The sequence below is a fragment of the Lucilia sericata genome, unplaced genomic scaffold (genome assembly GCF_015586225.1).
Source record: "Lucilia sericata isolate MDLA Ls3-8-SP2 unplaced genomic scaffold, ASM1558622v1 Contig000068F_arrow, whole genome shotgun sequence".
Lineage (NCBI taxonomy): Eukaryota > Metazoa > Arthropoda > Insecta > Diptera > Calliphoridae > Lucilia > Lucilia sericata.
The window spans coordinates 147,816-436,173 of NW_023994102.1; the positions used below are offsets into that span (position 1 = coordinate 147,816).

General features: G+C 31.9%; 3 protein-coding genes across 6 annotated transcripts in view; 2 read left to right on the forward strand and 1 right to left on the reverse strand.

Annotated features, from left to right (window-relative positions):
- The first annotated feature begins 7,486 nt into the window (after positions 1-7,486).
- LOC119616353 (inactive phospholipid phosphatase 7) lies at positions 7,487-148,944 on the forward strand. The gene is made up of 2 exons (XM_037972714.1): positions 7,487-7,628; positions 148,120-148,944. The coding sequence occupies exons 1-2, from the start codon at positions 7,626-7,628 to the stop codon at positions 148,738-148,740; spliced, it is 624 nt and encodes a 207-aa protein (XP_037828642.1). The 5' UTR covers positions 7,487-7,625; the 3' UTR covers positions 148,741-148,944.
- A 14,773-nt stretch (positions 148,945-163,717) lies between these two features.
- On the forward strand, positions 163,718-191,415 carry LOC119616356. The gene is made up of 3 exons (XM_037972716.1): positions 163,718-164,483; positions 191,207-191,303; positions 191,391-191,415. Exons 1-3 carry the CDS (start codon positions 163,718-163,720, stop codon positions 191,413-191,415), a joined length of 888 nt encoding a protein of 295 aa, XP_037828644.1.
- A 13,319-nt stretch (positions 191,416-204,734) lies between these two features.
- LOC119616357 (lysine-specific demethylase 6A) overlaps positions 204,735-288,358 on the reverse strand; it is a 371,577-nt gene continuing 287,953 nt past the window's right edge. For all 4 annotated transcript variants that reach the window (XM_037972717.1, XM_037972719.1, XM_037972718.1 and 1 more), the window contains 4 exons: positions 265,943-266,362; positions 231,058-231,267; positions 230,866-230,992; positions 204,735-205,115 (listed from right to left, as the gene is read on the reverse strand). In XM_037972717.1, coding sequence (XP_037828645.1) covers positions 204,909-205,115; positions 230,866-230,992; positions 231,058-231,267; positions 265,943-266,362 — 964 coding nt within the window. In that variant the 3' untranslated portion in view covers positions 204,735-204,908. The remainder of the gene's footprint in view (positions 205,116-230,865; positions 230,993-231,057; positions 231,268-265,942; positions 266,363-288,358) is intronic.

The window sequence follows — 288,358 nt, forward strand, 5'->3', positions numbered from 1 at the left end:
TGACTTGAATACGGTTCTCTGATGAACACAAATATATACTTGATAGTATGTGTATGCCCACCACTGGTTTAGAATCATGTTAATTAAATGTGTTATTATTGGAGTTAAGGAATTCGCATTAACTTTTATGTCACGTGGTCTTATTCCGTCTATACCCGCACTTTTGTTTATTTTTAGTGTTTTTAATATATTGTATATTTCAAGTTCCTTTGTGTTTTCAATAAAAATTGAAAACACAAAAAATATGGGGGGGGTATATTGTTTTTGTCATTCCGTTTGTAACACATCGAAATATTGGTCATAGTCCCAGTAAAATATATATGTTCTGGGTCCTTATTACATTCTAAGACGATCTAGCCATGTCCGTCCGCCTGTCTGTTGAAAGCACAAAATTTCAGCTAAGGTGCTGAAATTTTGCATAAATACTTTTTATTGATGTTTGTTTGTTTGGTATTGAAAATGGGCCATATCGGTCCATGTTTTCGCATAGCCCCAATACAAGTGGTCCCCCGAAAAACAGTGCAAACAGTCATATCTGTCATCAGTATGTCAATGAAATTCAATTCAAAGAAGTGCAACGAAATTCGACATAAACAACATTTAAAGGAACATAAATCTCTGTACCAAATCTTATGATGATCGGTCCATAATTGACCCTACCCCCATTCAATTCAAGTAAATCAACTAAAGTCAACATAAAAGAGTTTTAGAGGAACATAAATCTCTATACCTAATTTTATGATTGACCCTACCCCCATAAAAGGTTCCTGTCAAAAATTACTTTAAAGCGCATATCTTGCTTTAAAATTCCAGTAAATCAACGAAAGTCAACATAAACAAGTTTTATATAAGCTCTCCTTCAGAAAATTACTTTAACCCTTGAAAATGATAGCAAAGTAAAGAAATTCGACGTAAACAAGTTCCCATTTTTAATGGAGATCGGCCCATAATTGACCCATTCCCGTCAGAAAATTACTTTGAAGCTCATAACATTCTTCGAAATCCTCATCTTCTAGAAGACGAGAATACTCATCTTCTAGAAGAAGAGAATACTCATCTTCTAGAAGAAGAGAATACTCATCTTCTAGAAGAAGAGAATACTCATCTTCTAGATGAAGAGAAAACTCATCTTCTAGAAGAAGAGAATACTCATCTTCTAGATGAAGAGAAAACTCATCTTCTAGAAGATAAGATATGAACACTTCTAGATGATACTAAGTAGTCACTTCAAGAAGTGACTTCCTAGTTACATCTAGAAGAGTCTTTGGCAATACCTTACTTCCAAGAGTCATCTAGAAGTTTCTTCTGCGGGTCTTCCAGAAGAATTTTCCACGTTACTCTTAGACGTTCCCCAGCTCGGCATCAGTTCTTCCCGACTGGTGACAAGAATTCTTATACTTCCGCAACATCGCTGGCGAGCTTTTAGCACGTTTGGAAGTTTCATACGGGTAACTTCCGCAATAGAAAATGTTTGGAGGGTATTATGCCATGCTTGCGTGTATTGGTGTGTCTATGTTTAAGTGAAATGAAAACTTGTTGCAAAATTTTTTAATGCATGTAATGTTCTCCTTTAATACACATAGCAAAATGTTTGATATTAATTGGGAAAATTATGTTTTAATAAAAAATATAGATGGTCAATTATGGAAAACATTAAAAAAATTAAAGAGATTTATAATTTTAATTTTATAGATAATATTCATTTTTTAGAAAAATATTTAGTTTTTCATGAAATTACATTTTATTTTTCCCCGCTTTATTGAAAAAAAAATATTGAAATAATTTATTAATGTATATGTGTGTACATTAAAGATGTATATGCACGTACATTAAATATTTTATTTTGCTTATGAGAAACTTTTTACAGTGTACTAATACTAAATGTTGACTTGAATACGGTTCTCTGATGAACACAAATATATACTTGATAGTATGTGTATGCCCACCACTGGTTTAGAATCATGTTAATTAAATGTGTTATTATTGGAGTTAAGGAATTCGCATTAACTTTTATGTCACGTGGTCTTATTCCGTCTATACCCGCACTTTTGTTTATTTTTAGTGTTTTTAATATATTGTATATTTCAAGTTCCTTTGTGTTTTCAATAAAAATTGAAAACACAAAAAATATGGGGGGGGTATATTGTTTTTGTCATTCCGTTTGTAACACATCGAAATATTGGTCATAGTCCCAGTAAAATATATATGTTCTGGGTCCTTATTACATTCTAAGACGATCTAGCCATGTCCGTCCGCCTGTCTGTTGAAAGCACAAAATTTCAGCTAAGGTGCTGAAATTTTGCATAAATACTTTTTATTGATGTTTGTTTGTTTGGTATTGAAAATGGGCCATATCGGTCCATGTTTTCGCATAGCCCCAATACAAGTGGTCCCCCGAAAAACAGTGCAAACAGTCATATCTGTCATCAGTATGTCAATGAAATTCAATTCAAAGAAGTGCAACGAAATTCGACATAAACAACATTTAAAGGAACATAAATCTCTGTACCAAATCTTATGATGATCGGTCCATAATTGACCCTACCCCCATTCAATTCAAGTAAATCAACTAAAGTCAACATAAAAGAGTTTTAGAGGAACATAAATCTCTATACCTAATTTTATGATTGACCCTACCCCCATAAAAGGTTCCTGTCAAAAATTACTTTAAAGCGCATATCTTGCTTTAAAATTCCAGTAAATCAACGAAAGTCAACATAAACAAGTTTTATATAAGCTCTCCTTCAGAAAATTACTTTAACCCTTGAAAATGATAGCAAAGTAAAGAAATTCGACGTAAACAAGTTCCCATTTTTAATGGAGATCGGCCCATAATTGACCCATTCCCGTCAGAAAATTACTTTGAAGCTCATAACATTCTTCGAAATCCTAATAAATCAACGAAAGTCAACATAAATAAGTTTTAGAGGAACTAAAATTTCTCTGCCAAATTTTATGAAGATCGTCCCATAATTGACCCTAACCTCCGTATGAGGTTCTTCTCAGAAAATTACTTTAACTTTCATAATTTGCTTCAAAATTCCAGTATATCAACGAAATTGACATAAAAATGTTTTATAGAAACTGAAATCTCTTTGCAAAATATTAAAAGGATCGTTCCATAATTGATTCTAACAAACCCCCCTCCCCCCATATAAGGTCCTCCTTATAAATTAGGTTTAATGTTTATAACTATAACTTGCTTCAGCATTAAACGGCGAGGGCGACCATATAATACCCTACACCTGTTACAAAAATAAAATGTGATTTAGTTTTCATTATAAAGCATTTAAGTTGAACTGTACCTTGCCTCAGATATACTTAAGCCATTTATTCTTGAATAAAATTGTGGACATTTAAGTCAAATTTTGAAGGGGGCTTTGTATAGGGGCTAGGGTCAAATGAGACCTTATAATTATAAAATTCATGAGGGTCACCAAGTCTAGTATAGAACTTGGTTTTGCAGCTTTTTGTCGAGATACGAGTATATTAAACCTAATTATGACGGACGGACGGACATAGCTAAATCGTCTCAGAAAATTATTCTAAGCCGATTGGTATACTTCAAGGTTGGTATAGGACCAATATTATTGTGCGTTACAAACATCAGCACAAACCCAATATACCCTCCCCACTAAAGTGGTGTAGGATATAAATATAGCAACGAAATTCGACATAAACAACTTCTTCAAAATTATAATAAAACAATGATATTCGACATAAACAAATTTTATATGAACATAATTCTAACTGCATCGGGCCATATTGGATCAAAGCCTTTATATAAGGCTTAGAAAGTATTGATATTCGACGTAACAAGTTTTATTGAAACCAAATTCTTTGTAAAATCTTAGGAGGATTAGTCAAAAATTTACCATAAGTAAATTTACAGGAAATCAAACCATAAAAAAATTTATTAAATATTATAAAATAAGTACTACCATCACCCAAACTATTGGGAATTCCATTCCAATCGAAAGTAGAATTATTACTTAGTAAACAAATTAATTAAAACTTGAAAAACAATAACTTTAAACAAATTTCATTCCGCAAAAGTTGTATTTTACCTATTTTAAGAAGAGGAAATAAAATGTCACTTTTGATCGGAATGAAATTCTGTGACTGGCCTTTATATAACTATTTATATATTGTAAATCAGTTCAGAAAAAATCCAAAATGATTAAATTGTGGTAGCAAAAACAACGATTTATATAGTACACGTATATAAGATTCGCTACAGCCGAATATAGCACTCTTACTTGTTTTCTATTTTCACAGATTTTTCGTATATATCACTGAACTTTTTATTGAATATATTGAACAAATCATTTACATCTAACGCATTACATATTAAATTGCACCAATTTGTTTCATTTATTAGTTTTTCAACTTTTTTATTACTGATCGATCGCTTGTTACTAAAAAGGTTTCGGTTCCCTGGGATTCCTCAGAAGACATTGGCGATCTTTGCTTGTTTGCATTATAATTTTACCCGTATTACCCCGTGTCTATATTAGACAAATATTTATCACGGCACTTGACAAAACGTCGGCAGAAAAATTGTCAGTTTTTTGTTTATGTTAATGCATAGGGGTAACAAAATGCAGATTTTATCACGGCAACTCACAGATAATTTTATTGAAATAATGCTATATTTTATAAAAACAATTAAAATTAAATGCAAATTTTGTAAATAAACACTAATTTCACTAAAACTTATGTTTAAAATCAATTTTAATTGCCAAAACAAAATTCTAAACAAATTTTACAATAACATGACGTTTGTTAGCAAGACAACGTTGTCTAAACAATTGTTCAGACAGCACTGTCATAACGACGTTCTAACGCTAATAAATTCCGTCTATACCTGCTAATTTTTTATCATGATAACAATTTGACGTTTAGCATAATAAATATTTGTCTAATATAGACACGGAGTTATGTATGTCGAAGTCACGTCGACATTCCCGCAGCTCAAATTTGCTGAAATTTGGTAGTTATGAGTACACCAGAGGAACATATAATACAATGTTCGAATATTCGAAGTTAAGTTCGAAAATTCGAAATAAAGTTCGAAAAATTTTTTATGGTTTTAAAATACTCTCTGAATCATAAAAGCAATATAGTGTTGTGTTCGAAAATTCGAAATTAAGTTCGAAACATGTTTAATGGTTTTAAAATAATCTTTGATAAAATCTTTAATAAAAAATAAAAAAATATCGAAAAATCTAACTTATGTTCGCAAATGATTTAAGTCTATTAAAACTAGTTCCTGTAGTCTAAATGGACTGACGAATATCCGAAATTAACTTCAAACGATTTTAAAATAATCTATAGATTAAAACCATTATTTAATTTCGAAAATTCGAACTTTTCCCTTCTCTATTTATAAAAACAGCGTTAAAACCTCTTATTTTGTAAATATCTACTTCATTGTCGTTTATATTCGTTTCGACTTGTACAATAATTTTTAATTTATTGATAATATTGTGGATAGTAGCTAAAAATGGATTAAAGTTTTGCGTAATGAGTAGGAAAAAGTCGAAAAAAGTCGGAAAAAGTCGAAAAGTCGACTATTTATAAAATACTTATAGTCGAAAAGTCTAAAAGTCGACTTTTAATTAAATGAAAAAGTCGAAAAATCGACTTTTCATAAAATGCAAAAAATCGAAAAGTCGACTTTTAACTAAATTAAAAGAGTCGAAAAGTCGACTTTTCGTTTCAACTATAGATCCCTAATAGGGATTAATTAATTTCTGAATACGAACATAATTTAAATTTATAATTAAACGAGTAAGGCGCAATTTACATGAAGACTTTTCAGACGTCTGTTTTTTCCAATTCTCTTTTGAGAATCTTCCAAAAAATCATGAACATTTATACGGTGATTTTTTACATGCAACTATGTATGTCTTTTTTTGATGTTTAATTGTATAATCCTTTTTAATTACTTATTCGTAATAAAAATAAAATGAAATTTTTAACATAAAAACCATTTAATTTGATTTAAAAAAATTTAATTACACGCTATAGTATTTTTTTAATGCAAATTTTAATGTTTTCATGTAAAAAAAAGACATAATTATTTTTTTACATGAGCATAATATCAACAGTACGAATGAGTTTAAAGAGGAATGTCAAAAACAATCATGAAAATCCCAAATCATGTTTGTTTTCTTACCCCCCATTCTTCTCTACCCCGCTCACCACCAATCATCGACAAACATGAAAACAGACGTCTGGGCAAACATGAAAAAAATCATCGTGTAAATTGGGTGTAATTGATTATATATTTAAAATTCACGTTATATATTTATGTATATCTTATATATAATCTTTTTAATGAATACTGTTTAAATTGTAGTAATAAAAACTAAATTTCCACGCAATGAAACAAGAGTATTTTTTATTTAATTTTGTTGTAAAATCTATATAAGAATATATAACATAAATAATATGTATTTATAATACGTTATAAAAAAAGTATTTTTATTTTTAGTCTAATAGTATACTTTTTGGCAATTGTAATTGATTACATACATACTATAGTATAAATAAGAAACAAACCTTTCTAATGTATTATAAATTAAAATTGTATTATGATGCCTTTTTCATGATAATAAATGGTGTATTTGTAGCAAATTCACAAATAGTTGTACTCATATTTTAAAATTTTTAGTTGTAATATATATACATATTTGTTTTATGTAGAGACCAAGGTATATTAATTTTATATCTTGGTAGAGACATTTTAGGCATTGGAATTTCTGTTGTTGTTTTTGTAGAATTGACTTCACCTTATTATTCCATCATGACTTTGAATTGGATTAAAAAGAGGCAAATTAAAAATATTTAAAATTAAAAAATATTTAATCAGCTTAGCTGATGTCGCCGGCTTAAAATTTTGAGACGAATTCAGCCCTCTCAGCCGACTCTTAGCCGACCGGCATACTTTATAGTATGTTCTTTTTATAAACTCAATGGGAATTAAAATAATCTATGTACTACAAATCATTAAAGTTTTAACAAAAAGAAAAAAATATTTATATATTTTTTTTTTGTTGCATTCCATGCCTACAACTGGTTGACTTTTTTCCGTCTTTAAATCTAGATTGTAAGAAAAAAAAAAACACTCAAAAAATTAAACAACCGGCGAAATGCGAACAGCTTATCCCCATTAGTACATTTCATTTTATTCAAAATTTTACTTTAAATTAAAGGCTTGGGAATATTTAGCACGTCAAAAACTAAATTTACACAAAGAATAATCTTAGAATTCCCATTAATTACATTTTGAAAATAAATTTTTATTAAGTGCGGATTTTCTTCTACGTTTTAAGTTCCCAAAACTCAATATAAGAAAATGTTCTCCGCAGCCGTGTAATACAATCTATGTGAGGAAAAATTATTCTTTTTGTTTAGATACTAAAATTGAAAAAAGCAAAAACTGATAAATGAAAATTTACAGCTAATACAAAATAAAAATGCGAAACCGTCTGAAAAACACTCAAATGGTCACACTGGTTGTGAGTAAAATTGGTCAAGTATAGACATAAGATAAAAGTAACATCATTTTTCGTTTGTTAATTTCACAAGCAACTTTTTGGACAAGAACTGAAATTAAAATGGTAAGTGTTTTATTAAAATATACCATGAAAACAACACTTTCGATACATTTGTTTTGTATCTAAAGCAATAATCATAATCAGGTGAAGCCGTAGGGAGATTTGTCATTTTTCTCCCTTGTTAGTCAAACAAAAAAAAAGTGAAAAAAGAAAAAACTTCAGAGTATCCAAATGAAAACCTAAAAATGCTATGAAATGTTCATGAATGACAATGACTTGCGGCCTTTTTTTATTAAAATTCAATTTTAGTTTTTTTTTTTCAAACATTTTTTAATAAAACTCATTGTTTTGTTATATATGTACATACAGTTAATCACAAAAGTAAGTATACAGAAATACTGACGATTGGTTTTATTTAAAAAAAGATATTATTTTTCCAAAAAACAAAAAAGTAACACATTTAATTATTAAAAACAATTATGATAATTATTATTCACTACTTTTTTTCTTCATATTTTGGTTCTTTGAGTTCTCATTTATGCTGAAGTTAAAAAGGTGCAAAATTTACGTCACAAAAGTAAGTATACAGATCATTTCAGTATATATTTGGTTTAATGATATTAACAAAATTTATGAAAATGTTACTTGTATTAATATAATTACTTTTTAATAAAATATTTTTTACACAATAACTTGGAAAAAAACTACTTTTAGTTCCGAAATCTTGAAATTTGGGCCGATTGGCTCCGGAATTAATTAGTAGAACAGTTTTTTCTCATTTCTATGATTTTTTCCACTTTAGACCTCGGGTTTTGGATCTGGTGGTCATTGAATCCTCCAAATGATGCATTGGAAATAGAATTTTTAAATTTTGAAAAGAGTTGTTATTTCGAAATTAATGTTATATGCATGGATTTGGCCATTTTGAACACAGTACGTTTTTAAAAAACCGAAATTTAACTCGGATTTCTTAAGACTTACAACATAAACTTTAAAATTTGGATAATTCTATATATTTCCTTTAATATAAACAGGTTTTCCAAATACTCCGATTTCCAAAGCATACAATAATGCTACCAATCATATCTTGATATACTCGATACAATAACCATGTTTTATGGATCGGACATTTTATTTGTTCTAGCAACAAAATAAGATGTATCCGTGTTCAAAATTGTACAATTCGTATTCATACCACCAATTGAGCCTGATATAATATAAAAATCTTACTATTTTGGACAATAATCAATTTCAGAACCGATATGTAGTGTAAGTTATTGACATGGTCACCATTTGACGATTATTGGTAGTATTTAGGAGTGTGTAATGGGTGATTGGAAACAAAAAACTCGTTTTAATTAATGAAAACTAGTACAAATATTATTAATATCGCATTTTAAGACATAAATTTAGGAAATCGCCGTTAAATATCGAATATGAATGCTATAATATGTTAAAAACGGCCATGTTCCGCAATGGATTGCAATTATTGTAAAGAAACAATTAATTTAAAAGTTAAAATATCGTCTTCCAATGCATCATAATGAGGGATATTATTAAATACCCGATCCAAAACTCCGGGGGTTTAAATAGCCAGATGTTCTTAAATAGGAAAAAATGCTCTTATAAATATTATTCAAATCAATTATCAAAAATTTCAATTTTTCGGAACAAAAAGTGAATTTTTTCCATGTTATAGTGTACAGAATATTTTATTATAAAATAATTACATTCAAACAGGTAAAATTTTCATGAATTTTGTTAATATCATTAAGCCAAATACATATTGAAATTATCTGTGTACTACTACACCTTAAATAAGAACTCAAGTAACCAAAATAACCCGGAAAAAAGTAGTGAATAATAATTATCATAATTGTTTTTAATAAATAAATATATTTTGTGTGCAAAAAAAAAATAAATGAATTTGTTATATTGTCTAGAGAGTCCTTACGTTTGAGATCACGCTTTTTAAAACTTGAAAAATTTACATTTACTTAAATTAAATTAGCTTTTTTTAAAAAAGTCCATAACATTGCCTCACAAAAGTATACGAATTTTTACTGTATTTCATATTTGAGCATATTATACGAAACACAAATTTTAGAATCGAATGGTTTTTATGCTTTAAATTGTTTTAAGGGGTTACTATCAACCGAAATGATATATTTTTGGCCCATTTGGTCCACAATTTTTGGGGATTTGTACCCTCTTTTTATTTAATATCATTAAAGAGGCGATTTTTGGCAATATTTGTAGTATTTTCTCTTTTTTTCCAGAGATAAAACCAAAATTTGATATTGGGATTTAATAGACCCCTTGGAGTATCTAAAAATAGTATTTTTTGTTACAAGAATCTGTATTTAAACGATTCAAGATTTATTATTGATATCATTATTCTCTCGCTAATTCAATATATTGAAACTTAAGTCCATTTTCATAATACTAGGGTCAAAAATTTTCGGGGAAAGTTTTCTTGTATATATTCTTTTAGATATCAGCTTTTATATATTTTAAGTTTTCAATGTATTGTGGAAGTGTACAACTCCAAAACATGCCTCGAAGAAACACCATTCAATATGGTAGTATCATTATTTTTATATACCAATGACCTCCAGGCTGCATGCCACTATATCATTATGGTCTAATTCAAAAATATCGATATCTGTTTAAATATTGATTACTATGATCAAAATAAACCCAAAATTTTGGATTTACAGTGTTATTGTAATGGGCAACATAAGCGTGAAAGTTACGAATAGTAAAAACTGAAATCTACTGTATAGGATGACGTTTTGTAAAGACATGTTTTGGAATTGTATACCGATATAATGTATTGAAAATTTAAAATATATTAGTGGTAATATGTACATGAATGTATACTAGCCAACTTTGTCGGAAAATATCAACCCTAGTGGTACGAAAAGGGACTTAAGATCCATACAATTCAATTAGAAACATAAGAACGATACCAAGAATACATCTTGGAACTTTTAAGTACAGATCCTTATAACAAAAATTATTATTTTTAGATGCCTCAAGGGGTCTATTAAATCCCAATATTAAAGTTTGGGTTTATTTCTGAAAAAAAGGAAAAAATTGCAAATGTGGTCAAAAATCGCCATTTTAATGATATTACATGAAAAGATGGTACAAATGCTCCAAAATTGTGGAACAAATGGGCCAAAAATGTATAATTTCGGTCGATAGTAACCCCTTAACACAATTTTAAGCAAAAACCACTCGATGTGATATTATACCTTAGGACTCTCTAGACAATATAACAAATTTAATTATTCATTTCACACACAAAAAATATTATTAAATTATGTTTCTTTTCAAAGTACAACCAAATTCGAATACTTATGTGAGACACTGTACATATTTTTGTGCATGTAAAATTGAGAACGTACCTTTATTAAATATTCCATTTTGTTATTTTATATTATGATTTGTGACTACTTGCATACATATGTATGTACATACATGAGTGACTCAAACACAAAATCGGTTTATAACATGATAAGAATAAGAAGATACATTTTTCAAAATATTTTTATTACAATCATGTATTTATTATATTATATTGTACTGTAGTCTGTAGACTTTAACCCAAGCTATACACTAGCATAAGGCCTAAACTTTAGAATAGACCAGGGGTCGCAAACTACGGCTCGCGAGCCAAATGCGGCTCTTTGGATGTGGAGTTTCATACACACTTTTATTTTATAAAAAAATATTTATATATTTTAAAATCTCTGAATCGAATAACGAGCAGTCTTTGTTAAAACTAACATAACGTTTCTACAATATACACAACTTATGAACTTTGTTTAATTGTTCATGACAAAATCAAAGACAAATTATTTTTTAATGAAAAAGAACGAAAACAAACCAATTAGCTTTTCGCTCATTTCCTTGCTTTTATTTATATGTTCTCATTGTACCATTTGGAACTGGTACTGGATCTCTAGAAATGCAGTAGATCAATTTAAAAAGTAAAACTTTGTGTTGTGGAAATTTGTCAAAATTTAAAAGCAAATTGGAAAAGTTAGGTAAAAAGCCAACTAACAAATGAAAGTTTGGATTCGTTTTTGTGCATGTAAAATTGAGAACGTACCTTTATTAAAGATTCCATCTTGTTATTTTTATATTATGATTTGTGACTACAGCTTATAATATACATAATATGAACAATATACTTGCATACATACATATGTACATACATGAGTGACTCAAATACAAAATCGGTTTATAACATGATAAAAATATAAAGATACATTTTTCAAAATTTTTTTATTATAATCGTGTATTTATTATATTATATTGTACTGTAGTCTGTAGATTTTAACCCAACCTATACACTAGCATAAGGCCTAAACCAAAGTATAACAACCCTACAAACATTTTCTATTGCGGAAGTTACCCGTGTGAAACGTGCTAAAAGCTCGCCAGCGATGTTGCGGAAGTATAAGAATTCTTGTCACCAGTCGGGAAGAACTGATGCCGAAGAAGAAGAAGAGTATTCTCTCCTTCTAGAAGAAATTAAATTTTATAGTTTTTATTGAAATAATTGAAATTAAAATATTAGAAAAAATAATTGATTTAAGCCCCCTTCACACGAGCACACAAGTAATATGATCTGTCAAAATTTTGAGTAGAAGAGAACGGATGGGATCATCTAAACGAAATCATCACACATTGAGAGAGAATACGGATGGAAAATTTGACAGTAGTATGGCTCTCTTCATTTTTTGAAATGATTCAAAAAACAAGCAAGTCGCATTAGATCAGGGATGTATTTTTATGTAAAACATACAAAAAAAGTGAAGCAGCTGTTTCCATCTTACTTTGTTATTGTTTTATACCAATCGTGTAAACACAAAAAATATAAATCATACTACTCTTATTCTCTTTTTTGTCATACGGATGGAATTTCATTTTAATTTTTCATTAGACTTGTCGTACGTAAAGTGTGATCGTCTGAAGGGCGCTTTAACAACTAATCTAAAAAAAAGTAATATATCGTATGGGAACACGATTTTTTATGTTAAATTCAATATTTTACCCAGCTTCAAAAAATCTTTGTTATGTTTTATAATGGTTCCAAAAATATTTCTAGTCTATCGATGGCCGTTCGTGAGCTGAACTGGTTGCAAAAAATTCCCTTTTTAGTTTTGTACAGTTTGATACAGCATTTCTTAAAAATTTCTCAAAAAACAACAAAGGTTTTTTGAAGTCAAGTCTAGTGGTGCGCAAAATTTGCAAAATTATATAATAACAATATTAAATATTTTGGAATATGACAATTATAAGCAGACGGTTATTTATGATTAATACATCATTGGACGCGGCTTTAAAATACATTTTAAACGATACCCTATATTGGATATTTAGTTTCAAAACAAACAAAAATTAAAAAAAAAAAAAAATTTCAAAATACCTTTTTTTAATTTGGTCCAGCTCACGAACGGTCATCGCTAGACTTAAAATATTTTGGGAATCATCATAAAACAAAGAGGGGTAACAAAAACACGTTTTTGCTTTCCATACAGAGTGAGTCGGTCTAATGTACATAAATATGTATCAAAAATTTAGAATTATTACCTTATAATAAGATAATTTTCAGGAAATCTGTATTGATATTCCAACTGTTGACTGGTATACTTCCAAAAATTGTAAAATTTTGGACTCTAAAATATTTTGTAGTTCTTCATAAATTTTATGATCAATCCATCAAATTGTAAGAGTTATATTTTGGAACGCATTAATCCTTCAACGAAATAAACAAAAATAATGTTATAATTAATATTGAATATACATACTTTTGTATTTATTGAAATTACCTGTTATACTTTTGGAAGCAATAAAAATAGGATTCTCTTATGATCAATACATTTCCCACCAAAGTATAATCGCGTGATGAAATAAGACATATATAACTTACCATATCCCTTTTTTATATTTTAATTCGGTTAGAAGTATTTTAATAGGGGGTTACTGCTTTCTAAAAAAAATAATTAAAAATTAATTAATTAATTTACTTATTGTTTTGAATCAATAAAAACATTACCTTTCATGAACATTTTTTAAATAACTTGGAATTAAACCGTCTATAAAGATCTGAAATTACTAAGTCATGGATTATTTTTAAAATTATTTACAGTCACTAACGATAGAAACTCCTTAACGACCCTAAACGGGATATTGCTTTTGACACTAATACTGCAATACTATTTTTTGTTTGCTCTCTTCTAATTAAGGAGTTATACACTTTCAAAAACTTAAGAATATTAGTATCATATAAAGGTCATAGAAAGACCTGGTTTTAATAACTAAAAAAGTACCTATAATTAGAATAATTAAAGCTATATGAAAATTAATAAAATTGTATTTAAAAAAGGTGGTTTTGAAAATATTTGATTTTAATATTAAATATTTTATATGGGCAATTTCGTGTCAAGTGACCCAAGTCAAAAAATAATTTATGTATAAAACAGTAGTATTAATTTGAATATAATGATTCCAGCTAGCGTTTAAATACTTAAGTATTTTTTTGTTACGATAATGAAATACAAATAAAATTTTAGCTCATAGTGATCTTACGTAATCTAGAAACAGGACCTAAACGCGCAAATAGTTTAAAAAATATTGAAAGTTAAGATTTAACTCAAATAAATCTAAATAGGTTAAAAATGCATATTCATCAAATGAAAGCCGAAAGGTACAACTCGAAAAAGTCTTTAAATGCTTATAACTCCTAAACCAATTAAGAGAGAGACGAAATTTAATATAAAATTAGACATATTAGACTTCGTTTAAAAATTATAGAAATGGAAGCCGTTTAGAGTTGTTAACTTATTCCTAAAATAGTATTTTAATGTAAAATATGACAACTTACTTTTTAATTTTATTTATATAATCCTTGAAGATAATTACGTTTTGGTATATATTTAATAAACTTCACCAATTAACAAAACCTTCTTAAATGTTTATTAACAGTTGACTTTTAACACAACACTGTCATATTGTTTTTATTGCTTAATATTCACAATATATTAATTACACTATTTTTCTATGAATATTAAATTCAATAACTCATTTAAGTTTTACAATGAATAATTAAAATTGAACATGACTGGACAAAATACAAAACATCACTGAACTTAGCCAAATTTCTGCATTATTTATTTTTATTTTTTTCGCGTCTACGCTAAAAAATGGAGTATTTATATTTTTTTGTTTTTGTACTTTTCTTACTATCATCCGGAAGTAACCTAAAACTATACTTCCAGACGGCGAAAACTAGAAATCAATGTATTTTGTTTTTGTAAAATGTGTGCTCTCTTCTGACAATCGTCCAAAAGTGACTACAATCCACACTTCCAGGTGAATGAAATACAACATTAATGTGTACACTCTTAAAACTGTCTTCCAAAAGTGACATAAATATACAAATCAAGAAGATACAAATTAGGAAACAATGTATTTTGTTATTGTAAAATGTGTGTTCTCACCAACTCTCATTCAGAAGTCTCTAAAACGTATACTTCCAGATGAAAAAAATTCAACAGTCATGGTTTTTTGTTTAAGCAAAATGGATGCACTCTTCTAACTATCATCCGGAAGTAACTTAAAAGTATATTTCTAGAAGACGAAAATTCAAAATCAATGTATTTTGTTTGTGTAAAATGTGCGTTCTCGTCTAACAATCGTCCAGAAGTGTTTTTGACGTGGCGTCTGGGGCGATGCGCAATAGTTTTGTCTTCTAAATGTTTGAAGGGAAGTAGTCCGACTCTCACATATGGGAAATTACTCTCTCACATGTACAAGTGTCGTGTGAATACGGCTCTCTTGTGAGAAAATTAAACTTGTCAAAGCACTCAAATGTTCACCTTACTTTTTTTACCACTTTTAGGCATCGTACGCGAAATTGCACTTATCCACAAAAAAACTGAATTTTTGTCATTAAGAATTTTGTTTAATTTGCTTGAACTGGAAGAAAATATTTTTTTAATTATTGACATTTAATTTTTGTTGTTGTTGAATTTTATTTTACAGAGTTTAAATTTTTGGTATTGAAAATTCAAACAAATTTAAAATTGTAATTTTTTATAAAACTCGGTGTGTTCAGAATGCACCAACACATATACATTTTTGATACAAACACATATTTAGGTACTGCTGTCATAGAGTCGGACTACTTGTTATACTTTGGCCTAAACTTTAAACTAGACCAGGGGTCGGCAAACTACGGCTCGCGAGCCAAATGCGGCTCTTTGGATGTGGAGCTGTGGCTCTTTAGTTTCATACACACTTTTATTTTATAAAAAAATATTTATATATTTTAAAATATCTGAATCGAATAACGAGCAGTCTTTGTTAAAACTAGCATAACGTTTCTACAATATACACAACTTTTGAACTTTGTTTAATTGTTCATGACCAAATCAAAAACAAATTATTTTTAATGAAAACGAACGAAAACAAACCAATTAGCTTTTCGCTCATTTCCTTGCTTTTGTTTATATGTTCTCATTGTACCATTTGGAACTGGTACTGGATCTCTAGAAATGCGGTTGATCAATTTGAAAAGTAAATATTTGTGTTGTGAAAATTTGTCAAAATTTAAAAGCAAATTGGAAGAGTTAGGTAAAAAGCCAACTAACAAATGAAAGTTTAGATTCGTTTTTGAAACTTTAAACAAGCTATGATTCAAACTTTCTAAAGCCATAAAAACCTTTCTCTCCCATTGAATCTGTTCCATGTACAAGTAAGAAAATGTTTAATTCTTTAAATTTTTAATTGAAAGTTCCCTATAAACCAGAAACACAGAAGCACTTGTCGAAGTAAGGTCTGTGCGCGACGTTTTTAAAATACACAGAAATACAACAACAAAATTTTGAGAAAGCCGAATTAATATAGGAGAACATGAGATAACAGTTGATAGTTTTTTATATATAGACTTTGATATATCCATAATAAATATTTGACAGTTAGCATATACTTTATAGTTTGTAGTCATTTTATTAGTATACTTTTACTATGGTAGTCTATGGTAGTATGTGTTTGAGCACCACTGCTATAAACGAATGGAGTATCAAATGAGCGCTCATACGAAGTGTCACGAAGTTAAGCCTGTTATGACCTTTAAAGTCGTTTCCTGAAAAGGAATTTATATGGGGGTGTGGTCAACAATGAACTGATCATATGAAAGTTTGGATAGAGATTTTTGTTCCTATAATTATAAATATAATTTTTGTTCTATATAATACGAATTGCGTAGCTATATCAATGCATATGTTTTATTAAAACAGTTATGAGCGTTAGTGTAATTTTCCGACTTCTTTGTGTTAAATTTCGTTTTTTTTTGAAATTTTTGATCACATTCGAGTCATTTATGACTCTTCTGCACGATTAAAATGATCATATTTGCGTTCATTTTCTGATCATAAATGATACATTCGTCGGGAGAAAATGGCACCCTAGCTTCTACTGTTTTAAACGAGTCGTTTATGAGCCCCACTTCTGATCAGTTCTGACTAATTTTTAAATTTTTTTTGTTTTTGTTCTTGTTTGCGTTGAATTTCGTCATATTATTAAGCAAGTTATGAGCGCTAAAATTAAATTTCGAAGATAGATTTTTGTTCTTACAAAACTAGTTTTTTTTCGTCGCTATACTCCTACTGTTAAGTCATTTAGTCATTTTCTAAAAGGAACCTTATATTGGCAATGCACACAGTATAGTTTCTATTTGCATAAAAAATTGTGCAAAATTTTATCTCGATTGCTGCCTAATTAATATAACTAAGAAACTTTGTACTGTATTATGGCAGCTGCGTCATAAATTTTCGTGATAGGAAATCTTTTAAATTTAAAATGGAATGCCTCATTTCCAAATGCATTTTAAATTATATGACGTCGCCCTACTCTAAAGGTGAAAGTACACAACACGCGTTGTACGCGGCAGCGCGTTATAGGCTTCTGTCAAAAAGAATTGAAAAAGTCTGCCGCGAAAAGTTCAGCAACTTTCAACTTTTGACGCGTCGGCAGTTTTAATAAAATAACTTTGTGGTTCTTTTATAACCTATGTTTTGTAAACTGTAAATTTTGGCTCTTCCGACTCAAAAGTTTGCCGAACCCTGGACTAGACTATAGACTAAACTACACTATAAACTTATAATGAAATCACACTGTATATTCTGTATACATACACACCCAGTACAAAAGTGACACAACTCAAAAAATTTTTTTTTCTGAAAAGGGAACAAAAAGAAAGACAACGTTTTTTCTTGAACAGTTAACAACAATAAAATACACTAATATTTTTTAGAAATAAACAAGTATCTTGTGCATAGTTTACGGCATATAGTAGCATATAGGTGAAACGTTATAAACGTTATATATAGGTTAGTGGTTAGTGTTCTAGTCTGGTAGACCGGAGGTGGTGGGTTCGATTCCCATCTGAGGCACTGGTTAAGGAGCGCACAACAGGCCCGATAGAAGCCTAGGTGTATTTCTTCGGATTTGATGTATATACATCCTCCTTTCAAACTAACTAACTAACTAACTAAATAACTAACTAACTAACTAACTAACTAACTAACTAACTAACTAACTAACTAACTAACTAACTAACTAACTAACTAACTAACTAATTGGATTTCATATACTAGAATGAAAATATTAGTTAATTAATTTTTTTCAAAAGATATTTCATCTTAAAATATATTATAAACACGTCTTTTTGCTATTTTTTTGTTTTAACAATGTGGATATTGTATTCTTTATATAAAGCAAACTCATCGCCAGCTCTTTTAGAAAACATTTTTTGGAAGTTTTGAATATATTTTCCTTTTTAAATTCTTTAAATAATTTGTTTCTGTTTAGTGTTAAATATGTTATTAATCTTACCATTGAATTCAATTTAAGACTAACTATAATATGCCTACACTAGCTGAAATCAGCTAAGCAACTGTTCGAATGCATAAAAGCCTATCTACAGTGAATCAAACCCAAAATCGGACATGATTTTTATTAATTTTAAATTAAATAAAAAAATATTTTAGAAACGACTTTTTCTGTGATTTTACAACAACATTAATTATCTGGGATGGAAAATTATTTATTTTTTGCATCGCACAGTGTTGCCAAAAGCCAATCTAGCTGGAAAAAGTCATAAATTCTTTTTGGAATCAACTAGAAGCATGAAATTTTGGAATTTAGTATTTAGCATTCTTTGTGCCAAAAATGGGCGTTGTGGGTGATGTGGGCGTGGCACATTCCATAGAAACTCATAATTTTTAATTTTTTAAATTCCGTCAATGATACATTTAGAGGTCACTTATTTTGATTATTTTTGACTTTTTTCCAGATTGGCCTTTGGCAACACAGTTCATCGACTTAATTTTATTTTGTATTGACTTAAATTTTTCTGCATCGTTTAACCGTGATTGCCTCATATTTGAATCAACATATCCGTGATTATAAGCAAAATTCTATTATTTTTTTAACAACAATGCACAATTAGAACAAATCGAAAAGGGGAATTCCCTTGAAAAGAAAATACAAAATTGAAAAATAAGAGACAAACAACATTACATGATTATTTTTAGAAATTACATAACATGAAATACTTATCTACTGTTTACTGTTTTCTGACAAAATTACTTTTTTTATATTTTTGAAACATGTATGAATATAAAATCCTTGAATTACTTAGTTTTTATATAAATATGTACATTTTCATTTATTAATTAATAAAAATATCTATTAAAAACTAGCCAAAATTGGAAATCAATTAACCGGGAAAATCGATTATACAGAATGCCTCCGGTCCCGACCATCACGGATAATCGAGGTCCCACTGATATGTATGATTTACTCTGATACAAATTTGCGAAAATTTCCTTTTCTTTATAGAAATAGTCTACATTAAAGAAGAAACAATTTATATTCAGATATTTCTACGAGTTTTTATCTTTAACATTAACACCTCAGAGTATCTGAAGTTATTTAAAAGATTTATTGATTAACATAACTTCTTTATACAAAATTTATTTCTTTATGAAAAAATTATAAAGACAAGTTTGAAAATAAAAAAATATAAAACTTGATTTGAAAGCATAGTAATATAAAGTAAATAACACAAGTTTATAAAAGGTATAAAAGCATGTAGTGAAACACTACATTACTCCCCCACCAGTAATAGAATTGAAAGAAAAATAATTATTATTGAATGTGAAAGGTTGTATTAGGTTTTTGATTTGTATTTGGTAGTTGTGTTGATTTTTCCACATGTGCTGGTTTTAATAGATCAATTGAATGAGTTTTTATAACATTACCACATTGGATATTAAAAGTGTTTTTATTCCTTTGAAGAACTTTAAAGGGTCCTTCATAAGGGCATTCTAAACTGTTCGGTCTAAGTATTTTAACAAAAACATATTCACAATTCCACAGATCTTTAGGTATAAAACAATTATTACTATTACTATGATGAATAACTTCACTTTGAACTGTATTAAAATGTAATCTTAATCTTTGAAGTAGTTCATCAAAAGTTGGAATATTATTATTTTTAACTACCAAATTACCAGGTAGTCTCAACGTTTGACCATAAACTAATTTAGAAGGACAATATTTGAGTTCTTCCTTTATTGTTGATCGAATTCCCAACAAAATAATGGGTAATTGTTCAGACCAATTTTTCACATTGTTACTAGATTTAAAAGCAGTTTTTAATTGTCGATGAAAGCGTTCAATCATTCCATTCGCTTGTGGGTGATAACAAGATGTATGGATTTTATGTGTTCCTATAAGTTTCGTTAAATCACTGAATAATTTAGAAGTAAATTGTGTTCCTTGATCAACCGTAATTTTTAGTGGAACGCCAAACCTAGGGATATAATTGTATGCGAAAGTATTTACTATTGTTTGGGCAGAAATATCTTTAATTGGGTATGCTTCAGGCCACCTAGTGAATCTGTCAATTATTGTTAAAATATATTTATTTCCATTTGAAACTGGAAAAGGCCCGACAATGTCCATGTGTATGTTTTCAAACCTTGCTTGTGGAATACTTATTTTCTCAATGTCAGATTCAGTATATCTTTGGATCTTTGATTTTTGACAATCGATGCAGTTAGAAGCCATACTTTGTATCAGTTTTCGTGTTGCACGAATTCCTGGATGTGATATAGAATGTAAATTATGAAAAACTGTTTTTCTTAAGGAGAGTGGAACAAAGGGACGATTAGTTTTATCTAAAATATCACACCATATTTTAAAATTATGTGATGGAATATCAACTTCTTTCAAATTATTTTTCGTTTTCTTATCACTTATAAGATTTTTTAATTCCTCATCTGCTTGTTGTTCTTTAAAAAGTATTTCAAGATTAATGTTTTGATTGGAAAAATCAAAAATTTCAGGTGGTCTAGAAAGTGTATCCGCTACAATATTATCCTTTCCATTTATGAAACATATATTTGAAGTAAATTGGGCTATGTATTCTAAATGACGTGTTTGTCGTGGAGATCTTTCAACTTTAGAATCCAAAACATATGTAAGAGGCTTGTGATCTGTTAGAATTGAAAATTCTCTTCCCTCTAAGAAGTGTCTAAAGTGTTTTACGGATGAATAAATCGCTAAAAGTTCTCTGTCAAATGTAGAATACTTTTCTAGAAAAATATGCAAGTGGTTCAACTTTATTGTTTTTACGTTGTTGCAAAACAGCTCCAATGTCTAAATTAGAAGCATCTACAGCTAAAATTAGGTAAGCGTTTTTATCAAAATGAGTAAGTAAAGTTTTCTCTGAAAATTTAACTTTCAGTAAATCAAAAGCTTTTTCAGCATCAACATTCCATATTAGTTCTTTGCTTTTCGTTTTAGAAGCTTTGGTTATTATTTCATGAAGAGGCGAAAGAAACTTGGCAACCATTGGTACATATCGATGATAATAGTTTATCATTCCAATAAATTTTTGTAGTTTTGTTATCGAATTTGGTTTTTGATATGAAAGGATTGCATTAATTCTTTCATTGGATGGTTTGATACCATCAGCAGAAATTTGATAACCTAAAAATTCGAGACTTGATACTCCAAAAATGCACTTTGACGATTTGATATTGAGACCATATATAGATGTTTCAAGTGTTGTTCTTCGTTTTCGCTAGCAATTAACACGTCGTCAATATAAGTGAAAACAAAATCTATATCAAAGAAAACTTCATCGATAAATCTTTGGAATGTTTGTGCACTGTTTCTAAGACCGAAAGGCATTCTCGTAAATTCAAACATCCCAAAAGGTGTAGTAATGGCTGTTTTATGAATATCATCTGCGGCCATGGGAATTTGATGATATGCTTTTACTAAATCAATTTTTGAGAAGATTCTCTTACCTCTAAAATCGGTTGTAAGATCTTGGATATGAGGTAAAGGATATCTATCTGGTATTGTAATGCAGTTCAATCTACGATAATCCCCACAAGGTCTCCAATCGTTAGGTTCCTTTTTTGGAACGAGATGAAGGGGGGAAGATATATATGAATGAGATGTTCTACAAATACCAGATTCTACCAAAAATTTGAATTCGGATTTTGCGATTTTAAATTTTAAAGGATCTAATCTGCGAGGTTTTGAAAAGGGAGGATTTCCTTTTATTTCAATTCTGTGAACTGTATTATGTTTAATTGGTTTCGAATAATCTGGCTCAGCAGTAATTGAAGGAAATTCTGTTAAAAGTTTCAGGAATATGTCCTTAATTGGTAAGATTTTAAGTGAATGTATTTCTGAAATTCCTAATGAAGCAATAGTAGAAATATTTGTATTTGAATCTTTAATTAGTTTATTTTTAACATCTATAATAATACCGAATTTTTCAAAAAAATCGGCTCCTAATATAGGGTGTGAAATATCAGCTAAAATGAAAACGAATTCGAAAGTTCGATGAAGACCTAAATTAAGTATCAATGATTTTGTTCCATATGTATTAATAATAGAACCGTTAGCTGCAGACAGTACTATATCTGAATTGTTTTTGAATTTACTATATTTGGATGCAGGAATTACTGACACTGCTGCACCGGTATCAATTAAAAATCTTAAATTATTATTTTTATCAAAAATAAAGAGGCGACGTGATTGTTCATTTTGGGTCCCTTTATTTGTCGCTGCAATATTGGGATAATTTAGTTTAAATTTTTGGTATTATTTACAACGAAATTGCAAGGAGAAATGTTAAACTCGATGCTGTAAGGTGCATTTGAATAGTAGATGGAAGCTTTCGCATCCACAATTTTGTTAAGAGATCATTATTTACCATCGAATTGTTTATAGCAAGTTTCTTTAAATAATGGAAAAACTCATATGGTTTCCTATCTCCAATATCTGATTCGTTAAGAAGTTTTTCAAAACGAAGATCTTCACTCATAGAAAAACGTTCAAGTATAATTCTTTTAATATAATCATATTTATTTTCTAAAGGTGGATTGTGAATAACATCTATCAATTTACTTTGAACTTCTGCAGACAATGAAATAACGACAAGTTGATATTTAGTTGTATCGTCTACAATGCCTTTAAAATTAAATGTTAATTCTGTTTGTATGAACCATGTTTCAGGACAAGAACTCCAAAATTGTGGTAATTTTATAGAAACTTGTGTTGGGTTATTAGAAAATGGAATTGATTGTGTATCCTGAAATTCTGTATTATTTGAATTGTTGTTTTGTGTTGTATCTTGTTCCCTCATTGATCGTGTAATAACCATTTTGAAAATATGTAATAAATTACTGGTGAAGGGTTTACAAACAAGAACTTGTAGATAATGTTAACGATAATTGTGATGAAATTATTATTTATAATAACAATTAACTATGTATATAAACAAACGCACTTATTCATTAATATATACCTAATATTTATTCTTTATTTTTAAGATGTTGATATCTTCTTAAATCGAACAATTTCTTTTGATAAAAAAATCTTGAATATATTGAGATGTTGATGTTTTCTTGGGTTGAAGAACTTCTCTTGATGATATAGCTTGAAATTTAATGTTTGTTGAATCGTTAGTTTTAAGAGGGAAAGATTTTTATTTTTAATTTATGGATCCAAGTACTACATACATATGTAATTATAAGGTTGGATTATACACAATTAATTGCTGAGGTTGTATCGAACCTTTGAGAATATTGTTTTCTAATTTATATATTTTTCTGTCTATTTAGTTTTGCGTTAATTTATTTTTAATTTCATATAATTATTTGCAGGATCGCCAATGAAGTTATTTTATTTGATAAAAAGATTTATTGATTAACATAACTTCTTTATACAAAATTTATTTCTTTATGAAAAAATTATAAAGACAAGTTTGAAAATAAAAAAATATAAAACTTGATTTGAAAGCATAGTAATATAAAGTAAATAACACAAGTTTATAAAAGGTATAAAAGCATGTAGTGAAACACTACAGTATCTTATATACCCTTCACCAAGTATGTTTTAAAAAATAGTTTTTGTTTATTTTTTAGTTTTTAAGAATTTAAATTAATTTATTAAATTTCATTTTATTTTATTTTGTACTTTTCTTCTGATTTTACATTTTATACCTGCATCAAAGTGAAAAACAACAATAACAAATAAATACATCACTTCTAGTACAAGCCGTTCATAGTGAACGTGATTTGTAAATCACTGTTCTTAAAAAAGTGACCGTGATCACAATTGATTTTTTCGCGATTATTTTGTTTAACAATAACAATGTATTTTATTGGGTGTTTAAGTTAGAGTTGATGTAACTACTTTTTTTGTAATATTTTTTATAACAACTTTAGAATCTTATGAAGCTCCTCTTTATTGCAACTTTGTTGGAAGATTCTAACGAGTAAACCGCTAACGGTGTTAAATATTGTTTGCCCCCAAATTTGTGCATGATTCGTTTTGACATTATAAATCACTTTTGATTTGTCTACGACACAAGCACTACGTGCATATTACTTATAAAAACCATCTACTTCTACGAGGTAATATTTTGGTTGAAATGAAAAGAGATCTTCATCTTTAATAAATTTGAAATATTCTTTGTTTTATTTTTATAAAAAATCTTGGGAATCTTGTTGGAGCTGAACATTTGGTCCTAGCGAACCGGATTTCTTAGATCATTTATCGGATTTCTTGGATCTTTATATCAGTACCGGATCTTTTTTGGCACCTTCAACTCCATTCCATTAATACAGTATATTTATCATTTATTTATTTCTACGTAATAAGTTACGTAAATATATTTCAATTGTGAGCAAGTGATAAAATTCGATGTTTTGTTTCGCAAACATACACACACATTTCTTTTGTGTATTTTTGTTTTATTTTTTATTTGTGGATGAATCTCACTAATTCGAACTTTAATTTATATTTGAAATTTTTAAATTTCGGACAATAAACTAAAGTAAATTTTATTTAAAAAATCAGTGGTTTTTACATTTTCTTTTGTGCGTTATTTGTTTACTGATTTAGATCTGTAAAATAAATCAATAAAATACATAAACGGTTGATTCTTCTTCTACCTTTATATTAGTCACCCTACGCTCGGTCACTTTGACTATTATCACGTTTGTTTATATAAATTTGTAGTCAAGTAGTATTTTGATATCGGGCTATTAATTTATTAATTTATTTATTTATTTTAAACGACTTTTCAAATATTACAAAATGTCGGTTTCGCCACTGAATTCGTTTATTAGAGCATCGGATGCTCTTATTGCATTCAGTGCTATGTTTAGTAATTTTGACGAAGAAATTCATACGGTTTATACTTTGGACACTCAGAGTCAAGAGTTAAAAACACTTTGGGGTAAAGTTAAGACGACGTATAATGGATGTCTTAACTCTTTAGAGTCCGAAGAATTTGATGTGGCAGCGGCTAAATATAAAGCCACCTACTCAGCTTATGTCCAATGTGGAGGATCCACATATGAAAAAATAGATAAATTCAAATCGGCTTCGAAAAGTAGTGAATCTCCAACAGTAAATCCGAACTTCGGTAATTCAGAGCATAGTCTGACTCTACCTCCTTGTGATATCGATCCATTCGCATTTACCGCAATTATTATTAATAGCTCGCAGCTTAGCAATATAGAACGCCTTTGCCATTTAATACGAAAAACCGAGGGTGAAGCAAAAGAAATCGTTTCTAAATATCTACTTGTTAACGCAAGTTTTGAGGTAGCCTGGCGCGATTTAAAGGAAGCATATGAGAATCCTCGTATGTTGTTACATAACCAACTAAAACATATTTTTGGTCTTCCTTTCCTTGACAAGGAATTGATAACAGCACTCAAAACATTACAACGCGGAATTAATAGTTGCCTTACGGCTCTTTCTATTTAAAAAGTGTCTACTGATAATTGGGACCCAATTATAATGTTTATGTGTATTCAACGTCTGCTTAGATCTACAGTTATTTTGTGGGAACAGAGTGTTAAAAACAAAATAGTTTTGTATACATGGAAAGGTTTTGATAACTTTCTTACAGAAAGAATTCAGACATTGCAATGTCTTCAAGACCTTAAAGGTACGAACTCTACTGACGTCGACTCTTCAGTGCAGTCAAATAGTTCTTATTACTAAACCTTCATATATCTTATGCCCTAATCAGTCTCACTATTTGCGAAATTGTCGTCTGTGAATGATTATAACTGCTGTACTAAATGCCTTTCGAGGACACATGAAGTCAGAAGTTGTACAATCAATAATAACTGTTTAATTGCAATAATCGACATCATTCTATGCTTCATCAGCAGCATACAGAAAATTCTATAGTTGAAAGACCTACTGTTTCTACTGAACATAATTTCAGTAAGGTTTTTACGACCCACTAACTCCCACACTCGACAATCGCATACGCATACTAGACAGAATCAGTCCGTTTTGTTAGGGACTGCAATGGTAAACATAATTCATAACAGCCATAAGTATCAGGTCCGTGTTTTAATAGATTCGGGTTCAGAATGTTCTTTCATTTCTGAACGTTTACGAAAAAGATTAAAACTTCCCATTCATTCTGCGAATTCTAACGTTTCTGGCGTTAATAATGTAGTTTTCGGAGTTACAAAATTTTGTCCTTTGGAAATTTGTTCAGATTTAGATTCTTCAATAAAACTGTCGCATCAACTAACGCATTTGTTTTACCAGAAATAACAGGAAATTTGCCTTCGACTTCTGTAAATGTCGATATTGAAAAATTATTGCCAAATCTTTGCTTGGCAGATTCTAATCTTTTTACAAGTAGGCCTGTAGATATTCTTATCGGAGCAGATTTATATCCGCGCATTATTTTACCGGAAATACAACAAAACGTATTAGGGTCATTATTAGCACAGAAAACTATATTTGGTTGGATACTGACTGTCCAGCTAATCCTAGAGACTTCGAAACATATATTGACAATTTAACGTATTCTACGTGGTCTAACACTTTTTAACCTTTAATTTATTATCGCTTTAAAATGCTCACAGAAATTTATGTTCCTACCTTCTTATTTATTATCTTTTTATACATATGTATATTACATTACTTATATTAAATAATAATCCACCTGGAGGGCTTCAGTTCTGTGGGGAAAGTCGAGAGACTTCTTAAAAATCCACCTGCGGGACTTCGGTTCTGTTGTGAAAGTCGAGAGACTTCGAAAAAATCCACCTTCGGGACTTCGGTTCTGTGGGGAAAGTCTGCCTTCGGGACTCAGGTTCTGAGGATAAAGTCGAGAGACTTCGTAAAAATCTTCATCATATTTAAATCGTTTGCAATTCATTATGTATTGCAAGGTGGCCGGCAATGTTTATGTTAGAATTGAATCGTCTGAATCCGCACGTCCAATTTTGCAGAGATGTGCTGGTAATCCTGTGTGTCCACTCAGAATACGTACCATCATACTAACTTCAGACTTGCTCATTTTGAGGAGATTTTTCGTCTTGCTCTCATCAGGGTCACCCCATAGGATCTTCGTGGTTCTACCCACTGTTTCATTATTCCAAGAGGCCTTATGGGATTCTCTTACCCATATTTTTAGTTCAGCTTTTGTTGCGTCGGATGGTTTTGCGTTTGTCAGGTTAACTGCCTCGAGCTCCCTTCCCTTTAAAGCTATTACATTCGCCCTTTCGTTATCGACTACTCCCGAGTGGGCTGGTACCCATATGATGTGAACCTTACCTTTGGGAGAGTATTCAGTTAAAGCTTTCTTACAATCCAATACGGTCTTAGATTTAGTTCTATCGCCTGATATCGCCCTAATTGCCTTCTGGCTGTGGGTAAATATATTAAGCGCTGTGGGCGCAATATTTATTCTAATCCAATTTACGCATTCCGTTATTGCTCGTACTTCTGCCTGGAAGCTTGTGTTATGATTTGGTAAACGGTGGTATATTTCTGTTTCTGGGTCTTCAATATAGAAACCCAGCCCCACTTTGTCCCCAATTTAGAGCCGTGTCCTATAACCGCTTTTGGTCAGTTCACCTAAAGTAAAGAGCCGTTCGGCTGTAAGCGCCGCCTCATATCTTAAATATGTTTCAATGGGTGGAATATCTAGCAACGTTTCCAGAGCCTTGGTTGAAGTAGTACACATGGCACCACTTATACCCAAGCAGCATGTACGCTGAACTTCCTGTAGTAGTTTGATATTGCACTTTTTGCCTAAAGCAGTCCACCAGATTATTGAAGCATAAGCTAGAATTGGTCTAATTACACTTTTATAAAGCCAATTTGTCATAGTAGGACTAAGACCCCATTTCATGCCTATAGTTCTCCTACATATCGCCCAGTACCGATGTGCCTTGTTGATCCTTGTTGTGGTGTTTCCATTTTAATTTCCGGTCGTGGATTACACCTAAGTACTTAACTTTCAGTATACGTAGAAATTTTTGTCTTTCTTGTGAAAGGACAGATTTCCGTTTCTGCTCAAGGCCGTATTCAGAGCCTCCTCAACTCTTCTACACAAGTAATTTGGATCCTTTCCCTGTAAATGTATTACGACATCGTCTGCATAGCAGACAGGTCTAAGTCCTTTCTCGGTTAGGGTCCTTAGGAGGCTATTAATCGTGGTAACCAGAGTAAAGGTCACAAAATGCCACCCTGTGGTATACCGCGAAATACCTTTTTCCTGGTAAATATATCGTACATCTCGCAGCTTATCCATCTGTTCCTTAGCATGTGGTTGATCCAGTTACGGAGCACCCGGTCAACATAAAACTGGTCTAGGGATTGGATAAGAGTATCAGTGTGCACGTTATTGAAGGCGCCTTCGATGTCAATACATACCGTCAGTGTATATAGTTTGCTATCAAAGGATGCACCTATGTAGTGGACAACTTCGTTTAAAGCGGTTTCCACCGATCGTCCCTTTACATAAGCATACTGCTTAAATTTTAGGTCTTTGTCGGGTATACTGCTTTTAACCATACTATCAACTTATCGGTCGATAAGACTAAGGTGTCGCATAGCTAGGTTTTCCTGGTTTGGGTATAAATATTACTTGCATCCTGCCATTTAACTGGGGTATATGTTAATTTCAAGCATGCAGTAAATATTTGTGACAGATGTACGGAAACCAGTCCCGCCTCCATCTGTAAGAGTGCCGGGAAAATGCTATCCGGCCGTGCAGCTTTATAGGGAGCGAAGCTCTTGATTGCCCCTTTAACCATATCAGATGCAATTACAATTTCCGTGTTAGCCTCCCCTTCCTCCAATATCGGTTCATCTATGTTAATCGATATACCGGGTGGAAAATGTGAGTACATTAGGAGTTTCATTGACTCCTCCATAGATTCCGGTTGGACATGAGTTTTGGATAGGAATTTTTTTATCTTCGATACGTCATTTACGCTGTCTACCTGTTCACAGAAAAGTTTCCAGGAGTCTCGTTTAGCTTTACGAACAATTTTCTTATATTCACCAAGTTTACTACGATACTCACCCCAGTATACTGTGGTCTTTTTACGCCGTGCCCGGTTAAATAGTTTGCGAAGAGTCTTACCAAGGTTCCGGATCTCCCCGGTTACCCAGGGTTTCTCCTGGGCAGATCTCCGCTCTCGCAGAGGGCAGCTGTCCTCGAACGATTCAACCAAGGCACTTGTGAGCATTTCTACTTTGGCGTCTATGTCATCTTTATTTCGACATTGAAAAGTGTTCTGACATAAACGGTTCTTTAGTAAGGAACCGAACATTGTCCAATTAGTTTTAGACTTATTCCGAAACTTTATCGGCTTTGGTGGCGGCCGTAGTATTTTGAATCTTATGTACCGATGGTCAGAAAAGGAGTGCTCGTCCGAAACTCTCCAATCCTGAATTTCGTTTATAAGCTCTTCTGAACATATAGTTATATCTAATACTTCTTCTCTGATTCTATTGACGAAGGTAGCTTTATTACCTAAGTTCGATGTGATCAAGTCTTTAGTATTAAGGAAATCCATAAGGGCTTGTCCCTTGCGATTTGTGTTTGTACTACCCCAAGCTACATGGTGGGAGTTTGCATCACAACCTATTACAATTTTCTTATTTTGCCTTTGTGCCTCTTCCACCAGTTTCATCAGCTCCGACGTTGGTGGTAGGGTCGGAGAATCGAAAGGCAGGTAAACAGATGCAAGGTATATTAAAGACGTGCAGTAGTACACCACAAAGTATTTGTAAAACAAATACACCATGGTGAGTACCTAATACTATAAGTATAAATGAGAGAATGAGTGTAACTGATATTGTATGCTTTTGCTTGTGCTCATCCACTCTATCCACAAAAACAATACCAGTTACTTATGGTTTTGAGTTGAATACTGTATTGTATTTGTTTCTTGCTCTCAAATAACTGTTGTACTACAAATATTTTTGACTATTTGTTGTTACTTATAGTAATACAAAGAATATATATTGATGCAGTATATTTATTTATATTAAATAAGATTATTTCAAAACAAAAGAAAAATATGTAATAAATGAATAATAAATTAGTGAATATTTTTATATTTATTTTTAATTTTTTATTTATTTATTTATATTTTTATATTTTAATTTAATATTCTAGTTCAGTTCTTGTTCAGTTCTAGTTAGTTCTAGTTTAGTTTTCAGTTTTTTATTTAATATATATTTAAACTGAAAAACGATTTCAATTACCAAAACCCCGTTTTCAATTATTTTATTTATTGAAGTTTAATTTTTGATTGATTTCACACAAAATTTTTATTTGTTTCTAATTTTGTTGTTGTTAAATACGTATTTGATTATACATTTTTATGATTCAAACACAAAATGAATTGAACCATTTTAAAATTTTCGATTAATCGTTTAACTGAATTTTTTTAAAATCTGTTTTTTTTGTGATATTTTCTGATAGTAATTCAACATTTTCTGAAAATAATTCTAGTGAACTATTGAGGATATTGAAATTAAATTTTACATAAATATTCTTAGGTGGTCTAAAGAGTTATATTTTTTATTCGACATAAAATCAATAATTAATGAAAAGAAAATATATAGATATTCCTTATCATAATTTATTTGATAAAAAAATTAAAATACAACATTAAAAGAACATTTTTTTTAATTTTGAAAAATGGCTCAAAAAAAGTCTAAGCCTAATATCTGATCTAAAGAAAAGTGTAACGAGAAACAGCTTTTTGTGATTTAAAGTGGGCACAAGTCTCAAATGATGTGTATTGTCGTAGTGAACTCGAAAAAAAATAAAAAATAATTTTCCCACCTATTGAAAATAATGATCTCTGTACAAATTATAAAAAAGTTTCCTACATTTTTTAGAAAAAATAATCATAAAATTGTTTGAAGTACTTTTATTCCACAGAATTACTTTTAGTGCTTCAGAATTCCTACATAAATTAAAAAAGTCATTAAGTAAAAAGCTAAATATTTTTGTAAACTTTTCTTAAAATTACGATAATTTTTACATATTTCGAAAAAATTCAAAATCTTTGTGTCCTTTGTAATGCGCTAAATAAAAGTCTTTTTGTGGACCAAAAATATTCTTACAAATTTTACAATTTAGGGAATATTTGAGATGAATTTCGACAAAATTTAAAAACTTATTTTTTGGCAAATTGTACTGAGATCAGGATTTTCAATTAGGAAACTAAGGACCCTTTCAAAAGTTTTGTTTTGTATTTTTTTCATTAAAATGTTTTTTTTTTTAATTCGGATCATAAATGCATTTTTATTGATTTTAAAAAAAATTGAGTCGAGGTGACCAATTTTAAGGGCCTTACCACTGGAATCCATTGGACCTACGGAGTCTACAGATTGTAAGTAGATACGCAAACACCTCAGCTCTAACTATGTTAAATTTTGCTACGATATCTCCTATAGATCACGAGATACCGAATATACATTATAAAATAATAAAAAAATGTTTCTAAACAACTGTGTTTTTATACGCTTGCAGCATACAATAAGTTATTTGTTGTACAACCATCATTATCTATTTTATTTGTTTGGCAAAAGTATAGCAAAACAAGTATGTTACTCTTATTCTCTTTGTACTCACTCACACAACCTATGTTTGAGAAAATAACAATATCAACTTGTACCAGAACTACTCAACTACTCATCAATACGCACTCATAGTAGTAGACACTACAAAACTTGTGCAAACAGTTGTAACTGTGCACGTCTTTAAGGTATATGTTACCACGACCTTGCTTCAGCACCGTTGCATCCGATGTGGATATGTTGAGCCAAATAAAATTCAGCCTTATCTTTCTGATTCAAAATTCAAGAATGAACATAAATTTTTATTATCAATATTTTCAAATAACAAAAATTAGAAAACATATTCGATTAAATTGAAATGCTAAGAACAAAGTATATTATTAACAAATAATAAACAAATTATTTCAACACTCCCACAATTTGTTTAGAATATAGACCCTAGTATGTATTGACATAATGTGGAAAAGTCTTCATTTTAGGACAATTTGTGAGGCTTTTGCTCATGGTACGAGCACCACTATATATAATCTTATAAAACCATTTATCATCGATTTGCTTATTACCTGATGGAGCTAACTTCCAGGTGTAACCTTCATTTACAGATTTTGAAACATCTGTAATAGTCATATTCCATGGAGTTTTGCATGAGAATTTCATTGTTTGATCATAACTTCCAGACACTTCCTCGATTAATGCTACAAAAGCACTAGCAACTGCAGGAGTATGTTCGGATTTGACGATAAGTTGACTTACTTTTGTGTTAATCTCATACTGAGACGAGTTATCAATACTGTGTGAAGAAGTTTCCTTCAACGCTGATTCACAAATTTGTATAGTACTTAATACATCTGAATTCCTACAAGTATATTCATAAGCGTATTCTAAAACTTCATTTTCAGAACATAGTTTTTCTTCTATCTCGTTCCTTCTTTCTTTATCATTGTTGATATTCTCTTCTCCTAAACGAAGTTCAACATTTTGTTTCAAAAACATTTTACTTGAATCATTGTTAGTATCATTCGGTTCTACAGATTTGTGACCTTCAGGCACTAATACCTTCATACCCATGACAGTAACATTTCCATGACGTTGTCCCAGAATAACTACTTTTCTGTCAGATCGTCATTTAAATTTCATTCCACTACTGTCATCTTCCAATATCAAACCTTGATCTAATGCATGATTTTGAGAAAACCAATTTTCCTCAGTTTTTGGGACGAAAAGAACATCTTTTAGAACTCCATATCTCCAATTATTCCCATCGAATATTTGTACATTTATGGTTCCTATTCCACGTGATTGAATATCACCATTCTCAATTTTTACATATCTTATCTCTGAATGGAAAGTATGAAACCATTCACGATTAGATGTCATGTGGTGGCTTGCCCCAGAATTCAGAAGCCAACTTTTTTCTGAAATAACATCGCATGCATCGGAACTTAAAGCAATCAAATTTTCAGAAATATCGCGATCAGGGCAGTTCCGCTTCCAATTACCATCCTCACCAGTAATAGTACACCAATTCTCGTGTGGTCTGCCATTTTCACACCCAGTGCCTCAATTGATTCAATCTGCTTTCGTGAAATTAGACGTTCTTCTTCAATCACCAGCCTTGCTCTAAGATTATCCAAACTACGTTCTGCCTTGCTTGCTGACTCCCATGCACTGCTAAATGCTGCATATTCAGATGGCAGTGACAAAATTATTTTTGTAATTACCATATCATCTGAAATAGTTTCCTTGAGATCTCGAAGACGCTTAACTAACTCTTCAATTCTCGAAATATACGAAATCATATTTTCATCAACATCTTTTGTAAAATTAAAGAACTTCTGATACAGCGAGAGCAAACTGCATTCATTTTTCTTTTCAAACACATCATGTAATTTGATCCACATCGCTTTTGCAGATTCACAATTAGTAATATGTATAATCTGCTTATTATTAACCGAAATGCCTATTATCTGTTGAGCTCTAGCATCCTTCTTTCGCCATGCACGGATTTTAGCATAATCATTCAATGGACATTCTTCATCTCCTGTTGCTGCCTCGTAAACATCAGCAGCAATCATTGTGATTTTGACTTGAAACTTCCATGTCGACCATTGAGTCGCATCGTTCAATTTCTCGATTAATTGATTTCCAACTTCCAATTCCATGTTTTAATCTTTTACAAACTCTTTGTTTCTGTAACTTAACAATGTTTCTATTCTGCCACGTAACCTGGGCCCATAACCTGTTGAGCCAAATAAAATTCAGCCTTATCTTTCTGATTCAAAACTCAAGAATGAACATACATTTTTATTATCAATATTTTCAAATAACAAAAATTAGAAAACATATTCGATTAAATTGAAATGCTAAGAACAAAGTATATTATAAACAAGTAATAAACAAATTATTTCAGGGTAATCCTGTTGAGAGGAGAAAACATAAGTTCTTGTGACATAAGATACATTTTCTCGGTCGAAATTCGTTTAGTTCATATACAATGCTACAAAAATAACAATAAAACAAATTTATTCCACCGAAAATTTTTCTGTATAACATTTAAAGTTAAAGTAAATTAACTTTTTTGTCGGACAAAATAAAGTGTAAATTTTATATATCATTATTTTAATTTTATGTATATCAAAAATTTTTATCTATTTTGGTTCTGATTTGAATATCTAGTTCAAGCCGTTTATGTATTTTTTTTTACCATTATTATTCGCAATCGCCTTCCCTTCCCCTTGCTTTCCCCCATACTATTATTTTCAAAAGAAATCCGTTTTTGTTCGCTATTTCAGCGGAATTTTTTGATCAATTGTGGTCAAAAATTAATTATTGGATTTAGGGCGATGCTCTGAGTAGGTCATTCCTATTTTTCAGTTTTTTTTTCTTACAATAATGTTTTTAACCTTTGTCGTGTGTTTGAAGTCATGAATCTGTTGAGGCATTAATTCTCCCAAACCCATTTTTACGGCATTTATTTAAACATTTTTATTAAATACGTTCGTGTTATAGCTTACTCCATTTTTACTAAGATTCCCGCTCCTAAAGTTGAATAATGTACCATCGGTATTGGTCACTCCACTATAAAGTTTAAAACATGGGGTATTGTTTTTAAAATTTTGTATATTGAATAACATTACTGTAGGAAAAATCACTGAAAATTTTAAATAAGTTGCTCAGAGCACCGCCCTAAATCCAATAGATTAATTTTGGACCACAATTGATCAAAAAATTCTGATGAAATAGTGATCAAAAACGGATTTCTTTTGAAAATTATCATATGGGGAAAGCAAGGGGAAGGGAAAGCGATTGAAAATAATAATTGAGAACAAAATTACCAAAATGGCTTAAGTAGTTCCAAATATTAAAATCAGAACCAAAATAGATAAAAAATTTTGATATACAAGAAATTGAAATAATGATATATAAAATTTACACTTTATTTTGTCCGACAAAAAAGTGTATTTACTTTATTGTAGATGCTATATAGAAAAATTTTAAGTACAATAATTCAGTTTTATTGTTATTTTTGTAGCATTGTATATAAACTAAATGATTTTGAAAAAATTTCCATATTCAATAATCATTTAACCGATTTTTCGCTGAAAGAATATAGCATGAGTACTTTTGCACTTTATTTTGTCCGATAGTGTATCTTACCTGTGTTAATTTTGGCCATCAGAGCGTTGGTATCCGTCTCGCTCCGATGGAGGTTTATTTGGATAACCTCAATCATTGTAATCCATTTAAACTGTCCTCCAGCGAGTTAGTGATCACATCCCCGCTCGTTGGATTTGACTCCTCCGGGTAACCTGAAGTGGCTATTGATGCAGTGGGTACCATTGATGGCTCTGCGGTGTCCTTATCAGGCGTAGGAAGAGCTGTCTTTTTAATCGACACTTTCCCAATTTTGGACAGCACTGCTGTTCTGTCTTCTGGCGAGTGAGTGATTTCCTCCTCGCTTTTGGGATTTGACTCCTCAAAATTACCAGTACTTGCTAAAGATGCTTTGGGTACCGTCTTAGGTGTTTTTGTGTCCTTATCGGGCCGGTTTTGACATACTTTCAATCGTCGCCTCCCCAATTTTGGAAAGGGCAGCTGCACCTTCTTTTGGCGAGTTATTGGTATCTTCCTCGCATTTAGGATTTGACTCCTTAACGTTATCAGTAGCTGCTACTGATGCTGTGGTCTTAGGTATTACACCTATTACAAGTAAAGTTCCCTCAGGTTCTTCTTTCCTGTAAAAGACGTCCAAGAATTTCCAGTATACGTTCATTAGCCAGTTTACTGCCCCAGACTTTAAGAGCACCGGAAGCTCGCTCATCTTTGCCAGTCCCAGGGTGGAGGGATACTTTCCACCACGTTCCTTAGGGTGCTAACACATTGGTGAGATGCCAACCTTATCAACATCACGCCCATTCTGAACTCGCAGCTTACGCTCTCTATTGGTTGTTTGCCCTTTGAAGCGATTGTGTGGTCCACTATCTTATTGTTCACCAGATCTTCTACGTTACTCTGTTGGTCTATTGGTATTTTGCCTGTCGGATTACCGGCATCGTAAACTGCATAGCAGAGATCGTTCCGGTGTCTTCTTCTGGCAACTTTGGCGTAAGATGGCGTCTCTTTTCCTTTTCCACTGTCTAGCCTATCTTTCCTCGCTTTTCGGGGCTTCTTTTGAGATACCGTTACTTCGAGGTTGATTTCGCCGACGTGGTCGTCTTCGGGATATCTACCTTACTCTCAGGATTCTGACTTGAGGTTCCTCTGAGTGAAGTATGGCTCCCCGTCTTGTATTAGAAGACGGGGATCTCTTTTTCTTCTTAGGTTTATTCTCAGTTGTCAACTCTTCGGGAGACCTGATCCTCTTTGCCTCAGATCTTGTGAGAGAGTCCGATTTTTCCTTTGGAGTGTCGTTGGATTGACTAACTATGATTTCCTGAAGCATCTTTTTCAACTTTCTCCTCTGTGCTCCAGATAGTCTTTTCTTAGTAATAGGTAGTTTAGCTATGCTATCACTCACCTGTTTCACCATTTGCTCTACTTCATCCTTTTTAGGATTTGCTATAATGTTGTTATTATCATCTGAGGATTCAGAGTCGGAACCCTCACCTATATTTAAAAGCTGAGGTAGCTTAGAGCTCTCTCCGAGTACATCCTTCTCTTTCACCCCTATGTTTTTGCCAATGGCATGCTGTACACTTGACATTGTCCACCACGGAGGCCAAGGTACCCACCTCCGTAGTAGTATTTTGCTCACGATTGCAGGATAACCCGGTACTGGGTTATTTAGGCCCTGCCATGTTGTTTTTTCCAGTTTTTGGTCCGCGGGGAATATAATATTCCCAGGTGGTGGACAATCTGCCCTCTCTCAGCTTGAGTCAAACTAAAACTGGTGGAGGACAGATGGTCCATCACCACCCCCTATCCGCCACCCGGGGACGCGCTCGGTAGGAAAAACGGGAAAACGGAAAAACCGCTAACGATGCTTAAATATTGTTTGCCTCCAAATTTATGCTTGTTTCGTTTTGACATTATAAATCACTTTTGATGTGTCTACGACACAAGCACTACGTGCATATTACTTATAAAAACCATCTACTTCTACGAGGTAATATTTTGGATGAAATAAAAAGAGATCTTCATCTCTAATAAATTTGAAATATTCTTTGTTTTATTTTTATAAAAAGTCTTGGGAATCTTGTTGGAGCTGAACATTGGTTCTTAAACACTTTTATAAGAATTAAATATTACTGAACAAAATAAAATTGGTGACATCAGATCGAAAAGGGTTTTTTATATGGAAAAATAAGAAATAAATTAATTTTGGAATGTAAAAATTCAAAAGAACTAACTGTAACTGCAATTTAATAATTTATTCACAGTAGTTACTTAGCCTTATTATACTTCTAGTGCTCAATATAGTAGTATCACAAATAAAAGTAATCAGAAGTAATCAAAAGAGGTTCGGATATCGAAATAAATGCAAAACAAACTTCTAGTGCCCAATATAGCCCAGCAAACAAAGACGTGCAAAAAAAGTAATAAATGTATGTGTTTAACTGATAATGAACTGGTTCATATTTAGGTGAAACATGCATGATTTAAACATGGCGAGCATGGGTTATAATTTGGAAAAATAGTTCGTCATTAAAATGAGTGTTTATAACCAATTAACATTCGATGAAAATTCGCATGAAAATTTTCTATTTATTTTGAAATGCATTATTGAAGGTACTATGAATTAATTTTTAATATTTAAATTAATTTTTTAGCGTTATATTGATAAAAATTATGTATGATAACAAAATAAAACATTAATAACTGATTTTGAATTGCATAAAAATACATTCAGAGTAAAAATATCCATTATATTTTAAAATCCGTTAAGCAGTCTGTCTGTCTGTCCGTCTGTCCGCCTCAAACACTCTCAAGTTAAAACTAAGCAAAATAAATCAGCCAAATTCACTGAAAATATTCACTATTGTCCTAAGCAGTTTGGTATCAGCCAAATCGGTGCACAACGTAAAAAGTTATGAGTAAAAATTTCAGACTACCTCCAAAAAAATTATTTTTTTTTTTTAATTCTTGAGTAGTTTTCTCAGAAACTACTAAAGATAATATAATGAATTTTGTCACACCTTATTTTCTTTACCCAGGGATCAAAAATGTTGGAACTCAAAACGATCGATTCAAAATTTCTCATAGCCCCCATACAAAGGTACATATTCTCGGAAATAGATTTATAGTTATTAACTTCGGCAAAAATATCGGTATCACCACTAAATTTTGCACATATGTATATAATAAGAACAGAAATCATATTACCAACGTAGATCTGTATAGGTCGATTATTGGTCACAGCTCCCATATATGGTCCACTTTCGAAAAATACTTATATACAAATAACTAATTAAGAAATAAAGATATTGGAATAATATTGAACATAAATATGTTCTGTGTATATATATATCACTTTGCAAAATATTTTTCGGATTGGTCCATAATAGGCCCATATAAGGCCCATTTCCGATAACCACGTAATCGCACATATTACATAACTGAATGAAGATATCGGTATAAAATTCATCATGAATGTGTATAAAATAGATATAAAACACCCTGCGAAATTTTTTCCGGCTCGGCTCATAATTGGTCACAGCTCCCATGTAAGGACAGCTTCAGAAAATTACTTAAATGCGCATAACTAATTTAGAAATAAAGATATTGATATAATATTCAACATAAATATGTATTGTGTATACATATATCACTCTGTAAAATGTATTTTGGATCGGTCCATAATTAGGCATAGATCCCATATAAGGCCCATTTCCGATAACCACGTAAACGCACATATTTCGTAACTGAATGAAGATATCGGTTAATATTAGTCATAAATGTGTTTATAGTAGATATGAAACACCCTGCAAAAAGTTTTCCGGATCGGTCCATAATTAGTTACAGCTCCCAAATAAGGACCACTTCCGAAAATCGCTTAAATGCAAATATACAATTAAGAAATAAAGATATTTTAAAACAAGTAAGAAATTATAGTCGGGCGAGGCCGACCTGTTACAAAACTAAAATGTGATTTAGTTTTCATAATAGAGCATTGTTGCACGTTTAGTTCTAATGAAAATATCCACAGCTAAGTACTTTTGGCATGTAAAAAAAAAGATGTACCGACCAACTCAGATGATCAAAGGCGTTGTTCTGTACCCCAATGGATACGTGCAATCATAGCAAATACATGCCAATATAAATTAAAAGCCAAAAAAAAATTGAGCATTAACTCTAATACAAAAACAAAATTTGAGAGTGGTGGTTTTCTCTCAAGGGGTGCAGTTGTTCCCTTCCCTAACATTACATTTAGTAACACGCCTATGACAATTTAAACACCCTACACTTTTAATAAAATTGTCCCTTTTAAATAATGTAACAGGTATTATTTCATTTCAATAACTTTTAAATGCATTCCCTTTTATTTTCGTGATTTAGCAATTCATGATTTATCTTACAAAAACAAAGAAAAAAAAAATTTAATATTTAATACATTTTGGTATCAAGGCTTATAATAAAATTAAGTATTAGTTAAAAAAAAAAATAAAGAATTTAAATTTTTGATATTTTGTAATAGAAAATTAATTTAATAATATTTTGTAAATTTAGTTAAGTTTGGGTTTTCATAATTAGGTACGAAAATAAAGCGAAATATGATAAATACTTGAATAAAATTGACTTACATTTGTGGCTGATGATAAAAGTTATTTAATGTTATTTCTGGTTTGTAGCAAAATATCGATATGATGATCGTTGCAATGGCCATTCAGCGATTCATGACGATATGTTTCTGAAAATGAGATTTTTACTAAATGACAAACAAAAATTACATCTAATCACAGAGAAATAACACATGTTATTGAAATACCTTCTCATCGCCTACACGTATCAAAATTATATTCCGCTTTACCTTTTTACTTAAAATACGCACTAAAGGTTGTGCAATACTGATTTAATAATAATTCTTATTTAGAAATCTTTTAACAAGTATAATGTAAATTCTGTTGTTGTTGCAGTCGTTGCCGTCTTTAATTGCTTCTTATTTATCTTCCCAAATATTATTATCATGCATTCACCAATATCAATATTCGTTGTTTCGATTTTTGGAGAATTTCTCTTGCATAGTATAATCTTGAATAGTTGTTACTCCAATTGTATGAATGAGAATATTGTAAATTATGAATGGAATTTTATTTTTTTTTTTTTGCCAAAATTTACGAATGAGAGCACGTGTATTCACTTTTTTTTTTTTTTTTTGTTGGTGCGTAAATTTAGCTAGTATTTTTGCAAATACCTAGTAGGAAATTTACCACTTTTAAATAAAAATAGAGTAATGATAAAAACAAAATTATAGAATTGAACTTTAATAGACATATGATTTGTAGTGATTTACCTTATAAAGAGCAACTCCTTTCTTATTTCTAAGATATTCCTCTATATTTCCTAAATAAATTTTAATTAAGGGGTTTGCTAAAATTGTCCTAAAATAATATTTAACTTTACGTAAACTGAAGTTGTATCGAAATACTATATGTTTTTACCTTATTTCTCGTGCTTTTTGTCTTATGAATTTTTTTTCCCAGAAAAAGTTTAACAGTATTTAATATGACCGAATAGGTCAATCGTTTTAATTTTACTTAAAATTTTATTTTTATGAAACGAATGGAAAATTTGAAGATTTGAATAATATTTTACGATTTTTTTTGCACGTGATCGACTATAGGTTTACCAACAATACCATGTCTTGACACTCTAATTTCAATTTAAGCATTAAACAGGAAATTCAAAAACCCGAATTAATTTGTTTCTCTTCTGAAAGTTTATAGCTATTCAGAAGCTAGAATAGATAAGTGCAGCCAAATCATCAGCATAAATAAAATATGTAATGTAGGGATGTAATAAAAGGTAGGTATGATATATGTAAGCAAATGTAAATTAAAATAACCAACGTTATTTCAAAATAAGAAAAGATGAATAATATCTATTGAATATATTATTATGAAACAAAAGATTCGCAACAAAACTGCTTCGTTATAGAGAAAAACACTATTTGAAATAACGAACAGTAGCACGAATCTGCTTTCGCCAATGTTGGCCTAAACGTGTGGCTCAACCCACAAAAGCCGGGCAATATGTCTTACTTTTTAAGGTCTGAGGCATGGTATCGGCCAATGTAGTTACTCTTCATATCCTCGATATCGTACAGGGAATTTCCAACTCTAGATCTTATCTTACATTTTAAGTATTTTGGCATAAATTTCGAATTAAGTCCCTTTTGTTGGTTGCTTAGAGTATGGTTTTTTCGGAAATCAGTTTGACCCTCATGAAAAATAATATTCCTAGATCTAAGATTGTATGATTTGCTGGCCCTTCTATGTGCCTCGTCCAAATTTTCCTTGATTTTCTCTCTTATTCTATGGAGCTTATCTGAATTCGTCGCTATCTCAAAATGATCATAATTTAGACAATTAATTTGTTCCAAAACTTTGTAGGCAGACACATAGTTTGGCCGAATAATGCGTAATAAGGAGAACAATCAATATAGCTGTGGTAGTCGCTCCTTAAAATCGATAAGATTTGGGGAATATGCTTATCCCAACCTGAGTGATCTTTGTCGTTTTCCAGAAAGCATCTGAGTTTGGTTATAATCTCTCTGTTGGCGCGCTCAGACGCGTTAGCCTGAGGAGAATAAAACCCAGTTTTAATATGTCCAATACCGTACAATAAAAAAAAAATCTTTCATATCTTTGGATATGAACTGCTTTTCATTGTCGCTGTGAACATACTGTGGTACCCCAAATGTCGGAAATATCTCTGATTGGAAAAACAAAATAACATTTTGTGTGGTAGCAGCGCGTATGGGTTTGAGAAATAAAAATTTACTTAAATGATCAAGGCATATGAATAGGTATGAATTTCGTGCTTTTGAGCAAGTATAAGGACCCAAAAAATCACAACATAACCTTTGAAAAGGCCTAAAAGTCTGATATGGCTCACCCATTGGCGGTCTAGAAACCTGATTGTTGCTTTTTATAGTTTTGCATGTATCACAGTCGGCAATGTATTTTCTTAAATCTTTTGACATTGTCGGCCAAAAATACTTTTGCCTCAATCTCGACAAGGTTTTTTCAAACCCGTCGTGGCAAGATGTGGAAGAATTATGTGCATTGCGCATTGCAGTCTGTGTTAATGAAATTGGTAGCCAAAGCCTCCATACATCTTCATTGTTCTCTAACCCTCGTCTAAACTTTACTCTTTTGAATAAAAGATTTCCTTTCACACACAAATCCGGGAGATTTTCGCCATTTTTAAGCATAGTTTCTCTAATATTTCGGTATTCTGAATTGTTAAAATCAGCGCAATTAAGGTCAATTTCATTTTCAAAACGTAATTCATCTATATCGAATCGTGAAAGGGTATCAGGGACAACGTTTAGGGACCCTTTTCGATGTTCGATTTTAAAATCGAAACGTTGGAGTTTTAGGCTCCATCGCGCCAAACGACCAGATAAATCTTTCTGGCTAGCGTGGTCCGTAAGGATTCGAAAAGGTAGTCCTTCAATATATGGCCTAAATCTGTTTACTGATATCACTGCTGCCAGACATTCCAATTCTGTAACAGTATAATTCTGCTGAGCTTTGTTGAGTTTTTGTGAAACATATGCAACTGGATGCTCCTTGCCCTGATCATCGAATTGGATTAAAACACCACCTACACCGACTTTAGAGGCGTCACACTGAATGACAAATTCTCTCGAAAAATCCGGTTGAGTCAGTACTGGTGCTGATGAAAGTGCCTGCTTTAACTTTTCGAACGACTCAATAGCCTCAGTTGACAACTTAAACGGCTTGTTAGATATTCTTAAGCAGTCTGTAAGGGGACCACTAAGATTAGCAACATTTTTAATAAAACCACGGTACCAGTTTGACATACCCATAAATCTTCGAACCTGGCGTGGAGATTTCGGAATCGGAAAATTTACTATGCTCTCAATTTTAGCGTCATCGACCTTGAGACAACCGTGACCGACAATATAGCCCAAACACTTAATTTCGCGCTGGCAAAATTTGCTTTTGCTTACATTAATAGTAAGGTTAGCAACCTTTAAGCAGGCAGCAACTTCGCCCAAAATTTTGCAGTGCGAATCAAAGTTATAGCTACAGACTAGAAGGTCGTCCAAGTAAATAAACACATTCTCCCTGAGTCGTGAAGGTATTACTTTGTCCATTAATCTACTCATGGTCTGTGGACCATTGCATAAACCAAATGGCATAAATTTATATTGAAAGAGCGGTTTACCTGGCACAACAAAAGCTGTTTTTTCTTTTGAGGACTCGGACAAACGAATTTGTAAAAATGCGTCCTTCAAATCGATTCCACTGATGAAATGTGTATCTTTTAACCTGCTCAGGAGACCATTAATGTGTGGTAAAGGGTAGGAATCCTTTTTAGTCACAGCATTAAGTTGTCTTGAATCTATACAAAGTCTAACTTTTCCAGGTTTGCGAACCAATACAACAGGTGAGCACCACGGCGAGTTAGACTCCTCAATTACCCCCATTGGCAACAGACGCTCTATTTCCTTAAATGCTTCCGCTTGTCGTGGAGGCGACAAGGGATAGTGTTTAGATGTTATGGGAGGTGAGTCACCCGTATCAATATGGTGCTCGAGAAGATTTGTGCATCCCAAACCCATCACCTGAATGAAGGAAATTTCGAAATCACTTTGTCCAATTTAATCAGTTGTTCAGGATTTAGTATATGAAAGTTTGCATCAGTATCTACAGATGCTTTTATTTCTGAAATACACGGTATGATTTCTGGTGCCAGGGTGAAAGCTTTCCAGAAATCTACACCGAGATAAACTGTTTGTTGTAAATTGGGCACTAAATAAAAGCATATGTCTCTGTACACATTTTTGAAGTACACAGATAATGTACAATAACCAACAATTTTCTGTTTTTCACCATTTGCAGTGGACAAGGAAGATTGAAAAGGTTTGACTATTACTTTGTTTCGAGAAATAAATTGTAAACAATCTTTTCCTAAAACGGAAACGTTTGCTCCGGAGTCAAGCAATCCTAGAAATTTTTCATTTAGTATAGTTACATATAGCAATTTTGACATGAAATGGTTTTGTGGTCATTGAACTGTTGTCTGGTATATTGTCTGAAAAAGGTGTATTCGAATTGTGACTATTAGAAGTAGAGTTTTCCAAAATATCTTTATCTGCCAATGTTGAATATAAGCATAAAGCTAATCCTTTATTCTCAATAATTGGCTTAATATGGTTTGCTTGGGACTTATTAAAATTTGGTACAAGATTATGTTTTGGTAAAATTGGTTTTTCAAAATTATAAGAATCTAATTCTGTGCCTTGTTTAAATCCGGATTTATTCGGTCTACACGAGATGTTCCGGAATTCATCTCGTTGGTTCTCAAGTTTCCCTGTTGGTCATTTGGACATTTAGTTGTTACAACACCCTTGAAGCCACACTTATAGCAGAAAATATTTCTAACTTGATCAGGGCAATAAATATAAGAATGCCCTATTTCTGAGCAATTCCAGCACACGATTTTTGAATAATCCACTTTGCGTTTCGGAAATTGTATTGCTTCTAGTTGCGGATCGTCCGGTAATTCGTTATCAGAATTCTCCTTAACTCTTAGTTCCTCAACGCGTCTAACCGAAGAAAATAGTGGATATCCTCTGCTATCCCTAAGGATTTCTTCACCTTTTCTTGCCATATCTCGCAATTCATTTAAGGATTTCGGTTGTGAATTGAACAACATAAATTTTAAATTTGTATTGACGTTCTTTTTCAGTATGTCTATTAATGAACTTTCAGGCATTGGCTCCTTTAATCTTGAATTCATAGAAATCACAGAAGAGTGAAAATCATCGTAACATTCTTTGTGGTGTTGTTTTCATAAGGAAATTTTGAGAATAATGTCGTGATCACTTTCAAGATTTCCAAATTCTTTGGTTAAGGCGTACTTTAGCAAAGAATAATTTGCGCTTTTATTTTGTTTCGTAAACTGCCAAAACCAACTTTCAGCCTTGCCACTGAGAAATATGTGAAAGTTTGCCATTAAGTGATCAACCGAGCATTTTGTGCGCTCACAAAGTGTCTCGATTTTAAATAAAAAATCAGAAACTGGAGTAGTTCCATCATAACAAACTTTCCACTCTTGTAAGCGAATATTGGAATCAAAATTATGGGTAGGAGGACAATATGGTCTAAAATTACCCGGTTCGGTGCTTCCGGCGCTCACATTCGAATCGTTTCGAATACTGTTCTTGAGAGATTAAAATTCCCTCCGAAATTCTTCTTGAGTATTTCGTAAGGTTTGTTGAAAAATATTTATCAAGGAATCCATGGAAACATTATTTGATTGCTGTGTATTAGCAGAACTGTTAGGGAGGTTCTGAGGATCAGGTGGCAATACCTGTGCCAAATTTTGAAGCTGAGTATTCATGTTCAGCTGTGTCGGATCATTGAAATTCGCGGATTTAGACGAGTGTAATGGATTGGACGTATTCATTGCAGATTGGTTTAAATCTTGTTCACTTATAGATCTACGGTTGTCAAACGAAAAATTTTGGTTAGGTATAGAAAGCCTAGGTGGACTATGTACTACTTTAGCTGTACCAGAATTAGTCAGTGATTTATCTAAATTTATAGGTATATTGTTTCGAGATGGAGTAATATTTCGAGGTCTTCCCCTATATGATGAATTTGTCGGAGGAATAGGATTTGATTTGGAACTTCTAGTGTTCATATTCAATATAAAATTAAAGGTTTTGTCGTAAAACAAAAATTTAAAAAGGAAAACAAATAATTCGATGTACATAAAAAAATATCAACGTTGTTTGTATTAATGTGTTATATGTTATATATAAATAATTACAGAATTAAGGGAAGCAATTTTAACAAAATTATTAAAAATACATAATTACCTGTTACAAAAAAAAAAAATATAGCAATAGATGCAACGATTTCGCTTTTGTATATTTCAACTCAGAAATTGGACTATCTTTTGCTAAGAAAAATATAGATTTTTTTTTCAATAAATTCTCTATTGTTCATTAATATTACGAAAGAAACGTATTAAGTTAATGGACATTTAGAAGAATTAAGTAAGTTTTTACCATTTTCAATTGCAACGCAATCATCTACGTAAATATCTCATAAATACATTGGGACTAATTGAAAAGTGCTAAAAACTGTAGATTTGACAGAAATAGCTTTTAACATATAATGCTATTGTAAAAGAAAAGTATTATTACCATATTTCTTTCATACAAGACTCTTAAATGAAAAAACTATTTGGTGTATATGTTAACTTTATAAACTATATTTTCAATAATTATTATTTTATTTTGTTTTGTATTAGAAATAAACAAAGAGAACAATTTTGTTTTCACTTTGTATTGACCAATAAATTTTTGGAATTAAAAATCCATTAAATGAAATGTTGGAATCTATGTTGCACGCCCTATTTCGTTGGGCGCCATCTATGTTGCACGCCCTATTTCGTTGGGCGCCATCTATGTTGCACGTTTAGTTCTAATGAAAATATCCACAGCTAAGTACTTTTGGCATGTAAAAAAAAAGATGATCAAAGGCGTTGTTCTGTACCCCAATGGATACGTGCAATCATAGCAAATACATGCCAATATAAATTAAAAGCAAAAAAAAATTGAGCATTAACTCTAATACAAAATTTGAGAGTGATGGTTTTCTCTCAAGGGGTGCAGTTGTTCCCTTCCCTAACATTACATTTAGTAACACGCCTATGACAATTTAAACACCCTACACTTTTAATAAAATTGTCCCTTTTAAATAATGTAACAGGTATTATTTCATTTCAATAACTTTTAAATGCATTCCCTTTTATTTTCGTGATTTAGCAATTCATGATTTATCTTACAAAAACAAAGAAAAAAAAATTTAATATTTAATACATTTTGGTATCAAGGCTTATAATAAAATTAAGTATTAGTTAAAAAAAAAAATAAAGAATTTAAATTTTTGATATTTTGTAATAGAAAATTAATTTAATAATATTTTGTAAATTTAGTTAAGTTTGGGTTTTCATAATTAGGTACGAAAATAAAGCGAAATATGATAAATACTTGAATAAAATTGACTTACATTTGTGGCTGATGATAAAAGTTATTTAATGTTATTTCTGGTTTGTAGCAAAATATCGATATGATGATCGTTGCAATGGCCATTCAGCGATTCATGACGATATGTTTCTGAAAATGAGATTTTTACTAAATAACAAACAAAAATTACATCTAATCACAGAGAAATAACACATGTTATTGAAATACCTTCTCATCGCCTACACGTATCAAAATTATATTCCGCTTTACCTTTTTACTTAAAATACGCACTAAAGGTTGTGCAATACTGATTTAATAATAATTCTTATTTAGAAATCTTTTAACAAGTATAATGTAAATTCTGTTGTTGTTGCAGTCGTTGTCGTCTTTAATTGCTTCTTATTTATCTTCCCAAATATTATTATCATGCATTCACCAATATCAATATTCGTTGTTTCGATTTTTGGAGAATTTCTCTTGCATAGTATAATCTTGAATAGTTGTTACTCCAATTGTATGAATGAGAATATTGTAAATTATGAATGGAATTTTATTTTCTTTTTGCCAAAATATACGAATGAGAGCACGTGTATTCACTTTTTTTTTTTTTTTTGTTGGTGCGTAAATTTGGCTAGTATTTTTGCAAATACCTAGTAGGAAATTTACCACTTTTAAATAAAAATAGAGTAATGATAAAAACAAAATTATAGAATTGAACTTTAATAGACATATGATTTGTAGTGATTTACCTTATAAAGAGCAACTCCTTTCTTATTTCTAAGATATTCCTCTATATTTCCTAAATAAATTTTAATTAAGGGGTTTGCTAAAATTGTCCTAAAATAATATTTAACTTTACGTAAACTGAAGTTGTATCGAAATACTATTGTTCAATTCACAATCGATGTTGTAGCGTTGTATGCGTTGTATGTCAGCAGCTGCTACAATAGTCATAACAATGTTGTTGGTATTTCCTATGCAAAAGCTCTATACTACTCCTACGACAATTTTTCATATGTTTTTCGAATGTCGTAAGAAAGTTTTGTGTTGCCAATTGTTTATTTCAACATATAAACAAAAAATTCAAATGGTTTTAGCATAAAAACGATAAAGTGATAACACTAAAATCAAAAACAAACAGCTGTTTACCAAAACAAGAAAAAATAAAATTTTATTAAAAACCGTTTTTTTATTAGTTTAAAATGTGGAATAAAGAAAATAAAAGAATTGAAAATTCAAAGAAATTAATTTGGTTTATTTCGCATTTTTTTATTTTTATATTATATTTTTTTTATATTATATTAAAATTTTTGATTTTTTTATCTTTTGACATTGTTATGTATATTTGTTTTGATTGTTTTTTTCATTGAGAACATAAACTTATGACTTGCTGCAAAGAGCTGTTCACAATCACTGTTACTACACATTAGTAGGTACAATATACAACTTGATTGTGAATTGAACATATATGTTTTTACCTTATTTCTCGTGCTTTTTGTCTTATGAAATTTTTTTCCCAGAAAAAGTTTAAAAGCATTTAATATGACCGAATAGGCCAATCGTTTTAATTTTACTTAAAATTTTATTTTTATGAAACGAATGGAAAATTTGAAGATTTGAATAATATTTTACGATTTTTTTTTGCACGTGATCGACTATAGGTTTACCAACAATACCATGTCTTGACACTCTAATTTCAATTTAAGCATTAAACAGGAAATTCAAAAACCCGAATTAATTTGTTTCTCTTCTGAAAGTTTATAGCTATTCAGAAGCTAGAATAGATAAGTGCAGCCAAATCATCAGCATAAATAAAATATGTAATGTAGGGATGTAATAAAAGGTAGGTATGATATATGTAAGCAAATGTAAATTAAAATAACCAACGTTATTTCAAAATAAGAAAAGATGAATAATATCTATTGAATATATTATTATGAAACAAAAGATTCACAACAGCATTTAGTTGAATTGTACCTTGTCTCAGATATACTTAAGCCATTTATGTTGAATAAAATTGTGGACATATAAGTCAAATTTTCAAGGGGGTTTTGTATAAGGGCCATGGTCAAATGAGACCCTATAATTATAAAATTCATGAGAGTCATCGAGGCTAGTATAGAACTTGGCAGCTTTTTGTCGAGACACGAGTATATTGAACATAATTATGAACTTAAAAGCCATATTCGTCGGGTTCAGTTGTAAGGGGGCTAGGTGAAATAATGAACCAATGTTAATCATTTTCAATAGGCTTCGTCTCCGGTACCATAGGAGATGATGTGTCAAATTTCATTGAATTATCTTCAAATTGAGACCTGAAGTTTGATTACAAGCTTTACAAGCCCTATTAATGAATTCAGTTGTATGGGGGCTAGGTGAAATAATGGACCGATCTTAACCATTTTCAATAGGCTTCGTCTCCGGCACCATAGAAGATCATGTGCCAAATTATCTGCAAAATTGAGACCTGAAGTTTGATTACAAGCCCTATTCAGGAGTTCATTTGTATGGGGGCTAGGTGAAATAATGGACCGATCTTAACCATTTTCAATAGGCTTCGTCCAACAATAGAAGATCATGTACCAAATTTCATTGAATTATCTTCAAAATTGCGACCTATAGTTTGGTTACAAGGTTTACATGGACGGACATAGCCAAATCGACTCAGAAAATGATTCTAAGCCGATTGGTATTCTTTAAAGTGGTGTAGTGTATAAATGGGCTATAAAAATAACTTTTTTACGGATCGGTCCATAACTGTTCATATCTGTCATATAAGATCCACTTCAGAAAATCGCATATTTCATTGATAAATAAAGATATCGGAATAAGGATATTTTGTGTATATTAGAAATCTTTTTTTTTTTTTTAATTAGGATCAATGCATAATTGGTCTTAGTTCTCATATAAGGCCCATTTCCATAAGTCACTTTTTCCAATATATTTCATTCAATTATAAATATATACGGATAAAATCCGACACATTGTGTTTTTTATCCATAAATCATTCTGTCAAATTTTGTTCGGATTGGCCAATTCATGTTTCCTTTAAATCCTAAGAGAATACCAAATTACAGTGAAATATTACAAATCCTATATTAGAGTCACATGGGTGAATTGTATGCAATTTTTTATGACAAATTTATTAGAATATAGGAATGTATTTAAAACGCATTAAATTGAATACGTACTAAACAAATCGTGAAAGTATCCCTTCTTCTTGAACAGTTTCAAAAATTTTTTGCTGGGAAAACGAACATTTGCAAACAACTAATGAAAATAATACCCCATTATTTTCATATGCACATGCATTAAAAGAGGGTGTACCCGCAACCGAAACAAATTCTCAAAGCTCTATTGAGAATTTAATTCAAACCATGAACAGTTTCATTGCAAGCATGGAAAATATGTTTCAACAATTAATGCAGAATCAAAGCATGCTCACGCAGATCCTGATAAATAAAAAATGAATTCTCAAAGAATTTGTTTTTGAAATGCTAACGGCCAACATAAGAATGAAGTAGAGCAATTCCTGATACTTCAGGAAATTGACGTATTACTTGTCTCTGAAACACACTTTATCCTAAAGAATTGTTTCAGTATTAACGGATACTACACTTACGATACAAAACATCCACTACGATACAAAACATCGACTACTATAAGCACCATATCCAGGCCACCTCTATAAATATACCTGATAGTAGAGTTACAATATCTTCAATATATTATTCTCCTAGGTATAATGTTAATCGAGAGCAGTTTCTCGAATGCTTTAATACCCTTATTCTATAATTTTTCTTTCGTTTCTGTAAATGTACAGAACAAAAGCGTTAACATGGATATTTTGTATTCTGTAATAATAACAGTTTTAAAATTAGTTTGTGAATTTGATAATCAATTCAAATTTACCAGACGCACAATTTTAAAAATAATTTGTTCGGAATTTGAGAAAAAGTTTTATGTGGTAATATACATATTTTCAATTTTATTTCATGGTTTATGAATTATGGTAACAAAAGTATTTTGAAAATTTTTTTAAATTAATTTGTTTTTTTTTTAATACATTTTTGGGAAAAAATTATAGTTCATAGATATTTAATTTTTTTATTTCCATTGGTATCGTGTTTTATACACTTCGCGAATATGTAGTGGAAATAAATATAAAAAATGTGCAAAATACTTCATGAAATTTTTGATATTCGAATTTATATATATAATTTACCACAAATGTTCACAAGGATGTCAAAGTTGTTCATGCAATATTTGAGGGTTCAAGATCCAAAGGTTTCCCTAGTCCAGCCCATTTTTAAATATTTATATTGCTAGTTACACTACTCATTTTTATACTACTATACTAGATTGGAAATCCTATATATTATATAAAACAGACTGTTTGTTTGTGTGTTTGTTTGTTACGCTTTCACGGCAAAACTACTGAACCCATTTACATGAAATTTGGACCACTAATAGGTCTAACACCAAAAGGAACAATAGGCTATATAATATCTTGATCGGATGCCACTCCCCTTTTTACGCCCACTTTTTGTGAAACTATTATTACACCAATTTTGCAATCACAATATGCAAAAACTACTAAACCGATTAACCTGAAATTTTGCATACCGATAGGTATAAGCTTGAAAAGAACTATAGACTATATATAAGAACTTGATCCGATGCCACGCCCTTTATACGCCTACTTTTTATAAAACTACCCTTACCTATAATTATATGAAAGAAAAAGTCTGTTTGTTACGCTTTCACGGACAAACTACTGAACCGATTTACATGAAATTTAGAACACCAATAGTTCTATTCTAAAGTAGAACAATAGGCTAAATAAAATAATGATTGGACGTCACGCTTCTTCTTTTGCTCACTTTTTTCTAAATATGTAATTGTTATACAAAATTTTAATTCGAGAATTACAGAAAACTACTGAACCGATAGGTCTGATCTCAGGATCGGATGCCACGCCCCTTTTTACACCAACTTTTTGTAAAACAATCATTAAACCAAATTTACGTTCAGGCATACAAAAAACTACTGATCAAAACCTATAATATATAATAATTAATATATATGAAACTCTTTTTTATTCTTTCACTACATAACTAATAAACTTATTTACATAAAATTTGGCGTTTAATAGGTCTAATCTCAGAAGTTAACAAGTTAGAGTGCTATATTCGGCTATTCCGAATCTTAAATACCCTCCATCAGCAAGCTACTTTTTATTAAAACCCATTTAACATCTAATTTTTAGATAACTTGACTTCATAAAGGAGCTACGACTAATTACGGGCCTCTCCAGAAAAATTTCGTAGAGTGATTCATATGTATGTACACAAAACATATTTGTGTCGAATTTTATCAAGATAGCTTTATTTAACAATGAAATATGTGAGTTTAAATGATTTTCGGAAAAGAGATATTGAATTAAAGTATTACAATAAACAATATAAAAAGCATTGACATACTGTCGTCTGCCTATGAAATACATAATAAATGCTAAAATGTATTTCCAAATATACATTTATACATTTATAAATTTAATACGTTTGATCTTACTTACATATGCAGTTAATAATTAAATTCTGCAATTAATGATCTCCTATAGTTTAGTGCCATTTCAATAAATTTAGCTAAATTTTTCCAATTGCAAGTATTATCAGTTCCATTCAATAGGTTTATTAAATATTGTTTTTCGAATTGTGTTTTTCCCGTAAACTTAACCCTAAATTCTCTAAGGACTGGAGAGTTACCCAAAAAATGTGTAATATCTTCATCCTCTCCAGTATTACATAAACATAAATAACATATATTGCTAATGTTGTTACCATATGCGTTTTTCTTAGGGGAAGTACATCTGACCGGACTTTCAGTAGCACTGATATTTCGCTTATTTTTAGATTTTCCTCGATTATATAACCCAGTCCCATAACAGGTTGTAAATATTTATATATACGTGTTTCACTTCTTACCGCATTTTCCTTCATATTAAGATGGGTTTTTAATTTAAGTTGGGAAACAATTGCATGGTTTTTCTCAATCCATTCAGTCTTGGTTGGGATCAAACCAAAAGTAATATTAAATTCTCTACCAATGTTATTCATGGGAGCCTTATATGGGAGCTATGACCAATAATGGACTGATCCGGGGAAAAATTGTTAGAATGATTTATACGTATACAAAACATATTCAAGTTGAATTTTATACCGATAGCCCTATATGGGAGCTATGACCAATTATGGTCTTATCCGCAAAAAATTTCGTAGAGTGATTCATATATAGGCGAAACATATTTGTGTCGAATTTTATCAAGATACCTTTATTTGACAACTAAATATGTGCGTTTAAGTGATTTCCGGAAGTGAGCCTTATATGGAAGATATGACTAATAATGGACCGATTCGAAAAGAAATTTGGTAGAATGATTTGTATGTACATAAAACATATTCAGCTCGAATTTTATCACAAAAGCTTTATTTGTCAATGAAATATGTGTGTTTAGGTGATTTTTGGAAGTGGACATGGGAGCTATGACCAATTGTGGACCTACTGAGATCTACGTTGGTAGTATGATTTTTATTCATATTATATTTGTATGTACAAAATTTTGTGTTACCGATATATTTGAGGGAGTTACACCTTTGTATGGGGCTATGGGAAATATTGGATCAATTCTTATGAGTTTGAACATACTTGATCCCTGGCACAAAAAAATAATGTGTGACAAAATTCATCGAAATATTTTTGGTAGTTTCTGAGAAAACTACTTAAGAATTAGGAAAAAAATTTATTTTTTTCGAGGTAGTCTGAAATTTTTAATCATAACTTTTTACGTCGTGAACCGGTTTTACTGATTTTTAATACCAAACTGGACCGGATAATAAGGAATGTTTTGGGTGAATTTCGTGAATTTTTATTGCTTCCTTTTAACGTGAGCGTGTTTTACACAGACGGACAGACGGACATAGCTAAATCGACTCAGAATTTCATAGGGATCAAGAATATATATACTTTGTTGTCTCAGATGAATATTTCTTGGTGTTACACACGGAATGACAAAGTTACATATATATACCGTCTATCACCACTGATGGTGGCACTCTATATGATATTGATTGGATGATACGCACATTTTTATGTTCACTTTTTGAATAACTGCTATAGCACCAAATTTCTAGGCTAAATATAAAAAAACATGAACCGATTTTCAAGAAATTTGGCAACATACAGTGTTTGAGGAAGAGAATGTTTAATACACCAAATCCGAATAAATACACATATAGCACTAATTTCGGTCCTGTTGTGATCTTAATGAAATGCAATGACCTTTTTCCGTCCACTTTTTGTTACATTTATAATGCTAAAGAACATGATATATAATTATCATAGTATATGAGAATTATTATTTAGTTAAATTTTTAATCAAAAATTTATTTTTATATGAAAACTTTAAAATGTTTGTAGATCCTTAACTAACTTTACGATTAGGTAAAGTAAAAATCTGTATTCAATTTAATTTGTTATCAAATCGATTTTCATCTAAAGCGTTTTCCACCGGAAAACTGTTTTTATTTAAAAACCTGTAATCTGCTGTATATTCTCAGAAAATAACTATTTTAAAACAGAATCTTTTTTAGATCTTAAATGAATGTCTACGATGCCACATTTGTATGCCGAATAAAAACTACTGAACAAAAACCGCTTCTAAAATAGGGAAAATAATATATTCATATTACATTTTCACTTAAATTCGAATTTTAAATCGGCTATGTTTCCTTCCATTAACACCTAAATCTATCTAGAAAATCATTCATATAACCCCTTAAAATTTGTATTTATATAACTCTTTAAAAAGTGACTTTAAATAACTCTCAATTTGAGAAAACAATAAAGATCCGTTAATATGCCATCAAAAAATTATCTTGATATAAATTCGGTTTCCATTTTTCAAATGCAGCTCAAATCTAAAAAACCATGAAGATATGTATTTGACTACTCATTAGAGTGTCCCGAAAGACAGCACTTTTGCAAATCTTATATAGGTAGACCTCTCAAACGATGCATGTTGGAAATAAAACTATTTTTGAGAGTAAATTTGTCCAATTTAAAAATTTTTTTTATTTTGAAAATTAACTTCAAAATTAATAGTTTTTACAATCAGATATTTTTTCCAACTGAATTATTTTTCAACAAATTGTTTGAAACTATTTTCAAAGTTAAAAATATTAAATATTTTTTTTTTTAAATTAGGGTATATAGATTAAATAAAAATAAGTAAAAAGTTAACAAGTATTTGTAACATTCTCCCCCTCGTTAAAACCTTGTTTTAACCATCACAGTTTTCAGAATTAGTTGGTCGTTTTACATCAAGTTTAGCTAGAATTATTTTTCAACAAATTGTTTGAAACTATTTTCAAAGTTAAAAATATTAAATATTTTTTTTTTTTAAATTAGGGTATATAGATTAAATAAAAATAAGTAAAAAGTTAACAAGTATTTGTAACATTCTCCCCCTCGTTAAAACCTTGTTTTAACCATCACAGTTTTCAGAATTAGTTGGTCGTTTTACATCAAGTTTAGCTAGCTTGGCTACAGGTCGGTTGAAGATGCCATTTTTTGTAGAAACTTCTGCACTTCTGACATTACCATCTTTTGCTTTGCAGACTGAATTAATCACACCCTTGGGCCACATGTTCCTTGGTAGATTTGGATCAACAACTATAACGATGTCACCAACTTCAAGGGGGCTACTTTTTGAAAACCATTTTGTACGTTTAGTTATGGTAGGAAGATATTCTTGGAGCCATCGTTTTCAAAATAGATTGACAAAAAACTGCATTTTTCTCCAATTTTTTCGTAAAATACAGTCGTCTTTCGTAAATTCGCCCAAAGGCTTATCACCATTTGAAGATCCCAAAAGAAAATGGTTTGGTGTTAGGGCTTCATCATTAGTGGATTCTAAATCAACATAAGTTAGGGGTCTGGAGTTAATGACACGTTCGCACTCCAACAGACCATTCTGCAGTGTATTATCTTTAAATACGAAATTCGGCATAATTTGGTGTAGTACTTTTTTTACAGATTGAACTAATCGTTCCCAACTGCCACCCATATGTGGTGCTGCAGGCGGATTAAAGTGCCAAGTTGTTGTTGATAAAGTGAATTTAACACTCATGTTTTGAAAATTTACATTCTTAAGAGCTCTTTTTAGCTCCGTTTCAGCTCCTTTGAAGTTTGTACCGTTATCGCAGTATATTTCAATGGGTGTACCTCTCCGAGCAACGAAATTTTGTATTGCCATAATACAACTGTCGGTTGTCATATCATAAGCCACTTCAATATGAATTGCCCTAATGGTAAGGCAAGTAAATAGTACTCCCCAACGTTTCTCTTGGTGTCGCCCAACTTTTACATATAATGGTCCAAAATAGTCAATACCCACGTAAGAAAATGGACATATAAAGGGTGATAGACGAGCTTTAGGTAGCTGGGACATTTCAGGAACCACAGGGAACGCATTTAGATTCTTGCATAACTGACAATTTTTACGTACCTTTTTTAATGCAACTCTCAATCTTGGGATATAAAAGTACTGTCGTAATTCATTTAGGCATGTGTCATGGTTAATGTGGTGAAATTTTTCATGAAAATATTGAATCAACAACTCTGTACAATAGTAGTTTTTTGGCAAAATTATTGGGCATTTCGCATTTTCATGTATAATAGGAGCCAAACCAATTCTTCCATTCATTCGGATTATCAAATTATCATCGATATATGGCGAACATTTTGATAAGGCACTAGAATTTGAAATTTGTCCACTCCTGTTTGATAAGACAGCAAATTCATCCTTAAAAGGATCGTACTGTATAGCTCTATAAATTAAGTTTTCTGCCATAAAATGCTGCTTAGATGCTTCTGGAAATATGTATGGTTGATTTCTTGATCTATGCCATTTCATCTTCAATTTATGTATAAATGTGTAGAGTTTGACCACAGTTTGAAGTAATTTCTTCCACGACGAGAATCTATGAAAATCGATTAAGTTAGAATCAATTACCTCTTGGTGGACCATAACAAGATGACTTCTGAGTTCTTCTGAAACATTGGAAATTTTCGACTTCCTTGCTGGCCAATCTGACTCGTCTATTTTTAAGAAAGGTGGACCCTTAAACCAACGACTTTCCATGTCAAATTCAAAATTTGTTTTCCACTTCGTTGCATCGTCTGCCACATTGTCCTTTGTTGTTTTATATCTCCACTCTGATGGTTTGCTACTGCCAAGGACTTCTCCAATTCGGTGCATAACAAATTGCTCGTAGTTTCGAGGATCAGCATTTAACCAGCAGAGGACGGTAAACGAGTCTGACCAAAAGAAACGACTTTCTATTTGTATGTTGGGAATACTACATATGGAATTAGCTAAACGAACACCTAACACGGCAGCCATCAGTTCCATACGTGGAATTGATAAGGGTTGCTAAAGTGAAAGTAGCTCCTTTCACTTTAGCACTTACTAGGGAAACTTGAACTTCGTTGGCTGATGACACTCTAAAATACGCAACAGCTGCATAAGCTAATTCGATAGCATCCACAAATATGTGTAGTTGAACTGTAGAACCAGGCTGAGTTGAATACCATCGAGGAATTTTGACATTTTCGATATTAGGTAGAAGTTTAACCCATATTGTCCATTTCTTAAAGACTTCATCATTCACTTCATCGGTCCATCCTTCAGTAGTTCTCCAAACCTCTTGAAGTAATATTTTCAGGTAAACTACATATGCCGACAGGAAACCAAAAGGGTCAAAAATAGACATCAATGTTCTTAATACATCGGTTTTTGTAGGTCGTTTTAACCCAGAAAGAATATCTTTATTAACTCGATTCAGTTTTAATGAATATGTGAAATTGTCATCCGCTGTAGACCACCACATACCTAACACCTTTTCCGTAGTCATCTCAATTATATTGGTTCCAATTGGTACTTTATTTGGCTCTTCCAATTCACCAAGACCCTCCATAACGACCTTTGAATTTGATTTCCAATTTCGGATGAAAAAACCGCCCTTACTGTGAATAAAGGCTACTTGTTTCGCCAAATCAATTGCTTCACTTTCCGTATTTGCACTATCTAATAGATCGTCTACGTAATGGTGGTTAGTAATTGAATCTACAGCGGTTGGAAATTGGTCCTTAAAATCGGATGCATTAATATTTTTGACGTATTGTGCCGAGCTCGGAGAACAAGCTGCACCAAACGTCATAACCTGCATTAGATAAATATCAGGTGTTCTATTATTTTCACCATTTCGCCAAATAAATCGTTGAGCGTTTTGGTCTTCTTTTCGAATGAGTACCTGGTGAAACATCTCTTTAATGTCTCCACAAATGGCAAATTTTCCCAAACGAAAACCATACAGGACAGAAAGTAGTGGTGCCATCAAATCAGGGCCTTTTAATAGCATGGAGTTTAAGGAGACCCCTTTTATTTTTGCTGCCGCATCCCAAACCAATCGGACTTTTCCTGGCTTGTTTGGGTTTATAACAGTAAATATGGGAAGGTACCAAGTAACGCCATCTGATTTTTGTACTTCATCTTCGGACAATTTTCGAGCATAACCTTTTTCCACTAATGCATCGATTTGTTGTGTAATTATTGGAATATACTCAGGATTTGACTTCTTTTCAAGGCATTGAAGTCGTTTCATTGCCATTGGAAAACTGTTTGGCACTTCGCTTATGTCTTCCTTCCAAAGCAATCCGGTTTCAAACCTCTCTCCAACACGTTTAGTTGTTGTTTTAAGTAAGAATTTACCACGCTTTTCTTCGGGAGATGATAATTCGTACTTACGGCCAATATTTTCTAAAGACATATATTCAGATACTATCACATTCAATTTTTCCATCTCATAGTCGCAAGAACAGTGTTCAATCTTGTGATGTCCGAGAGACTTTTCAATAGTTGAATCACTTCCTCCATGAACAACCCATCCTAACCTCGTTTTAGACGCGCATGGTTCATTTACATCACCTTCAACTATCTTTAGGGCAAGCATTGTTGTAGCTTGGTATTGGAATATTCTTTAAATGGCGATATGATTCCAAATCACGTTTAATGACACTTTGTACTGGCAAAGAAAGATTTTTTACACTTCATACATTAAAAAGTTCATACCTTTTAGAATTATCATTACGTCCTGAGATACAAACATTTACTTGCATTGATTCTTCTTCTGTACGCCGAGTTTCTGAGGTCCATTTAAGACAAAGACTGTTAATGTTACCTTCTAACCCAAGCTTATCACAAATATCATTTTGTATAAGAGTAACATTTGAACCGTCATCCAAAAACGCAAAAATTTCTACGGATACTCCTTTGTTGTACAAAGTAACAGGTAAAATCTTAAAATAGGTTTTGTCTTCAACATTTAAATTCGAATGAGTTGTTATGGTATTATTCGTTTTAAATTTGTGGAGTAATTTATGGTGTCTAGCTTCGCAACCTTGAACAGAACACTTTTCATCTGAACAACGCTAATATCCATGCTTCTGGAGGCACATTCGACACAGTTTCAATTGATGTACTTTATCCCAGCGATCAGACAATTTCATCTGGGAAAACTTATCACAAGCGTCGACCAAATGATCTTTATTACAAATGACACATATCTTTTTATTTTCTATTACTTTCTCCACCTCATGTTCATGTACATTTCCAGTTGATTTATATGAAGTAATTGATGGACTGACTTTCGCCACTGCCTCAGCAATGTCAAACAACCATTTGGAAAACAATGAGATATCGGCATCTTTGAACGCAATATACATGGCCCAATTGAGTTTTGTCTGAACTGGCAACTTATCTACCAGTTCTTGAAGTAGCAACGGATTATTTATGTGAGACTTTAAGCCAGAAGCTTCTAGAGTAGAGCAAAGATTTCGAACACAAATAGCGTAGCTTACAAGACCATCAAGTTTATCTGCTTTTGGAGCCGCTTCTAATCTTATTTTTTCCAACAGTGTATTAATTATAATTTCAGGTCGTCCAAACATCATCTTAAGCGTTCGAATCACTTCTGGTACATTTTTTGGTAATAACAGATGACAACTTACTGCATCGAATGCTTTACCTTTCAAGCATTTTTGTAAGCGTAACAGGTTTTCGGAATCAGAGTAGCCACATAGCTTAGTACTTTCATTAAAAGAGCTTATAAACAAGGGCCATTCTTCAGGCTTTCCAGTAAATACAGGTAAATCGGTAGAAAGAGCCTTGCGTGCTGAAAGATGCATCTTCGTTAAATTATGTACATCTTCCTGTGGCATTTTCTTGGGAATTGCGCCTTTATCTTGGTATTGATGTTTGTTTTCAGAGCGAGTAGGAGAATTGTGTAATGAATTTCTAAATTGTTCTTGCGGACAGTTTTGCAAATTTGAAACCCATTCCTTAGTACGTGACATATATTCACTATGAATACTTCCCTCAATTTCCTCCGACATTGCCAGAATTTCAAATTTTCTTTCCAGAAATCGTGACTCTAAAGCTTTTTCCTCCTCGAGGCGTTGAAGTTCCAAATTTACTAATCGTTTTCTTGAAGATGCTGCAGAGCATATCGACATAGCTATCGTCTTGTTAACAGATCGTTCACTTACGGGTTTGCTTGCATTTTTTCCTGTGCATTTGGAGCATATCCAGTCGTGGTATTCTACAGATTCTGTTACGCCAGCGCATTTGAAGTGATACCACACGTCACATTTATCGCATTGGACCATTTCATTTGTATCCTCCATGTTGCATTGGCCGCAACTGTTACCAGTATCCTTTTTTTCACTATTATGTTCCCCGGAACATATTGGCTTAATAGCATCAATTGGCGGTGTCCGGAACATTATTAAATTATATTAGTTTTGAAGAATGTTGGAAATAAAACTACTTTTGAGAGTAAATTTGTCCAATTTAAAAATTTATTTTATTTTGAAAATTAACTTCAAAATGAATAGTTTTTACAATCAGATAGTTTTTTTTTTAAATATTTTTTTTTTAAGTTAGGGTATATAGATTAAATAAAAATAAGTAAAAAGTTAACAAGTATTTGTAACAATGCATAGAAAGCATTGTTCATATAAAATTTGGATAAATTGATCTTTCGATATCTTTTTATACTTTTAGAAAATTATGAACCAAAAATTCTGCACAACTTTTTCTGTATGTAGCGCCGTATTTATTCTAAGATTTTCAAATTAAATAATAATTTTGGTTTTTTTTTAATTAGAGGAAGACGTGGATATTTTAATAAGTATAATTATTTGGGTATCTGCTTTGTACATCTATCGATATTTGACCTTTATTTCTTCGGATTTAATAAGTGGTGTCTAAATTCAGCCAAAACTTTAGTGTGGATGTATAAAAGCTAATGAATAAAAATAATACGTTTAAACATACTTTTGTATAAATGGTTGTATTTTTGAGAAACAATGATGAGACAATAACGGTGGTTTTACTCTTTAATGAACTATTCAAAATTGTTTGTCAAATTAAAAGTTGTTTTGTTTTCTCTGTCAAGATTCAAGGATTATTCATATTTTTTAGAACAGAAAAAAACCTAATTTTGTTATTGTTAAAGGAATTTGAAATCTTCCAAATTTTTCATAATTTTGTGCAGAATGTTTCATAATCATATCAGAGGTTTTTCAATTGCCTGTACTTTTTCAAATAGAAAGAAAATCGCTTGAAATTTTGTACGGAGTACGGGGATTATGCCCCGAAGCCTTTTGTCTCTATACACCAGGGGCACTACAACTCAAAGTACAGTGTGACCGAATTTAAACTGAACAGTTCTTTAAATCAAGTGCACATGGGAAAAATAAAACAACTACAGTCAAACTCGTTTATAACGAACTCCGCGGGACCAGTAAAATTTGTTCGTTATAAGCGAAGTTCGTAATAAGACAGGTGAAGTTTTTGTAGTTCCAAAAATAAATTGGCATTTTACGAAATTTTAAGAATATGATTTATAAATTTATTTTTTTTCAACAAAGCAAAATATATCCTTATGATTTCAACACATAATTTTGAAGTTCGTTATAAAAAAGGAAAATTGTATGAAATTGTACTTGATGGACTGAAAAAGTATTTCGTTTTATACGAGGATTCGTAATAACCGAGTTCTTTATAAGAGATGTTTTTTGTATGCAAATAGTTATCAAAATAGCGGGACTTGAAAACTTGTTCGCAATAACCGAGTTCGTTATAAGCGAGTTTGACTGTAATTTGAAAGTGTTCTTAGTTCCCTACCAGTGATTGAGAATGCTGATTTCAGTATTATTTCTCAAAAAAATCTTTCCTAAATGTTTCCACAAATTAGTTAAAATTTCCTTATTAAAGCTCATTTTCAATTTGTAAATTTTTAAGGGACATTTTGTCCAGAAACTGACTTTAAGTATTAAACAAAATGCAGAAAAATATAATAACTATTTTATCGTTATAAGCTAAATTTTGACATCTATTAAAAAAAGTAAAGTCATTACAGACAGAATAATATTATCTTTATTTTGGAAGAAACCTGGGCAACGACGGGTACGCGCAGCTAGTACAAATATATGATGGCTGCTGTTCATGTGAATAATGAATTTTGCATAAAACATAAAAAAAACATTTTGTCTAGCAATTTAAAGACATTTTGAAACGATTATCACTACAAAAAACCTATCGTTGAAATTGACATTTCATTTCGTTGCTAACAAAAGGTTTATAAAATACAAAAATTAAAAAATTCATGTTAAGAACGTTAGTTACAGAATAAGGAATAATAATAGGAATAACAAGTTAGAGTGCTATATTCGGCTATGCCGAATCTTAAATACCCTCCATCAGCAAGTTACTTTTTATTAAAACCCATTTAACATCTAATTTTTATATAACTTGACTTCATATATGAGCTACGACCAATTACGGGCCTCTCCAGAAAAATTTCGTAGAGTGATTCATATGTATGTACACAAAACATATTTGTGTCGAATTTTATCAAGATAGCTTTATTTAACAATGAAATATGTGAGTTTAAATGATTTTCGGAAGAGTGCCTTATATGGGAGCTATGACCAATAATGGACTGATCCGGGGAAAAATTGTTAGAATGATTTATACGTATACAAAACATATTCAAGTTGAATTTTATACCGATATGAAACATATGCATTTAAATGATTTTCGGACGTGGACCCTATATGGGAGCTATGACCAATTATGGTCTTATCCGAAAAAAATTTCGTGGAGTGATTCATATATAGACGAAACATATTTGTGTCGAATTTTATCAAGATACCTTTATTTGACAATTAAATATGTGCGTTTAAGTGATTTCCGAAAGTGGCCTTTATATGGGAGCTATGACTAATAATGGACCGATCCGAAAAGAAATTTGGTAGAATGATTTGTATGTACACAAAACATATTCAGCACGAATTTTATCACAAAAGCCTTATTTATCAATGAACTATGTGTGTTTAGGTGATTTTTGGAAGTGGACCTTACATGAGAGCTATGACCAATTGTGGACCCACTGAGATCTATGTTGGTAGTATGATTTCTATTCATATTATATTTGTATGTAAAAAATTTTGTGTTGATACCGATATATTTGAGGGAGTTATTAACGATAAACTTTTATCCGGGAATATACACCTTTGTATGGGGTCTATGGGAAATATTGGATCAATTGTTATGAGTTTGAACATACTTGATCCCTGGCACAAAAAAATAATGTGTGACAAAATTCATCGAAATATCTTTGGTAGTTTCTGAGAAAACTACTTAAGAATTGGGGAAAAAAAATTATTTTTTTCGAGGTAGTCTGAAATTTTTAATCATAACTTTTTACGTCGTGAACCGGTTTTACTGATTTTTAATACCAAACTGGACCGGATAATAAGGAATGTTTTGGGTGAATTTCGTAAATTTTTATTGCTTCGTTTTAACGTGAGCGTGTTTTACACAGACAGACGGACGGATGGACAGACGGACATAGCTAAATCGACTCAGAATTTCATAAGGATCAAGAATAAATATACTTTGTTGGGTTTCAGATGAATATTTCTTGGTGTTACACACGGAATGACAAAGTTATATATACCATCTATTAGCACTGATGGTGGTGGAGGGTATAAAAAAGAATAATTGACTTAGCTGTAATCAAAAATATAAAACGAGTATTTATTTTAGTGATCCCTTTACTGGACCTCTCGTCAGACCACTCGCCTACAGTTTTAGCGTTATTAGAAATCCCAAATAAATTGGAAAACTATTGTTCTTGTCTCCCCAAAATGGATTCGAACTGGTTAAAGTATAAAATGTATGTTAGCTCCAGTGTTGCCATAACGGCATTTAAAGTGCAATTCAAGCACTTTTTTTTCGTCGGCTGCACTTATTTTTTAGAAAAAAGTGCTAGATGCTTTTTAGCACTTATTCGTCTTTTGCTTGAAATTTTTAGCATTAAAAGTGCATTTTTGGCATTTTTTCTTCTATTTGGCACTTTTTACAATTAAAGAACTTTAGAGTTTAATTTCTCTAGAGAACTGCAAAATTTAGTTTTGAGATGTTTTGTGAAATTTTAAGAAATTCTCACGAAAACTTTTTGCATATGTTTATTGTAATTTATAATTTACACTATAAATTAAACTAAGAAGTGAATTATTTTAAATATTATTATGAAATAATTGTAACAAATGTTTGAAAAATAAGCTAAAAGAGCGTTGTTTTGTTAAGAATTTGGTGTCACTACAATGTAGTGACTACATGCTAAATAGGCTAATATTTCATTTATTAGATTTATGCTTAAATTTTATTATCGTGTATCAGTTTTATTTTCGGAATACGATCTTAATGGTTTGGATCATGGATCGAGCTCTAAGAAGGATGTTTTAAAACAAATCATTTTTTCGAATGTATTATAATACTAAAATGTTTTAATAATTTATTGAGAATAAATTTATTTTCTGAAAAAGGATTTATATAAAAGTAAGGTTAATAGCCTGATTTTTTTGTTTGAGCGGAAAAAAATGTATGTTATAAAACTTAAATTTCTAAGCAACTTTTGTTCTATAACTTTGTTCATATGTACCTGTGTTATGTGAAAAATACCTGGTTGGTTCCTAGAGAAACCACCAGGCACCCGGACTTCCAAATTATAAATATTGTAAAACGTACTTTAAAGGCAATAATATGCAATTTCATTGTTAATGAGTACAATTATATTGGTATATAATTACAATATATAAAACAGCTCTTTTCTGATGAAAAATATGATTTTATGCGACATTTTCGACATCGAACTTTTGTTAGCGATGAATAATTAGGATTTTTTGATCGCGTTATGCCTTATATTTTGGTAAGAGTATTATTTGATCTAGGTGAATATCGCTAGTTGGCAATAAACAGAAATTGTACGCCGACGTTTCAAAGCAATTTCAACACCAACATTTTTTGTCGATCTTTTCTCTCTCGAATTTTAACACAAGATTTCATCAAGCAATGACAGACTACTGGCACAAATGCTATGCTTCATTTTGAAATAAATCAATTAAAAAACATCCCAAAATTATCGATTTATATAATCTGATATATGAAAAAATTTGAAGTCTGGGTGCCTGGTGGTCCCTTAAAGAACCAACCAGAAATTTCTAAGAATCTGTCTAACTAAAGAAGTAAAATCACTTCAAATACCTATTATTACAATAATATTAGGCAACGATCCGTAAAATATTTTTTTCTGTTTAAAATGTTGTTGATTTACAACTAAAACTTTTTGCCAAAAGTACACAATATCACAAAAGTAATTTTTTGAGGTAATTGCATTCTTTTGAACCTGGACAAGTCAAATGAATCTTTATTCCAATACCGATCAAAGAAATTAGTGCCACTTGCAATCAAAAACATTTTAATAGTCATAACATGACATTGGTTGGCTCCTGGCGGTACCACCATGCTATTAAGGGTTAATTGTGAAGAATTTCATCGATATACATGATTTTAAGCAATGCTTGGATATAATATAGACCGATTCTTATGGAATTTGATAGAGACATTTAAGATCCTATAAAACTTATTAAGGCTATATTTATTTTGCATCATCCTTCAGGAGTGCTGAATAAAATGAGTATCGATTTTTGGGTGCTTGTGCTACTTTTGGAAACCTAACAATCAACTCAGAAAAAATATTCAATATAACCAGTTCTTTTTATTCTTAACATTTTTAATTTATTTTTTTATTTTGAAAATATTGACAATTATTCCAGAATTACAAACTTGCGTATTTGAATATAACCCTCATAATTCATTTGTTACATTAACATTTATATTGTTTCCTAATAGCTCTTGGAAGTATGAGTAATAAACCTGACATCTATTCACCGTGATTTAAGATTATTTCAACTGAATTTTTAATATTTTTGCGATAAGAATACTTTTGCTAAAGTGTTGTGAATAAGACCCATAAAATTGTTTATATAAAAAATAACTAAAACTATAAATATTAAAATTTTTCTTTCGAATTTAACCATTTTTTAGCATTTTTTTTAAAGATTTGACATCCTAGATTTTTTAAATACTTTTTCTGGACTTAGACGTCCTAAACAAAGAAAACCATATAGGTTTTATATCCTAAACAAAATCGTTGTTACCTAGTGTTATTAGTTATTTAATATACATATACATATATATGTTTTCTTCTTTATTTATTCTTAGGGACTTTAAAAAAATTTTCGAACAGGTTTTGTACCTTATCCTTTCCGATAATAAAACTTGGTACACACATTCTTTGTATCAATACGAAGTTTAAAGTTCTCCAAAAAACAAATTCATTACGGCTTAGATTTTATCAAGGTTCAAGGTTCAAATTTTTTAAGATTTTTTTCAACAAGCATTAAATTTGACATCGTATATTTTCTAAAATATTTGTCGTTTTAGTTTCTAATTAAAACCTATGTCTTGCAGTTTGAAAATATTTTATTTAAAATATTTCTGTTTTAACGTAAGGATGATGACATCAAACAACGTTCTTTATTCCTTCACATAAGATTGCTTATAATGTTTTCAATAAAATATAAAAATTTCAGAATGGGACAAGAAGGCGATCTCAAGTAAATCAACTTTTAGTAAAATGATCCACATCATTTCTATATAATTTTCAAAAATATTAATTTTTTGTTCATAAACAATTACATTTTTGTTTCAAATGTTTAAATTTATTTTTGTGTTCATCAACAAATAAAACTTTAAATTTTTAAATATCTTGAATATTATCAAACTACAAGACATAGGCTTTAATTGGGAACTAAAACGATTAAAATCGGATAAACAGTTTAGAAAACATACGATGTTAAATTTAATGCTTGTTGAAAAAAATCCAAAAAAATATGAACTTTAAAGATCGATAAAATCTGGACCGTAACGAATTTGAATATTTTCGAGAACTTTAAAATCCGTATTTACATGAAGAATGTGTGTACCGAATTTCATCGAAATCGGAGAGGGTCATGTTCAAAATCCTACTTTTTTGTTCGAAATTTTTTTAAATTACCCTTTTTCGATTTTGTAAAGGGATATTTATATAGGCAAAATCAAATCATGGACCAATTTGAAATAGTCTTTTGCATTCTTCACATAAAACATCTCGTTGAGTTATATAAAAAAATGCGACCTGTACATTATACCTGAACAGCCAGCCACACAGACGGGTAGACATGGCTTAATAGACTTTTAAAAACTTGATTTAAATCTAGCACTTTTTCCAACGAATTAGCACTTTTTTGACCGTCATTTTGCACTTTATTCTGAGGGAGTTCTGGCAACACTGGTTAGCTCACACTTGCCACAAAACATTTCATTGAAAAATTACTATGAAATACAATCTGCTGTCGATATATTTACGGATATCTTACAAGATGCTGTCAATGTGTCTACACCCCAGTCACCTTGGGAGACTACAAAAATTCGAAATGTCCTAGGAACATTGAGGAAGAAAAGAGAACACTCAGACGTCAATGGCAACAAACGCGATCTACAAACATAAAGGTTAAAATAAAAAAATAAACTTTTAGATTTTTAAAAAAATTATAACGCGGTTTAAGTCTCAGTTTGTCAGTGAGATCAAATATGTAAAACATAATTAAATATCGCCTCCCATAACGGGTTAACACTAAGTTGAATGTGAACATTTTTGTATATTTAAAATTTCAGTATTTCGGAGTAGTATTTTTTGTATAATATTGTAATATTTGTATTTATTATTTATTAAATGGAACGGACACTTCTGTGTCCGTTCTCTTTGAATGAAGTTCTCTTAATGATAATAATTTTACTTACTTAAATTCTACTAACTCTAGCTAACATTGATTATTCTTTGCTTCTTCATATTTCATGTTTCCCACCATGAAATATGAAGAAGTTTATATAATCAGAGACACATGTGTACGAATTCTGCTGGCTAAGCATTTTCCCATAGCCAAACAACTATGTTGTGTGTGTCGACTTTGAGAAGTACCCTACATATGTTCAATATGTATGGGTCGCACAGTTAATCACACTACACCTCCCTTTTTACCAAAGAATAATCAATATTAAGTCATTGATTATTCTTTACGCATGTGTCTTGAATTTACTCTAATTCTAATAATTTTTAAGTAATGATAAAATAACGGTTAAATATAAAACAGTTCATTAATTGAATTAATCATTTATATAAAAAAATATTAAATTAACTTAAATATTGAAATTACAAATTATATTATTTTTAATTCTATAAATTATAAATATAAGCTCGAACTTTTTAATCTTACTCTATTCCTTCCCTTTTTGGAAAGATTGATTTATAAATCTTACACAGAAAAGAAAAGAAAAAAAAAATATATCTATATATAGTCAAATAAATTTCCATTTGAACAATATTTTTCTTATGGAAATAAAAGAACTTTATATCTTAATTGTAGAACCTTTTTATTCTGTTCTTATGAACACAGAATGATTGTCCATTTTCAGTTTGGAGTTCTACATTGTTATTGTCGGATACCCCGATGACCTTATAGGGTCCTTTATATAAGGGTTCCAATTTGTGTCGGGCTTCATTTGTCACTAACACTAAGTCATTTAGAGTAATACTGACTGGTTTCGCAGTTTCGTTAGAGTCTTGGTGCCTTTTTAGTTTAGCATTATCTATTAGGCTAGCGGCTCTGCGATGTGCAATCTGAAGTCTAAATTTGACTTCCTTTTCATATGAGTCTATATTGTACAATGGAGTGAAGTGATTGTCTTTGAAAGGTTCGAAAACTGGTGGCATTTTTCCAAAGACTAACTCGAAAGGGCAATATTCATGTGCTGTGGACGGAGTTGTATTATAACAATACACAAAGAATTTTAACCATTCGTCCCAATCGGATTTATCTTCTGAAAGATAGGATCGTAAATATTCGTTAAAGGTTCTGTGTGATCGTTCAACCGTACCTAGTGTCTCATGATGATATGGAGTAGAGTTTAATTTTTCTACTTTCATCAGAGTACAGAGCTCAATTAGAATTCGATTCATATATTCAGTACCCATATCTGTGATGATCTTTTTCATAGGGCCATATATTAACATGAAACCCTCCATGATTGCTTTTGCGACTGATCTTGCAGATTTGTTACTTATCGGTACTGCTACCAAGTACTTGGTTAAGTCGCACATTATAGTTATTGCGTACTCGTTTTGAGAATTGGACTTAGGCAAGGGTCCTATAGTGTCTATAATGACAATCTCAAAAGGTTTGACTGGTGTTGGAGTTATGATAAATGATTCCTTTCCTTTATTAGCGGGCTTATTTAATTGGCATGTTTTACATTGTTTGACATACTTGGTAATGTCTCTTGTCATGCCTTTCCAGTAATAAAGAAGTCTTATTTTCCTAGTCATTCGAGTTATTCCCATGTGTCCTCCGTAAATCGGGTCATGGTGGTATTTTTGCATGATGGCTAGTTTATTTTCAGCGGTTTTGATTCTATTTAATTTGGGTGTGAGCACCAAGGTCAATCTTTTTAAGAGACCATTTCCTTTATTTTTAAAGGATTCTATATTTATTCCCGGGATATTGAAAATACAATCACCTAGTGAAAGTCTTAATGTTGTGAGACCAAGATTATTAGCTATTTTTTCAAGCTTTGGAAAGAGGTGATCCAAATCGACATTTCCATTAATAACTATCTCATTCAACATATGTTCGGAAAGTTTTGTCTTTCCTTTGAGGATAATTAATTTATCCTGAGTAAAATGCAAAATGAGCATTCTACTGTGCTCCTGGGCATTTATTGCCTCATATACTTTAAATTTAACCGGCTGTGGTACTTGAATGCTGTCGGAATCAGTGGTATTATTGACATTGTTCCTTTTTGCATGAAGTCGGGTTGTTACTTTCAAGACGTTTTTGACTTCTATATTTTTTATATCATTAAATTCAATGCGGGACAGTGCGTCTGCCGCATGGTTATCTCTTCCCCTAAGATACTCTACGACAAAGTCGTATTCTTCAAGGTCAAGTCTCATCCTCATTAATTTAGATGACGGATTTTTTAAAGAAAATAAATAGGATAGAGGCCTGTGATCACTTCGGATCAAGAACTTTTTCCCATAGATGTATGGTCGAAAATATTGTATTGCCCAATGTATGGCGGTAAGTTCTTGCTCTATAGTTGATTTATTTGATTCGCCTTTTGTAAAAGATTTTGAGGCGAAGGCAATAGGCATTTGCATGCCATTGGTTTCTTGGCTTAGAACAGATCCGCATGCAAATTTACTTGCATCGGTTGTTATGCAAAATTGTTTTGAAAAATCTGGGTATTGCAAAATATGTGGGCTCAAAAGTTGAGTTTTGAAATAGTTGAATGCTTTTTCACATTCATGAGTCCATTCAAATTTTACGTTTTTTCTAGATAGTCTAGTGATATGACGAGAATATTCTGCGAAATAGGGAATAAATCTCCTATAATAATTGCAGAATGCTATAAAGCGTTTAGCTTCATCAGCATTTTTCGGTGTAGGATAGTTTTTAATTACTGAAAATTTTTCGTCATCTGGTAAAATACCCTTGTTTGTACACTTGTGACCCAAAAACGTTACCTCTTGACGAAAGAAGAAACACTTGTCAGGGTGCAGTTTTAGGTTATACTTTTTACACAAGTTAAATACATCTTTAAGATTTTGCATCATATGGGCAGTAGAACATCCGATGACAATTAAGTCATCCATGTACACAAAAGCTAGGATGGGTGACAATCCAGCAAATGTTAGTGTCATCATCCTTTGAAATGAGTTAGGTGCCACTTTTAGTCCGTAAGGCAATCTTTTAAACCTGAACGAACCATTATCAGTAGAAAAGGACGTGATATCTCTTGATTCGTCTTCTAATTCTATTTGATGAAACCCAGAGATAAGATCTAGGCATGAAAAATATTTTGCTCTACCTAATTGATCTAATATGTCATCTATGCGAGGTAATGGGAACTTATCGGCCATTAATTTTTTGTTAACTCCCCTATAGTCAACTACTAATCTCCATCTTTTATGATTGTTACCTGGTAGGCTTTTCTTAGGCACAAAAAGTAATGGGCTATTATAATCAGATATAGATGGTTCTATTATGTCGTCATCTATCAGTTTTTGGACTTGCTTATTGATTTCCTCCTTTTGAGAGTGAGGAGTTCGGTAATTTTTAATATAAACTGGTTGTTTATCATTAAGGCGCAATTTTTGTTTATAAAAGTTGTTGGTCGTTATTTTATCCGACTCAAGCGCAAAAATGTCTATAAACTCAGAACATAACTGTGTTAGTTCCGTTTTTACGAAATCTGGAAATTTTTTTGATAATTTCTTCAGTTTTTCACTGTTGTTATTATTTTTATTTTCCGAACTAACGTTGGCTATTCTATAGTCACTAAGTTTTTGAACTTTAATTTTGCAGTTTTGTATCATAATATCCCTGTCAGTTACGTTAATCATTTTCACTAGAGGGTTAGACTTTGTTGTTATCGTGTTTGCTATAAACACACCGTTTTGGAGCATTTGTTGTGGTACAAACACTTCTTCTACTTCAGTATCAAAACTGATTGGTTTAATTACCTCAGATCTCGCTGGGAGAGGTATCGTGAGATGTTCAGGACAATCATGCAGGGTAATATTATATTCACATGGTACTTCGTCGGTCAAGATTAATAGGTCTTGTTCACCGCTAAAGTCCAATATGCATTTATACTTCCTGATGAAATCCATACCTATAATTCCGTCTCCGAGTATCGGAAAGTTGTCTTCAACTACATGAAATTCATGTTTAATTGAGATATTTCGTAATAGGAGTTCGGTTTTAACTTTTCCAATCGTGGTTATTAAACCTTGTCCTATTCCGTTGATGTTCACTTTTTCATTTTCCGTTATAGGATCATAAAGAACTTGACTGCGTTTTATTACCGAAATGTCTGCGCCAGTGTCTACTAAAAGTGTCGACATAGAGTTGTTCATTGTTGAACGTGGTTTAAAATAGCTGTAGGAGTTGATATATATATTATAAATCTTTATTGAGTATCTTGGGGGTCTTGCCCGTTTTCCGAATCATTTTCAGATTCATTTTCAGTGACCATTGTATTGATTCTATTATTTTGATTTCTACCGCGATAATTATTGTTGCGGTTGCCCGTATGATTGCCAGTATTATTGGTATTATTCTGATACCATTGGCGTCTGTTATTATTATTGTTATTGTTTCGGCGATAGTTTTGGCTTATATTCCCAGGATTATTTTGATTAGAATTTCTAGTATTATTTAACCTATTATTATATCCCTGGGGAAATTGACTATTTTGTCTTTGTCTTGGAGGTCTATTTTGAATTCTACTGTATGCTAAAATAGAGTTAGGCTGACCGTAAGCTTCGGTACAGCTGCTTATAAATTTTGACATTACTTCATTAAGGTCATGGAATGTTCCTGACTCCATAATGAGTTTTACTCTGTCATTGGAGACATTTTTTATTATAGCTTTTGTTGCTGTGTTTGTAGCGTACTTTGTTGCAACGTTGGTTGGTAATCCGTCTTTTATATAGGATGTTTCTAATTTCCTAGTGAGATCTTCGATCTCCTTGGCGTAAGCTGTGGCAGTCTTGCCCAGTTGTCTTACGTTCATTAGTTTTGCAGTTACCACATCCACGGATTCACCTTTGACTGTATTCGAAAGTTTAGCTATTATTTCCGATAGAGTTGTTTCGTCAGAAATTAGGTTACGGGCTGTACCACGTAGTTTAGTTTTAACTAGCTGAATTGCCACGGCCTCATGGTTTTCCCTAATAGTTCCTACTAGATTTAACGCGTCCAGAAAGCTTTGAAGGTTCTCTGCCGAGCCATCAAAGTCTGGTATAAGTTTAGAGGCTGTGTTTAGAAATTCAACTACTGTCTGTGTCATTTTGACTGAAGATGTTTGATTTTGTTTCACTTCAATAATTTCGGGTAGAGGTACAAACTCTATTTGTTCATGTATACTCTGGGGTACTTGTATTTTTAGACCTTTACGTGTTGCAACGTTTAGTAGTTTTCACGTATGTCCAGATAAAAAGAGTCGGCGAAGGTTTTATGAGCCTGTGTCAGTCGTGAATAGTTGACATTAAACAAGACTCTTAGTTGTTCTAATTGTTGCACAAGAATGTTAAAGTGTTTATTCACAGTTTCTTGTTTTGTGTCTCTATCAGTGTTTATACACTTATAAGACCTTTGGAATCTTTCTTTTATTAGTCGTGCTTTATAAATAATTTGTTCCCATTCCATTTAGCCTTTTGGGAATTAACATGAGACAGATTTTAATTGAAATTATGTAAGTAAATTTCTATAAACAAAAAAAAAAAAAAATTTTTTTTCAGACTTAGGTAGGAACGCATAATTATTAATAAATGTTAATGGGCTAATTATGATATATAATAAGGCTCAAATATAGAATTAAGCGAACGAGGTATAAGATAAAAATTATGTAAAAATTCATTGCTTTGGAGCTTGATTTTTAGACTTTGTCCAAATCTACACCCATAGACCGTCTTAAATAACTTTTTTTTAGAGATTTTTTATGTAATTGGTATAATGTGACTACTAGTTGTAGCGCTAGGATACCTATTATGATACCCAGATATACTATTGGGTATTCTATTGAGACTTTCACCTCATTGATCACATTAGCATTAGGGTTTGTGATTTTAGAATCGTGATTACCCATGTTGTGATTCTTCACGATGAGAAAAAAAAAAGGATTTAAAAAAAAAAAATAAGTTCATACAAGAAATGTCAGCGTTCGTTTTTCACGTTAATGTTTACAAAGTTTTCTAAAAATGATAGGTAACAATTCCTAGATAGTAACGTGAAGGTTAATAAGTTGTGTAGTCTGGGGTCGTGTTAGTGCTTATATTAAGGGAATGGATGGCACCGCGTGGCATACTATACACTCATATGTACCGTCGTACCAGGCACTGTCAACCATGGGTCAAAACCAATTTTAGACCCAACTAGGTTTAACCCTTAAATTTATGCAGTACTGGAGGGACTCGTAAGTGTCGCAGTAATGCAGTTTTAGTATAATTATAATTACTTAAAATTTAGTGTTATTCACCGCTCCATTTACAATATTTTTTTGAAATAAGGCTTAATTATCTTAAACAAAAATAAAATATGTTTTTATAATAATTTAAGTATTTTAAAGTTGAATTCATTCTGCTGCTGAAAATCCTGCTAATGTCCTTTTTTGTTTTTGTTGTTGTTTCTGCTATTCTTGTTATTGTAGTTAAGGCTCTACATGTTGAAAAGCTGTCTGTTGTTTTTATAAGATTTTAAGGCTTTCATTGGTTGATGTGTTTACTCCTTGTTGATTTCCTTCGAAAGAGAGTGTGGGGAGGGCAAGAGTAATATTTTCTAGTTGTTGTCTCTTCCTTTTAAAGTTGTTTTTGTGGAAAAAGCCTTTTTGTTTGTTATTATCTTTTATTATTTTGAGTCTTTCGGGGGTTTTTTTTTTTTTTTTTTTTTTTTAGAAAAATGTCTTCTTTTGATTGTATTATATTTAGCTTTTTCTTGTTATTTTTCAAATGTTTTCTTTTTTTTTTATTTGGTGGGCTTTTTTTTTTTTATGTATTTTCCTTAAAGTTTTAACTGAATTTGTTGTTGGTTAATGTCATTTTTATGTTTTTTGTTTATTATAAATTACTGAGTGTTTATTTAAATTTAAATTTTGTCTTTAAATGTCTATTTTATTATATATCACTTTTGAACTCAAATTTAGTAATAATTTATAGTTTATAAAGGGATTTTTATTATATAAACAATAAATAAACTCCTGGCAGGATCGCCATGTAATATTTGTAATATTTGTATTTATTATTTATTAAATGGAACGGACACTTCTCTGTCCGTTCTCTTTGAATGAAGTTCTCTTAATGATAATAATTTTACTTACTTAAATTCTACTAACTCTAGCTAACATTGATTATTCTTTGCTTCTTCATATTTCATGTTTCCCACCATGAAATATGAAGAAGTTTATTTAATCAGAGACACATGTGTACGAATTCTGCTGGCTAAGCATTTTCCCATAGCCAAACAACTATGTTGTGTGTGTCGACTTTGAGAAGTACCCTACATATGTTCAATATGTATGGGTCGCACAGTTAATCACACTACATTATATACACAAAATATTTTTTATAGATAGATAGATAGATTTTCTGAAGTGGATCTTATATGACAGATATGAACAATTATGGACCGATCCGTAAAAAACTTATTTATATAGCCTATTTTTAAAATATCTTTATTTCTTAATTGAATATTTGCATTTAAACGATTTTCGGAAGTGGTCCTTATATGGGAGCTGTGACTAATTATGGACCGATCCGGAAAACATTTCGCAGGATGTTTCATATCTACTTTAAACACATTCATGACTAATTTTATACCGATATCTTCATTCAGTTATGAAATATGTGCAATTACGTGGTTATCGGAAATAGGCCTTATATGGGAGCTATGCCCAATTATGGACTAATCCGAAAAATATTTTGCAAAGTGATATATGTATGCACAAAACATATTTATTTTAAATATTATTCCAATATTTTTATTTCTTGATTAGTTATTTGTATTTAAGTATTTTTCGAAACTGGACCATATATGGGAGCTGTGACCAATAATCGACCTATACAGATCTACGTTGGTAATATGATTTTTGTACATATGTGCAAAATTTCGTGGTTTCGTTACCGATATTTCTGCCGAAGTTATTAACTATTAAGCTATTTCTGAGAATATGTACCTTTGTATGGGGGCTATGCGAAATTTTTAATCGATTGTTTTGAGTTTGAACATTTTCATTCCATTATCTTTAGTAGTTTCTGAGAAAACTACTCAAGAATTAGGAAAAAAACTTAATTTTTTTCGAGGTAGTCTAATATTTTTACTCATAACTTTTTACGTTGTGGACCATTTGACTGATTTTCAATACCAAACTGTTTAGAACAGTAGTGAATATTTTCAGTGAATTTGGCTGATTTATTTTGCTTAGTTTTAACGTGAGAGTGTTTGAGGCAGACAGACGGACAGACGGACACAGCTAAATCAACTCAGAATTTTATTATGATCCAGAATATATATACTTTTTTTGGGTCTCAGATGAATATTTCTTTATGTATGTATGTATGTATGTATGTATGTATGTATGTATGTATGTATGTATGTATGTATGTATGTATGTATGTATGTATGTATGTATGTATGTATGTATGTATGTATGTATGTATGTATGTATGTATGTATGTATATATGTATGTATGTATGTATGTACGTATGTATGTATGTATGTATGTATGTATGTATGTATGTATGTATGTATGTATGTATGTATGTATGTATGTATGTCTGTATGTATGTATGTATGTTTGTTTGTTTGTATGTATGTATGCATGTATGTATGTATGTATGCATGCATGCATGCATGTATGTATGTACGTATGTATGTATGTTTGGACTTTATAGACGGCTAAACGGCTGAACCGATTTTCTTGAAATTTTCAGTGTCTGGAAGGAACTATAGACTACTTTTTGTTTTGGAAATTCAAGTAGGCGAGGTGCCACGCCCACATACATAATAACTATTAAAAGTCGCATATCTCAGAAACTACAACAGCTAGAGTTCCCAAATTTTTTATGAACAACTTTGACATCCATATGAACACATGTATTTGAACACAGTATATCTGAAAAAGTATAACAACTAGAGTCCTTAATTTTTTTCTGAGCCACTTTAGTATCGACATGGATTTTTAGGACTAAAATCTGGCGGACAATAGAGGGCGTGGTACCTCCCATTGGAATTACATACTAAAATTAGTATGTAAGTGGGAAACTATTGGAGTTAGAATCTTATCACGATGACTTTTAACAAAAATTCGTATATCTGGGAAACTGTTACAGCTAGAATCATTAAATTTCGCACGAAGAACTTTGACTACGTAAGCAGTAAAAGAAATGCTCCCCTATAAATATTAGGGTGAAATTTGGAATATGGCTTAACTCAATTATGGACCGAGCTCTTTTCTTTCATTAAATTCGGAATGAAGAATTATCTTTCTAAGTACAAACTTTTTTATATCGATTTTCACCGCGTACTCGTAATTTTCTGAAGAGGACCTAATGAGAGGTAGGGTCAGTTATCGACTGATCCTCATAACATTTTGTAGACCAATTTTGGTTCATATTAAATTTGTTTACCTTGAATATTATCGCTGTACTCGTATTTTTATGCCAGTAACTAGCGTTAAAGTAATTTTCCGGCACATTCCGCATGAAATTCGGTAACAAGATTAACGTTCGTATAAAAGTTTCTTATGTCGAATTTCATAGCTGATCGTTTAAGTAATTCTCTAAAGGGGCTCTTATATGGTAGGGGTAGGGTCAATTATGGACCGATCCTCACTTGGGAAGATTTTGGCTCGTATAAAACTGATGTGTGTCGAATTTCATCACTACCAATTTCGTCCATAGTATTGAATTGCTTGACAATGATTCGTTGCGTATATTCGTCGATTGAAACAATTAATCCTTCCGTATGGCGAATTGGTTCAAAATTTCTTATTTTTTCTGAATTTTCGCGGCACTTCCCGTAATATAAAATCAAAACAAATAATATTTTCAATATATTTTTAAACAAACTACACGAAATTAATAAAAATTTATGAATTTTCAATTCAATTTTTGTTTATATACTGATTGGTGTGACCATATATCTAAAACAAAAAATATTTTATTTGAAAAATTTGTTAATATTTTTTTATTTTCATATTAAAAGAAATTATATTAATAAAAATTCGCGCTAACTTAATTTATATACCATAAACATAAAAGAAGCCACTACTTAAAACAAAAAATAACTTAATTTACAATAAAGTTCTAAAACCAAAATGTAAGAGGGTCAGTCTACACCAATTTATCCGTTGTTCGTCTGCGTATGAAAAAGAAATAAACCTTTCGCACAGTTTGTTACGTATGACGAATTTCGTCATACGCACTGATTGTGCGTACTTTCATATAGTTTAGTATGTTCTATATCTTAAGACGAAAATTCGTTCCGAAAAATTCGTCGTTCGTCCCAATTGTGCGTATAGTATAACTCCCATTTATAAGCCAGTAATGAGCGTTTTCTAAAGGGGACCTTTATGTGGGGTTAGGTCAATCATATGCCGATTCTCATAAAGGTCAGTAGAGAGCATTTGGCTCGTTAGAAACTTACTTATTTCGAATTTCATCACTATACCCGTACTTTTATGCAGTAATTCGGTCATTTATGGGCCGATACTCAAAAAAAATGCTAGAGTGATTTTGGCTCGCATAAAACTTATGTGTGTCGAATTTCATGGCTTTATTCTTAATTTTAAGCCAGTAATAAGCGTTAAAGTCATATTTTGAAGGGTGTCTTATATGGGGGTAGGGTCAATTATGGACCGATCCACATAAAATTTGATAGAGAGATTTTGGTTTGCATGGAACTTAAGTGTGTCGGTTTTCATCGCTATACTCGTATTTTTAAGACAGTAGGGGAGACTGGGGCAGATTCGGCACTTTTTGTTTAGAGCTCTTATCAGGTCTGACCAGTGATGCCAAGTGTATTGATTTTTCCCTTTTTGTAGGATTTTTTTCATCAATCTTTCATATAGATTTATCAAATTTCTAATGTCTATTATTTTCGATGTGAAATCGATTTTTTGTAAACGTAAAAACTAAAACCCACGTTTTCGTGAATATTAGACAACTAAAAATTTAATTTCAATTTAGATGAGAAACATATTAACCTCAACTATCTGAATTTGGATTTTTAAAATTCCTTGATTTGTTTAAAAGTTATCAAAGAAAATAGTTCAATGTCATTAAATATTCATATCCATTTTTCTTGAAACGACTTTTTTGGATTATGCTAATCCTGTAGGGCGATATATTCTGACTCCTTATAGATAGAGTAGTCGGGGACTTAATGCAGTAACTCAGGATTGAAAAAAATAATTTAATGTTCTGAAAATTTATAAAAGTAAACCGCAAAAAGTAAACGCAAAAGTAAACCTTATTTAAAATAATTATATTAAATTTTATCAATTTTTTTTTTTTTGTTGGGGGCACATAAAATAAATTTTTAAAATCGAATCGTGATACTGCTATAAATCTCTCAATTAATAAATGTATATTATAAAACAGAGCTAATATTTTAGTTTATGTTATTTTTGTATTTTTTGAAGATAAACTTGGAAAAAAATGGAAAAAAGTAGTGTAGGGGAAATAAAAAGTGGGTGTAGGGAAAAAAGGGATTTTTTCTCATAAGCGTAGGGATTTCTGAAAAAAATCTCCTGGCATCACTGGGTCTGACTATAACATAAAGCACTAACCTACTGGAGGCCACACTAATTATTTTTTTTCTAAGAAGCCAGATTCATGAATGAATATATAATTTGGTGGGTCTACTACCTTACAAACGGAATCACAAAATTAATATACCCCAATCTTTTTTGATGGGTATACAAATATTAGGGGTATATTGATTTTGTGATTCCGTTTGTAAGTATATATTTTTTTTCTAGATTCTAAGACGATATAGCCATGTCCACCCGTCAGTCTGTTGAAACAGATTTTTATCTAATTTATATCGATTGGTCCACAATTGATCCTATTACAGCCAAATAGCCCCTTTTACGGAATATAATTTTATTATCAATAAATAGCAAATTAGTTAACCGTAGTATAATAAAAGGATTTATCCATAAAGCCCTCAATTTGTACGATAGATTCTGATGGTGGATATACATATATGATTCGTCATAGCCGAATATAATACTATTACTATTTTCTCGGGAATGATTTTGGTACAAATTTTGTCGAAAACAGCAATTGCGTATTTCATAACTATGTATATAGTACCAAAGTATTTAGAATTTCTGTCTAATTACGTAAAAGTAAACCATTGATTCTTTGGAACAAATCATTGTATGATATTAATTATTAGTTTTAAAAATAATGGAACTCTAAACAGAAGCAATTGTCCCTATGGAAAAATTTGGCAGTTTTTGGAACATTTTGGTAGTTTTTTTGTCGGAACTTTGGTAAGAAAAATAAATTGTGAGTGGCAACGCTGATGATAAGTAACCTGCCCAATTCAGCACTGAGAACTATTTTGATCATCTTTAAGTCGATGTTACGTATTTAGCGTTGCCAATTTAGCGCTTTTGGCGCTAGATTTAGCGCCTTTTAACAACACAAAAGTCGCGTTTTTTACTCTTAGCGCTTTTTTTGGAAAAAGGCGCTGAATCAGCGCGTTTTACCTATTTTGTTTTTGAATAAGTGAAAAATCTTTTTAATAACATAAAATTACTCTAGTGGAGCAATATAGATAAACAGAATAATTTTGGACAGTAGTTCGTAGATCTTTTATTGCGGTGATTTATTTCAAAACTAAAATAAGAAATATTCACCAATAGAAGGGAAATTTGTGTTCTCTTTAAATTCTCATTCCCTTCGAAGGGAAAATTTATTTCCTGAATTGATTATAAAATTATATAAAAAATTCACAACAAGGGACATTTTTCACGTCAAAAAAGTTGTATGTCGAAAAACTATTGAAATGTGACAGAAACAAAAATCCACATCAAATTTGATCGCAAAAATGTTAATTCATAAAGGTGTTCTGTTTATTTTTTTTTTTTGATAATTTCACTGTGATGAAAACAAGTCCTTGACGATTTCTTTCGTGTTTTCACAAAGTTTTGCTTCTTGGTATTTTTGGAAATAAATGGTTTAAATGCAAATTTAAAAATTTAATTTTACAAAAATCATTTTGACTAGTTATTGAGATCTTGAGATGGTAGGAAGAGTCACTGAATAATAAAATCGAACATACTTATTTGTCTCGTTACTAACTGACTAATTCATCATCGCACAGCCCAAACGGCTGAACCTAGAGTCATTTTAACAGTGGATGTGTTTTTAGTTATGTAGATCCACTAAGGAGGGATTTTTGGAAATTTGTACATTTAGGGGTAAAAAAGGGGAAAAAGGGTAAAACTGGTTTTCTTAATTATCGTACACAATATTAGTGATACAAAAATTTTTTAAATGCACCTGTATCTAATCTTAAAATGAGCAGATGGGTGTCTGGTACTTTTTAAATATTCGTACTTTAAGGGGTGAAAATGAGTAACAAAGGTGATTTTGGTAACTTTGGTCATTTATAACTTTTTAACTACTAAACATTATAAAAACTTTGTAAATGTTTTGGACATATCTTCCAAAATTATGAGACAAAATTCTGTCTTTTTTAGGTGTATAAGAGAGAAAACTGTATTTTTGGTCCTTTTTTAGCACATTAAAAACATTTTTCGATTTATTGAGGTATACCTATTAACTTACGGACTAACTCTGTAATATTTGTGAAAACAAAATAGTTTCTATTTCACTGGGAAGAACAAAGAACCAAAAAAAGGGAATACGGGAAATATAATTTTATTCAAACTCATTAAGCCAATTTTTTATATAAAATTTGAAAAAATATTTAATTTTTTTACACAAAATAAACTATTGGTTTATTATTTAAAAATTCGGGAACTAGGGCCTATATAGGAGCAAATTCGGGTAAATTGTTTGGTACTTTTTGAAAATACTATTTTTCTGGAACAAATGACTGCAGATTTGAATCGTTTAAGTTTTATACACAGAAAAAATTATCGGTAGTTTATTCAATTAACATGTTTTCCTCTTTCTTTAATTTTAATTTAAACGATTTTTTATTTGTCTTAATTATCTCGTTGTTTAAAACGTATGTTAACAAATTTGATTAAAGTTTTAATTGATTCAATAAATTTTTTAATTGATTGAACAAATTTTTCTGGTCAACTTTTCTATTTTAGATTTTTTTAATATTTTATTTCGATTTCTTATGCTAACAATGTTTATAATTATAATTGACAATTTATAAAACACTTTATTTGTTCAAATTTATACAATTAATGAATTAATAAATTTTAAATTTTGTTCTGATTAATTCGTTATTTGAAAAAAAAGTATTTTTTTTTTCAAATTTGATAATTGATATCATCATTTTGGCGATAGGTGCAAAACTTGGCTGATACAATTATTTTAATAATTGAAACATATTTTCAGTTTTTTTTTGTGTATGTGATATATATATATATATATATATATATATATATATATATATATATATATATATATATATATATATATATATCTATATATATCTATATATATCTATATATATCTATATATCTATCTATATACTCTATATCTATATATATATATCTCTATATCTCTTATATCATATATATATATATATATCTATCTATTATACTTAAACGCAACGTGTTTTGAAAATATAATTCAAGAAAAGAGGAAAATGGTACTCATTTTATTAGTTCTTTCTATAAAGAAAGAACTTAATCCACTATTTCATCGTTCTAAACGATTTTTTTAATAATATTAATATGGAAACTAACTTATTTAACCTAAACGGTCCTGATTTAATAAGAAAATGGGAAATTTTTGGTACTTTATCAAATGGTACTTTTTGTATTTTCGTGAAATTGAATCATAAAATTTTAAATGAAAATCTATCAGAGATGACTTTTTGGTACTTTTCCTTCTTCAAATGGTATTTTTTGTATATTCTATAATATTAAGCCAAAACAAAAGATTATTGAACAAACACTCATTCACTTCTTTAATAGAAAACTGTCTGGTTACGTTTCTATAGTGAGGACCTGAAACTTAACCATAAAAGTAATAATGTGTGTGAAGTTAAATTCGAATTTAACTAGCATAGACACAAACCACATTTTTTAACATTGCTCTTTTTGCAGCTAACAGAGCACTGTTAAGCATTTAACAGAAAGTACATGAAAAATTAAAAATAAATACTTTAAAATTTTCAGAAAATAAAAAACGAAAATTTCAAAACTTAAAAAAATATAAAAATAAAAAAATATTTTTTGAAAAAAATCAATATTTTAATAAAAAAGATTAAAAATTCCCTAAAAAATCAATATTTCAATAAGAAAAATGTTAAAAATTCTCTAAAGGATTGGTGTCCAATTTGGACAAATATGGAAATGCACACGTATACCACTATATAGGAGTAGTAGCCTAAAGGGTCCCTAACAGGATTCCGGTAGTCATATGTCTGGAATAGTTTTGGAAGTTTTTTAAAAAATTTTTGAAAAAATCAAAAATGTTAAAAATTCTCTAAAGGATTGTTGTCCAATTTGGATAAATATGGAAATGCACACGTATACCACTATATAGGAGTAGTAGTCTAAAGGGTCCCTAACAGGATTCCGGTAGTCATATGTCTGGAATAGTTTTGGAAGTTTTTTAAAAAATTTTTTAAAAAATCAATATTTGGACAAATATGGAAATGCACACGTATACCACTATATAGGAGTAGTAGCCTAAAGGGTCTCTAACAGGATTCCGGTAGTCATATGTCTGGAATAGTTTTGGAAGTTTTTTAAAAAATTTTTGAAAAAATCAATATTTCAATAAGAAAAATGTTAAAAATTCTCTAAAGGATTGGTGTCCAATTTGGACAAATATGGAAATGCACACGTATACCACTGGAATAGTTTTGGAAGTTTTTTAAAAAATTATTGAAAAAATCTATATTTCAATAAGAAAAATGTTAAAAATTTTTTAAAGGATTGGTGTCCAATTTGGACAAATATGGAAATGCACACGTATACCACTTTATAGGAGTAGTAGCCTAAAGGGTCCCTAACAGGATTCTGGTAGTCATATGTCTGGAATAGTTTTGGAAGTTTTTTAAAAAATTTTGAAAAAATCAATATTTCAATAAGAAAAATGTTACAAATTCTCTAAGGATTGGTGTCCAATTTGGACAAATATGGAAATGCACATGTGTACCACTATATAGGAGTAGTAGCCTAATGGGTCCTTAACAGGATTCCGGGAGCCATATTTCTGAAATAATTTTGGAAGTTTTTTAAAATTTTTTCAAAAAATCAATATTTCAATAAGAAAAATGTTAAAAATTCTCTAAGGATTGGTGTCCAATTTGGACAAATATGGAAATGCACACGTATACCACTATATAGGAGTAGTAGCCTAAAGGGTTCCTAACAGGATTCCGGTAGTCATATGTCTGGAATAGTTTTGGAAGTTTTCTATAAAATTTTTTAAAAAATCGATATTTCAATAAGAAATATGTTAAAAATTCTCTAAAGGATTGGTGTCCAATTTGGACAAATATGGAAATGCACACGTATACCACTATATAGGAGTAGTAGCCTAAAGGGTCCCTAACAGGATTCCGGTAGTCATATGTCTGGAATAGTTTTGGAAGTTTTTTAAAAATTTTTTGAAAAAAATCAATATTTCAATAAGAAAAATGTTAAAAATTCTCTAAAGGATTGGTGTCCAATTTGGACAAATATGGAAATGCACACGTATACCACTATATAGGAGTAGTAGCCTAAAGGGTCCCTAACAGGATTCCGGGAGTCATATTTCTGGAATAATTTTGGAAGTTTTTTTAAAAATTTTTAAAAATATCAGTATATTTAAAGCAGTAATGCAAAAAATTCTCTAAAGGATTGGTGTCCAATTTGGACAAATATGGAAATGCACACGTATACCACTATATAGGAGTAGTAGTCTAAAGGGTCCCTAACAGGATTCCGGTAGTCATATGTCTGGAATAGTTTTGGAAGTTTTTTAAAAAATTATTGAAAAAATCTATATTTCAATAAGAAAAATGTTAAAATTTTTTTAAAGGATTGGTGTCCAATTTGGACAAATATGGAAATGCACACGTATACCACTATATAGGAGTAGTAGTCTAAAGGGTCCCTAACAGGATTCTGGTAGTCATATGTCTGGAATAGTTTTGGAAGTTTTTTAAAAAATTTTTGAAAAAATCAATATTTCAATAAGAAAAATGTTAAAATTCTCTAAAGGATTGGTGTCCAATTTGGACAAATATGGAAATGCACACGTATACCACTATATAGGAGTAGTAGCCTAAAGGGTCCCTAACAGGATTCCGGTAGTCATATGTCTGGAATAGTTTTGGAAGTTTTTTAAAAATTTTTTGAAAAAATCAATATTTCAATAAGAAAAAGGTTAAAAATTCTCTAAAGGATTGGTGTCCAATTTGGACATATATGAATATGCACACGTATACCACTATATAGGAGTAGTAGTCTAAAGGGTCCCTAACAGGATTCCGGTAGTCATATGTCTGGAATAGTTTTGGAAGTTTTTTAAAAAATTTTTGAAAAAAATCAATATTTCAATAAGAAAAATGTTAAAAATTCTCTAAAGGATTGGTGTCCAATTTGGACAAATATGGAAATGCACACGTATACCACTATATAGGAGTAGTAGTCTAAAGGGTCCTTAACAGGATTTCGGGAGCAATATTTCACCAATCCTTTAGAGAATTTTTTAATTTTTCTTATTGAAATATCTATTTTTTCAAAATTTTTTTAAAAAACTTCCAAAACTATTCCAGACATATGACTTCCGGAATCCTGTTAGGGACCCTTTAGGCTACTACTCCTATATAGTGGTATACGTGTGCATTTCCATATTTGTCCAAATTGGACACCAATCCTTTAGAGAATTTTTAACATTTTTCTTATTGAAGTATCGATTTTTTCAAAAATTTTTTAAAAAACTTCCAAAACTATTCCAGACATATGACTACCAGAATCCTGTTAGGGACCCTTTAGATTACTGCTCCTATATAGTGGTATACGTGTGCATTTCCATATTTTTCCAAATTGGACACCAATCCTTTAGAGAATTTTCAACATCTTTCTTATAGAAATATTGATTTTTTCAAAAATTTTTTAAAAAACTTCCAAAACTATTCCAGACATATGACTACCAGAATCCTGTTAGGGACCCTTTAGACTACTACTCCTATATAGTGGTATACGTGTGCATTTCCATATTTGTCCAAATTGGACACCAATCCTTTAAATAATTTTTAACATTTTTCTTATTGAAATATAGATTTTTTCAATAATTTTTTAAAAAACTTCCAAAACTATTCCAGACATATGACTACCGGAATCCTGTTAGGGACCCTTTAGACTACTACTCCTATGTATTGGTATACGTGTGCATTTCCATATTTGTCCAAATTGGACATCAATCCTTTAGAGAATTTTAACATTTTTCTTATTGAAATATTGATTTTTTAAAAAATTTTTTAAAAAACTTCCAAAACTATTCCAGACATATGACTACCAGAATCCTGTTAGGGACCCTTTAGACTACTACTCCTTTATAGTGGTATACGTGTGCATTTCCATATTTGTCCGAATTGGACACCAATCCTTTAGAGAATTTTTAACATTTTTCTTATTGAAATATTGATTTTTTCAAAAATTTTTTAAAAAACTTCCAAAACTATTCCAGACATATGACTACCGGAATCCTGTTAGGGACCCTTTAGGCTACTACTCCTATATAGTGGTATACGTGTGCATTTCAATATTTGTCCAAATTGGACACCAATCCTTTAGAGAATTTTTTGCATTACTGCTTTAAATATATTGATATTTTTAAAAATTTTTAAAAAACTTCCAAAATTATTCCAGAAATATGGCTCCCGGAATCCTGTTAAAGACCAATTAGGCTACTACTCCTATATACTATAGTGGTATACGTGTGCATTTCCATATTTGTCCAAATTGGACACCAATCCTTAGAGAATTTTTAACATTTTTCTTATTGAAATATTGATTTTTTCAAAAATTTTTTTAAAAACTTCCAAAACTATTCCAGACATATGACTACCGGAATCCAGTTAGGGATCCTTTAGGCTACTACTCCTATATAGTGGTATAAGTGTGCATTTCCATATTTGTCCAAATTGGACACCAATCCTTTAGAGAATTTTAACATTTTTCTTATTGAAATATTGATTTTTTCAAAAATTTTTTAAAAAACTTCCAAAACTATTCCAGACATATGACTACCAGAATCCTGTTAGAGACCCTTTGGACTACTACTCCTATATAGTGGTATACGTGTGCATTTCCATATTTGTCCAAATTGGACACCAATCCTTTAGAGAATTTTAACATTTTTCTTATTGAAATATTGATTTTTTCAAAATTCTTTTTTTATGACTACCGGAATCCTGTTAGGGACCCTTTAGGCTACTACTCCTATATAGTGGTATACGAGTGCATTTCCATATTTGTCCAAATTTGACACCAATCCTTTAGAGAATTTTTAAAATTTTTCTTATTGAAATATTGATTTTTTCAAAATTTTTTTAAAAAACTTCCAAAACTATTCCAGACATATGACTACCGGAATCCTTTTAGGGACCCTTTAGACTACTACTCCTATATAGTGGTACACGTGTGCATTTCCATATTTGTCCAAATTGGACACCAATCCTTTAGAGAATTTTAACATTTTTCTTATTGAAATATTGATTTTTTCAAAAATTTTTTAAAAAACTTCCAAAACTATTCCAGACATATGACTACCAGAATCCTGTTAGGGACCCTTTAGGCTACTACTCCTATATAGTGGTACTAGCTATACCCAGTGTGCTTTGCTACCCTAAAAGCAATATAAATAAAAAAATCTTCTTATTAATTTTGAAGATTCTAACTGTAATGTTTTCCAGAGATACATTTTTTCCGAACGTTAATTAAGATTTTAGTGTAATCGTTGACAAATTAAAAAAAATCTAATATTTTCCCAGATATACGAAATTTTGTGTTTAATTCATATAGGGGGTGCCAAGACCCCATTGAAAGTCCGCCCGTTATTCTCTAAATGTTCACATTAATGTCAAAGATCTTCATGTAGAGTTTGAAGATTCTAGCTCTATTAGTTTCTCAGATATACGAATTTTTCTATTTAATTCATATGGGAACTCACAGCCCCCAGATGAAAGTCCGCCCTTTTTTTCTCCAAAATGTTCATATGTATAATAAAGTTCTTCTTGCAATATTTGAAGAATCTTGTTCTATTAGTTTCAAAGATAAGCGAAATTTTGTATTCAATTCATATGTGAGGTGCAAGGCCCCCATTGAAAGTCCGCCCGTTATTCTCTGAATGTTCACATGAATGTCAAAATTCTAGCTCTAATAGTTTCTCAGATATAATAATTTTCCTATTTAATTTATATGGGGGCTCCAAACCCCACATAACGAAAGTCCGCTCTAGTTTTATTAGTTTCCCAGATAAACCAATTTTTGTATTTTATTAATATGGGAGGTGCTGCTCCCCTCATGGGTAGTCCGCCAATTTATTTCCCAAAATGTTTACATGGATGTTAAAGTTACTCGTGCAAATTTTTAATATTCTAACTATAATAGTTTCCAAGATAAACGAATTTTTGTATTTAATTTATATGGGAGGTGCCACGCCCCATAATCCTAATCTGCAAACTTTTTGTCTTAAATAATTATATTGATACTAAAGTTGCTCCGACAAAATTTGAAGACTCTAACTATTATATTATCTCAGATATACTAATTTAATATTTTCTTAATATGGGCGTGGCACGTCGCCCGCATGAAATTTCAACATAAAAAGTAGCCTATAGTTCCTTCCAGACATACAGGAAGAAACTGTGAAAATTTCAGGAAGATCGGCCCAGCCGTTTAACAGTCTATAAAGCACAAACAAACAAACAAACATACCCAATAAACATCGATTTAAACCTGTGAATATTTTTGAAAATTTTCTTAACTAAATAATGTATTTTCCAAATTGTTTTCAAATTTTTAAGTTTAGCCTTTGAAATGATATGATAATTTCAAAAAACGTCTAAAAAAATATAATGTGTGATAATTATAAAATTTTCAAAGTTTTGTTTTAATTGAACTTAGAAAAGTTTCTTTCAAAAAATAAATTATTTTAGAAAAATAAAAACAGAACATTTTCTCTACAGCAAGGGATCGAAAAAACGTTAAATATAGGAGAAATAATCGGAGATATAAAAGAAAAATATGCTAAAATAAATGTATGAATGTTTTATTTTCAGGTGATGTAAAAAAATATATGAATTTTGCAATAGTTAGCATTATAATTAGGGTTTGAAATATGTATGAAAATAATAATAAAGAATACTTGAAATACGTTTGAAATTTTTTTTAGTTTCAAGCTTACCTCTAGCCTTTTTTAAAATTTGAAATACATTTGAAAAATACGTTTGATTTCTAACTGCCTTTTTGTTTGAGAAGGCCATAATTTTCCATTTGAAAACAAAAATTTTCAAATTTGTTCTCAAAGGCTATGTATGAAATTTGAATAGGTTTTCAAATACATATTTACATCATTTCAAAGGTTTTTGCTTATTGGGTACATACATACATACAAACACACTTTCATTTTTATATATATAGATACGTGTGCATTTCCATATTTGTCCAAATTGGACACCAATCCTTTAGAGTATTTTTTGCATTACCGCTTTAAATATATTGATATTTTTAAACATTTTTAAAAAACTTCCCAAATTATTCCAGAAATATGGCTCCCGGAATCCTGTCAAGGACCCTTTAGGCTACTACTCCTATTTAGTGGTATACGTGTGCATTTCCATATTTGTCCAAATTGGACACCAATCCTTAGAGAATTTTTAACATTTTTCTTATTGAAATATTGATTTTTTCAAAAATTTTTTAAAAAACTTCCAAAACTATTCCAGACATATGACTACCGGAATCCTGTTAGGGACCCTTTAGGCTACTACTCCTATATAGTGGTATACGTGTGCATTTCCATATTTGTCCAAATTGGACACCAATCCTTTAGAGAATTTTAACATTTTTCTTATTGAAATATTGATTTTTTCCAAAATTTTTTAAAAAACTTCCAAAACTATTCCAGACATATGACTACCAGAATCCTGTTAGGGACCCTTTAGACTACTACTCCTATATAGTGGTATACGTGTGCATTTCCATATTTGTCCAAATTGGACACCAATCCTTTAGAGAATTTTTAACATTTTTCTTATTGAAATATTGATTTTTTCAAAAAATTTTTAAAAAACTTCCAAAACTATTCCAGACATATGACTACCAGAATCCTGTTAGGGACCCTTTAGGCTACTACTCCTATATAGTGGTATACGTGTGCATTTCCATATTTGTCCAAATTGGACACCAATCCTTTAGAGAATTTTTAACATTTTTCTTATTGAAATATTGATTTTTTCAAAAATTTTTTAAAAAACTTCCAAAACTATTCCAGACATATGACTACCGGAATCCTGTTAGGGACTCTTTAGGCTACTACTCCTATATAGTGGTATACGTGTGCATTTTCATATTTGTCCAAATTGGACACCAATCCTTTAGAGAATTTTTAACATTTTTCTTATTGAAATATTGATTTTTTCAAAAATTTTTTAAAAAACTTCCAAAACTATTCCAGACATATGACTACCAGAATCCTGTTAGGGACCCTTTAGGCTACTACTCCTATATAGTGGTATACGTGTGCATTTCCATATTTGTCCAAATTGGACACCAATCCTTTAGAGAATTTTTAACATTTTTCTTATTGAAAGATTGATTTTTTCAAAAATTTTTTAAAAAACTTCCAAAACTATTCCAGACATATGACTACCGGAATCCTGTTAGGGACCCTTTAGGGTACTACTCCTATATAGTGGTATACGTGTGCATTTCCATATTTGTCCAAATTGGACACCAATCCTTTAGAGAATTTTAACATTTTTCTTATTGAAATATTGATTTTTTCAAAAATTTTTTAAAAAACTTCCAAAACTATTCCAGACATATGACTACCAGAATCCTGTTAGGGACCCTTTAGACTACTACTCCTATATAGTGGTATACGTGTGCATTTCCATATTTGTCCAAATTGGACACCAATCCTTTAGAGAATTTTTAACATTATTCTTATTGAAATATTGATTTTTTCAAAAATTTTTTAAAAAACTTCCAAAACTATTCCAGACATATGACTACCGGAATCCTGTTAGGGACCCTTTAGGCTACTACTCCTATATAGTGGTATACGTGTTCATTTTCATATTTGTCCAAATTGGACATCAATCCTTTAGAGAATTTTTAATATTTTTCTTATTGAAATATTGATTTTTTCAAAAATTTTTTAAAAAACTTCCAAAACTATTCCAGACATATGACTACCAGAATCCTGTTAGGGACCCTTTAGGCTACTACTCCTATATAGTGGTATACGTGTGCATTTCCATATTTGTCCAAATTGGACACCAATCCTTTAGAGAATTTTTAACATTTTTCTTATTGAAATATTGATTTTTTCAAAAATTTTTTAAAAAACTTCCAAAACTATTCCAGACATATGACTACCGGAATCATGTTAGGGACCCTTTAGGCTACTACTCCTATTTAGTGGTACTAGCTATACCCAGTGTGCTTTGCTACCCTAAAAGCAATATAAATAAAAAAATCTTCTTATTAATTTTGAAGATTCTAACTGTTTTCCAGAGATACATTTTTTCCGAACGTTAATTAAGATTTTAATGTAATCGATGACAAATTAAAAAAAATCTAATATTTTCCCAGATATACGAAATTTTGTATTTAATTCAAGAAAGTCCGCCCGTTATTCTCTAAATGTTCACATTAATGTCAAAGATCTTCATGTAGAGTTTGAAGATTCTAGCTCTAATAGTTTCTCAGATATACGAATTTTTCTATTTAATTCATATGGGAACTCCAAAATGTTCATATGTATAATAAAGTTCTTCTTGCAATATTTGAAGAATCTTGTTCTATTAGTTTCAAAGATAAGCGAAATTTTGTATTTAATTCATATGTGAGGTGCAAGGCCCCCATTGAAAGTCCGCCCGTTATTCTCTGAATGTTCACATGAATGTCAAAATTCTAGCTCTAATAGTTTCTCAGATATAATAATTTTCCTATTTAATTTATATGGGGGCTCCAAGCCCCACATAACGAAAGTCCGCTCTAGTTTTATTAGTTTCCCAGATAAACCAATTTTTGTATTTTATTAATATGGGAGGTGCTGCTCCCCTCATGGGTAGTCCGCCAATTTATTTCCCAAAATGTTTACATGGATGTTAAAGTTACTCGTGCAAATTTTTAATATTCTAACTATAATAGTTTCCAAGATAAACGAATTTTTGTATTTAATTTATATGGGAGGTGCCACGCCCCAAAATCCTAATCTGCAAACTTTTTGTCTTAAATAATTATATTGATACTAAAGTTGCTCCGACAAAATTTGAAGACTCTAACTATTATATTATCTCAGATATACTAATTTAATATTTTCTTAATATGGGCGTGGCACGTCGCCCGCATGAAATTTCAACATAAAAAGTAGCCTATAGTTCCTTCCAGACATATAGGAAGAAACTGTGAAAATTTCAGGAAGATCGGCCCAGCCGTTTAACAGTCTATAAAGCACAAACAAACAAACATACATACATACATACAAACACACTTTCATTTTTATATATATAGATACGTGTGCATTTCCATATTTGTCCAAATTGGACACCAATCCTTTAGAGTATTTTTTGCATTACCGCTTTAAATATATTGATATTTTTAAACATTTTTAAAAAACTTCCCAAATTATTCCAGAAATATGGCTCCCGGAATCCTGTTAAGGACCCTTTAGGCTACTACTCCTATATAGTGGTATACGTGTGCATTTCCATATTTGTCCAAATTGGACACCAATCCTTAGAGAATTTTTAACATTTTTCTTATTGAAATATTGATTTTTTCAAAAATTTTTTAAAAAACTTCCAAAACTATTCCAGACATATGACTACCGGAATCCTGTTAGGGACCCTTTAGGCTACTACTCCTATATAGTGGTATACGTGTGCATTTCCATATTTGTCCAAATTGGACACCAATCCTTAGAGAATTTTTAACATTTTTCTTATTGAAATATTGATTTTTTCAAAAATTTTTTAAAAAACTTCCAAAACTATTCCAGACATATGACTACCGGAATCCTGTTAGGGACCCTTTAGGCTACTACTCCTATATAGTGGTATACGTGTGCATTTCCATATTTGTCCAAATTGGACACCAATCCTTTAGAGAATTTTAACATTTTTCTTATTGAAATATTGATTTTTTCAAAAATTTTTTAAAAAACTTCCAAAACTATTCCAGACATATGACTACCAGAATCCTGTTAGGGACCCTTTAGACTACTACTCCTATATAGTGGTATACGTGCGCATTTCCATATTTGTCCAAATTGGACACCAATCCTTTAGAGAATTTTTAACATTTTTCTTATTGAAATATTGATTTTTTAAAAAATTTTTTAAAAAACTTCCAAAACTATTCCAGACATATGACTACCAGAATCCTGTTAGGGACCCTTTAGACTACTACTCCTATATAGTGGTATACGTGTGCATTTCCATATTTGTCCAAATTGGACACCAATCCTTTAGAGAATTTTTAACAATTTTCTTATTGAAATATTGATTTTTTCAAAATTTTTTTAAAAAACTTCCAAAACTATTCCAGACATATGACTACCAGAATCCTGTTAGGGACCCTTTAGGCTACTACTCCTATATAGTGGTATACGTGTGCATTTCCATATTTGTCCAAATTGGACACCAATCCTTTAGAGTATTTTTAACATTTTTCTTATTGAAATATTGATTTTTTCAAAAAATTTTTAAAAAACTTCCAAAACTATTCCAGACATATGACTACCGGAATCCTGTTAGGGACCCTTTAGGCTACTACTCCTATATAGTGGTATACGTGTGCATTTTCATATTTGTCCAAATTGGACACCAATCCTTTAGAGAATTTTTAACATTTTTCTTATTGAAATATTGATTTTTTCAAAAATTTTTTAAAAAACTTCCAAAACTATTCCAGACATATGACTACCAGAATCCTGTTAGGGACCCTTTAGGCTACTACTCCTATATAGTGGTATACGTGTGCATTTCCATATTTGTCCAAATTGGACACCAATCCTTTAGAGAATTTTTAACATTTTTCTTATTGAAATATTGATTTTTTCAAAAATTTTTTAAAAAACTTCCAAAACTATTCCAGACATATGACTACCGGAATCCTGTTAGGGACCCTTTACGCTACTACTCCTATATAGTGGTATACGTGTGCATTTCCATATTTGTCCAAATTGGACACCAATCCTTTAGAGAATTTTAACATTTTTCTTATTGAAATATTGATTTTTTCAAAAATTTTTTAAAAAACTTCCAAAACTATTCCAGACATATGACTACCAGAATCCTGTTAGGGACCCTTTAGACTACTACTCCTATATAGTGGTACACGTGTGCATTTCCATATTTGTCCAAATTGGACACCAATCCTTTAGAGAATTTTTAACATTTTTCTTATTGAAATATTGATTTTTTCAAAATTTTTTTAAAAAACTTCCAAAACTATTCCAGACATATGACTACCGGAATCCTGTTAGGGACCCTTTAGGCTACTACTCCTATATAGTGGTATACGTGTGCATTTTCATATTTGTCCAAATTGGACACCAATCCTTTAGAGAATTTTTAACATTTTTCTTATTGAAATATTGATTTTTTCAAAAATTTTTTAAAAAACTTCCAAAACTATTCCAGACATATGACTACCAGAATCCTGTTAGGGACCCTTTAGGCTACTACTCCTATATAGTGGTATAGGTGTGCATTTCCATATTTGTCCAAATTGGACACCAATCCTTTAGAGAATTTTTAACATTTTTCTTATTGAAATATTGATTTTTTCAAAAATTTTTTAAAAAACTTCCAAAACTATTCCAGACATATGACTACCGGAATCATGTTAGGGACCTTTTAGGCTACTACTCCTATTTAGTGGTACTAGCTATACCCAGTGTGCTTTGCTACCCTAAACGCAATATAAATAAAAAAATCTTCTTATTAATTTTGAAGATTTTTTCCGAACGTTAATTAAGATTTTAATGTAATCGATGACAAATTAAAAAAAATCTGATATTTTCCCAGATATACGAAATTTTGTATTTAATTCATATAGGGGGTGCCAAGACCCCATTGAAAGTCCGCCCGTTATTCTCTAAATGTTCACATTAATGTCAAAGATCTTCATGTAGAGTTTGAAGATTCTAGCTCTATTAGTTTCTCAGATATACGAATTTTTCTATTTAATTCATATGGGAACTCCAAAATGTTCATATGTATAATAAAGTTCTTCTTGCAATATTTGAAGAATCTTGTTCTATTAGTTTCAAAGATAAGCGAAATTTTGTATTTAATTCATATGTGAGGTGCAAGGCCCCCATTGAAAGTCCGCCCGTTATTCTCTGAATGTTCACATGAATGTCAAAATTCTAGCTCTAATAGTTTCTCAGATATAATAATTTTCCTATTTAATTTATATGGGGGCTCCAAGCCCCACATAACGAAAGTCCGCTCTTGTTTTATTAGTTTCCCAGATAAACCAATTTTTGTATTTTATTAATATGGGAGGTGCTGCTCCCCTCATGGGTAGTCCGCCAATTTATTTCCTAAAATGTTTACATGGATGTTAAAGTTACTCGTGCAAATTTTTAATATTCTAACTATAATAGTTTCCAAGATAAACGAATTTTTGTATTTAATTTATATGGGAGGTGCCACGCCCCATAATCCTAATCTGCAAACTTTTTGTCTTAAATAATTATATTGATACTAAAGTTGCTCCGACAAAATTTGAAGACTCTAACTATTATATTATCTCAGATATACTAATTTAATATTTTCTTAATATGGGCGTGGCACGTCGCCCGCATGAAATTTCAACATAAAAAGTAGCCTATAGTTCCTTCCAGACATACAGGAAGAAACTGTGAAAATTTCAGGAAGATCGGCCCAGCCGTTTAGCGGTCTATAATGCACAAACAAACAAACATACATACATACATACATACATACATACATACAAACACAAACACACTTTCATTTTTATATATATCATGAATTCCATGAAAGAACACAGAAAAACTGACAATTTTTGACCTCATGTCCCTCAATTTTCCTCATATTCAAAATATATGTTCTTTCTGCAGCACATAAAACAATTCTGTTTTTTATTTGAAAAAAAAGCAAGAAACACGTTTTTTCGCGTTTTTAATTTTTCTAAAATTGAAAAAAAATAAAAAAGTATGTAACTTTGAACATCTATAGCTTTAGAAGTGTTTGTTGGATTTCCACGATTTAAAGACCAATCGACTGCTTTGGTTGTGTACTTTCATTGCAATATAAGTTTTGTAAACAAAATTTTTTGGATGTGTTTTTGAAAGTGTTCTCCCTGTTTAAAATTGTTTAAAATTACATAAATCGATAATATATATAGTTTTGCACAAAATATAAAAATATTTTTGTGTGACGACCATAACAACTATATTTTTTGATTTTTTAAAAAAAAATCTTCGACATAAAATTTTAAAATTTTTTCATTTATTAATTAATTTAATATTTCTAACAAATTTTTAAACAGTTTGAAATTCATTTGTAGTGATTTAGATAATTAAACTTGGCTGCTGTAGACATATTTTTTCTTTCTAATTTTTTTTTATGCATTATTAATGCAAATAACTGTTAGACGCATTTTTTCTTTTTATTATTTTTTGAAATGCATATCTGCAATAATGAAATAAAATTTTATGTATTTTCATAAATACTCTTGTTAAAGAATATTTCTGAAATTGAGTTTTACGTCATTTATGTGTGTGAAATTTAATAAATTAGTTATATTTCTGTTTAAAATACAAAACTCCAAAAACGAAAATGCCTATTAGATGCTGCAATCCTTTTAATGATCTCAATCACAAAAACTTGAAGTACAGATCACTTCGTAAAATCACCAAGCAACAATTAATGGTAACAAAAATTAAGAAAAAAAAACACAAAGGGTACTCTTTATATTTGCAGTAAATGCACAAAAATTATAAATAACAAAATCGCGGCTAAAAAAATAAATGTTGATGAAAAAATTGAAGATACTATTGAAATGTGTAAATATGACTCTGATTTGGACTCTGATTTGGAAACAAAACATTCTATAAAAACAATAGTAAAGTCGGATTCTCTAAAAAATATTAATAAATCTTTGATACTTTTAAACGACTCACCAATAAAGAAAAGAAAATTAAATCAAATTAAATATGCAAAATTAAAATCTGGAAAAGTGTGCAAAACTTTAAAAAAGGATATTTTTAATATAAGTAATAGTGAAAGTGATAGTGAAAGTGATTTAAACATCATGCTATTGGAGAAACTAAAAAAAAATTTATTGAAGTAACAAGGAAAAAAAATTGAGATATTAACATTATTTAGTGATATGCCATCAAGGCAGATAAAAAAACATTTCGATGCTTCAGATTATTTAATTCAAACGGCAAAAAATGTATATCTTGAAAAAGGTGTGTTGGAAAGTCCATCGTCCGTTATTGAAAGAAATCGTTTAAGTAGTTCTACAAAAAAGATAATACTTGATTTTTATAATAATGACGAAGTAAGCCGAATTATGCCTGGAAAAAACGACATCATTACTGTGTGGGAAAATTCTATGAAACACCACAAGCAAAAACGTCTTGTCCTCGGAAATCTTAAAGAAATTTACCAGCTATTTAAAGAACAATTTCCCGAAGAAAAAATTGGATTTAGTAAATTTGCCGAAATGAGACCTAAACATTGCGTATTAGCGGGTTCACCAGGAACACATACAATTTGCTTATGCACAAGTCATCAAAATTTTAAACTATTGGTAGATTGCTTACAAAATTATAAAATTTTAGAAAAAAATACTTCATATAAGGACTGCATAACCAAAATTATATGTGAACAACCAAATGAAGATTGCTATTTTAAAAGGTGCACTCAATGTCCTGGCGTAAATGAATTAATTAAAAATTTAAAGTTAAAATGTGAAGAAAGCGGAATTGAAAGAGTTAAATGTAAACAATGGGTTTGTGTAGATAGAGCCAAATTGGAACATATTGAATTGGATATAAATTGTTTTTTAGATAAATTTGCATGTGCTTTAGAAAAATTACTTAGTCACTCATATATATCAGAGCAACAATCTTCATTTTTTACCAAAAAAAAAAAAAATAACTTAGCCGAAGATGAAATAATTGTTTCAGTCGATTTTTCAGAAATTTACTCATTTATTTATCAAGACAGTATTCAAGGCGTTCATTGGAATAACGATCAAGCAACTGTACATCCGTATGTTTTATATTTTAAAGAAGATAATATAGTAGTACACAAAAGTTTTGTAGCAATTTCAGAAATTCTTAATCATGATGCTGTCACGTGGAGAATTTTTCAACAAAAAATAGTACAGTACATCAAAGCAAATTATAAATTTGTAAAAACAATAATTTATTTTTCCGATGGTGCTTGTTCACAGTACAAAAATAAAAAAAATTTTATAAATTTAACACACCACGAGAGTGATTTTGGCTTAAAGGCTGAATGGAATTTTTTCGCCACCGCTCATGGAAAGGGACCATGCGATGGTATAGGTGGTACTGTCAAACGTCTTGCAACAAGATATTGCCTACAACATCCATCCGAAAACATTAGAAATGCAATTGAGTTTTACAATTGGGCTGTTGCCAATATTAAAAATATAACATTTTTCTATTTTGCTAATCACTTATACAACTTAACTTTAGATAAATGTATTGATAGATTTAATCGTGCTGTAACTATTAAAGGAACTCAAAAATTCCACAGATTTTTACCTATGGATAGCAACAAAATGTTAGTTAAAGAAACTTCTAATTCAGAATCGCATACCATAATGATAATTAAGAAAGGAACTACAAATTATTCAGCATCAAAACATTAAAATTTAAATATGTAATCGCTTTTAAACAACTTATTTTCAATACTGAACTTTTTTATTTCAACACTAAATTATATTATTCCTTATAACTTAAGTTATGTTTTCAATAATAATAATAATAATAATAATAATAATAATAATAATAATAATAATAATAATAAAATATTTTTATAACGTTTCTGAAAATTAATATTGTTATTATTTGATGAACTACATATTTGCAGTGAATAAAGTGTGGAATTATATGTAATGCATTTGCAACATATTTTAACTCTACACTAATAAAATATTGATACACGATAATATATACTAGCAATCTAAATACACAATATTGTTTAAAGCGCTAAAATATAATTGTTAGTGCATTAAAAAAACAATATATCTACAGCAGTCAAGTTGAATAATCTACATAACTAGTAATAGATTCCAAACTATTTAAAAATTAATTAATAAATGAAAAAAATTTAAAATTTTATGTCGAAGATTTTTTAAAAAAAATCAAAAAATATAGTTGTTATGGTCGTCACACCAAAATATTTTTATATTTTGTGCAAAACTATTTATATTATCGATTTATGTAATTTTAAACAATTTTAAACAGGGAGAACACTTTCAAAAATGCATCCAAAAAATGCATGTGCATCAAAAATGCATAATTTAAAAATTTTGTTTACAAAACTTATATTGCAATGAAAGTACACAACCAAAGCAGTCGATTGGTCTTTGAATCATGGAAATCCAACAAACACTTCTAAAGCTATAGATGTTCAAAGTTACATACTTTTTTATTTTTTTTTTTCAATTTTAGAAAAATTAAAACAGCCGTAAAAATCGCGGTTTTTCAAAATTTAAAAAAATGTATACACATATGTTATATGTATCCCAAATACTATGTATATGCAAAAAATAAGAGAAATTCGAAGACCCTCGGTCAATTTTTATTTGATTTCCCATGGAATTCATGATATAGATACGTGTGCATTTCCATATTTGTCCAAATTGGACACCAATCCTTTAGAGTATTTTTTACATTACTGCTTTAAATATATTGATATTTTTAAACATTTTTAAAAAACTTCCAAAATTATTCCAGAAATATGGCTCCCGGAATCCTGTCAAGGACCCTTTAGGCTACTACTCCTATATAGTGGTATACGTGTGCATTTCCATATTTGTCCAAATTGGACACCAATCCTTTCGAGAATTTTAACATTTTTCTTATTGAAATATTGATTTTTTCAAAAATTTTTTAAAAAACTTCCAAAACTATTCCAGACATATGACTACCAGAATCCTGTTAGGGACCCGTTAGACTACTACTCCTATATAGTGGTATACGTGTGCATTTCCATAATTGTCCAAATTGGACACCAATCCTTTAAAAAATTTTTAACATTTTTCTTATTGAAATATAGATTTTTTCAATAATTTTTTAAAAAACTTCCAAAACTATTCCAGACATATGACTACCGGAATCCTGTTAGGGACCCTTTAGACTACTACTCCTATATAGTGGGATACGTGTGCATTTCCATATTTGTCCAAATTGGACACCAATCCTTTAGAGAATTTTTAACATTTTTCTTATTGATTTTTTCAAAAATTTTTTAAAAAACTTCCAAAACTATTCCAGACATATGACTACCGGAATCCTGTTAGGGACCCTTTAGACTACTACTTCTATATAGTGGTGTACGTGTGCATTTCCATATTTGTCCAAATTGGACACCAATCCTTTAAAAAATTTTTAACATTTTTCTTATTGAAATATAGATTTTTTCAATAATTTTTTAAAAAACTTCCAAAACTATTCCAGACATATGACTACCGGAATCCTGTTAGGGACCCTTTAGACTACTACTCCTATATAGTGGGATACGTGTGCATTTCCATATTTGTCCAAATTGGACACCAATCCTTCAGAGAATTTTTAACATTTTTCTTATTGATTTTTTCAAAAATTTTTTAAAAAACTTCCAAAATTATTCCAGAAATATGGCTCCCGGAATCCTGTTAAGGACCCTTTAGGCTACTACTCCTATATAGTGGTATACGTGTGCATTTCCATATTTGTCCAAATTGGACACCAATCCTTAGAGAATTTTTAACATTTTTCTTATTGAAATATTGATTTTTTCAAAAATTTTTTAAAAAACTTCCAAAACTATTCCAAACATATGACTACCGGAATCCTGTTAGGGACCCTTTAGGCTACTACTCCTATATAGTGGTATACGTGTGCATTTCCATATTTGTCCAAATTGGACACCAATCCTTTAGAGAATTTTTAACATTTTTCTTATTGAAATATTGATTTTTTCAAAAATTTTTTAAAAAACTTCCAAAACTATTCCAGACATATGACTACCGGAATCCTGTTAGGGACCCTTTAGGCTACTACTCCTATATAGTGGTATACGTGTGCATTTCCATATTTGTCCAAATATTGATTTTTTAAAAAATTTTTTAAAAAACTTCCAAAACTATTCCAGACATATGACTACCGGAATCCTTTTAGGGAGCCTTTAGACTACTACTCCTATATAGTGGTATACGTGTGCATTTCCATATTTATCTAAATTGGACAACAATCCTTTAGAGAATTTTTAACATTTTTAATTTTTTCAAAAATTTTTTAAAAAACTTCCAAAACTATTCCAGACATATGACTACCGGAATCCTGTTAGGGACCCTTTAGGCTACTACTCCTATATAGTGGTATACGTGTGCATTTCCATATTTGTCCAAATTGGACACCAATCCTTTAGAGAATTTTTAACATTTTTCTTATTGAAATATTGATTTTTTAGAGAATTTTTAATCTTTTTTTATTAAAATATTGATTTTTTCAAATAATATTTTTTTTATTTTTATATTTTTTTAAGTTCTGAAATTTTCGTTTTTTATTTTCTGAAAATTTTAAAGTATTTATTTTTAATTGTTCATTTACTTTCTGTTAAATGCTTAACAGTGCTCTGTTAGCTGCAAAAAGAGCAATGTTAAAAAATGTGGTTTGTGTCTCTGCTAGTTACATTCAAATTTAACTTCACACACATAAAGTAATAAACATTTTATACTTAATTTTCATTGGGTAACGAAGCACTGGATACACTAGTACTATATGTATTAGTGACTTTATATTTAAATTTAATTTTAGCGCGTTTTGAGTAAATAGACAGCGCGTTATGGTATAAAATAGTTGACATGGAAAGTATCCGAGATACGAGAATGATACCAAAACCGGGGAAAGGTGTCACTCAAGCACGCACAAAGCTATACCGCTGGACTTTTTATGGATATCTCATCACCATACACTTTATTTTGACGTAGATTGATCATTTTTGATGAAAAATGGAAAAAGTGTTTTCGAAGGATATAATGTAGTGACACCAAATTCTAAGAAATAACTTCATTTTCTTTGGAAATAACCATTAGTGTCCGACCGAACGTTCGGGTACGGGTTCGTAGTTCGGTAAAAAGTGAGGTTCGGCCAATGTTCGGTGTTCGGAGAAATTTTGTCCGAACATTGAACGCCGAACTTTTTATAACATTTTTATTTGTCATATGTTATCATACATCTTGGATGTACAATAAATTTCCGATATAGGTACAAAACGCCTTTTTAACTGTTCGTTTTTTCGGCTGATTTGAAAAACTGTAAACCAGATACTGATTAAAAAGCTAAGAAAAGTGAAACATTTTATCAGTTTTTAAATTAGTTTCGATTATAAATCTTTGATCTCATTTGTAATATCGAAATTATCTAGTCCTTATTCTAAAACGATCTATACATGTCTGTCTGTCTGTCAGTGAGTCAGTCAGTCAGTCTGTTTGTTGCAGTTTGATTGGTATTAAAAATGGAACTAAAATTTCATATGAATCGGCAAATTGAAATTTGTAAGTATTTTAAGGTCCGGTCCACACACGGAAACTTTAGTTGAGAAACTTTTTCTTAACTCTCTTTTAATGTTTCTTTAATGTCTACACATAGAAACTTTTGTTTCAGAAACTACGTGTTAATTGCATTGATTTGTTTTTGTACGAATGAGAAGAATAACAAAACAAGTTTCCGAGTACGAGAAACCCCGTACCGCGAGAGTGATGAAAGATATTTCTTTCTCTTTCTCTCTCACGCCAAATCAAAAGTTTCCCAAAAATAGTTTCCTAGTGTGGACCGGCAGTAAGTATATTTATTATTTTTATATTTATATATATTTTTTATTTTTTTAGAAACTGTAATTTTACTGATTCGATAAAATTTATTTTGATTTCGATACATATTTCAAACGAAATTTTGATCACATTTTATCATAATATGATCATGTATAACAATATTATGATAAATACAAAAATATGATGAAATATCATTGTCAATAGATTGTTTAAAAACCAAAAACAAAAGTATTAAGTTATATGCATTTCACAAAAATGGTTTGTTATTAGAAATTTATCACTCTCTGGAATTCGGAATTAGTTGATAATTGACCCAATTGCCAATTAAAGACCCTCTTTAAATGTTATAAATTTGTTACTTTTTAATCATAAATACATTTTTCATTGTAAGAAAAAAAGTTCGTGTTCACCGAACTTTGAAAACCGAACAAAGTTCGGGTTTGGCCGAACTTTCAAATTTACCGAAGTTCGGGTTATGTGTTCGGAACCGAACGAAATTTTGAGTTCGGTCGGACTCTAATAACCATTTACTGTAGTTGTGAACTCAAAGTTACGCTCTAAATCGAGGAATATTGAAAAAAAAATCTTGGGACACCGGTGTCCCGTATACGTGAAAGAGTTAAGACGGGAAAATTGTCCTCCCGTACAGATAAATAATATAAAAATTCCAGAACAAAGCCATGTGAGATATCTTGGTATCCACCTTGATCGCCGTTTAAGATGGACTCATCACATTGAAGCCAAGGTTACACAAATAAAATTGAAGTCAGCTTAATTGTACTAGCTAATTAGACCACGGTCTGTTCTAAACTTGGAGTACAAAGTGCTTTTGTACAAAACAGTTATAAAATCGATATGGCTATACGGCATTCAAATGTGGGGAACAGCCTCCTCATCTAATGTTTAAAAATTGCAAAGAAAGCTCTCAGCACTGTTAAGGGCAATAACAGGTGCCCCGTGGTACATTCGCAATAGTAGTATTCATAGGGATCTCAATGTCCCCATAATACGCGAGGAGATCAAACTATCTTGTTTACCCTACCTGTCGAAATTAATGGATCACCCAAATCCCCTTGCCAGGGAGTTGCTGTCATTTGAGGGTCATAGACGACTGAGATACCATATAATATAAATTCCTGTAATTTTATTAAATATGGCAAACAAATAAGTAATATTTCGATATGTTTCAGTGAGAATTTCCAAATATTGCAAAATTTGACCTTTAACCTCCAAAGTTTATGCCTTAGGATTTCCCAATTTATATCTAACTTCAGAGATATATTTTATATTATTTGAGAAATATGAAGGCATTTTGTAGCATACAACTGATCTGATGGTGTCAGAGTTCTCTCTTGTCTCTACTAAAGCAGCCAGCACGCAACTAGTTTCCGGCTTCTATCTCGTCGGCAATCGGGAGGATTCGTTGCTACTTTAAGTAGAGTAAACGTCGACATGCACAGTATTTATTATTTTATTTTGTGCGTGCGTAAAGTAGGGAAAAAAACAGAAATAAACAAAGAAAAGAAAAGAGAAAGGGAGACTAATACGCAGGAAAACGGAAACGAACATTTAACATATTGAACTGCACTGTGTGAAGGTGGTAACACAGTGTCTTTTATCCCCTCCCAACCATGATCATACTAGGGAAATGCTGTTGGTATTAAGTATGATCCCAAAGATTATTACCCTAACCAGAACAGTTCACCAGGAACCAGTTAAAGACAGTTTAGAACTGCATTTTAAAATTCATGTTATTTATTAACAAAAATAAATCCTTAAACATAATGTTTAATAAAAAAAAAAAAATTAACTAATATTGAACATATTAAAATTAGAGAAGATCGCGTAAAAACAATCTTTTGCAAAAATCAATATTTAAAAAAAATATTTATTTCCAAAAAAATTGGGTTTAATCGGGATTCGAACTCGGCTCTCAAAGCAAAAAAAAAATAAAAACAAAAATATTTAACTCGTCCGGGATTCGAACCTGGGCTTACAAAAAAAAAAAATAAATTAAAAATTACTTTGCCCTCACTGGGATTCGAACCAGGGCCTAATGAGTGGTAAATTACTACTCAATCCACTCGACTATGGTGAGTTTTGAAAAATTATGGGTTATTTAGTTAATTAAACATTTATGTAATTTACATGTAATAACATTCATGTAATTACAGAAATGTAAAATATTAAATGTATTTGAGAATAAATAAAAGACATTACATACACTGATATAAGATGATTTTAACAATTGCACTCATGTTAACGAATTTTTTTGTTAACAATATTTACTTACTAAACATTCTGTATGTACGTATCAGTGGATGTTATGTGTTTTTATTAATATTTTGTTTGTTTAAAAGAAAAAAATGAAAATAACATAAAAAAATGAGCAACTAAACTTACATTTACCAGGATCCCACGTCGAAAGATCTTTCGTCTGCTTCCTGTAGATGTTTGTGTATATAATTTTGTTGAAATTTTTAAAAATTTATGTGTTTAAAATTACAGATTAACATTTTATGTTATTAACATTTGAACTCAATGTACATTTTTTTTTTTTTTAATTTTTTTTTTTTTCTTTTTTACTAATATTTTTGTTTTTATATTATTTTGACACTTGCTTTTAAATATTTTTATACATTTTTAATTTTTCACCACTAACAATACATATTGATTTTTGCATTACATTTAGTTTCTTTAGTTTTCTGTCGCGAGTGATCAACAAAAAAAAAAAAGTGATTTAATTGAATAAAAAAAAAAAATTTAATTAATTAAAAGAAAAAAAAAGTGATAGTTTTAAGGAAAAAAAATGATATTTTTACATATTAATGTCTAACACAATTTGTTTTATATTCTTGAATTAAATAAAGAAAATTATTTAAACATTGTTTCTTTTTGTGTTAAATTTCTTGTTCTTCTTACAGGTTTTTTTTTTAGGTTCTTGTGTTTACTTTTTGTTCTTGAACTTTTCTTTCAATTTTGATTTAAATTTTTGTGTTTTATGAAATATTAAAAATAAAAAAAAATTGTTTCACAAAATTTCACACGGATTTTTGGTATAAAATTTTTAAATTTTGATGTTTTTTTCCTTGGGATTTTTTTTTTTTAAACTATTAACTTTGGAGTTTTCTTTTGGATTTATTTTTTTTTTAAACAGTTGACATTTTCCCCGCACTTTTCACACTTTTCTTCTCGTCTCTAAGACCTTAGTATTGAAACATAAATCTTCCCCTGAAGGTTTGGTTTTACGCCGAAGAAGGCACGATTGTGGACGAAGCCTTCCCAGGCGAAGATTTTGTGCCTGGAGGTTTCGTCGCTAGGAAGAATTTTGTCAAATATATCAAATTGACGTAGGTGTGTTTGTGTGCTGTAAAGATATTTTGGTTTTGGTTATGTTAGTTTGTATGTGTGTGTTTTGTTTTCTTTATGTTAATTATTACCTTTTTGTATATATAAAACAAACGAATTTCTTTTTCTTTGATTTTTGTTGCCGCTGGGTAAATAAAAAAAAACTTTCTGCCTATTTTGGAATTGAAATTTGAGAAATTGGCGTTACTGCGTTAAAAAAATTAGAAAAAAACTGATTTGAAAAAAAAAAATGGATTTCTCAAGTTTTCCTTTAGAAAACAAAACTTACATTATTTTATTATCCTGTTACAGATAATTTTGTGGATATAAAATCCAAAAGATCCTTTCACGAAATGCGAACAATTAAAGCCAAATTTATTTAAAACTTAAAAAAAATTGTTTAACACTGAATTGTTTAACATGAATTAAATTCTAAGGATAATTGAAACAGGATAAAAACTTACAATTTCAAAAAAAAAACTTCTTTATTTTTTTAAATAAATTTTCCGGCAGAGTAACGACGTTTTTTTTAAAGAAAACTGGTAGGTAGCAGCAGGCAAAAAGGAAAGATTTTGGGCAATGGCTTCCTTTTTATACCCAATATTTGAGAGAAAAATTTTGGAAAATTTGGAAAACTAATGTTTTTTCAGCAAAAACTAACACATACAAAATAAGAAAAACCAATACCAAAATATATATCGAAAATGTCTTCCTTTTATCTTTTGACAACAGCACTGCATTATCATTTAATACAAGCTGTCAATAAATTGAAATGTCATTTGAAACCAAATCTCCACAAACCGTTAAATTCAAATAAAACTCTTCTCAACAGAAAAGTTGTTCAACAAAATTACAATTTTGAAATAAAAATACATAAAATCATTGCCTCCTACTACAAGTGCCCCTACATAACCCCCCAACCAAAATCAGATTTGGGAGCTAACAAGCAGCACAAAGCTGATACCGCTTGTAGTGATATAATAAAAAAAAATAACAAAATGAAAAACAAGGTTATTGACGTATGTCCTTTGCATGGTATACACCTAGAGAACGACCATTTAGATCTTCCAATTCGTAATAGCAATTTCCGGTTTTCGCCTTAATGCGTGCTTTAAGAAACGGTGGCGATAGTTTTGCATTGTAACCCTTTTCAAAGTTACTTTGGCTAAAGTTTCTTCGGAAAACTTCTTGCCCTACAACATAATTTACCTCACGCGATCGCAGATTGTAAGATCTTTCATTACGCTCTTGTTGTCGATTCATATTCTTTGCGGCTCTATCACGTATGATGTTAAACGAATCTTCACGGTTAAATTTCACTTCCCTATAGTCAAGCATCTCAAGTTTTCGAAGAAGTGCATAAGTATTACCGTTGGTAATCATATGCTGTCCGAACGCCATGTAATAAGGTGATGTACCTATAGAAGCATGCACAGATGACCGTAGAGAACAACTAATGCTGCTGAGGTATTCATCCCAATTACTTTGATCGTGTTTGATATAAGCCCTTATTGCCGATAGCACTGAACGATTAACCCGTTCTGAGGCATTTGCTTGGGGCGAGTGTACCGCGGTGTAAACGTGTTTTATCGCGTAATTAGACAAAAGCTTGTTAAATTGAGTAGACTTAAACTGCGAACCGTTATCAGAAACGATAGTCTCAGGCGCACCAAATGTATGAAACAGGTCTTCTTCCAAATATTTAACCACGACGTCTGCTGTAAACTTTTTTACGGCTTTCAGAAAACTAAATTTGGAAAAGTGATCTAGCACTACAAAAATACCAACGTTACCTGATTTCGAACGTGGATAGGGACCAGAGCTTCGAATTAATCAATTCAATTTGAGCTTAATTCACCAAAATCTTAATTCAGAAATATAAAATTTAATCTACCAATCCTTATTTTAATTCTCAGGAATTAATTCAATAGCTTAATTCAAAGGCTTTCAGTTTATTTTAAATCATTCATATACTGAATTCATTCATGTTTGAATTACATTTCGCTTTGAATGATTCAATTTTTCTTTAATTCAAATCTACTCCAAATTGAATTACGAAATTTTTCTTAAATTCAATTTGTAGTAGACTGAATGAAAACGCTTTCGTTTGCAGCCAGAGTGTTGTATCTCAAAAACTAAAATTTCAACTTTCAAGGTTTTTAAAATTTTAAGTTTTTTATCTCTATATAAAAGAGTGTATGCGTATAAGTTTTAAATAACTAATTTTACAGCTGATATTTGTAAGTTTGTATAATAAGAATGATAATTCTGACTAATAATAAACACAAATTCTGTGCACAAGAACATTTTTCTATTTTTAAGTTATAACATTATTGCTGCAAATAAAGATACATAACATTTATGTACAATATACAAACAAACATACATACATAGTATGTGACCATGAGTTTATGATCGTAAAACATAACAAGTCCGTTGATGTTTGCTTAAAACAGAATCGGTCCCTAACACAAAAGAATCAGCCAATGAACGCCTTTTATAGTGCTAGATTTTCCTTCTGAATAATGTACTTTTTAACTATAGGAACTCTGATTAATCATAGTATTTAAGTATTTTATTGTATTTACTGCAGCATAAGGATTTATCCGCTAATCAGAATTTCTGTAATGAAAACATACATTCCATCCATATCCAATACATAGTACATTTGAAAATTTGAATTACAAACAAATAAATTATAATTTATATGACAAATATTAAAGCATGTGTGTATATTAGGATTGTTCAAATAAATGTTTAATTTGAAAATAGTTCTTAAATAATATATCATTTGTTATATTTGGTTTCGTATAAACCTTTCTTGTTTCCTTTTGCCTAGGAACCGCATAACTTTTATCAATGGTTGATCTACATATTAGATGAAAATTCTAATTCACTCATGATAGCAATTATTTTGGAAAAATAATCTTAAATTTGAAAAATAATTTAAAATTTATTTCAAATTTGAAATATTTATAATTCTGTTTATACGTATGTATATGTTCAAACTTTTTTCGAATGGAAGTTATATTTGGAAAATATTATTAAAAGGCGCACAATAATAACGTTTAAAAAACTTTATAAATAATATGCTTCGAACAAGATTTGTCATTTATGTAAAATTAAATAGGGGCTATATTTATTTTACTTTAATTTCATCTATAATATAGTTTTTATTTATATAATATAGTGCATATTTAATTAGCTGAAATTAAAATAAAATTAAAATTAATAAAATTAAAAACTAAAAACAAAAGACCCCCTAATGTATATACATTTTTATTTAAAAAATTTTCATTAATCCCCTACAAAATGAATGAAGAAAAAACGATTAAAGCTATTTTGTAATAGATTTGAATTCGAAAAAATTTAAATCATTCAGCAAGGAATTAAGCCTTTAAAGAATGAATTATACAAGTAATGAATTCAACATTTTTAAAGTCCTAAGGAATTCAGCTTATGAATTAATTCGAATGAATGATTTTATAGAATGGTGAAGTAATAAATTTTAATTTGATTTAAAAAATTGAATTAAGGCTTAACAATTTTAAACCTTTGATAGGGACCAAGAAAGTCAACGTAAAGTTTCTGGAAGAATCTAGACGTTTCCGAGGTTTTACCCATAGGTGGACGCATGACGAAATTCGGGTGCTTAGTTCCCTTACAAACGTCGCAAGAGTTAATGTAAGATCTTACATCGTTCACTAAATTAGGCCAAAAGTAGAACCTACGAATTCGTTCTAGAGTTTTATTGATTCCGCCATGAGATGATAAGTGGCTATCATGTGCCTTTTCCAAAACTTCCCTAACCATATCTTTGGGTATCCAAAGTTTCCAAGCAAGATCGTCCTGCAGCTGTTTCCCGGAACAGTGTTCAGTACGTCTGTACAAGTATCCGTCAACAATTTTAAGGTCTGGAGTTTTGATAATGTTTTCCCTAACTCTGTCTAAAAGTTGTAGGTAGTCAGTACTCTTGAATTTTTCGGATTGTAGATCCACGAAGACCCCTGAGTCATCTAAAGCGGACAAACTTAAGCAGTTTATTTCAGACAAATCTTCAGTGTTAGTACGCGAAAGTGCATCAGGAACTACGTTTTGGCTACCTTTCCGATGTTCAATTTTAAATCTAAATCCTTGAAGCTTTAAAGCCCATCTTGCCAACCGCGAATTGAGATCTGTTTGGGACATGAGCCACTTTAGAGATGCATGGTCAGTGATCACGGTGAACTCGTGTCCTTCCACATACGCTCGAAACTTCTTAATGCTCAACATTGCTGCTAAACATTCCTGTTCGGTAACAGAGTAGTTACGTTGGGCTTGGTTGAGCTTCTTAGACATAAATGCTATCGGAAACTCTTCACCCTCCGCATTCTTTTGTACCAATACACTTCCTATTCCAGTGTGGCTAGCATCACAGTGTATGAAAAATGGCTGTGAGAAATCGGGACTATGCAACACTGGTGCAGTTGTCAAGATGTTCTTCAATTCATCAAAGGACTTCTGAGCTTCTTCGCTCCATATAAACTTCCTACTGGTCTTTAACAAATCGGTTAAAGGTGAAGTAACCGTAGCGTAATTCTTGATGAACTTCCGATACCAACCGGACATCCCTAAAAATCGTCGTAGTTGTTTTACAGACCTCGGTGTCGGGAATTCAATAATGGCCGATATTTTCTCCGGGTCTGTCTGAATTACCCCATTACCCACTAAATGGCCAAGATAACGGACTTCCTGTACGCAAAATTTAGATTTTTCAACATTTATTGTCAGTCCTGCAGAACGAATTTGTTTTGAAATTTCTCGCAACACCTCCATATGTCTGGAAAAAGTATCTGACACGATCAATAAATCATCCAGATAGACAAACACTTCGGTTCGCAAATTCGCCGGTATCACTTTGTCCATTAGCCTCGACATCGTCTGAGGCGCATTACATAGCCCAAAAGGCATGACCTTGTAATGGTACAAAGGACGGCCGGGAACCGTAAATGCTGTCTTATCTTTCGACGATTTATCCAACGGGATTTGCCAGAAGGCATCTTTTAAATCTAAGCTGGTTATGAACTCAGCCTTAGGCAAACGACTAAGGATCCCGTCGATATTGGGCAAAGGATAAGCATCCTTGATTGTCACCGAATTGACCTTGCGGCTGTCTAAACATAACCTAACTTTTCCTGGCTTCCGGACCAAAACTATTGGGGAAGACCACGCGCTGTCAGATTCTTCGATGACATCGTTTTCCAACATCCGGTCAAGTTCTGCGTATATTAACTTTTCCATAGCAGGAGATACCGGGAAATGACGTTGTTTTATCGGGGTGGCAGAACCAACGTCAATGACGTGAGAAATTACACTAGTTCTACCTAAACCCTCTTTGGAAAACGATGGGAACGAGTTGATCACAATTTGAAGTTGCTGTTTCTGAGTTACGCTAAGTGGTCTCTGGTCTGAAATGCTCGAGGTATCCTTAGGCAATAGATCTGAATGTAATTCGGAAACTATTCCTGGTGGCAACAAATCAAAACTATGCCAAAAATCTATACCTAGATATAAGTTTTGGGCTAATGTTGGGACAATATATAATGTTATGGGTTCCATTTTACCCCTAAAAGCGATGTTCGTGTTTATAAAACCTACCACATATTGGGATTTCCCGTCAGCTGTCTTAACGGCGGATCGTATTTTTTTAAATTGGCGACCAGAATCAAGAAATTCTGTCGCAGCTTGAGCGCCTAAACAACTAATCGAAGCTCCGGTATCCAACAAACCCATCATCGTTTTACCAAAAAGCTGAACTTCCGCATATGGACGAATATCATTGGGCTTATCGTAAATAGAACTTAATAGTTTACGACGAGTATACTTAATTTTACCCCAAAAATTCTTGACACGCTTAGTAGACCGTGTTGTTCTTGAATTAGGAGAGTAATCACTAAAAATGCGTTTTCTAGCAGCATTGTATTCGGCCAAACGAATGTGAAATGGTTTAAAATACGTAGGTGGATGAATTTTTAAGTCTGGAGCAGGTGTTATAGAATTAGGTTTGGAATTGGATTCATTAATGGTTACTATAGGTGTTTCAGCATTACATTCGGAAGAATGATTTACTGAAATTTGTATGTCAGGGTGTTTAATCGGTTTAGATAAAGAATTATCTAAACTCGAACTTGAATTGATTGATGAAGTTGTTGGTTCTAGTCGGTGTTGGTGTATGTTGATCGGGTCGGTTTGCGTGCACTTTTCGGTGCACTGGACCGCAAGTTTTTTGAACCAGTACAGTTTGTACAGGTTGGCTTATAGGCATTGGCTGCTCCGCAACCATAGCAAAATACCCGTCTTTCATCGAGGCAATCTTGGAATCTATGACCCGATTTCTGGCAATTCCAGCAAACGAGAGAAATTGCAGAGATTTCTTCGTCTGATGTTTCGACATCATCTTCATACATCTCATAGACTTGTCTGCGTGGAATAAACGATTTGGAAAATCCATGCTTTTTCCCTATATCTTGCATGAAGAATTCCCGTTTGCGACATACGTCGCGGAGTTGGGAAATTGAATTGATTTCCAAATTTAGCAACTCATGTTGAATTTCCGGTAGTAAATTACGGCGTAAAATTTCCACTAGCACCCGTTCAGGAAGAGGAATCTTAAGGCGATCGGAAATATCAATTATGGCCTCATAAAACAGGTCGAAACCCTCTCCTGGTTTTTGTTTCCGGTCACGAATCATTTCACGAAAATCTACGTCAGTGCGCGAATCTTTGTATTGTTCGCGAAGAGCACTGCAAAGATCTGGCCACACGATTCTCCGAGCAGCTTTGTGGTATCGCCAGAACCAGTCAGAGGCTTTGGACTCAAACAGAGTCGAAATATGGTCACAAAGAACCTCAAAATTCCCACCCAAAGTTTGCTTCGTTAAAGCTTCAACTCTATAAATAAAATTTTCCACTGAGATACCCTTACAGTCCCCAGTAAAACGTATCTTCCAATTATGGATGATATGTCCTACCTTGTCCGACCTTAACGACGAATTTGTTGTCGACGCATTACTAACTGTAGTATTTTGAACCGAAGGATTTCTATTTGCTGGTAAACCTAACAACTGTTCCAGAGTTTGTTGCTCTACGGCTGGCAATGTTAGAATTTGTGGGTGTTGATTAGAAACTGATGGTTGAATTTGTGTCGGGGTATTACCAGGCGATTGTGCACTGAGATTTAACCTTTGGAATCCAGCTTCAATGTTGGATTCTATTAATTTTGTCAAATGTTGACTAAGGGTTGTAAGTATTACGGCTTGCTGAGCACTAACCGCAGCTGAAACCATAGACTGTAGTTGGTCCCGTTGACCTTGGGGAGAACTAGTTGACATAAAAGAAATATTTGGATCTGTAGGTGGAACACTATTGGAACGATTATTATCGTATTCCAAAGCCCTTTGAGCCTGGGCACGCGCACGAGTCACAATTGTAGGTGGAGGTTGTGTATTAACATTACCAGTAGTTGACGGTCTTTGTGGTTGGGTTGCCTTTAGTTTGCCTTCGCAAACAGGACAAACTAGATTGTTTTTAGGGATTTTACCCAAACAAGATGAATGTAAAGGATGACCACAAGGAGGGATATACATAGATCCAGATTCCAAAATGGCATCTTTACAGAGGACACAATTAGGAAGAACGCCACTGGCGCTTTGAGGTTGAGACATTGTATTAAAATATAATAAGAAAAACAAAATTAAACTAAAAATTCAGCAATAAATGTTAAATCAACCAAAACTAAATTCGGTTAAAGACTTAAACTATAAAATAGACTAAAGGTAATTAAAGAAAAATTAATTAAAAGTTTTACACCACAATGGATTTAAAATTCAGAACCAAGTAATGTAAAAACAAGAATAATAATAAAAAAATAATGAAAATAATAAAAAGTATTAAATATTTCGCAAATTAAAATATATAATAATCATGAAATTAGTTCCTGGTTAAACTGACGGATGGTAAAAAAAAATTTTCAACATCGATTAAAAATTCGTTACCAAAGAATATTATAGGGAAAGAGAAATAGTAACAAAACAAAAAATAGGGAATATAGGGAATGGCCGGTACTAGCTTAAAATTTGTTTCCAAGTAGTCATTTCCACACCATACTGATACTATTAGGGAGTATTATCAATATTGATTATTCAGTTTCCGGTCAGTTTTTAGATCGAAATCCAAAAATCAGCAATTCCAGGAAGTGAATTGTCAAATCAATAACACACAACAAATAAGAGAACGTATGATTAACATTAATGTCGGTTAATAGCATAAAAAAGAGAACACATGTAATTCCAGACAATTAGTTAACCATACTAGAAAATGGAAATTGAGGAAGCAGAATGAGAAAAACATAAAAAAAAGAATTGAAAATTTACATTAATAAAGAGGACCACACAAAAACATGAATTTTGTAAATTCAAATGATGGTAGTTTGAGATTTAATTGAACTGTGTGGGCCCCACGTTGGGCGCCAAAAATAATAATGTAGCATACAACTGATCTGATGGTGTCAGAGTTCTCTCTTGTCTCTACTAAAGCAGCCAGCACGCAACTAGTTTCCGGCTTCTATCTCGTCGGCAATCGGGAGGATTCGTTGCTACTTTAAGTAGAGTAAACGTCGACATGCACAGTATTTATTATTTTATTTTGTGCGTGCGTAAAGTAGGGAAAAAAACAGAAATAAACAAAGAAAAGAAAAGAGAAAGGGAGACTAATACGCAGGAAAACGGAAACGAACATTTAACATATTGAACTGCACTGTGTGAAGGTGGTAACACAGTGTCTTTTATCCCCTCCCAACCATGATCATACTAGGGAAATGCTGTTGGTATTAAGTATGATCCCAAAGATTATTACCCTAACCAGAACAGTTCACCAGGAACCAGTTAAAGACAGTTTAGAACTGCATTTTAAAATTCATGTTATTTATTAACAAAAATAAATCCTTAAACATAATGTTTAATAAAAAAAAAAATTAACTAATATTGAACATATTAAAATTAGAGAAGATCGCGTAAAAACAATCTTTTGCAAAAATCAATATTTAAAAAAAATATTTATTTCCAAAAAAATTGGGTTTAATCGGGATTCGAACTCGGCTCTCAAAGCAAAAAAAAAATAAAAACAAAAATATTTAACTCGTCCGGGATTCGAACCTGGGCTTACAAAAAAAAAATAAATTAAAAATTACTTTGCCCTCACTGGGATTCGAACCAGGGCCTAATGAGTGGTAAATTACTACTCAATCCACTCGACTATGGTGAGTTTTGAAAAATTATGGGTTATTTAGTTAATTAAACATTTATGTAATTTACATGTAATAACATTCATGTAATTACAGAAATGTAAAATATTAAATGTATTTGAGAATAAATAAAAGACATTACATACACTGATATAAGATGATTTTAACAATTGCACTCATGTTAACGAATTTTTTTGTTAACAATATTTACTTACTAAACATTCTGTATGTACGTATCAGTGGATGTTATGTGTTTTTATTAATATTTTGTTTGTTTAAAAGAAAAAAATGAAAATAACATAAAAAAAATGAGCAACTAAACTTACATTTACCAGGATCCCACGTCGAAAGATCTTTCGTCTGCTTCCTGTAGATGTTTGTGTATATAATTTTGTTGAAATTTTTAAAAATTTATGTGTTTAAAATTACAGATTAACATTTTATGTTATTAACATTTGAACTCAATGTACATTTTTTTTTTTTTTTAATTTTTTTTTTCTTTTTTACTAATATTTTTGTTTTTATATTATTTTGACACTTGCTTTTAAATATTTTTATACATTTTTAATTTTTCACCACTAACAATACATATTGATTTTTGCATTACATTTAGTTTCTTTAGTTTTCTGTCGCGAGTGATCAACAAAAAAAAAAAAGTGATTTAATTGAATAAAAAAAAAAAATTTAATTAATTAAAAGAAAAAAAAAGTGATAGTTTTAAGGAAAAAAAATGATATTTTTACATATTAATGTCTAACACAATTTGTTTTATATTCTTGAATTAAATAAAGAAAATTATTTAAACATTGTTTCTTTTTGTGTTAAATTTCTTGTTCTTCTTACAGGTTTTTTTTTTTAGGTTCTTGTGTTTACTTTTTGTTCTTGAACTTTTCTTTCAATTTTGATTTAAATTTTTGTGTTTTATGAAATATTAAAAATAAAAAAAAAATTGTTTCACAAAATTTCACACGGATTTTTGGTATAAAATTTTTAAATTTTGATGTTTTTTTTCCTTGGGATTTTTTTTTTAAACTATTAACTTTGGAGTTTTCTTTTGGATTTATTTTTTTTTAAACAGTTGACATTTTCCCCGCACTTTTCACACTTTTCTTCTCGTCTCTAAGACCTTAGTATTGAAACATAAATCTTCCCCTGAAGGTTTGGTTTTACGCCGAAGAAGGCACGATTGTGGACGAAGCCTTCCCAGGCGAAGATTTTGTGCCTGGAGGTTTCGTCGCTAGGAAGAATTTTGTCAAATATATCAAATTGACGTAGGTGTGTTTGTGTGCTGTAAAGATATTTTGGTTTTGGTTATGTTAGTTTGTATGTGTGTGTTTTGTTTTCTTTATGTTAATTATTACCTTTTTGTATATATAAAACAAACGAATTTCTTTTTCTTTGATTTTTGTTGCCGCTGGGTAAATAAAAAAAAACTTTCTGCCTATTTTGGAATTGAAATTTGAGAAATTGGCGTTACTGCGTTAAAAAAATTAGAAAAAAAACTGATTTGAAAAAAAAATGGATTTCTCAAGTTTTCCTTTAGAAAACAAAACTTACATTATTTTATTATCCTGTTACAGATAATTTTGTGGATATAAAATCCAAAAGATCCTTTCACGAAATGCGAACAATTAAAGCCAAATTTATTTAAAACTTAAAAAAAATTGTTTAACACTGAATTGTTTAACATGAATTAAATTCTAAGGATAATTGAAACAGGATAAAAACTTACAATTTCAAAAAAAAACTTCTTTATTTTTTTAAATAAATTTTCCGGCAGAGTAACGACGTTTTTTTTAAAGAAAACTGGTAGGTAGCAGCAGGCAAAAAGGAAAGATTTTGGGCAATGGCTTCCTTTTTATACCCAATATTTGAGAGAAAAATTTTGGAAAATTTGGAAAACTAATGTTTTTTCAGCAAAAACTAACACATACAAAATAAGAAAAACCAATACCAAAATATATATCGAAAATGTCTTCCTTTTATCTTTTGACAACAGCACTGCATTATCATTTAATACAAGCTGTCAACAAATTGAAATGTCATTTGAAACCAAATCTCCACAAACCGTTAAATTCAAATAAAACTCTTCTCAACAGAAAAGTTGTTTAACAAAATTACAATTTTGAAATAAAAATACATAAAATCATTGCCTCCTACTACAAGCGCCCCTACAATTTCTACCGTTTAAACTGATCCTGGTTTCTTCATGAGAACTCATATGTTCTTTTAATGTAAAACTGAATGAAGCAGATACAAGAAAACAATAAATAATGAACAAATATAAAAACATTTGTAATTTTATAATTTTGTTTTGATTAACAAATCGGATTTTTTTGGTTTTTTTATCACTAAAAGAATAAAACATATTTTTAGCGTCCATGCGCTATTAATTTTTTTTATTTAGATATGTTCAGGCCTATTCTGAATAATAAACTTCCTGGGAGTTTGTTCCCTCTCCTATACCTAAAAGGGAAAAAACTCCCGGGGAATAATTGTTCATAATTGACCTGGTTTAGATTTTTTGTCACAAGAATACCGGAGCGAATTTAAAAAGCACGTCTATCTCTTTTAAACGTTAAAAAACGTTAAGTTAAAATACGAAAATTATATTTGGGTGTAATTTAGTATTTTACAACTTTTTTGAATTCTTAATAGTCTCTGAGATATTACCAACAAAGTTCATGTATCTTTAAAAAAATGTGGGAAATTTATATAATTTATTTTAAAATTTTATAAATTTTGTTGAGTTGAAAAATTAAAAAAAATATAAAATAAAAATACATATTAATATTTTTAGCCCTTTTTGTAGATGTACATATATAAATATTTTTGGTCATATCTCGGAGATTAGTAGGTATCCCAATCTAAGTTTTTAAGAAGGCTAAAAAAACAATGTTGCCATATGAAATAAAAATTAAAAAAAATTAAAGATAAATTTTTTCTTTAATTTGATTCTGAATTTAGTTTTTTTAAACACGTAAAAAAATTAAATAAAATTTTTATATAATTTCACAAAATGATTGATTTGAAGAATCTATGCAAAAATAAAATTTTAATTATGATTAACACGTAAAAAGTTGTGGCAATTTTTACGAAATTCTTAAGCACTTTTAAAACTAAGGTTGTCACAGTTTTTGGACCTTCGTTTAAGTTTGTACAATATTTTGTCCAAATCGTTACTATGGGAAAAATCTTTTAAATTTAAAATGGAATTCCTTAGATATTTTAAATATTTTTGAGGAAAATATTTTAATAAATATGGAAAAATATTAAAATAATGTTAATAATAATAATTATAATACCTCCTTTGATTGAATTATTTAACTGCGGAATAGGTTAAATTTGACGTGTATGATATCAATCACGATACATTTGTAAAATATGGAAAAATAAATAAAAATTGAATATTTTTTTAAAGATATTAAAAAATATAAAAGAACATTATTTTTTATGAATTTGTGTTAGTTTGGGTTTTTCGCAATTTTCTTTTAATCATCTGTCAACGCGCATACCATAAAATAATGCAAATAATGATGTGATAAATATTGAACGAGTAGCATACCCGAGGTCATATAGTAGTATACGTATAGGCGAAACACTAATAAGGTGTAGTCCTTTCATCAGCTGATTATTTTTTTGTCCATTGAAATTTAGCCTGAAGCTGTCAAACTCCATATAAAAATCTATTCGCCTTGGGCGAAACTGAAGCTGTTGTCAAACAAAATTTGTTATTCTCTTCACACAGACGAGTTCTGAGGGAATTAATAAACACACTGGAGAGAACTAAACGCACTCACAAAACTACTAATTTTTTCGCGAAATTGCGAGGATATTAGCATTTAATAATTTTTCTTATCACTTAGACCTAATATTTATTAATTTTTGCGACACTTTTAATGTATTAATAATTTGTATTTTACAAACAAAAAAATATTTGTTATTCTTTGACTTTTAATTTTAATTAAAACTAAAAAATTAAAAAATGTAAAAAGTATTTCACGTACTTTTTTATTCTTTCATTAGTGCAGATAAAAACACAAAAATACGTGCTTATAATCCTATATATACAGTGTTGGAAAAAATAATAGAAACGACTTTATATAGTGGTGAAAACTAAATTTTCTCAAAAAGTACCCGTTACAATTTGATGATTTGTATCTTAAATAAAAGGTATTTAGGTCTACTTTCCTACGAAAAATGGAGTTTGTAATTTTTTTTGCTCCATCGTATTTTATTGGTATTTAAAAAATTTAGATCCAAGTATCTTGGAAGTGATGTTATTCCGGAAATAACATTCCTGACTAACACTGATTGGAAGATTCTTAGGAATTACGTTCAGGAAACTGAGTTTCTGAACACTGAAAAATAATTTTTTTTCATGATAAGGAGCCCACAACAGGCCCGATAGTGGCCTAGGTGTATTTCTTCGGATTTGATGTAGTATACATCCTCCTATCGACCTACCACCTACCTACCTAAAAAATTTAGCATTGGAAAAAATAATAGAAACGATTCACAGTATTACACTGGGGACATAAGCTGAGATTTCTTAAACTGCGTTTTGTATTTATTTTTAAAAATTTAAATTGTAAATGATATTCCCAATATCAAAATATACTGTTTCCTCGGTTCTTTATGTTAAGGTGTGTTGACCATATGAGCTCTGACGGCTGAATTGGAGCGACGACTTTCCAATTTTCTTTAATAAAAAGTTAAAAAAGTGAAAGAAAGAAATTGCTTAACATTACTAAATTACTTAAAAAACTACACAGAAAAAACTGAAAAAAGGATTTCAATTACCAAAACCTCGTTTTCAATTATTTTATTTTTTGAAGTTCAACCTATAACAAAAATTGTATATTCAATTACTACTTATAATTGATTTCGTACACAAAATTTTTATTTTTTCTATTTTTGTTGTTGTTAAATACGTATTTGATTATACATTTTTATGAATCAAATACAAAATGAATTGAACCCTTTTAAAATTTTTGATTAATCGTTTAATTGAAAATTTTTTAAAATTAATTTTTTCTGTGTAGTTATTGAAAAGATTTCGAGCCGAAGAAGTTTTGAATCCGCTTATTGATAACGATAATCCACCGATTTTTGGCCCCGATTTTGAGCAATATTTCACATTTTGGCAATTCAACCCGTTCTTGGTGGTTAAAAAGGGGCTTAAATATCAAAGTATCTTGATGGACAGGGAAAATAAGTTGAATTTAAAACTAAAATTTCAAGAAATGTAAAAATTTCGAAAATTAATTTGAAATTTAGGTATAGAACTGTTTGGGAATTAATACTAGTATAGACCCAATACGATCTATTGAAAAAAATAAAACAGAAGGTTTTTAAATGAGGGAAATAAAATATGTTTTTTATTTTATTACCTTTTCTAAAATCTAATACGTTTATTTTATGAAAAAAATTACAAAGAATATTCTTTCAGATGTTTTAATATGATAAGGTGCATTTTATCTGAACTTACGTTACAGTAGACTACCTACAATTCAAACTGAATTTTATTTTTTTTTTTGGTTTTGTGAACTTTTTGTGTTAAATTTAACTTAATTTTAAGTCCCTTTTTAATCACCAAGAACAGGTCGAATTGAAAAATAGCGAAATATTGCTCGAAATTTGGCCCACAAATCGGTGGATTGTCCTTATCTATAAGTGGGTTCAAAACTTTTTCTTTTCGAAATCTTCTCAAAAACTAATTTTTTAGATAATTTAACCATTAGAAGACATTTCTTTCACTATCTGAAATTCTTATCAAAGAAAACTTGAAAGTCGGGCCTCTGATTCAGCTTTCAGGATCCATATGGTCAATCAAGCTTCGAAAAATCAAATGTTAACATAAAAATTAAAGTAAAAAGTATACTTTTATATTAAGAATTTCATTTATTATTAAAATTTTTAAAAATAAGTACTAAACGTAGTTTAAGAAATCTCAGCTTATGTCCCCAGTGTAATACTGTGAATCGTTTCTATTATTTTTTCCAATGCCAAATTTTTTAAATACCAATAAAATACGATGGAGCAAAAAAACTTACAAACTCCATTTATCATAGGAACGGGTACTTTTTGAGAAAATTTAGTTTTCACCACTATATAAAGTCGTTTCTAGTATTTTTTTCCACCACTGTATATAAAACAGACTGTTTGTTTGTTTGTGTGTTTGATTGTTACGCTTTCACGGCAAAACTACTGAACCGATTTACATGAAATTTGGACCGCTAATAGGTCTAACCCCAAAAGGAACAATAGGCTATATAAGATCTTGATCAGATGCCACGCCCCTTTTTACGCCCACTTTTTGTGAAACTATTATTACAACAATTTTGCAATCACAATATGCAAAATTTTGAAATTTTGCATACCGATAGGTATAAGCTTGGAAAGAACTATAGACTATATATAAGAACGTCATCCGATGCCGCGCTCTTTCTACGCCCACTTTTTATAAAACTACCCTTACCTACAATTATATGAAAGAGGAAGTCTGTTTGTTACGCTTTCACGGACACACTACTGAACAGATTTACATAAAATTTAGAACACTAATAGTTCTATTTTAAAGTAGAACAATAGGCTAAATAAAATAATGATTTGACGTCACGATTCTTCATATGCTCACATTTTTCTATATATGTAATTGTTATACAAAATTTTAATTCGAGACTTACAGAAAACTACTGAACCGATAGGTCTGACCTCAGGATCGGACGCCACGCCCCTTTTTACACCAACTTTTTGTAAAACAATCATTAAACCAAATTTACGTTCAGGTATAAAAAAACTACTGGTCCGATTTTCATGAAATCTGTTATAATGAATGTTGTGGAATGAACAGTACGACATATTACATCTTCAAAACCTATAATAAATATATATGAAACTCTTTTTTTACTCTTTCACTACATAACTAATAAACTTTGGCGTTTAATAGGTCTAACCTCAGAAGTTATCAAGTTAGAGTGCTATATTCGGCTATGCCGAGTCTTAAATACCCTCCACCAGCAAGCTACGTTTTATTAAAACCCATTTAACATCAAATTTTTGGATAACTTGACTTCATATAGGAGCTACGACCAATTACGGGCCTCTCCAGAAAAATTTCGTAGAGTGATTCATATGTATGTACACAAAACATATTTGTGTCGAATTTTATCAAGATAGCTTTATTTAACAATGAAATATGTGAGTTTAAATGATTTTCGGAAGAGTGCCTTATATGGGAGCTATGACCAATAATGGACTGATCCGGGGAAAAATTGTTAGAATGATTTATACGTATACAAATTTTATACCGATATGAAACATATGCATTTAATTGATTTTCGGAAGTGGACCCTATATGGGAGCTATGACCAATTATGGTCTTATCCGAAAAAAATTTCGTGGAGTGATTCATATATAGACGAAACATATTTGTGTCGAATTTTATCAAGATACTTTTATTTGACAATTAAATATGTGCGTTTAAGTGATTTCCGGAAGTGAGCCTTATATGGGAGCTATGACTAATAATGGACCGATCCGAAAAGAAATTTGGTAGAATAATTTGTATGTACACAAAACATATTCAGCTCGAATTTTATCACAAAAGCCTTATTTATCAATGAACTATGTGTGTTTAGGTGATTTTTGGAAGTGGACAATATTTTGTGTTGATACCGATATATTTGAGGAGTTATTAATGATAAACTTTTATCCGGGAATATACACCTTTGTATGGGGTCTATGGGAAATATTGGATCAATTGTTATGAGTTTGAACATACTTGATCCCTGGCAAAAAAGAAATAATGTGTGACAAAATTCATCGAAATATCTTTGGTAGTTTCTGAGAAAACTACTTAAGAATTCGAGGTAGTCTGAAATTTTTAATCATAACTTTTTACGTCGTGAACCGGTTTTACTGATTTTTAATACCAAACTCTATATGATATTGATTGGATGATACACACATTTTTATGTTAATTTTTTGAATAACTGCTATAACAGCAAATTTCTAGGCTAAATATAAAAAAACATGAACCGATTTTCAAGAAATTTGGCAACATACAGTGTTTGAGGAAGAGAATGTTTAATACACCAAATCTGAATAAATACACCTATAATGAAATGCAATGAAATTTTTTTCGTCCACTTTTTGTTACATTTATAATGCTAAAGAACATAGTAATGAGAATTATTATTTAGTTAAATTTTTAATCAAAAATTTATTTTTATATGAAAACTCTAAAATGTTTGTAGATCCTTAACTAACTTTACGATTAGGTAAAGTAAAAATCTGCATTCAATTTAATTTATTATCAAATATCGATTTTCATCTAAAGCGTTTTCCACCGGAAAACTGTTTTTATTTAAAAACCTGTAATCTGCTGTATATTATCAGAAAATAACTATTTTAAAACAGAATCTTTATTAGATCTTAAATTAATGTCTACGATGCCACATTTGTATGCAGAATAAAAACTACTGAACAAAAACCGCTTCTAAAATAGGGAAAATAATATATTAATATTACATTTTCACTTAAATTCGAATTTTAAATCGGCTATGGTTCCTTCCTTTAACACCTAAATCTATCTAGAAAATCATTCATATCTCCCTTTAAAATTTGTATTTATATAACTCTTTAAAAAATTACTTTAAATAACTCTAAATTTGAGAAAACAATAAAGATCACTCATATTTTCTATACAAATCGAGTTTAATATCAAAAATAAAAAATTTAAATTTATTGTTAATCGAGATAACAATAAAAATCTATGATCAGGTAAATATGCCATCAAAAAATTATCTTGATATAAATTCGGTTTCCATTTTTCAAATGCAGCTCAAATCAAAACCAAATCAAAACCATGAAGATATGTATTTGACTACTCATTAGAGTGTCCCGAAAGACAGCACTTTTGCAAATCTTACATAGGTAGACCTCTCAAACGATAAAAAATTGGATAAATTGATCTTTCGATATCTTTTTATACTTTTAGAAAATTATGAACCAAAAATTCTGCACAACTTTTTCTATATGTAGCGCCGTATATATTCTAAGCTTTTCAAATTAAATAATAATTTTGAATAACTGCAGCACACATTTTCCATTTACAAATTCTGAAATTTTTTTTAATTAGAGGAAGACGTGGATATTTTAATAAGTAAAATTATTTGGGTATCTGCTTTGTACATCTAACGATATTTGACCTTTATTTCCTCGGATTTAATAAGTGGTGTCTAAATTCAGTCAAAACTTTAGTGTGGATGTATAAAAGCTAATGAATAAAAATAATATGTTTAAACATACTTTTGTACAAATGGATGTATTTTTGAGAAACAATGATGAGACAAAAACGGTGGTTTTAATCTTTAATGAACTACTCAAAATTAAAAGTTGTTTTGCTTTCTCTGTCAAGATTCAAGGATTCTTCATATTTTTTAGAACAGAAAAAACTTAATTTTGTTATTTTTAAAGAAATTTGTAATTGTAATTTTGTACGGTTAATGGTACGTATTTTTGTAGTTAATAAAATGCCCCGAAGCCTTTTGTCTCTATACACCAGGGGCACTACAATTCAAAGTACAGTGTGACCGAATTTAAGCAGAACAGTTCTTTAAATCAACTGCACATGGGAAAAATAAAACAACTAATTTGAAAGTGTCCTTAGTTCCCTACCAGTGATTGAGAATGCTGATTTCAGTATAATTTCTCAAAAAAAACTTTCCTAAATGGGAAAATAATTTTACCGATCTATCCAATTGGCCATTTTCTAAAAATACATTATGCAATAAATATATACCAAAACAAGTGGCAATTTTAATGCTTTAAAATGGTGCATAAACGACTGTTGTAGCACGAAAACTGCCAAAGTTAATTGCAACCATATCGGAACTTCTGATTACAGCGTTTATTAAACATATAACAATAATTCTACCGATCTATCAAACTGGCCAATTTGTAAAAAAACACATTATGCTACAAATGATATACCAAATTAAAGTGCAATCATAATTTTGAATACAAATTAGTCAAAATTTCCTAATTAAAGCACATTTTCAATTTGTAAATTTTTAAGGGACATTTTTGTCCAGAAAATGACTTTAAGTATTAAACAAAATGCAGAAAAATATAATAACTATTTTATCGTTATAAGCTAAATTTTGACATCTATTAAAAAAAGTATAGTCATCACAGACAGAATAATATTCTCTTTATTTTAGAGGAAACCCGGCAACGCCGGGTACGCGCAGCTAGTATAATATATAATAATATAAGATAAAAAATATATATATATATATAAATATTAATAACACACAAAAAATAACGTACCAAAAATTCATTTACTATTTAGTACATTTTGAAATGTGTTTACATATTTTAGTGCTTCTACTAAGGCGAAATTTACATGAAGACTTTTCAGACGTCTTTTATTTGCAATTCTCTTTTGAGAATCTTTCAAGAAATAATGAATTTTTATATGGTGATTTCTTACATGCATGTCATTTTTTATATCCTTCACCTTCGTGAGAAGGTGGTATACCAGCCCATTCATGTCATTTTTTATATCCTTCACCTTCGTGAGAAGGTGGTATACCAGCCCCTCCTTAAAATTCCATAATGACCAAAAATCCTCTCCAGAATTTCATGGCCACTTTTCAAGGATACTAAGATGATTTGGGATAAACTAGTAATAGGGAACTATTAAGGACATCTGGGACAACCGATTCCATATATCGTGGTATACCAGCCCCTCCTTAAAATTCTATAATGACCACAAATCAAGGACATTTGGGACTACCGATTCCATATATCGTGGTATCCCAGCCCCTCCTTAAAAATCCATAATGACCGCAAATCCTCTCTAGAATTTCTTGACCAATTTTCAGGGCCACTTTTCAGGGATCCTAAGATTATTTGGGATAAACTAGTTACAGAGAACTATTAAGGACATCTGGGACTACCGATTCCATATATTGTGGTATCCCAGCCTCTCCTTAAAATTCCACAAATCCTCTCCAGAATTTCATGGCCACTTTTAAAGGATTCTAAGATTATTTGAGATAAACCAGTAATAGGAAACTATCAAGGACGTTTGGGACTACCGATTCCATATATCATGGTATCCCAGCCCCTCCTTAAAATTCCATAATGACCACAAATCCTCTCCAGAATTTCATGGCCACTTTTAAAGGATTCTAAAATTATTTGGGATAAACGAGTACTAGGGAACTATCAAGGACATATGGGACTACCGATTCCATATATCGTGGTATCCCAGCCCCTCCTTAAAATTCCATAATGACCACAAATCCTCTCTATAATTTCTTGACCAATTTTCAGGGCCACTTTTCAGGGATCCTAAGATTATTTGGGATAAACTAGTTATAGAGAACTATTAAGGACATCTGGGACTACCGATTCCATATATTGTGGTATACCAGCCCCTCCTTAAAATTCCATAATGACCAAAAATCCTCTCCAGAATTTCATGGCCACTTTTCAGGGATCCTAAGATTATTTGGGATAAACTAGTAATAGGGAACTATTAAGGACATCTGGGACTACCGATTCCATATATCGTGGTATACCAGCCCCTCCTTAAAATTCCATAATGACCAAAAATCCTCTCCAGAATTTAATGGCCACTTTTAAAGGATCCTAAGATTATTTGGGAAAACCAGTAATAGGGAACTATCAAGGACATTTGGGACTACCGATTCCATATATCGTGGTATCGCAGCCCCTCCTTAAAATTCCATAATGACCACAAATCCTCTCTAGAACTTTCTGGTCACAAACCATTTTTAATGCCAATATAGTAAATTTTTCTTTTTTCTTTATATTTTTTTATTCTGAAAATATTTCAGAAATACTGGATATATGATTTTTTCAACAAATTAGAGCATTTTGACTGTTAATTGGTTAACAGTGCACTGTTAACTGCAAAAATAGTTTAGCTGTATAACCCTTTTTAATTACTTTTTCGTAATAAAAATATTACATTTTTAACATAAAAACAATTTAGTTTGATTAAAATTAATAAATAGTATTTTTTTAATGCAAATTTTAATGCTTTCATAAAAAAACACGCAATTATTTTTTACATGACTTAAATAACAACAGTACGAATGAGTGTAAAGAAGAATTTCAAAAACAATCATGAAAATTCTAAATCATATTAGTTTTCTTACCCACTATTCGTTAATCGTTAATAACTCCCTCAAATATATCAGTATCAACACAAAATTTTGTACATACAAACATAATAATAATAGAAATCATACTACCAACGAAGATCTCAGTCGGTCCACAATTGGTCATAGCTCCCATATAAGGTCCACCTCCAAAAATCACCTAAACGCACATATTTAATTGATAAATAAAGCTTTTGTGATAAAATTCGAGCTGAATATGTTTTGTGTACATACAAATCATTCTACCAAATTTCTCTTCGGATCGGTCCATTATTAGTCGTATCTCCCACATAAGGCCCACTTCCAAAAATCACTTAAACGCACATATTTCATTGTCAAATAAAGGTATCTTGATAAAATTCGACACAAATATGTTTCATCTATATATGAATCACTCTACGAAACTTTTTCGGATAGGACCATAATTGTTCATAGCTCCCAAATCAAAAAAATCACTTTTTGTAGAGGCCCGAAATTGGTCATAGCTCCTATATAAAGTCCACTTCCGAAAATCAATTAAACGCACATATTTTATTAATTAATAAATCTATTGGAGTAATATTCGACTTGATTTTTTTTTTGCATATAAATCATTATACGATCATTTTTCTTGATCGGTCCATAATTGGTTACAACTCCCATATAAGGATCATTTCCGAAAATTACTTAAACACACATTGACAATCAAAGTCATCGGGATAAAATTCGACATAAATGTGTATTTTGTATTTATAAATCGTTATACGGAATTTTACTTCTGAAAATCACTTAATACCACTTAATTCATTATTAAATGATTATATCCAGATAAAATTCGACATGAGTATGTTTGTGTATATATAAATCATTATATTAAATGTTTACAACTGGCCTATTAACCCATTTACAGCCAATCAAAAAGTACAAGTTAAATTTTTGAAACTTCAAGGTATATTTATTTTCAACAATGCAAAAAAGCAGAAACGAAAAAAAAAAAAAATATTAAAAAATATTATTAATTAGGACATTAGAGAGGATTTCCGTTTTTATGTAGCTCGCGTTTTTTAACGGTTTAGAGACGTCCCAGAAACTAGAAACAGAGTGAAATGGCAGACACGGGCATTACTATGTTATCATATTATTTTTAGACCGTTTGTTTCAAATTAATAACTGTCATACTTTGTTTAAAAAATTATAACAAATTTATTTTATAACATGTTTTTAGTATATTTTTTGCCACTGAAGTTTAATAGATTATTACAACAATAACAATGAATTTAGTTAAATTGTTTGATTTAATATTTATTCTGAGCACTTTCCTCTACTCAATACTGAAAAAATAAATAAACCAGAGTTAACCGTTTTTTAATACAGCCTTAAAAATTAAGTGTTCCCAAATTGGCACAGCGACCGTAAATGGGTTAATATAAAATATTATGAACCTAATCAAAATTAGTTCCACATATGCATAAATGTTAGTACCCTCACTACGGAAACAACAATTTTGTCAAGTTATCTAAAAATTAGATAGTTAAATGGGTTTTAATAAAAAGTAGCTTGCTGGTGTATTTAAGATTCGGCAGAGCCGAATTTAGCACTCTAACTTGTTTAATTATTTATTCGTAATAAAAATTAAATTAATTTTTTAACATTAAAACAATTTAGTTTGATTAAAAATAAATAGTATTAAAATTAAAAAGTATAAGTTGAGTATAATATCAACAGTACAAATGAGTGTAAAGAAGAATCTCAAAAACAATCATGAGAATCCCAAAGACCAGTTAGATCTTTAGCTGAGATCACACGATTGCCGCAAATGCGCCAATCTGACACAATTTTTATTGTGCTAAATTTCCGCAGAATACCAAAATTGTTCCAATAAAATTCTCTACGGTCACACAATTGTTTTATTTTTTAAAAATTTTATTGCAGCAAGTTGGCGCAGTTGGAGATTGCGACAACAATTGCCGTAATGCTGTCACACGATTGTTCCAATTGAAAAATCCGCCGCTTTGCTATATGCTATATTATGTTTTACTTTCTGTACAAAAATGATTTATTCATTGAAAAAATTAAGACTACATCGGCTTTGTATCAAAATATTCTTACGAAATCCATATCACACCATCTTTTTTGATGTAGAGTATAAAAATTGCCGCACAAGAACACATTAAATATTGGCGTATTTTCGCCATTTTTATTGGCTCATGTTTGTTGTTCGAGCGGTCACACGATTGCCGCCCGAGGTGAATTGATGAATGATTAAATTGGGTCGTGATCCAAATTATTAAATATATGATGAACGTGTGCCAGTGCCCAATAACCATACTAAAACATTTTACAAAAAATAAAAATAAAAGTTTGGCACATTTTTAAATTCCTTGAATATGAGCTTGATTGGCCAATTTGGTATAACATTGAGTAAAAAGCCTATAATTCATAAATCGAATTTTATTGCACAACTAGCTATACCCAGTGTGCTTTGCTACCCTAAAAGCAATATGTATAAATAAAAAACCCACTTAACGATTTTGAAGATTCTAACCACAATAGTTTTCCAGATTTATAATATGTTACATATCTATCTATGAAAAATTTTAATAATATAAGAGTTTCCAAGGTAAACGAAATTTTGTATTTAATTCATATATGTTGTGCCAAGCCACCCATTGAAAGTCCGCCCGTTATGCTCTAAATGTTCACATGAATGTCAAAGTTCTTCATGTAAAATTTAAAGATATACGATCGAAGAATTTTTCTATTTGATTCATGTGGGGGCTTCAAGCTCCCCAGATGAAAGTCCGCGCTGTTTCCTCCAAAATGTTCAGATGAATATTAAAGTAATTTGTGTAAACTTTTAAGAATCAAGTTCTATTAGTTTCCCAGATAAACGAAATTTTATATTTAATTCATATGGGAGGTGCCAAGTTCCCCATTGAAAGTCCGCCCGTTATACTCTAAATGATCAGATGAATGTCAAGATTCTTCAAGTAAAATTTAAAGATTCTAGTTCTAATAATTTCTCAGATATACGAATTTTTCTATTTAGATGAAAGTCCGCTTTTTTTTCCTCCAAAATGTTCAGATGAATATTTAAGTTCTTCGTGCAAATTTTGAACAATTTAGTTTCATTAGTTTTCCAGATAAACGAATTTTTGTATTTAATTAATATGGGAGGTGCCGCTCCCCTCATGGGGTAGTCCGCCAATTTTTTACCCAAAATGTTTAAATGGATGTTTAAGTTATTCGTGCAAAATTTGAAGATTCTAACTGTAATAGTTTCCAAGATAAACGAATTTTTGTATTTAATTTATATGGGAGGTGCCACGCCCCCTAATGCTATTCCGCCTACATTTTGTCCTAAATAATCATATTGACACTAAAGTTGCTCCGACAAAATTTGAGGACTCTAACTGTTATATGATCTCAAATATACGGATTTAATATTTTCTTAATATGGGCCCACCTAGAATTTCAAAATAAAAAGTAGCCTATTACCTATTCCAGACATACAGGAATACGCTCCGAAAATTTGAAGAAATCGGTTCAGCCGTTTAGTGATAGAGTGATTATTCATATGTACACAAAACATATTTGTGTCGAATTTTATTTGTAATAGATATCGACCAGAAATCTATGGCTAGTCTTGCCAAGAATAAAGGTAGGGCTTACTTCGCCTCTAAAGCTGTCATATTCAAAATTGGGAAGGTGCCAATTGAAAGGGCTGTTACAACAAGACTCGAAAAGGACACTAAAATACCTAAGACCACAGCATCAGTAGCAACTACTGATAACGTTAAGGTGTCAAATCCTAAAAGCGAGGAAGTTACCACTAACTCGCCAAAAGGTGCAGCTGCCCTTTCCAAAATTGGGGAGGTGCCGATTGAAAGGGATGTCAAAACCGGCCCCGATAAGGACACCAAAACACCTAAGACGGTACCCAAAGCATCATTAGCAAGTACTGGTAATTTTGATGAGTCAAATCCTAAAAGCGAGGAGGAAATCACTCACTCGCCAGAAGACAGAACAGCAGTGCTGTCCAAAATTGGGAAAGTGTCGATTAAAAAGACTGCTCTTCCTATACCTGATAAGGGAACCGCAGTGCCATCAATGGTACCCACTGCATGAATAGCCACTTCAGGTTACCCGGAGGAGTCAAATCCAACGAGCGGGGATGTGATCACTAGCTCGCTAGAAGACAGTTTAAATGGATGACAATGATTGAGGTTATCCAAATAAACCTCCATCGGAGCGAGACAGCTACCAACGCTCAGATGGCTAAAATTAACACAGGTAGGATACATATAGCTTTAATCCAGGAACCTTGGACGATTCGCAACAAGGTTTCTGGATTAAATCACGTAAATTTCCAACTTTTCTACGCTGATACAAGGTCTCGACTGAGAACATGTATCTTATGTCACAAGAATTTATGTTTTCTCCTCTCAACAGGATTATCCACATCGGATGCAACGGTACTGAAGCAAGGTCGTGGCAACATATACCTTGCATCTGTTTACCTGCCTTTCGATTCTCCGACACTACCACCAACGTCGGATCTGATGAAACTGGTCGAAGAGGCACAAAGGCAAAATATGAAAATTGTAATAGGTTGTGATGCCAACTCGCACCATGTAGCTTGGGGTAGTACAAACACCAATCGCAGAGGACAAGCCCTTATGGATTTCCTTAATACTAAAGACTTGATCACATCGAACTTAGGTAATAAAGCTACCTTCGTCAATAGAATCAGAGAAGAAGTATTAGATGTAACTATATGTTCAGAAGAGCTTATAAACGAAATTCAGGATTGGAGAGTTTCGGACGAGCACTCCTTTTCTGACCATCGGTACATAAGATTCAAAATACTACGGCCGCCAAAGTTTCGGAATAAGTCTAAAACTAATTGGACAATGTTCCCATATAAGGATCATTTCCGAAAATTACTTAAACACACATTGACAATCAAAGTCATCGGGATAAAATTCGACATAAATGTGTATTTTGTATTTATAAATCGTTATACGGAATTTTACTTCTGAAAATCACTTAATACCACTTAATTCATTATTAAATGATTATATCCAGATAAAATTCGACATGAGTATGTTTGTGTATATATAAATCATTATATTAAATGTTTACAACTGGCCTATTAACCCATTTACAGCCAATCAAAAAGTACAAGTTAAATTTTTGAAACTTCAAGGTATATTTATTTTCAACAATGCAAAAAAGCAGAAACGAAAAAAAAATATTAAAAAATATTATTAATTAGGACATTAGAGAGGATTTCCGTTTTTATGTAGCTCGCGTTTTTTAACGGTTTAGAGACGTCCCAGAAACTAGAAACAGAGTGAAATGGCAGACACGGGCATTACTATGTTATCATATTATTTTTAGACCGTTTGTTTCAAATTAATAACTGTCATACTTTGTTTAAAAAATTATAACAAATTTATTTTATAACATGTTTTTAGTATATTTTTTGCCACTGAAGTTTAATAGATTATTACAACAATAACAATGAATTTAGTTAAATTGTTTGATTTAATATTTATTCTGAGCACTTTCCTCTACTCAATACTGAAAAAATAAATAAACCAGAGTTAACCGTTTTTTAATACAGCCTTAAAAATTAAGTGTTCCCAAATTGGCACAGCGACCGTAAATGGGTTAATATAAAATATTATGAACCTAATCAAAATTAGTTCCACATATGCATAAATGTTAGTACCCTCACTACGGAAACAACAATTTTGTCAAGTTATCTAAAAATTAGATAGTTAAATGGGTTTTAATAAAAAGTAGCTTGCTGGTGTATTTAAGATTCGGCAGAGCCGAATTTAGCACTCTAACTTGTTTAATTATTTATTCGTAATAAAAATTAAATTAATTTTTTAACATTAAAACAATTTAGTTTGATTAAAAATAAATAGTATTAAAATTAAAAAGTATAAGTTGAGTATAATATCAACAGTACAAATGAGTGTAAAGAAGAATCTCAAAAACAATCATGAGAATCCCAAAGACCAGTTAGATCTTTAGCTGAGATCACACGATTGCCGCAAATGCGCCAATCTGACACAATTTTTATTGTGCTAAATTTCCGCAGAATACCAAAATTGTTCCAATAAAATTCTCTACGGTCACACAATTGTTTTATTTTTTAAAAATTTTATTGCAGCAAGTTGGCGCAGTTGGAGATTGCGACAACAATTGCCGTAATGCTGTCACACGATTGTTCCAATTGAAAAATCCGCCGCTTTGCTATATGCTATATTATGTTTTACTTTCTGTACAAAAATGATTTATTCATTGAAAAAATTAAGACTACATCGGCTTTGTATCAAAATATTCTTACGAAATCCATATCACACCATCTTTTTTGATGTAGAGTATAAAAATTGCCGCACAAGAACACATTAAATATTGGCGTATTTTCGCCATTTTTATTGGCTCATGTTTGTTGTTCGAGCGGTCACACGATTGCCGCCCGAGGTGAATTGATGAATGATTAAATTGGGTCGTGATCCAAATTATTAAATATATGATGAACGTGTGCCAGTGCCCAATAACCATACTAAAACATTTTACAAAAAATAAAAATAAAAGTTTGGCACATTTTTAAATTCCTTGAATATGAGCTTGATTGGCCAATTTGGTATAACATTGAGTAAAAAGCCTATAATTCATAAATCGAATTTTATTGCGCAACTAGCTATACCCAGTGTGCTTTGCTACCCTAAAAGCAGTATGTATAAATAAAAAACCCACTTAACGATTTTGAAGATTCTAACCACAATAGTTTTCCAGATTTATAATATGTTACATATCTATCTATGAAAAATTTTAATAATATAAGAGTTTCCAAGGTAAACGAAATTTTGTATTTAATTCATATATGTTGTGCCAAGCCACCCATTGAAAGTCCGCCCGTTATGCTCTAAATGTTCACATGAATGTCAAAGTTCTTCATGTAAAATTTAAAGATATACGATCGAAGAATTTTTCTATTTGATTCATGTGGGGGCTTCAAGCTCCCCAGATGAAAGTCCGCGCTGTTTCCTCCAAAATGTTCAGATGAATATTAAAGTAATTTGTGTAAACTTTTAAGAATCAAGTTCTATTAGTTTCCCAGATAAACGAAATTTTATATTTAATTCATATGGGAGGTGCCAAGTTCCCCATTGAAAGTCCGCCCGTTATACTCTAAATGATCAGATGAATGTCAAGATTCTTCAAGTAAAATTTAAAGATTCTAGTTCTAATAATTTCTCAGATATACGAATTTTTCTATTTAGATGAAAGTCCGCTTTTTTTTCCTCCAAAATGTTCAGATGAATATTTAAGTTCTTCGTGCAAATTTTGAACAATTTAGTTTCATTAGTTTTCCAGATAAACGAATTTTTGTATTTAATTAATATGGGAGGTGCCGCTCCCCTCATGGGTAGTCCGCCAATTTTTTACCCAAAATGTTTAAATGGATGTTTAAGTTATTCGTGCAAAATTTGAAGATTCTAACTGTAATAGTTTCCAAGATAAACGAATTTTTGTATTTAATTTATATGGGAGGTGCCACGCCCCCTAATGCTATTCCGCCTACATTTTGTCCTAAATAATCATATTGACACTAAAGTTGCTCCGACAAAATTTGAGGACTCTAACTGTTATATGATCTCAAATATACGGATTTAATATTTTCTTAATATGGGCCCACCTAGAATTTCAAAATAAAAAGTAGCCTATTACCTATTCCAGACATACAGGAATACGCTCCGAAAATTTGAAGAAATCGGTTCAGCCGTTTAGTGATAGAGTGATTATTCATATGTACACAAAACATATTTGTGTCGAATTTTATTTGTAATAGATATCGACCAGAAATCTATGGCTAGTCTTGCCAAGAATAAAGGTAGGGCTTACTTCGCCTCTAAAGCTGTCATATTCAAAATTGGGAAGGTGCCAATTGAAAGGGCTGTTACAACAAGCCTCGAAAAGGACACTAAAATACCTAAGACCACAGCATCAGTAGCAACTACTGATAACGTTAAGGTGTCAAATCCTAAAAGCGAGGAAGTTACCACTAACTCGCCAAAAGGTGCAGCTGCCCTTTCCAAAATTGGGGAGGTGCCGATTGAAAGGGATGTCAAAACCGGCCCCGATAAGGACACCAAAACACCTAAGACGGTACCCAAAGCATCATTAGCAAGTACTGGTAATTTTGATGAGTCAAATCCTAAAAGCGAGGAGGAAATCACTCACTCGCCAGAAGACAGAACAGCAGTGCTGTCCAAAATTGGGAAAGTGTCGATTAAAAAGACTGCTCTTCCTATACCTGATAAGGGAACCGCAGTGCCATCAATGGTACCCACTGCATGAATAGCCACTTCAGGTTACCCGGAGGAGTCAAATCCAACGAGCGGGGATGTGATCACTAGCTCGCTAGAAGACAGTTTAAATGGATGACAATGATTGAGGTTATCCAAATAAACCTCCATCGGAGCGAGACAGCTACCAACGCTCAGATGGCTAAAATTAACACAGGTAGGATACATATAGCTTTAATCCAGGAACCTTGGACGATTCGCAACAAGGTTTCTGGATTAAATCACGTAAATTTCCAACTTTTCTACGCTGATACAAGGTCTCGACTAAGAACATGTATCTTATGTCACAAGAATTTATGTTTTCTCCTCTCAACAGGATTATCCACATCGGATGCAACGGTACTGAAGCAAGGTCGTGGCAACATATACCTTGCATCTGTTTACCTGCCTTTCGATTCTCCGACACTACCACCAACGTCGGATCTGATGAAACTGGTCGAAGAGGCACAAAGGCAAAATATGAAAATTGTAATAGGTTGTGATGCCAACTCGCACCATGTAGCTTGGGGTAGTACAAACATCAATCGCAGGGGACAAGCCCTTATGGATTTCCTTAATACTAAAGACTTGATCACATCGAACTTAGGTAATAAAGCTACCTTCGTCAATAGAATCAGAGAAGAAGTATTAGATGTAACTATATGTTCAGAAGAGCTTATAAACGAAATTCAGGATTGGAGAGTTTCGGACGAGCACTCCTTTTCTGACCATCGGTACATAAGATTCAAAATACTACGGCCGCCAAAGTTTCGGAATAAGTCTAAAACTAATTGGACAATGTTCGGTTCCTTACTAAAGAACCGTTTATGTCAGAACACTTTTCAATGTCGAAATAAAAATGACAGACTCCAAAGTATAAATGCTCACAAGTGCCTTGGTTGAATCGTTCGAGGACAGCTGCCCTCTGCGAGAGCGGAGATCTGCCCAGGAGAAACCCTGGGTAACCGGGGAGATCCGGAACCTTGGTAAGACTCTTCGCAAACTATTTAACCGGGCACGGCGTAAAAAGACCACAGTATACTGGGGTGAGTATCGTAGTAAACTTGGTGAATATAAGAAAATTGTTCGTAAAGCCAAACGAGACTCCTGGAAGCTTTTCTGTGAACAGGTAGACAGCGTGAATGACGTATCGAAGATAAAAAAATTCCTATCCAAAACTCATGGCCAACCAGAATCTATGGTCGATGATATGGGCAGGAGGCTGGAGGATATAGAGGAGACAATGAAACTCCTAATGGACTCTCATTTTCCACCCGGTATATCGAATAACATAGATGAACCGATATTGGAGGAAGGGGAGGCTAACACGGAAATTGTAATTGCATCTGATATGGTTAAAGGGGCAATCAAGAGCTTCGCTCCCTATAAAGCTGCAGGGCCGGATGGCATTTTCCGGCACTCTTACAGATGGAGGCGGGACTGGTTTCCGTACATCTTTCTCAAATATTCACTGCATGCTTGAAATTCACATATACCCCATTAAATGGCAGGATGCAAGGGTAATATTTATACCTAAACCAGGGAAACCTAGCTATTCGACACCAAAGTCTTATCGACCGATAAGTCTTACGTCCTTCCTACTTAAAACTTTGGAACGGATAGGTGAGAGTATGGTGAAAAGCAGTATACCCGACAAAGACCTAAAATTTAAGCAGCATGCTTATGTAAAGGGACGATCGGTGGAAACCGCTTTAAACGAAGTTGTCCACTTCATAGGTGCATCCTTTGATAGCAAACTGTATACACTGGCGGTATGCATTGACATCGAAGGCGCCTTCAATAACGTGCACACTGATACTCTTATCCAATCCCTAGACCAGTTTTATGTTGACCGGGTGCTCCGTTACTGGATCAACCACATGCTAAGGAACAGATGGATAAGCTGCGAGATGTACGATATAACTATCAGGAAAAAGGTATTTCGCGGTATACCACAGGGTGGCATTTTGTCACCTTTACTCTGAGTTACCACGATTAATAGCCTCCTAAGGACCCTAACTGAGAAAGGATTTAGACCTGTCTGCTATGCAGACGATGTCGTAATACTTTTAAAGGGAAAGGATCCAAATTACTTGTGTAGAAGAGCTGAGGTGGCTCTGAATACGGCCTTGAGCTGGGCTCAACCGAGAGGCCTCAATGTTAACCCGGCAAAAACGGAAATCTGTCTTTTCACAAGAAAGACTAAAATGTCTACGTATACTGAACCTTGCTTCCTGGGCAAGAAGATACCAGTGACAGACAAAGTTAAGTACTTAGGTGTAACCCTCGACCGGAAATTAAAATGGAGACACCACATAGAGGATAGGATCAACAAGGCACATCGGTGCTGGGCGATATGTAGGAGAACTATAGGCATGAAATGGGGTCTTAGTCCTACTATGACAAATTGGCTTTATAAAAGTGTAATTAGACCAATTCTAGCTTATGCTTCAATAATCTGGTGGACTGCTTTAGACAAAAAGTGCAATATCAAACTACTACAGGGAGTTCAGCGTACATGCTGCCTAGGTATAAGTGGTGCCATGTGTACTACTTCAACCAAAGCTCATTGAAACATATTTAAGATATGAGGCGGCGCTTACAGCCGAACGGCTCTTTACTTTAGGCGAACTGGCCAAAAGCGGTTATAGGACACGTCATCAATGTATACTGGACACATTTGAAGGTTATACACAATCATCAGACGTGCCTGATCGTATACCAGACACAGAATATGTCGGAAACTTTGAAACGCTGATCCCAGATAGAATGTCTTGGTCAAGCGGAACATTAGAGCAAATACCATTAGGATTCCGTTGTTACACGGATGGCTCTAAATTGGGGGACAAAGTGGGGCTGGGTTTCTATATTGAAGACCCAGAAACAGAAATATACCACCGTTTACCAAATCATAACACAAGCTTCCAGGCAAAAGTACGAGCAATAACGGAATGCGTAAATTGGATTAGAATAAATATGGCGCCCACAGCGCTTAATATATTTACCGACACACAGTGGTATAGGAAAAAAAAAAAGAGGGAAATAATTCGGTAACTTCTAAACGGTTAATCCGATTTTAATGAAATTTGGTGTGCACAAAGAGGAGGTGTTGTCGAGTTTAGGTTTTGAATTTGGACCTTATAGGCCAACCAGGGGCCCGGCGGGGGGTCATCAAATTAGGACACCTCGGCTATGTTAAATTTTTAAAACGATCCTATTTCTTCATTTGAGTTCCGATTTAAAAAAAATTTCGTATATAGAATCTCCTCATCGAGCACTATAAAAAATGTTGTCATAGCAGTAAATTATCTCTTATAGTTTAGGAGATATTCGCATTTGAAAATTAAAATTTTAAAATTTTTACCGTCCTTACTTTAGTTTTTTTTGATAATAGCAGGTCCAAATATTCCCGATTTTCGCCATTTTGTTTTATTCGCTTAACAACAAGTTTATATATCAAGCAGTGAAAGAATTATGTAAAAATCATGACTGAGTCCAAAGTTATAGGCATTTTAATTTAAAAAATTAAAAAAAGGCGATTTTTTGTCATTTTTTTGGGAAAAAAGTATCTTTTTCTTTTTAAGTTATCTAAAAAGTTTCTAAGAAGATGTATATAGAATTTATACTTTTTGGAAAGCTGACTTTACATAAAGTACGATAAATGAAACAAAACCTAAAAATTTTTGATACCGAGGGGACCAGGTCCATCCAAAAAAACCCTATTTTTTATGGAAAATTAAATTTTGAGCAAAAATTCTCAAATCGCATAGTCGATATCAAATTATAGTGACCTGTTTTATATGACCCAATATGTTCTTAATCATTTTGTAACGGGTTTCGATAACCCCGCCCCTGGTATGGATATAATAGGCAAAAAACTAAAAAATCCCATTTTTGGGATTTTTTAAAACTTTTTTGGGAATTCCGGGATTTCTAATAAGAAAATTCGAAATTTTGATTTAATTTTGGATTTTAAGTAAAAAAATCTACCTAACTGTAAAATTTCATCAAAAAATATTCATAAATAAAATTTTTATTGCAATTAGAAAAATTTGTATCTTCGCAAAAACTGAATAAAAAACATTTTTTAATTTTTTTTAAAAAAAGTATTCCGCGAATTTTTTAATTTTCAAAAATTATATACAGTTTTGAAAAATAGACAAAATTACCTTTCCATTGATATATAACATGCCTACCTAATGTTTTTTAAGTGACAAATTAATTAGGGAAAACTCAACATCTTTTAGAAAATTTACCTAGCACTATTATTTTCATCCATATATGTAACAAATTTAAGAGTTAACCTTATGGATGAAAATAATAGTGCTAGGCAAATTTTCTAAAAGATGTTGAGTTTTCCCTAATTAATTTGTCACTTAAAAAACATTAGGTAGGCATGTTATATATCAATGGAAAGGTAATTTTGTCTATTTTTCAAAACTGTATATAATTTTTGAAAATTAAAAAATTCGCGGAATACTTTTTTTAAAAAAAATTAAAAAATGTTTTTTATTCAGTTTTTGCGAAGATACAAATTTTTCTAATTGCAATAAAAATTTTATTTATGAATATTTTTTGATGAAATTTTACAGTTAGGTAGATTTTTTTACTTAAAATCCAAAATTAAATCAAAATTTCGAATTTTCTTATTAGAAATCCCGGAATTCCCAAAAAAGTTTTAAAAAATCCCAAAAATGGGATTTTTTAGTTTTTTGCCTATTATATCCATACCAGGGGCGGGGTTATCGAAACCCGTTACAAAATGATTAAGAACATATTGGGTCATATAAAACAGGTCACTATAATTTGATATCGACTATGCGATTTGAGAATTTTTGCTCAAAATTTAATTTTCCATAAAAAATAGGGTTTTTTTGGATGGACCTGGTCCCCTCGGTATCAAAAATTTTTAGGTTTTGTTTCATTTATCGTATTTTATGTAAAGTCAGCTTTCCAAAAAGTATAAATTCTATATACATCTTCTTAGAAACTTTTTAGATAACTTAAAAAGAAAAAGATACTTTTTTCCCAAAAAAATGACAAAAAATCGCCTTTTTTTAATTTTTTAAATTAAAATGCCTATAACTTTGGACTCAGTCATGATTTTTACATAATTCTTTCACTGCTTGGTATATAAACTTGTTGTTAAGCAAATAAAAAAAAATGGCGAAAATCGGAAATATTTGGACCTGCTATTATCAAAAAAACTAAAGTAAGGACGGTAAAAATTTTAAAATTTTAATATTCAAATGCGAATATCTCCTAAACTATAAGAGATAATTTACTGCTACGACGACATTTTTTATAGTGCTCGATGAGGAGATTCTATATACGAAATTTTTTTTAAATCGGAACTCAAATGAAGAAATAGGATCGTTTTAAAAATTTAACATAGCCGAGGTGTCCTAATTTGAGGACCCCCCGCCGGGCCCCTGGTTGGCCTATAAGGTTCAAATTCAAAACCTAAACTCGACAACACCTCCTCTTTGTGCATACCAAATTTCATTAAAATCGGATTAACCGTTTAGAAGTTACCGAATTATTTCCCTCTTTTTTTTTTCCTATACCACTGTGCGACAGCCAGAAGGCAATTAGGGCGATATCAGGCGATAGAACTAAATCTAAGACCGAACTGGATTGTAAGAAAGCTTTAACTGAATACTCTCCCAGGGGTAAGGTTCACATCATATGGGTACCAGGCCACTCGGGAGTAGTCGGCAACGAAAGGGCGAATGTAATAGTTTTAAAGGGAAGGGAGCTCGATGTAGTTAACCTGACAAACGCAAAACCATTCGACGCAACAAAAGCTGAACTAAAAATATGAGTGAGAGAATCCCATAAGGCCTCTTGGAATAATGAAACGGTGGGTAGAACCACGAAGATCCTATGGAGTGACCCTGATGAGAGCAAGACGAAAAATCTCCTCAAAATGAGCAAGTCTGAAGTTAGTATAATGGTACGTATTCTGAGTGGACACACAGGACTACGAGCACATCTATGCAAAATTGGACGTGCGGATTCAGACGAATGTAGAGCACGTGGAGAGGACAGTGAAACTCTGAAGCACTTTCTTTGCCACTGCCAGGCATTCGTCGAAGTTAGATCCAAGTATCTTGGAAGTGATGTTATTCCGGAAATAACATTCCTGACTAACACTGATTGGAAGATTCTTTGGAATTACGTTCAGGAAACTGAGTTTCTGAACACTGAAAAATAATTCTTTCAGTTCTTTTTTTTCATGAATTGGAGCGCACAATAGGCCCGATAGTGGCCTAGGTGTATTTCTTCGGATTTGATGTAGTATACATCCTCCTATCGACCTACCTACCTACCTATGCCTTTGATTCAAATTTGTTTCTTGCACAAATGCAATATCTATATTACTAGTATTTAATAGATCTACCATGCGACTTACCTAAATGAGTGATCTAACATTAAATGAGAGTAAATTTAATACATTATGGGTCATAAACTTTTCTCACTTCATTTAGAAGACCACGGCATTGGCCTCCTCCGATGAAAGTTTCTTATAATTTCCTATAAAATAACTTATTTTATCTTTTAAAGATAAAGTTTCAGGTTCCCAGAGAATTTTAGCAATTTTTGAAAATTCTTTAATTAATGGAGAAACATTGTATTATGTTGAAGAATTTGATTTAGAGGCGATTTACCTGATTGGGCAGCGTTACTATTTTTTAAAGCAGAAGCTACATTATTAGAAGCCCTGTACCGCAATTCTGTAATTTTTTAATTTTAATTACCGATATCGTAGAGTAACGCAATAACGAATTTTCAATTCTGTAACTTTTTAACGAACTTAGAATATTTTGACAACAAACGTCGGAAAAATATGAGAATGTCAAAAGTTTTGTATTGAAATATTTTTAAAATATAAAATTATTAACGTAAACTTTTTATTTGTCGTTTCATTGCCGATACTTTTCGTTAACTAATGAAATAAAATTCAGAATACCACATAACGACAATTATTGTATACTATTTAACGAAAAAATTTTGTAGTTAAAAGGTTACTGAATTGCGGTACTGAGGTTTCTTTCTTTGGCACTAAGAATAATATTCTTTTTTATACCAATATATTTTTTATAAGACATATTGTTTACAATAATTACAATACGGTAAATTGTCCTTATCTGATAAAAATCTACATTCTCCCGGAGCATGATTTTGCTCACATTTAACACACTTAAATGGTCTGTTACAATTTTTGGACATGTGACCCCATTGTTGGCAACGCCAACACTGTATTTCTTTCGTGTTCCTCTTAGGAGATTCCCATGTAATTCTTTGATTTAAAATGTATTTTATACTAGCCAATTCTTTACCAGATTTGCCTGATAATAATGTAACTAAAAATAAGCCAGTATCAAAACCGTTTTTTCTGGAAAATGCTGTAGAGAATTTTGAAACATTCATGTCTGTTCTGTAAATCGATTCGTTTTCAAAACCGAGAAGATTTTAAAACCGAATTTGGTGTTCTGCAAATCGAATTTTTGTTTGAACGCAAAATTCAGAAAAATAAACATATTTAAATGAAAAAGAGTTTAAAATGCCCATAGCATTTATATTACAATTGTATTAAAAAGCGCAAAAAATAATTATTTAATTTATTAGAATAAAATTTCGACTAGTGCTATACATACAATTGGGACGAACGACCAATTTTTCGGAATGAATTTTAGTCGTAAGATATATATACTATATGAAAATACGCACAATCAGTGCGTATGACGAAATTCGTCGTACGTAACGAACTGTGCGATAGGTTTATTTCTATTTCATACGCAGACGAACGACGAATAAACTGATTTAGAGTGACCGTATTTCCTTTTAGATTTACTGTTGTTTTGTAAATAATGTTACATTTTGTTTAAAGAATTGTTTTTTCTTATGTTTATGGTAAATAAATTAAATTAACACATTTTTTGTTAACATTTTTTTCTTTAAATATTCAAAAGAAAAATATATTTAATGAATTTTTAAAATTAAATATTATTTGATTTAGAAATATGGTCGCCCCATTCAGTATGTAATCAAAAATAGATTTGAAAATTTATAAAGAAAAAGAATTTTGTGTAATTTGTTTGATTTTTAATTGAAGAAATGTGACGAATTTACGCAACCAAGATTCGTCAAGCAGTTCGCAGTGCTAAACGAAATTCGTAGATCGTCCCAATTGTGCGTATACCATAGATTTGTGTACTCGGTTTTAAAACGAGAAAAATTATGAGAATTCGTTTTTAAACGAGAAATTTACTCGAATTCGGTTTACAGAACAGACAGGATTATCTACTATATTTGGAATCAGAAAATCAAATTCATCTTTAATAATTTTTGTATCCGTTTTATAATATAAACCTCTTATGACTATACTTAAACGTTTTTATCCAATCGGAGTGTATGAATACGATTCTATATTTTTATCTCTAAGTAATTACATCATTTCGGCATAGACTGCATCTTTTAAAAATAATTTGCTTTTGTGTCTATTCTTGTTGACAATTTTAAATTCAATTTTCTTTGAGTTGAGTTGATTTAATAAATCTTCAATATTAACATTAAAGAGAAATATGGGTTGACAAAATGATTTTTCCTTATTAGAAATATTTTTATTTTCTCTTATACCCCATTTACACATACACGAAATCTAGTAGATTTCATTTAAAATCTTTTTCCAAATCTAGTCCGTTTACACTTACTATTCTTGACATTTAAGAAGATTTCATTTTTTCTAATATTTCTTGAAAAAGTGTGTGATATGAAAAATAAGAAGGAAAAATGGGATATTTATCAAAATTCCATTTAAAATAAAAAAATAGATATTTAAATATAACATTACCTTTTATTTTAGATTAACTTTTCATTCATGTTTTTCAATTTATAAAAATTTTGTCGACATTTTAATTTTTTTTGTTTGTTTTGTTTTCCTCTTTTTTCTTGTGTAGTGTCGTATTTTTTAGTATTATTTAGGAAAAAACAGAGTTGCATCACTAAAAACTATTAGATTTTGAGTAGATTTTAACGAAATCTAGTTACGAAGTAGATTTTGTTTTGTATGGGAAATCAAGTTAAAATCAAGTAGATTTGGCTCGAAATCTCATAAGTATTAGATTTCGTGTATGTGTAAATGGGGTATTAAATAGTTATTTTTCCTAGTATTATCTTTTATCTAATATAATTCACCTAAGAGAAATTTGTGTGTTGTTGTTCAAAGAAGTTTGGGTTTTAAAATGTTTACTGCTAAAACTAGTCAAATCTAATTTATCGTTGTTACTACGCTTACGTTTTGAAACACATTGGTATTCCCTGTCCACTGCGGAGAATGATAAAGTTGAATCATCAATGTCCATTGGGTTCAATTTTCAAGTGGATCTTTTTCTTTCACATTTTCTTGACTAGAGTTGTTCATTTGTGAAGAGTCTTCAGCATTGATTGTTACAGTCTTATTTTTTGGGTTTTGCTCCCGATAATTTATATTTACAATTATCTGTTTTACCTATAGGCATTGCTTCATTATTAGTTTTAATATCAATATCTATATTATCTTATTTTAATTCAATTGTTGTTTGTCTTTGGAATTTGCTCCTAATGTAGATCTTGAACTATCATCCATAGGAAAGTTCTTGTTTTGCAGCCCTTGAGGTTTATCCGGTGGTAACTTATCGGGTGGGATATTAATTCCCCATAAGCTTGTATTCGAGTCTATTTTGTAAAATGACAATTAAATTATTTATAAATTTTCTTTTATAAGTGAAAAAATTTAAGTTATTTTGTTTTAAATATTTTTTATTTTCCGGAGAAAAAACACGTCTGAACTCTATCTACTAAAACATACATACATACATACATACATACATACATACATACATACATACATACATACATACATACATACATACATACATACATACATACATACATACATACATACATACATACATACATACATACATACATACATACATACATACATACATACATACATACATACATACATACATACATACATACATACATACATACATACATACATACATACATACATACATACATACATACATACATACATACATACATACATACATACATACATACATACATACATACAACACCCTCTGAAAATTTCATTAAGAAAGGAGAATGTTAGTGCATGCTTAAAAAAAAAACAACAACATACGCTTATTGAAGGTTTTTAATAGCAAGTTTTCCTTCACCATGCTTCTAATTCACGAATGCTCCTTAACTTAAAATAACTTTAAAAATATTATAGGTGTAAGGTATTATAACCATTTCTCTATAAAATAAGTTTTAAGAACCATGTTATTTATTGCTATAAATAAATAAAATTTTAAAAATAAAAATACTTATTTTATCCGTTCTATGGTGAAGCGTATATAAGATTTGGCAAAGGCGAATAATGAACTCTTGTTTTATCACAATTTTGTTAACACAAAATCTCTTATGTTTTACAATTAAATTAATTATCTGTAAGAATTTATGTACATAGACAAAATAAATAAATCAATTTTAATTTTTATTTATTCTTTTAGGCAAAACGACAAAAACATAAAGCTTTGGAGATAATAATTTCAAAAGATGAACATTTGACTAAACTTCTCGTTTCAAGGTTTCTACAATATCCATCATTTAAAACTTTAAAAACGCATTGCAAAAGTTTGGAAATATCATGTAACGGCATAGTTTGGTTGTCAGTATGGTTGACGTTTATATATTTATTTAACAAAAAGGATCTTTGCGAAATGCAAATCAATATGCTCTTCGGTCTTATAATGGATATATTTCTTATAGCTATAATAAAATCTATATGTAGGCGAAGAAGGCCAACTGTACCAGAAGATATGCTAGTACTGGGTCCTGACAAATTTAGCTTTCCATCTGGACACGCATCAAGAGCATCTTTCGTTGCAATGTTTTTTATTTGCCTATGTCCCATTTCAAAAATTTGGTGGATGCCGTTAACATGTTGGTGCTTAAGCGTGTGTCTATCGCGTATATTGATGCAGCGTCATTATATATTAGACGTTCTTGCTGGATGTGTTCTTGGTTTCATAGAGATTTATTTTTTAAATATTATTTGGATAAGCGAAAGTACATCACAATATATAATTAACTTTGTTGCAAATGATGAATTACCTATTGACGTGGAATAGCAAATTTATAATTTTTTGAGCATTTTAAAATACTTACCCCCATTTTCACAATGTGTAGTTATTTTTTAACTTTAAGATATATTAACAATTCTCATACAAAAATTAACTGGAAGAATAACTACCAGTTAAACCATAACTGAAGGTTGTGAAAATGGGGGTTATATAATTTGTTTATAAAAATAAATATAAAATTTCGAAAATTTAGAAAGTGTATTTACTTAATTTTATTTAATAGTATGTATAACAAGAATTTTCATAATGAGAATAATTTAAACAGCAGAAATACATATCGCTCATTTACTAGAAGACTGTCATAACTTAAAATTCGGGCTTTAACAAAATATAGGCCGCACAGTGGTATGAAATAAATAGAGGGAAATAATTCTGTAACTTCTAAACGGTTAGACCGCTTTGAATGAAATTTTACATGTGTAGAGAGGAGGTGTTGACGAATTTAAGTTCTGAACTTGGACCTCATGGGTGAGCGGCCAGAGGTCCACAAAGTAAGATACCTTGGTTATGTACAATTATTAAACCGATCCTATTTCTCCGTTTGTGTAATTTCAATAAAATTACTATATTTGAAATTTCATTTTGGGATTTTTCCAACCTTTTTTGGGAATTGAGGGATTCGTGATAACAAATTTTACAATTTCTTTTTATACCCACCATCAAAAAAGATGGGGGTATATTGATTTTGTCATTCCGTTTGTAACACATCAAAATATTGGTCATAGACCCATAAAAGTATATATATTCTGGGTCCTTATTAAATTCTAAGGTGATCTAGCCATGTCCGTCCGTCTGTCTGTTGAAAGCACGATAGAGTCCGAACGGAATGAGCTAGGGTTGAAATTTTCCAAAAATGTTCTCTATAGATAAGGTTTGTTTGGTTTTGAAAATAGGAAATATCGGTCCACGTTTTTGATAGCCCCATACAAGTGGACCCCCGAAAATCAACTTTAACGGTCATATCTGTTTTAAAAGTACGATTATAGCGATGAAATTCGACATAAATAAGTTTCATATGATCCTATATCTTCCTACCAAATTATAAGAGGATAGGTCCATAATTGACCCTACCCCCATATAAGGTCCCCTTCGGAAAATCATTGTAACGCTCATTACAGGCTTAATAATAAGAATATAGCGATGAAATTCGACACAATTAAGTTTCATGCAAGTTAAAATCTCTCAACTAAATTTTATACGGATCGGTCCATAATTGACCCTACCCCCCATATAAGCCCCCATTCAAAAAATTACTAACGCTCATTACTGTCTTATAAATACGAGTATAGCAATGAAACTTGACATAATTAAATCCCTGACGAGCCAAAACCTTTCTACTACATTTTATGTGGATTGGTTCATAATTGACCCTACCCCCCATATAAGGTCCCCTTCAAAAAATGACTTTAACGCTCATAACTGGCTTTAAACTACGAGTATAGCGTGAAATTCGACACACATAAGTTCCATGCGAGTCAAAATCTGTCTATCAAATTTTATGTGGATCGGTCCATAATTGACCCTACTCCCCATATAAGGTCCCCTACAAAAAATTACTTTAACGCTCATTACTGGCTTAAAAATACGAATATAGCGATGAAATTCGACACACATAAGTTCCATGCGAGTCAAAATCTGTCTATCAAATTTTATGTGGATCGGTCCATAATTGACCCTACCCCCCATATAAGGTCCCCTAAAAAAATTACTTTAACGCTCATTACTGGCTTAAAAATACAAATATAGCGATGAAATTGGGCACACATAAGTTTCATGCGAGTCAAAATCTCTCTACCGAATTCTATGTGGTTCAGTAAATATTCACAAAGAGATATTTTATTTAAATTTGTCTTCGTAAAAATTCAACAAAACTTTTTGCCACATTTTTTAATAAGTCGTCTATCAATTTCTGAATTGATAAAAATTTATAAATTTCTGAAAAATAGACTTAATTTCTAATCCATTGATATATAACACATCTACCTTTATAACAATTCAGAAATTCATAGAAAACTTTTTTAAAAATGTGGAAAAAAGTTTTTTGTTGAATTTTTACGAAGACAAAAATTGTTGAAATGAAACAAAAATTTTAAAATTTAAATAAAATTTACAGTATATAGACTTTCACATTGAGAATGTAAAACTAAAAAGAAATTGTAAAATTTGTTGTCACGAATCCCTCAATTCCCAAAAAAAGTTTTGAAAAATCTCAGAATGGGTCGGGGTTATCGAAACCCTGTATAGAATAATTAAGAACAACTTGCGCCACCTAAAATGGGTTACAATATTTTGATATCGACTTTGCAGTTTGAGATTTTTTGGCCTAAAGTTGAATTTTATATAAAAAATAGGAATTTTGAAATTTTTTCTATCTTAAAAAAAGAAAAAATTCTGAATGCAAAACTCTATCTATACCAAAAATTGCTTTAAACTCTATCCCTTTTGATAATTTTCTGTTGCAAAACAAGTTTTCTTACTAATTTGGACATGCTGAACATAAATAATTAAAAATATTTTAAATCGGCCTAGTAGTTTTCGAGATATCACTCATTATGACACTAATTAGTTTAATTTTACTGTCGTGTTTAACCATATAACATTGATTTTGTACCGAAACATAATATGGTGCTTTTTCAACAATTTGGTTTCTTTTACTGCATTAAATTGCATAAAATATAATATTGATTGATATTAAATCAATTAAAAATTTTATATTTCTATGATATTTCTATGAAAAATTCCCTATTTGTTGGTTGTATGAAATTTTGCTAAAAAAATCTCTATCTGATATAAATTTGTAAATTTTAAATGCTTTTTATATAATTTAAGGTCGTAAAATATATTGTAGAAGAAAATTTTTTAAAAAATTCACGAACTAACGAAGTAAACAGCTTTTTTGCTCTCCTGAAAACTTTGTTGTTACCACTTTGGTTGGACCAAAATTGGTAGTTTAAAATCTCAAAAATGACCTTTGGTAGTTTGGTTGAGAGATTTAAATTTTGGTCCAAATTTGGTGGGATGAGATCATTTTGAACTCATGCATATGCATTTATAAAAATTTCTGAACTCGTTATGGCAAAGTAATAAGAATTAAAAAAATACGTCAATCTTAAGTTTATATTGTTTCACTATGGTTCTAAGAAAATATTAAATTCATGAATGTTAGTAAGTTAGTTAGTTTGAAACATATTTTGTTACATCAAATCCGAAGGTTCTCAATATGAATCGAACGCACGACCTCAGGTCTAACAGACTATAACAAAAACCACTAACCTACTGGAGGCCACACTAATTCCTTTTTCCCTAAGAAGAAAAATAAATTGTGAGTGGCAACGCTGCCCTTGATATAACTTTTTACTCAGTCCCGATTTTTATATAATTATTTTTTTATTTAATAAACACATTTGTTGTTAATTGAGCAACAAATTGGGGAAAATCGGAAAATATTTGGACCCACAGTTAGCAAAAAACTGGACAAAGGTAAATTTAAAAAAATTTCACGAACTAGCGAATTAACATCTTTTTTTGCTCTCCTGAAAACTTGGTATTATTTTATATAGAGACTATTGAATATAGTCCCTTGATATAACTTTTTACTCAGTCTCGATTTTTATATAATTACTTTTTTTATTTAATAAACACATTTGTTGTTAATTGAACAACAAATTGGGGAAAATCGGGAAATATTTTGACCCACAGTTTGCAAAAAACTGAACAAAGGTATGGTAAAAAAATTTAAAATTTAATTTTCAAATGCGAATATCTCCTAAACTATAATTTATAGCTACTCATAGAGCAGATTTCATATATATTTTTTTAATCGGACCACAAACGGAGAAATATAATCGTCTTAAAAATTGTACATACCCGAGGTGTCAACCGGTAGGCCCCTGAGGCATAGTTGCCTGATGATTTGGGTGTAAAATCGTCAAATTTCGAGGAAAAAATCGTCAACAGAATTTTCGAAATCGTCATTAAATCGTCAAAGCTATTTTCCATTTATATAATATACTTGTTTGATGGTATTTTTACGATTTTATAGTATATAATTATTTTCACTATCGAGAAATTTTTTTCAATTTCGATAGATTTTAGTTTTGTTTGTTTGCTTGTACTTAAGTTTGCTTAGCTGCATCTGCAGCTAAGACTTCTTGGCCGAATCGAAAGATTATAACGCCAACACCAGTTATTCCAGTACGACAGGACAAAATATCAAATTGAGTTTTTTTGGTTCTCCACCATAATCAAAATTAAAACTTAGGTTAAGTTAACACGAATGCATATGGTCAACATTCAGTTCAAAAAACCGTAACTCGGTACAGTTATTCGACGTCACACATTCGACCAATGCGGTTTGAAACGTAAAACTCTCGAAGGCAGAGCAAAAAGGACGGTCTGATTCCCCTTAAGAGATAATGGCAACGACGCACCACGATCTTTCTCCAGCCAGAGCTGAATTACGAATGCATTTGTTTATTATCTGTTTAATTTGGCAAATATGATTTAAAATACTTTACATTGAGTTCTTGCAAACTAACTTGGTATGATCTCTAGTAAATGTATGTATTAAAGACGTGCAGTAGTACACCACAAAGTATTTGTAAAACAAATACACCATGGTGAGTACCTAATACTATAAGTATAAATGAGAGAATGAGTGTAACTGATATTGTATGCTTTTGCTTGTGCTCATCCACTTTATCCACAAAAACAATACCAGTTGCTTATGGTTTTGAGTTGAATACTGTATTGTATTTGTTTCTTGCTCTCAAATATTTGTTGTACTACAAATATTTTTGACTATTTGTTGTTACTTATAGTAATACAAAGAATCTATATTGATGCAGTATGTTTATTTATATTAAATAAGATTATTTCAAAACAAAAGAAAAATATGTGATAAATGAATAATAAATTAGTGAATATTTTTATATTTATTTTTAATTTTTTATTTATTTATATTTTTATATTTTTAGTTCTAGTTCAGTTTTCAGTTTTTTTATTTAATATTTATTTAAACTGAAAAACGATTTCAATTACCAAAACCTCGTTTTCAATTATTTTATTTATTGAAGTTTCATTTTCGATTGATTTCATACACACAATTTTTATTTGTTTCTAATTTTGTTGTTGTTAAATACGTATTTGATTATCAAATATAAAATGAATTGAACTATTTTAAAATTTTCGAATTTTTTTAAAATCAGTTTTTTCTGTGATATTTTCTGATAGTAATTCAACATTTTCTGAAAATAATTCTAGTGAATTATTGAGGATATTGAAATTAAATTTTACATAAATATTCTTAGGTGGTCTCTAGAGTTATATTTTTTAATAGACATAAAATCAATAATTAATGAAAAGAAAATATATAGATATTCCTTATCATCATTTATTTGATAAAAAAAATTAAAATACAACATTTAAAAGAACATTTTTTTTAATTTTGAAAAATGTCTCTCAAAAAAAGTCTAAAAAAGCCTAATATCTGACCTAAAGGAAAGTGTAACGAGAAACAGCTTTTTGTGATTTAAAGTGGGCACAAGTCTCAAATGATGTGTATTGTCGTAGTGAACTCGAAAAAAAATAAAAAATAATTTTCCCATCTATTGAAAATAATGATCTCAGTACAAATTATAAAAAAAGTTTCCTAAATTTTTTAGAAAAAATAATCATAAAATTGTTTGAAGTACTTTTATTCCACAGAATTACTTTTAGTGCTTCAGAATTCCTACATAAATTAAAAAAGTCATTAAGTAAAACGCTAAATATTTTCGTAAACTTTTCTTAAAATTACGATAATTTTTACATATTTCGAAAAAAAATCAAAATCTTTGTGTCCTTTGTAATGCGCTAAATAAAAGTCTTTATGTGGACAAAAAATATTCTTACAAATTTTACAATTTAGGGAATGTTTGAGATGAATTTCGATAAAATTTAAAAACTTATTTTTTGGCAAATTGTACTGAGATCAGGATTTTCAATTAGGAAACTAAGGACCCTTTCAAAAGTTTTGTTTTGTATTTTTCCATTAAAATGTTTTTTTTTAATTCGGATCATAAATGCATTTTTATTGATTTTAAAAAAATTGAGTCGAGGTGACCTACGGAGTCTACAGATTGTAAGTAGATACGCAAACACCTCAGCTCTAACTATGTTAAATTTTGCTACGATATCTCCTATAGATCACGAGATACCGAATATACATTTTAAAATAATAAAAAAATGTTTCTAAACAACTGTGTTTTTATGAGCTTGCAGCATACAATAAGTTATTTGTTGTACAACCATCATTATCTATTTTATTTGTTTGGCAAAAGTATAGCAAAACAAGTATGTTACTCTTATTCTCTCTGTACTCACTCACACTACCTATGTTTGAGAAAATAACAATATCAACTTGTACCAGAACTACTCAACTATTCATCAATACGCACTCACAGTAGTAGACACTACAAAACTTGTGCAAACAGTTATAACTGTGCACGTCTTTAGTATGTATATTAGATGTTTCAATTATTCGTATGCAAAACAAATTTCCTCCTTTAAATCAAATGTCCAAAAATACTACTTCCTCTATCCTTCTTCCCACTACCAATTATTCTAGATCCAATAACACCTAAGCTCTGGCTCAACAAAAGAGAAATTTGATCAATGGACATACTCTAAAACATTATAATGTTTAATTTTATTAACATTTTCATTGGATATTCTAAATACATCTATTTTCTTTAAAATTATATATAGAAAAATGGCAATTTTAATACATAAATTAGTACAAAAATCCTATTTTAAAAAATCGTCAAATTTAGAGTTAAAATCGTCAATTCGTCAACAGGCCATTTTTAACAGTGAAAATCGTCAAAATGACGATAAATCGTCAAATCTGGCAACAGTGCCCTGAGGTTCAGAACTTAAACTCGACAACACCTCCTATCTCCACATGTTTAAATCGGACTAACGGTTTAGATGTTACAGAATTATTTCCCTCGATTTTTTTCAATACCCCTGTGGTTCGTTTTAAAGTATTTCATATAATTTTATCTATTTTCAAAAATGTCTACTATTTCCAATGTTAAAGTGATTTTGCTTTAAACGTCAAAACTAAAATTCACGTTTTTTTTTCGTATAAAGGTCCAAACACGTACAATACTTTACGACAAACTGCGACTGACAGCTCCTGTTTACTGTATGTATTTAAATGAGAGAGGTAACAATCAATACGCCAAACTTGTGCACGAAGTACAAAAGTTGAAAAATATTCAACTTATGCGTACGAAAAAGAAAATGAAAACAAAACCAAACCAAACGGTTAAAATTATTGTTTGTCTTTTTTGTTATGTTTAATTGTGATTATTGGACTTGTTTAAAAGTAATTTCAGAAATAGTAAAATGTCATAAAATATTCAAAACCGATTTTTTAGAAACGACTTTTTGGATTATGCAAAATACAAGATTCCGCATTCAAGAATACAAGATACCGCATTCAAATTGTCAGAATATAATTTTTCTGCGAAAAAATTTAAGTTTTTTGTTCCACATGAACTTTTTTATATTTTGGTAGAGTTACCCTTGGGTGGTCCGCCTTAACGTGAATAAGCGCGTGGGAACAAAATAGAACACCATAATGAAGGAACATCAAAAAACTACATTTTATGAGGAGTAGACAGTACGAGAGAAATGATCATAAGGTAGTTGAAAAGTAAGTTTTGGAGATGGGCAAGAACAGAATTTTTGAGGGGAGATCTGACTTTGACTGACATTCATGCTAGGATTTTGAAGCATGAAGTACAGATTTTATAAGACTGACTTTGACTAATATTCATGCCAGGATTTTGGAGCATGAAGGACAGATTTTATAAGAATGTGATGAAGGCGACCTTTTTAGCTTGTCAAAAGACTCCTTTGGGGAAGCGTGTAAAGGACGCCAAAATTGTTTGGTAGGCCGCAGTGGAGGAGCCGCTGAGTGTCCCTCCATACTTCAAGTGCAAAGAACGGCACTCGGAAGTCTCTGGACCTAACGCGCAAACTAGCTCGAAATTGGCCTATAAAATTGATGTTTTCAAAATACATTTTGTATTGCTTTTATACTTAACTTTCAACTTTTGATGCGTCGGCAGCTGATCAGAATTGTATTTAGTTTTATGTTGAATAAGAATTAACTAAAATGAAATAAATTTCACCGATAACAAAAGCGAAATACATATTAAAAAAAATAACAAAAACTTAAAATTTTGATTTTTTTAGACTTAAAAAAAACATTAAAATAAAGATCAAAATGACGCGTGGTGTGTAACTTGCAGCTTGTAAAACGCGTTGCCGCCTCAACGCGTGTTGTGTACTTCAACCTTTAACACTGCACAGTGGTTTAGCAATTTTTATTTTTTGAAATAATTCGGTATCTCTGGAACTATTGGAAATATCGCAATGAAATTTCACATGTGTGGAGCTGAGGTGTTGTCGAGTTGATTGATAGTTGTAGATGATCTAGGTCGGAATGGGGGTCCCTCAAATTTTATCACCCTGGATTTTATTTATTTAAGTTTTAAGTTTTATTTTATTTATTTTTTGTTTTAATCGCCAAAAATTCATTTATGATCTGAATGAGTTGAAATTTAAAATATTTCTTTTGTTTTAAGAGATATTTAGATTTAAATTTTTTATTCTCAAAAATTTCCGATATTTTTTTAGTTTTTTTTTTCAATGTGGTGGTCCTACGGACCTATGACCCTCAAAATGACAGCAACTCCCTGGCAAGGGGATTTGGGTGATCCTTTAGTTTCGACAGGTAGGTTAAACAAGAGAATTTGATCTCCTCGCGTACTATGGGGACATTGAGATCCCTATGAATATTATTATTGCGAATATACCACGGGGCACCTGTTATTGACCTTAACAGTGCTGACTGTTTGTAACATTCGTCCTATAAAGTATACCAATCGGCTTAGAATCGTTTTCTGAGTCGATTAAGCGCGCAAGGTACAGATCGCAATTTTCAAGATAATTTGATGCAATTTGGCACACACGCTTTTTCTGGCCCAAGGACAAAGTCTATAACCCCCCGAAAAGGGCTTCTGAACTCATAATTATGTTAAATATACCTGTATATCGATAAAAAGCGGCACAACTAAGTTTTATACAAGTCTTGATGACCTCGCCAAATTTCATAAAGATCGGGCGTCATTTGACCCTAGCTCCCATACAAAGTCCCCTTCAGAAAATTACTTGAATGCCCAAAATTAGCTTATAAACACAAATACCGCGATAAAGTTCAGCACAAATAAATATTAAATAAATGTTATATAAATATAAATACATTCACAAGACTTTATCGGGTTTGGTCCATATTTACCCCTAGCCTCCCATATAAAACCTCTTTCAGAAAATTAGTTTTTCATCCATAGATTGCTTAAATGTATCGGAACAAGGTAATATTGAAGATTAATGCTTTATTATGAAAAATAAATCACATTTAATATTCATAACTGGTGTAGGGTATCATATGGTCGGTCACGCCCGACTATACTTTCTTACTTGTTTTTCAATATTATATGAGCAGGCTGTTCCCAACAGTTGAATGCCGTATAGCCATATCGGTTTTATAACTGTTTTGTACAAAAGCACTTTGTACTCCAAGTCTACAGCTGACCGTGGTCCAATTAGCCAGTACATTTGAGCTGGCTTTAATTGTATTTGTGTAACCTTTGCTACAATGTGGTAAGTCCATCTTAAGCGGCGATCAAGGTGGATACCAAGATATCTCACATGGCTTTGTTCAGGAATTTTTAAATTGTTTATCTGAACGGAAGGACAATTTTCCCGCCTTAAAGTAAATGTAACGTGTGTACATTTTGTTGCATTGACTTTTATTTTCCATTTGTCCAGCCACTTTTCCTGGAGTTGTTCAGAAGCTATTGAATGGTTATCATGTATGCTTACAAAAGCGGTATCATCCGCAAATGTAGATGTGTGAGTCAGTGCGCTCGTTGGCATATATGCAGTATATAAACGGACCTAGATTACTCCCCTGGGGTATTCTGCAGTTATTTTTCGACGTGAAGAGGACACATCTTTAGATCTGATTTGAAAAGATCTTTCATATATGTATGTAATTTTTAAGCAGTTTGTGAACATTCGCAGGTAGTAATGTGATAATTTTGTGCATTAGTCCGTTGTGCCAGACTTTATCGAAAACTTGAGAAATATTGCTTGCTCTCGAAGGCCTTCCGAATAAGGGTAGTTATTCGATGTACCTGTTCTATAGTGCTGTCCTTTCTTCTGAAACCCAACTGGTGGTCAGGAATAATGCAATTTAAGGTGTGCTATAATGCTTTCAAACAATAACTTTTCAAAAAGTTTTGAGAATATGGACAACAGGCTAATGGGACGGTATGATGTTATTTGAGTGACATCTTTCCCCGGTTTTGGTATCATAACAATTTCGGATACTTTCCATGAGGTAGGGAAATATCCAATACGTAGCATCGAGTTGAAGATGAACAAAATAATTCTCAGTGTTGAATTGGGCAGGTTACTTATCATAGTGGTAGTAATTTTCTCTATACCAGGTGATTTTCCTGTCTGTAGACCTTTGATTGTCGTCTTCACGGTAGAGAACCGGAATTTTATTGGGCGTTAGCAGTATTATTTATGTTAGCACTAATAGAAGAATCTGTATCACTTTCAGTAAACACATTCTCCAAGTGATTGGCGAATGCTTCAATTTTTTCTGACGTATTTCTTGCCTATTAACCATTCTGGATGCGTATGGGTGACTCATATGCAATAGGGTATTGCATATGTTTAACAGCTTTCCAGAGACTATATTCTGTTTTCTTAGTAGGGTCTAAGTTTTTGAGATAATTTCACAGATTAGATTCCTTATTATTTTTTAAGGCGATATGAAGTCTTCTTTGGCACTGATTAAGTTTAAGATCGCGATTGTTGCCATTGACGTCTGAGTGTTCTCTTTTCTTTAATAAAAGATTCAATGTTCCTAGGACATTTCGAATTTTTGTAGTCTCCCAAGGTGACTGGAGGTGTAGACACTTTGGCAGCATCTTGTAAGATATCCGTAAATATATCGACAGCGGATTTGTTTGTGGCATTTTATATTTTAACCAGTACGTCTTCTTGTTAGGGAAACAAAAACAATAGTTTTCCAATTTCTTATTCATATTGAGGTCTGTAGGCCAATAGGTAGGTTGGCCACTAGATATCTAAAGTGTAGTATTCGTTGATTCTGAAACAATTCTTTAGGGTAAAGTGTGTTTCAGAGACGAGTAGTTCGTCAATTCCCTGAAGTAGCAGGAGTTGTTCTACTTCATTCTTGTGTTGGCTAAGGCCGTTAGCATTCCAAAAACAAATTCAAATTCTGCATGAGCATGCTTTGATTCTGCATTAATTGTTGAAACATATTTTGCATATTTGCCATTAAACTGTTCATGGTTTGAATTAGATTCTCAATAGGGCTTTGATAATTTGTTTCGGGTGGTGGTATACCCTCTTTTAATGCATGTGCATATGAAAATAATGTGGCATTATTAAGACTTTTATATTGGGCACTAGAAGTTTGTTTTGCGTGCATTTGGGTAACGGAACCCTCTTTTATCGTATGGGCATACGATTTATTCTGATTACTTTTATTTGTGATACTTCTATATTGAGCACTAGAAGTATTAGGAAGTCTTGGGAAGTTAGAAGCTTTATATTGAGTTTACAAAGGTCTTCTGGCCTTATTTGATTGTTGGATGTGTAGATATACTGGACATCGGAGATAGTTAGCAGAGTGATTTTGACCACAGTTACTGCATTTTCTTTTATTGTTATCTGCTTTTGGGTGGACACAATCTTGGTCCTTATAAAGTATTTTTTTTTCAAAATTAATAAGTGAATTTATAAAAAATACGTCTAAACGCTTATGTACTTCAATTTGGACCTGTCAAAATAATAGCACCAATGAATTTATTTTTGGCAAAAATGCAAAGTAATGCATAATATTTTATTAAAACTCATTAAAAAAGGTAAGCTGCTATTTGTATTATTAATTATTAATGGCAAATTAAAAAATCAACAATTAATTCTTTAGTTAAATAATGGAAATGTAGACAAAAGATGTTGTATGTAGAAACATATAAGAAAGATCTTCATCCACATGGTGGAAAAGTACGTATTTGCGCGTCCACATAAATTAGCGGAGTAGCTGTTTATTTGTATATTGATTGCTCCATACACTTCAGCTACAGCACGACCATTGCATGCATAGCTTCATTTATTCAAAGGACTCAATTGATTAATTGTCGATAAATTCACACAATATCTTCAATAAATATACAAAACAGAAGAACACTTCTCTAAAATTTTGCTGGTATATACTGGTATTTATAAAGAGAAACTGATAATGGTAGTTTTAGCAACACAGTGTAAATATGTACATCAAGATAGGACATCGCCTTAAGTCTTTATTTGCAAATGATATGAAATTTTATTATTTGTCTTAAAAAAAAAAAAATAAAAATTGCATTAATTTATGATGCATTTAGGAATTATAGGCTTTTAAGAATTATAGCATTTTAAGAATTATAGCATTTGATTTAAAATAATAGGCTATTTCACGCACTGCAAAGAACAAACACATGAAACAATTAAAAAAAAACTGATTTCTAGAGGGAAAGCATAATACCGATAAGAAATATTGAGGGATGTTCAAATGATATGATAACAAATTATCATATCTTACAAATTTAAACCGAAATTGCTGGACTTTAAACCACTAATTTTTTTTAAATGATTAGAGGTATAGTGAGATAAATAAAAATAACTTCAATTTTGTTAAAACTGAAAAAAGATTAAGAGATGTATAGCTCAGGAAAAGTGCTATTCTTGAAAACAAGGATGTAATAACAGTGTTAGAGTATGTTAAAACTCATTTAGATTAGCCAGTTGAAAACTGGGACATTGCTATTTGAGTAGATAGGTCCAAAATAATTTAATTTTTTAGAAAGTGTTCTTTATCTAACGTAAGAAGTCCTCCAAATTCAAAAAATATTCGAAAAATGTTAAAAAAGACCGCAAAATATGGCGGTTTTAGTAATACGGTATTTTGATGCTTTCCGTTCTATGATATAGCACCCATTACCCATATAGTAACTATCATGGACGCATCGGAATAAATTAAAATCCATATGTAAATTATATTTCCGAATGTATCTGATGATATTCCACCGATTTCGGTCATGAAATAATAAAAGGCCCACGTAACACCCGAAGAAAAGTCAAAAACTAGATTTTGGACAATAGAGCCGCTGTAATTGAGAGGCCTGCTCAGAGCTCCGATCTAATATCAATCGAGAATTTGTATGCCGATGTAAAGTGAAAGATATGTGAAATAAAACCAACCAACAAATTTTTGGAGCACTGTGGAACAGGCATGGTTGTCCATTTCCCAGGAAGTTGTGAGAATTTGGTGAATTAAATTAAAGTGGTTGGCTAGCCCCCATGGACCTAGGGTAACGCAACCATAAGCTAATAATAAATCTTAAAGTTAATTTGACACAAAACTACTCAAGTTATGAACGCTTTAAAACATTTTCCATTTTTATTTAACATGTGAACATAAGTGGTGCTATTATTTTGACATACAATTTCTTTTTTTAAAAAAAAACTAATTATTTTCAATGATAATGAATTTATCTGATTCCGTTTTTTTCTTTTATATATTCTTAACACATTTCTAAATATTTTAAAACAATATACACACACCACTTTTAAATAATATACGTTTTTTTAATAATTTTAAATTTATTAAGGGAGTGGTGCTATTCCGACAGCAGCTGTATATTAGAGTGTCCCGAGGAATTTCATGTACTGAATACGAGAAAAATAAAAAATATTTTTTTCGAATGGTCTTCAGTTCCCCACCAGCGATTGAAATTCCAGACTTCAGTATAAATTTTGAAAAATGAAATATCTTAGATTTTTTGAAATGGGTCTCAAAAATTCCGTAATTTTGAGCTATCAAAATTGTCGTAATTTTCAGCTGTAAAATTAGGTATGTTCGCATACTTTCCAGTAAAAAATATCCAGTAACTTTATGATAGAGAGTAATTTTGAATTTACTCTCAATGACAAAAATATCAAAAAAGTACGCGAACGCAAATTTGTAAAAAAGTTTTTGTTTATAAACAAAGATTAGTAAGCCCTTTTGCTGAAATCTCAATCGCTAACAAAACACCAAAAACAACAAACCCCAGCTGAAGTTGCAGACGTCATCAACAACGCCAAACCATCTAAGGCGATTGGCCCCGACGGAATATCCATGCTGATGTTAAAACACCTTGGCGAGCGGGGAGTTGAGTACCTGACTATGGTTTTCAACAAGTCAGTGAGCAGCCTCGTAATACCCGAAGCCTGGAAAAAGGGTAGAGTCATTCCCATCTTAAAACCCGGGAAAGACGCGACAGAGGGACAATCATACAGGCCGATTTCCCTCCTATCACCAGTCGCGAAGACTCTTGAGGCGCTTCTCCTCCCCCAGCTGTCCAGCCACCTAACAGCAGCTCGTCACCAGCATGGCTTCCGCAAAATGCACAACACCACTACAACATTAACCGCCATTGCCACTCAGATCTCACAAGGCTTAAACCAGCAGAGGCCCTGTGAAAGGACGGTCCTAGTGGCTCTTGACCTGTCGAAGGCCTTCGACACTGTCAGTCACGCCACACTCTTCGAGGATATCCTGCAATCCACAATGCCCAACAACACGAAGAGATGGATCGTAAATTATCTGAGTGGTTGTCAGTCGTTCGTGGAGTTTAGAGACAGACGCTCCAAACCCCGTAGAGTTAAACAAGGCGTACCTCAAGGTGGAGTACTATCGCCACATTTGTTTAACTTCTACCTCTCTAAGCTCCCCGCACCTCCACAAATCGTGGAAGTGATTTCATATGCGGACGACTGTACAATCATGGCGACGGGCCACAACATTGATGAATTATGCGTTCTGGTGAATGGTTATCTCCGCGAAATACATCAGTTCTTCACTGCGCGTAACCTGCAATTATCACCAGCGAAGTCGTCAACAACACTTTTTACCACCTGGACGAAGGAAGTAAACCTTAACCTTGGCATCGTGGTCGATGGAGTCCAAATTCCGACCGTGCACCACCCAAAAATATTGGGTGTCACATTTGATAGCCTCTTTACTTACTCAGCTCACGCCACTGCAATCACGCACAAATTGCGAAGTAGAAACAAGGTCCTCAAAGCGCTAACCGGCAGCACTTGGGGTATGGATAAAGAAACCTTGTTGGCTACATATAAAACGATTGGTCGGTCAGTGGTTAACTATGCTGCTCCAGTGTGGTCACCTTCGCTAAGTGATACCCAGTGGAGAAACATTCAAAGCTGCCAAAATGCCGCCCTAAGGACTGTAACGGGCGGCCTACAAATTACCTCGGAACATCACCTGCACGAGGAAACGAAGGTCCTTCCAGTCAAGGAACACAATGTCATGTTGACTAAACAGTTCCTCCTGGGATGTCATCGGAGAAGTCATCCCAATTTTAACATCATACAATTGGATACTCCCCCGAGACATGTCAGGAAGGATCTTCGTATATACGAGGAAAACATATGCAGATATGTGCGGGATCCACTGGATCAGTCCTCGTATTCGGCAGCTTTGAACGACATTCATAGAGACGCCATAAACTCCGCGGTCGCAGGATACCGCATGAATGTCGTACTTGGAGGTCGCCCACCGCCCATAGCAGACACGGAAGAAAACCTGCCGCGGAAAACAAGAGTAGTTCTGGCACAACTAAGATCGGGATGGAGCAACAGGCTCAATGCCTACTGGTCACGTATAGACCGTGCCGTCCCCAACGAATGTCCTGCATGTGGTCAGGGTCCTCATGACACCCACCACATATTCAACTGCTCAGCCAACCCTACTTCACTCTGTCCAATGGATTTATGGACGCATCCAGTTGAAGTAGCCCAATTTTTAGGCCTGGACATTGATGCAGAACCTCCCAACTAGATTATTGTATAGTTTTAGCTGTTACAACAACAACAACAACAAAAATAAGATTTTTCTTATAAATGAAATGATATTTAAAGTTAACAAATCATGTAATATCATTAAAAATATATTATTGTTTTAAAACTTCGTGTTACAAACATGTTATTAAAATCAAAATTTACATAAAATCACTAAGAGAAGGACACTCTATATTGTTTTAGAAACGCTAGATTGTGAATATTTATTATGATTTTTCACAACAAACAAACTCTTTTAAAAATTAATTTATGATAAATAGAATTAGAATAAATCTAATTACAAATAATTTTTTAATATTCGTGTGCTATTTATTTATATATTTCTTTCTAAAAATGTAAAACTTACCAAATTTTCGTTTTGTTTGTTTACATATGTTGTGAACATACGTCTGATATTTTTTACTGGGAAAAAATATCCACTAAAATTAAAAAAAGCCCATCAACATCATTTTTATCGCTCTCTTACTCTCTCTTTGCAAGTTTTCAAAAGTACGCGAACGGAATCCAGTAACAATTGTTACAAATTATTACAAATTATCGAGTACGCGAACAGACCTATTGTCGCTTCCACAGAAAAATATTAAAAAAAATGTTTGGCATTTGTTTTTGTCCATTTCAGGATTTTTTGAAATTTATATGCCCCTTATAATACAGTAAAAGACGTTTTGTGACTAGAAGTAGACTAACAAAAATTTTAATTATTTTTCCCGCGATAAGCTCAAAATTTCGAAAGATTACAGAATTTTTTTAGGCATATTGTACTGAGATCAAGATTTTCAATCGCAGGTAGGGAACTTAGGACCTTTTCAAAAAAGTCGTTTGAGTGGTATTCCTCCAAAAAACTGTTCTATTTGACACCCTATGGTATATATACTGGAGTACTAGAATGGAATCTGTGCGCGTGTTCTGTAACTTTCGAGTCGTGAAAAAAACATTGAAATATTAGACTCTCCCACTTTTTAGTTGCGTGATTTTAAATTGAACACATTAAAATTACAAAATATATTTGAATTACGTGTGTTCACCCTGTTTTAAACAAGACGGTTATAATTTTTTCGACTTTTTTTGTCGATTCAAAAGTTACAGAACACAGGCACTGGTTCGTCTGAACCCCACAAAAGGATTTCCACATATTGAGATAACCGAAATTTGAACTCGATTAAACTACGTTAACACGTGCCGGTCGTCGCTCAAAGTTTGAAAAAAATCCAAATTTTTGGGCAAAAAACATATGTATATGAAGCTATAACTCGAGAACGCACAGTGGGGCAGAATGGAAATTTTTTGGAAATAAATCTGGCATTTTTAAACGGCTGATCCGATCGGGATAAAATTTGGCGTGAGCGTAGCCAAGGAGTATTCGAGTTTAAGTATTGAAGATGAACCCTGCAGATGCCCCAGGGACGGCGCTGTGGCGGCTCAAAGTAGGGTACCTACGACATGTAAAATTTTTAAACTGAACCCTAAATTTTGAAGATGAACCCTGCAGACGCCCCAGGGACGGCGCTGTGGCGGCTCAAAGTAGGGTACCTACGACATGTAAAATTTTTAAACTCGTGCCATTTGTTTTTCACCCAAATACAAAGATTTTTATATTTTGTGAAAGCGCTCGACGAGATCTTGAAAAAACATGCTTGGACATACTACTTATCTCTTATAATATCCGAGTTATAGGCATTTAAAAATTTAGTGATACAAAATTTACCATACCTTGGTCCGCCTTTTTTTGAATACCGGGCGCACAGTGGTATAGGAAAAAAAAAAGAGGGAAATAATTCGGTAACTTCTAAACGGTTAATCCGATTTTAATGAAATTTGGTATGCACAAAGAGGAGGTGTTGTCGAGTTTAGGTTTTGAATTTGGACCTTATAGGCCAACCAGGGGCCCGGCGGGGGGTCCTCAAATTAGGACACCTCGGCTATGTTAAATTTTTAAAACGATCCTATTTCTTCATTTGAGTTCCGATTTAAAAAAAATTTCGTATATAGAATCTCCTCATCGAGCACTATAAAAAATGTCGTCGTAGCAGTAAATTATCTCTTATAGTTTAGGAGATATTCGCATTTGAATATTAAAATTTTAAAATTTTTACCGTCCTTACTTTAGTTTTTTTGATAATAGCAGGTCCAAATATTTCCGATTTTCGCCATTTTTTTTTATTTGCTTAACAACAAGTTTATATACCAAGCAGTGAAAGAATTATGTAAAAATCATGACTGAGTCCAAAGTTATAGGCATTTAAATTTAAAAAATTAAAAAAAGGCGATTTTTTGTCATTTTTTTGGGAAAAAAGTATCTTTTTCTTTTTAAGTTATCTAAAAAGTTTCTAAGAAGATGTATATAGAATTTATACTTTTTGGAAAGCTGACTTTACATAAAATACGATAAATGAAACAAAACCTAAAAATTTTTGATACCGAGGGGACCAGGTCCATCCAAAAAAACCCTATTTTTTATGGAAAATTAAATTTTGAGCAAAAATTCTCAAATCGCATAGTCGATATCAAATTATAGTGACCTGTTTTATATGACCCAATAAGTTCTTAATCATTTTGTAACGGGTTTCGATAACCCCGCCCCTGGTATGGATATAATAGGCAAAAAACCAAAAATCCCATTTTTGGGATTTTTTAAAACTTTTTTGGGAATTCCGGGATTTCTAATAAGAAAATTCGAAATTTTTATTTAATTTTGGATTTTGAGTAAAAAAATCTACCTAACTGTAAAATTTCATCAAAAAATATTCATAAATAAAATTTTTATTGCAATTTGAAAAATTTGTATCTTCGCAAAAACTGAATAAAAAACATTTTTAATTTTTTTTAAAAAAAGTATTCCGCGAATTTTTTAATTTTCAAAAATTATATACAGTTTTGAAAAATAGACAAAATTACCTTTCCATTGATATATAACATGCCTACCTAATGTTTTTTAAGTGACAAATTAATTAGGGAAAACTCAACATCTTTTAGAAAATTTACCTAGCACTATTATTTTCATCCATATATGTAACAAATTTAAGAGTTAACCTTATGGATGAAAATAATAGTGCTAGGCAAATTTTCTAAAAGATGTTGAGTTTTCCCTAATTAATTTGTCACTTAAAAAACATTAGGTAGGCATGTTATATATCAATGGAAAGGTAATTTTGTCTATTTTTCAAAACTGTATATAATTTTTGAAAATTAAAAAATTCGCGGAATACTTTTTTTAAAAAAATTTAAAAAATGTTTTTTATTCAGTTTTTGCGAAGATACAAATTTTTCTAATTGCAATAAAAATTTTATTTATGAATATTTTTTGATGAAATTTTACAGTTAGGTAGATTTTTTTACTTAAAATCCAAAATTAAATCAAAATTTCGAATTTTCTTATTAGAAATCCCGGAATTCCCAAAAAAGTTTTAAAAAATCCCAAAAATGGGATTTTTTAGTTTTTTGCCTATTATATCCATACCAGGGGCGGGGTTATCGAAACCCGTTACAAAATGATTAAGAACATATTGGGTCATATAAAACAGGTCACTATAATTTGATATCGACTATGCGATTTGAGAATTTTTGCTCAAAATTTAATTTTCCATAAAAAATAGGGTTTTTTTGGATGGACCTGGTCCCCTCGGTATCAAAAATTTTTAGGTTTTGTTTCATTTATCGTACTTTATGTAAAGTCAGCTTTCCAAAAAGTATAAATTCTATATACATCTTCTTAGAAACTTTTTAGATAACTTAAAAAGAAAAAGATACTTTTTTCCCAAAAAAATGACAAAAAATCGCCTTTTTTTAATTTTTTAAATTAAAATGCCTATAACTTTGGACTCAGTCATGATTTTTACATAATTCTTTCACTGCTTGATATATAAACTTGTTGTTAAGCGAATAAAAAAAAATGGCGAAAATCGGGAATATTTGGACCTGCTATTATCAAAAAAAACTAAAGTAAGGACGGTAAAAATTTTAAAATTTTAATTTTCAAATGCGAATATCTCCTAAACTATAAGAGATAATTTACTGCTATGACAACATTTTTTATAGTGCTCGATGAGGAGATTCTATATACGAAATTTTTTTTAAATCGGAACTCAAATGAAGAAATAGGATCGTTTTAAAAATTTAACATAGCCGAGGTGTCCTAATTTGATGACCCCCCGCCGGGCCCCTGGTTGGCCTATAAGGTCCAAATTCAAAACCTAAACTCGACAACACCTCCTCTTTGTGCACACCAAATTTCATTAAAATCGGATTAACCGTTTAGAAGTTACCGAATTATTTCCCTCTTTTTTTTTTCCTATACCACTGTGGAGCGTAATTTTGGACCAAATGGACTCAATTTCTTATTAGTTAGACAACAAAATTTCCAATAATATACAAAAAATTTCAGATCAATATCATTTACAGATCCAAAAATATACGTTTTTTAATTTATAAATTCAAAAAATTTTAGATTTTTGCCGTTTTTTGCCAAAAATGTGTCTTAACTCTTTTATTAATAAAATAAAATTTTCTTTAAGAACATATAACAATTTTATAGTTTTCTAAAAGGTATCTTTACGCAGAACGCTTTGGCGTAAAAAACTTGTCCTATTTTTTGAAAATGTTGCCACTGCGTCCTTCCGAATATGACCTATTTTTTATCAAAACTTCAACTTTGGGCGACATGTTCTAAAATCCCAAAGCTGGGATCAGAAAACTGAAAGCAATTTTGGAAACCTCAATATGTTTTCTATTTACTCCAAAAGTATTTTCCCAGCCCTGAAAGAAATGTGGACCCTATGGGCAAAAAAATCCCATTTTTGGGATTTTCATTCCTATTTTTGGGAATTGCGGGATGCCCTTTGAACTTTTCAATTTTTTTTTTTTGCATTTTCTTATTTGAAATGACAAATTTAACAAGCGTTGAAAATTTCATTGAGTTTTGTTCATAAATAAAGATTTTGTCATATATTACATATTTGTTTAATTTCTAAAACTATGATTTATATCAAAATTTTAATAGGGTCGCAGATAGCTACAACAATTTAGTCCATATTTTTCCCTTAATATCATTTTTTAGTTAGATATGGAAATTCTCGACCCTTTACAAAAAATTTCAAGCCAATATCTCAATTACATTCAAAAATATGTTCATTTAAACCTGTGTCCTTTAATTTCATCTTTTTCATATTTTAGTATTAAGTATGACAGAATATACATTTGGTGTTGAATAAAATACAATTTTTAAAAATTATTTAGTTAATTATTTTATTAAAGACTATAAAATTGTATATACAATAAAAAAATTATAATTTTATTATGAGCCACGCACAACAACACCTAAATCACCCCACACAAACCACCTTTCCCGCGCACCGAAACATAAAACACAATTTAATACAATATCATCAGTTAGTATAATAGCTTTTTTTATTTGAACTGTTTATCTTAAACATAATTCAATTAATTCTTACAACCTACTTATATAGTTAATTCCTAACACTACTTATTTTCTATAAAATAATCTGTCATATCGGTATACATATCCAGAAGGTAATATAAGTCCTTTAAATCTTCCTTGTTTTGAGATGATAGAGTTTCATAACAAATCCATCTTTTTCGCATAGTTGAAAGAACAGGATCAGAAGATAGAAGTAAACTATTAAAAATATCTTCATTCTGTGATTGCCTGGAGCATTTTCTTGAGCTGAATAGTTGAACATGCTTAAAATCTCGATTCCTCGCTTCCTGGGCTTCTTCTGTTAACTCTCCAAGTGGAAGAATATTCGATTCAATTATTATTTGACCATGACACAATACTTTGTGTACTGTTGGTGTTAGTTCCCTCCATGGATACAGAGATATAAGTAATTTAGAAATTTCAGATGTGTATTCCCCAAATCGATTTCCATTAATTTTATGTTTACTATTCAGTGCCATTAAAATAGTGTTAACTCTTCGAAGCAACTCCTTGTCGATTCCAGTTATTTTTGAAGTAATTTCAAAATCACGAAAAAACCTTCTCGCCGTATTACCGTCATTTGTACTACTTGAAAGTGGTTTGTCGATGTTTAATCCCATCTGAACTTTAAATTCTTCTTGGATTCTGCTTTTTTCCGCAGCTTTCAATGGGCTCCAGTGCATTTATTTCATCTTTTCAATATTCCACTAAATCTTTTGTTGTTTTCTTTGACTCCTTTATATGTTCAAATCCAATGGGTCTACAAAAATTTTTTGAACCCAGAGTTGTATTGATCCATATATCTTCAAATGATGCTTGACGATGATGGATTAAGGGAATATGAACGAATTCGTAATGGCACTAATGATGACATAAATACACTTTTGTAGTCTGCTAATGTCCGACTTCCACAAGCTTGTTTGTATTCTGGAAGTGCTGATAAACCGTCACATCCCCACTTACATATTAAGACAACATCAAAGTTATGAATTTTCCTTAGTTGGTCTTCTGAAAAGTCTGACACAATTCTTGATGCTGTGTTTTCGAGCAAAGATGATATATCAATACAAGCTTCCACATCATTAACAGCAATAGGTGATGGTAGGATAGTTTGTTTTTTTTTCCTGGATCGCCTTGTATGATGGTAATATATTGTGTCCTTTTTCATGCAGAGCTTTCCTTAATATTTGGTACTTATTTCGACTGAGACCCAGCACATAAGCGCTATTGCTTCCTCTTCAGTAAAATTTGATTATGATGTTGGCGTTAGTATACTTTCCACAATTCGCTTAAGTCGTTTTGGTGGTGCATTAGGAAGAATAGTTGCAATATGTACGACATCCATAGGTTGGTTTTCCTTTTTCAGCATTTCGTTAAATGTATCAGCAATTTCCTCATTTGAGATTGAAAAAAGTTTTTGTGTGACCCTGTTTTTTTTTTTTGACCTTGAACATAAGTCTTCGTATGACTTGCAAGGCGCTCCTGTTGATGTGTTGTAAGTTGAGATTTCCGTAGTAGTTTCCATCCAACTACAAAATTTTAATCGAAATTTCTTTTGATTTCCATCCACAGACTTACTTTTTACATCAAAAAGTTTTAAAAAGTTTTCAATTTTTGATATGCCTGTTTTGTCTACTTTTCTACTATATGTAGTTTTTATATAATTTGAAATGTCTTCAATTCTTTCTGGCCCTTTTGAAGATATACTCCATAAAACGGAACACAACTCTTCGTACTTTAATGTAATCTTCATTGTAGATTTATTAAATATGGTACTTAAAATCTGAGAAGTTTACTTATATACCAATTCTTGTCATTTCCGATACAGGTATTCCAAAGTAAAAAATTACGAATTGTCTACCTATTAACATTTAGGACTATATTACTATAACCTGTAATTCAGTCATTGATATTTCTTATTAGTGAATGAATCGAAATTATCATTACCTGTATATTTTTACCTACATGATCATAAACGAAACAGAACGAAATGATCTGTCGAAAAAATTTAGGTAAAAAATAGTTATAAATTTTTGAAAATTTAAGCATAATAGGACCTTTCAATTATAAGGATAAGCAAACAAATAGAAAATAGGTAAATATAAGATTTAAATATGTTCTGTCATACTTAATACTAAAATATGAAAAAGATGAAATTAAAGGACACAGGTTTAAATGAACATATTTTTGAATGTAATTGAGATATTGGCTTGAAATTTTTTGTAAAGGGTCGAGAATTTCCATATCTAACTAAAAAATGATATTAAGGGATAAATATGGACTAAATTGTTGTAGCTATCTGCGACCCTATTAAAATTTTGATATAAATCATAGTTTTAGAAATTAAACAAATATGTAATATGCAAAAAAAAAAAATTGAAAAGGTCAAAGGGCATCCCGCAATTCTCAAAAATAGGAATGAAAATCCCAAAAATGGGATTTTTTACTTTTTTGCCCATAGGGTCCACATTTCTTTCAGGGCTGGGAAAATACTTTTGGAGTAAATAGAAAACATATTGAGGTTTCCAAAACTGCTTTCAGTTTTCTGATCCCAGCTTTGGGATTTTAGAACATGTCGCCCAAAGTTGAAGTTTTGATAAAAAATAGGTCATATTCGGAAGGACGCAGTGGCAACATTTTCAAAAAATAGGACAAGTTTTTTACGCCAAATCGTTCTGCGTAAAGATACCTTTTAGAAAACTATAAAATTGTTATATGTTCTTAAAGAAAATTTTATTTTAATAATAAAAGAGTTAAGACACATTTTTGGCAAAAAAACGCCAAAAATCTAAAATTTTTTGAATTTATAAATTAAAAAACGTATATTTTTGGATCTGTAAATGATATTGATCTGAAATATTTTGTATATTATTGGAAAAATTGAGTCCATTTGGTCCAAAATTACGCCCGGTATTCAAAAAAAGGCGGACCAATTTTGTATCACTAAATTTTTAAATGCCTATAACTCGGATATTATAAGAGATAAGTAGTATGTCCAAGCATGTTTTTTATTTGGGTGAAAAACAAAAAAATGGCACGAGTTTAAAAATTTTACATGTCGTAGGTACCCTACTTTGAGCCGCCACAGCGCCGTCCCTGGGGCATCTGCAGGGTTCATCTTCAATACTTAAACTCGAATACTCCTTGGCTACGTTCACGCCAAATTTTATCCCGATCGGATCAGCCGTTTAGAAATTCCAGATTTATTTCCAAAAAATTTCCATTCTGCCCCACTGTGCGAACGGTAAATAATAGAAACACGCTTAGTATCTCAAAATAATTTTGAAAAACAATATTTGTTTTTATTATTATGCAAAAATTACATACTAATGATTAGAATAAAGTGATTTTATATATGTACTTTTATATTTAGATAAGAAAATATGTTTAAATTGTTAAAATTAAAATACTGAAGAAATCCAGAGTATTTCTAACATTTATCTTGATTGTGTTTTCATACAGTTTTATTTTATTTATTTTGCGACATTTATAAATTCTTTTTTATTATTAAAAGTAATAAAAATAAAAAATAAGAAAAATGTATGCAATAAGCTGAAAAAAATAATATATAAAAATTTTAAATGATTTAATTGTCGAAATCCAGGAGTATTTCGGTCAAGAGATGGAGGAGTTACATTCTGATCCCCATAATTAATACTGATGGCTAGTAAAGTGTTGGGAAATTTAATAGTTTTAAATTACACTTTTTGTTTATTTTCCCACACTTTGCTAGACAGCAATGTAAGCATAAAAAGTCTTCGTTGCTTAGCTTAATTAAAAAAAAAATTAAATATTAAGTTTTTTAGTCTTAAGATTCAATTAAATAAAAGAGAAAATAAAAATTATATAATTTTGTTTTTTAAAAATCATTATTATCAATATATATATATATATATATATATATATATATATATATATATATATATAAAAATCAATGTATGCTTGTTTATTTGTTTGTTTGTACCTTATAGTAGGCTAAACCACTGAGCGATCTTCTTGAAATTTTCACTGTATGTTCCTCAATATCTGGAAGAAATATGAAAGTTAAAGAGATTTTTATTTATATTGCTTTTAGGGTAGCAAAGCACACTGGGTATAGCTAGTACATTATTAAATATTTACTTTATTTTAAATAGTGTTGCATTATTTTTCATTTTTGTCTCTTAACCTCCCTTTTTTTTGGACACATTGCACACACAGTACAAGAGTAACACAACTCAATATTTTTTTCAGAAAAGGGAACAAATTTTTTACAAATTCTGAAACATAAAGAAAGACATAGCGTTTTTTCTTAAACAGTTAACAACAACAAAATACACTAATATTTTTTAGAGATAAACAAGAATCTTGTGCATAGTTTAAGGCTTAAAGAATATAAAAACGCAAATAAATTTTTGAGTTGAGTCACTTTAGTACTGGGTGTGTGACATATTAAACTAAGTGCTTTACAGAGGAATCCAATCGTATTGAAACTTTTTTAACACTATTTAAAAGTCTTCTAAATCTTGAGTTATTTTCAACTCAAAATATCGTTTAATCGTTTCAGTTATAGATAAATGAAAAAAGTAACGGATAATAAAAAATTTTGATCAGGGTGTTTAAAATAATTATCTTGGCAACAATTTATGTAGAGCAACATTATTTATTGTTAAAATTTGTTCCTTATTTGGGAGCCATTTTGTTTTTTTTATAATTTATCGCACAAAATTTAATTTTTTTTTGATAACTTTTTGTTTTAGTTTTAAAAATCACATAACTATATTTCAATCAAAATAAAAATCTGATATCTTTATAGAAATATAAAAACTTCAATGGGAATTTTACACATTTTTGAATATAAATTGGGGGATTTCGGAATTAGCTATGATAACGTAGTTTTTGCATTTAATAGCTAAATGTAATCAATATTAAGACATTTATTTTGACTTCTCGTTATTACATTAATAAGTAATGATAGGCCGTGATATACAAAAATCTTAATTTTTAATAAAAGTGTTCAAAGTATTTTTCGTAGTTTTTTTTATTTTAGAGCTACTCGGAGAGAGCTCTAAGCTACCTCAGCCTTTAAATATAGGTGAGGGTTCCGACTCTGAATCCTCAGATGATAATAATAATAGCATTATAGCAAATCCCAAAAAGGATGAATTAGAGCAAATGGTGGAAGAGGTGAGTGATAGCATAGCTAAACTACCTATTACTAAGAAAAGACTTTCTGGAGCACAGAGAAGGAAGTTGAAAAAGATGCTTCAGGAAATCATAGTTAGTCAATCCCACGACACTCCAAAGGAAAAATCGGACTCCCTCACAACATCTGAGGCAAAGAGGATCAGGTCTCCCGAGGAATTGACAACTGAGAATAAACCTAAGAAGAAAAAGAGCTCCCCGTCTTCTAATACACAGTCGAAGCCAAGCCATACTTCACTCAAAGGAATCTCAAATGAGAATCCTGCGAGTAAGGGTGACAACGCCAAGCCAGATATTCCGAAGACGAACACGTCGGCGAAATCAACCTCGAAGGTAAAGGAATCTCAAAAGAAGCTCCGAAGAACGAGGAAGGAGAAGCTAGATGGAGGAAAAGGAAAAGAGCCGCCATCTTACGCCAAAGTTGCCAGAAGTAGGCACCGGGACGATCTCTGCTATGCAGTTTACGATGCCGGTAATCCGACAGGCAAAATTCCAATAGACCAACAGAGTAAAATAGAAGACCTGGTCAACAATAAGATAGTGGACCACGCAATCGCTTCAAAGGGCAAACAACCAATAGAGAGCGAGAGCTGCGAGTTCAGCATGGGCGTGATGTTGATGAGGTTGGCATCTCACCAATGTGTTAGCACCCTAAAGAACTTGGTGGAAAGTATCCCTCCTCCCTGGGACGGCGCTAGGCTGGGACTGGCAAAGAAGAGCGAGCTTCCGGTGCTCCTAAAGTCCACTGTCTACATAAAAGGATAAGGCAGTAAACTGGCTAATGAACGTATACTGGAAATTCTTGGAGGTCAAAATGCTGAGCTGGCCGTGGAAAAATGGGATGTCTTTTACAGGAAAGAAGAACCTGAGGGAACTTTATTTGTAATAGGTATCGACCAGAAATCCTGTCATATTCAAAATTGGGAAGGTTCCGATTGGAAGGGCTGTTACAACAAGCCTCGAAAAGGACACTAAAAAACCTAAGACCACAGCATCAGTATCCACTACTTATAACGTTGAGGAGTCAAATCCTAAAATCGAAGAATTTACCATTAACTCGCCAGAAGAAAGTGTAGTTGCCCTTTCCAAAATTGGGAAGGCGCCGATTGAAAGGGCTGTCAAAACCGGCCCGACAAGGACACTAAAACACCTAAGACAGTACCCAAAGCATCATTAGCAAGTACTAGCAATGTTGAGGAGTCAAATCCTAAAAGCGAGGAGGAAATCACTCACCCGCCAGAAGACAGAACAGCAGTGCTCTCCAGAACTAGGAATGTGTCTATTAAAAATACGGCTATTCCTATGCCTGATAAGGACACCGCAGTGCCATCAACAGTATCCACTGCATTAATAGCCACTTCAGGCTATCCGGAGGAGTCAAATCCAAAGAGCGAGGAGGTAACCACCAACTCGCTGGCAGACAGTTTAATGGATGACCATGATTGAGGTTATCCAAATAAACCTCCACCGGAGCGAGATAGCTACCAACGCTCTGATGGCTAAAATCAACACAGGTAAAATACATATAGCTTTAATCCAGGAACCTTGGACGATTCGCAACAAGGTTTCTGGATTAAATCACGTAAATTTCCAACTTTTCTACGCTGATACAGTATCTCGCCCGAGAACATGTATCTTATGTCACAAGAACTTATGTTTTCTCCTCTCAACAGGATTATCAACATCGGATGCAACGGTGCTGAAGCAAGGTCGTGGCAACATATTCCTTGCATCTATTTACCTGCCTTTCGATTCTCCGACACTACCACCAACGTCGGATCTGATGAAACTGGTTGAAGAGGCACAAAGAAAAAATAAGAAAATTGTAATAGGTTGTGATGCCAACTCGCACCATGTAGCTTGGGGTAGTACAAACACCAATCGCAGGGGACAAGCCCTCATGGATTTCCTTAATACTAAAGACTTGATAACATTGAACTTAGGTAATAAAGCTACCTTCGTCAATAGAATCAGAGAAGAAGTATTAGATATAACTATATGTTCAGAAGAGCTTATAAACGAAATTCAGGATTGGAGAGTTTCGGACGAGCACTCCTTTTCTGATCATCGGTACATAAGATTCAAAATACTAAGGCCACCACCAAAGCCGATAAAGTTTCGGAATAAGTCTAAAACTAATTGGACAATGTTCGGGACCTTACTAAAGAACCGTTTAGGTCAGGACACTTTTCAATGTCGAAATAAAGAGGATATAGATGCCAAAGTGGAAACGTTCACAAGTGCCCTGGTTGAATCGTTCGAGGACAGCTGCCCTCTGCGAGAGCGGAGATCTGCCCAGGAAAAACCCTGGGTAACTGGGGAGATCCGGAACCTTGGGAAGACTCTTCGCAAACTATTTAACCGGGCACGGCGTAAAAAGACCGCAGTATACTGGGATGAGTATCGTAATAAACTTGGTGAATATAAGAAAATCGTTCGAAAAGCCAAACGAGACTCCTGGAAACTTTTCTGTGAACAGGTAGATAGCGTAAATGACGTATCGAAGATAAAAAAATTCCTATCCAAAACTCATGTCCAACCGGAATCTATGATCGATGACACGGGCAGGAGGCTTGAGGATATGGAGGAGACAATGAAACAATGGATTCTCATTTCCCATCCGGTATATCGAATAACATAGATGAACCGATATTGGAGGAAGGGGAGGGTAACACGGAAATAGTTATTACAACTGACATGGTTAAAGGGGCAATCAAGAGCTTTGCTCCCTATAAAGCTGGAACGGATAGTCGATAGCATGGTTAAAAGCAGCATACCATACAAAGACCTTAAATATATGCAGCATGCTTATGTAAAGGGACGATCGGTGGAAACCGCTTTAAATGAAGTTGTCCACTACATAGGTGAATCTTTCGATAGCAAACTGTATACACTGGCGGTATGCATTGACATCGAAGGCGCATTCAATAACGTGCACACTGATACCCTTATCCAATCCCTAGACCAGTTTTATGTTGACCGGGTGCTCCGTAACTGGATCAACTACATGCTAAGGAACAGATGGATAAGCTGCGAGATGTACGATATAACTATCAGGAAAAAGGTATTTCGCGGTATACCACAGGGTGGCATTTTGTCACCTTTACTCTGGGTTACCACGATTAATAGCCTCCTAAGGACCCTAACCGAAAAAGGACTTAGACCTGTCTGCTATGCAGACGATGCACAGTGGGGCAGAATGGAAATTTTTTGGAAATAAATCTGGCATTTCTAAACGGCTGATCCGATCGGGATAAAATTTGGCGTGAGCGTAGCCAAGGAGTATTCGAGTTTAAGTTTTGAAGATGAACCCTGCAGATGCCCCAGGGACGGGTACCTACGACATGTAAAATTTTTAAACTCGTGCCATTTTTTGTTTTTGTGAAAGCACTCGACGAGATCTTGAAAAAACATGCTTGGACATACTACTTATCTCTTATAATATCCGAGTTATAGGCATTTAAAAATTTAGTGATACAAAATTTACCATACCTTGGTCCGCCTTTTTTTGAATACCGGGCGTAATTTTGGACCAAATGGACTCAATTTTTTCTTGTTAGTTAGACAACAAAATTTCCAATAATATACAAAAAATTTCAGATCAATATCATTTACAGATCCAAAAATATACGTTTTTTAATTTAAAAATTCAAAAAATTTTAGATTTTTGCCGTTTTTTGCCAAAAATGTGTCTTAACTCTTTTATTAATAAAATAAAATTTTCTTTAAGAACATATAACAATTTTATAGTTTTCTAAAAGGTATCTTTACGCAGAACGCTTTGGCGTAAAAAACTTGTCCTATTTTTTGAAAATGTTGCCACTGCGTCCTTCCGAATATGACCTATTTTTTATCAAAACTTCAACTTTGGGCGACATGTTCTAAAATCCCAGAAAACTGAAAGCAGTTTTGGAAACCTCAATATGTTTTCTATTTACTCCAAAAGTATTTTCCCAACCCTGAAAGAAATGTGGACCCTATGGGCAAAAAAGTAAAAAATCCCATTTTTGGGATTTTCATTCCTATTTTTGGGAATTGCGGGATGCCCTTTGACCTTTTCAATTTTTTTTTTTGCATTTTCTTATTTGAAATGACAAATTTAACAAGCGTTGAAAATTTCATTGAGTTTTGTTCATAAATAAAGATTTTGTCATATATTACATATTTGTTTAATTTCTAAAACTATGATTTATATCAAAATTTTAATAGGGTCGCAGATAGCTACAACAATTTAGTCCATATTTATCCCTTAATATCATTTTTTAGTTAGATATGGAAATTCTCGACCCTTTACAAAAAAATTCAAGCCAATATCTCAATTACATTCAAAAATATGTTCATTTAAACCTGTGTCCTTTAATTTCATCTTTTTCATATTTTAGTATTAAGTATGACAGAACATTTTAAATCTTATATTTACCTATTTTCTATTTGTTTGCTTATCCTTATAATTGAAAGGTCCTATTATACTTAAATTTTAAAAAATTTATAACTATTTTTTACCTAAATTTTTTCGACAGATCATTTCGTTCTGTTTCGTTTATGATCATGTAGGTAAAAATATACAGGTAATGATAATTTCGATTCATTCACTAATAAGAAATATCAATGACTGAATTACAGGTTATAGTAATATAGTCCTAAATGTTAATAGGTAGACAATTCGTAATTTTTTACTTTGGAATACCTGTATCAGAAATGACAAGAATTGGTATATAAGTAAACTTCTTAGATTTTAAGTACCATATTTAATAAATCTACAATGAAGACTACATTAAAGTACGAAGAGTTGTGTTCCGTTTTATGGAGTGTATCTTCAAAAGGGTCAGAAAGAATTGAAGACATTTCAAATTATATAAAAACTACATATAGTAGAAAAGTAGACAAAACAGGCATATCAAAAATTGAAAACTTTTTGATGTAAAAAGTAAGTCTGTGGATGAAAATCAAAAGAAATTTCGATTAAAATTTTGTAGTTGGATGGAAACTACTACGGAAATCTCAACTTACAACACATCAACAGGAGCGCCTTGCAAGTCATACGAAGACTTATGTTCAAGGTCAAAAAAAAAGAGGGTCACACAAAAACTTTTTTCAATCTCAAATGAGGAAATTGCTGATACATTTAACGAAATGCTGAAAAAGGAAAACCAACCTATGGATGTCGTACATATTGCAACTATTCTTCCTAATGCATCACCAAAACGACTTAAGCGAATTGTGGAAAGTATACCAACTCCAACATCACAATCAAATTTTACTGAAGAGGAAGCAATAGCGCTTATGTTGGAACTGGGTCTCAGTCGAAATAAGTACCAAATATTAAGGAAAGCTCTGTATGAAAAAGGACACAATATATTACCATCATATAAGGCGATCCAGGAAAAAAACAAACTATCCTACCATCACCTATTGCTGTTAATGATGTGGAAGCTTGTATTGATATATCATCTTTGCTCGAAAACACAGCATCAAGAATTGTGTCAGACTTTTCAGAAGACCAACTAAGGAAAATTCATAACTGTGATGTTGTCTTATGTGTAAGTGGGGATGTGACGGTTTATCAGCACTTCCAGAATACAAACAAGCTTGTGGAAGTCGGACATTAGCAGACTACAAAAGTGTATTTATGTCATCATTAGTGCCATTACGAATTCGTTCATATTCCCTTAATCCATCATCGTCAAGCATCGGAAATTCATTTGAAGATATATGGATCAATACAACTCCGAGTTCAAAAAATTTTTGTAGACCCATTGGATTTGAATATATAAAGGAGTCAAAGAAAACAACAAAAGATTTAGTGGAATATTTAAAAGATGAAATAAATGCACTGGAGCCCATTTGCATAAAAATAAAGGAATTCTCTATTAACGTATCATATCAGCTAAGCTTAACAATGATTGATGGAAAGGTCAGCAATGCCATAACAGAAACTTCTTCCTTCTGGAGATGCTCAATATGTAATGAGAAAAAGTCGCAATTCTCAAATATAAACAAAAGCAGAAGTATTAATGAAGAAGTCCTGTCTTTCGGAATTTCACCACTTCATGCCAGAATACGATTTTTGGATTACTTTTTACACATAGCATACGACTTCAAATATAGAAGTGTGCCAGAGAATCTTACTAAATTAACAAAAAATAATGAAGAATTGAAAGAACTGAGAGCTGCGGAAAAAAGCAGAATTTAAAGTTGCGGTAGTACAAATGAAGGTAATACGGCGAGAAGGTTTTTTCGTGATTTTGAAATTACTTCAAAAATAACTGGAATCGACAAGGAGTTGCTTAACACTATTTTAATGGCACTGAATAGTAAACATAACATTAATGGAAATCGATTTGGGGAATATACATCTGCAATTTCTAAATTACTTGTATCTCTGTATCCATGGAGGGAACTAACACCAATAGTACACAAAGTATTGTGTCATGGTCAAATAATAATTGAATCGAATATTCTTCCACTTGGAGAGTTAACAGAAGAAGCCCAGGAAGCGAGGAATCGAGATTTTAAGCATGTTCAACTATTCAGCTCAAGAAAATGCTCCAGGCAATCACAGAATGAAGATATTTTTAATAGTTTACTTCTATCTTCTGATCCTGTCCTTTCAACTATGCGAAAAAGATGGATTTGTTATGAAACTCTATCATCTCAAAACAAGGAAGATTTAAAGGACTTATATTACCTTCTGGATATGTATACCGATATGACAGATTATTTTATAGAAAATAAGTAGTGTTAGGAATTAACTATATAAGTAGGTTGTAAGAATTAATTGTATTATGTTTAAGATGAACAGTTCAAATAAAAAAAGCTATTATACTAACTGATGATATTGTATTAAATTGTGTTTTATATTTCGGTGCGCGGGAAAGGTGGTTTGTGTGGGGTGATTTAGGTGTTGTTGTGCGTGGCTCATAATAAAATTATAATTTTTTATTGTATATACAATGTTATAGTCTTTAATAAAATAATTAACTAAATAATTTTTAAAAATTGTCCAAATATTTTATTCAACACCAAATGTATGTTCTGTCATACTTAATACTAAAATATGAAAAAGATGAAATTAAAGGACACAGGTTTAAATGAACATATTTTTGAATGTAATTGAGATATTGGCTTGAATTTTTTTGTAAAGGGTCGAGAATTTCCATATCTAACTACAAAATGATATTAAGGGATAAATATGGACTAAATTGTTGTAGCTATCTGCGACCCTATTAAAATTTTGATATAAATCATAGTTTTAGAAATCAAACAAATATGTAATATATGACAAAATCTTTATTTATGAGCAAAACTCAATGAAATTTTCAACGCTTGTTAAATTTGTCATTTCAAATAAGAAAATGCAAAAAAAATTGAAAAGGTCAAAGGGCATCCCGCAATTCCCAAAAATAGGAATGAAAATCCCAAAAATTTTTTCCTTCTTTGCCCGTAGGGTCTACATTTCTTTCAGGGCTGGGAAAATACTTTTGGAGTAAATAGAAAACATATCGAGGTTTCCAAAATTGCTTTCAGTTTTCTGATCCCAGCTTTGGGATTTTAGAACATGTCGCCCAAAGTTGAAGTTTTGATAAAAAAATAGGTCATATTCGGAAGGACGCAGTGGCAACATTTTCAAAAAATAGGACAAGTTTTTTACGCCAAAGCGTTCTGCGTAAAGATACCTTTTAGAAAACTATAAGATTGTTATATGTTCTTAAAGAAAATTTTATTTTAATAATAAAAGAGTTAAGACATATTTTTGGCAAAAAAACGACAAAAATCTAAAATTTTTTGAATTTATAAATTAAAAAACGTATATTTTTGGATCTGTAAATGATATTGATCTGAAATTTTTTGTATATTATTGGAAATTTTGTTGTCTAACTAACAAGAAAAAATTGAGTCAAAAAAAGGTATGGTAAATTTTGTATCACTAAATTTTTAAATGCCTATAACTCGGATATTATAAGAGATAAGTAGTATGTCCAAGCATGTTTTTTCAAGATCTCGTCGAGCGCTTTCACAAAATATAAAATAATAAAATGTATTTGGGTGAAAAACAAAAAAATGGCACGAGTTTAAAAATTTTACATGTCGTAGGTACCCTACTTTGAGCCGCCACAGCGCCGTCCTTGGGGCATCTGCAGGCTTCATTAAAATGGAGACACCACATAGAGGATAGGATCAACAAGGCACATCGGTGCTGGGCGATATGTAGGAGAACCATAGGCATGAAATGGGGTCTTTGTCCTACTATGACAAATTGGCTTTATAAAAGTATAATTAGACCAATTCTAGCTTATGCTTCAATAATCTGGTGGACTGCTTTGGACAAAAAGTGTAATATCAAACTACTACAGGGAGTTCAGCGTACATGCTGCTTGGGTATAAGTGGTGCCATGTGTACTACTTCAACCAAGGCTCTGGAAACGTTGCTAGATATTCCACCCATTGAAACATACATAAGATATGAGGCGGCGCTTACAGCCGAACGGCTCTTTACTTTAGGCGAACTGGCCAAAAACGGTTATAGAACACGTCATCAATGTATACTGGACACATTGGAAGGTTATACACATTCATCAGACGTGCCTGATCGCATACCACACACTGAATATGTCGGAAACTTTGAAACGCTAATCCCAGATAGAATGTCTTGGTCAAGCGGAACATTAGAATACCAGTAGGAATCCGTTGCTACACGGATGGCTCTAAATTAGGGGACAAAGTGGGCCTGGGGTTCTATATTGAAGACCCAGAAACAGAAATATACCACCGTTTACCTAATCATAACACAAGCTTCTAGCCAGAAGTACGAGCAATAACGGAATGTGTAAATTGGATTAGAATATATATGGCGCCCACAGGGCTTAACATATTTACCGACAGCCAGAAGGCAATTTGTGCGATATCAGGTGATAGAATTAAATCTAAGACCGTATTGGATTGTAAGAAAGCTTTAACTGAATACTCTCCCAGAGGTAAGGTTCACATCATATGGGTACCAGGCCACTCGGGAGTAGTCGGCAACGAAAGGGCGAATGTAATAGTTTTAAAGGGAAGGGAGCTCGATGTAGTTAACCTGACAAACGCAAAACCATTCGACGCAACAAAAGCTGAATTAAAAATATGGATGAGAGAATCCCATAAGGCCTCTTGGAATAATGAAACGGTGGGTAGAACCACAAAGATTCTATGGGGTGACCCTGATGAGAGCAAGACGAGTAATCTTCTCAAAATGAGCAAGGATTACGAGCACATCTATACAAAATTGGACGTGCGAATTCAGACGAATGTAGAGCATGTGGAGAGGACAGTGAAACTCTGGAGCACTTTCTTTGCCATTGTCAGGTATTCGTCGAAGTTAGATCCAAGTATCTTGGAAGTGATGTTATTCCGGAAATAACATTCTTAACCAACACCGATTGGAAGATTCTTAGGAATTACGTCCAGGAAACTGAGTTTCTGAACATGGAAAATAATACATTCAATGAACAATTTTTTTTTCTTGAATTGGAGCGCACAACAGGCCCGATAGTGGCCTAGGTGTATTTCTTCGGATTTGATGTAGTATACATCCTCCTATCAACCTAACCTAACCTAATATTTCAAAAAAGTAAACTCTGGACCCATATGAGATTTACAAGATATATTCTGTGAACAATCATGGAAATCCACCAATTAGATCCATGATTTATTGTTTTCAACATCCCTATTACGGTACACATTTTTATGATCTCCTTTTTATATCCATTATCAAAAAAGATGGGGGTACATTGATTGTGTCATTCAGTGTGTAACACATTGAAATATTGGTCATATATATGTATATAGCAATTCAACGCTAGCAATGCTCGTCCGTCAGTTCACAATTATTTACTATACGTAAGATTTGTTTGGTATCGAAAATGGGCAATATCGGTCCACGTTTTCGCATAGCCCCCGAAAAACAGTTTTAACATTCGTAACTAGTTTAAAATTACCAGTATAGCTATGAAATTCCACAAAAACTAGTCTTATGTGCACCAAAATTACTCTACCAAATTTTATGAAAATCGGTCTTTAATTGACCCAACCCCACCAAATAAGGCCCCTTAAAAAAATTACTTTAACACTCATTCACCCTTAGAAAGCCCCTGAAAAAACGAAAAACTCTGCCAAATTTTGTGAGGGTCCTGTAGCTTAAGTGGTTAGCACGTTAATCACTAAGCATGATTTGGTTAGCGAGCCCTTGGTTCGATCCCCAGCCGCTGCCAATCAACAACATCAGTTTATGATAAATTATTAGTATCTATCAAAAACTGATATTTATCACAGCGCCCTCCTTCGGCGGTATACTCTATATCATTAAATCGTCGCCGAAGTAAAATAAATACAAAAAGCTTAAACTAATGCGCCAGAGGCGCTGCAACACTGTTCTAAAAATAAACATAACGTGCAATTACACAGTTGTAGGTAAAAAAGCTTTCTTCTATCCTTCACTTTCACCACCTTTCTCCTCTACTGTATTCGTTTCCAAAGAAAGTAACACGGTCTATGTATTTATAGGCATTAATGTCTGAGTGTTACTTCTCTTTAAAAAAATATCTTTAACCTCCCTACAGCAATGAAAGTTGATATTAACAAGATCTACAAAACAAGATAACAAAATTTATTTATAAGGAAGCATTCCTTTTCGGCAGTGATTTGATGGTGGGTAAATAATAGTCGGCATGGCCGAATATAACACCTTTACTTGTATTACTCACTTGCATTTTTCCTTGTGCCGATGTTCAAACATCGCATAATTTTAATTTTTAATAAAACCTAATTGTTAAATAAAACTTAAGCGCATGCACCTTTTTTTGTAGTTACAATATCAATATCGTGGGTTTGTATGCCGATAGAATTTCTGGTGTGTTCAACTCAATAGGCGGATGGTCATTGCCTTCTTACTCAGAAAATTGAGTTAAAATTTATTATACCCCGATTCTCGCTCACAACAATTGTTATTTTGATGTTGTAAATTGCGATTATGATTGACAACACTTATGTGCAGTGATGTATTTTGAGTTGTCTATGTAAATTTACTCGTATTATCGTTTACAACATGCCTTCCTATGTGTCTTTAGAAGTATCAAAGACTTACAAATGATCATTAGTTGTTGTGTATTGAGTTTTTATGTTTAGGTTAGGTATAATATTTTTCAGTGCTCAGAAACAGTTTCTTGGACGTAATTCCTAAGAATTTTCCAATCAGTGTTAGTCAGGAATGTTATTTCCGGAATAACATCACTTCCAAGATACATGGATTTAATTTCGTCGAATGATTGACAGTGACAAAGAAAGTGCTCCAGAGTTTCACTGTCCTCTCCTCATGGTCTACAATCGTCTGAATCAGCACGGCCAATTTTGCATAGATGTGCTCGTAATCCTGTGTGTCCACTCAGAATACGTACCATCAAACTAACTTCAGACTTGCTCATTTTGAGGAGATTTCTCGTCTTGTTCTCATCAGGGTCACCCCATAGGATCTTTGTGGTTCATTATTCCAAGAGGCCTTATGGGATTCCCTCACCCATATTTTAAGTTCAGCTTATGGTTTTGCGTTTATCAGGTTAACTACATCGAGCTCCCTCCCCTATAAAGCTATTACATTCGCCCTTTCGTTGCCGACTACTCCCGAGTGTCCTCGTACCCGTATGATGTAAACCTTACCTTACTTTAGTTAAAGTTTTCTTACAATCCAATACGGTCTTAGATTTAATTCTCTCACCTGATATCGCCCTAATTGCATTCTGGCTGTCGGTGAATATATTAAGGGCCGTGGACGCAATATTTATTCTAATCCAATTTACATATTCCGTTATTGCTGATTAGGTAAACGGTGGTATATTTCTGTTTCTGGGTCTTCAATATAGAACCCCAGTAGTAGATTTGCACTTTTTGTCTAAAGCAGTCCACCAGATTATTGAAGAACAAGCTAGAATTGGGCTAATTACACTTTTATAAAGCCAATTTGTCATAGTAGGACTAAGACCCCATTCCAAGCCTATATATATCACCCAGCACCGATGTGCCTTGTTGATCCTATCCTCTATGTGGTGTCTACATTTTAATTTCCGGTCGAGAATTACACCTAAGTACTTAACTTTGTCTGTCACCGGTATCTCATTGCCCAGGAAGCAAGGTTCAGGTAGAAATTTTTGTCTTTCTTGTGAAGAGGCAGATTTCTGTCTTCGCCGGGTTAACATTGAGGACTCTCGGTTGAGCCCAGCTTAAGGCCGTATTCAGAGCCTCCTCAGCTCTTCTACACAAGTAATTTGGATCCTTTCCCTTTAAAAGTATTACAACATCGTCTGCATAGCAGACAGGTCTAAGTCCTTTCTCAGTTAGGGTCCTTAGGAGGCTATTAATCGTGGTAACCCAGAGTAAAGGTGACAAAATGCCACTCTGTAGTATACCGCGAAATACCTTTTTCCTAATAGTAATGTAGTACATCTCGCAGCTTATCCATCTGTTCCTTAGCATGTAGTTGATCCAGTTATGAACTTCGTTTAAAGCGGTTTTCACCGATCGTCCTTTAAATAAGCATGCTACTTTAATTTTAGGTCTTTGTCGGGTATACTGCTTTTAACCATACTATCGACCATCCGTTCCAAGGTTTTAAGTAGGAAGGACGTAAGACTTATAGGTCGATAAGACTTAGGTGTCGCATAGCTAGGTTTCTCTGGTTTAGGTAAAAATATTACACTTGCATCCTGCCATGTAATGGGGGTATATGTGAATTTCAAGCATGCAGTAAATATCTGAGACAGATGTACGGAAACCAGTCCCGCCTTCATCTGTAAGAGTGCCGGGAAAATGCCATCCGGCCCTGCAGCTTTATAGGGAGCGAAGCTCTTGATTGCCCCTCTAACCATATCAGATGTATTAACTATTTCCGTGTTAGCCTCCCCTTCCTCCAAAATCGGTTCATCTATGTTATTCGAAATACCGGGTGGGAAATGATAGTCCATTAGGAGTTTCATTGTCTACTCCATATCCTCCAGCCTCCTGCCCATGTCATCGACCATAGATTCCAGTTGTACGTCATTTACAGCCCATTCAATCGGCGCCTCCCCAATTTTGGAAAGGGCAGCTGCACCTTCTTTTCAAGAGTTAGTGGTGCTTTCCTCGCTTTTAGGATTTGACTCCTTAACGTTATCAGTAGTTGCTACTGATGCTGTGGTCTTAGGTTTTTTAGTGACCTTTTCGAGGCTTGTTGTAACAGCCCTTCCAATCGGCACCTTCCCAATTTTGAATATGACAGCTTTAGAGGCGAAGTAAGCCCTACGTTTATTCTTGGTAAGACTAGCCATAGATTTCTGGTCGATACCTATTACAAGTAAAGTTCCCTCAGGTTCTTCTTTCCTGTAAAAGACATTCCATTTATCCACGGCCAGCTCAGCATTTGACCACCAAGAATTTCCAGTATACGTTCATTAGCCAGTTTACTGCCCCATCCTTTTATTTAGACAGTGGACTTTAAGAGAACCGGAAACTCGCTCTTCTTTGCCAGTCCCAGCTTAGCGCTGTCCCAGAGAGGACATTGGTGAGATGCCAACCTCATCAACATCATCCCGTTGTCTTCTTCTGGCTACTTTGGCATGGCTCTTTTCGTTTTCCATTGTCTAGAGAGGCTTTTTTGAGATACCCGTTCGGGGCTTCTTTTAAGAAGAAATTGATTTCGCCGACTTGGTCGTCTTCGGAAAAGCTATCTTGGCGTTGTCACCCTTACTCGCAGGATTCTGACTTGAGATTCCTTTGAGTGAAGCATGGCTTGGCTTCGACTGTGTATTAAGACGGGGAGCTCTTTTTCTTTCTTAGGTTTATTCTCAGTTGTCAACTCTTCGGGAGACCTGATCCTTTTTGCCTCAGATCTTGTGAGTAAAATTTTTCCTTTTGAGTGTCGTTGGATTGACTAACTATGATTTCCTGAAGCACCTTTTTCAACTTCCTCCTCTGTCCTCCAGATAGTCTTTTCTTGGTAATGGGTTTAGTTTAGCTATGCTATCACTCTCCTGTTTCACCATTTGCTCTACTTCATCCTTTTTGGGATTTGCTATAATGGTGTTGTTATTATCATCTGAGGATTCAGAGTCGGAGTCCTCGCCTATATTTAAAGGCTGAGGTAGCTTAGAGCTTTCTCCGAGTACATCCTTCTATTTTACCCCCATGTTTTTGCCAATGGTATGCTGTACACTTGACGCAGGTGACTCCCGAGTAGATCAACACTTGCCGCCGGTACTGGGTTATTTAGGCCCTGCACCGTAACTTTTATCTTTTTATTTTCCATGATTGTTTTTTCCAGACAGATAACCACCCCCTATCCGCCAACCGCGGACGCGCTCGGTAGGAAAAACTGGAAAACTCCCCCGAGTTTTAAATAATAAAATTTTTAAAATTAAAATGGATAAAAAATTTTAAGTTGTATATAATATTTTGCAAAACGTTTATTAATGTAATTGTTAATATTTCTTAGAAAAATAACAAATAATTTAATTTTGATTAATAATGTCTACCTTTTGCGCCAATATTGGTCTGATTATAAGTAGCGGCACTTCTCTTAAGAGTGCATTAAAGAAATATTCTAATCAACTTAAAACAGCCCATATTAATTGCCAAAGTTCTCGGCCTTCTAATAACTCTGTCAAGTTTGATGAAATTAAAAGTATTTGTGGTGGGAATTTTGACTTGATTGGTATGTCAGAAACTTGGCTTAAGCCACATGTTGCCGATGCTTCAATAAGTATTCATGTCTACAAGCTAATTAGGAATGGCCGATTAGTTAATCGAGGTGGTGGTGTTGGAGTTTATGTTGCTGACTGACTGTGTTGTTTTGAAGGTTTCAGAACTTAGCTGTGAAACTGCTGTGTGACGTACTTTGATGTTGGTGAGTGATCCTGAAATGATTGAATTTGTTGACCAGGGACAAGTCCCGTCCATATCGCATCACTCGTTGATATGTGCTGCATTTAGTTTGAAAGTTAATTCTTTTCAGGAATATTACCGAGCAAAAACTCGGTAATGGGTTGTACTTCTATAACCACTTACTTTTCAATGACTACTACTTGCCGTCTGCATTAATTAGAATTACTCTAGTAATGACTTTTTTATAATCTGACATAGAAGTACTTTATTTTTGGCATTGTCATTTTGTTTGCACATTTTATTTAATTGCGCAATAAAATAGCTAAGCAGTGGTGCAGTGAGTAGAACATTTGACTAATAAACCGAAGTCCCTGGTTCGTATTCTAGCTGGCTCTTTTTATCATTAAAAAACAAAATAACTTACTCAACAACCGTTTTGTAAGAGAAATTGCAAGTACTTCTTTAACTCAATATTTGTAAGCGAGCGTAGAAGTACTTGCCTCCAATGACATCACCGTGTTAAAATAATGACTTTAAATGCTAATGAAGAAGTACTGAAAAGAGGTTTTATTAGCTTTTTAACTCATTACTTTTCAATGTGAGTTTTTCCTGGGTATCAATTGGAATATTCTACATTCGATTTTAGCTGAATTTGACACAGTTTCCTTTTTTGGATCAACCATAATTGAACATCAATGCTCTCTTCTTCGTTGATTAGTGAGCTATACATGTTTGTTCCTGTTGTTAAGGACAAATTATGTAATGATTGTGATAAGTAGATGAAGAGTGAGAGCATTTTGTTAGCTAAGCCACTAAGGGACTTGGCTTTCCTAAACTTTTGGTTATCTAGATCAAAAGAACATTAATTTTACACTAAATTGTATTCAGGGTTAGATGCATCTACATTATGGAGTGTTTTGAAGAAAGGGGGCTTTTATGGTTGTAAACCTTTCAGTACTGAAGCTGATGTTAATGATATTAATAGGTATTTTGTTAATAGTTCGAGCTCATCGAATTTTAATTATCCTAATTTTAACTTGTTTAATGATGATATTGGTTCTTTCTCTTTTAGATGTATTAATGCGGATGAGTTCTAGCAGTATGTAAAGTCAAATCCAGGGCTGTGGGTGTTTATTTATTGCTATTTTTATTATATGCTATACTTCCAGTTTTGTTCAAGATAGTTGAGCATGTTGTAAAAGTTCAAATGCATTCTCTTGTTAATAGCAAAATCAGTCCTTCGCAGTATGCTTTTCGTAGTGGTCATAACACAACTTCATTGTTGCTTAATTTAACTGATACTGTTCGTAAGAATGTTAATAATAGGGAGATGTATACTTTGATATCGCTTGACTTAACAAGATTCTAGTGTGCCTCAGGGGTCGGTCTTGGGACCTTCGCTGTTTTCACTTTATGTGAATGATCTTGCTGAACATATTGACACAAATGTAGACCATTTTTATTTGCGTATGATATTTTTCTTCTTTTTAGTTCTAACCGTGATAATAAAGATGTACTGCAATCGATTACAAACTATTCCATTGATCAAGTTGAGCTATGGGCAAAGAATAATTTACTCAAGATTAATTCTTCAAAGTCAAAGGCTATGATGTTTGGTAGTTCTGTTAGTAATCTTGATAGACAGTTAATCTCAAAAATAAGTATACAGAAATACTAACAATTGGTTTTATTTAAAAAAGGATATTATTTTTTCAAAAATCAAAAAAGTAACACATTTATTTATTAAAAACAATTATGATAATTATTATTTACTACTTTTTTCCGGGTTATTTTGGTTACTTGAGTTCTCATTTAAGGTGTAGTTAAATAGTTAATAATATTAACAAAATTCATGAAAATTTTACCTGTTTGAATGTAACTATTTTATAATAAAATATTCTGTACACTATAACATGGAAAAAATTCACTTTTTGTTCCGAAAAATTTAAGTTTTTGGTAATTGATCTGAATATTATTTATAGGAGCATTTTTTCCTATTTAAGAACATCTGACTATTTAAAACCCCGGAGTTTTGGATCGGGTATTCAATAATATCCTTCGTTTGTTCATTATGATACATTAGAAGACGATATTTTAACTTTTAAATTATTTGTTTCTTTACAATAATTGCAATCCATTGCGGAACATTGCCGTTTTTAACATATTATAGCGTTCATATTCGATATTTAACGGCGATTTCCTAAAATATATATCTTAAAATGCGATATTAATAATATTTGTACTAGTATCCATTAATTAAAACAAGTTTTTTGGTTCCAATCATCCATTACACACTCCTAAATACTACCAATAATCGTCAAATGGTGACCATATCAATAACTTACACTACATATCGGTTCTGAAATTGATTATTGTCCAAAATAGTAAGATTTTTACATTAAATCAGGCTCAATTGGTGGTATGAATACGAATTAAACAATTTTGAACACGGATACATCTTAATTTGTTGCTAGAACAAATAAAATGTCGGATCCATAAAACATGGTTATTGTATCGACTATATCAAGATATGATTGGTAGCATTATTGTATGCTTTGGAAATCGGAGTATTTCGAAAACCTGTTTAAATTAAAGGAAATATGTAGAATTATCAAAATTTTAAAGTTTATGTTATAAGTCTTAAGAAATCGGAGTTAAGCTTCGGTTTTTTAAGAACGTACTGTGTTCAAAATAGCCAAATCCATGCACATAACATTAATTTCGAAATAACAACTCTTTTCAAAAGTTAAAAATTCTATTTCCAATGCATCATTTGGAGGGTTCAATGACCACCAGATCCAAAATCCGGTGTCTAAAGTGTAAAAAAATCGTAGAAATGAGAAAAAACTGTTCTACTAATTAATTCCGGAGCCAATCGGCCCAAATTTCAAGATTTCGGAAAAAAAATATTTTATTAAAAAGTAATTATATTAATACAAGTAAAATTTTCATAAATTTTGTTAATATCATTAAACCAAATATATACTGAAATGATCTGTATACTTACTTTTGTGACGTAAATTTTGCACCTTTTTAACTTCAGCTTAAATGAGAACTCAAAGAACCAAAATATGAATAAAAAAAGTAGTAAATAATAATTATCATAATTGTTTTTAATAAATAAATGTGTCACTTTTTTGTTTTTTGAAGAAATAATATCTTTTTTTTAATAAATCCAATCGTCAGTATTTCTGTATACTTATTTTTGTGATTAACTGTATCTGTTGGTGAATCGACAATTGAATTTGTTAATATATTTGGATGTTGGGGGTGTATGTTGATGACCAACTTAATTTTTCTTTTCATATAAACTATTTACATGGTAAAATTGTTGGGATTTTGAGGAGTTTTTATTCGTGCAATATATATCTGACCTATACTATCAAACGTAAATTGGCCTATGCACTTTTAATGCCACATGTTTGTTATGGGCTAGAGGTTTTTTCTGGTATCATGTCATATAATATATTAAGTTTAAATCGAATTGTGAATATAATTGTTCGTTACGTTTATAATGTTCGGAGACGTATGCATATCTCTGGTTATATAAGATCATTTTTACACACAGAAAAAAGAAGAGTTGGAAATTGGTTACTAATACAGTAAATTAGTAATATGTAGTGTCCGACTGAACGTTCGGGTACGGGTTCGGAGTTCGGTATAATGTGAGGTTCGGTCAATGTGAGGTGTTCGGCGAAATTTTGACCGAACACCGAACGCCGAACGGTTTAAAAAATGTTTTTTTTTCATTATATTTTTATATCATCAAAAAGTTTTAAAAATGCTGAAAATCTTCGTTTTTTCGGCAGATTTGAAAAACTGTTAACCAGAAACTGATTAAAAAGCTAAGAAAAGTGAAACATTTAATTTGACCCAGCAAAAAAAGTGTGGAAAAAGATGTAGAATTTTCATCACAACTAGTAACCCGAAGTGCTTCAAATTCGGGTGTAAAACCTATGAATTTTACATTAGCGTGTCATTGGAGGGATGTTGTTCATTTTTGGCAGGTTTGAACTACATCTGATCTTATTTTTAGAAGCAGTAAAAATCCGATATTTGGATGTAAAAATAAAACACATTCTCTTAATGACACGTTTATGTAAATTTCACAACTCTTTCACCAAATCTTGATGTACTTCAAATATGTTATTTGTAATGACTTTTCCACATCTCTTTCCTCACTTTTAACTGGGGTGTCATTTGTAAGGAAATATTTGGTTTATAAAAGTGAAAAATATGAAATCGCATTTTAAGATGTGATTAAGATGTAGTTTGTAAAGTATGACATCAATTATTTTTTGCTGGGGAATTATCTAGTTTCGATTATAAATCTTTGATTTCATTTGTAACATCGAAATTTTCTAGGTTCTTATTCTCAAACGATCTAGACATGTCTGTCAGTCAGTCTCTTGAATGAACGGTAGGACCTAAACTATTGTTGCAGTTTGATTGGTATTCAAAATGGACAAAATCGGTTTACATTTGGACATGGCCTCCATATAATGTTCGCTTTAGAAAATTACTAACGTTCATAACAGGCTTAAAAATAAATATGAAATTATACTTAAATTTTTTTATGAACCAAAATTTCATATAAATTGGCAAATTGAAATTTGCGAATTGTGTTAAGTATTGTATATATATTTTTTATTTTTTTAAAAACGTATTTTACGGATTCGATAAAATTCATTTTGATTTCGATACATATTTAAAACGAAATTTTGATCACATTGGATCATAATATCATGTATAACAATATTATGATAAATACAAAAATATCATGATGAAATATTTTTCGGGTTCGGCCGAACTTTATTATTTACCGAAGTTCAGTTTCGGTGTTCGGTACCGAACGAAATTTTGAGTTCGGTCGGACTCTAGTAATATATTCCGAATTTTAATTGCGATTATTAAAAAATTTATATATTTACAATTAAAAATTCATATCTATAAAAGAAAGTGTTCTTAATCAATATGTGCTGTTGTTATACTACTTGGATAAATCAGTAGAGACAATCAACTTGATTTTAAAAAGATATGTTTTAATAACTAACATTTCGATTACTACAATCAAAATATCTGTTATGAGTATATTTCAGTTACTGTAACCATCAATGTATTGTAGACAACTGTAATATTCGGATACAGCAACACTAAATACTTTTGTCTCAATCGAATCAAATTTTTAATAATGATTTGACATTTTCAAAATAAAAATAACAAAAATAAAATTTATAAAATTTAAACAATTTATATAAAATATTTGTACAATATATTCAAAATGCATTTTAATGTAACATATTTGCTGATTTTTCCTTTAGCTACATTTCATCAGTCACATAAAAGGCTAGTTTGCAATTGGATACCATTGGAAATAAATTCATATATTCCATCCATCCATGAAGTATGGATACTTTTTAATTTCAAGAAAAGTTTGAAGCTGGAAAAGATTGGAGTACGTTCACAAGCACATAATATTTTCCTGGGTAAAATTCTTGTCAAATGTTATATAAAAATGTTATTTAAAAAACGAAAATAAAAAAAATTTTAAATACAATGATTCCATTACTATAATCGAATTTTTCAATACCATTTGGAGTTATGTTAACCAATATTTTCGGTTAGTCTATATAAATTATACGGTACTTTGTACTTTATATCTCTTCGAAATTTGTTGATGTTCTTTAAGGTGATTAAAGCGGACTGCCGTCTGGATTTAGTTTTCCTCGTTCTAGCCGGAATACTCAGGTTATTATACATACGATACGAAACAACTTATTTGAAAAATCTTTTGCTGTAAGAGTAGCTCGTTGTTGGAATCAACTCCCTTTTGAACTTCGAATTTTTTCACATTCGAAAAATGTTTTTCGCCTGAAACTCCTGAAACATTTTGTTGACTCTATCTAAATTATGTGATTTTGTATTAATACAAAGTATTCTGCGTTGAAGTCTGAAAATCTGTAACATCTTGTAGTTTGAAATGTATTGAGATTTACTTTTTCTTACATACATTATTGAAATTTGTTCAATACATTTGACAACAAATTCGATTTTGTATTAAACACAATACATTTCACAACAATATATTCAATATATTTGACAACAAATTTGATTTTGTATTAGATACAATGAAGCTCTGATATTAATGCAATATATTGTAATGTAAAATCTCCTTAAACAGGCTTCAAATAAGAATACTTACTCTTTTAAGGATTAAAATATTAAATTAATGTAACTTATAAATGTATCTTGCTGCTATTTTGGGGACATCTCTTACAATAATTTTATTACTTGATTTTTGGTTGGGGAACCAATGATTATTTATAAATTGAATAAGATACTATTTTAAAATAAGTTTCACATGTGTGTTTTATATTATATTCAGGCTTTTCTACTTAAGTAATATAAGTTATTTTGGTCCAAAGGGACTTTTATATTACATTGAATTTAATAAATAAATAAAAGCAGATGGAAGAGCTGTGATGACACAAAATCCAGATATTGAACGGGGAAAGTTACCATTTGGGTACAACAAAATACAGCTTAAAGACAAACGGAGCTATTACATTCCATAGGATTAGAAACACGAAAGAATAGCAAAGAGTACGTATTATATGCATTAAAATTAACTAGACTTATGTAAACATTAATTTTATTTCATTTAACCGTCTTGTCTATACACCAATGCCCAACATACCTGGGTATGTCATACAATTTATATTGCTATTTCATCTTTTTATACATTTCTAGTGCATAATTCAGACAAATAAATTAAATAGTTTTTGACCACATACCGTTAATTTTAGCCATTTCTTTAAGTTTTCTCATTGTTTTCCTATTAACAAAAATATCTTATGCAAAAAAACTATGCAGGAAAAACCCTTACATAACGTGTAATGTACATTATGCAGAATTTGTCTTTGTAAAATTTTGACTTCAAGAAGCTTTTACTCATAGACGGGGAAAGATAATTGAGCAAAATTGTTTTTATATTGTTATTTAATCGATTAGCATTAAATATATTGTTTTTGTTTTCGTAAGTAGGGAATTCATTTCCAAAAAAATATTGTTGAGTCATGGTCAAAAATAAAATTTGAAAATTCAAATTTAAATATTTTTGTTTATATAATAATATTAATTTATTTAGTATGATATTATAAATTGTTGCTTTACAGTAGTCTTAATTTCTAAAGAGTTTAGAAAAATTAAAATCCTTTTCTACTTTGTTAATTAAAAAAATACATTATTTATAACAGTGTTTTAATTAATATTGAGGGAAAGGGAAAAATTTAGAAAAAAAACCTTTATGAAAAGCTTAGGAATAATTATGTTAACGGAATAAAATTATGCTGAAACCAGTTCATTAATGTGACTATACCTAGATAATTCGCATTTTCTGTTAAAATTTGTTGTTATTCATATATTATATCTTCTCATAACAAGATCAAAGCCAGACAGGCTGTGTAGTCGTCGGGTGGAAAAGTACCAGGGTAGCTTGTACAACATTTTAAGTAACTTGTTTTGAGTTACTTGTAGTTTTCTGAAATGTACATTAGCAGTAGTCGATCATACAGCGGCGGTGTAGAACATTACAGGATGGAAAATTAAAAGTTTTTTGTTTTCCAAGTTTAATTTTGAATTTAAGTTTCTATTTATTAGGGGATATAGAATATTTATGATTTTATGTATTTTGTTTATAGTAAATGATATGTGATCATTGAAGTTTAGTTTTTTATCCAGTAGAATACCTGGATATATAACATTGTCATACCAGTCAATATTTTTGCTTAAGAATCGCAATAGTCTTTGAGGTTGGAAACAAGGTTTACGTTTCCTAGAAAAATAAATAGCCTTCGTTTTGTCAGGATTTACAAGAATTTTCCATTTGTTAAAATATGTATTTAAAGATGCAAGGGCATTTTCTAAACTGGATATTATATCAACTGATGGAAAGTCTGCGATAAATATCGATGTATCATCGGCAAATATGGAAGTAATACAGTTTGGTATACTTGGAATATTTGCAGTAAATATGTTGTAAAGAATAGGCGAGAGGTAGGATCTTTGTGGACATCCAGATGAGATGTTAATAAGTTGGGAGAAAGTTGAAGCAATAAAAACGGAAAATGACCTATTGGATACAAAATCTTGAATAATTTTATCAATTTCGATTGGAAATTTATATTGATTTAATTTAAATATAATATCCAATAAAACCATTCCAGTAGATTTTCCATTTTTAAAATTGTTTTTAACAAACTTTCTTATTTTCAGTAAAGGTTGTGAAGTGTTATGTTTGTTTCTAAATCCAAATTGTTGTGGAGGTAGTATATTTTTATCTTCTATAAATGTGGTTAATTTTTCTTTCATTATTTTCTCAAGTAATTTGCTTATAGGTGAAAGTAGGCTGATTGATCTATAAGATAATGGTGAATCTGTAGGTTTATTTGGTTTATCAATTGGTATGGTTTTGGCGTTTTTCCAAATTTGGGGAAAATAACATAATTTAAGACAACAATTAAAAATAAGCGTAAGGAATTTTATACCTTTTTTAGGAAGTTTTTTTTTTTAACATATGTTGTTAATACCATCTAATCCATTTGATCTATATTGTTGAGCTAGTAATTCACATTTTTCCTGCTGGGTATAGTATATTGCGCCATTGTGTTTTAGGATAATTTTCCAGAATTGGCGTGAGGATTTGTCTAGAGTCTTTCGGTTATGGTCGTTGACATCCCTGAAACGTTTCCAATTTCTCCTGTAGATATTACGATGTTGAATCAGAATCTTTGTGTTATCTGGTATAGTGGATTTCGTTTTTCTTGGTTGTTTTTTGGGGATACAAGCTTCAATAGAGTCATAAATGACTTTATTAAAATTTGTTATCATATTATCAATTTGGTATTCGTGTGATACGTCATTTACATTCACGGTTTTGGGAAGATTTCTGTTTATATAATTCGCGAACGATTTCCAATTTGTTTTGCGAAAATCGGGGTAACTTTTTACAATTCTATTTACAATTAAGCTAACGTTGGAAACAATTGGACGTTGGTCTGACGATAGGTCATTGAGTGTCCTTACTGCTGAAAATTTTTGGGACATATTGGTTTTGAAAAAGTCCAGCATGGAAGGTCGGATCGGATGGGATATATGTAGATTCGTATGGAAATACAATTTCAAAATGATGAGTGCGGTGATTTTGTTGTAATAAATTACCCCAACAGTTATTTCTCAGGCATCTCCAATTTCTGTGCCTACTATTGAAATCACCACCAAGGATGAAGTTATCGTAGGAAATAAGTTTACGTACATCTGATTTAAATGCTTGTTTGCGAGTTGAGTCATTTCCAGTTGAACCGCCTGGGAAATAGCAAGAGAAGATATTTATGTACTCATTTCCAGCAATGATTTTTATGCCAATATTTTCAATAACTGTGGTATTTAAAGGGTGTAAAAGTTGATGGTTTATATTTTTTAATAATAATTGCTACTCCTTCACCTCTTCTTTCCTCACGATCATACCTGTAACAGTAAAAATCTTTATGTTTAATTGAAAAATTCTTATTGAGCAATGTTTCGCATAACAAACATATGTCGATATTATGTTTTAATAAAAAATTATAAAATTCTTCTTTTTTGTTCCGAATACAACGAGCGTTCCATGATGCTATTTTTAAGTTATTATTCATCGGTACAAAAATTTTGCAAGCTAGGCTTGTAATTACCTCGAACTGATCAGCAAGAGATTTACATTTTTCCAAACTTGTGATAAGTTCTAATGTTAAATTTTTTTAATTCTTCAAACAAGAATAGATTATTATATATATTGTGGTTATTATTAACATTTTCGTGGTTATTTTCATTAGACCCCAGGTATTTGTTTTGGGTAAACTTTGCTGATTTAACGAATTTGGGAAAATTATTGGCATAGTCTGCATTATTATTAAAAGCTAAACCTGTATGTCTTGTTGGTTTATGTCTTTTTGGCTGCGTTCGTTGCCTTAGTTGCATGTAAGAGATCCTACTAGGACAATCGGGTGACATTGATTTGTGTGGACCATTGCAATTGACGCATTTCTCTACTGTTACATTGCACGTAACAGTGTTATGGTTACACTTGCTTGAACCATGGCCGAACATTTGACAGTTATAGCACTGTGTTAACTTATTTTTGTATAGTTGTATACTTTTGTCTTGATTCTTTTAAGGTGATAGTTTTACGTTCAAAGTATACAACATAAATTATTTGTTCATTTTGACCGTCTCTTGTTCTTATGGTTATTTTGACATCAATACATTTGAGACCCATTGCGATTAGTTTGTTTTTAATAACAATAGGATCACTTTTGTGACTTTTGTGAACAAAGCACTGTGGAACTTGTCTCAATGCAATTGCAAGTCAACCCAAATAGATCTGCAATGGGATTGGAAATTTAAGAAGATTCCGATGAGTTAGAATAAATATTTGTATCATTGGAACCATCACCGCTTCCTGAAAAGGAACTGCCAAAAAGTCGCTAGCGATTAAAAATGAAGCTGGAGGAAGATCGTTTGGAAATATTAAAAAATCAAGCAAAAATCAGGAGGAAATCTTGCGGAAATAAACAAAAAAAAAATTATGAATTAAAAAAGAAAAAGTCTGATTTACAAATGAAAGTGATAAAAGCGAAAATCGAACTTACAAATAAGAGAATAGAGGATATGTGATGTACAAGTTTTTAATTTTATTTTAATAGTTTAAGAATGTATATGATTTCTATGTGGGCATTTCAATTGTGACGAACGTGACCATCGTACACATTAATGAAGTGAAAAACTGCGAAAAAAAAATATTTTTTTTAATCGTTTATATGTTTATGTAGAGCTTAAATAGCTTAATACTTTGGAAAAAAGGAACCAATCGTACTAAATAGTCATAAGATATAAGCAGTTTAAGTGCGTGACGTGATGTGACATAAATAGAAGTTGCTTTTTTCTTTTTTTACAAAAACGAAAAACTCTGCGAATTTCGCCGTGCTTTTTGAATAATTCTTTTTTTATTACAATTTGGAATATTACTAGATTGCTTTTCAGCTTTCAGAATCCAAATTATCTTTTTGAATGTTTTTGTACAGGCTATTTTGTGTGACGTGACGTGATGTGACAAAAATTTCCTAGGGATTTTTTAATTAATAAAATAAAAAAACATTTTAAGATTTTTAGATTTCTTTTATTTTAAAAATGCTGTGGTTTTCATTTTAATTATGCATATACATATATGTATGTACAATGTTTGTACTACAAACTGATATTTAACATAGTTAAACTAAATGAACACAATGGTTTTTATTAAATATTATTTCTAGGGGAAAATGCATTTAAAGCTTTCATTGTTTGTAATTGTTCATCACACGAAAAGAAATGTATTTTTTGTATTCCTGGAAATGTATTTTTTGTATTCCTGGCAATTCACCTTCCATTTTTCGATCAAGCACAGACAAATTTTCTATTTGCTCTGATGATATGTAAATTAAGTGAACACCTCTTATATGATTTCGATCACATTCAAAAAGTGATAAAGCATTTTGCAATGAAATATTTTTTGTTTTTGTTATCTGCAAAACTTTTCTTTTCACTACGGCTCCTACTCCATCTCTTCCTCTTATATGATTTCGAGCACATTCAAAAAATGATAAAGCATTTTGCAATGAAATATTTTTTGTTTTTGTTATTTGCAAAACTTTTCTTTTCACTACGGCTCCTACTCCATCGACAGCCCCTTTCCCATGGGACGTTGCAAAGTAATTCCACTCGATGTGTTTGCAGCCGAATTTTACCAACAAATCGGATAAACTTCGGGCAATAAATTTATTTTTAAATTGGGAAGTACTCCCGTCTGAAAATATGTAAATATTTTGAAATTCTCCATGTTCATTAATTAATTGTATTATAAGTGTTGTTATGACACAATAAACGTCAAACTTATTATGAGTGAGTTTATCAATTATTATTGCAAAAGATTTTGTTCCGTCAGATAACCAGGCAACGCACGTAAAAATAGTAACATGACGATAGCTGAAGTGCGCACTCTGAACTTTATTTTGGTATATTTATCGATAATTCTCTGCGAAATCTACTTGTAGTACTAAGTCTCCTGACCTAAGACTTTTTTTAAGTTCAAAATAGTTTTGTTACGAACGTTTAACAAAAAATGCAGCTTAAATGAGGGCAACTTCAACTCTAGCTCGTGAATGAGATCAGATAAAGGAGCTATTGTGTAAGTTAACATTATACGATTGCCATTTAACATTTTCGTCCATATTTTTTAAATATTTTAAAGGTAGTATATCATTTTTTAAATCTTTCACACAATTTTTACAATTATTTGTCATACAAATTTCATTTTCTATATTACAACAGGCGGATTGTAAAAATGTTTGAAAATTACTGGAAAATGATGTTAATTTTTCGCAGCCTTCTAAAAGAAATCCAAAATTGGCATGATACATACGCACATATTATGTGGCAGTTTGGTAGACAATTGGATGTGCTTTGGCCGCAATTTATAAAATGTGGACGTACCGACACAGTCAGATTTAATTTTTTTTATAAAGCTGATAAGCTTCTGAAACTGTCATAAGCATAAAACGTTTACTTATAACTTCACCATTAACTACAAGGGTATCCTTCTGCCCTGCAGACTGGACACTAATATCGTCGCTTCCGTAAAAATTACTTACTTCTTCCATTTGTTTTTTTGAAATCGAAGTTGCCCCTATTTCTTTTTCTTCTTTAGTAGTACCATAATTTTTAAACAAATTATTAACAATTTGTTCTCTTTTTCCAGAATTAACTGGTAAAGCCTTTCAGTTTTCTTCAACGCTTTCCCCAAAGTTTGCTTAGAAATATAATTAGTATTCTTTTCGTTCACATTTTGAGCTTCAACTTTCTTTTTTTCGCGATGAATTTGCTGCCTTAATCTATATTTTTCTCTTCTTTTTTGTAACATGTTATTATAATTTCTTGCCAATTCAAACATTTTTTTCTGTACTTTTGGGCTCGCTCTTTATCTTTTCTACGTTTTATTTGGGACTTAAGTTGATGTTTTTTAATATTTTTCCTATACCGACGTGCCATTTCCTTAGCACTGCGAGCTAAAGACTCCATCTACATATATAACATGTAATATGTATTTTATAATTTAAAAACCAAAATAATTATGTTAAACTTACAATAATATTTTCAACGTGACGTGACGTGACGTGACAAACTTAAAAATTCTATATAAAAAAACTCTTTTTGAAATAAAACGATTTTTCTTTAAAATTAAATTTGGCACATTAAACTAGATTAAAATTAAAAATTTTAAACACTTTGTGCCACCAACGCAAAAGGAATAAGAATAAATCATGTTTTTCGTGACGAACGTGACATTAAAATGTTGATGAAAAGATATCAAAATTTTAACGTTAACTGATCATTATTTATTATCTTTGATTTTTTTTAATAAGTTATTGTTGTAACTAATATATTTTGATGATATCCCATTTACATCATCGCTCTTATATAAATTATTATTAAAGAGAAAATGTTACTAAAAATTACAAAAAAAAAATTCAAAACTAATGAGCAACTTTAAAATTAGATTACTCACGATGGAGACAAATATAAGAGTTGGACTCTTTGATTTAACAAAAATTAAATATTTTTTTCTGTAACAATAGAGATAAAAAATTTTTTTTCGTCGACTTTTTTCTTTTTAATGTAATAATTCCTTAATGTTGTATTCCTTTGGAGGCGCTGCAATTTGTACCTGGGTACCATCTATAAAACCAATTACTCCTGGGAATCCTGTGTTTGAGTAAAAGAAAGTCTTACTATTGCTCTTTTCTTCTTCGGTCATCCACTTTTTGCAATTATTTCTTTCAGAATGCGGGAAACAGTTGGTTGCGAAACGCCAACATTAAAATCATTGCCGCTACTTTTTTGGTAGCTATCAAAATCTCAAAGCCCAACACAACTTTAAAACTGGTGGAACGGCAGAACAGAGTAGAAAGTTTTAAAAAAATATGCAGATTTTGGAAAAAAATAGAAAACCATCCTTGTTTATGTAGTTCCAATGGATTGGAACTGTCCCGAATACTTTTCCGGATACGTGCGTTTTTTTCACTTTCCTCATCGTTAAGCAATAATTCAACGTTAATATCTATTATTTTATATATATAGTAAATTAAAGTTTCTCGACATACCTGTACTATAATTAAAATGCAACTCTGTGACATACTCAAAAACTAGGTGTTGTAAATCCTAAAAAACAAAAGATTTATGTTGAGTTGTATCCGAGATAACACAACATTTTTGTGTTGTGAACGGTAATCGGTCCATTAATTTGTAATTTTATTGTAATACATAAATAAATAAATCACGTTCGAAATCATGAGATCAATACAGAAAAATATTTCGTAAATTTTATTGTAATTGTTAATACAATTTTGTTTGTATATAAACATTTGTATATGAAGTTGTTGACGAATCTATAATAAATAATATCTATATGAAATTTATTTTAATATTAAAACAAAATGAATTTATCTAAATATAATGTATATCATTGATTTAATGCTGAACTTTGGGGCAGTGCGTGTGTTTTATGAAGAGTAAAAGCATCGTATATTTGGCAAAGTTCTGATAACCGATATTCTTCCAAACAGACAATTCCCTGCAAATTAGGCGCCAATTTACGAGCACAAGACATGCAGTGCACAACGTGCCTTTTTTCTTGTTCTCTCACAAAGAGTACATCGAATACCTCGACCTGAAAGAAAATAAAATAAATTACATTAATACATATTTTAGAAATTTACAACACTTATGTACCAGGTGTTGCACGGGGTTTTAAGTAACAAAAAAAAAAAATACCAAAAACTAACATATAAATTGTTGGTTTGCTGTTTTGTCTTTTAAGACGCTGCGAAAAATGGGCCCAGAAAAAATGAACCCAAAGTTAAAAAACAAAATGTACACAATTTTAGGGCAATATTGCATTATGAAGTAATATGACAAAATAAATTTTTATACCCTACACCACTATAGTGGGGAGGGTATTATGTATTTGTGCTGATGTTTGTAACACCCAAAAATATTGGGTGTTAAAGTATACCAATCGGCTCAGAATCACTATTTAGTCGATTTAGCTGTGTGTCTATGTAAACATTGTGCGCTCTCTACAGATCGCAATTTTCAAGATAATTAGATGAAATTTGGCGCATACTCTTCTTTTGACCCAAGGAAGCCTATTGAAAATGGTAAAAATCTATCAATTATTTCGTATAGCTCCCATACACCTGTACCCGCCGAATAGGGCTTTTGAGCTCATAAATATGTTAAATGTTGTTGCTTCACTCCAATAATAGGCAAAATTTAGTTTTACAGTCTTAATGATATTGCTGATTTTCGTAATGATAGGGCCTCATTTGAGCCTATCCCCTAATTCTAAGGATAGGCTCAGAAAATTACTTGATGGCCAAAATTCACTTATAAACACTACCAAAATCTATAAGGATAGGACCATATTAACCCCCTGCCCCCATATAACCCCTCTTTTAAAAAATCGCTTTTTTGTCAACAAATTGTTAAAATATTTCTGAATAAAGGTAAAAATGAAATTAAATACTTTATTATTAAAAAAATTATCAAAATTTGTAACACTGGTGTAGGGTATCATATGGTCGGCCATGCCCGATTATAAATTCTTACTTGTTTTTATTCTATGGAACAATTTAAAAAAATTATCTTATTATTAGTAAATGTCCAAACCGATTTGTTTACAATAGTTTTGATTATCACTTTCATAAATTATGTGTATGACCCTTTGAAATAAGTTGAAACAATATTGAAAAATGTTCATTAATTTTGAAAAATTGCAACTTATTATTACACAGAAAAAAGTTTCAGCATAAATATTATGAACTGCTTTCATTGACTAAAGTTAATAATATTTAAGAATAAGTTCCTAAAATGTATGAATTTTTTCATTTTTTTATTTTTAAACATAATCTAGAAGCCTTGACTTAAAATATTAAAAATTTTCTTTATATTTTTCTGTTTGTTAAAAAATGTTTGAAATTTTCTTTAGAAAATTTTTTATTTCTTTATGATTTTTAGATTGAAAAAAATGAAATATGCGCGTAACATGCAACATTTTCTGAAGAATGGATGTTTAGCTATATGCTGTTTTTTTATTTCATATTTTGTTTTCCAGCATTTTTATTTATTTATCATAAAAATTCGCTAATATGTGATTATTTTCTAAAAAATGGAAGATATTAATAGGTAACGGTTATTTATTTATTGCATTTTTGATGAAAATCAAAGAAAATGAACAAAAAAAAAACAAAAAAATCTTTCATGTACAAATTCATACATTTTATGAACTTTTAATATTCTGAATGAAAATGGTTTGGGAAAAAAAAGTCATGTTCGATTCATTTAATTTATTTCAAAATTCATTCCAAATATGAATTATTTTTTTCTGTGTATGAAAGGACAGTTGTCTATGCTTCTAAGTCCTATTTAATTTGAAGTGACAAATATTAAGCAGTTGTTTTTGGTTATTTTTGCTGAAATGTTTCTTGTAGTACTAGTAAATTACTTTATGTCAAAATATGCCCCTAATTGGTCAATAGTCCAATTTTTTTTAATGAGGATTATATTATTTTTAATTATTATTACAACTCTGTAACAGTTCTTGAGCTTTAAGTTGTAATTGAAATACTAATTCAATGTCACAATAGCATCACTCCACCAACCCAAAGATATATCGTCATCTTACCTGTAGGGACAAAAACAGCAAGAACAAAATATTTTTTGAAAAATTCCAAATTCCAAAAAGTTGGGATGGTTGGGTGGAATATCCAAATGTTGATGAGAATACTGTTAATTATAACGATGATGACGTTGATTATTGATGTTGTTGATGTTTATGTAGATGTTGTTGTTATTGCTGAAAGGATAATATTGTCTACACAATATTTATACTAAAATACTTGTGTATAAATATTCGTAAAATTTGCTTCTAATTAAAAAAAAAAAACTTGCTTCTAATGTTTAATAATTATCTATGGAATAATAACACATCACTACTATGATCTGAATATGCTTAATTCTATGCAAGCTAAACCTCACATATAATATAAAAAAATTAAGAACTAAATCCGTGCATAAATTGATTGTAAAATGCAAAAAAAAGAATTTGGTAAAAAAAAACCCAAAATATCCAATATTGATAAACATTTCATATAAGAATATATTATTGTCAATTTAAATTAAAATGCGCTATAATTTTGAATCAATAATTAAGGACTTGTTTCGTAAAATATTTTCTAGCGCAGTTATTTTGCTATTTTAAAATAAATTTCAATATTGTTTTAATAAACTGGACTATATGCTTAAATTTATCGCAAAAAAAAATGTTTTATCTAAAGTTTTTTAATGGTATAAAAAGAGAAAATAATAAACAGAAAGTGCGCTATATTTTTGAGCAGTACTTTATATACTTATATTACCACATTATTTAAGTTAGATTAATAACACTGTGTGACACTCAAAAACACTCATTACGCGATATAATGCTCTTTATAGACCTAGATGAGTAGATCATTTTACCATTTTTAGAATCTTCAATATACCCTAAAAATCGGAAGATATTGAAAAAACGCTTTTTGTTGACTAGACAGACAGAGTTTCCTTTGCCCTTTTTAAAAAGTATACACACTTTTATATTTTTTCGGAAATGTGTAAAATATTTAGATCTAAATACAAATTTTTATATATTTTTTTCATTTTTTTACATTTCAAGATCATTTTTGACCCACACTTTATTTGAAAACATATTTTTTAAATATTTTTTATTTTAGCCCATATCTTTATGAATAAAATAAGATATGAAACGTTAAAATCTGGTAAAAACTGACAAAAATAGAATTTTTTTCGTAAAATCAAATATTTACCAAATCTCTCATTCTTAAAGTAAATTATCAATTTGATTAATAAAGCTTATATTTGTGTTGCATATCTTAAGTTGATATTTTACTTCAGCAAAGAGAGATTTGGTAAATTTTTGTTTTTACGAAAAAAATTATATTTCTGTCAGTTTGATATCTTATTTTATTCATAAAGAATTGGGCTAAAATAAAAACCGTAACACCGTACAACAAATTGGGAAAAAATTGTTGCACACATGAGCAAAACAATATACGTTGGAAAGCACATACTTGATATGGTTATACTACTTTTCGGTTTTTTATTTTCTGATCGTTTCTTCCTTTAAAAGGACTTTAAAGTTTGAAAGGAAGAGTAAGTAAAATTATTTTTAGCTAAAATTTGATTTGGTCTAGTAGGTCAATATGGGTATCGACTGAAAGAGGAGAACAACAGTATTCTTTCGAATAGTTTTAAAATGTCAGAATAAAAACAGAAAAAATGTCCTTTAAATCTTTAATCCTTTAATATCCTTATATTTATAGAAAAATTTAAAAGAAAAAAGAAAAAAAATTATAAAAGTTAAAGAAATAGAGATATGAACACTAAGTTTGAAAGTGATGTATTCCATTCTAATATATTTTTTATAAATAAATTTTTTGCAAAAAATTATTATAAAATTTCAAGGAAAATAAAGGATAAAATTTTAAAAGGATATTTTGTATATCTTTTTATTCTTAAAAAATTATTCGAATAAAAATGTACAATATTTTTTTCATTCGAGTAGTCGGTTAAATTTAAAAAAACATTCGATTATTCGAACGAATAAAAGTTTTGATTCGAATAATTTAATAAAATATAAATAAAACTGAATAACACTATGCACGAAAAATATATACCTGGAAAAAGACACTGTTTTTCTGAAAGTTGTTTCCGAATATTACAAGAATCAGTTATTGAAACTGGCAAAAGACCTCTAAATTCTTAAGATACGGATAAAAACATTAACGCACTTATAAGTCAGTAACTTAGTTTAATCTCAGCCGATTTTAAATATCTCAACGTATTTAAAAGTGGAAGTCGAGGCCTTTATAACGATATATACGATTTTTACTAACTTAGAGAAATATGTATGTGTGCATGTCATTATCTAACATATTTTGATTTTAGTTTTGCACCGTTTTCCAAGTTTGTGGATGTTTTTACAAACTATTTTATATAAGAACCGTACTATTTATTAATGTATTATAAAACTATGTCGATTCTGTATAAAACGCAACATGGGTTTTAAAAATCTGCTTACAATTAACTAAAAGACAAATTCAACGTAATTAAATGTTGAACTTATCAAATATTTTATGAAAAACCACTATTTTTTGTAATTTTTTTTTTATTCTGCATTATCTTTGTAATTGCAAATAATGTCGAAACAAATAATAAAGAGTTATAAACGGATATCGTCAAAAATATACTATGTTTGTGCAAATAAATATATATTTAAAGGCAATCAAAAAGTCGATTTTTTAGAGGTCATGATAATTTTGTCAAATATTTGATGGGTATGAACGTAGCTTAAGTTATTTATCTTTTTCTTAACACAAAGTTGTTAAAAAACTGCTTTTCTTAAAGATACTTTATATGGGGAATGGATTAAATATTGGCAATAAAACCGAACCTAAATCAAATACTTAAAGAACTCAATTAATTAATGTTTATTTGTTTCACTTATTGCAAACATTTTAACAAAATGCAAAGAATCACTTCTAAAACTGGAAGCATTATATTTTTAACATTGCAAAATATATATTTTTATAAATTGCAAAAAGTAGTAAATGTTTTGTTTCAATTATAACAGATCTTTAGATTTAGTATTTATTTTACAAAATATTAACGTGATACTATAATAACTTATTCGTAAAAAGTAACATTAAAATATTATTCATACAAAATAATACAAAATTGGACATTTTGTATTCGTTCGAAGAAAAACAAAAATTTTTTCTCGATTAATCGAATAATTTTTATTCGAATGACAACCGTACTATACTGTTTGCCTTATTTGTCAATTTTGGTTTTGGTGCTGGAAAACAGTTTTCTTAACGTATTTTCCGCTCTAGGCGCCAGTTTAATTGTGTCCTCATTGTGTATTATCTAACTATCTATTCGTTCTGATATTCCAGGTATATATGTTATTGATTTATATATTTTCCCTTCCCTATTCTTATGTACTATTGTTAATCTTCGTCGTCAGTTTTTTCAAAATGTTCATCATAAACTTACACAATTTCACGGATGGTGATTTTACGGAATAACCATAATCTTCGGTAGTCTATAAATTCTCATTATTCTTCCTTTGAAGCGTAGCAGTTGGATCCTTCGTCAATCTTCGATATATCAGCATATCACCAAAAACGTCATCCATCTTCCTATCATAATCATTCTTCTCAACTGTAACTGTGACATTTCCCTTCATTATCAATAAGTTATTGTTTTTTTCTCAAAAAAGATATTGTCCGTTCCACTGTGATTAGTACGTAACGTTCTCTTATCTTTAAAAAGTGTTTATTCATATAATTGTCCAACATATTGCAAAACTTCGTTCTCGCAATCTCCTGATCTTCTTTGCTCCTTAACGTTTGTATGCAGGACTCTGCACCTGCAATGAGTTTGAATAGTGGGAATTCTCATCTTTCCGTAGGTATTGCGTGTTTGGGGCCAAGAAAAAGCAACCAACGTATGTTCTATCCGTCCAACGTATGGGTACATCCGTGTTGGTCTTGTTGACAATTATCGTTAAGCTTAATCTCCAACTTCCCCATCTGGTTTTCTCTTAGTTTTCGGAATTTTTCCATGTGTCTGTTTTTGTTGTATATGTACGATCTATGTAAAATTGTTTCCTCGTTTCTCCATAGTTCTTCCTGCTCTTCCGTAGTGAGGAATTTGTTCATTTCACCTTCCACTTCATTTATCCTCATTGTATCGTATTTCACAATGTCGTGTTTTGTCTTATAAGTAAATTTAAAATTTTCAACGAATTCCTTATGTTCTTCGTCGAATTATCCAAAAAGTTAGGTATAATGCCAAAATGTCTGCATTTAATCAGGAATGTAATAGTCGGTTTTGTATTCATTTGTCGTTGTCGTTTATGTTTGTTTATAAGTTTTCCAACTGAATGATGTTTATGTTTCAATTTGTTATAAAACATTGTCGTTTATTTCACGGCGTGCTCTCCGTAATTAACAAAAGATTATTATTATTCGACTTTTTGTATATATAAATAAATTATTTAATCGAGCTCGAGGTTTTTATCTTGATTCAATGTCATCTTTATTAAAATTCAATATTTCGACATCCTTTGGATGTCATCATCAGGAATCTTAAAGATTCCTGATGATGATTGAATCAAGATAAAGACCTGTAGCTCGATTAAATAATTTATTTATAAAATCTTGAAATGATATTTATTATTTTTTTAATTCTATTACTGTTGTAATTTTTTAAGTTCAAGTTAAAAAATAATTAGAATTGAATTCTTGCCAACGTTGTCTCAATACAGCCCTAGAGGCGCTGAGACCATATTTCAATGTATAATTATAAATTTGAATTAATAAATAAATAAAAAATGCTCCATCAAAAAGTCCTACATAGGACACATATGTGTTTCCAATTATATTGATTTAAATCATAAAACCGCCATAATATAATTTTATTTAGGGTTAGGTTAGGTTGATAGGAGGATGTATACTACATCAAATCCGAAGAAATACACCTAGGCCACTATCGGGCCTGTTGTGCGCTCCAATTCAAGAAAAAAAAAAAAAAAAAAATTGTTCACTGGACGTAATTCCTAAGAATCTTCCAATCGGTGTTGGTTAAGAATGTTATTTCCGGAATAACATCACTTCCAAGATACTTGGATCTAACTTCGACGAATGCCTGACAATGGCAAAGAAAGTGCTCCAGAGTTTCACTGTCCTCTCCACATGCTCTACATTCGTCTGAATTCGCACGTCCAATTTTGTATAGATGTGCTCGTAATCCTGTGTGTCCACTGAGAATACGTACCATCATACTAACTTCAGACTTGCTCATTTTGAGAAGATTTCTCGTCTTGCTCTCATCAGGGTCACCCCATAGAATCTTTGTGGTTCTACCCACCGTTTCATTATTCCAAGAGGCCTTATGGGATTCTCTCATCCATATTTTTAATTCAGCTTTTGTTGCGTCGAATGGTTTTGCGTTTGTCAGGTTAACTACATCGAGCTCCCTTCCCTTTAAAGCTATTACATTCGCCCTTTCGTTGCCGATTACTCCCGAGTGGCCTGGTACCCATATGATGTGAACCTTACCTCTGGGAGAGTATTCAGTTAAAGCTTTCTTACAATCCAATACGGTCTTAGATTTAATTCTATCACCTGATATCGCACAAATTGCCTTCTGGCTGTCGGTAAATATATTAAGCCCTGTGGGCGCCATATTTATTCTAATCCAATTTACACATTCCGTTATTGCTCGTACTTCTGCCTGGAAGCTTGTGTTATGATTAGGTAAACGGTGGTATATTTCTGTTTCTGGGTCTTCAATATAGAACCCCAGACCCACTTTGTCCCCTAATTTAGAGCCATCCGTGTAGCAACGGATTCCTACTGGTATTTGCTCTAATGTTCCGCTTGACCAAGACATTCTATCTGGGATTAGCGTTTCAAAGTTTCCGACATATTCAGTGTGTGGTATGCGATCAGGCACGTCCGATGAATGTGTATAACCTTCCAATGTGTCCAGTATACATTGATGACGTGTCCTATAACCGTTTTTGGCCAGTTCGCCTAAAGTAAAGAGCGGTTCGGCTGTAAGCGCCGCCTCATATCTTATATATGTTTCAATGGGCACCACTTATACCCAAGCAGCATGTACGCTGAACTCCCTGTAGTAGTTTGATATTACACTTTTTGTCCAAAGCAGTCCACCAGATTATTGAAGCATAAGCTAGAATTGGTCTAATTACACTTTTATAAAGCCAATTTGTCATAGTAGGACTAAGATCCCATTTCATGCCTATGGTTCTCCTACATATCGCCCAGCACCGATGTGCCTTGTTGATCCTATCCTCTATGTGGTGTCTCCATTTTAATTTCCGGTCAAGTATTACACCTAAGTACTTAACTTTGTCTGTCACCGGTATCTTCTTGCCCAAGAAGCAAGGTTCAGTATATGTAGAAATTTTTGTCTTTCTTGTGAAAAGACAGATTTCCGTCTTCGCCGGGTTAACATTGAGGCCTCTCGGTTGAGCCCAGCTCAAGGCCGTATTCAGAGCCTCCTCAGCTCTTCTACACAAGTAATTTGGATCCTTTCCCTTTAAAAGTATTACGACATCGTCTGCATAGCAGACAGGTCTAAGTCCTTTCTCGGTTAGGGTCCTTAGGAGGCTATTAATCGTGGTGACAAAATGCCAACCTGTGGTATACCGCGAAATACCTTTTTCCTGATAGTTATATCGTACATCTCGCAGCTTATCCATCTGTTCCTTAGCATGTAGTTGATCCAGTTACGGAGCACCCGGTCAACATAAAACTGGTCTAGGGATTGGATAAGGGTATCAGTGTGCACGTTATTGAAAGCGCCTTCGATGTCAATGCATACTGCCAGTGTATACAGTTTGCTATCGAAAGATTCACCTATGTAGTGGACAACTTCACTAAAAGCGGTTTCCACCGATCGTCCCTTTACATAAGCATGCTGCTTATATTTAAGGTCATTGTATGGTATGCTGCTTTTAACCATGCTATCGACTATCCGTTCCAAGGTTTTAAGTAGGAAGGACGTAAGACTTATCGGTCGATAGGACTTAGGTGTCGCATAGCTAGGTTTCCCTGGTTTGGGTATAAATATTACCCTTGCATCCTGCCATTTAACTGGGGTATATGCCAATTTTAAGCATGCAGTGAATATCTGTGACAGATGTACGGAAACCAGTCCCGCCTCCATCTGCAAAAGTGCCGGGAAAATTCCATCCGGCCCTGCAGCTTTATAGGGAGCAAAGCTCTTGATTGCCGCTTTAACCATGTCAGTTGTAATAACTATTTCCGTGTTACCCTCCCCTTCCTCCAATATCGGTTCATCTATGTTATTCGATATACCGGGTGGGAAATGAGAATCCATTAGGAGTTTCATTGTCTCCTCCATATCCTCAAGCCTCCTGCCCGTGTCATCGATCATAGATTCCGGTTGGACATGAGTTTTGGATAGGAATTTTTTTATCTTCGATACGTCATTTACGCTATCTACCTGTTCACAGAAAAGTTTCCAGGAGTCTCGTTTGGCTTTTCGAACGATTTTCTTATATTCACCAAGTTTATTACGATACTCATCCCAGTATACTGCGGTCTTTTTACGCCGTGCCCGGTTAAATAGTTTGCGAAGAGTCTTCCCAAGGTTCCGGATCTCCCCAGTTACCCAGGGTTTTTCCTGGGCAGATCTCCGCTCTCGCAGAGGGCAGCTGTCCTCGAACGATTCAACCAGGGCACTTGTGAACGTTTCCACTTTGGCATCTATATCCTCTTTATTTCGACATTGAAAAGTGTCCTGACCTAAACGGTTCTTTAGTAAGGTCCCGAACATTGTCCAATTAGTTTTAGACTTATTCCGAAACTTTATCGGCTTTGGTGGTGGCCTTAGTATTTTGAATCTTATGTACCGATGATCAGAAAAGGAGTGCTCGTCCGAAACTCTCCAAACCTGAATTTCGTTTATAAGCTCTTCTGAACATATAGTTATATCTAATACTTCTTCTCTGATTCTATTGACGAAGGTAACTTTATTACCTAAGTTCAATGTTATCAAGTCTTTAGTATTAAAGAAATCCATGAGGGCTTGTCCCCTGCGATTGGTGTTTGTACTACCCCAAGCTACATGATGCGAGTTGGCATCACAACCTATTACAATTTTCTTATTTTTCCTTTGTGCCTCTTCAACCAGTTTCATCAGATCCGACGTTGGTGGTAGTGTCGGAGAATCGAAAGGCAGGTAAATAGATGCAAGGAATATGTTGCCACGACCTTGCTTCAGCACCGTTGCATCCGATGTTGATAATCCTGTTGAGAGGAGAAAACATAAGTTCTTGTGACATAAAATACATGTTCTCGGGCGAGATCCTGTATCAGCGTAGAAAAGTTGGAAATTTACGTGATTTAATCCAGAAACCTTGTTGCGAATCGTCCAAGGTTCCTGGATTAAAGCTATATGTATTTTACCTGTGTTGATTTGAGCCATCAGAGCGTTGGTAGCTGTCTCGCTCCGATGGAGGTTTATTTGGATAACCTCAATCATGGTCATCCATTAAACTGTCTTCCAGCGAGTTGGTAGTCACCTCCTCGCTCTTTGGATTTGACTCCTCCGGATAGCCTGAAGTGGCTATTAATGCAGTGAGTACTGTTGATGGCACTGCGGTGTCCTTATCAGGCATAGGAATAGCAGTATTTTTAATAGACACATTCCCAATTCTGGAGAGCATTGCTGTTCTGTCTTCTGGCGGGTGAGTGATTTCCTCCTCGCTTTTAGGATTTGACTCCTCAACATTGCTAGTACTTGCTAATGATGCTTTGGGTACTGTCTTAGGTGTTTTAGTGTCCTTGTCGGGGCCGGTTTTGACAGCCCTTTCAATCGGCGCCTTCCCAATTTTGGAAAGGGCAACTACACTTTCTTCTGACGAGTTAATGGTAAATTCCTCGATTTTAGGATTTGACTCCTCAACGTTATCAGTAGTGGATGCTGATGCTGTGGTCTTAGGTTTTTTAGTGTCCTTTTCGAGGCTTGTTGTAACAGCCCTTCCAATCGGCACCTTCCCAATTTTGAATATGACAGATTTAGAGGCGAAGTAAGCCTTTATTCTTGGCAAGACTAGCCATGGATTTCTGGTCGATACCTATTACAAATAAAGTTCCCTCAGGTTCTTCTTTCCTGTAAAAGACATCCCATTTTTCCACGGCCAGCTCAGCATTTTGACCTCCAAGAATTTCCAGTATACGTTCATTAGCCAGTTTACTGCCCCATCCTTTTATGTAGACAGTGGACTTTAGGAGCACCGGAAGCTCGCTCTTCTTTGCCAGTCCCAGCCTAGCGCCGTCCCAGGGGGGAGGGATACTTTCCACCAAGTTCTTTAGGGTGCTAACACATTGGTGAGATGCCAACCTCATCAACATCACGCCCATGCTGAACTCGCAGCTCTCGCTCTCTATTGGTTGTTTGTCCTTTGAAGCGATTGCATGGTCCAATATCTTATTGTTGACCAGGTCTTCTATTTTACTCTGTTGGTCTATTGAAATTTTGCCTGTCGGATTACCGGCATCGTAAACTGCATAGCAGAGATCGTCCCGGTGCCTACTTCTGGCAACTTTGGCGTAAGATGGCGGCTCTTTTCCTTTTCCTCCGTCTAGCTTCTCCTTCCTCGTTTTTCGGGGCTTCTTTTGAGATTCCCTTACCTTCGGGGTTGATTTCGCCGACGTGTTCGTCTTCGGAATATCTGGCTTGGCGTTGTCACCCTTACTCGCAGGATTCTCACTTGAGATTCCTTTGAGTGAAGTATGGCTTGGCTTCGACTGTGTATTAGAAGACGGGGAGCTCTTTTTCTTCTTAGGTTTATTCTCAGTTGTCAACTCCTCGGGAGACCTGATCCTTTTTGCCTCAGATCTTGTGAGAGAGTCCGATTTTTCCTTTGGAGTGTCGTGGGATTGACTAACTATGATTTCCTGAAGCATCTTTTTCAACTTCCTCCTCTGTGCTCCAGAAAGTCTTTTCTTAGTAATAGGTAGTTTAGCTACTTCATCCTTTTTGGGATTTGCTATAATGGTATTATTATTATTATCATCTGAGGATTCAGAGTCGGAACCCTCACCTATATTTAAAGGCTGAGGTAGCTTAGAGCTCTCTCCGAGTACATCCTTCTCTTTCACCCCTATATTTTTGCCAGCGGCATGCTGTACACTTGACGCATTGTCCGCCACGGAGGCCAAGGTACCCACCTCCGTAGTAGTATTCTGCTCACGATTGCAGGATGACGACGACACGTGACTCGCGAGTAGATCAACACTTGCCGCCGGTACTGGGTTATTTAGGCCCTGCACCGTAACTTTTATCTTTTTATTTTTATTTTCCATATTTGTTTTTTTTTTCCAGTTTTTTGGTCCGCGGGGAATATAATATTCCCAGGTGGTGGACAATCTGCCCTCCCTCAGCTTAAGTGAAATTAAAGCTGGGAGAGGACAGATGGTCCATCACCACCCCCTATCCGCCACCCGGGGACGCGCTCGGTAGGAAAAATCTGGAAAACTCCCCCGAGTAATTTTATTTACACTAGTTAATATAATACCGTAAATAATGGATGGCTTTTGGTGCACTCATCAACTTAAAATCACTTAATGGGTGGAGTTAATCTCGTCCGTCATTCCGTTAATATTTCTATGGAAATTTTTATTTAAAGCATTTGCGGTACTTACATATATGAAAAAACGATGTAGGGTGTATTTCGTATACCGATTTTTATGAAATTTTGTGGGACTAGTCTACGTATTTGGTAGATTAAGTTCACCAAATAAAATTTCAAATTGAAAATTTAATTCCAACATCGAAACCTATTTGAAATTTTGCATAGACAGATGCTGTGCAAATAAGTCGAAATATTATGATAAATTATTTAATAAGAATTAAATAAGTATTTTCTGCTAATTTCCAAAAAGTCCTATGTGGAGTTTTTTTTTTTTTGAATTGCGCTAAAACGCGTTACAAATTCGGTTATTTTTCAAAATACATATTAATTACATTAGTTAACGAATCCGAAAAGATACATATTTTTCTAAAGCAACGTGATATAACAAAAATACAACTAATTTCTGAAAACTTTGTTAAAACCCACATAGTACTAATATTCAAAACAGGGACTCAAACTTATTATTAACAAGTAAGAAAGTATGTTGCTTGTTGTTGTTGCAACATAGTAAGAAAGTATATTCGGGCCTGGCCGACCATACCCTACACCAGTTATGAATATTAGTAGTTAGTTACTAACTATGAATATTAAATGTGATTAATTTTTCAAAATAAAGCATTTATCTTGAATATTACCTTGATTCCGATTTATTTAAGCAATTTATTTACGAAAAACTAATTTCCTCAAAGAAGCTTTATATGGGGGATAGCAGCAAATATGAACCGATCCCGATAAAATGTGCTGGATAGGTTTATATTTATATAATATTTATCTGTGATAAATTTCATTTCATAGATTGATGAAATTTAATGATAGATAGATACAATTGGCTACCATTTGTATCTTCGAAAATTGATCATTAACAATAATAATAAAGATATTCTTTATAAGTACATGATCGTTACAATACTTTGATCCAATTCAATTTCATTCAATTACAAATTTATCCGTTAAAAATTCCAAAAATATACATATGTAAAAAATTTAAATACAATAATAAAAAAATATAAAATATCTTTTTTATGATATTTTAGTGTAAAATCATGCGATGTTATACAAAGTGAATTGTGAGTATTCAAGGATAGGGTCAAATGAGGCCCGATCATTTCGAAATTCACCAAGATCTTTAAGGCATCCATAAAACATTTTTTTGCCACCATTCATCGAGATGCAATTATATTTTACATAATTATGAGCCCTTTTCGGGGGTTCAATTGTATTGGGGCTAGGTGAAATAATAGACCGTTTTTAACCATTTTCAATAGGCTTCGTCTTTGGGCTAAAAGACACGTACAGTGTGAGACAAAAAAATGTAAATGATGGTCAAATATTTAAACTTTCGGCCATATTTATTAAACGAATAACAATATTTAAAAAGTTTTATGTTTTTTAAAAGGGTATCTATATAAGATATTTTTGAACTAAAATAAATAAAAAATCCACTTAATGATACTTCAGAAAAATAAAAAAATAAATTTAACTCATTTACACATATTTGGCGCGTAGTACTAAAGGAACATTTTTATTATAAATTAACATTTTCTAGAGCAAAATTTGTAGTTCTTTGTATCTTTTGTTTGGGTTCACGACAGTTTCAACTCTGAAAGTCATAATCTCGATCAGTTTGCCAAACTCTTCTTACGTTATGAACGTCCATACTTCATGGCAGCTCTCCCATAGGTCTGTTGTGTTTTTACATGAGTGTTAGTAATTGTTAACCCGATTTTACCACGAATTCTTAATCGGGTGTAAGTCTGTCGACTGTAGGGGCCACTGTAGCAATAAAATTTTAACAGTTTTTGAAAGAAATCGAGTGGTTCTACCTTATTTCTGGGGTCATTATCCAGTTGTATCATAGTATTTTCAACGGCTCGACCCGAATCATTAAAAATATCCAAATTAAATGGCTTGATAATATCAATAGATATTTCGACATTCATGATTCCATACATTTTATGCATGATTATCAATTCTATCCATGCTAGAGAAAGGGCTATGAAGCCTCCTTTCACAGAAAGCTCAGAGCTCTTCTATTAGAATTCTCTAAAAGGTTTCGAAAACTGGACGTTTGACGATATGATAAATGTTATATAGACAGATGAGCCAAATTAATATTCTTGGACCTGATCGGCCAAAGTATGTACGGAAAATTTATGGGGATAATGATTGGGGTCAAAACGTTGAAAACACTATAGTGCAACTGGATAATGACCACAAATATAAGGCTTAAAACAATAGATTTTTCAAAAAAGTGTTAAAATTTTATAGCTATATTGGCTCCTACAGTCGCCAGAGTCAAACCCGATTGAAAATTTATGTTAAAATAGGGTTTACAATTACGAACACCCATGTAAAAACACAACTGACCTCTGAGAAAGCTGCCATGAAGTATGGATGTTTATAACGCAAGAAGAGTGTGACAAACTGATCGAGATTCTGACTTTCACAGTTGAAACTGTCGTGAACCCAAACGGAAGATACAAAATACTAAAAATTTTGCACTAGGAAATGTTAATTTATAATAAAAATGTTCCTTTAGTACTACGCGCCAAATATGTGTAAATGAGATAAATTAATTTTTTTATTTTTCTGAAGTGTAATTAAGTGGATTTTTTATTTATTTTAGTTCAAAAATATCTTCTAAAAATACCCTTTTAAAAAACATAAAACTTTTTTAAATATCGTTTTTAGTTTAAATGTTAGACCAAAAAATTAAATATTTTACCATTATTTACACATTTTTGTCTCGCACTGTATACAGTAAATTTCATCAAATTATCTTAAAAATTGCGAACTGTACTATGATAACAACATTTACATGGACACACGGACGGACATTCGTTAAATCGACTCAAAACGTGATTCTGAGTCAATCGGTATACTTTAAGGTGAGTGTAGTATTAATATATTAGTGCGTTACAAACATCAGCACAAAGGCATAATACTCTTCCCACTATAGTGCTGTAGGGTATACAAATTAAAACTTAAAAAATTGCGCTCTTTCACATGTTTTGCATTAAAAAAGTAACTAAACGAAGTTATCGGGAAAAATTAAAAGTATAATTCTTTCACACAAAATCAAAAGTTTCCAAAAAAAGTTTGCCTGTGTAGACCGGCACATACGCGTTTAACTACACGGAAAATAATCCATGCCTAATATATACAAAAAATTTCATACATTGTTAAAATGCTTCTTGGTTTCGCACCCCGAAATTTTTTCATAAATGTTTAAAACTAACTTGTGTAAAATTTTAACCAAATCGAATAACGGGAACCCGTGTAAAGTGTAAAATTGGGTAAATATTCTTTATGGCACAATTTTTAAAGTAATAAAAAAAAGTCCTATTATATATCCAATTTCTCAATTTTCGATTAATTTCCGGCAGGGGTTCCCGTTATCTGATTTTTTAAAATGTAACACCAGTTAGTGTTACACCCCATTTACACATACACGAAATCTAGTACTTATGAGATTTCGAGCCAAATCTACTTGATTTTAACTAGATTTCCCATACAAAACAAAATCTACTTCGTAACTAGATTTCGTTAAAATCTACTCAAAATCTAATAGTTTTTAGTGATGCAACTCTGTTTTTTCCTAAATAATACTAAAAAAATACAACACTACACAAGAAAAAAGAGGAAAACAAAACAAACAAAAAAAATTAAAATGTCGACAAAATTTTTATAAATTGAAAAACATGAATGAAAAGTTAATCTAAAATAAAAGGTAATGTTATATTTAAATATCTATTTTTTTATTTTAAATGGAATTTTGATAAATATCCCATTTTTCCTTCTTATTTTTCATATCACACACTTTTTCAAGAAATATTAGAAAAAATTAAATCTTCCTAAATGTCAAGAATAGTAAGTGTAAACGGACTAGATTTGGAAAAAGATTTTAAATGAAATCTACTAGATTTCGTGTATGTGTAAATGGGGTATTAGACACTAATAAACAAAATGAGACCCAACCAAACAAAATCGATATATGTTTGGGCACCTCTAATGAAATTTTTGGCATACCATCACGTGTATATACAACATGTATGATTCATGCAATACATACATATGGGCAATTTCATGTCAACTCAAGAATTTTGATGAAATTTGCACCAAGGTTAGTACTATTGGATAGTAGACACATTTTCAGCTCTATTGGTTAAGAACTGCCGGACTTAGAGAGTGTCAAAGTTGGACATTTTGGTCATACAAGGTTTTATTCAAATGAGTGTAACTTTTCACCTATTGGTCATAGCAAAAATTGTCCAAAGGAGTTCAGATAGCTATTTCTTCATTGCTTCCAAAAAATTTTAATTTGTATTAAATTTTTTTTAATATTTTATAAATTTTTTTGCTCAGATGATAGCTTATACAATTTCCTTTGAGGGCTTATTCCATTAAAATTGTATGTCGTTTTATAAGAGCTGATTATAGAAATGCGAAATTATAGTGTGATAAACAGTGCAATCAAAAATTTGCTCTAAAAAAATTAAATCTATGTATCATTGTATATACAGTGTCGGACAAAAGCCTAGTAATATTAAAAGAATTGGTTATTTTGTAATAAACATTATAAAAACAATAAAACATAATGATTTTTAAAATTAAAATACATTGCAGCGACAAAACTAAAGCACGTAACTTTGGATATATTAAATTTTTTTGAAATGATTTCCATGTAATGGGATCAGAAAATTTTATAAATATAAAGTAAATATATGAAATAAAAGATCGTTTTATGTATGAAAATGTCTTGCACAATGTAAAGCTGTACTAAAGAGTGGAGATAATGTCTCTAAAATGCAGAGATCAACTGGAAACCGATTATTAAGGGCTTATAATTTGCGAAATTATAGACCATATACCGGCGTATAGAGAAGCAGATGAAAAAATCACCACTACACACACTATTGGTATTTTTTTCAATGAAATTTCACGGAAAAAAATATTTGGCTACTTAAAATTTTGAAGATTAAATTGCATTACTATAAAATGGGAATATTTATAATATTTATAAACAAAATATAATCAATTGACATAAGAATGATTAAAATGTACAAAAAAGTATTAAATAAAATTGATCTTATTTACTTTCATTGTTATGCATTCCAGAAAATTATTTAGGGTGTAGGTTGTTTTTGTAAATTGCGTTTACAATTTTTAAAACAAAGCGACATTAACCTACTTTGTTGAATGCTCTTGTTCAGAAGTTCGTATGCGATCGTGTTGTATACATGTAAATTTCCGAAAATCTTCGTATTCAAAACAATACCCAGCAAAAAAAGTCTGGAAAAAGTATTTTCATCACAACTAGTAACCCGAAGTGCTTCAAATTCGGTTGAAAAACCTATGAATTTTACATTGCCGTGTCATTGGAAGGATGTTCTTCATTTTTGACAACTTTGAACTGCATCTAATTTTGCTTCTAGATGCAGTTAAAATCCGATATTTGGATGCCAAATATAAACCACATTCTTTCAATGACATGTTTATGTAAATTTCATTGGTTTTTCAACAAAGTTTGATGTACCTACTTCGAATATGTTATTTGTAGTGACTTCACATCAATTTCCTCACTTTTAACTGGGTTTGGTTTATAAAAGCGAAACATATGTAATCACATTTTTGGATGTGATTAAGATGTCGTCTGTAAAGTATGACATCAATTATTTTTTGCTGGCAACTAGTAACCCGAAGTGCTTCAAATTCGGGTGAAAAACCTATGAATTTTACATTAGCGTGTCATTGGAGGGATGTTGTTTATTTTTGACAACTTTGAACTACAACTAATCTTATATTTAGAAGCAGTAAAAATCCGATATATTGAATGTCAAAAATAAACCACATTCTTTCAATGACAAGCTTATGTAAATTTCACTGTTTTTTTTCACCAAAACTTGATGTACTTCATCTGTTGTTGTTTTTGTCATATGTTGTTTGTAGTGATTTTTCTACATACATATATTTCCTCACTTTTAACTGGGTTTTCATTTGTAAGGAAATATTTGGTTTATAAAAGCGGAAAATTTGTAATCGCATTTTTAGATGTGATTAAGATGTCGTATGACATCAATTATTTTTTGCTTGGTACTAGAGCCGGTCTATCCCAGCAAAAAAGTGTGGAAAAAGATGTATGTAGTATTTTCACGACAACTAGTAACTTGAACTACTTTAAATTCGGGTGATAAACCTATGAATTTTACATTAGCGTGTCATTGGAGGGATGTTGTGCATTTTTTACAACTTTGAACTACATCTAATCTTATATTTAGAAGCTGTAAAAATCCGATATTGTGATGTCAAAAATAAACCACATTGTTTCAATATCACTGGTTTTTCACCAAAACTTGATGTACCTCAAATATGTTGTTTGTAATGACTTTTCTACATCTATTTCCTCACTTTTACTGGGTTTTCATTTGTAATTAAATATTTGGTTTGTAAAAGCGGAAAATATGTAATCGCATTTTTAGATGTGATTAAGATGTAGTTTATAAAGTATGTCATCAATTATTTTTTGCTGGGAACTAGTAACCCGAAGTGCTTCAAATTCGGGTGAAGAACCTACGAATTTTAAATTAGCGTGTCATTGGAGGGATGTTGTTAATTTTTGGCAACTTTGAACTACATCTAATCTTATTTTTAGAAGTAGTAAAAATCCGATATTTAGATGTCAAAAATAAAACACATTCTCTTATTGACACGCTTATGTAAATTTCACTATTCTTTCACCAAATCTTGATGTACTTCAAATATGTTATTTGTAATGACTTTTCCACATCTCTTTCCTCACTTTTAACTCGGTTTTTATTTATAAGGAAATATTTGGTTTATAATAGTGAAAAATATGTAATCGCTTTTTAAGATGTGATTAAGATGTAGTTTGTAAAGTATGACAATAATTATTTTTTGCTGGGAACTAGTAACCCGAAGTGCTTCAAATTCGTCTGAAAACCCTATGAATTTTACTTTAGAGTGTCATTGGAGGGATGTTGTTCATTTTTGAAAACTTCGAAATGCATGTAATATTATTTTTAGAAGCAGTAAAAATCCGATATTTTGATGTAAAAAATAAACCACATTCTTTCTTTGTAGTGACTTTCTACATCTCATTCGTCACTTTTAACTGAGTTTCATTTGTAATGAAATATTTGGTTTATGAAAGCGAAAAATAATGAATCGCATTTTTAGATGCGATTCATTATTTTTCATACTTGTCGTTTGTAAAGTATGACATCAATTATTTTTTGGTGGGATGTTATAGTCTAATGGATATAATTTTTTAAGGAATTTGTGTCACTGATTCACATTTATTATAGTCATCCACATATATTTTTTTTATCGCAAGAAAAACTTTTTGGGAGTTATTTTGGATATTAAATTGCATAAAAGTGTACTACGAAGGCGAATGATAAAAAACACTTATAAAATCGTATAAATTTACTTTATATTACGTTAATTTACTCTTAAAATATCTTCAAGTGAAAGCATTTACTTATTCAATAGTAATTTTTTTAACAGTTTCTTAAAATTCACTAAAATATAAATTTCAAGTTATGTGTTTTAGCTTTGTTCCTGCAATTTTATGCCAATTTATATTATTTGATCAAAAACAATGTATTTTCATTATATACAACATTATGTTTCATTATTTTTATAATTCCTAGACTATATTCTATCTAAACTAATAATTTTAATTACATAATAACCTATTTTTTAATTTTACTAATTTTTTTCTATTAAGTAAATGTTCATGCTTTAGTTTTGTCCGACACTGTATATAATAATGTGTGTTTGTATGTATGTTTGTTTGTTGGGACTTTATAAACAGCTATACGACTGGACCGCTTTCCCTGAATTTTTCACAGTGTCTTCCTGTATGACATCCACATAAACGTGTGGTGACAAAATGGGCGGGCTACCTATAGTTTCTGAGGAAATATAAAAGCTAGATTCCTCCAAGGAGGACCTCATAAGGAGGTCTTGGAACATATGAATTAAACACAAAAATTCGTATATCTGAGAAATTATTAGGGCTAAAATGCTAAAATTTTGCGCGCACAACTCTAACATCTATGTGAACATAAACATGCAATAAAAAACTCAGGCATAATTATCGACTGTAAACGGCTGCGATTTCCATAATATTTTAACTAGGTGTAGCAAACTTATTGGTGTAAAAAATGTTTCTTGCTCTCATTTGGTTTAGGAGTTACAGGCATTTAATGTATAATGTAGAATATCTTCCGCATTATCTATTAAAATTTTACTTTTCATATATCATTCGAATGTGCTTTTGATTTGATTCAAACTCATTGTGCCAATTTTGATAAAAATTTGAGAAATTGGTAGATTTGGTAACACTAAATATGCTAATGGGGTAGAACTTGGAACTCCGGTACAAAGGACTATTTTCTGTACTTTTTAGTTTTTTTATCTGGTACTTTTTGAGTTTTTATAATATTTTAGGAACAAAATTAAGCAAGTAGAGCCCGGAGTAAATGAGAAACTATAAGAGGACTTTTTGGCACTTTTCTGTTTTTCAAAAGGCACTTTTTGAATTTTCTATAAAATTAAACCTAGAAACATAAAATTAATCATGCAGAGTCCGGAGTAACTGAAAACCTATAAAAGGGACTTTTTTGTACTTTAACTGTTACTTTTTGACTTTTCTAAAATATTGAATATATAAACATAAAATTAAACACGCAGTATCCTAATTGAACGAAAATTAATTAAAAGAGACGTTCTGGTACTGTTTCGTACTTTTACTTTTTGAATTTTTTGTAATATTGAACCTAAAAACATAAAATTGACACGCAGCTTCTTAATTATATAAAAATCTGTATAAGATAAATTTCTGGTTGAAAATTAAACATCTATAAAGGGGTACTGGTACTTTTTCGTTCTTAAAGTGCTATTTTTTTTTTTTAATTTTCTGTAATATTGAGATTTAAATCATAAAATAAAATTTATAGGGGCTTATTGATTGAAAATTTGTGATTTTCAGTATTGAATCTAGAAACAGAAATGAAAATCTATAAAAGGAGACTTTATATTGTAGATATGTGTCGTTGAGGTATATTGATATTGAAATTTAAGCAGGAATTTTAAGAAAAAAAAATTATATATTTTTTGTAATTAAATGAAAACGAAAAATAAGTCCAAAATACCTTAGTCTTGAGATAAAAATTAATGATAAAAACAAATAATACAGAAAAAATATAACGTATCAAAAATTAGAGCTTCTTTAATATTCGGTTTTTTCTAACTTGTTACATAATTTCTTAAAATATGATTTAAAAAATAAAACCACTATCTGGTAGGCTAGCTATTATTTTTTACTACTTCAGATAGACGATTTGGCATATTAGAGATAGTATATTCAAATAATCTACACTAATTTTAACCCCTTCTTCTTGCAGTCTTTTTTGGGCACATTTTTAGAAGAAATTAAACTTGTACGACATTGCCAATCTAAATGCTTCCATAAATTTTCTATGGAATTCATGTTGGGAGATTAGGCTAGTGTTTCAATCACTTTTGGACAATTATAAAGCAAACATTCATGGACAACATGTCTGTGATATTTAGGGTCCTTGGTATAATTTAAAAGTTTATTCAATTTCCATTTTTCTGCTGATTGTTTTAAATTATCTCTCAAAATAGTAGGTTTCCGACTCCATTTGATAATATAGAGACCCAAACCATCATACAGGCTTTGGGTATTACGAGGCTGCTCACTGACTTGTTGAAGACCATGGCCAGGTATTCAACTCCCCGCTCGCCAAGGTGTTTTAACATCAGCATGGATATTCCGTTGGGGCCAATCGTCTTAGATGGTTTGGCGTTGTTGATGACGTCTACAACTTCAGCTGGGGTGAAGGGCTGTGTTATGTCCGTGACTGGAAGGTTGTGCAGTTTGCGAACAACGCTTCGTTTCGCCTTGTCTCTCTCTAGGTGCTCAATGAATTGCCGGTAAAATGCGCGCGAGCACCCTTTAGGGTCGGAAATGGGGATGTCTGCAAACTTAATAGCGACCCTGTCATCCTTCTTCGTCGGGTTGGAGAGATCGAACTGTAGACCACAACTTTGGTATTTCGGATGTCATCTCTTTCATCTGCAAGCCTGGCTGCTTCTGCTGGAAAGTGCGGCCGCACTACGGATATCCGACCAGCAGGTATAAAGCGAGCAGCTGCTGAGATGACGGTTTCGCGGAACTTCCTCTCTGAATGGTGTACGTTGGAGGGAAAATTTAGATCATTGAAGATGACTTCGGTGAATTCTCTGAAGCCGTGCCAGTCTGCTTTCGTTTGGTTTACGTATTGACGGCGTTCAGAGACGATCTGTCAATCTGTTCCGCCAGCAACGCACCTCTCTGGTCTTCCCCTAAAGAAGAGTGCCAGAGCTGATGGTGGGCGTTGAAGTCCCCTAGGACAAGACGCATATCGCCGTCTAACAAAGTCCTGATGTCGGGACGGTAGCCTGCTGGACAGCTGGCTACTGGCGGAATATAGACATTATAAAGCTCTAAGTCGATTTCTCCCGATCTAACTGCAATACCTTGAACTTCAAGATATTGGTCTCTGGAGTTAGAATCGAGAGAAAGAGCTCTATACTGTACGGTGTTATGAATGATGAAAGCAATGCCCAGACAGTTACTTCTGGTCTTTTCGGAGAATGTTGTATCCGTTACAACTTTGCAGACTGGAATTGTCGTCAGTTTCGTCTCCTGGACCGCAGCGACCACGATGTTGTTGTGCTGCATATATCGGGTTATCTCGGAAATTTTGTTTTGGAGGGCATTGCAGTTGAACTGCAATATGGATATCATCCCAGGTCTCCGGAGTGCAATCGAAGGTGTTAGCGGCGACGGTAATTGTTGTTGCTGCTGCTGTTGTTGTGATTGCAGGGCAGAGGGCGGAGGGGTAGCGTAGGAAGATTACGATGTTGTTGTTGATGACGCTGATGAACCTCGCCGTTGTTGTAAGCAGCATGGGGCGACGAAATTTTCCGACCACTCTCGATGATGGTTAAGTCCGGAGCAGTTATCTCAGGAACTGCTCCGGACTTAACCAGCCCAAACAAGAGTTGCACCTTAATTGGATGGACATATGGTGCCGTCGATTCTGGCAAACTGTGCAGATCCATGGTCCGGGATTTAATTCAATTCCGGCACAGACCAAAAGGATGCGGAGCAGCAATGCCGGAAGATGTTGCACCGCTGCAGAAAATTGTATTGTTGTTGCTGGGGTTGACAGCCCTTGTCCGAATAATTCGGGTCATTCCGGTACGTAGAAACGGCTGTCGGGGAATGTTTTATATCTGTAAACTTTTTCGGCTATCCCGTTTTTTTTTTTTTTAATTTGTACAATATCACCGATATTAATAATGTTTCACCAATATTATTATAGGTTTTTTCATTTTCATTATGCAAAAATACAATTTAATTTTTTTTCTAAAGATGTATTTTTTTTACGACCGATTGTTTTTTATTAAAAAAAAAATCAGTTTCTAAAATGACTTCACGTGATAAACGAGCTTATTTGAACATCATGTTGTAAATTCGTCACACAATTTTTGAACGGTTGCAGCGTAAGAAAAAAATCCGAATATTAATGAAGCATAAATTTATGTAATAAAGCAGAGTCCGTACTGTTTTTTGTCATTTTCAAATCATTGGTAAATTTATAATTTAAGTCGTTTTAAAGAATTTTTAACACAAAAATGATCGTGATTATCTATAGTTATTTATTTAAAAGAGTGTTGTCATAGTTTTAATTTTAGTCTCTTAACCTCCCTTTTTGATTTGGACACATATTTAACTAAGTGCTTTACAGAGGTTTCCAATCGTATTGAAACTTTTTTAACACTATTTAAAAGTTTAAAATGTCTTCTAAAAAGTAAAATTAAAAATTTCCCTAATTCGTTTTTGTCATTTTAGAATCGTTTTGCTACATCGATAGGAAGCCAGTTTAAGCCATATTAAAACTAAGTACTCCATTGCGTTATTGGGGCATTCGATTTCTCCGTTTTATATTTCATGTCATAATTGATACCGATAATTCGAAAACTTAATTTTTTTAAATTGGCTAAAATATACTAATATTTTGTCATATCGTGACCCTCGATAAAAATTTTAAACAAAAATTTAGTCTAAATATGTATATCATTAGGCTTACTTTATAACGGATAATACAAAAATTTTGACCAAGGTGTTAAAAATAATTATCTTGGCCATATTTGGGAGCCATTTTGTTTTTTATATTTTTTCGCACGAAGTTAACATTTTTTTGTAACTTTTTGTTTTTATTTATTTTTAAATAATCACAAAATTATATTTCAATCAAAATGAAAACGTAAGTTCCAAATTTTAAGCTGTTATCTTCATAGAAATATTGGAATTTTAATAAAAATTTTACACATTTTTTAATATACGTAAATTGGAGGATTTCGGAATTAGCATGACTACATTCATTACAAAATTTTTTTCGACTTCTCATTATTAGATTAATAAGTAATGATAGGACGTGATATATAAAAATCTTAATTTTTTTCTTAGTTTTTATTATTTTTCTAATATTTCTAGTAGTGAAACAATCATAGAAATCAACCAACGTTATAATCCTTTAAAAATGCTTTATTCCATGTTTTTCAATTTTTTTTATTATATTTAATCGATGCATAATAAAAAAAGCTTTTAATATGTACAACAATAAGTACATAATTTTTTTAATATCTTAATTTTTATTTAAAAATTAAGAACTGAAAAAACGGGAACGTAAAAACCGAATATTAATGACAGTCGCTGTATTAGACTGACTGAAAATTTAGAATAATATTTATATTACTCCGTTACCATGAGGGTAGCGAAGCACACTGGGTATAGCTAGTATTAACTAAAGGAAGATACCACTTCTTCTTTTAAAAAATGAATATTTCTATTAAACAATTAATAGTTTACCACCTGAAAACTTGTAAAATATAACTTACATACGCAGTTTCATTATTTTTGCCACAGAAATAATATCTGCGATAAGACAAAATCGTTGTTCAAATATGCATATGTATGCGTATACATATGTATATAAATACTTACTTCACATTGGCCACAGTAATGAGATGCTTCATTTTTTCCTCGACCATGAAAACGTACTAAAACACCTTTAGATTTCACATACTCAAGAGTATGCATTACATTTTTTAAGGTTTGCAATAAGCACATTCTATGTAAAATAGAAAAAATAATTAATAACATTTAATAAAGGAGATAAGTAATTTTAATACATACTTAATTAATTCAAAAAGCTTAGGATCTGATACACGAATATTACGGGCTAAATTCCAGCTTAAATGTACCATTGGAACTATGCTTTTAAAATTCTGCAGTTTATTCCATTCATAACGCTCTACGGCTAATGAAAATTGGCGCGCTGTAAGGGGTCCCACGTTCCAGGCAATGTTGTTACACCAGCCAACTGACTGAACCCAGTGAACACATCTAAAATTTAAAAAATTATTTAATTATTTTAGAATTTAGGGCAAAGAATAAATAAGAAATGAAACTGTTGTCAAAAGTACCTAAGTCTACTGTCATCCGGTACCTAACTCTAAGAATGTATTAGTAGAATTCTCAAGTCAACATAGTTGCAAAAAATCGTATTGAAAAATATTGAAAAAAAATATTACATTTCAATTTATATTTTGAAAGGTTTCTTAAGATATTTTCCACATATTTTATCTACAAACATTTTATAAACACGTCTATTTGTTTTTTAATCTATAATATTGAAAAAATAAATTATTTATTTGAAATATCTTTTTCGTTTACCATACGAAAATTTACAACATTGTTTTTTTTTAGTTTTAATTTCAACCAACAAAAATTCAATGTCAAAAAATAAAAAAATTTTTTTTTCGTTTGGAAAAAATATATTATTTTCGGGCTATTAAATGTGTTTAAATTGTGCAAAAAAATTATAAAATATAATGTTAAGTGATAAAAAATATTTCAAAGTGCTATTATCCTCAAATTTTCGCGAAAAAGTTTTGAAGTTTGGAGAGAGAATAAATTTTTTACATATGTGTTGGATTTACACAGCACTCGTCTGTGAGAAGAGCGTAATGTTATTGTTGTAAAAAAATGACAGCGTTTCACTTCTTGTTTATTCTTTGATTTAGGGTTTGAAAAAAATATTAATTTTATTAAATAGCAAATCAACGCCACTTTGGACGCAAATGATCTTATATCTGATATCTGCTGAAAGGCAAACATTTTGGCGAGGGTGTTTAAGTTAGAATTGATGTAACTACCTTTTTGAAATACTATTTATAACAACGTTAGAATCTTATAAAGCTCCTATTTATTGCAACTCTCTTGGAAGATTCTAACGAGTAAGAGATTTAACTTACTCTGCTTATCTAGCCGATAAATCTACTGTAAATTGCAGATATAGGAACAAGGCTATAAATGTTATTCGTAGGGAGAAAAGAAAATTTTATACGCGATTATTTTCTGGACTTGATTCAACTATTTTATGGAAAGTATTAAAACAGTCTGGTGTTATGGAGAATGACAAACGGTCATATAATTTGAATGTAGATGATATTAACAGCTTCTTTGTTAATGTTAGAACCTCTGCTGAAAATGATCTAATTAATTTTGACTCTTTTGAGGATGGGTTGGATTCTTTCTCTTTTAGATGTGTAGGTGAAGATGAGTTGTATGAGGCTGTCTGTAGAGTCTAATTCAATAGGCAGTGTGACCAGGCCTCAAAAAATGTTGCGGCTAAATCCCATCAAAAATAATGCTAGAAAAAATTCTAAATTGATTTTAAAATGCCAAAAAATTCTAAAAATTTGAAGTGTTTTCATGAACAATTCGTATTAATTAATAATTCATTGTAATTTATAACAAGTAAGAAAGTATATTCTGCCGTGGTTGAACATATAATAAACTACTCCAGATATGAGTATAAAATGTGATTTATTTTTCGTAATAAAGCATTTATGTTGAATTGTACCTTCTGAGAAAGGCTTTATACATTTGTATATGTATGGGGGCTAGGTAAAAGAAAGGACGGACGGAAGGTTTGTCATTGGACCAAAAAAGTATACGTGCCAAACATCATCAAATTGTTTTGAAAATTTCAACCTGTACCAGATGGTCAGACTTACATGGCTTAATCGATTAAGAAAATGATTCTTAGCCGATTAGTATACTCAAATGTAGTATAGTGGTGTAGGGTAAAAAATCAAGTTCCGTGGCATTAAGATAAAACAAAAGAAATGCTAAAAATTATTTCAATTTTTTTTTAAATTTAGCAATTATGTAATGTCTCTAACTTAAAAATATTTCTAAATGCAAAAATTACATTAAAACTCTATTAATTACACTAGTTGCTCATGATATAAAACTATATGGGTTTTTTGAAGGAAAATTTGAATATTTCAAGTTTTAGTTTTTTATATAAACATTTTTATTTGTCTTCTTCAAAACAAATAATCTTAAATCTCGGTGAATATATGTCAGGTTTATAAGTCATACTTCCAAGATTTTTTCGGAAAAAATATAAATGAGAATGTATAAAATGAATTATGAGGGATATATTCAAATCCGTTTGTAATTCTGGAATAAATTGTCAATAATATTTTAAAAATGTATGTATTTTTTTAATTAAAAAAAAAAAACGTGACACCAAAATTACTAAAAATTTGGTAAAAATAAAAAGAATAGAAAGTAGGAAAAGAAAGTAATAATTTTATATTAGTTGTGTTTTGTTGCTAACGTTCAAAGGCAATTTCATATAAATTTAAAATTTATAAACGTTAGGAGTTAACGTGTAAAATTATACAAGTTAATTTTAACGTTGATAAAAGTGCTACCAATTCAAAAATAAAAATACAAATATTAATGTGTTTATGTCAAACAATAAAAAAATATTTAAAAAAAAAAATTTAAATCAAAGAAAATTACCAAATAAAAAAACCTTTTCAAGAAATTGTAAATAATTTCAAGATTTAGCAGATTTCTTCTGTGGAGTGATGCCAAGTCAGGTAATGTTCGTTTTGTTGCTAACTTTAAGCGTTAACACTCATTGATAGCAACAAAACACAACTATTATTGATTTTTGCAATACTCATTTTCAATAAATTAACCAGAATAAAATAAGATATGAAACGTTGAAATTAGATAAAAACTGACAGAAATAGAATTTTTTTCGTAAAAATTTACCAAATCTCTCTTTGCTGAAGTAAAATATCAACTTATGTTATGCAGCACAAATATAAGCTTTGTTATTCAAATTGATAATTTACTTTAGAAATGAGAGATTTGGTAAAATTTTGATTTTAGAAAAAAAAACCTATTTTTGTAATTTTTTATCAGATTTCAATGTTTCATATCTTATTTTATTCATAAAGATATGGGCTAAAATAAAAAAATATTTAAAGAATATGTTTTCAAATAAAGTGTGGGTCAAAAATAATTGTGAATTGTAAAAAAATGAAAAAAAAAAAATATAAAAATTTGTATTTAGATCTAAATATTTTACACATTTCCGTAAAAAATATAAAAGTGTGTATACTTTTTAAAAAGGAAAAGGAAACTCTTTTCAAAACAGTTGAAAAATATTAAATCGGTTAAGAAAATTTTGAGATATAATTTTATTGGTCTGTCTAGTCTGCAAAAAGAGTTTTTTTCCAATATCTTCCGATTTTTAGGGTATATTGAAGATTCTAAAAATGGTAAAATGATCTACTCATCTAGGTCTATGAAAAGCACTATATCGCATAATGAGTGTTATGTACATATATAAAGACAAAATTTCTAAATTCTGTATCTATATCATTATTTGGTAATGAATATTGTGCATTTATGTGATTTTCTGGAGAGCTATGACCAAATATGGACCGACCGTAAAACAATTTTATAGTTTAATTTATGTATATAAGAGCAATATTTTTGCTAAATGTATGGATATCAATATTTGGTAATGAGTTTGTGCGTTTAAGTGATTTTCGGGAGGGAACCTTGTATGGGAGTTATGACCAAGGATGGACCGATCGTGAAAAAATTTTGAAATAACATTCATGTGTACAAAAATAGTATTTATGCCAAATATTTTATGGGTATCACTATTTGGTAATGCCTTTAATGCTTTTAAGTGTTTTTCTGAAAGGGAGCTATGATCAATTAAGGACTGATAGGAAAACAATTTCCCAGTAATATTTCTGTGCATATAAGCAATACTTGAACCAAATTTCATATGGATATCTTTAGTAATTAGTTATGCGCGTTTAAGTGAATTTCGGGAGGGGACCTTATATGGGAGCTATGACCAATTATGGACCGATCGAAAAACATTTCACAGTAATATTTTTGTGCATACGAGCAATACTTGTACCAAATTGTATATGGATATTTTAATTTTGTAATTAGTTATGTGCGTTTAAGTGATTTTCGAGAGGGGACATTGAGCAATACTTATACCACATTTTATATGGATATCTTAATTTAGTAATGAGTTATGGGCGTTTAAGTGATTTTCGGAAGCGAACCTTGTATGGGAGCTATGAACAATTATGGACTAATCGGAAAAACTTTCACAGTAATATTTCTATGCATATGAGCAATACTTTTACCAAATTTTATATGGATATCTTAATTAAGTAATTAGTTATTCATAGTAATATTTCTGTATATAAGAGCAATACTTGTACCAAATTTTATATGGATATCTTCATTTACTAATGAGTTATTTGGGTTTAAGTGATTTTCGGGAGGGGACCTTGAATGAGAGCTATGTCCAATTATGGACCGATCCAAAAAACTTTTTCTCTAGATGAATTCTATTTACATAAGATTTTAATTTGTAAAATTTTGTGAAAATATCGACATTGTGACGGAAGTTATTAACAAAAAACCCCATTTTCCGGGAATATGTACTTTTGTATGGGAGGTATATGAAATTGTGGACCGATTCTGACAATTTTCAGCAGGGATCAAGCTCTAGTGCTGAACGAATGTATGGAAATTTTCATGAAATTACCTTGCATAGTTTTCGAGAAAATTACATCAAAATGTGTAAAAAATGCTTATTTTTTTCGAGGCTGTTTTAAATTTTGATTCATAACTTTTCCCGGTGTGAACCGATTTTGCTCATTTTCAATACCAAACAACTTAGGAAAATGAAGAACATTTTGGGTGAATTTGGTTTTATCGTGAGTGTGTTTTACACAGGCAGACGGACAGACTGACATAGCTAAATCGACTCAGAATTTGATAAGGACCCAGAATATATACTTTGTTGGGTCTCAGATGAATATTTCTTGGTGTTACACACGGAATGACAAATTTATGTATACCCTCTATCACCACTGATGGTGGTGGAGGGTATAAAAAGGAATGCTTCCTTATAAATAAACTTTGATATTTAAGAATCGATGCTTTTGTTATTATCAAAACAATTTTCTCATTTATTACATCTATGTATAGAGAAATTTTTGTCGAATTTCGTCGCTGTCCTTGTATTTTTAAGGTAGAAAAAAGCGTTAAAGTTATTTTCTGAGAGGGATCTTATTTAGGGGGGACGTTTGGTCAATTATGGACCAATCCTCGTCAAATTTTCTAGAACGATTTTAGTTTAGGTTAATGAGCTAATGAGCGTTAAAGCCATTTTCTGAAGGGGACCTTATATGGGGATAGGATCAATTATGGACCGATCGTTATAAAATTTTACAAAACGATTTAGGTTTCTATAGAATAAGTTTATGTCGAATTTCATCGCTATAGATGCTTCTTTTAGACAGTTATGAGCCTTAAAGCCATTTTCTGAAGGGGATCTTATATGGGGGGTAGGGTCAATTATGGACCGATCCTTAAAAAATTTTACAATGATATTAAATTTTCTATAAAATATGTTCGTGTCGAATTTCATCGCTATAGATGCTTATTTTAGACAGTTCTGAGCGTTAAAGTATTTTTCTGAAGGGGACCTTATATGGGGGGTAGGGTCAATTATGGACCGATCCATATAAAATTTTACAAAGCAATTTAGGTTCCTATAAAATATGTTCATGTCGAATTTCATCGCTATAGATGCTTCTTTTGGACAGTTATGAGCGTTAAAGTCATTTTCAGAAGGGAAAGTTATATGGGGGGTAGGGTCAATTATGTACCGATCCTTACAAAATTTTACAAAGCGATGTAGGTTTCTATAGAATATGTTCATGTCGAATTTCATCGCTATAGATTCTTCTTTTAGACAGTTATGAAGGGGACCCTTTATGGGCGGTAGGGTCAATTATGGACCGATCCTTATAAAATTCTACAAAGATATTAAGGTTCCTATAAAATATGTTTATGTCGAATTTCGCTCGCTAGCTGTTTCCGTTTGGACTCTATCGTGTTTTCAACAGACGGACGGACATGGCTAGATCGTCTTAGAATTTAATAAGGATCCAGAATATATATGCTTTTATGGGTCTTAGATGAATATTTCGATGTGTTACAAACGGAAAGACAAAAACAATATACCCCCATCTTTTTTGATGGTGGGTATAAAAATTAAATATGTATTTAGGTATGCATTTATTTTTTATACAAAAAATTTTGCTGGTCTTCCTCACAACTCTCTAACAATGGATTCCTGTAACAAAAATATTAAAAATTGCGTTGCAATAATCTTAAATCTTGGTGAATAGATGCCATTTTTGTTACTCACACTTCCAAGAGTTTTTCGGAAAAAGTATAAGTGGGTATGAGGGATGAATTCAGATCCGTAAGTTTGTAATTCAGGAATAAAATATCAATAATTTTTTCAAATTTTATTTTTTTTTTTTAATTTTTAAAAAAAATATAAAAAAAAATACTAAAAATCGGGTCCAAAATAAAGAAATCTGATAAAAAATGGGTTAATGAAGGCGTAAATTTTATATTATTGATTTTTTTTTGAGTTGATTGTTAGATTCCCAAAACAGAAAATTTTTCCATCACTACTGAAGAAGGATGCTTAACAAAAACCACTTTACCTCAAAATTTCAACGTATAGGAAAAAAAAAAATAAAAATTGTTAATTAACCACCGGACAAAGCCCTTTCCAAAAATATATGTTTTATTCCATGAGCAAACAGAAAATATTAATTTGTAAACTAGTGGTGTATTAGTTTGTAAAATAGAGTTATTTACATATATATTTGAAAATGCTGAACGTATTTGTAAAAATATATGAAATCTCTTGAGTTATTTCTATCACCTCGAATTAAAAAAAAAAATATTTTAGAATACAACATTTTAAAGTATTCACTTGTATTGACGAAAATATAAAGTTTTTAAAATAGTCGCTCGATAACTTCAAATAACAAATTCTACTCTTCTGTGAAATTGTAATTTTTAAGTTATTTATCCTCATGAAACTTTTTGCTTTATTTTGAATCACAGTGTAAATTATTACATTTCTCATATTTCTTGTTGCCTGTGTTTGGGTAGACATTTAATTTTAATTTTTCCCGGTTAAACCTATTTCCAATATGAAGGTATTCTGGTCATCTGGGAACATTTATAGAACAAAATACATATGTAATACAATTTATGGTTGCAAAAATTATACTTACTACTTCTGTGTATCTTTCAGCCTGGAAGAAGGCACGTGTTATACCTATAGCTAAATCTGGCCATATTCGTAATGTTGAAGATTTAAGACCAATTGCAATTCTTCCTACACTATCTAAGGCTGTAGAGGATATTTTGAAAGATCAGATTCTTTCCTTTACCCAGCAAAAAAAGTGTGGAAAAAGATGTAGAATTTTCATCACAACTAGTAACCCGAAGTGCTTCAAATTCAGGTGAAAAACCTATGAATTTTACATTAGCGTGTCATTGGAGGGATGTTGTTCATTTTTAACAACTTTGAACTACATCTAATCTTATCTTTAGAAGCTGTAAAAATCCGATATTTGTATGTCAAAAATAAATCACATTCTTTCAATGACACGCTTATGTAAATTTCATTGGTTTTTCATCATAATTTGAAGTACTTCGAATATGTTGTTTCCCAGTAAAAAATATTAGAAGCGGATCTTTACATATGGCATTTTAATCACTTCTAAAGTTGCAAATGCATCTTTTCTACTTCTGTAGATGTGATTTTTAATATGAGTATTTGGCACTAAATTGTTCGTGATTACCTCCTACGTTTTTTTGAATTATATAAAACCTCTTAACAATTTTTACATGTTTTTATCATTTAAATTTATTAAGTATAGTTAGATTTTCTGATATTATGTAATGTACATATTTTATTTACTTTTTCTAAATTAAAAGAAAAACAAATAAGTTAAATTTCTTTGATTCATTGCAGACAGCTGATTAGTGTTGTTATTATATAAGTTTATGTTATGGTTACTAAATATAGTTGTTAGCACAAGTACCCAAACATTAAATGCTATTTGAAATAATTTGTAATACTATGTAATTTAAATAATTGTTAAAGAGAGCGATACAAAAATTCAAAAATGATAACATGAATCATTATCTATCACATTTGTCATATAATAATAAGACAGACTACTCCTTATGGAAAGCTACCAAAAGTCTTAAGAGGCCAATAAATCAATCATCCACAATTAGAAAAAGCGATGGAAGCTGGGCCAAATCCAACAAAGAAAAAGTGGAAGTTTTTGGGACATACTTAGAAAATGTATTCAAAACGCAAATACCTATCTACGATAGTATTGAAACAGTGATTAACAATGACGATGAAGAAATACCTCTACTAACAAATTCCGAAGTGAAAAAAGAAATCCGGTTACTAAAATGCAAAAAAAGCCCTGGATATGATCTAATAGCAGCTGAGCTTTTAAAACATTTGCCTCATAAAGCACTTGCAATATTAACCAAAATCTTCAATGCTATAATAAATCTAAAATATATGCCAAGTCTTTGGAAAGTGGCTGAGATAATAATGATTCCAAAACCAGGAAAACCACTCACAGATGCCAGCTCATATAGGCCAATATCACTATTACCGGTGATAGGAAAACTGTTTGAAAAACTATTCTGTAAAAGGCTGAAAAGTATAATTACAAATAGAAATATTATACCAAATCATCAATTTGGATTTCGTGAAAAACACTCTACAATCGAACAAATACATAGGATAACACATACAATTGAAAATGCCCTAGAAAACAAAGAAATATGTTCATCCGTATTCTTGGATATTTCAAAAGCTTTCGATGGTGTATGGCATAAAGGCTTGCTACATAAACTAAACATGCTCTTACCAATTCAATACTGCGAAATGCTAGAATCTTACCTAAAAGAAAGATATTTCCGTGTTAAAATCAATGATGAATTCTCAAATCTTCATCCGATAAGCTCTGGTGTCCCGCAGGGAAGTATCCTGGGACCAATATTATACTTACTGTATACCTACGATTTACCAGTAGATTCAGATTGTATTGTCGGCACATTTGCAGATGACACTGTAATCATGTCAACTGGAAAAGATGTTGAAGTCGCAACACATAAACTACAACTAGCACTAAATCGAATAGATAGGTGGACTAAAAAATGGTGTATCAAACTAAATAGCTCAAAATCGATTCATGTAAATTTTACAAATAAAAACGTCAACCACAAACCAGTCTTTATCGATGAAATTGAGATTCCACACGAGAACACCGCTAAATACTTGGGAATGACCCTAGACGCAAAGCTTCGTTGGAAAGCGCATGTTAAGAAGAAAAAGGATGAGCTAGAGTTAAAGTTTAGAAAAATGGATTGGCTAATTGGGAGAAAATCTAACCTTTCAGTCCATAATAAGCTAATTGTCTATAAACAAATTCTAAAGCCAGTATGGAGCTATGGCATCCAGATATGGGGATGCGCTAAAAACGATGTTATTAAAATTATACAAAGATTTCAAAATAAAATCCTAAGGACCATCCTGAATGCCCCATGGTACGTTAGAAACTCTGATATCCATAGAGATCTCAACATGAACACAGTAACAGAGGAAATTATTATGAAAGCAGAACAACATAGGCGTAAACTTATACTCCACCCAAATGAAGAAATAGCGTCCTTATTAAGAACCACAAATGTAGTAAGACGACTAAACAGATGCCAACCTCATGACCTCATCAGGCGTTTTAACCAGCATAATGTTTTATAAAATATTTGAATTGCTGTTAATACTAAATTATATGTTTAAATAATTAGCCTCAAACTGCTAGTTAGTCTATTTTGACTAGTCGCAGTATTTTAAGAAAAATTGTATATATCAATTTATACCGTTTTAAATAAAAAAAAAAAAATAATTACACATGTTTTTATTTTGTAAATTACCATTATCATCCTTAACTTTTAAGTCAATAAAAATAATATTTTATTCAGTGTTTCGAGTACTCGTTCTTGCACGAAACCGAGTAATCGCAACCATTTACTTAAACGCTTAATTACTACAAAAAGGACGCGAAAATCCATACAATAAAAAAATTCAAAGAAGTGAAAAAATATATAAAAATTTAAATAAAAGTAAGTAAAAATGAGTTCGAAAAGATTTTTCAAAAGAAAGATAAAACAGGTGCTGTATTAATTCCATTGATTTAATAAGTAATATTTTTTCAGCAAAAAAATGAAGAAAGTCATGTTTAAGAAGTCATTAACTGAAGAATAATCCGACAGTTATCGGAAGATAAATACCAAACTTGATCTTCTTGCTGGTAAGTAATCAAAATTATTTTATATTCTAATTTACAAATAATAAATTCTTTTTTTAGAAAACAATGAACTATTAAAGAAGCAACTCGGGAATAGTCTTGTCAAAGAATGATAATGAGTTTTATCAAAGTACCCCTTAATTTTTTGGTTTTCCACATATAATTTTATAGGTATACGCATGTATATTTAATTGTTTAATTTCGTTTAATTCTTTATATGTATATTTAAATATTGAATTTAATTTACTTTATTTTGAAAATGAATATGAACCTGTTTATTGATAAAAGTCTTTTGTTATATTAAATATATTATTTATAATTAAATAAATCATTAAACATATCATATAATCATATATATAAAATATGTTTTCTTTTAATTAAATTGTAATTATCACATTTTATCAATTTTAATGAATTTTTAGGGTTTAAAAGCCTATAGAGCTAAATTTTATAATTACATTAAATTCAATTCTTAAATACGCAATTTCATAACTTCTTATATGTAATTTTTTTTTAATTCTAAAATGCCCAAATAAAAAGGTGTCCACTATCTACATTAAAATAACACCTTAAAATCGAAATTTATTCGCTTCTAAAGCATCGGTTTAATTAAGCAAAAAGTTGTCAAAAATGAACAAGCTAATGTCAAATTCATTGGTTTTTCACCAAAATTAGAAGTACTTCAAGTATGTTATTTGTGGTGAAAATTCAACATCTTCTTCCTCACTTTTTTTGCTAGGTTGTAGTGACTTTTCTGCATATCTTTCCTCATTTTTAACTGTGTTTTTATTTGTAAGGATATGTTTGGTTTATAAAAGCGAAAAGTATGCAATCGCATTTTTAGATACGATTAAGATGTCGTTTGTAAAGTATGACATCAATTATTTTTAGCTGGGTTACTAATGATCAAATTGTTTCATGTCAAATTTCGACGTGGCCATAATACGACATCACTACTTCTTAACCTGAGTAATGACGTGAGATTAATAATCAGATTAGTTAATCTAAAATAAATTTAATCTGATGTTAATCCCCTTTGATGTTTTTAAGTACAAGATTAAACTTGGCAGTGTTGCCATACAAAACACCAGAAAACGTCACAGTTTGTTATCAAAACAAAATGTTTTATAAAAAAGAAGAAGACAATTGTAAATTTAATATAAAAATTAATGAAAACTTAAATTTAAAACCAAAAAAAAATATATATATTTTGAAGTCTCCATAATCCATTGGGCGCTTAAACTAGCAAACAAAATTAACTAACTGAGTGAAATTCAACATCTTCTTCCTCACTTTTTTTGCTAGGTTGTAGTGACTTTTCTGCATATCTTTCCTCATTTTTAACTGTGTTTTTATTTGTAAGGATATGTTTGGTTTATAAAAGCGAAAAGTATGCAATCGCATTTTTAGATACGATTAAGATGTCGTTTGTAAAGTATGACATCAATTATTTTTAGCTGGGTTACTAATGATCAAATTGTTTCATGTCAAATTTCGACGTGGCCATAATACGACATCACTACTTCTTAACCTGAGTAATGACGTGAGATTAATAATCAGATTAGTTAATCTAAAATAAATTTAATCTGATGTTAATCCCCTTTGATGTTTTTAAGTACAAGATTAAACTTGGCAGTGTTGCCATACAAAACACCAGAAAACGTCACGTTACAACTAGCAAACAAAATTAACTAACTGAGTACTCAAAAACAACATTCGAGGATTAATTTTAATTTAATCCCTAATCGTTCACCTAAAGATTGGCCCTAAAGTCCTTAATATTATAATACTCCAATATTTAGTTTACAATATATTTTCGTTCAAAGTTGTTAATATTAAATTCCTTATTTAAGTGATTCGCAGTGTATAAAAATTTTTTGTTTTTTGCAGCAGCTGTTAACACATTTCATGATTTTCCAAGTTTAATCTATCTCTATTCATCATATGCTAGTTGAGTGTCAACTATATTTGTAAAAGACATCCATGCATCTTTTCATTTGATATTATACCAATTGTTTTTTTATATGTGTCTGCAGCTATTGGCAAAGTTTCCCGTCCTGTTTTTATACCCTTCACCTTCATTCTGTCGGTAATTTCTATAATATAATTTAGGACCTTCTAAAGTGTATATGAGCAAAATCAAAAATTTTTTAAGAATCGATGAAACTGACTTACAATACCTCGTATTTGTTAATTTTCTAAAATAAGTTAATGTTTTGATACATTTCGGTATAGTATACCAAAACACATGTTTGTCCAAAGTTGAAGACCACTAAAATAAAATAAGTTAATGCTTTGATACATTTCGGTATAGTATACCAAAACACATGTTTGTCCAAAATTGCAGACCACTAGCTTATTATCTCTCAACTTTATGAACATATAAAATTTTAAAAATGAATAAGTAAGAGTGTTATATTCGGCTGTACCGAATCTTATATACCCACCATCAAATCATTGCTGAATAGGAATGATTCCTTATAAATAAACTTTGATATATAAGAATCGATGCTTTTGTTAGTATCAAAACAATTTTCTCATTTATTACATATATGTATGTTGAATTTTACCATCATACATACGTCGATATTAATATGAACATTTGGGTAATATTTGGAACAGGGCCTTTAATGAGTCTCTTCCGAATTCAGTTTAGATCAGTTATGGCGCGATCCTCGTAAAATTTTGTTAATTATGGTTAATTATGGACCGATCCAAAAAAAATTTGGTAGAGATTTTAGCTCGTATAAAACTTACTTCTGTAAAATTTCATTGCTATACTCGTATTTTTAAGCCAGTAATGAGAGTTTAAAAAATTTTTTTGATAGGGACCTTATATGAGGGGTAGGGTCAATTATGGACCGATCCTTACAAAATTTTAACAAAGATATTATGGTTCCTATAAAATATGTTCATGTCGAATTTCATCGCTATAGATGCTGCTTTTAGACAGTTATGAGCGTTAAAGTCATTTTCTGAAGGGGACCTTATATAAGGGGTAGGGTCAATTATGCATTGATCCTTATAAAATTTTACAAAGAATGACAAAACAATATATCCCCCATCTTTTTTGATGGTGGGTATAAACAAATTCTTTGAAACTTACCAGAGTTTCTTCATTAGTTTCAATACTGTATTCTTAGTTTATAACTTACAGAACCATCCTTTATAAATGAGAGTCACAAGCCTTCTGACAATTAAAAATCCTTATAATAATTTCGTTAGTACTTTTTGGTGCAAATATATACGGTTGTAAACAAATGTAGCCAAAATTTTGCGTTTTTTTTAATTTTTTAATAGTCTATGTGCGCGCATTAATCAAATTAAATTGAAGCAACGGTATTTAATATGTATGTATATGAATTTCACGCAATTTAAGGTATATCTTGTTGATGCCAGATATCTAAAGACAGAGCAAGACCTTTATAAACTTGCTAAGAATAGGCGTAAATTTTTTAAAATGTAATATTTTTGAATGTGACATTCATAGCCATTTAGGAATACAGTTGTGATACCGCGTAAATTTAATATAATTATAATTTACACCTCCGAGTCAAATGCGCATTAAAAAATTATACGGTAGGTAGGTAGGTAGGTAGGTTGATAGGAGGATGTATACTACATCAAATCCGAAGAAATACACCTAGGCCACTATCGGGCCTGTTGTGCGCTCCTTATCAGGAAAAAAAGGGAACTGAAAGAATTATTTTTCAGATTCCTAAGAATCTTCCAATCAGTGTTAGTCAGGAATAACATCACTTCCAAGATACTTGGATCTAGCTTCGACGAATGCCTGGCAGTGGCAAAGAAAGTGTTCCAGAGTTTCACTGTCCTCTCCACATGCTCTTCATTCGTCTGAATCCACATGTCCAATTTTGCAGAGATGTGCTCGTAGTCCTGTGTGTCCACTCAGAATACGTACCATCATACTAACTTCAGACTTGCTCATTTTGAGGAGATTTTTCGTCTTGCTCTCATCAGGGTCACCCCATAGGATCTTCGTGGTTCTACCAACTGTTTCATTATTCCAAGAGTCCTTATGGGATTCTCTCACCCATATTTTTAGTTCAGCTTTTGTTGCGTCGAATGTTTTTGCGTTTGTCAGGTTAACTGCCTCGAGCCCCCTTCCCTTTAAAGCTATTACATTCTCCCTTTCGTTACCGACTACTCCCGAGTTGGCTGGTACCCATATGATGTGAACCTTACCTCTGGGAGAGTATTCAGTTAAAGCTTTCTTACAATCCAATACGGTCTTAGATTTAGTTCTATCGCCTGATATCGCCCTAATTGTCTTCTGGCTGTCGGTAACTATATTTAGCGCTGTGGGCGCCATATATATTCTACATAATCCAATTTACGCATTCCGTTATTGCTCGTACTTCTGCCTGGAAGCTTGTGTTATGATCAATAGGTGGAATATCTAGCAACGTTTCCAGAGCCTTGGTTGAAGTAGTACACATGGCACCACTAATACCCAAGCAACATGTACGCTGAACTCCCTGTAGTAGTTTGATATTGCACTTTTTGTCTAAAGCAGTTCACCAGATTATTGAAGCATAAGCTAGAATTGGTCTAATTACACTTTTATAAAGCCAATTTGTCATAGTAGGACTAAGACCCCATTTCATGCCTATAGTTCTCCTACATATCGCCCAGCACCGATGTGCCTTGTTGATCCTATCCTCTATGTGGTGTCTCCATTTTAATTTTCGGTCGAGGATTACACCTAAGTACTTAACTTTGTCTGTCTATAAGTAGAAATTTTTGTCTTTCTTGTGAAAAGACAGATTTCCGTTTTTGCCGGGTTAACATTTAGGCCTCTCGGTTGAGCCCAGCTCAAGGCCGTATTCAGAGCCTCCTCAGCTCTTCTACACAAGTAATTTGGATCCTTTCCCTTTAAAAGTATTACGACATCGTCTGCATAGCAGACAGGTCTAAGTCCTTTCTCGGTTAGGGTCCTTAGGATGCTATTAATCGTGGCAACCCAGAGTAAAGGTGACAAAATTCCACCCTGTGGTATACCGCGAAATACCCTTTTCCTGATAGTTATATAGTACATCTCGCAGCTTATCCATCTGTTCCTTAGCATGTGCTTGATCCAGTTACGGAGCACCCGGTCAACATAAAACTGGTCTAGGGATTGGATAAGAGTATCAGTGTGCACGTTATTGAAGGCGCCTTCGATGTCAATGCATACCGCCAGTGTATACAGTTTGCTATCAAAGGATGCACCTATGTAGTGGACAACTTCGTTTAAAGCGGTTTCCACCGATCGTCCCTTTACATAAGCATGCTGCTTAAATTTTAGGTTTTTGTCGGGTATACTGCTTTTCACCATACTACCAACTATCCGTTCCAAGGTTTTAAGTAGGAAGGACGTAAGACTTATCGGTCGATAAGACTTAGGTGTCGAATAGCCAGGTTTCCCTGGTTTAGGTATAAATATTACCCTTGCATCCTGCCATTTAATGGGGGTATATGTGAATTTCAAGCAGACAGTGAATATCTGAGACAGATGTACGGAAACCAGTCCCGCCTCCATCTGTAAGAGTGCCGGGAAAATGTCATCCGGCCCTGCAGCTTTATAGGGAGCGAAGCTCTTGATTGCCCCTTTAACCATATCAGATGTAATTACAATTTTCGTGTTAGACTCCCCTTCCCCCAATATCGGTTCATCTATGTTATTCGATATACTGGGTGAAAAATGAGAGTCCATTAGGAGTTTCATTGTCTCCTCCATATCCTCCAGCCTCCAGCCCGTATCATCGACCATAGATTCCGGTTGGACATGAGTTTTGGATAGAAATTTTTTATCTTCGATACGTCATTTACGCTGTCTACCTGTTCACAGAAAAGTTTCCAGGAGTCTCGTTTGGCTTTACGAACAATTTTCTTATATTCACCAAGTTTACTACGATACTCATCCCAGTATACTGTGGTCTTTTTACGCCGTGCCCGGTTAAATAGTTTGCGAAGAGTCTTACCAAGGTTCCGGATCTCCAGGGTTTCTCCTGGGCAGATCTCCGCTCTCGCAGAGGGCAGCTGTCCTCGAACGATTCAACCAAGGCACTTGTGAGCATTTCTACTTTGGAGTCTATGTCATTTTTATTTCGACATTGAAAAGTGTTCTGACATAAACGGTTCTTTAGTAAGGAACCGAACATTGTCCAATTAGTTTTAGACTTATTCCGAAACTTTGGCGGCCGTAGTATTTTGAATCTTATGTGCCGATGGTCAGAAAAGGAGTGCTCGTCCGAAACTCTCCAATCCTGAATTTCGTTTATAAGCTCTTCTGAACATATAGTTATATCTAATACTTCTTCTCTGATTCTATTGACGATGGTAGCTTTATTACCTAAGTTCGATGTGATCAAGTCTTTAGTTTTAAGGACATCCATATGGGTTTGTCCCCTGCGATTGGTGTTTGTACTACCCCAAGCTACATGGTGGGAGTTGGCATCATAAACTATTACAATTTTCTTATTTTGCCTTTGTGCCTCTTCGACCAGTTTCATCAGATCCGACGTTGGTGGTAGTGTCGGAGAATCGAAAGGCAGGTAAACAGATGCAAGGTATATATTGCCACGACCTTGCTTCAGTATCGTTGCATCCGATGTGGATAATCCTGTTGAGAGGAGAAAACATAAATTCTTGTGACATAAGATACACGTTCTCAGTCGAGACCCTGTATCAGCGTAGAAAAGTTGGAAATTCACGTGATTTAATCCAGAAACCTTGTTGCGAATCGTCCAAGGTTCCTGGATTAAAGCTATATGTATATTACCTGTGTTAATTTTAGCCATCAGAGCGCTGGTAGCCGTCACGCTCCGATGGTAGCACCGGAAGCTCGCTCTATTTTGCCAGTCCCAGCTTAGCGCCGTCCCAGGGAGGAGGGATACTTTCCACCAAGTTCTTTAGAGTGCTCACACATTGGTGAGATGCCAACTTCTACAACATCACGCCCATTCGGAACTGGCAGCTCACGCTCTCTATTGGTTGTTGGCCCTTTGAAGCGATTGCGTGGTCCACTATCTTATTGTTCACCAGATCTTCTACCTTACTCTGTTGGTCTATTGGAATTTTGCCTGTCAGATTACCAGCATCGTAAACTACGTAACAGAGATCGTCCCAGTGTCTTCTTTTGGCAACTTTGGCGTAAGATGGCGGCTCTTTTCCTTTTCCACTGTCTAGCCTATCTTTCCTCGCTTTTCGGGGCTTCTTTTGAGATACCCGTACCTTCGAGTTTGTTTTCGCCGACGTGGTCGTCTTCGGGATATCTATCTTGGCGTTGTCACCCTTACTCTCTGATTGAGGTTCCTTTGAGTAAAGTATGGCTTGGCTTCGACTGTGTATTAGAAGACGGGGAGCTCTTTTTCTTCTTAGGTTTATTCTCAGTTGTCAACCTGACAACTGAGAATAAACTGAGAGGATCAGGGAGACCTGATCCTCTTTGCCTCAGATCTTGTGAGAGAGTCCGATTTTTCCTTTGGAGTGTCGTTGGATTGACCAACTATGATTTCCTGAAGCATCTTTTTCAACTTCCTCCTCTGTGCTCCAGATAGTCTTTTCTTAGTAATAGGTTGTTTAGCTATGCTATCACTCACCTGTTTCACCATTTGCCCTACTTTATACTTTTTGGGATTTGATTTGGCTGAGGTAGCTTAGTGCTCTCTCCGAGTACATCCTTCTCTTTCACCCCTATGTTTTTGCTAATGGTATGCTGTACACTTGACGCATTGTCCGCCACGGATGCCAAGGTACCCACCTCCATAGTAGTATTTTGCTCACGATTGCAGGATGACAACGACACGTGACTCGCGAGTGGATCAACACTTGCCGCCGGTACTGGGTTATTTAGGCCCTGCACCGTAACTTTCATCTTTTTATTTTTATTTTCCATTTTTTTTTTTCCAGTTTTTGGTCCGCGGGGAATATAATATTCCCAGGTGGTGGACAATCTGCCCTCTCTCAGCTTGAGTCAAACTAATACTTGGGGAGGACAGATGGTCCATCACCACCCCCTATCTGCCACCCGGGGACGCGCTCGGTAGGAAAAACGGAAAAACTCCCCCGAGAAAAACGGGAAAACTCCCTCGAGAAAAAAAATATAAACGCGAACTTTTTATGATAATTTAAAATTTTTTTTGCAAAATTTAAATTTCATTTTCTTTCCGTTTTTTACTTCGCGGACCTCTGAGGAATTTATTTAATTTACGTACGCCCATACATAGTTTGATATCCTATTGTTCTAAATAATACTATTTTACAACGATTTTGCTCATGATAAAAAAACCGATATGGATTTCTTTATTTTGGATACCAAAGTCCAGAAAAAATATTAAAAAATTTTTTGAATTATTCATAAAGAAAGAAATTGCTAAAAAAAAGTGTTAAATTAGGAGGAAAAAGTTGAATATTTAGAGTTGTAGTTATTTTTTATATAAAAAATTTTACAGGACTTCCTCACAAAACTCTGACAATGAATTTCTGTCACAAAAATATTAAGAATTACGTTGTAATTATTTTAAATCTTGGTGAATAGCTGCCATTTTTATCACTCACACTTCCAAAAATTTTTCGTAAAAAGTATAAATGAGAATGTAAGAAATGAATTATGAGGGATAAATTCAGATCCGTGAGATTGTAATTCAGGAATAATATGTCAATAAAATTTTCCAAATATTATTATATTTTTAATTTTTAAAAAATGTATAAAACAAATTACTAAAAATCGGTCCAAAAAGAAAAAAATCTGGTATCATTATCTGTCTAAAATAAGAACCTTTATTTCAGTACATACATATACAGGGAATAAAAATTACAAATCTCGTAATAGTTTAGATTATAAAAGTGAAACAATAAATTTTTTGAGGGTAGCTTCGTCCTGATTAACAACCAAAAAAATTAAATTCAAAAATCAATCAACAAATCTGGGATTATAGAAAAAAAATGTATATTTTAGTATTTATGAAAAATTTGGAGATATTTTTAATATTTTCTTCATTGTTTTTTCGCTCGTCATGGTTTTTTCGTACGTCTTCGCGGACCTAGGATTTTGCTACGCACCCCTATTTGGAAACCGTTGGATTAGATCGATATTGCGAAAGAAAAAGAAAATTGCTTCATTTACAGCGGTCCTAGTAGCGTTTATCTGAAAACACATTTTGCTTTCAGACAGCTATAGCGCCATATGAATTGCGGAAATATTAGTTGCATTATGCCAAAATCCGATGAGCATTAAAATATTTTATGGATATACAATTTTACGACCTAAATACGGATTTCATAACCGCAAAAATTAATTCACATAAATTCATAATAATAACACATAATTAAAATTATGTTTTCAAATCCGTCGAAAAAAAAAAAATTGCAAAAAATTATTAAAGATTATACCTTGAATTGATATACAAATATACGAGAAAGCTGCTTCAAATGGCTATATCTTCCAAACCGACTGAGATATTAACTTAGTTTTTTGCAATACATTGAAAATCATCTCTAATTTTGGGACAATTTTTTTTTTCGAAATTTTTTTTATTTGTCAAAATTTTGGGTTTTGAAATAAATTGCAAAAAAATAATAAAATAATTTTTTTTAAATATCAGTGTATTTTCTGAAATATGAAATTTGCGATACCTATTTTAACATGCGCTGATAGTCCTTATAAATGTTTACGAATGGGCTCTATTTTTTCGTATTTATTATCTCATTAAAACACTAAATGTTGTTTTTATCAGAAGGAAAAATTTTCCGAAATTTTTTTTTATCTAATTCTTAAAAATTTTGCTCATATGTATATTCCGAGTCCTTATAGATAGCGAAGTCGATTAAGCTATGTCCATATGTTTATGTGCAAGCTTTATTATAAACAACATACAGAATCATATGCTAAATTTTGTTCTTGTACTTGGTTTGCTTGTTTATAAAAACGAAAAAAAAAAAAAACAAGAACAACACGTTACTAATAAATTATGTTAGGTTAGCCTTTTTAAGCGAAAATTTTGCCTTTTTATTCATCATTTAGCCTCAAAATGTATGTTTTAGCTTCTGGCTTCATTGTTTAGCCAGAAAAGCTAAAATTTTCATTATATATTTAAGAATTTGTAATGAGAACATTTACAAAAACTTTTAGATTTAAAAACTTTAAAAGTTTTTGTGACAAACGGGTTATTTATTACAATTAGAGTAAATGTTATGAACTTTATCTGTTTTACAACTTTAAACTGAATTCCGGTAGTTGCTTTTGTTGTTAAATGAGCTACAATTTTAGACAAATTATTTTTAGATTCTTATGAACAAAATAAGACCAATCGAAAAAAATCAATATTTTTGGTACATATACTCTTACTTTGAAATTAATACAACAAAAACGAATGTATAGTCGTGCTTGACCGAACATATGATACTATAAAGCAGAGTTAAAATTATAATTTAATAAAGTTTTTATGTTTATTTTTTATTCCGATTCATTTAAACAATTTATTGAAACTAATTTTTGGAGACTAATAAAATTTGTTGAATTTTGTCGCGATATTATTGTTTATAGGTGATTTGATATTCTATTAATTTTTGGAAAGGGGCTTTGTATGAGGGCTAGGGCAAGCTCATCGGTGTTTATAAAAAACTAAAAAAAATAGTTGTGCTTTTTTCGAGATGCAGGTGTCCTATTGTCCTATTGAGGCAATGCGACCTGATTCGCATGCTTAACATGGCCATTCAGCCAGTATGCCGTACAGATATATTTAATCGGCTCAGAAAACGATTCTAAGGCGATTGGTATACTAAGGAGTGAGATCGAAAAATTCTTAGCATACATAAATGTTAATAAAAACAAAACCACTAAACTTACAGTTTTATTTTTTTATTTGATTGAAATTATTATTACAATATAAAAAAATATTTTTATAGTTTTAATTACTAGTGATGAAATTTTGAACCTTTTTCGGAAACCCTTCCATTAACGTTTTTATAGTGCTTTCTGTCACTTTGCTCGAACTGGTGTCCATTTCCGTTTAAAATCTACCACACTTTTTGACACCTTTTTTGTGCTCTTCAATTCTATTTTAACAAGAGCTCAATATCTCTCCACTGGCCTTAGCTCCGGGCAGTTTGGAAGATTTACCTCTCCTGGCACAAATACCATATTATTGTTCTTGTACCACTCAAGGGCTTGTTCACAATAGTGACAGGATGCCAAGTCAGGCCCAGATAAGTGGGCACATTATGAAGTCTTATGAATGGAAACAGCCTTTTTGTAAACATTCCTTGATGTAAATTTAGGTATTTATAGAGCCCGTTGTAACAAATGATTGGCTTCTTTTGCCGCAACTGCATATATTGCTTTTTGGGAAATTTTGTCTGCTTTTGGGTCCTAAACTTTTTTTCAACATTCCCTTGAGCATAAGCAACATAAAATTTTTGATCAGGAAGTTGCGAAAAATCTGACAGGACATTTCGTCATCCATTATTTTTTATAAAACTTAACTTCAATTCCATGCTCTGTTTTTGGCCTCTAAATGTTTAGCAGCGTTCTTGTTAGGAACTTTTTGAGCCTTGTATGTTTTTATACCCACCATCAAAAAAGATGGGGGTATATTGATTTTGTCATTCGTTTGTAACACATCGAAATATTGGTCATAGACCCATAAAAGTATATATATTCCGGGTCTTTATTAAATTCTAAGACGATCTAGCCATGTCCGTCCGTCTGTCCGTCTGTTGTGTACATTAAAACCAAAATAGGAATTTTTTATGAATACAAGCATTAATATGTATAGTAAATTGAAAAATTTTATTAGAAGCTTATAAAAGTTAAACCCACCAAAATCGAATAATTTTTATTCGTTTATATCTTCAAAACTATTTGGACTATAATCTCCTAATTTAATTCCAATAAATAGATTTTTTATTGTTAATTTTTTTTTTTTTAAATGGCTTCATAGCTTTTTCGGAGAAAAATCATTTGCACGGATATTCACGAGACTTTCGTCGATACCAAATGTTGCTTAGATAAGATATTCTAAAATTTATATTGTAGTGATGGTTGTTGATTATTATTTTTATACCCACCATCAAAAGATGGGGGGTATATTGATTTTGTCATTCCGTGTGTAACAAATCGAAATATTGTTCACAGACCCCATAAAGTATATATATTCTGGGACCTCGTAAGATTCTAAGACGATCTAGCTATGTCCGTCCGTCTGTCTGTTGTTGGCACGATAGCGTCCACAATTAGATATTGAGATGAAATTTTCCCAAATTATCAGAATTTTATTGATCAGAAATGTTTGGTATTGAAAATGGGCAAAATCGGTCAACGACTTCACATAGCCCCCATACAAATGTACCCCACAGAATATTGTATAAAGAGCTTCAAACATTCACAAATTCGTTGCTTATGAAGCAAATACCACAAAATTTCGCATAAGTCAGTTTTTTGACTTCTTAAATAAAATTCTGAATTATGGCGGATATAGGACCATAATTGGCCCTACCCCCCATATAAGGTCCCCTTTAGAAAATGACTAAAAAGCTGATTACTGGCTTCAAAATACGAATATAGCGATGAAATTCGACACACATAAGTTTCATACGAGCCAATATCTCTCCACCAAATTTTATGTGGATCGGTCCATAATTGACCCTACCCCCCATATAAGGTCCCCTTCAGAAAATGACTTTAACGCTCATTATTGGCGTAAAAATATGAGTATAGCGAAGAAATTTGGCATAAGTTAGTATCTTAGGAGTCAAAACCTTTCCACCAATTTTTTTGTGGATCGGTCCATAATTGACCCTACCACCCATATAAGGTCCCCTCCATAAAATTATTTTAACGCTCATTGCCGGCTTAAAAATACGAGTATAACGTGGAAATTTCATAGAAGTAAGTTTTATACGAGCCTAAATCTATCTACCAAATTTTATGTGGATCGGTCCATAACCCTACCCCCCATAAAAGGTCCCCTTCAGAAAATGACTTTAACGCTCATTATTGCGTAAAAATACGAGTATAGCGAAGAAATTTGACATAAGTAAGTATCTTAGGAGCCAAAATCTTTCCACCAAATTTTATGTGGATCGGTCTATAATTGACCCTACCCCCCATATAAGGTCCCCTCCATAAAATTCATTTAACGCTCATTATAGGCTTAAAAATACGAGTACTGCGATAAAATTTTACAGATGTAAGTTTTATACAAACCTAAATCTCTCTACCAAATTTTATGTGGATCGGTCTATAATTGATCCTACCCCCCACATAAGGTCCCCTTCAGAAAATTACTTTAAGGCCCATTACTGACTTCAAAATACGAGTAAAGCAATGAAATTCGACTCAAGTAAGTTTGTGGATCGGGCCATAATTGACCCCTCCCCACATATATGAGGTCACCATCAGAAAAATAATTTAACGCTCATTAGGTACTGGCCTAAAAAACGAGTAAAGCGATGAAATTCGATATAAATATGACCTGTATGAACCAAGATCGTTCTACAAAATTTTACGAGGATCGGTCTATAATTGACCCTCCCCCATATAAGGCCCCTTCATAAAATGACTTTAAAACTAAGTACTGGCTTAAAAATACTAGTAGATCAATGAAATTCGACATAACTAGTTTTGTATGAGCTAACATCTCTCCACAAAATGTTGCGGGGGTCGGCCCATAGTTGTTTAAGGTCCCCATCAGAAAAATACTTTAACGCTCATTACTGGCTTAAAAATGCGAGTACAGCGATGAAATTCGACACTGATAAGTTCTATACGAACCGAAATCTCTCTACCAATTTTTACGAGGATCAGTCCATAATTACCCCACCGAAAATGACTACAACGCTCATTACTGCTTGAAAATTATACATAAATATGATTTGTATAAATAAAAATCGTTCTACGAGATTTAGGGATGATCGGTTCATAATTAATCTTACCCCCCATATAAGGTCCCCCTAAGAAAATTACTTTAACTGGCTGAAAATACGAATACCCCAATGCTATTCGACATAAACTAATTTTAAGCTAAAATCTCTCTACCATATTTTATGAGGATCGGTCCATAATTAACCCTTACCCTGTATAAGGTCCCTTTAAGAAAATGACTTTAATGTTCATTACTGGCTTAAAAAATCGTCAAATCCGAAATCTTCACTATCAATTGTTGAACCCCCATTAAGAGAACTATTTCAAATATTACCCTGATGTTCACATTAGTATCGATATATAATAATAAAATATTAAAAATATCAAAGTTTATTTATATGGCAGTGATTTGATGGTGGGTATATAAGATTCGGCATAGAATATAACACTCTTACTTGTTTTAAGCTGATATTTATAATACTTTGTCACGTCTGTCAACCAAATGATGGACAAAATCATTTGATTTCGATTTGCCTTTTTAAATATAATGCTATAAAGTAATTAATCATGTAAATTATATTAATTAGTGTTATACTAATGCAAAATATATTTGCCGGCGTTAAAATTATTCAAATATCTAAGAAATTTATCAATATTTGCAAAAATTTATCAAAAATTACAAGGAAAATAAGTAAAAACAAGTTAGAGTGCTATATTAGGCTGAGCCGAATCTTAAATGCCCTCCACCAGCTACGTTTATATTAATACTTTTCTAATTGATCAAATATTTGTAGAAATAAGTTTCTCATGTCATAAATAGAAAAATCCCAAGATTTAAACAGCTTAAATATATTACAATTCCAAGATTTATTGAACATTACAAACGCCATTTTCTTTATATTTTTATAGCGCTTAGCGATATCTAGTAATTTGCATGTATGCATGTGTGTGAAAGATTTAACGATTTTCAAAATACATATATATAATTTTGTTCTACACAAATTGATAATGCAACAAGTTAAATACGGTTAAAGCGCTTTTAGGGGCAGGACCCAGTATGGGAAATATGACCAATTATAGACTGATCGTAAAAAATTCTTTAAGCTAAATTTCTGTACATAAAAGCTATATTTCAGTCAAATTTTGTATCTATATCGTAGTTTAGTAATAAATAATGTGTGTTTAAGTGATTTTCTGAAGGGAACCCTGTATGGGACCGACCGTACCCATGTTATGAACCGATCGTGAACAAATCTTGAAATAGAATTTTTGTATACAAAACTAATATTTGTACCAAATTTTATATCAATAGCTTTATTTGTGCATTTAAGTGATTTTCTGGAGGGGACCTAGTATGAGAGCTATGACCAAATATGGACCGATCGTAAAACAATTTTATAGTGTAATTTATGTATATAAGAGCAATATTTTTGCTAAATGTATGAATATCAATACTTGGTAATTAGTTATGTGCGTTTAAGTGATTTTCGGCAGGGAACCTTGTATGTAAGCTATGATGGACCGATCGTGAAGAAATTTTGAAATAACATTTATGTGTACAAAAATAGTATTTATGGGTATCACTACTTGGTAATGAGTTATGTGCCTTTAAGTGTTTTTCTGAAAGGGACCTTGTATGGGAGCTATGATCAATTATGGACCGATACGAAAATAATTTCACAGTAATATTTCTTTGCAAATGAGCAATACTTGTGCAAATTTTATATGGATACCTTAATTAAGTAAAGAGTTATGTGAGTTTAAGTGATTTTCAGGAGGGGACCTTGTATGGTAGCTATGACCAGTTATGGACCGATCGGAAAAACTTTCTCAGTAATATTTCTGCGCATATAAGCAATACTTGTACCAAATTTTATATGGATATCTTAATTTAGTAATGACCCAGCGGTAAATGAAACAAAGTACTTAGATAATATTCGATGACATCAGTATGACGTTCTAAGCGAGCAATCTAAGTACTTACAGTGCAATGTATGCGTAATCCAACATATCATGCACTTTAATTATAACATAGATTACGATTTAAGCAGAGAGTTAGCTGCCTTCTACATGTTGTTTTTTGTTTTTATTTCTTTAAAAAAAAAAACAGAACTAAAGTACCGTTTTATTTTTGTTTTGTATACTACATGAAAAGAAGAATCTTTTTGATTCAGTTTAAAGTTGATCTTTTGTAAGTGAAGTTGTGTTTTGTTAAAAAAGTTATTTTATTGTAAAAATCTAAAATAATTGTGGTGATCCAAATGGCAGAAACGGACTTAAAAATTAGGGTAAATTTACTTCATATATTGTAGTTTTAATACTGACAATTTCCTATTGATTATTTACAGGATCTCTAAAGGAAGATGACCGAAAGTTTCAAAAGAAAATTAAGATTCATTTCATTTATCTTCGTTAAAATTGTTTAATTATATTTTTATTGAATTAACTATAATACATGTTTATTATTTGATGATCATTTTTAAATAAACTTGCATAATTTTAAAATAAATTTAAAAAGTATATATTTTTTCTATAACAAAATCGGAAAACATGGTACTTTAACTTACAGATGCAAATATGATTGTAATCTACATACATTACATTCTTATTTGCAAGCGTTTATAGGCGTCTCATTAACTTCGCTTAGAACTCCACACATTATGTAAGTGAAATTTTAATTTGTCTTAATGATATTGTGGCTTACATTCTAAGCGAGAGCACATCGATGAGGTAGCCTAGGACACTTTTATGTTAAATCTAAGTGAAAGCATCACCACTGACTGCCACGAAATATCACTTAGATAAGCGAATACATAATGTGTATTTTTACCGCTGGGGAGTTATGCGCGTTTAGGTAATTTTGGGAGCTATGACCAATTAAGGACCGATCCCAAAAAACTTTCATAGTAATATTTCTGTATATGTGAACAATACTTGTACCAAATATGAATATATGAATATCTGAATTTAGTAATGAGTTATGTGCGTTTAATTGATTTTCGGGAGGGGACCTTGTATGGGAGCTATGACCAATTATGAACCGATCGGAAAAAATTTCACAGTAATATTTTTGTACATATGAGCAATACTTGTACCAAATTGTATATGGATATCTGAATTTAGTAATGAGTTATGTGCGTTTAAGTGATTTTCGGGAGGGGACCTTGTATGGGAGCTATGTCCAATTATGGACCGATCCAGAAAATTTTTTCTTTGAATGAATTCTATTGACATAAGATTTTAATTTGTAAAATTTTGTGAATATATCGACATTGTGACGGAAGTTATTAACAAAAAACCCATTTTCCGGGAATATGTACTTTTGTATGGGAGGTATATGAAATTGTGGACCGATTCTGGCAATTTTCAGCCCTTGTGTAGAAACAAATATGTGGTGATTTTCATGAAATTATCTTGCATAGTTTTCGAGAAAATTGCATCAGAATGTGTAACAAATGCTTATTTTTTTCGAGGTTGTTTTAAATGTTGATTCATTTTGCCCATTTTCAACACCAAACAACATAGGAAAATGGAGAACATATTGGATAAATTTGGTTAAATTCTATTGCTTCGTTTTATCGTGAGCGTGTTTTACACAGACAGACGTACAGACTGGCATAGCTAAATCGTCTCAGAATTTGATAAGGACCAAGAATATATATACTTTGTTGGGTCTCAGATTAATATTTCTTTGTGTTACACACGGAAATATATTCGGATACTTTTAATAATAATTAGAAATTATATGTTATATTTATACATCTAAACTAAATAAATATTTATTAAAGCCATATATTTACTTCTCTTAAAAGTTCGTTTTATTGTCAAAAATCTATTATAAACAAAAATATAAAATTAAGAAAATCGTATCAACTAATATTTTATACTAATTGTACGCAACACTAACACATAAAATGACAGCCAAATTGTACAGTGCTGCCAAGTTAAATATAAAACATCACAATAGTTAATATAGGTTTATTATTTCTTTATAAATATCACAATTTTATTAATGATTTTTAAGGCTAAATTGTGCTTTAACTATTGATTGCATTAAAAGCAATATAAGATTTTTTATAAATACAAGGGTAAAAGTTTGTGATAAAATTAATAAAGGTGATATTGTTACATATAAAATAGTTCATTAAAATAAATAATGTATAGTATAAGTACGGTGACCATACAGAACAGGAGAAAATAAAATACACTAACCACCTTTTTCTAAATCAGGTTACTGTTTACCGTCAAAATTTCAATTGTCAATAAAGTTTTAATCATTATTATATTGATTGTTCACAGAAAAAAAGTTTCAGCAAAAATATTATCAACCGCTTTCATTGACAAAAGTTAATATGTAATATTTAAGAATAAAGCTGTGTACCAAACGATAGCAATTTACTGGTAAAAGTAAATTTTTGATAGATATGAGGTGAATAAAATTTTACTGGCTCTTTGGGCTACATAAATTTCTGACAAATGAAATTAAAAAATTTACAAAACAAAAAATAAATAAATGAAAAACAAAAATTTTAAAATTTACAATTTCATTTCAAAATCCATTTTATATTAAATTCAAAAAATATTTATTATTATTGAAAGTGTTAAATTTTCGGAATTAATCAGTGAAAGTTGTCACAATTAATCACAGCAAGAAAAGATATCGTTTGGCACAGCAAAATGTAAAAATGTTCCCACCATAAGAAAATTACAATCCACCATAGAACTTTGCTATCATTTGCCACACCACAGTGGGGCAGAATGGAAATTTTTTGGAAATAAATCTGGCATTTCTAAACGGCTGATCCGATCGGGATAAAATTTGGCGTGAGCGTAGCCAAGGAGTATTCGAGTTTAAGTTTTGAAGATGAACCCTGCAGATGCCCCAGGGACGGCGCTGTGGCGGCTCAAAGTAGGGTACCTACGACATGTAAAATTTTTAAACTCGTGCCATTTTTTTGTTTTTCACCCAAATACAAAGATTTTTATATTTTGTGAAAGCGCTCGATGAGATGCTTGGACATACTACTTATCTCTTATAATATCCGAGTTATAGGCATTTAAAAATTTAGTGATACAAAATTTACCATACCTTGTTCCGCCTTTTTTTGAATACCGGGCGTAATTTTGGACCAAATGGTACTTATTTCGACTGAGACCCAGTTCCAACATAAGCGCTATTGCTTCCTCTTCAGTAAAATTTGATTATGATGTTGGAGTTGGTATACTTTCCACAATTCGCTTAAGTCGTTTTGGTGATGCATTAGGAAGAATAGTTGCAATATGTACGACATCCATATATTGGTTTTCCTTTTTCAGCATTTCGTTCAATGTATCAGCAATTTCCTCATTTGAGATTGAAAAAAGTTTTTGTGTGACCCTCTTTTTTTTTTTTTTGACCTTGAACATAAGTCTTCGTATGACTTGCAAGGCGCTCCTGTTGATGTGTTGTAAGTTGAGATTTCCGTAGTAGTTTCCATCCAACTACAAAATTTTAATCGAAATTTCTTTTGATTTCCATCCACAGACTTACTTTTTACATCAAAAAGTTTTAAAAAGTTTTCAATTTTTGATATGCCTGTTTTGTCTACTTTTCTACTATATGTAGTTTTTATATAATTTGAAATGTCTTCAATTCTTTCTGGCCCTTTTGAAGATATACTCCATAAAACGGAACACAACTCTTCGTACTTTAATGTAATCTTCATTGTAGATTTATTAAATATGGTACTTAAAATCTGAGAAGTTTATTTATATACCAATTCTTGTCATTTCCGATACAGGTATTCCAAAGTAAAAAATTACGAATTGTCTACCTATTAACATTTAGGACTATATTACTATAACCTGTAATTCAGTCATTGATATTTCTTATTAGTGAATGAATCGAAATTATCATTACCTGTATATTTTTACCTACATGATCATAAACGAAACAGAACGAAATGATCTGTCGAAAAAATTTAGGTAAAAAATAGTTATAAATTTTTGAAAATTTAAGCATAATAGGACCTTTCAATTATAAGGATAAGCAAACAAATAGAAAATAGGTAAATATAAGATTTAAATATGTGCTGTCATACTTAATACTAAAATATGAAAAAGATGAAATTAAAGGACACAGGTTTAAATGAACATATTTTTGAATGTAATTGAGATATTGGCTTGAAATTTTTTGTAAAGGGTCGAGAATTTCCATATCTAACTAAAAAATGATATTAAGGGATAAATATGGACTAAATTGTTGTAGCTATCTGCGATCCTATTAAAATTTTGATATAAATCATAGTTTTAGAAATTAAACAAATATGTAATATATGACAAAATCTTTATTTATGAACAAAACTCAATGAAATTTTCAACGCTTGTTAAATTTGTCATTTCAAATAAGAATATGCAAAAAAAAATTGAAAAGGTCAAAGGGCATCCCGCAATTCCCAAAAATAGGAATGAAAATCCCAAAAATGGGATTTTTTACTTTTTTGCCCATAGGGTCCACATTTCTTTCAGGGCTGGGAAAATACTTTTGGAGTAAATAGAAAACATATTGAGGTTTCCAAAACTGCTTTCAGTTTTCTGATCCCAGCTTTGGGATTTTAGAACATGTCGCCCAAAGTTGAAGTTTTGATAAAAAATAGGTCATATTCGGAAGGACGCAGTGGCAACATTTTCAAAAAATAGGACAAGTTTTTTACGCCAAAGCGTTCTGCGTAAAGATACCTTTTAGAAAACTATAAAATTGTTATATGTTCTTAATAAAAATTTTATTTTATTAATAAAAGAGTTAAGACACATTTTTGGCAAAAAACGCCAAAAATCTAAAATTTTTTGAATTTTTAAATTAAAAAACGTATATTTTTGGATCTGTAAACGAAAAATTGAGTCCATTTGGTCCAAAATTACGCCCGGTATTCAAAAAAAGGCGGACCAAGGTATGGTAAATTTTGTATCACTAAATTTTTAAATGCCTATAACTCGAATATTATAAGAGATAAGTAGTATGTCCAAGCATGTTTTTTCAAGATCTCGTCGAGCGCTTTCACAAAATATAAAAATCTTTGTATTTGGGTGAAAAACAAAAAAATGGCACGAGTTTAAAAATTTTACATGTCGTAGGTACCCTACTTTGAGCCGCCACAGCGCCGTCCCTGGGGCATCTGCAGGGTTCATCTTCAAAACTTAAACTCGAATACTCCTTGGCTACGCTCACGCCAAATTTTATCCCGATCGGATCAGCCGTTTAGAAATGCCAGATTTATTTCCAAAAAATTTCCATTCTGCCCCACTGTGCACACGCTCGAATTTCCTAAATGGTATGAATTTTTAATTTTTATTTTTTTAACATAATCTAGAAGCCTTGATGTCAAATTTATTTTTATTTTTCCATTTGTTAAAAAATGTTTGAAATTTTTTTTGGAAAATTTTTTATTTCTTTATGATTTTTAGATTAATATCGATGAAAATTGCTAGTAATTTGCGGGCCTTTTTAAGAATGGATGTTAACTATGTTTGCTGATGATTTCCTGTTTTAGATTTTGTTTTTCAACATTTAAATTTTTATTTTTTATTATAAAAAATTCGCTAATATAGGATTACTATTCTGTTACTATGTAAACAGAATAGTAAATAATTGAAAAAAGTAAAAATTTTAAAAAATTACCGTCATGTTCATACAATTGTTTGGGAAAGAAGTCATGTTCGATTCATACAATATATTACAAAATTAATTCCAGTTATATATTAATTTTTTCTGTGTTAAAAAAATACAAAATTATTAATTGATAAAGAAAGCAAATATTAAATATTTATAGTTGAAAAAACTGTATTATACGTTTTTCTGTCCGTTTTTATGTAAAACTGAAAAAATAACGAAATACTAAACAAATAGTTTTTTAGCAAAGAATAATTTATACAGAACAAGGCTCTAAAATGCAGTACTGGTCTGTATAATACAGAACGTCTGGTCACTGCAAGTATAAGGCACTTAATAATAATATATTTTAACAAAAACAAGTAAGAAAGTATAGTCGGGCGTGGCCGACCATATGATACCCAACACCAGTTATGAATATTAAATGTGATTTATTTTTCATAATTAATTTAATTTTGGACATTCAAGTAATTTTCTGAAGGGGACTTTATATGGGAGCTAGGGTCAAATGGAGCCCGATCTTTATGAAATTTGGCAGCGTCATCAGGACTTCTATAAAACTTAGTTGTGCATTTTATCGATATACCTGTATATATAACATAATTATTAGCTCAGAAGCCCTTTTTTTTGGGGGGGGGGGTTCTGTTCTATGGGGGCTAGGTGAAATAATGGATCGATTTTAACCATTTTCAATAGGCTTCGTCCTTGGGCAAAAAAAAACCGTGCGTGCCAAATTTCATCCAATTATCTTGAAAATTGCGACCTGTACCTTGCGCACAAGGTTTACATGGACAGCCAGCCAGACGGACGGACATAGCTTAATCGACTCAGAAAACGATTCTAAGCCGATTGGTATACTTTAAGTATAGGACGAATATTTTTGTATGTTACAAACATCAGCACAAACCCAATATACCCTCCCCACTAAAGTGGTGTAGGGTATAAAAATGAACTTTAATAAAATTGTTTAAAATCGAATTTAAAAAAAGTTTTTTTTTTAAGTAATTTAGTATAAACCAATATTTAATTAACTTTCTTCAAATTAACCACAAATTGGTTATAAACAAGTAATTTGTAATCAATTTAAAAGTCATACAGAGATAGTCAATTGACTACCGCCTATGACATGCCTATGTTAAAATAATGTGTCTGTGACAAGGAAAAAAGTCACTTCATCCACTAGATGTGCTTATTAACAAGTAAGAGTGTTATATTCGGCTATGTCGAATCTTATATACCCACCATCAAACCTCGTTTGACTCGAATGAAACTTACTTATGTCGAATTTCATCTATATACTCGTATATTTAGGCTAGTTATAAGCGTTAAAGTAATTTTCTGAAGGGGACCTTATATAGGGGGGTAGGGTCAATTATGGGTCGATCCTCATAAAATTTGGTAGACAGAATTTGGTTCGTATTAAATTTATTTGTATCGAATTTCATCGCTACACTCGTATTTTTAAACCATTAATGAGCGTTGAAGTCATTTTCTGAAGGGGACCTTATTTGGGGGGTAGGGTCAATCATGGACCGATCAACATAAAATTTTTTAGATAGATTTTGACTCGTATGAAACTTACTTACGTCGAATTTCATCCATATATTAGTATTTTTAAGCCAGTAATGATAGTTAAAGTCATTTTCTGAAGGGGACCTTATATGGGGGGTAGGGTCAATTATGAACCGATCCTCACAAAATTTTGCATAGTAATTTTGGATCATAAGAAACTTACTTATGTCGAATTTCATCGCTATATTCGTATTTTTAAACAATTATGGCTGTTAAAGCTGCTTTTCGAGATGCCACTTGTATGGGGCTATCCGAAAACGTGGACCGATATTGTCCATTTTCAATACCAAACAAACCTTACATATAAGAAATATGTGAAATTTCAACCCTCTAGCTCTTTCCATTCGGACTCTATCGTGCTTTCAACAGACAGACAGACGGACGGGCGGACAGACATGGCTAGATCGTCTTAGAATTTAATGAGGACCCAGAATATATATACTTTTGTGGGTCTATGACCAATATTTCGATGTGTTACAAACGGAATGACAAAATCAATATACCCGCCATCTTTTTTGATGGTGGGTATAAAAAAACAGTTAAAAGTTACTTTAAAATTAGTTTGATTTCCTACAGGGCAGGAACTTTTTCACTAACACGCTAACTTAAGGTAGAATTACCCAACCGCAACGTTCTGTAACCGTAAGATCGTTTTTGGTTAAGGAAAAGCAATGAAAATGTTTACCGAAATGTAGCAGTAACGTTTCAACCTCTATAAGTATAGGTGCACGCCCACATATATAATAAGTATTAAAAGTCTTATATCTTAGAAACTATAACAGCTAGAGTCCCCAAAATTTGTATGAACAACATTTACTCTTTACATGAATATTTAGGACAAAAAAATTCCTTGAAATGGGAGGACTTTCATAAGGGGGCTTAATAACTCCCATATGAATTAAATACAAAAATTCGTTTATCTCCGAAACTATTAGAGCTAAAATTCTAAAATTTTCCACGAACAAGTTCAACATCTATGTTAACATTTGTGTAATAAATTAGCGGACTTGATTTTAGGAGCGGGTACCCCCCATATGAATTAAATAAAAAATCGTTTGGATTTGGCACCTCCCATATGAATTAAGTGCAAAAATTCGTTTATTTGGGAAACTGTCAGAGCTACAATCATCAAATTTTGCACGAAGAACTCTGACGTCCATGTGAATGTAATAATTAATAATTACGTTGGTATATCTGGGAAACTGTTACATATATCTATAATCTTCAAAAATCGTAAAGTCTGATTTTTATTTACATTAAATTTATTTTTTGATTTCCAACGACAACGTTTGTTTTTGTATGAAAATGTATAAAAGGCTTGGTTACATTCAAGCTTTTAAACAATACATTTATTATGATATTTACCCTGCGTTTACCCACACTAGATCTCCAGGGCGTTGAATAAATCGGTATACTGGGATATTTTCCTTATATAAGTCATCTAGTACGGGCCACCAAGAACCATGTAAATAACTGATATTATTTTTCTCACATAAATTGTGGATTCCTCCCCAATAGGCATCTGGTACAGCAAACCACTCACAATCGCCGGGACCAATATTAATGTTTATTGAGCAAAAATTATTATTTTCTTGATGTCCGGGTGTTCTACTTCCTGGGACTTTCATGTAAAGCTGAACTGTATTCATGCCTAATATTACGTGACCAACATGAGACAGCATATTTGCAGCTGATATTACTCGTGCGAAAGCGGGAAGCTTTTGAAGTTCTGCCAATTGAGGACGCCATTTTCTATCATCTGACAAGTCCACATTCGTACCGAATCTAAAATTATTGAAATTATTTATTATTAATTTAATGTATAAATTTCTAAATACATTTTTTATGATCATGTTTAATGCACATAGCTTCTCCTTAAGCGTTCTGATGCTATTATAATTTCAATAGTGAACAGCGTTGCCACTGACCAAGTTTTAATCCTACCAAATTTTTGTCAAAAAACTACCAAAATGGTTTAAACCTACCAAATTTCGAAAATCATATAAAACTTGTTTTTGAGAAAAGTATGACTTATTCATCAATGTATTTTGTCGTCTCAATTTACAAATGTTAGCATTTTCTGAACATTTTTCAGACATCTTCGTAAGATCGGACAACCATGTATCACAGCTTTAACAACACTTTTCAAAGTTTTATGATACATTTATTTCTTGAGATTCTTTTTTAATTTATGTAGGTCCTTGAAGATATGCATTTTTTAAAACCCAAACGACTTAGCAACGAGAATGTTTTATATCTTGTACCTAATTTCATGGATTGAAATTATTCGATTAAATTTGCTATATATAATGGTTAAAATTGATCCAATACAAATCGAAAACTCCTGAAAAATTATTTTAATGTTCAAAAATACGTTGGTTATATAGCAATTGTAATCAAATTTACCCCAGTTTGAAGTACTCAAAATCATATAATATTAATATGGACCTGTTTTTGACAATAGAGTTCTAAATATTTGCGACAATATGCATTTTGATGCAGTGGACCATTTTCAATGAAAAAGTTGATTTTCAATATTTTGGTTATTATGCCTCTTTGCATTTCACAATTCGTCATAAACTATTTCTTTGTTTCAAATTTTAGACAAAATTTAGCCCTATCTCCCTTATTAAGTCGTTTTCAAAAAATTATGATGAAATTTGTGATAAAATTAACATAAATTGTATTAAGAAATTAATGGATTTAGAAAAATCTGTAGTTTTCGATTCTTAAGTCCTTTTATTAGGCGTTATTCCGAACTCCACTTAATGAATCAAAAATATACTTAATGAAATTTCGATATACAAAAATTTTAATATTTCAATACAGTAAAGAAATGTATAATTAAGTTGTTAAAATTCTTTTAAAGTATGTATTTTGTCCAACCTACCAAAAATCGATTTAAACTACCATCCTACCACATGAAAAAAATCCTACCTAATTTGGTAGGAAAAGCCCAAAATGGCAACGCTGATAGTGAATTAAAGTTCCTACATTTTAGTTGAAGACCATTTTTGCATATTATTAATGTTTTCAATATATAGTGCAATTCTTTCAATGCAATATTTTCAAATCTCATGATGCAACAGTTTGTTTTCAGAAGAAAGCACAGCACTATCTAACAGGTACATCTAATAACTAGTCTTAATCGGAAGGTATTCGCTGTTATATTATATATCTAAATTTTCGAACTACAGAGTTTGGAACTATACTATAACACGGATTATTTCGGATTCTAAAATTTAGTATTTCCCATTATTATTAAAGACAATACACACGTTTCCAGGATGATATAACAACATTATTTATATTTTGTGCTTTAAACTTTTTAATTTGTATTTACATGGGACCTCTACCAAGTACACAGCTGAGTAGGAGTACAGGAGACTGTTTTTCCACATCAAATGATATTCAAAAGATACAGAATACACAATTACAAAAAATCAATATACTCATCGCGAGACCTAGTGAAGATTGAAACAATATACACAAGGCAATGAAACACACAGCCATCCAAACATACGAAACGAAATACTCAAAAAAACAAAAACAAAATACAAAGGCAATGAATAAGCAGTGTTGTTGTTGTTTATTTTTTATGAAATTTTCAGAGGTTGTCTCGAATTTTTGCTTATATCTCCGTTGTTTATGAACGGATTTTGCTGATTTTAAATAGGAAACTTCTCGAAAGCAGAATTATTGAAGATTTGGATCCCGGAGATATCTGGGGTCTTCAGAAAACTGATTTCAACAGACAGACAGAAAGACGGACATGGCTTAATCGACTACGCTATCTATAAGGATTCAGAATATATATACTTTATGGGGTCGGAAAATTATATTTTGGAAATTTCAAACGGAATGACAAACTTACAGTGTCTTACATAAGTATTCAAATTTGGTTGTACTTTGAAAAGAAACATAATTTAATAATATTTTTTGTGTGTGAAATGAATAATTAAATTTGTTATATTGTCTAGAGAGTCCTAGGGTATAATATCACACTCTTTAAAATTTGGAAAAATTACATTTACCTCAATTAATTTAACTTTTTTTAAAAAAGTCCATAAAATAGCCTCACAAAAGTATTCGAATTTTTCCTGTATCTCATATTTGACCACATTATACGAAACACAAAAATTATAATCGAGTGGTTTTTTGCTTAAAATTGTGTTAAGGGGTTACCATCAACCGAAATTATATATTTTTGGCCCATTTGTTCCACAATTTTGGAGCATTTGTACCATCTTTTCATGTAATATCATTAAAATGGCGATTTTTGACCATATTTGTAATTTTTTTTCCTTTTTTTCAGAAATAAAATCAAACTTTAATATTGGGATTTAATAGGCCCTTGAGGTATCTAAAAATAATAATTTTTGTTATAAGAATCTGTGCTTAAAAGTTCCAAGATGCATTTTTGGTATCGTTCTTCTGTTTCTAATTGAATTGTATGGATCTTAAGTCTCTTTTCGTACCACTAGGGTCGATGTTTTCCGACAAAGTTGGCTAGTACACATTCATGTACATTAGGGTGGGTCGAAAAAAAAGTTGTGTCAACCACCCCCTAGGATTAAAGATATGTTAATAACATTTCCAAAAATAGAAAAAATATTTTTTTGCCACGCCTAAAAATACCGCCCTTTTTATTTTTTTTTATATCACGCCGCCATTTTAAGTCCGATCGTAACATATCATATATCAATATTTATGGCTTGACTTCAGCTATATATCTCTCTTAGACAATTTTTTATTTCAACGTCATATTCTTTGCGCGACTTCTGATATCTCGGATCCTTCCCCAAAATCAAAAATTGTGGCTATACTGGAATAAAGTACATTTAATTGTATAAAATATAGGCTTTTAAAATGCTCACTTTTATGCAAAAAGAGCTATTTTACAGGTATTTAAAAATACCTGTATAGTTCAATCTACAAACAATTAATATGCTAGGGATATGGTCGAAAACAATTTTTTTCAAATTAATTTACAATACAATAATTGCATCCTTCCCCTATCTTAACAAAAGAAAGATCATTTTATTCAGCATTTATTTCTATTAATTAATAACAAAATCACGTAGGTACATAAAAATTAAACATTTTATTTTATAAAAATCGATGAAAAATTGAAGTGTTATGCTAAGATTTAGAAAAATGTTTTTCATGTTTTTTTCTATACAACTACTTGCATGTTTCTTTTTTTTTTTTTAGCAATTTTTAAAAATGTTTACAAAATGTAATAAATTTATTTTATGATTCTTTTAAATAGTTACATAATTTTAAAGAAGTTCTTTAATAATAAAAACCAATAAAAAACGAATAATCGGGAATGGTCGACCATATGATACCAGATATGAGCATAACTAAAATATGATTTATTTTTATTCCCTACACCACTTTAGTGGGGAGGGTATATTGGGTTTGTGCTGATGTTTGTAACGCACAATAATATTGGACCTATACCCACCTTAAAGTATACCAATCGGCTTAGAATCATTTTCTGTCCGTCCATGTAAACCTTGTAATCAAACTACAGGTCGCAATTTTGAAGAAAATTCAATGAAATTTGGCACATGATCTTCTATGATATCGGAAAAATTATTAAAAATGGTTAACATCGGCCCATTATTTCACCTAGCCCCCATACAACTGAACCCGCCGAATAGGGCTCTTAAGTTCATATTTATGTTTAATATACTCGTATCTCGACAAAAACCTGCAAAACCAAGTTCTATACTAGCCTTGATGACCGACATGAATTTTATAGTTATAGGGTCTCATTTGACCATAGCCCCTATATAAACCCCTTTTCAAAATTTGACTTAAATGTCCACAATTTTATTCAACAATAAATGACTTAAGTATATCTGAGACAAGGTACAATTCAACTTAAATGCTTTATTATGAAAAATAAATCACATTTTATTTTTGTAACAGGTGTAGGGTATTATATGGTCGGCCTCGCCCGTATATAATTTCTTACTTGTTTAATATAGCATTTATATTGAATTTTTTCCTCCTCCGACCAAAATTAGCGATTTCATTGACAAAAAACAAAAGGCCTTATCTACAAAAACATTTAAATATTAAAGGTAAAAAGTCCAATTTATTCATTTTTATATACGCCATTGTCAACTATCATAATAACTAATAGGTTTCACTATTAAACAATTTGTTTATTCACTACAAATAAATCACGTTGATAGAAAGAAACTTTTCAATTTCAATAGTTGTTTGTATCTCTTGTAAAATTTAAAAAATGTTAGGTAGGGCCGTTGCGCTTTAGGTGACGATATACTATTTGAGCAACTTATTGATGAAAAACTGATTTTCTGAAAGAGACTATATATAGGAGTTAAGATGGACCGATCCTATAAAAATTTGGTGGAGGGTTTTATGTTCTTATAAGAGATAGATATGCAGAATTTCATCCTAATTGTAGTGTTTAAGATGGAATTAACAACCTTGAAGCCATTATTAAAAGAGCTCCAAGGCCCTATTCGGGGAGTACGGTTGGTTAGGGGAATAATGGACCGATTTAATCCATTTTCAAACAACTTCGTCCTTGGGTAAAATGAAATATATCAGCCTATTTACATCGAATTATCTGGAAACTTTCGACTTGTAGTTTGATTACAAGTCGGATGGACAAAGCTAAACCACTATAGAACTGTATAAATAATAAACTTTCCTCATTTTTGATAGGAAGTAGGATCTGGAAGGGTTTGTAACTGAAAAAATAAGTTTTATAATTAATTAAAAAAAAATGTTTTGTTGTGAGAACGATTTATAATCAATATATGAACATTTTAAAATATCTATAAAATAGCTGTTTGTGCATAAAAGTGAGCATTTCAAAAGCCTATATTTCATATAATTAAAAGCTCTTTATTGTTGTATAGCCACAATTTCAGATTTTGGGGAAGGATCCGAGATATCAGAAGTCGGGCATAGAATGTTACGTCTAATTTAAAAATCGTCTAAGGGTGAAATGTAGCTACAGCCAAGCCATAAATATTGATATATCATATGTAACGATCGGACTTAAAATGACTACGTAATATATAAAAAACAAAAAGGGCGGTATTTCTAGGCGTGGCAAAAAAATTATTTTTATATTTTTGGAAATGTTATTAACATATCTTTAATCCTAGGGGGTGACTGAAACAACTTTTTTTTGTCCATAGAGACCGACCCACTCTAATGTACATATTAGCACTAATATATTTTAAATTTTCAATACTTTATATCGGTATACAATTCCAAAACATGCCTTTGCAAAACGTCATCCTATACAGTAGATTTAAGTTTTTACTATTCGTAACTTTCAGGCTTATGTTGCCCATTACAATAACACTGTAAGTCCAAAATTTTGGGTTTATTTTGATCATAGTAATCAATATTTGAACAGATGTCGATATTTTTGAGTTAGACCATAATAATATAGTGGCATGCAGCCTGGAGGTCATTGGTATATACAAATAATGATTCTACCATATTGAGTGGTGTTTCTTCGAGGCATGTTTTGGAGTTGTACACTTCCACAATACATTGAAAACTTAAAATATATAAAAGCTGATATCTAAAAGAATATATACAAGAAAACTTTCCCCGAAATTTTTTGACCCTAGTATTATGAAAATGGACTTAAGTTCCAATATATTGAATTAGCGACAGAATAATGATATCAATAATATATCTTGGATCGTTTAAATACAGATTTTTGTAACAAAATAATTCCATTTTTAGATACTCCAAGGGGTCTATTAAATCCCAATATCAAATTTTGGTTTTATCTCTGGAAAAAAAGAGAAAATACAACAAATAAGGCCAAAAATCGCCATTTTAATGATATTACATAAAAAGAGGGTACAAGTCCCCAAAAATTGTGGACCAAATGGGCCAAAAATATATCATTTCGGTTGATAGTAACCCCTTAAAACAATTTAAAGCATAAAAACCATTCGATTCTAAAATTTGTGTTTCGTGTAATATGATCAAATATGAAATACAGGAAAAATTCGTATACTTTTGTGAGGTAATTTTATGGACTTTTCTAAAAAAAAGCTAATTTAATTTACGTAAATGTAAATTTTTAGGACTGTCTAGACAATATAACAAATTTATTTTATTTTTTTTATTTTTTTTTTTTTTGCACGCAAAATATATTATTAAATTTGGTTTCTTTGTATAGTTTACCTAAATTCGAATACTTATGAAAGACACTGTATGAAGGTGAAGGGTATAAAAATAAAACTCTTTTCAAAACAGTTGAAAAATTTTAAATTTTGAGATATAAATTGTTTAGTCTGTCAAGTAAAAAAAGGCGTTTTTCGAACACATTTCGATTTTTATGGTATATTGAAGATTCTAAAAATTATAAAATGATCTACTCATCTAGGACTATAAAAAGCATTATATCGCGTAATGTGTGTTTTGTGTGTCACACAGTGTTATTAGATTTAGAAGAAATTAGCAGATAAATATTTATATTTCGGGGAACACAGTAGTTGAGATTATTGAAAAACTTCACCCATACGACAAATTTGCCCTAATCATATTTTCTGATGATAGGCAATAGTTACTATATAATATTAGATCAGTGATAAAACATTCTCCTGAATATCTAGAGGTTAATACATTCAACATTTACAAGAGTATTTGAAGCTACAAGCCCACAGGATGCATCCGTGGTCAGTTATATTTGGAGATTGGTGTGACAAATTATAGAAAAAGTTCATATTTAATATAAAATAGGCTAACTAAGAATATATAACAAGATACCCATTCGGAAAGTAATTAACATTTGTATTAATCCTTTAAATCTTTGTATTAATCCTTCTAAATCATATAAGTAGAAGATTATAGTTTTTATTAAAAAATGCAAAAATTAGGTATATCAAGGACCTCACCCCTCCTCACCATGAATAAAAAAGGCTGGAATAGCTTTATTGCTAATTTTTGTCTCAAAAAATAAATTTTTTGAGACATTTATTTTTTAATCTTAGGAGATGGACGTTTTGTCAAGCCTAAAAGAGTCATATTGTCAATGGACATAACTTCCACTTTTAAAAGTGTCATTATGTCCATAGTCTTTGTGACACTATTAAAACATAAATGTATTGCAAGGAAAGAATTGCTCTTAACTTTACTGTATGTTGTATATTGGAGGCCTTCGGCCGGGCGCAGGGGTTTTAAACTTCGGTGTATTTGGAATACCGCTATATCAAGCCTTTTCATAATAAATGGACTATATGTAATCCCTGGACTTTATGCCACTTTTCTCATGGATATTGAGACTCTTATGAAAGTTTAATAAGCTCCATGGACACTATGAAACTGTTTGGTTTACCATAACGTCCATGGACATTATGATAAAATAAAGTTGTTTTTAACTTTCAAGTGATATTCTATGGCAAATATACAAATTATTTCCAGCAAACATATTTTTTAATTTAATAACTTAACTTTAAAATTTTTTTTTACAAGTAACTGATAGAGATAAAAACACGAAATTTTTCAGTCAGAAACTCCATAATATTCAATTTAACATATATTAAAAAAAAAAATTGACTATAAAAAATAAGGATATTAAAGGAATAAAATTTTAAATGAAATTTTTTTCTGTTTTTTATTCTGACATTTTAAAATTATTTCATTCGTAAGAACACTGTTATTCTCCTCTTTCATTCGATACCCATATTGACCTACAAGACCAAACCAAATTTTAGTTAAATATAATTCAAACTTTAAAGTCCTTTTAAAGGAAGAAGAAACGATCAGAAAATAAAAAACCAAAAATGTAGTATAACTATATTAAGTATGTAGTTTCCAACGTATATGGTCTTGCTCATGTGTGCAACAATTTTTCCCAATTTGTTGTACGGTGTTATCATGTCTGTTCTGTAAATCGATTCGTTTTCAAAACCGAGGAGCTTTTAAAACCGAATTTTGTGTTCTTCAAATCGAATTTTTATTTGAACGTTAAATTCAGAAAAATAGACATATTTAAATGAAAAAGAGACTAAAATGTCCATAGCATTTATATTAAGTTACAATTGTATTAAAAAACGCAAAACATAATTATTTAATTTATTAGAATAAAATTAAATTCGATTTACTTTCGACTAGATTTGCGTACTCGGTTTTAAAACGAGGAAAATTGTGAGAACTTGTTTTTAAACGAGAAATTTACTCGGATTCGGTTTACAGAACAGATTATCTGTTCAGTCATAGTTCAGTCTAATTTAATTTAAATTAAAAACAAGTGAGAGTGTTATATTCGGCTGTGACGAATCTCATATACCCACCATCAAACCGTATGCCGTAAAACATCCCCTATAAACATCAGGGTGATATTTGGAATATAGCTTAAGTCAATTATGAACCAAGCTCTTTTGAACTAGCAAAATATTAATTTTTAAAAACAACATATTTTTGTTCAAATTTTAAACCGTGAGCGTATGAATAATTTTCTGAAGAGGACCTTTATATGAACCGATACTCATAAAAATTTGTACATAGATTTCGTTTTGTATAGAACTTGTTTATGAAAAATTTCAGCGCAATACGCGTATTTTAAATAAGGAAAAGATCAGTTCTCATTAAATTCGGAATGAAGAATTATGTTCCTAAGTATAAACTTTTTTATGTCGATTTTCATCGCTGTACTAGTAATTTTCTGAATTTTCTTCATCAAATTTTCTAAAGAGGATCTTATATGTACTCGCATTTTTATGCCAGTAATTAGCGCTAATGTTATTTTCTAAAGGGAGGTAGGATAATTACCGACACATTCCGCATGAAATTCGGAGCGAATTTCATAACTCATATTTTTAACTTTTTGTAGACCGATTTTAGTTCATATAAAAGTTGTTTACATTGAATATCATCGCTGTACTCGCATTTTTATGCCAGTAATTAACGCTAATGTTATTTTCTAAAGGGGGCTTATATGGGAGGTAGGGTGAATTACCGACACATTCCGCATGAAATTCGGAGCGAATTTCATAACTCATATTTTTAAGCCAGTAATGATAGTTTAAGTAATTTTTTGAAGGGGACCTTGTATGGGTGGTAGGGTAAATTATGGACCGATCCTCCCTAAATTTGGTGGAGAGATTTTGGCTCGCATTAAACTTATGTGTGTCAAATTTCGTCACTACATTCATATTTTTAAGCCAGTAATAAGCGTTATAGTCATTTGCACAGGGGGACCATTTATGGCGGTAGGGTCATTTGTGGGCCGATAAAAAAAAATTGGTACAGAGGTTTTGGCCCGTAAGAAACTTACGTGTGTCGTATTTCATCGCTTTACTCGTATTTTTAAGCCAGTAATAAGCGTTAATGCTATCACATATCCACATAAAAGTTGGTAAAGAGATTTTGGCTCGCGAGGAACTTAATTGTGTAAAATTTTATTGCTATATTCGTATTTTTTAGCCAGTAATGAGCGTTAAAGTCATTTTCAGAAGGGGACCTTATATGGGGGGTGGGGTCATTTATGGGCCAATCTTAAAAACAATTGGTAGAGAGATTTTGGTTCGTAAGAAACTAACTAACCGAATTTCATCGCTATACTTGCATTTTTGGGTCAGTAATGAGTGTTAAAGTAATTTTCAGAAGGGAACCTTATATGGGTAGGGTCATTTATGGGCCGATCCTAAAAAAATAATAAAAAGGTTCTGGGTCGTAAGAAACTTACTTATACCGAATTTCATCGCTATACTCTCCAATTTTTAGGCCATTAATGAGTGTTAAAGTCATTTTCTGAAGGGGACTTTATATGGGGGTAGGGTCATTTATGGGCCGATCGTAAAAAAAATTGGTAGAAAGATTTTGGCTCATATGAAACTTATTTATTATGAATTTCTAAAGCAGTTATGCCCGTTAAAGCTGTTTTTTGGAGGTCCACTTGTATGGGGGCTATCCGAAAACATGGACCGATATTGCCCATTTTCAATACCAAATAAACCTTAACAATAGAGAATATTTATGCAAAATTTCAACTGTCTCCCGTGTGATTTCAACAGACAGACGGACATGGCTAAATCGAATTAGAATTATGTGTGTTGAATTTTATCACTATACTCGTATTTTTAAGCCAGTAATGAGCGTTAAAGTCATATTCTGAAGGGGACCTTATATGGGGGTAGGGTGATTTATGAACCGATTAACATGAAATAAGATTTTAGTCATATGAAATTTATTTATGTCGAATTTCATCGCTATACTCGTACTTTTGAAACAGATATGCCCATTAAAGCTATTTTTCAAGGGTCCACTTGTATGGATGCTATCCCCATCTTTATTGATGGTGGGTATAAAAATATTTACTAACTTTTTCTATTTAGGTTAGGTTAGGTTGATAGGAGGATGTATACTACATCAAATCCGAAGAAATACACCTAGGCCACTATCGGGCCTGTTGTGCGCTCCAATTCAAGAAAAAAAAAAAATTGTTCACTGAATGTATTATTTTTCCATGTTCAGAAACTCAGTTTCCTGGACGTAATTCCTAAGAATCTTCCAATCGGTGTTGGTTAAGAATGTTATTTCCGGAATAACATCACTTCCAAGATACTTGGATCTAACTTCGACGAATGCCTGACAATGGCAAAGAAAGTGCTCCAGAGTTTCACTGTCCTCTCCACATGCTCGTAATCCTGTGTGTCCACTCAGAATACGTACCATCATACTAACCTCAGACTTGCTCATTTTGAGAAGATTACTCGTCTTGCTCTCATCAGGGTCACCCCATAGAATCTTTGTGGTTCTACCCACCGTTTCATTATTCCAAGAGGCCTTATGGGATTCTTTCATCCATATTTTTAATTCAGCTTTTGTTGCGTCGAATGGTTTTGCGTTTGTCAGGTTAACTACATCGAGCTCCCTTCCCTTTAAAGCTATTACATTCGCCCTTTCGTTGCCGACTACTCCCGAGTGGCCTGGTACCCATATGATGTGAACCTTACCTCTGGGAGAGTATTCAGTTAAAGCTTTCTTACAATCCAATACGGTCTTAGATTTAACTCTATCACCTGATATCGCACAAATTGCCTTCTGGCTGTCGGTAAATATATTAAGCCCTGTGGGCGCCATATTTATTCTAATCCAATTTACACATTCCGTTATTGCTCGTACTTCTGCTTGGAAGCTTGTGTTATGATTAGGTAAACGGTGATATATTTCTGTTTCTGGGTCTTCAATATAGAACCCCAGGCCCACTTTGTCCCCTAATTTAGAGCCATCCGTGTAGCAACGGATTCCTACTGGTATTCTAATGTTCCGCTTGACCAAGACATTCTATCTGGGATTAGCGTTTCAAAGTTTCCGACATATTCAGTGTCTGGTATGCGATCAGGCACGTCCGATGAATGTGTATAACCTTCCAATGTGTCCAGTATACATTGATGACGTGACCTATAACCGTTTTTGGCCAGTTCGCCTAAAGTAAAGAGCCGTTCGGCTGTAAGCGCCGCCTCATATCTTATATATGTTTCAATGGGTGGAATATCTAGCAACGTTTCTAGAGCCTTAGTTGAAGTAGTACACATGGCACCACTTATACCCAAGCAGCATGTACGCTGAACTCCCTGTAGTAGTTTGATATTACACTTTTTGTCCAAAGCAGTCCACCAGATTATTGAAGCATAAGCTAGAATTGGTCTAATTACACTTTTATAAAGCCAATTTGTCATAGTAGGACTAAGATCCCATTTCATGCCTATGGTTCTCCTACATATCGCCCAGCACCGATGTGCCTTGTTGATCCTATCCTCTATGTGGTGTCTCCATTTTAATTTCCGGTCAAGTATTACACCTAAGTACTTAACTTTGTCTGTCACCGGTATCTTCTTGCCCAGGAAGCAAGGTTCAGTATACGTAGAAATGTTTGTCTTTCTTGTGAAAAGACAGATTTCCGTCTTCGCCGGGTTAACATTGAGGCCTCTCGGTTGAGCCCAGCTCAAGGCCGTATTCAGAGCCTCCTCAGCTCTTCTACACAAGTAATTTGGATCCTTTCCCTTTAAAAGTATTACGACATCGTCTGCATAGCAGACAGGTCTAAGTCCTTTCTCGGTTAGGGTCCTTAGGAGGCTATTAATCGTGGTAACCCAGAGTAAAAGTGACAAAATGCCACCCTGTGGTATACCGCGTAATACCTTTTTCCTGATAGTTATATAGTACATCTCGCAGCTTATCCATCTGTTCCTTAGCATGTAGTTGATCCAGTTACGGAGCACCCGGTCAACATAAAACTGGTCTAGGGATTGGATAAGGGTATCAGTGTGCACGTTATTGAAAGCGCCTTCGATGTCAATGCATACCGCCAGTGTATACAGTTTGCTATCGAAAGATTCACCTATGTAGTTGACAACTTCATTTAAAGCGGTTTCCACCGATCGTCCCTTTACATAAGCATGCTGCTTATATTTAGGGTCTTTGTATGGTATGCTGCTTTTAACCATACTATCCGTTCCAAGGTTTTAAGTAGGAAGGACGTAAGACTTATCGGTCGATAGGACTTAGGTGTCGCATAGCTAGGTTTCCCTGGTTTGGGTATAAATATTACCCTTGCATCTTGCCATTTAACTGGGGTATATGCCAATTTTAAGCATGCAGTGAATATCTGTGACAGATGTACGGAAACCAGTCCCGCCTCCATCTGCAAAAGTGCCGGGAAAATTCCATCCGGCCCTGCAGCTTTATAGGGAGCAAAGCTCTTGATTGCCCCTTTAACCATGTCAGTTGTAATAACTACTTCCGTGTTACCCTCCCCTTCCTCCAATATCGGTTCATCTATGTTATTCGATATACCGGGTGGGAAATGAGAATCCATTAGGAGTTTCATTGTCTCCTCCATATCCTCAAGCCTCCTGCCCGTGTCATCGATCATAGATTCCGGTTGGACATGAGTTTTGGATAGGAATTTCTTTATCTTCGATACGTCATTTACGCTATCTACCTGTTCACAGAAAAGTTTCCAGGAGTCTCGTTTGGCTTTTCGAACGATTTTCTTATATTCACCCAGTATACTGGGTGAATATAAGAAAATATATATTCATCCCAGTATACAGCGGTCTTTTTACGCCGTGCCCGGTTAAATAGTTTGCGAAGAGTCTTCCCAAGGTTCCGGATCTCCCCAGTTACCCAGGGTTTTTCCTGGGCAGATCTCCGCTCTCGCAGAGGGCAGCTGTCCTCGAACGATTCAACCAGGGCACTTTTGAACGTTTCCACTTTGGCATCTATATCCTCTTTATTTCGACATTGAAAAGTGTCCTGACCTAAACGGTTCTTTAGTATGGTCCCGAACATTGTCCAATTAGTTTTAGACTTATTCCGAAACTTTATCGGCTTTGGTGGTGGCCTTAGTATTTTGAATCTTATGTACCGATGATCAGAAAAGGAGTGCTCGTCCGAAACTCTCCAATCCTGAATTTCGTTTATAAGCTCTTCTGAACATATAGTTATATCTAATACTTCTTCTCTGATTCTATTGACGAAGGTAGCTTTACTACCTAAGTTCAATGTTATCAAGTCTTTAGTATTAAGGAAATCCATGAGGGCTTGTCCCCTGCGATTAGTGTTTGTACTACCCCAAGCTACATGGTGCGAGTTGGCATCACAACCTATTACAATTTTCTTATTTGTTCTTTGTGCCTCTTCAACCAGTTTCATCAGATCCGACGTTGGTGGTAGTGTCGGAGAATCGAAAGGCAGGTAAATAGATGCAAGGAATATGTTGCCACGACCTTGCTTCAGCACCGTTGCATCCGATGTTGAGAGGAGAAAACATAAGTTCTTGTGACATAAGATACATGTTCTCGGGCGAGATCCTGTATCAGCGTAGAAAAGTTGGAAATTTACGTGATTTAATCCAGAAACCTTGTTGCGAATCGTCCAAGGTTCCTGGATTAAAGCTATATGTATTTTACCTGTGTTGATTTTAGCCACCAGAGCGTTGGTAGCTGTCTCGCTCCGATTTAGGTTTATTTGGATAACCTCAATCATGGTCATCCATTAAACTGTCTTCCAGCGAGTTGGTGGTCACCTCCTCGCTCTTTGGATTTGACTCCTCCGGATAGCCTGAAGTGGCTATTAATGCAGTGGGTACTGTTGATGGCACTGCGGTGTCCTTATCAGGCATAGGGATAGCAGTATTTTTAATAGACACATTCCCAATTCTGGAGAGCACTGCTGTTCTGTCTTCTGGCGGGTGAGTGATTTCCTCCTCGCTTTTAGGATTTGACTCCTCAACATTGCTAGTACTTGTTAATGATGCTTTGGGTACTGTCTTAGGTGTTTTAGTGTCCTTGTCGGGGCCGGTTTTGACAGCCCTTTCAATCGGCGCCTTCCCAATTTTGGAAAGGGCAACTACACTTTCTTCTGGCGAGTTAATGGTAAATTCCTCGATTTTAGGATTTGACTCCTCAACGTTATCAGTAGTGGATGCTGATGCTGTGGTCTTAGGTTTTTAGTGTTCTTTTCGAGGCTTGTTGTAACAGCCCTTCCAATCGGCACCTTCCCAATTTTGAATATGACAGATTTAGAGGCGAAGTAAGCCCTTCCTTTATTCTTGGCAAGCCTAGCCATGGATTTCTGGTCGATACCTATTACAAATAAAGTTCCCTCAGGTTCTTCTTTCCTGTAAAAGACATCCCATTTTTCCACGGCCAGCTCAGCATTTTGACCTCCAAGAATTTCCAGTATACGTTCATTAGCCAGTTTACTGCCCCATCCTTTTATGTAGACAGTGGACTTTAGAAGCACCGGAAGCTCGCTCTTCTTTGCCAGTCCCAGCCTAGCACCGTCCCAGGGAGGAGGGATACTTTCCACTAAGTTCTTTAGGGTGCTAACACATTGGTGAGATGCCAACCTCATCAACATCACGCCCATGCTGAACTCGCAGCTCTCGCTCTCTATTGGTTGTTTGCCCTTTGAAGCGATTGCATGGTCCACTATCTTATTGTTGACCAGGTCTTCTATTTTACTCTGTTGGTCTATTGGAATTTTGCCTGTCGGATTACCGGCATCGTAAACTGCATAGCAGAGATCGTCCCGGTGCCTACTTCTGGCAACTTTGGCGTAAGATGGCGGCTCTTTTCCTCCGTCTAGCTTCTCCTTCCTCGTTTTTCGGGGTTTCTTTTGAAATTCCCTTACTTTTGAGGTTGATTTCGCCGACGTGTTCGTCTTCGGAATATCTGGCTTGGCGTTGTCACCCTTACTCGCAGGATTCTCACTTGAGATTCCTTTGAGTGAAGTATGGCTTGGCTTCGACTGTGTATTAGAAGACGGGGAGCTCTTTTTCTTCTTAGGTTTATTCTCAGTTGTCAACTCCTCGGGAGACCTGACCCTTTTTGCCTCAGATCTTGTGAGAGAGTCCGATTTTTCCTTTGGAGTGTCGTGGGATTGACTAACTATGATTTCCTGAAGCATCTTTTTCAACTTCCTCCTCTGTGCTCCAGAAAGTATTTTCTTAGTAATAGGTAGTTTAGCTATGCTATCACTCACCTCTTTCACCATTTGCTCTACTTCATCCTTTTTGGGATTTGCTATAATGGTATTATTATTATCATCTGAGGATTCAGAGTCGGAACCCTCACCTATATTTAAAGGCTGAGGTAGCTTAGAGCTCTCTCCGAGTACATCCTTCTCTTTCACCCCTATATTTTTGCCAGCGGCATGCTGTACACTTGACGCATTGTCCGCCACGGAGGCCAAGGTACCCACCTCCGTAGTAGTATTTTGCTCACGATTGCAGGATGACGACGACACGTGACTCGCGAGTAGATCAACACTTGCCGCCGGTACTGGGTTATTTAGGCCCTGCACCGTAACTTTTATCTTTTTATTTTTATTTTCCATATTTATTTTTTCCAGTTTTTTGGTCCGCGGGGAATATAATATTCCCAGGTGGTGGACAATCTGCCCTCCCTCAGCTTAAGTGAAATTAAAGCTGGGAGAGAACAGATGGTCCATCACCACCCCCTATCCGCCACCCGGGGACGCGCTCGGTAGGAAAAAACTGGAAAACTCCCCCGAGAACTTTTTCTATTTACTTCATCAAACTTTGTGAATTTTATGTATTTTGTCTGCTCAGAAAATAAAATTAATATGAATTAAAAAGAAATTACATAAAAATACTTTCTTATAACATTTATGTCAAGTACGTCATGATGAATCATTGATATCATAATTTGCTAGAAAAACGCGATTTGAAATAACTTTTTTTTTAAATTTTTCCGAAAAAATATGTTCACTTATATGATATTATAATACTTAAGATTTTGCAAATCGTGGCAAAAGTTGGTTCCGTTTCCTCTTGTTTCTAATTAACAATCTACTATTCTTCAATAATGAATAAATAATTTAAAAAAAGTAAGAAACTATAGTCGGGCGTGGCCGACCATATAATACTCTACACCAATTACGAATATTAAATGTGATTCATTTGAAATAATAAAGCATTTATGTTGAATTTTAAATTGGTTCCAAATTTATTGACGAAAGACTAATTCACTGAAAGAACCCATAAAATTTGGTGGATGGATTTATATAAGAGATATTAAATGAGGTTGAATTATTATAAAATTCAACCAGGTCAAGGACTTGTACAAACATAGTTTTGCGACTTTTTGATGAGACACAATTACATTTAACATTATTATGATCTCAAAAGCCATATACGGTAGTGGTCTAGGTAAAAAAATCAGACTTTAACCAGGAAACTCAGTTTCCTGAACGTAATTCCTAAAAATTTTCCAATCAGTGTTCCGGAATAATATCACTTCCAAGATATTTGGATATAATTTCGGCGAAAGCCTGACAATGGCAAAGAAAGTGCTCCGGACAACCTGAAGTTGTTTGATAATACACCTGAAGTTGTTTGATAATACACTTTTTTCCAGAGAAGTCCACCAGACTATTGAAGAATAACTTAGGATTGGTCTAATTACACTTTATTAGAGCTAATGGTTCATAGTAGGACTAAGGCCCCATTTCATGCCTATGGTTCTTCTACAAAGCGCCCAGCACCAAAGTGCCTTGTCAATCCTTTCTTCTATGTGGTGCCTCTATCTTAATTTCCGGTCAAGTATTACACCTAAGTATTTAACTCTGTCTGTCACCGGTATCTTTTTGCCTAGGAAACAGGGCTCAATATACTAAGAAATTTTTGTCCATCTTGTGAAAAGACAGATTTCTGTCTTCGCCGGGTTAACATTGAGGTCTCTCGGTTAAGCCCAGCTCAAGGCCGTATTCAGAGCCTCCTCAGCTCTTCTACACAAGTAATTTGGATACTTTCCCTTTATAAGTATTACGACATCGTCTGCATAGCAGACAGGTCTAAGTCCTATCTCGGTTAGGGTCCTTAGGAGGCTATTTATCGTGTTTACCCACAGTAAAGGGGACAAAATGCCGCCCTGTGGTGTACCGCGCAATACCCTTTTCCTGATGGTAATATCGTACATCCCGTAGCTTATCCAGTTACGGGCACCCGGTCAATATAAACCTGGTCTAAGGATTGGATAAGAGTATCAGTGTGTACGTTATTGAAAGCACCTTCGATGTCAATACATACCAGTGTATACAGTTTGCTTTCGAAGGATTCAGCTATATAGTGGACATCTTCATTCAAAGCCGTTTCTACTGATCGTCCCTTTACATAAGCATGCTACTTATATTTGAGATCTCTGTCTGGTATACTGCTTTTAACCATAAAATCCGTTCCAAGATTTTAAGTAGGAAGGACGTAAGACTTATCGGTCGATAGGACTTAGGTGTCGCATAGCTAGGTTTTCCTGGTTTGGGTATAAATATTACCCTTGCATCCTGCCATTTAATAGGGGTATATTTTAATTTCAAGCATGCCGTAAAAATCTTTGACAGATGTACGGAAACAGGTCCCGCCTCCCTCTGCAAAAGTGCCGGGAAAATGCCATCCGGTCCTGTGTTAGCCTCCACTTCCTCCAATATCGAGTTTCATTAGGATTTTTATTTTCTCCTCCATATCCTCCACCTCCTGCCCGTGTCATCAATAATAGATTCCGGTTGGACATAAGTTTTGGATAGGAATTCGATACGTCATTTACGCTATCTACCTGTTCACAGAAAAGTTTCCAGGAGTCTCGTTTGGCTTTTCGAACGATTTTGTTATATTCACCAAGTTTACTATGATACTCATCCCAGTATACTGTGTTCTTTTTACGCCGTGCCCGGTTAAATAGTTTGCGAAGAGTCTTACCAAGGTTCCGTATCTGCCCTGTTACCCGAGGTTTATTCTGAGCAGATCTTCGCTCTCGCAGAGGGCAGCTGTCCTCGAACGATTCAACCAGGGCACATGTGAACGTTTCTACTTTGGCGTGTCCTTTCCTAAACGGTTCATTAGTAAGGTTCCGAACATTGTTTTATTCCGAAATTTTATCGGCTTTGGTGGTGGCCGTAGTATTTTGAATCGTATATACCGATGGTCTGAAAAGGAGTGCTCGTTTAAAACTCTCCAACCCTGTATTTCGTTTATAAGCTCTTCTGAACATATAGTTATATCTAATACTTCTTCTCTATTGAAGAAGGTAGCTTTATTACCTAGGTTCAATGTGATCAAGTCTTTAGTATTAAAAAATCTATGGGCTTGTTCTCTGCGATTGGTGTTTGTGCTACCCCAAGCTACATGGTGGGAGTTGGCATCACAACCTATTACCATTTTCTTATTCTTTCTTTGTGCCTCTTCAGCCAGTTTCATCAAATCCGACGTTGCTGGTAGTATAGGATAATCGAAGGGCAGGTAAACAGATGTTGACACGACCTTGCTTCAGCACCGTTGCATTCGATGTTGATAATCCTGTTGAGAGGAGAAAACATACGTTTTTGTGACATAAGATACATGTTCTCGGCCGAGACCCTGTATCAGCGTAAAAAAAGTTGGAAATTTACGTGATTTAATCCAGAAACCTTGTTGCGAATCGTCCAAGGTTCCTGGATTAAAGCTATATGTATTTTGCCTTTGTTTATTTTTGCCATCAAAGCGTTGGTAGCCGTCTCGCTCCGATGGAGGTTTATTTGGATAACCTCAATCACGGTCATCCATTAAACTGTCTTCCGGCGAGTTGGTGATCCCCTCCTCGCTCTTTGGATTTGACTCCTCCGGGAAGCCTGAAGTGGCTATTGATGCAGTGGGTACTATTGATGGCACTGCGGTGTCCTTGTCAGGGCTATGAATAGCAGTCTTTTTAACTGACACCATCCCTGTTTTGGAAAGCTCCGCTGTTCTGTCTTCTGGCGATTGAGTGATTTCCTCCTCACTTTTAGGATTTGATCCCTCATCGTTACCAGTACTGGCTAATGATGCTTTATGCATCGTCTTAGGTATTTTTGTGTCCTTGTCGGGGCCAGTTGTGACAGCCCTTTCAATCGGAGCCTTCCCAATATTAGAAAGTGCAGCTGCACTTTTTTCTGGCGAGTTAGTGGTAATCTCCTCGCTTTTAGGATTTGACTCCTTAACGTTACCAGTAGTGTCTAACGATGCTGTGGGCACCGTCTTAGGAATTTTATTGTCCTTGTCGGGGCTTGTTGTAACAGCCCTTCCAATCGGCACCTTCCCAATTTTGAATATGACAGCTTTAGAGGCGAAATAAGCCCTACCTTTGTTCATGACAAGACTAGCCATGGAGTTCTGGTCGATACCTATTACTAATAAAGTTCCGTCCGGTTCTTCTTTTCTGTAAAGCGTTTTGGCTTCCAAGAGTTTCCAATATACGCTCATTAGCCAATTTACTACCCCATCCTTTTATGTAGACAGTGAACGTTAAGAGCACCGGAAGATCCCTCTTCTTTACCAGTCCCAGCTTAGCGCCATTCTAGGGAGGGGGGATACTTTCCACCAAGTTCTTTAGGGTGCCAGCACATTGGTCCAAGGTTCCTGGATTAAAGCTATATGTATTTTGCCTTTGTTTATTTTTGCCATCAAAGCGTTGGTAGCCGTCTCGCTCCGATGGAGGTTTAATTGGATAACCTCAATCACGGTCATCCATTAAACTGTCTTCCGGCGAGTTGGTGATCCCCTCCTCGCTCTTTGGATTTGACTCCTCCGGGAAGCCTGAAGTGGCTATTGGTGCAGTGGGTACTATTGATGGCACTGCGGTGTCCTTGTCAGGGCTATGAATAGCAGTCTTTTTAACTGACACCATCCCTGTTTTGGAAAGCTCCGCTGTTCTGTCTTCTGGCGAGTGAGTGATTTCCTCCTCACTTTTAGGATTTAATCCCTCATCGTTACCAGTACTGGCTAATGATGCTTTATGCATCGTCTTAGGTATTTTTGTGTCCTTGTCGGGGCCAGTTGTGACAGCCCTTTCAATCGGAGCCTTCCCAATATTAGAAAGTGCAGCTGCACTTTTTTCTGGCGAGTTAGTGGTAATCTCCTCGCTTTTAGGATTTGACTCCTTAACGTTACCAGTAGTGTCTAACGATGCTGTGGGCACCGTCTTAGGAATTTTATTGTCCTTGTCGGGGCTTGTTGTAACAGCCCTTCCAATCGGCACCTTCCCAATTTTGAATATGACAGCTTTAGAGGCGAAATAAGCCCTACCTTTGTTCATGACAAGACTAGCCATGGAGTTCTGGTCGATACCTATTACTAATAAAGTTCCGTCCGGTTCTTCTTTTCTGTAAAGCGTTTTGGCTTCCAAGAGTTTCCAATATACGCTCATTAGCCAATTTACTACCCCATCCTTTTATGTAGACAGTGAACGTTAAGAGCACCGGAAGCTCGCTCTTCTTTACCAGTCCCAGCTTAGCGCCATTCTAGGGAGGGGGGATACTTTCCACCAAGTTCTTTAGGGTGCCAGCACATTGGTGAGATGCCAACCTCATCAACATCACGCCCATGCTGAACTCGCAGCTCTCGCTCTCTATTGGTTGTTTACCCTTTGAAGCGATTACGTGGTCCACTATCCTATTGTTGACCAGATCTTCTACCTTATTCTGCTGGTCTATTGGAATTTTGCCTTTTGGATTACCGGCATCGTATACTGCATAGCAGAGATCTTCCCGGTATATTAAACTTAGTTGCGCCGAGTTTTGGAAAGATTGTAGTATATTTGAGGTAGTTATGAGCTAAAATGCCCAAATCGGAAAGTCCGGTTGTATGGGAGCTAGGGCAAAAATTGGGCCGCTCCTCATAAAATTGATTGTCGAGATTTATGATTACGTATAAAACTTATTTGTCCCCAATTTCATCGTGATACTAGTATTTTTAAGTGAATTGTGGACATTCAAGTCATTTTCGGTAGGGGACTTTGTATGGGGGCTAGGGTTAAATGAGGCCCGATCATTACGAAAATCGGCAGTTCTGCCAATGATGGAAATAGCTTAATCGACTCTAAAAGTGATTTTGAGCCGGTTGGTATACTTTTGGACCAATATTTTTGGGAGTTACAAACATCAGCACAAAAGCATAATTAATACCCACCCCACTATAGTGGTGTAGGTGTAAAAAAATGGGCAAATAAGGGAATCTTACAGCTAAATAAAAGTTGGCAGAGAGCTTCGATTGGCGGTCAATGGCAACACAAATCAGTTTATTAAACAGAATTTTGGATTTGAAAAATTATACTAGATTTTATTTCATTATGGTCAAAATTTATAAAAAGATGTGTCTTATTCAAAAAGTAGCAAGAAACGAATAAAGGCGCAAATTTAATTCATTTTGACAAAGGGTCACAAAAATAGCCAAGCCTCTTTAGTCGCACAATGGTAGTTCTGTTTACATCTTTAATAAAACAC

What these genes read in the sequence shown, in the direction of transcription:
- LOC119616356 (XM_037972716.1), top strand. Translation starts at nt 163,718, where the DNA reads ATGGCGACGGGCCACAACATTGATGAATTATGCGTTCTGGTGAATGGT. An exon ending in CTCCGCGGTCGCAGGATACC is followed by an intron (nt 164,484 to 191,206) that starts GCATGAATGTCG and finishes AATTGTATTCAG; the next exon opens with GGTTAGATGCATCTACATTA. An exon ending in GATGTTAATGATATTAATAG is followed by an intron (nt 191,304 to 191,390) that starts GTATTTTGTTAA and finishes TTTCTCTTTTAG; the next exon opens with ATGTATTAATGCGGATGAGT.